Source organism: Haliotis rubra, unplaced genomic scaffold (assembly GCF_003918875.1).
Source record: "Haliotis rubra isolate DU_JTF1 unplaced genomic scaffold, ASM391887v1 Scf133, whole genome shotgun sequence".
In the NCBI taxonomy this organism is placed as follows: Eukaryota; Metazoa; Mollusca; class Gastropoda; order Lepetellida; family Haliotidae; genus Haliotis; species Haliotis rubra.
In genome coordinates this window covers 1507743-1796100 of record NW_025765259.1, presented here as the reverse complement: position 1 = coordinate 1796100, position 288358 = coordinate 1507743, and the positions used below count along the sequence as shown (strand labels likewise).

General features: G+C 42.1%; 10 protein-coding genes and 1 long non-coding RNA gene across 23 annotated transcripts in view; 5 read left to right on the top strand and 6 right to left on the bottom strand.

The window, feature by feature from the left end:
* The first annotated feature begins 13428 nt into the window (after positions 1–13428).
* LOC124267695 (neuronal acetylcholine receptor subunit alpha-2-like) lies at positions 13429–18643 on the top strand. Its single transcript, XM_046702678.1, has 4 exons — positions 13429–13557; positions 16472–16605; positions 17088–17242; positions 17883–18643. The coding sequence occupies exons 1-4, from the start codon at positions 13509–13511 to the stop codon at positions 18238–18240; spliced, it is 696 nt and encodes a 231-aa protein (XP_046558634.1). The 5' UTR covers positions 13429–13508; the 3' UTR covers positions 18241–18643.
* A 2395-nt stretch (positions 18644–21038) lies between these two features.
* On the bottom strand, positions 21039–54557 carry LOC124267684. 12 transcript variants are annotated; one of them, XM_046702655.1, is made up of 7 exons: positions 54107–54557; positions 53735–53913; positions 53484–53555; positions 40202–40325; positions 32321–32527; positions 24555–25114; positions 21039–23132 (listed from the first exon to the last, which is right to left on the bottom strand). In XM_046702655.1, exons 1-7 carry the CDS (start codon positions 54501–54503, stop codon positions 21822–21824), a joined length of 2850 nt encoding a protein of 949 aa, XP_046558611.1. In that variant the 5' UTR covers positions 54504–54557; the 3' UTR covers positions 21039–21821. The 12 variants fall into 12 exon arrangements, with proteins under 12 accessions (XP_046558611.1, XP_046558613.1, XP_046558612.1 ...); XM_046702656.1 differs by lacking the exons at positions 53484–53555; positions 53735–53913; positions 54107–54557 and adding an exon at positions 40586–41269 and having other exon boundaries at positions 21041–23132; XM_046702665.1 differs by lacking the exons at positions 53484–53555; positions 53735–53913; positions 54107–54557 and adding an exon at positions 51932–52179 and having other exon boundaries at positions 21042–23132.
* Positions 54558–62976: 8419 nt separating this feature from the next.
* LOC124267683 (tRNA wybutosine-synthesizing protein 2 homolog) lies at positions 62977–69096 on the bottom strand. The gene is made up of 7 exons (XM_046702654.1): positions 68993–69096; positions 67843–67984; positions 67205–67415; positions 66745–66895; positions 66291–66400; positions 65801–65958; positions 62977–63772 (listed from the first exon to the last, which is right to left on the bottom strand). The coding sequence occupies exons 1-7, from the start codon at positions 69070–69072 to the stop codon at positions 63536–63538; spliced, it is 1089 nt and encodes a 362-aa protein (XP_046558610.1). The 5' UTR covers positions 69073–69096; the 3' UTR covers positions 62977–63535.
* A 3066-nt stretch (positions 69097–72162) lies between these two features.
* On the top strand, positions 72163–106253 carry LOC124267681 (ADP-ribosylation factor 6). Its single transcript, XM_046702652.1, has 5 exons — positions 72163–72389; positions 94482–94604; positions 101899–102002; positions 102774–102972; positions 105039–106253. Exons 2-5 carry the CDS (start codon positions 94523–94525, stop codon positions 105179–105181), a joined length of 528 nt encoding a protein of 175 aa, XP_046558608.1. The 5' UTR covers positions 72163–72389; positions 94482–94522; the 3' UTR covers positions 105182–106253.
* Positions 106254–106671: 418 nt separating this feature from the next.
* On the top strand, positions 106672–109590 carry LOC124267682. Of its 2 annotated transcripts, none has more exons than XR_006896101.1 (2): positions 106672–106712; positions 107901–109590. It is a non-coding gene; the product is annotated as an uncharacterized LOC124267682 (long non-coding RNA). The 2 variants fall into 2 exon arrangements; XR_006896102.1 differs by lacking the exon at positions 106672–106712 and adding an exon at positions 107526–107679.
* Positions 109591–118363: 8773 nt separating this feature from the next.
* On the bottom strand, positions 118364–138723 carry LOC124267680. The gene is made up of 9 exons (XM_046702651.1): positions 138554–138723; positions 136915–137091; positions 136376–136533; positions 128234–128407; positions 121808–121966; positions 121203–121392; positions 120138–120229; positions 119724–119834; positions 118364–118907 (listed from the first exon to the last, which is right to left on the bottom strand). The coding sequence occupies exons 2-9, from the start codon at positions 137057–137059 to the stop codon at positions 118701–118703; spliced, it is 1236 nt and encodes a 411-aa protein (XP_046558607.1). The 5' UTR covers positions 137060–137091; positions 138554–138723; the 3' UTR covers positions 118364–118700.
* Positions 138724–140968: 2245 nt separating this feature from the next.
* Positions 140969–154001, top strand: LOC124267678 (V-type proton ATPase subunit C-like). Its single transcript, XM_046702649.1, has 13 exons — positions 140969–141080; positions 141780–141936; positions 143567–143634; positions 143893–143978; positions 145758–145852; positions 146144–146235; positions 149302–149400; positions 149627–149695; positions 150126–150218; positions 150680–150773; positions 151707–151804; positions 152570–152699; positions 153119–154001. The coding sequence occupies exons 2-13, from the start codon at positions 141805–141807 to the stop codon at positions 153209–153211; spliced, it is 1149 nt and encodes a 382-aa protein (XP_046558605.1). The 5' UTR covers positions 140969–141080; positions 141780–141804; the 3' UTR covers positions 153212–154001.
* Positions 154002–155069: 1068 nt separating this feature from the next.
* On the bottom strand, positions 155070–169174 carry LOC124267679 (dynein axonemal assembly factor 1-like). Its single transcript, XM_046702650.1, has 15 exons — positions 169035–169174; positions 168397–168557; positions 167653–167743; positions 166471–166565; positions 165575–165778; positions 162809–162975; positions 162399–162473; positions 161957–162021; positions 160220–160305; positions 159782–159954; positions 158526–158616; positions 157975–158022; positions 157608–157639; positions 156848–156907; positions 155070–156331 (listed from the first exon to the last, which is right to left on the bottom strand). Exons 2-15 carry the CDS (start codon positions 168530–168532, stop codon positions 155957–155959), a joined length of 1698 nt encoding a protein of 565 aa, XP_046558606.1. The 5' UTR covers positions 168533–168557; positions 169035–169174; the 3' UTR covers positions 155070–155956.
* Positions 169175–175405: 6231 nt separating this feature from the next.
* On the bottom strand, positions 175406–194577 carry LOC124267713 (serine/threonine-protein kinase greatwall-like). Its single transcript, XM_046702695.1, has 15 exons — positions 194392–194577; positions 192164–192219; positions 191130–191230; positions 190828–190919; positions 190403–190542; positions 188582–188585; positions 187417–187432; positions 183917–184014; positions 181526–183460; positions 181115–181270; positions 180174–180372; positions 179460–179573; positions 177753–177854; positions 177345–177455; positions 175406–175952 (listed from the first exon to the last, which is right to left on the bottom strand). The coding sequence occupies exons 1-15, from the start codon at positions 194476–194478 to the stop codon at positions 175906–175908; spliced, it is 3258 nt and encodes a 1085-aa protein (XP_046558651.1). The 5' UTR covers positions 194479–194577; the 3' UTR covers positions 175406–175905.
* A 17890-nt stretch (positions 194578–212467) lies between these two features.
* LOC124267712 (nuclear pore membrane glycoprotein 210-like) lies at positions 212468–260718 on the bottom strand. The gene is given in 43 exon segments (XM_046702694.1): positions 212468–212598; positions 212895–213114; positions 213409–213662; positions 214191–214337; positions 214987–215334; positions 215564–215787; positions 216644–216816; positions 217247–217418; positions 217697–217788; positions 217986–218141; positions 218644–218775; positions 219098–219178; positions 219960–220139; positions 221364–221426; positions 222118–222253; positions 224543–224670; positions 225258–225386; positions 225807–225908; positions 226147–226182; positions 226184–226252; positions 226495–226601; positions 231701–231893; positions 232097–232196; positions 233701–233774; positions 234131–234177; positions 235849–235872; positions 236560–236619; positions 237441–237552; positions 238041–238186; positions 238339–238422; positions 238757–238862; positions 239405–239557; positions 239798–239938; positions 240304–240444; positions 250928–251034; positions 251271–251339; positions 252462–252590; positions 252916–253045; positions 253677–253827; positions 254403–254502; positions 254769–254900; positions 258547–258683; positions 260485–260718. Coding segments are annotated over 43 exon segments (5610 nt in total). The 5' UTR covers positions 260679–260718.
* A 5738-nt stretch (positions 260719–266456) lies between these two features.
* The window catches only part of LOC124267677 (adapter molecule Crk-like), a 29762-nt gene continuing 7860 nt past the window's right edge, over positions 266457–288358 (top strand). The window contains exons 1-4 of the mRNA XM_046702648.1: positions 266457–266629; positions 281982–282104; positions 286629–286782; positions 287845–287889. Of these exons, the coding sequence (XP_046558604.1) occupies positions 266595–266629; positions 281982–282104; positions 286629–286782; positions 287845–287889 (357 nt within the window). The 5' untranslated portion in view covers positions 266457–266594. The remainder of the gene's footprint in view (positions 266630–281981; positions 282105–286628; positions 286783–287844; positions 287890–288358) is intronic.

Genomic DNA, 288358 nt, shown 5'->3' with positions numbered 1-288358 from the left:
AGTCTGGTAGTTAGGGCGTGGTAGACTGGTGGTTAGGGCGTGGTAGTAGTGGTGGTAGTTAGAGCGTGATAGTTGGTGGTTAGGGCGTGGTTAGGGCGTGGTAGACTGGTGGTTAAGGCATGGTAGTCTGGTGGTTAGGGCGTGGTAGACTGATGGTTAAGGCATGGTAGTCTGGTGGTTAGGGCGTGGTAGTCTGGTAGTTAGGGCGTGGTAGACTGGTAGTTCGAGCGTGATAGTTGGTGGTTAGGGCGTGGTAGACTGATGGTTAAGGCATGGTAGTCTGGTGGTTAGGGCGTGGTAGTCTGGTAGTTAGGGCGTGGTAGACTGGTGGTTAGTGTGTGGTAGACTGGTTGTAAGGGCGTGGTAGTCTGATGGTAAGGGTGTGATAGACTGGTAGTTAGGGCGTGGTAGTCTGGTTAGGGCGTCTTAGAATGGTGGTTAGGGCGTGGTAGACTGGTTAGGGCATAGTACTCTGGTGTTTAGGGCGTGGTAGTCTGGTGGTTAGGGCGTATTAGACTGGTGGTTAGGGCGTCGTAGACTAGTTGTTAGGGCGTGGTAGTCTGATGGTTAGGGCGTGATAGACTGGTGGTTAGGGCGTGGCAGACTGGTGGTTAGGGCGTGGCAGACTAGTTGTTAGGGCGTGGTAGACTAGGTTGTTAGGGGTAGCGTGGTGATAGGTAGGACTGGTGGTTGGGCCGTGGGGCGTGGTAGACTGGTTAGGTTAGACTGGTTGTGGTAGACTGGTTGTTAGGGCGTGGTAAGGNCTGATATTTAAAGTGTCCCACATACAAATTCATTCTGATTACATTTTGTCACTTGTGTCGTGTAACTCGTCACGAACTGTTCCTCATCTTTGCGACACAGTGATGGAAGCGCTAGTAAAATATGTATGGACGTGCCCTGACACTTCAATATCCCTGTGTACAATTACCGTTTGTCAAACAACTTCAGGAGTATCAAGGATGTCGACTGAGTTTCGAGAAGTAGAGTATACAACATATGTGTAACCAGTTGTTAAAAGACACGCGTGACACAACCTCCGTCTCAATTAGTGTTGGGAATTGGTTGAAATCACACAATGACAATTGATTCATTACCAGCCAGCAATCATCGAAAAGATTTGATTAGCGTCATTTTTCAGATTTTCCTATTCAGGTTGTTATTGCAGATAAGTTTAACGTGGTTCTCTGTAGTTTTATGTTTTATGTAGAAACTGCATTTTCAAATTTCCCATCTAATGTAAAATGATGCAACTTGCTACTTTAAAGTGATGACTAATATATCATGAACATAAACTTCATAAGTTTTCAAGAAATATTCAGTCATGACTTTTCAGAAAGTGAAGTGAGTTTGTTAAAGAATTATACACGTTTTCAGGCCCTGATAACTTATAAAATATGTTCCATCGTCAAGTGTTTCAAACACTAAAACAGTAGTTCCAAAATCGTTTGTGTTTGATTATGAGATAATTTGTTCGATTGCATGGTTGTTTGGTCAATACGACCAATCTTCGATTATTTCAGTTAATCGGAACACCATTAGTCACAATACAAACAAATTAGCGTCATTGAAATATGTGTTTTGCTTTGCTTTTGAAACAGACTATTAGTAAGAGGCTTTGACCAAAAACACTGCGCGTAAGGTTAAGGCTTTGACACAAATCTGTGTGATGTTCAATGTTTGACATACAGTCCGGTTGATTTCATTTGAGACCGATGATTTGCTCACTAACACAAAATATAAGAATTGCAACAAAAACAAATTTTGCAGAGTCAGAGTAGGTCTCTCGATTTGTGACTCTGCAAAATTTGGTTCAAACGGATTGTAATTAGTGTGCTGTTGCGGGTTTGACGTTATGTATGTGACGTTTAAACTGTGACAGAATCTGTGTGTGATGTTGAGGAAATGACTCAAATCGGTTTGTGATGTTGAGAATTTGACGTAAGGTGTGTGGCGTTTAAACTTTGACAAAATCTATGTGTAATGCTGAGGAAATGTGATCTTCGGGTCTCTGATTTTGAGACTTTGACTGTAATCTCTGTATTGTGAGACAACCCGACGGACCTAGCACCCTGTAGTCCGACCGCTTTAGCCCAAACGTGTTGTCTTTCGCTCTTGCTCTGTGAATTGTTGGTGGTCATATATCGTCGTATCTTCACTCTTGAGTGTTATATCAGGTTTAAATATCACCAACGTAGGTTTACATTACTGTCAGCAGAAAATACTGGCTTCTATGTTGTCATAGTTGCTATTGTTTGGTATGTGTGTTGTAGCGAGGTGTCGTGGGTGTTAATTTGGGAGAGGTGGTCGTCGGGTGTAAACCCCACCATAATGGACAGCGATAATGATGGGGATGAGGGTAAGGCAACCTCATCTGACTTTCAAGAAACATCTTCTGATACTGAATTTGCAGAAAATTATAACTTAATGGTATGAAAAAAACCGCAAACACAAAAACTACAAGTAAAACCAACTCCATTTCTGATGCTCCAATAAAGTTTGTGGTGGTTGTTTCGCCAATTGGCAAACAAACCTAAGTCCAATTTCGTTGGCTCGTGATATTCGGAAAATATTGATGAAGTTGATTTTATGAAAAAACTTTGGTGGTACATTGCAAATAATTGATGAATTGAAGGTCCGTGTCAGCGGTTGTGTTCCAAAGAGCTTCAGTCCAAGAAAAGGCGTTATTTATAACGTTGATTATCATGCTGATGTTACTGAAAGTGTTGATCAACTGAAAGCGCAGAAAGTCATTCACGCTAAGCGCTTATTAAGAGGAAAAGAACAAGAAATAAGTACACCTGTGTTGTTGACATTTGCTGCTCCTCGTCTTCCTAAGCGGATAAAGGTGTCTTTTCAATCATTCCGTGTCCGCCTTTACATACACTAACAATTAGGTGTTCAGATGTCAACAATTTGGCCATGTGTCTTCGCGGCACTTATAAGAGCAAAACTCTCGTATGCACCAGATGTAGTGGGGACCATAATGTTGAATATTGTAATGCTGATGGTGTGTCCAAGTGTCGACGTTGTGGACGGAATCAGTGCTGCATACCGAAGCTGCTAAAACTATAAGGAAGCTGTGTCTGTCCAGTGAGTTCGGGTTGAACAAAGAGTCTCGTATACAGAAGCCACTCGCATTGTACACTCCAACAACCTCTTACGCGTCTGCCTTAGCGAGTAGTGGTGTTGTTTCTCCTTCACCCAATAAGGCTCCAGTTGAGATTCGTGCTACACGTGCCACCAAACCTCCCAATGCTCCACCTGCTGGTTCACCTGCTGGTTCACTTTCTGGCTCTGGCTGTTCCTGTACTTTGTACATTTAACATGGCGGTAAGATAAATACGTTGTATGCTTCTCACTCGGGTAATACGGTCTGATGTACGCTTTTTTGTAGCAGTGTCATCCCTCGCATACCGGCTCGGGTAAACACTGCTACAAAGAGGCGTACATCAGACCGTATTACCCTCGAGAGAAGCATACAACTTATAGTGTCACATATTGAGCACCCACAGTCTTCTACCCTGGTGCAAAAGGCCACTGCTCCCCTGGCTCAGATCCGTACACTAGGTACTACCCCTCAGATATTTATGACATTCTTGTTCGAGGTCATAGTTGGCTCCTCAATGCTACCCGATGAAACAGATCGCATTGTCTCAGCTGATAAAACCCATCTACTGCTTGATGTCTCAAAAGATATTTTGAACAGTTTGCATGTTGAAAAGGAATACTGGACAAAAATATCTCTGGTCTTCCTAACTATTGTGCACTGGAATGCTCAGTCTTGTATATAGCTTATGCTGATAATCTTAAACATTTCACATCAAATAATTCTAACCTCCAAATGTTATATATATGTGCAGGAGACATTCCTATGGCCAGAGAGCAACTTTACAACTTATGGCCATGTCAGTTTCCGCCAGGATAGAATGACGAGCAATCCAAATGTCACGAAGACTGGTAGGGGAGTCTGTGCAATATTTGTAAAATCGATTTGACTTCCAGGGGCATACGTTGCGTAAATCTGTTTTCGAATCCAATGCAGTTAAAATTTTCTTTCACAAAAATAAATCTATCACAGTGATTAATGTTTATAACACTAGAAAACCTAATGAAAACGAATATATGAAATTAGTAGAGGATCGGTTTGGCCCCTATATTATCTATGGCGATTTTGATAGTCACAATGTGTTGTGGGGAAGGTATATAATAGACTTACATGTAGAATGGAACAGTTGATGAGAGCTTCTAGGGGAATCAGACCTGGTGATTTTATATGATGGTAAAATGACCCGAATGGATTTGGGGAGATGGTTGTTTTCTGCATTGGACCTTATATGTATGTCCCCCTCACTAGCTCTAAGTGTAACTGGGGTGTATTCCAAGACGATGCTCTAGGTAGTGATCACTTCCCAGTAGTTACTGAAGTTCAACTTAGTCCGCTTTGATCATCGAGTGTACACGTTCCCCGCTGGAAATACAAACATGAAGATTGGCCCAATTTTTTTAGAAACATATTACATCCGAATAAAAGAAGACGCTGATGTTTCAAATATTAACTATTGGAACATCCTCTAGAAAGCGATCTACTTTCATCCCCAAAGTTTGGCGGAATGATGAATGCGTACAGGCTAGTAAGCCACATTCACCAACACTATTCTGTTGTGAAAACCACATTCGGCCACATTTTGTGAACTATTCAAAACTGACAAACACCAGAATATTATTACTAAGCTATTAGATTTGAGATTAATATCTGTCAGCACTCCAACCTGACCCCTGCTTTCTTCCTGCCCTTAATGAGTGGTGAATTAGATTACATGGTGAGGAGGAGGATTGGGGAGATTGGACGCGCGTTTTCCTACATAGTGCGTAATTTCACAACCAAGCTCTTGTGGGTTATTTATAGTCGTTAACAAGCCTGACGCCAGTGTAAGAAGATCTCCTTGACAACCACTCATCGCTCTTGTGGGTTATTTAACGTTTGATTGGAACTTTTACATATCTATGCCCGAGTTCACCTGCAGCAATGTTGTTTGAACAGCAATCCAATTGTTTGATGGGCAGTCTAGAAGTTGGTGAGTCAGTCATAAAGCATACAACATGATAACAATCTTAACGTCCCTAAGATCACCGGTTTACTGCTTGAATGCATCATTTCAAACTGGGTTGGATATCCATAGAATAGTAAACCGAATGGGAACAATTTACTTACTTAAAGATTATAATAATTAAAAGTTACAAATAAACATTGAAAAACAATTAAAACACATTTTCACTGACATATTTCCGCAAGGGTGTCACTCTTTAATCGTTTATCAACCTTTACTCAGAATGTGAACTCAACTTCTTGATGAACCCGTTCGTGCGTTCGTTTGTTAAAAGCCGCACTCAGCAATATCCGAGCTATATCGTGGTCCAGTCTGAACCAGATAAATCCCTGATTAACATCGTGGCATTGAATTCTCCAAATCTGAAGACATATTGTCTATTTGCACAAACCCGAGTCGCCACTCTGTACTTCATGTGTATAAATCACATGGGCATCATTAGGAACTATAGCCTGTATTATTGTCCCAGTGTTTCCATTTGGTATTTTCAGAGATCTTGTTTCTCGGAAGCCTTGGCTGGGCTTAGCATCCAAACCTTTAAGTTAAAATCATTACATGTATTGTTTATGTCATGTTTTATGAATGAATGAATTAGAGTTCTATTTTTCATTTTCACTGGAAAGCGATTGTTTCCACCAGTGAAGATATTCACGCAAGACCCAAACGATGGTGACTGATAAATTAAAATTCGGCCGCAAGAAAGCGAGAGACGAATACGCGAGACGAGAAAGCGATAGCACGAAACGAGAAAGCGAAAAAGCGAGACGAGAAAGCGATACCATTGCGAGAAAGCGATATTACCCACAATTCAGTCCTGTCTGCGCATGATCGAACGGAAGCTCAGTCGCATTCTCAGTTTCTGAATAGTATTACATGTTTTTCAATAATGTTCTTGCCCATGACGTTATATGACTTGAAGTTTGGAGAATATCTAACACAGGAGTAGACTATCCTTCAAATGGGATGCCATTTACACGTACGAAATAGTCTATCGTGAAATAACAGACACGTTGATTTTGTGAAGTGACTAAGGGAATTACATATTTTATGAAATGACTGGATTCGAATTGTCTTGACCAACTTACTACCACTGATACTGATATTGTGTAACCAATGTATCGGAAGTGCCAGATACACGGGAGGGGATTGTGTAACCAATGTATCGGAAGTGCCAGATACACGGGAGGGGATTGTGTAACCAATGTATCGGAAGTGCCAGATACACGGGAGGGGATTGTGTAACCAATGTACCGGAAGTGCCAGATACACGGGAGGGTATTGTGTAACCAATGTATCGGAAGTCCCAGATACACGGGAGGGTATTGTGTAACCAATGTACCGGAAGTGCCAGATACACGAGAGGATTGAGTAACCAATGTACCGGAAGTGCCAGATACACGGAGGGCATTGTGTGTAACCAATCGTATCGATACACGGAAGTCCCAATACACGGGAGTGGGATTGGGGTAACCAATGTATCGGAAGTGCCAGATACACGGGAGGGTATTGTGATACCAATGTACCGGAAGTGCCAGATACACGGGAGGGTATTGTGTAACCAATGTATCGGAAGTGCCAGATACACGGGAGGGTATTGAGTAACCAATGTACCGGAAGTGCCAGATACACGGGAGGGTATTGTGATACCAATGTACCGAAAGTGCCGGATACACGGGAGGGGATTGTGTAACTAATGTATCGGAAGTGCCAGATACACGGGAGGGTATTGAGTAACCAATGTACCGGAAGTGCCAGATACACGGGAGGGGATTGTGATACCAATGTACCGAAAGTGCCGGATACACGGGAGGGGATTGTGTAACTAATGTATCGGAAGTGCCAGATACACGGGAGGGTATTGAGTAACCAATGTATCGGAAGTGCCAGATACACGGAGGGTATTGTGATACCAATGTATTAACACGGAAAACTAGACAAAGTTTTACCAATATTTTATAACGATATGCGTTATTGAAAACTGGAAATATTACAGACTAACCGACTACGTTCCTCAATCTTAAACCTGCCAAGGGTCACATTGATAACGAGCATCATCAGACTTAATCCGGGACCAGTATCTCTAAAGTTAACAGAACCAAGGTGCAGTACGCCACCTTGAGTTTACTCTAAACCACGATACCGGCGGAAATAGGTATCTTCGGAGTCCCTGGCTCACAATATACGATTCGCAGAAATATCGTCGAGCCAAATTCACTTGAATGAATTTTCATTATATGTCAGTATAGACTTTTGAAGTTGGTTAGGTTCATTTTCTTCATGCCCTTACTTCTGTTTAGAGCAGATCACAACCTCTAAGCTAGCCTTGCCGGGTCTTGGCTCACAATATAAGACTCCGGAAATTCAAGGATCTTGCTGTTGTCGTGAGAATGCTACCTTCAGATGCAAACGAACAATTGTATACTCTCAGCTCACTGACGTGGTTTGTGAACAACAGTCACCCAAGCAGCAAGTGACCAGTACTACCCAGTTGAAAAAGCTATTGCGTCAACGCATGCAACAGGGTAAACGTCACTATTTAGTCAAGTGGGTTGGTTACTCAGAACCCCTCATGGGAACCCTCTGAACATGTTACTGAAGAATCCAAGCGAATCTTTCATGAACGCTTCACCATGAAAGACAAGAGACGGAAACGCCCCTACAAATATCTCCAGATAAAGTAAATACCAGGGATTAAAGATGTGTCTTTCATACCTAAATTCAATTATGTCAACACCATCTAGATCATGCATAGTTCTCAGAATTGCTAGAAATTGTCTGCAGCAATTTCACCAAAACCCTAAATGCTGTTCCCATTTGGTGTACACATTAAGTAACTCAAAATGTCTTGTGTTTTGTTTTAGGAAAGAGGCACATCTCTAACATCCTCTGTATCCTGATAGTCGTCATTTTCCAATATTGCTTTATCACTAGCGTTTAAGACTCCTTACTAGCACTTAGTTGTTTAATTTACATCTTTTCACCTATTGTTGCCCTTTGTATCCACCCTTTACGGACTAAGGTCAATATGTACACACGTTCTCGTCAGCCACCATGGGTACGCGACACCAGTTGTTTCTGTACCACAATTTACCCATTACTCGAAATGTAGATATGAATGATGTTATTATGTTTATACAAATTTCGGGACGAAATATTAAAAGAACAGGGGATACTATTAACACGGAAAAACTAGACAAAGTTTTACCAATATTTTATAACGATATGCGTATTGAAAAACTGGAAATATTACAGACTAACCGACTACGTTCCTCAATCTTAAACCTGCCAAGGGTCACATTGATAACGAGCATCAGACTTAATCCGGGACCAGTATCTCTAAAGCTAACAGAACCAAGGTGCAGTACGTTTATCTGTCTTTGTGGCTGTTTAGTATTCCACGTTGGCCAAATCACGTGCGTGCCACATATACCTTCGTGGCATACTCGCGACTGGCCATCGATGCTTCGGTCCAACTAAATGACATAATCTCACGTTCACAATAACAACGTTATCGTAAGTTTTATCTGTAAACGCGATTATTTGCGATAGCTAGAATAGATATATATTACGGATGACACTCACAAATCAGGGGTGGCTGTCTAGTAAATTCACTCGGGTCTCGGGTGTTGTGTGGGTTGGTTGTGCCACTGGTACCTCTGCTGAGCGAGTTGACACTTCAGCTCGCTCTTAATAAGTGGGGAAACGAAAGTGGCAATGGCGACACACCAACCCACAAACATGGCAACACCTGACGCAGGACCGAGACGACCCATCCACAGACAACCCAAGACTCCATCGCAGAACCGGGCGGAACAGACGAGCAACTGAGTGTCCCACAAACCAATGCCCCAGGTACCAACACATACAGGTACTCCTCCAGTCACTATATATGGTCCCACTTCCTACACGGTCCTTATCGAAGTAAAGCACCGGTAGCTGACATGATGGACGACAAAGGCAGCGTCATAGCGGTCGTCATCATGGATCAAGCAGAAGAAGATGACTGGAGGCAGAAGCCCAGACAACCCGGTCATCATCAAGATGTCAGCCGATAATCAGGACATCATCGGTACTCCCAACATTCATGTGAGTGAACCAACTTTCAAGTTCAAGTCAACCTAGGCATACATCACGAATCATCTGCACGTTTCTTCCGATGTGTGGCGACAATATCAGTGAACTCTTTGGTTCTGACTCTCACCGTGAACTGTGTACGTGAACTTCCTCAAGGACGTTCTTGTTTATGTGAGGTATGTTGTATGTTCTCCGGTCATTGTTTCGTTGTGTTCTTAGTTGTCATGTTTTCATATAGAGTATGTATTGCTTAATCAGCGGATGATGTTATCAGACATACATCTTTATCAGATTAACTTGTTGAAGTCGGCTGGGTTCTTACTCTACGGTACATCCTTTGGTCACACCCTACGCCCTACACATGTACGCATTTAGTGCAGATCAACGTTATCTGCGGGATCCGAGGTCTTCCCATACAAACCAGACTCCCGGTTTCAAGGATTTTTCTCATACTTGGTAGGTCTATAACCGTCACTATAGATAATAGCTTTCCATAACTCTATTCAAATACAATATGATTTCCCGCTTACATTATTCATGCCATCCTTTTGAAACATGTGAGCATCTGCTATGTACAAGTATTCATTGTGAAAGATATGATATAGTCGTTCCCTCGTCGAAACAGCTATTGTAAGAGTATACCCATGTTATGGAGACCCAGCCGCTAGTCATATTCACTGCGCCATTTAGTGGAAAAACTGTATGTCCAGTATGTATCGTATACTACTTCGTTTCGCCACCTTGAGTTTACTCTAAACCACGATAGCTACTGGCGGAAATAGGTATCTTCGGAGTCCCCTGGCTCAATATACGATTCGCAGAAATATCGTCGAGCCAAATTCACTTGGAATGAATTTTCATTATATGTCAGTATAGACTTTGAAGTTGGTTAGGTTCATTTCTTCATGCCCTTACTTCGTTTAGAGCAGATCACAACCTCTGCTAGCCTTGCCGGGTCTTGGCTCACAATATAAGACCTGAAATTCAAGGATCTTGCTGTTGTCGAGAATGCTACCTAGATGCAAACGGTACCACCAGGGATACTCTCAGCTCACTGACGTGGATTGTGAACAACAGTCACCTGGCTGTAAGTGACCAGTACTACCCAGTTGAAAAGCCATTGCGTCAACGCATACATCAGGGTAAACGTCACCATTTAGTCAAGGGATGGCTTACTCAGAACCCTCATGGGAACCTCCTCGAACATGTTACTGAAGAATTCAAGCGAATCTTTCATGAACGGGGCTTCACCATGAAAGACAAGAGATTGAAACGCCCCTACAAATATCTCCAGATAAAGTAAATACCAGGGATTAAAGATGTCTTTCATACCTAAATTCACTATGTCAACACCATCTAGATCATGCATAGTTCTCGCGCTGTAGAAATTGTCTGCAATTTCACCAAAACCCTAAATGCTGTTCCCATTTGGTGTACACATTGGCAACTGTCGTCTTGTGTTTTGTTTCAGGAAAGAGGCACATCTCTAACATCCTCTTCTGTATCCTGATAGTCGTCATTTTCCAATATTATGACACTAGCGTTTAGCGACTCCTTACTAGCACTTAGTTGCTTAATTTACATCTTTCACCTATTGTTGCCCTTGTATCCACCCTTTACGGACTAAGGTCAATATGTACACACGTTCTCGTCAGCCACCATGGGTACGCTGAGACACCAGTTGTTTCTGTACCACAATTCTACCCATTACTCGAAATGTGATATGAATGATGTTATTATGTTTATACAAATTTCCGGGACGAAATATTAAAAGAACAGGGGATACTATTAACACGGAAAAAAATTCTAGACAAGAGTTTACCAATATTTTATAACGATATACGTTATTGAAAAGCTGGAAATATTACAGACTAAACTGACTACGTTCCTCAATCTTAAAACCTGCCAAGAGCTGCATTGATAACTATAATTCATCAGACTTAATCCGGGACCAGTATCTCTAAAAGCTAACAGAACCAAGGTGCAGTACGTTTATCTGTCTTTACGGCTGTTTGTATTCCACGTTGGTCAAATCACGTGCGTGCCACATATACCTTCCTGGCATACTCGCGACTGGCCATCGATGCTTCGGTCCAACTAAATGACATAATCTCACGTTCACAATAACAACGTTATCGTAAGTTTTTATCTGTAAACGCGATTATTATGCGATAGCTAGAATAGGTATATAATACGGATGACAGTTACAAATCAGGGGGTGGCTGTCTAGTAAATTCACTCCAGGTGTTGTAACTTTGCTTTCTTCAAAGTTCGAGAATGTACCGAAAGTGCCAGATACACGGGACGGATTGAGTAACCAATGTACCGGAAGTGCCAGATACACGGGAGGGGATTGTGTAACCAATGTACCGGAACTGCCAGATACACGGGAGGGTATTGTGTAACCAATGTACCGGAAGTGCCAGATACACGGGAGGGTATTGTGATGCCAATGTACCGGAAGTGCTAGATACACGGGAGGGTATTGAGTAACCAATGTACCGGAGGTGCCAGATACACGGGAGGGTATTGAGTAACCAATGTACCGGAAGTGCCAGATACACGGGAGGGTATTGTGTAACCAATGTACCGAAAGTGCCAGATACACGGGAGGGGATTGAGTAACCAATGTACCGGAAGTGCCAGATACACGGGAGGGTATTGTGATACCAATGTACCGAAAGTGCCAGATACACGGGAGGGGATTGAGTAACCAATGTACCGGAGGTGCCAGATACACGGAAGGGGATTGAGTAACCAATGTACCGGAAGTGCCAGATACACGGGAGGGGATTATGTAACCAATGTACCGGAAGTGCCAGATACACGGAAGGGTATTGTGTAACCAATGTACCGGAAGTGCCAGATACACGGGAGGGGATTGTGTAACCAATGTACCGGAAGTGCCAGATACACGGGAGGGTATTGTGTAACCAATGTACCGGAAGTGCCAGATACACGGGAGGGTATTGTGTAACCAATGTACCGGAAGTGCCAGATACACGGGAGGGTATTGTGATGCCAATGTACCGGAAGTGCCAGATACACGGAAGGGTATTGTGTAACCATCATGAGTGGCTAGCACTGAGACAATATACACTCATGGAAACGTAGAAGGGAACACATGAAAGTACAAGTGTTCCTTTATTTATTTATATAATATAGTTAAAAAACCGTACAATCAACCACAGCTGTATTTCAGGGTGATCTAGACTACAGCTGTATTTCAGGGTGATCTAGACTACAGCTGTATTTCAGGGTGATCTAAACTACAGCTGTATTTCAGGGTGATCTAGATTACAGCTGTATTTCAGGGTGATCTAAACTACAGCTGTATTTCAGGGTGATCTAGATTACAGTGGTATTTCAGGGTGATCTAAACTACAGCTGTATTTCAGGGTGATCTAAACTACAGCTGTATTTCAGGGTGATCTAAACTACAGCTGTATTTCAGGGTGATCTAAACTACAGCTGTATTTCAGGGTGATCTAGACTACAGCTGTATTTCAGGGTGATCTAAACTACAGCTGTATTTCAGGGTTGTCTAAACTACAGCTGTATTTCAGGGTGATCTAAACTACAGCTGTATTTTAGGGTGATCTAGACTACAGCTGTATTTCAGGGTGATCTAAACTACAGCTGTATTTCAGGGTGATCTAAACTACAGCTGTATTTCAGGGTGATCTAGACTACAGCTGTATTTCAGGGTGATCTAGACTACAGCTGTATTTCAGGTTGATCTAGACTACAGCTGTATTTCAGGGTGATCTAGACTACAGCTGTATTTCAGGGTGATCTAGACTACAGCTGTATTTCAGGGTGATCTAAACTACAGCTGTATTTCAGGGTGCTCTAAACTACAGCTGTATTTCAGGGTGATCTAAACTACAGCTGTATTTGTTTTAAATTGATAAGATGATGAAATGTATTAATCCAGGCATGAATGACGACATAACAATGACAATAAACAAATGGAAGCCGAGAATTAATCCAAGTCTAATTAGTGATGTAATATGTCGCTTTCTCGTCTCTTGCTATCGCTTTCTCGTCTCGTTATCGCTTTCTCGCTGCCAAGTTTGAAGGCGAGAAAGCGATGGCCCTTATCAGCCACCATACCAAACTATGGTATAAACCGGTCATCTGATACCTACTCCTACAAGACAATGGTAGCAATTCGAAGTAGCCTTCTTGACCCACTTAAAGCCAGATTGGTCACTTCCTCACCCCCGGGTATGTACGGAGCCCCACAGACCGCGGCGCTATATAGATCCCAGATCCCGCGGTGAGCCACAAGTCCTCCACACAGGATCTACAACCTACAACATGAAGGTGGCGTGTCTTCTCCTCTGTCTGGCGGTCTGCGTGTTGGTGGGTGAGTCCCTGTGTCATAACGTTACCTGACAACCGTTCTTTTCTCTTTATTACGCTGGCTGTCTTCGTGTTTTTCAAAATTCTTAGGGCCGGTTGGGTAGCCATGTTGCAAAAGTTTTAGCTAATCACGCCGAATGTCTGTTTTCCATTCCCAACGATTGAAGCCGTTTCTGAAGTCCCTCGTCTAGATGCTCTGCTGACAAATTGCTACAAAACTGTATCCACTCACTCACTCTTGTAACTGTCAGGGGGCTGGTGGGCGGCTTTGCAGACTCATTGATAACACGTTCGTTCTTCAAACATAAGACCTGGGTCCAATACTATACGTGCTTCAGGCTATGATGTGTGATGTGTTCTTAACCCTCATGAAAAGTTGCACGTCCTGTCTTCTACTGATGACTTGTGATGATTACTTGGCTACACGGCGAGAACCGGTGATTACTTGTATATATAATGAGTGGAAGTGATTACTTGCCTAAATGTTTATAGCTAGTGATTGCTTGCTTACATTGTGGGAGGCGCGGTAGGGTAGTCTAGTGGTTAAAGCGTTCGCTCGTCACGCCGAAGACCCGGGTTCGATTCCCCACACGGGCACATTGTGTGAAGCCCATTTCTGGTGTCCCCCGTCGTGATATTGCTGGAATATTGCTAAAAGCGGCGTAAAACTAAACTCACTGACATTCTGGGACGCAGTGATTACTTGCCTAAATGTTTATAGGTAGTGACTACTTGCCTAAATGTTTATAGGTAGTGATAACTTGCCTAAATGTTTATAGGTAGTGACTACTTGCCTAAATGTTTATAGGTAGTGACAACTTGCCTAAATGTTTATAGGTAGTGACTACTTGCCTAAATGTTTATAGGTAGTGATAACTGCCTAAATGTATATAGGTAGTGACCTAAATGTTTATAGGTAGCCTAAATGTTTATAGTGACTACTTGCCTAAATGTTTATAGGTAGTGACTACTTGCCTAAATGTTTATAGGTAGTGACTACTTGCCTAAATGTTTATAGGTAGTGACTACTTGCCTAAATGTTTATAGGTAGTGACTACTTGCCTAAATGTTTATAGGTAGTGATTACTTGCCTAAAGGTGTTACTTGCCTAAATGTTCATAGGTAGTGATTACTTGCCTGCATGTTCATAGGTAGTGACTACTTGCCTAAATGTTCATAGGTAGTGATTACTTGCCTGCATGTTCATAGGTAGTGATTACTTGCCTAAATGTTCATAGGTAGTGATTACTTGCCTAAATGTTTATAGGTAGTGATTACTTGCCTGCATGTTCATAGGTAGTGATTACTTGCCTAAATGTTTATAGGTAGTGATTACTTGCCTAAATGTTCATAGGTAGTGATTACTTGCCTAAATGTTCATAGGTAGTGATTACTTGCCTAAATGTTCATAGGTAGTGATTACTTTCCTAAATGTTCATAGGTAGTGATTACTTGCCTAAATGTTCATAGGTAGTGACTACTTTGCCTAAATGTTCATAGGTAGTGATTACTTGCCTAAATGTTCATAGGTAGTGACTACTGCCTGCATGTTCATAGGTAGTGACTTCATAGGTAGTGATTACTTGCCTAAATGTTCATAGGTAGTGATTACTTGCCTAAATGTTCATGTTCATAGGTAGTGATTATTTGCCTAAATGTTCATAGGTAGTGATTACTTTGCCTAAATGTTCATAGGTAGTGATTATTTGCCTACATGTTCATAGGTAGTGATTACTTGCCTGCATGTTCATAGGTAGTGATTACTTGCCTGCATGTTCATAGGTAGTGATTACTTGCCTACATGTTCATAGGTAGTGATTACTTGCCTGCATGTTCATAGGTAGTGATTACTTGCCTGCATGTTCATAGGTAGCATGTTCATAGGTAGTGACTACTTGCCTACATGTTCATAGGTAGTGATTACTTGCCTAAATGTTCATAGGTAGTGATTACTTGCCTACATGTTCATAGGTAGTGACTACTTGCCTACATGTTCATAGGTAGTGATTACTTGCCTACATGTTCATAGGTAGTGATACTTGTGATTTCATAGGTAGTGACTTTTTGCCTGCATGTTCATTGCCTTGCCTGCATGTTCATGTTCATGTTCATAGGTAGTGATTACTTGCCTACATGTTCATAGGTAGTGACTCATAGGTAGTGATTACTTGCCTACATGTTCATAGGTAGTGACTTACTTGACTGCCTGCATGTTCATAGGTAGTGACTACTTGCCTACATGTTCATAGGTAGTGATTACTTGCCTGCATGTTCATAGGTAGTGACTTTTTGCCTGCATGTTCATAGGTAGTGATTACTTGCCTACATGTTCATAGGTAGTGATTACTTGCCTAAATGTTCATAGGTAGTGATTACTTGCCTACATGTTCATAGGTAGTGATTACTTGCCTAAATGTTTATAGGTAGTGACTACTTGCCTCCATACGTCAGAAGCAACACTGGCATTGTTATAATAGTTACTGTAGGTTGGGTAAACGGAATTGCTGAGGTTTCTTTAAGCCAGGATTCGACAAACCATTATATACGTCTCTCGGAAACCCATGTCCATATTCTATTCGAAAGTTTTGTCTTGCCAAGATGTTATATCCCGCGTGATGTTACAGGGGCGTTCAACAACGCTCACTCACGGGAAGCCCAGGGCCTAGATTTTCGAAGCTCTCTTAACCCTAAGATAGTCGTAGGTTAATGTTAATGTATGGCACTTACGCCTATCTTAGCGCTAAGAGAGCTTCGAAAATCTAGGCCCTGGGCTTTGTGAAAGTACATGAGTCTTAACATGAAGGAGAGTTCACATGCTACAGCTGCTTCTATAAAGTAGTTGTACCAACTTGCTGCCCGTTTAAACGTCACTTATCGTGCAACCAACCCGTCAACGTGTCCTCTGTTGTCCACTTCAGCGTCTGCCCAGCTGTACGACGGCCTGTTCCGGAGGTTGATGAGGGGATACGCCAGGGACGTCATGCCAGCCACGTCCCTCAACTCCACCGTCAACGTCAAGTTCGGCTTGAACCTCATACAAGTCCACGACCTGGTGAGTGTGGCTATATGTGTAACGTTAAAGCGCAGCCGTACCGGTTAAGGATCAATAAGCTGAATCTGTATCTAAGGTTACCTAAAGGGACTTCACGGAAATCATCGACCGATACCTAAAGCTGGCAGAGATACAGCAACACGTGACCTAAACATGTCACAATGAACTTCGATTTCCTCACAGGGCAAGTTGTTATAACGACCACTTAGAATATACCATCTGTGCCATGCACAGCAAGCTTCATGTTTTGGTATTTAGCAGCGAACGAACTCTCTAAGATTACCCTTAAATTTAATTTCATCTTTAGCTATATTAATGGTGGTTGAAACTGCCAATATCAACACATGTAGAAGAACTATGGTGTTCCCACCGGTGCAGTATCAAGAAACCCACCATGACCCTTTCAGTCTGCACCGTCTGTAGGTTATAATGATTTGCAGTACATGTTGCAATGCACTAAACACAATTTGTGTTGTTTCCAGAGCGTATCCTTACAGCTGCTGAAGTCGGAGGTGTGGTTAACGTTGTCGTGGCAAGACACGCGGCTGTCCTGGGATCCCGCGTCGCACGACAACGTTCAGAAAATAGCCGTCCCTTCAGGCAAGGTGTGGATTCCTGACATCATGCTGTTTAACGGGTACGTCTAGTAGTAGCGTTATAGTGAAGCTACGTTTACAACACGAAGCTCGGTCGCCATCTTGACTCCTTTATTCACCCATGTGTTCACCATACGTTCTCAGAGGGTCGGGTCAGAATGACTTCAATTATGGTCCATGTGTGCCCTCATCTACAGTAGAAAGATTTCATCAACACTCGACAGCTTTTAGAAATACCTCTTTTGACCGACTTACGTACTTATGGCCGACAGCTGTTTCATCCCCAGTAACTATGGGCATCATCATTATCAAAATATACGGCCTACACATTCTGATCAGGACACACAACTTCTTATGGTTCTGGGTCCTTAGGACCTGCAGCTTTTCAGGGTTAAGGGCAAACACTGCTTACGATGTAAGATGGATAGACTTGCGACCAACGCGTCCATCCTCACTCACTAACGGGCGGAACTGATAACTTAAGTGTGCAGCTTTGTGGAGCAACAGAAATACGACAAAACATCACACACGTGCACGCGCGCTTTATCTCTTAAGTGAGTGAGTATGGTTTCACCACGATTTCAGCAAAAATTCCAGCACAAACGTTGTTAAACTCAAACTGGGTCCTCACGTAGTACTTGTGTACTAACCTATCACTAAACTGGATTTATCTTTCCACAGGGCGTCTGGTATCCGTGCTGCCACAGTCCAGGCGTTAGTCTACAGTGACGGAACTGTGTTTCTTATCCGGCCAGCCACTATCAGATCGCAGTGTGCCGTCCTCCCCGGAAGTGAGCCGACCACATGCACCCTTAAGTTCGGGTCATGGGTTCACAACGGAAATGAACTCGATCTGGATTTCCAAGGGGAGCATACGGCTGACCTCACTGAATATGTCCCAAACTACGACTTCGACATCGCAAACGTCACAGCTAAGCGCAACGTCATTGTCTACGATTGCTGCCCGGAACGGTACATTGACCTCTCCTACAAGCTGACCTTCAGGCCTGCTGCTGGGAGGACCAGAAGGAGGCGATAGACGCCGCCTGCAGCAGCTACATTGCTGGATTCAGATGGAACTGAACAGATTCATTGCCATAGTTCTATATAATCTGTTACGTTCCGTAGAGAGGAAGGTTTGGATGACAGGTTATTCCGTAAACCAATACAGGGGGGCACGTGGTCCTCCCTGTTCAACAGGACGTTATAGTATACATTTAGCCTTTGCAAGTATAGAGAGAATCTGGAACTTAACACAGCTGGAGAAAGGACATAGATCTGATGTTTGTTGGGCGTGTATGGATCTTGCTTGTTTTACTAGTCACCATACAGCAGGGAAACAAGACTGAGAGGTCCATTCCATGATGCAGGTATTTTCGGAACGGATATCTCTCTGTTGAGCATGTGTCCATATATACGGATAAATAAACAAATCAATTATTTTTGGTTTTGTATGTTTTTAATAGCGTGTGTGGAAGGTTCGCAATACACTAACGGGGAAAGTACCTATGGTTGACACCAAGTAGTGTAGATGTCATGTTGCTGGAAATGGTATCTTCATATCATAATCGTAATCGTAATCGCCGCTCCATCTCATCTCAGACATGTACTTTGAGGGAGAGGTCTGGAGAAAGTCGGCTTTAACAATACAACTGACTGACTGACTGAGTTTAGTTTTACGCCGCTTTTAGCAATATTCCAGCAATATCACGGCGGGGGACACCAGAAATGGGCTTAACACATTGTGCCCATGTGGGGAATCGAACCCGGGTCTTCGGCGTGACGAGCCAACGCTTTAACCACTAGGCTACCCCCCCGCCCCCAGTACAACTGCGTCAAAGGGGTTGATAAGACCTTATATTTCATAACTGCCATTGATAATGACGAGTTGTTTTCTCTCATGAGTTGTGATGCCACAACTTTGTCTTTACTTCTTGAGTGCGACGTTTCATTACGGATTCTTGTACCGTTGTCAAGCATTCCTATGTAAAGTTTGTCTTATAGTGGAGCAGTGTCTGTAGGAGTACACTGGGTTACAAGGTTAAGACGGCGATACAGCCTGGGCCTGTGGGGACTCTTGTATGAAGCAGTCGCCAGTAACCTCGTCGTGTGTGTGTTGTAGCGCCGTTCTTAGGAACACTCCAGCTATACGACGACAGTCTGAAAATAATCCAGTCTGGGCCCACAATCAAATCTATTGATAGACATATTCATAACGAGCATCGTCGAGTCGACGAAACATATCATATTGTCAGCCTGGGTTGATTGCGTCATATCAAGCACCGGATTGTCTGGTCCAGAGTCGGTTATTCCCTGGCAGTCGTGATACAGATGGAACATTGCTGAGCGTGGCGTTATACAGCAACCTAACACAATCTGAACCCCAGACAGCGGCGACTGAAGTGAACAAAGCGCACGTAAAATAATCAATTGTGCGTCGTCCTTGACAAACAGATCGTCGTACAAATATTCGAGGCCGCAGCCAACATTGGACGACAAGAATACCATCCCGACCCATAAAGTCACGTGCTTGTCATTTATCGGACATGTAATATTTAGAATCAGATAGGTGCTACATTCAGACCACCCATCATTAGATGCTTGTTGCAACAGGTACACATATAGTGCTTTAAGCAATATCACGGGGAAGGGGGGCACCATAACTAGGCTTCATACATTGTACCCATGTGGGGAATGGAACCCGTGTCTTCAGCGTGACCAGCGGACACTTCAGCCACTTGGCTACCCGGTACTTGGCTACCCGGTACACATATAGGATCAGACATTGTTTTCAGTAATTAGTTGTTTGTAAAACCAGGACAAACCAAATCTTCATCTGGAATGTACACAGCAACAAAAACAGAAAAAAATCACTTTATTTTAAATGTTTATTGCGAAAATAAATAACATGGTAACACTGTCAGACAATCCGATGATGATGTTAATGATGATAGTGAGGATAGTCTCTGGCTATCCCCGATAGTTTCAAGGTGCAGATAATGCCAGGTACATTCGGGGGGGGCTTGTTACCACAGTTCTAACACTCCTGTCATATTTGGCATTAGATTGTTTGGAAAAGAGAAAATAATAACACAAGAATCCTGTGCCTCTGTAACCCAAACAGTGGAGGAATTGGATTTGGTATAGAGATACACAGAACAAGTGAGACTGCCCCCTCAACTGGGCGAGTGACACGGATCCAGTACCAAGCCTAACTACCAATGCGGTCACTCATACACAGGAATGTATTACAACTGAGGTCAATAACATAATGAAACACACCATTTCCAGTCCTAAAACTGTAACCTGACTGATGTACATTGTCTTGTTGATATAATTTCACATGTACTATAGATCCATGTTGTATCGAACCAAAAACTGCTTTAAAATGCTTCACAAGTTAGTCTGCAAACTCATAGTTGTCCCTTGCAATCAACATGAAAACACCAAGAAAGGTCTCTGAAGACAAGAAAGATATCATTAAAAAGAATATTCACTTTAATTTTTCACTCTTATTGACAGATACTACATTCTGACATGCTGTTACTACATCAATGTGTCCCACAGGTCCATCGTGTCTGTTAAGACCCATCGTGTCTGTCATGGCCCATCGTGTCTGTGAAGACCTATCGTGTCTGTCATAGCCCATCGTCAAGGCCCATAGTGTCTGTCATGGCCCATCGTCAAGGCCCATAGTGTCTGTCATGGCCCATCGTCAAGGCCCATAGTGTCTGTCATGGCCCATCGTCAAGGCCCATAGTGTCTGTCATGGCCCATCGTCAAGGCCCATAGTGTCTGTCATGGCCCATCATCAAGGCCCATAGTGTCATCAAGGCCCATAGTGTCTGTCATGGCCCATCATCAAGGCCCATAATGTCATGGCCCATCATCAAGGCCCATAGTGTCTGTCATGGCCCATCGTCAAGGCCCATAGTGTCTATCAGCTGGTTTACAGAGCAGACACCTGTTGGTGTGGACATCGTTATAATAATGTCATTAAAGTGACCAGTAGTCACCGGCATATTTGGCTGTCTCACTAAATGTATCAGATCACATTAATATCTAAGTGGTGCTTAGTTATAAAGTGTTTGTTTTCAGTATTGACACTTTTGAATACATTTGTTGTTGCCCGCCTACTTTGAATATGGGACCAAATACTTTGTTACACAACTAACAACAGATCTAATGTCAAATACCTTGTATTTCAAAATGCCTGCCTTGTATACATGTATCACCCTCTACTATCTGTACCACACTAGGTACCACTCTGTACATCTGTATCACATACCACACTACCACTCTGTACCACACTAGGTACCACTCTGTACCACACCAGGTACCACTCTGTACCACACCAGGTACCACTCTGTACATCTGTACCACACTAGGTACCACTCTGTACCACACTAGGTACCACTCTGTACCACACTCCACTCTGTACCACACCAGGTACCACTCTGTACCACACTAGGTACCACTCTGTACCATCTGTACAACACTAGGTACCACTCTGTACCATCTCATACAGACGAAACAGTTAGGGACTGGTATATCTGACACCAGCCGACACCATACTGTACCAGCTGTTTCCTTCCAGCAATGTTAATGTCACACTTCACGCTACACTGGGTCATCAGGTTCACTTTTGGGGACATTTGACATCTGGACATCGAAGTCGGAACTGAGGAATTCCTCTGTGCCAAACTGAGGTGTTGCATGGTCAACTGACTCCACCAGGGGTAAAGACTGGCCAGGTGACGATTGAGGGAAAGCTGATGTTTGATTTTCAGTGTCAGCATGCGAATTATCACTAGTCCTGTCTGGGAACGATTCACTGTATCCCTCTGTAACACTACTTTCACTGGCATATGTATACGAAGGAGTCACATTTGTTTCAGTTTGGGAAACTGAAGATTGTTCTAATGAATTAATTTGATTTGTGGATGTGCTGGATTTGGACTGGTCAAACGTGGATGTGCTGACTTGTGATTGGTCAAATGCAGATGAGGTGACTTGTGATTGGTCAAATGTAGATGTACCTGGTGATTGATGGACACTGCCATTGGATGATTGCTGGAGGTTGTTGTCCGGAGTGTCAGGAGATGACACATCAAGGTCGATGCCAGGGACAACCTGCATGGCCTCCATCCCAGCCTGGGCTGCAGGACTGTCCCTGTCAGCAATGGGGTCAGTCTGGCTGCTCATCTGCTGCTCGGAGTCTGATCTCGGGTCACTCTGACTGGATGCTGGACTCATGTGTTCAAGGTCAGGAGGGGGACTGGCATGGTGTGTGGGATTAATGCTTAGTTCATATTCAGGATCAATACATTCATTCTTTACAATAATCATGGGCATAGCATCCCCATCCTCTTGTGTATGTACTACCTGGCCTCCTCCCCCTCTGTCTCCATAGTTACCATACAAGTCCACATCAGACTGCACACTGTGATCAAACTGGTTGCTATGGTAACTAGAAGTTGTCTGGTCTTCTTCACCAAACACTCGGTCAAACTCCACCTTGGGAGGAGACTGGATGGTAGTTGTTTCAGAGTCACACATGGTCTGAGTGCACATATCTGTCTTGCCCTCACCTGTTTCCTGGGCCTTCTGGTCAACTAGCACCAACAATGGAGACTTGACGTCCTTGACCGACATCTGTGGAATTATGCCAGTACTGACAGCGTGAGCCATGTACTCCTGACAACACATGGTGAGGTGTTCCATGCGAAGCATGAGAGAGATCTTGAGAAGGGAGGATGCATTGTTCGGATTTAAGCGGAGGACGCCGTCATAGATGTAGGTGAGGAACTGGTAGACGACGTCCAGCTTGATGTCTGGCGGCATCTTGAGACGCAGCTCAGTGGCAGGGTTAAGGTGGTCGAAGGATGCCCGCAGATAGGGGCTAGCAGCAAACAGCACCATCCTGTGAGCCTGCAACACCAAGTAGGTGGACATGAATACTGTGTGGCACGGAGAATGTAATGAGTGGATCTTTCATCTGGGCTGACTTAGCTCGGCGTCTGATCAAATGTTCAATAACATGTGCATATACAAAAACACAAGAAACATATTCATACACAGTGAAAGGCCAGCCTCCAATCCAATTCCATTGAATGTTTCTATTTCTAAAATCCAATTACAGCACATACTCCCATTCACGTATAGCATCCTACAGCCATAGTTACTTACAATGTATTTATAGCAACACAATACAGTACTTTACAGTTACACCTACTCCATCCACAGTTGAATCACTGCTGACATTACAGAAGACACACACACCCCACCACACACCCCTCTCACTCACTCACTCACACACACACTTGAGTAATACACTGCCAGGATGAGCGAGTGAATATCATTTAACACTGTGCAGTCAGGAAAGGTCTAGCCCTATGACTGTTCTATGGATCACCCAGTCAGGGCCAGGGAAACCAGTGGTGGAAGGAATGAACATAATTTATTGTATCAGGGCAGTCAAAACATCTCAGTTGAGACAGCCAAGCTGGGACACCTCAGCCACAACACACCAGTTATGACAGTCACGACACCCTAGTCTTTAAGGAGATGTCAGGTAGAACACCCTCCTCATGACACCTATGCAGCGTTCGAAATAGCTACTGGCCCACTAGCCAACTGCTAGCTGATTGTGCATCGGTCCGGTAATATATTCTTAAAGCTATCCCGACTGGATGGCTGAAATCTTAGATAATTTGTTCTTTATTTAATGCACATGAATATGATGATGTCAATTATTAAGGTGTTAAAAGTCTGCCTGCAAATGTTTCATGATATTTCTATCTCTTGTCACACGAAGATTTGCGCAAAAGAGGTTACGAACCATACAAATGTAACGTTTAACATCTTCAATACCGAACATCACACCAATTCTGACCGATGTGCGTTTTGATATTGATATTTTGCAGGGCCAGTGAAGTGTGATGTGGGCTAGCAAGATTTATAACTAGCCCTCCTGGTCAGTGACCTTTCAAAATTAATTCATACCCTGCACCAAACTAGCCCTCTTGGTCAGTGATTTTTCAAATTAATTCATACACTGCACCAAAGTCACAATACCTCAGTAATGGTACATCCATCAGGACACCTCAGTCAGAACACATGGTTCCAGACACCTGAGTTGGGACACAGAGTGGTAACCACGAGTATCACTCCTCACTCCACAGTCTGGTCAACTACAACCTGTCTACATATGTACAGTACTAGTTTCCCAGCTGGGGCACTACATCAACAAACAGCCACTTCACCTAATTCCAACTGGCCATCGCCATGCTTCTGCGTCAGTGCAGACAACCAGCTTGGAAACATGACAAACACCAAAGCTACACAACATACCTGCAGCTTCATCCCTCCAACCATGATGGCAGCGTCCACAAACTTCCCCGACTTCCACAGGGCAGACAACTCCGTCATGATATGAGAGCTGTGGTCAGGGTTGAGGAAGGCTCTCTCAGAGATGTCAGATTTCACCTCTGAATTCCTACTTGAACTAATCTGGGGTTTGGGCCTTGATATTTGTCGCTGAGGTGACCTTGATACTTGTCGATGTTGCATGGACCGCTGTTGCTGGGTCGACATCTGCTGGATGCCAACTGGTCTCTGCGGAGGTCGTACAACAGACCGAGGTGCCGGCATTCGATGTGATTGGTCAAACGTTGACATATTCTGTCTCTGAACAGGGGCTTGACCCATTTGTCTATTCATCTGCGGCACTGCTCGCTGAGCCTCCAGTCTGGGTCGCTTGAGAGGCGGGGCAGCCGATGTAACCGTGGCAGAGGGCATCCTGGCGCGGGGTTGCATCCCTTGTGGAGGACGATTCTGCATCCCCTGCAGTGGTCGACTCTGCATCCCTGGTCTGGAGGCCACTTGGGCGTTGCCATGGTGAATCTGCTGAGCTGAAACCCAGTATACACTACATGAAACACAGATCACAAAAATATGAAAATAATAGATACATGCTTCCTTTCATTTCTGTGTCCTAAAATATTACTGTAAAACCTTGGTGGGTTCAGCAGTCAACAACAAACAAACCTAGACGTCACAAAGGTTACCTTCATGGGACCATGGTTTAATAATAATAATGATGGTCCTTCTGGCAAAATTAGTGACATCCAGTCATGAATATATTGCAGTTGCCCTAATTATAACTTGTCAGACCTCTATATATAAGATAATAGAAAGACAGAAAATGGCGTTATGCCACCACAAAGTTTAGTTCAGTAATCCTAACGGGGACACAAGATGAGGGCCTGACACCAAACACCTCCAGATCATGGACTACACGATTGTGTGTTCCAATCAATACCATGTTTGATGTCCCCCAGCGTGATATTCCTGGAATATTGCTAACAGCTGAGTAAACCTCACTCATTCACTCCCATCAATACACAGCACAGTACCTCATGGGTCTGTATATCTATCCTCAAGTATTCTACTAACTCCCTGGAAGATAAACCCAAGCAGAAATGGTCATTTCCTGGAGTGAGGTGCAAGCTGCACATGATGCACAGCGGTTGTAGATTATCAAGTCAGGTCAACGAGAGGCTGACAGTATCAGCAATGCTTCAGTGAGGCACTCACTGTCGAGACAAGATCTCCATGGGTCAGCTCTGAAGACCAGGACCTAGACTACCTTAGCTCTAAGGCAGCTTTGAAAATCTAGGCCCTGGAGTGGACCTAAGGACTTATTCTGTCCCCCAGATCCCAAAGAATCACTAGTATGGTGCACAAGTTACCTATTCTCATCCACAATCACCCCATAGTATAAAGTGTACTACTGACCTATTCTCCCTAGAATCCCCACAGAGTATAAGTGTACTACTGACCTATTCTCCCCTAGAATCTACACAGAGTATAAAGTGTACTACTGGACCTATTCTCCCCTAGAATCTACACAGAGTATAAAGTGTACTACTGACCTATTCTCCCCTAGAATCTACACAGAGTATAAAGTGTACTACTGACCTCCACAGAGTATAAAGTGTACTACTGACCTATTCTCCCCTAGAATCTACACAGAGTATAAAGTGTACTACTGACCTATTCTCCCCTAGAATCTACACAGAGTATAAAGTGTACTACTGACCTATTCTCCCCTAGAATCCCCACAGAGTATAAAGTGTACTACTGACCTATTCTCCCTAGAATCTACACAGAGTATAAAGTGTACTACGGACCTATTCTCCCCTAGAATCCCCACAGAGTATAAAGTGTACTACTGACCTATTCTCCCCTAGAATCCCACAGAGTATAAAGTGTACTACTGACCTATTCTCCCTAGAATCTACACAGAGTATAAAGTGTACTACTGACCTATTCTCCCTAGAATCCCCCACAGAGTATAAACTGTACTACTGACCTATTCTCCCTAGAATCTACACAGAGTATAAAGTGTACTACTGACCTATTCTCCCTAGAATCTCCACAGAGTATAAAGTGTACTACTGACCTATTCTCCCTAGAATCTACACAGAGTAAAGTGTGTACTGTACTGCTGACCTATTCTCCCTAGAATCTACACAGGTATAAAGTGTACTGACCTATTCTCCCTATCTACACAGAGTATAAAGTGTACTAGAATCCCTAGAATCACAGAGTATAAAGTGTACTACTGACCTATTCTCCCCTAGAATCTACACAGAGTATAAAGTGTACTACTGACCTATTCTCCCCTAGAATCTACACAGAGTATAAAGTGTACTACTGACCTATTCTCCCCTAGAATCTACACAGAGTATAAAGTGTACTACTGACCTATTCTCCCCTAGAATCTACACAGAGTATAAAGTGTACTACTGACCTATTCTCCCCTAGAATCTACACAGAGTATAAAGTGTACTACTGACCTATTCTCCCCTAGAATCTACACAGAGTATAAAGTGTACTACTGACCTATTCTCCCCTAGAATCTACACAGAGTATAAAGTGTACTACTGACCTATTCTCCCTAGAATCTACACAGAGTATAAAGTGTACTACTGACCTATTCTCCCCTAGAATCTACACAGAGTATAAAGTGTACTACTGACCTATTCTCCCTAGAATCTACACAGGTATAAAGTGTACTACTGGACCTATTCTAGAATCTACACACAGAGTATAAAGTGTACTACTGACCTATTCTCCCTAGAATCTACACAGAGTATAAAGTGTACTACTGACCTATTCTCCCCTAGAATCTACACAGAGTATAAAGTGTACTACTGACCTATTCTCCCCTAGAATCCCCACAGAGTATAAAGTGTACTACTGACCTATTCTCCCCTAGAATCTACACAGAGTATAAAGTGTACTACTGACCTATTCTCCCCTAGAATCTACACAGAGTATAAAGTGTACTACTGACCTATTCTCCCCTAGAATCTACACAGAGTATAAAGTGTACTACTGACCTATTCTCCCCTAGAATCTACACAGAGTATAAAGTGTACTACTGACCTATTCTCCCCTAGAATCTACACAGAGTATAAAGTGTACTACTGGGACTATTCTCCCTAGAATTCTCCCCTAGAATCCCCACAGAGTATAAAGTGTACTACTGACCTATTCTCCCTAGAATCTACACAGAGTATAAAGTGTACTACTGACCTATTCTCCTAGAATCCCACAGAGAGACCTATTCTCCCCTAGAATATAAAGTGTACTACTGACCTATTCTCCCCTAGAATCTACACAGAGTATAAAGTGTACTACGGACCTATTCTCCCCTAGAATCTACACAGAGTATAAAGTGTACTACTGACCTATTCTCCCCTAGAATCTACACAGAGTATAAAGTGTACTACTGACCTATTCTCCCCTAGAATCTACACAGAGTATAAAGTGTACTACTGACCTATTCTCCCCTAGAATCTACACAGAGTATAAAGTGTACTACTGACCTATTCTCCCCTAGAATCTACACAGAGTATAAAGTGTACTACTGACCTATTCTCCCCTAGAATCCCCACAGAGTATAAAGTGTACTACTGACCTATTCTCCCCTAGAATCTACACAGAGGACAAAAACAATGCAGTGGAGACCTATTCTGCCCAAGAATCAGACAGACAAACCAGAGACCTCGCATGGAGGAGTAAGAACATATAATCAACCAACATGTTTTCCCAGACTTGGATGTCAATAGTGGGTATAACTCCTTGTAGAATCGACACCCGGTGACCGGGCCTGCATCAGGGTCAAGGTCGCCACAAACTCTCTGGACGCGATAGAACTCCTTCTTCAACTTCTTGATCTTCTCCTTGCACTGGACCCATGTCCGCTTGATGCCAGCAGTGTTGAGGAGACGGGCTATATGTTCATACACCGTCTTGTTGCGGTACAGGTGCTTCAACTCCTTCTGCACCAACGGGTCACTCCACAGTTCAAACAATGTCAGCACCTCCGATTCCGACCAGTTGTATGCACGCTTCTGAGTCGAATCCTCCATTTTTAAAGGATATACTAAAACAGGTTTTCGATGTAGCGCAGGAATTAGACCTGGGAAGTGTTTGTCCTTTGTAAGTCCAACTAGTATCGAGAATAATGTTAATATAACTTCTTACAACCTTCATCCACCATTGTTTAAGTGACACATTATAATAGGTCACTGCCGTCTTTATCCCACATGTGTTGTATCAGTGCAATAACGCCAGTGCCTAGAAATCAGGCTATATATGTGTATATAGCACATCCAAAATGGCTCAAATCAGAAAACTACATCCAAACACTTTCTGTAGCACCTGCGAAATAACTCTCTTAATCCACATGCTGGCAACATATTCTTCATAGTGAGACAATAATCCAGCCACAGTGTTGAACTATGTGCACACTGTGTAGTCACCCTGTTGATGCTGTCTATCTCCAGCCTACATCAGCCCAGCTGTATGTCTGGAGGCAACAGTCAATCTGAGCCAGCAAGCCCAGGACAAGCTCCTCCTCCCTGCCCGGCTAACCTGCTAATGTGTGCTACATTCTGGCCTGGGTTGAACATCTGGCTAAATATAGCTTGTATTGATCCACAAATAGCGGGCTACAGGAGTCAGCTAGCTGGGCCAAGAAGGGTTGTCATGTGTGGCCTGCAACACCGCCTCCCAACTCCCTTCACAGAAGAGGTGATAGAGTCGACAGTGAGACAGCTACCAGGGCCCAGGTGACCTGCCACATTCCTGACCCCGACAGGATCTGGGCCTTTAGTTGTTGCTTACATCACAGTCAAAAACATTCCAGCTACAAGACAGTGGTCAGTAAATAATGAAGTTTGCATCAGACAATTTGGTGACTAGCATAATGAGCATCAATCCATGCTTCTGGGACACCACGACAAGTGGAAGCAAGTCCGCGAGCCTCAACACCTGATCCCTTTAGTCACTTCTTACGACAAGGATAGTTGCTGAAGATTAATTCTTACCCAGATCGTCACAGGTCAACTACACATAGAGGTCAATCAGACAGTGATCGGCTAGCAGGACCTGGACAGGTCATGTGTGACCCCCAACACCCAACTCAACCATCAATGCTGAAATATACCTGGTAACTGGCACCACCAGATTAACCTGGGACCAACTCCATCATCTCTGTATCACAGATGTAGTTTCAGACTTCTTAGGTTAAAACAATTTGACATCTAGTCATTTTGAAAAGATACATACCACCTTCTTATGTAATACATGCGTGTTCCTGCCAAATGTGCTGCAACACAGCAGCTGTGTATTGCTTTACTCACATCAGTCCACCGATCACCAGTACACGGCTACAATTCAGGTCTTAACAACTCTGTCTTAACGCTGGGTGCATATCATCCTCCACAAGCTCCAGAGAGCAATTAAAAATATCTCATGGAAATATTTCATACTCCTTCATAAACTATTCAACCTAAAGTCCACTAAATATTTCGATATTACCAGTAAGTATCAAAGTATGGATCTGTGTGGATCTGCAACATCCCTATAAGGGGTGGGGGGTAGCCTAAAGGTTGAGACCGCCTCCGTGGTGTAGTGGTTAGAGCGTCGCGGGTTCGATCCCTGACCGCATTATACCAAAAGACGCTAAAATATGGTATTTGTTGGTCCCTGCCTGGCGCTCGGCATTAATGGGTACAACAAGGACTGGTCGGCTTGGAGTATCTCAGTGGGCTGGCACTATAAAACCAGCTTCAGTTTGGGCTAGTACAAGCAGCCGCACATACACATACACACGCATGCACGTCGTCATATGAGCGAAATATTCTCCAGCACGACGTTAAACCCAATTTCACCTCACCTCACCTCAAGGTTGATGTGTTCACTCGTCCTGCCAAACCCTTTCACTTTGTCCCCACAATATAATGCTGGAAAGGAGGGAAAGGGTGCTGGGAGCACGCACAATAGACTGCTGGTAAGGGGGGGAAAGGGTGGTTGGGGGCACAATATAATGCTGGAACGGAGGGAAAGGGCGGTGGGAGCACAATAGACTGCTGGAAAGGGGGAATGGGTGGTGGGGGCACAATATAATGCTGGAAAGGAGGGAAAGGGTGGTAGGGGCACAATATAATGCTGGAAAGGGGAAAGGGTGGTGGGGCACAATATAATGCTGGAAAGGGGACAATATAATGCTGGGGAAAGGTGGGGGCACAATATAATGCTGGAAAGGGTGGTAGTGGCACAATATAATGCTGGAAAGGGGAAAGGGATGGGGCACAATATAATGCTGGAAAGGGTGGGGGGGCACAATAGACTGCTGAAAGGGGAAAAGGTCATGGGGGCACAATGTAATACTGGAAAGGAGGGAAAGGGTGGTGGGGCGGGGAAAGGACTGCTGGAATGTAATGCTGGAAAGGGGGGAAGGGCTGCACAATATAATGCTGGAAAGGAGGGAAAGGGTGGTGGGGGCAAAATATAATGCTGGAAAGGGTGGGGGGGCACAATATAATGCTGGAAAGGAGGGAAAGGGTGGTGGGGGCACAATATAATGCTGGGAAAGAAGGTTGGGGAAGGGAACACAATAGACTGCATACATTTTACATGTTTAGACAGTATGTTTCTACACCTCAAGTTTCAAACATGTCAATACCTTTCTTCCTGTAGTCAGGGAAGGCAGCATTTCTGCCTGTAAAGAGAGTTGCCCGAGTTTGATCCGGCACTGCAGCCTGACCTACTGTCCCATCCTCAGCTATGCACACAACATCAGTCACACCCAGGATGGGGGACCTCATGACAGAATGGGCATGGTTTTCGCCTCCTGAACTACAAGTCACTGATCGCTTATCCAAACTACTTAGGGAGAGTCCCCTGGAATTATTTCCACTTTTCTCCACCAGACTGAGACGAGAGGCAACATCTCTCCTGAATCTGGATGCGCCATCCTTGCTGATCTGCATTGACTGTTCAACTGTTAACTTCCTACCAACAAATCTGTCCATACAAGAAGGCTGACGGGGAGTCCCTTTTCTCCTCAGAACAAGAAACGGAAGGACAATTAGAATTGAATGTGTCTTCAATCTTAACAGATGGATCCATCTCCTTCTTGATGTGAAACAATGACTTGACAGACTCCTCCTCAAGAACTCTCTGAACAGTTGCCATGTCCTCCTGGCAGGTCGAAGACATTGTCAGTTCCATCAGATGGTTGTGGTCATCACCAACCTTTGTCAGCACACCGTCCGCTGTCACCAACGTGGCTGAACAAGTACGAGTGCAGCACCGCCAGTAGATCTTATGTCCGAGTGCTCGTACATTGTAATAACGATACCCGCGAAACTGAACAGCAGTCTTGCCTCTGCGGGTCGTGATGAACTGGATGCCTTCGCACTGGTCCATTTCTGGGCAGGTCAAGGTCAGCCTGGTAAATAAGGACCTCAATGAAAATTCGCTGGCATGCCAAACATGAGTTGGCAGAAGGCCAACTGAACAACAGTACATCCAATGCATGCTGGTGAGGGAGGACGACCTCTAACCCTTTGTCACATGACCAAATTCTCACGCAATAGAATATTCTCAAGGGAAAAGGATAAAGATGGAATAAATATGCATTATGTGCTGAACAACATAATAAACACATCAACAAATATAAGTTAGTTACATAAACAGGAGCAGAAATACAAGTCCCAAGCGACAGAGTTAGTACGAGTTGAAGCAAACCAACTTACCTCTTGCGATTCTTTGCTGTGCAAAACTTGGTCTAAAGGTGTAGCCTGGATTCCTATTGGCAGGCGGAGGAGCTGGTCTTGGGTGAGATTTGGGTGGACCTACTAGGTCAAGGTCAAGGTCAAGGTCAGGTCTGTGTATTATCTGGGGCTTCACTTCCTGTATGGACACTGAGGGATCCACCACACTAGACGTCCCACTGGGCTCCCCTGTAATGGGAGAGGGAAACAAGTCTTACTAATGCACCTCCAAATTGCCTGTGAGGCATTGATATTCTGTGTTGGAAGATTTCTAAATCAATTGTTCCAGATATTGCAAAAAATACAATTTATCCTAAAGTAAATATTTTGCTTGATGACCTAAAGACAATATGTTACAAAAAAAGATGTCTTGTAAAAGTTATTGTAAAACTATTCTGTTTCAAACTTTCCTTTGCTGGCTACCAACCATCCCCTGCACACAGAATAAACAGGCAAAGCAAACGGTGGAAACTCCACTGCAAAAACTGGCAATGTCAGTGGGTGGGTGATGTCAGTGTGTGGGTGATGTCAGTGGGTGGGTGATGTCAGTGTGTGGGTGATGTCAGTGTGTGGGTGATGTCAGTGTGTGGGTGATGTCAGTGATGTCAGTGTGTGGGTGATGTCAGTGTGTGGGTGATGTCAGTGTGTGGGTGATGTCAGTGTGTGTGGTGATGTCAGTGTGTGGGTGATGTCAGTGTGTGGGTGATGTCAGTGTGTGGGTGATGTCAGTGGGTGGGTGATGTCAGTGGGTGGGTGATGTCAGTGTGTGGGTGATGTCAGTGTGTGGGTGATGTCAGTGGTGGGTGATGCCAGTGGGTGGGTGATGTCAGTGTGTGTGTGTGGGTGGGTGATGTCAGTGGGTGGGTGATGTCAGTGGGTGGGTGATGTCAGTGTGTGGGTGATGTCAGTGTGTGGGTGATGTCAGTGGGTGGGTGATGTCAGTGTGTGGGTGATGTCAGTGTGTGGGTGATGTCAGTGGGTGGGTGATGTCAGTGTGTCATTTGTGGGGAGGACAACCCAGGTGCTCCTTGAATCAGTCACAAACTGACAATCTGGCATGAAGTTTCCCATACAGATTAATCGACTTGTTGTGTTCAGAGGTAATACTCAGGAAGACATTAAAGCATCAACACTTCTATACTACCGTCAACTCTCTGCTGTGTTTTGTATGTTTATTGGCTAAAATATTTTGGTTACAATAACTGACTGCTGACAGAGAGAGATCGATATCCACTCATAACACTTAATACACAGAAATCCTTTATTATCTTGAAAACCATAAAACAGACAATTTTATCATTCATTCAATCCATCAACCTTTTCGTTCAATGAAATATAACGTTAAAATTACAGAAATGTTTCAATTAAATTTCCCTCACAACTATAAGCTGTCATGAAAATACTATGTTAAAAAAACTTATTTTCTGTGTCGCAGTATTTCATGGGTTCTTGCTTACAAGAAAATAAAAAACAACACAATGTGATAACACATAAACTTTAATGCGTTTTACACAAGGTAGTTTATCGTATTCCCCTATGATAACACATTTTCTCCAGCAAGAAGGTATAATCTAAATTCTAAAAACAAATAGGTTGAAGACTATAAAAAGAAAGTACCATATTTTATGGATGACAACTTCTTTATTACAATATGCTGCAACATATTGGTACAGATTTGATATAGACTGTGACACTCCTTTTGACAATGGTATAAGAATCTAAATCACAGTTGTCATCCTTTCATATCACTCACCAAATTCTAGAATGCCAATGAAACAGATCATACTATATACAGTACACAATAAACTAGGTTTCCACCCGATGAAGATGCAACCATGTTTATTGATGCAGTACTGCAGGATACAACTGACAACTGACACTGTTCATAACAATGTTCCCACCACACATTCACAAGTAAGACTTTGGGGCTGTTTTATACACTGTCCATAGCAAATAAATAATGATAAACATGTCATATAACCATGAAAGTCATATGAACCATTAAACAAGGAATCTGTGGGATTGTCTCAGAAGAACCCTGTGTTGTCACTATGTTGACAATGACACCACTTTCTATAAGAAAAAGGCCACAACAAGTGTTAGCGCTCATCATTGACGTGATTGAAACATGATATTTAACATATCTTAATAAAATAAACAGCACCTGATTGAAACATGGCACTTTATACTGATTTAATAAAACAGACACCTGATTGCAAGTGAGTATTGTAATCACAGCGACTGATTATAAAGTATCAGCTGCTTTGTATTAATAGAGAAATAAACGTCAATTCATATTAATCTCTAAGGTACCCTAAACATAAAATTATCGTGTTAATCCTTGTAGTCTGCACATCCGCTGCGGTTAACTCCCGTGATTCACTTGTGATTATTTATGGCAACAAAGCGCTTGTCATCCCATGTGCGCAAACTACTTAAAAACTGTGCAAGTCGTCCATCAGCAGTCACGTACTTACCTTCATGTGTGATCTATCAAAGGTTTAATTCTAGGCACGGATATCCAGCGCATTGCTCTGTAGTATCGTACGTTAATACTGACAACAGAACTGTCAATTTTCCATTTCATCGCCAAAATGTCGGTAACTCACAACCGGAAATGCACGAATCCAGTCGATGATACCTCGGTCCCGGGAACCAAGAGGGTGTATACAGGCCCACCCAACAAGCGCGTTTTAATTTAATTGAAAAAATCCTCCACTGTGCTTCCCAACAACTGTTATTATGACGTTGTTATATCCTCGTTGTTAAAGAAAACACAAATGAACCTTGTCGTTTCCATAATAGATACAAATCAGTTTCTGGTTCCACAGAAGAAACTATTTTTCTTAAATAACGGGACCAGGCACTGCACGCCACGAGCCAGTGGATAATAACCTACCTTGGTACACCAGCGCACCGAACAGGACCGGCACGGCCCCTGGGAGTTTTAATCCTCCGATAAAATGCTTTGAGCAAACTCGACTGTCTCGGGTCACCTTATCATGGGGGGTACCGGACTGAATCAGGCTCTCCACCCACTTGGACGCAAGTATTTGATGTTGCCACGGTATACGATGCATCTTAACATAGTCTGTGTTCCCAAACCGGCTGTAGCACCCATTTGCAACGCAGTGTTTGGGCATGGTTGAATTGAATACGTTCACAAAGCCAGTACAAATCAGGAGCCAGACAGCTGCCCGGACCAGACACAAGAAACCAGTGAGGCTCTCGATGAGTGGTCCTCCTCAACGGAACCAGGGACCAGATAATGTTCGCAATAGCATTGAGCAATGGTTTGTGTAGATTAATCATTGCGCTCAATACATAAATAGGAGTTGATTTGGAATCAATCACTGACTTGTCTGGTGCAGATTCGGTTATTTACAGAAGCCCGAATATTACACAGTGGGGTGTTAAACACATTTTTTATACATACGGTTTCAAACAGTCACGTTTGGGAACGATAAACCAATGTTTAATATCATAAACACACTGTACACGTCTCATGGTCTGTCCACCCGGCCCGTCTTGGAGCCGGTACTCAAGGATCTCAACAAAGTCACCAATAAAGGAGTGTTGTGTGTCGTGAACGTAAATTAACAGGCATGTAGGTTGCCGCGTTCTTCTGGTGTCACCGACCGAGTTTCCAAAACTGTAAATATGACGACTGCCATCCACGCATGCACACACATAACCTCTACTCCCGAATGCGCGATACTGCCGTGAAAGTATGGTTTCGTAACAAAGGTATTGTCGTTCTGGACACATTAATGTTGCATATTCGTTAAACCGGTTGAAACGTTTATTTTAAATCCGGTACTAAAAATGGGGACGCCATTTCTTCGGTTGAGGAGCAAATGTACTGAACACTCGAGACTGATTTGTTCGAGGCTCGTTGTATCAAGATTCTCCCATTTGACTCGAACGTACGTAATATAGTATTCCTTTCAAATTATTTTTACATGCACGGCATGATTCGATTACTTCATAAACTTGAACATGTATATGTAAAAAATATTTTACCGCAGACACCACTGCCTGTTCAAGAGCCTCAGGGCCCCACAATTAGAATGTGTAGCTCGCTCAACCAGTCATTCGCTACACGCCAAAACAAATCGATAATGCTACACCGCCATAGTGCAACGGTCCAATTTGCAAACATGTGTAGGATAGACCCAGGAATGGCTTCCATCGTTCTCATTCTGCCGCTAATAACGAACTAAACTCACCAAAGACTGCCGGGAATGTGGGCTGGTGGTCATGACTCCCGGTCACGCAGGTCACGGTGTCGAACACAGTGATGGCTTTCCCCATGCATCCGACTCGCTTACAACGCCAGTACTCGCGGGTGCCCCTTTCTCTGTACCGCCTATACTCGTAACCCCCCAACACAAGCCCACGGCAATTCTTGGAAGTCCGGATGAAGTGAGAACGAACTTTCGTCTCCATCTTGGAATGAGCTACATTCATTGTAGCGCGCCTACGCGAGCTAAATAGGTCACGTGATATGTACAAGAATGTATGGAAGCCTTGAATCGCTATTATCCGGTAATAAAAGCAGTTGTACTTACATTTTAGTAGCGAGCGTTTAAATGCAGTATACACGAACTTTAAAAAATATTACTAACCAGAATCCACCGGGAACCTCCATGCTGTTCCCTATATATGCCTTAGGTGCATTTGTATATTAACAAAGACATTGGAGCTTTCGTAGTTTAGATCATCTGTCTTCAAATACCATGGGCATATTCAAACCCCAACAAATTTGAACCAATTTAGAAAGTATCTTAATATGAAAGAGTCAAAACTGGTATTTCTTCACTTCAGATAACTGGTTTGGGAGGTGCTAGTGCGAGTTTAGTTTTACACCGCTTTTAGCAATATTCCAGCAATATCACGGCGGGGGACACCAAGAATGGGGCTTCACACATAGTGCCCATGTGGGGAATCGAACCCGGGTCTTTGGCGTGACGAGCGAACGCGTTAACCTCTATGCTACCCCACTGCCCGGTTTGGGAAGGAAGAGATATAACATTATATACGACATTCTTCCCTGTCAACTTCGTCAATGTGAAATGAGCATGGGTGTCTATACCAGTGATGGACATGTGACTGGGGTCGTACCCCGATTTTAGCAATGTTCTAGAAATATCAAGACAGGTCGCACCGGAAATAAGCTTCATACATTGTACCCATGTGGGAATTGAACCCGGGTTCCGGCGTGACGAGCGACCTACTGGGCCACCCACCACCCGTGATGTATAGTGAAGCATGATTATTAGAGTGAGTGAGAGAGTTTAATTTTACGCCGCACTCTGCAAAATTCAAGCTATATGGCGGCGGTCTGTAAATAATCGAGTCTGGACCAGACAATCCAGTGATCAACATCATGAGCATCGATCTGCGCAATTGGGAACCGATGACATGTGCCAACCAAGCCAGCGAGCCTGACCACCTGATTATTAGAGACACTGATAGGAACGCTGGAGCAGAAGATGCTGAATGATAGACATCACAAGTAGAGTTGTCTTTGCTTTACAGTAACAAACCTTCAGAAGTCCCTGCGTCCTGCTCGTGTGGTTCCGCCGCTTCCCTAGCGCCACCTATAGGCATTTGAACAGACCCTTCACTCGCAGACGGCCACTGAACAATTCCATATCTCATCTTGAACCGAAGCAGCCAACCCTTGGAATAAGCAAAGTCGGATATTCCCAGTTCACGTCCCAAAGTTTGAGCTTTTTCACGTAAAATGGCGTCGGACATTGGTGCACCTGCTGTGACGGCCTCCCTGTATCGTTGAAACAGGGCTGCCTCCATGTCACCATGCCGAGCATTCCTTATCTTCTTCACGCCAGGCGGCACGAATGCATCCTCCCACTTCTCGCGCTGACTGAGGATGCCCCCGACAGTTCTCCGTACAATCGGAGTCCCCCACATGTTGGAGAAGGCAGTGGCAATCTGCGACTGGGAGGCCTTTGGGTTTTTTGTTGCAAACTCTACAATTTCCCTCTTCTGACTGACGTCTAAAATGCATCGTTTGTTGGGAGTAGAGAGTGTGTTCGAGCGCGGTTTCTGCATTTTAATTAGCGCCGTACTCTAAATCGTGGCCTGAGTGAAGATGACAAATTGTAAAATTCCTAAATCAAACGGGCTTTTTTAAGGATTGCTTGGAATCCAGAGGCTGAGATCGTAGATGAAGATGAATCAGTTCGTGAAACGTCATGTAGGTGTACAGATATCATGCTGTGGTCCGTGAATCGGCCTTCACTTCCTGTAGTCACATCCAAGATGGCGGTTACCACTCACGAGACTCGATGAACAGCCAGCGCCAGGAAGAAGCCGTTTGACAATCACGTCCATGACAACACAAAACCCATCACCAAACGCCAACAGTGTAACTCCGAATACAGTCTGTACACACAAAGCAGCTGAAAAGCAGGCCGCAGTCAATTTCCATGGAGTCTTCGTTATAACACCCAAACCCAAGCTTGGCGCTTTCGCGTCTCGCTATTGCCAAGTAGGTCACTCAAGGGCTAATTTATGGTTAACGGTTGAGGACATATTTCCTGAGTGTGGCGGCGTCAAATTAACTTCGGTTGTGAATGGAATAAATGTTGCATTAACTGTTTGATTTGCACAATATTTCTTTTCTCATAATGTATGGATGTTCAACAAAAGTAGGATTTTTGCTTTTTTACACTAAGTCATAGGCAAGGAGGGACACCGATGGCCCATTCGACTATAGCGCCACATTTTACTGTGTAGAGTTGCGTCCCTTTCAGCGTACCAGAATTCGACGAGTTGAGGATTCGGCGCCTTGGTTTATCAGCACCAGATCTACTCATGGGTTACACCTCTAGGATGACTTATGACTTATGATGTTTCTCCGAAATTAAGTGTGTGTGTGTTCATCAGAAATAACATTCAGGTGATCCGCACTGATATAAGGACTTGCATTATTACTAAACATTCATTCATTCACACATTCATACATATAGCGCCGATATCCAGCTCAGCTCAGCTGCTCAAAGGCGCTTACTTTTTCCCTCGTTCACTGGATGTCAATCTCAACGGCACATCGTATTGTCAATCTCAACTCCCTGGGGAGCATACAACTCTTGCTGCCACTAAGCGCACCGAGTTATTGTGGCATTCCCATCCTTACGAGGTACCCATTCACAGCAGGGTGGACTGGCACACATAGTCACAGTACTTTGTCCAAGTTTTACTGCACGTTGCTGTACCCGCAACTAGGTGTTTGCACGTATTCATGTGGCCACCATCTGGTCATATTCCAACGGATTCGCGGGTTCTTTTACTGACTGACTGAGTTTGGTTTTACGCCGCTTTTAGCAATATTCCAGCAACATCACGGCAGGGGACACCAGAAATGGGCTTCACACATTGTGCCCATGTGGGGATTCGAACCCGGGTCTTCGGCGTGACGAGCCAATGCTTTAACCATTAGGCTACCCCACCGACCCTTCGTGGGTTCTTTTAAGTGCACAGGGTTGTGTACTGTACACTAGGGGTTGTGACAACACTGAAAGAGTCTGCACACTAAGTTGACTCCAAGGTTTTTTACACCCGGTCACAGGTGGGCTCGATCCCGTCACCTCAAGCTCGCTGGATCACTAGCCTGGCGCTTTAGCCAGTTCGCCCACAGTACTAACTGTAGCAGTGAGAGACCTTTACAGGTATGTACAATGTATCTGTCATGTGGCATAATAATATTGGCAAATACAACTTATGTATGCATTTCCACGTTGTTCCTTAAAACCTTGAGGAAATACTGTCAGGCCAATTATATATGGTTGACATCAGTATCTGCAATCAAGTGAAAAGAGTTTATACGTATCTTACCAGAAAGTCCAAAGCCTGCTATGTTGGACTGGAATCGACTGGATTCGGGTCTTGCTGCATTGAGAGGGTTGAAGGGCACGGGGTCGGGGTGTTCAGGGGTGGGGCCACGGCCACCGACGAAGTGCTGAAATAGAGGGCAGTACGTTAATGGAAGATCCACTGCAACAGACAAACCGATAGGCTTTTGTTTTGAATAGGCAACGACTCGAAACGTCTAAAATCTTTACAAAATATAACTGAAAACCTTTGATGCTCATGCCTTTCTGACAATTACTACGTCAGGTGACCAATCCAAACGTTTGGCCTGAAGGCAGTATACACCCCCCATCCACACGTGCGTTCTTCCTCAATCAATGTATTGTATCTCTTCCTTGTCTGCATTACCCGCTGATGTATCGCGGAGAATGGTCCCGCTTGAGTTCTCACTTGACCTTCCCCTTGATAATTCAAAACGTGACCTTGCAATGCTCGACCGCAACCTTGTTTTGCTGTTGTTTGACCTTCACCTTTTTCCCTCACGACATGACTTTGACAAGCTTGACCTTGAACTCGTTTCGCAGGTCCTGTACCATGTTTCATCCGTCGATGCAAATTCAGGTTGTCTTTCCGGGAGAACGCGCGCCCGCAGCAGTCGCAGAGAAACTGGCGGACCTTGTCGTGAACTCGGGTGTGGCGGGCGAGGTCATACTTCCTCTTGAAGCTCAAATGACAAATGCGACATGGGAAAATTTGCCGAGTCTCATGTATAGTCTGCATGTGGCGCATGAGAGAGGCCCTTGTTGTGAACTCCTTGCCACATGCGGAGCACTTGGAGCTGTCATCAGCACAGCTTCCGAGAAAATCCATTTCCATCATACTAGTGAGGGTGACCTTAGTTGGCACCTACACATCGATATTTAGCAATGGCGTCCTGAATTGGGAATCCGCACTGCCTGGCTAACAAATCTCTACTACATAAGTCGTACGCACGACGCCTAGCTCTTGATGCTTGCCTGGCGTTCAGCCCACAGCCTTCTAGGCGGCGCGCGTTCAGACGAAAGCCCAGCTGTTGCCACGGCGACGGGGGATAGACCGAGTTACTTCAGCGTCTAGCCAGGCGTTCAACACAAACAATACTTGCAGCAGTCTTGAGCGAGTCACAGTAACCCACAACTCCCCGCGTCCCCGATATACCGCCTCCAGCCCCTGTATACCAACAACAAAACTGACACATGAATTGTCAAATTAATAATTTGTGGCCCAATCAACGATCTATCAAAAAAGGCGAATGGGTTGTGTGTATACTATACTCTACCTTGGAGCATACAAAGTGATATTTCCGCACCGAGAATACATTGAGTTTCTCGATTGGTTTCCCACAAGCGGCCAACCACCTCAGACACGGGTCACGTCTAGTCTTTGGTTTGGGGAAAGGATGGAAGGTCACTCCTGCCATCGACTCCTTGAAGTGATACCGCGTGTCACTTTTACAGGCGCCCCACATGCATCGTTTAACCATCGTGTCCCTACTGGGTAACTCGAGTTGTGAACCACTGCTGAAGAAGGCGGCGTATAATGTCTGCTTGTCTGACCTCGCCTTGCATCCGGGCTCTTGACGTGTCAGTCAGCGGGCAGTGAGGCCCCACAGGGGTCCTCTAATGTCGAACTCTCATTGTTAAGCGTCCAGATGATTTTTTTATAACTTTTTTGGATTGTTGATCAATCAACATGGCGTTTGTTATATCGTTTTAAAAAATCCAATCAGTTTTATCATTATATATTATGTATTAAAATATTTGACTGAATTTGAAACAAATTTAATAACTGCAACGATGACCGGAACAGTCTCGATTGGTGAATATTGTCTATGTTCCTTCCCTTTATAACACAAAAAAACCAAAGCAGCAAACAGACATTTTAGCGTAAATCATCAACAGAACCCTCAAACATAGACATATCCAATATTGCCTTCCAAAGTTGAGTTCAGAACGTAATATAATTCTCTTTCCGGGGCTCCTTGCTGTTATGTTTCAAATGAAAACTGAACAAAAACGACATCTCTGAATATTATCATTTCAGACACCAAATAAAGAGTACATGTCCTTACCTTTGAACAAACATAATGATATCTTTTTATTTTGTCTAAATTGAGTTTGTTTTGCGGTCGTCCACAAGCTTTCACCTAGCGTCCGCAGTCCTCCATCCTGGTTTTGGTTTTTGGCAAAGGGTGAAAGGTCACTTCCGTTTCCTCCCTGAACATGTAACGCGTGTCACTATTACAACACACACACACACACACACACACACACACACACACACACACACACACACACACACACACACACACACACACACACAGTGCTTCGTCTTTCCCATGGTCTGTGTCCACTGACTGAATCTTCTAGACAGAACGATATGACGACTTTCAGCAACAGGTATTCTACGGTCAGGACAGTACCGATAAATAACATATAGAAATACTCCCTATGCGTGGTAAAAGTCGAGGAGTAATCGGTCACGTGACAACACTATCTACAGTGGGGCGCTGGATGGATGGCCGACTTACACATTACGTGTGATGTTTGATGTACACGTATATATGTACACATTCTGTTGATGGGCTTTTTGTTTTGTTTACATCAACACAACCTCTAGCAATGAAGTGTTACAAAAATCCTGGGAAACAAGGAATGTACTTCACATATTGCGCTTGTAAGGAATCGAACTCTATCCTTTGGTAAGACGAGCCAACGCTGCATCCACTGTGTTATCAATCACCTCCTAGGTAGGACAGAGGGTAGTATGGAAAACCCCGTGGTCACGTACTGTCCCAGGGAACGGTAGCACCGTGTGTTAACGTCTACAGAGTCAAATGCCCGAGATGCACGAGCGCCAGCTGGAACCACGTGGGGTGGGCATGGTGTTGACAAACCGAGAATCATCAGTAGGATTCAAACCAACGACCAGCTCACCCTTGGAAACATAAGTGACGAAACTCTACAGAGCCCTTTGACCGTTGCTTAACGCCGCACTAAGCAGTCTTCCCGTCATATGCCGGTGTTCTGTAAATAATCGATTCTGGGTGAGGTTGTTCCGTGCCAGTGGTTGACTTCAGGAGCATCGATATACCATAAACTGTGATACGATGTGTTTGTAGAAATTCTCCACGAGTATTTTCATACATTTTGAACACCACGTGATATAAGCTAATTTCTAACTCACCTCAGTTCGAATCCGTTTCGTACTTCTGCTGTTTATTTTGGAAACCTTATGGAAGTTGAACAGTGTGGGTACAGCATTCGGTTTGAGCAGCCGCCTCCGCTTCCCTCCCCCCATCCCAAGGTCGAGCCTCCTGTCCGGCAAGTAACAGTCCGGGCTAAAGTGATCCGAGCACACACGTGCATGTTGGGTCACGTGCGGGTTTTCCAGCCTCATTAACAACAACCACTGTTCTAACAACGCTGTTTGGCTTAAGGGGAGTCGGTGGAAACTGACTCCTCTCTCATAAGCATCGTTTTTATTGGAACACCCGAACGCCATGCAGAACACCATCGTCAAGGTCAAGAGGTCACCACGTTATCTCTAGCTTGTTTCTGATCACATTAAAGAACCACGACACCGAACGTCACACTAAGGGAGGTCAATGGAGGTCAATGGAGACGCTGCTGACCTGCTCGGTATCAGCTGCTGTCCAGATCAGGTTTCAACTCTATATTCCGAAGTCTGATTCTTCCATGGTCACCAGACTAACACAACCACACTTCCTGGCTTCCGACTGTCAGACGAACACCGTTATTTCGTCTTGTCTTGCATCTTGTTCCTTAGTTCGGTTATTACCATGGTGATCCACTACCCACGTGCCGCTTGCTCCCATAACGGTTGGGTGAACCTACCCTACCGGCGGTACACAACCAGCGTTACAGCGAGGTTTGTGGGGATACAACAGGCGATCGCCGAGTTGGCGGTGACGAGTCCGTCCACTCCTCACACTGTAATACTCGTCACTACAATAATACTGGTCTATCGATTAAAACAGATACACAAAACACTTGCATCGCATATCCCAAGTTCGTCTCTGGTTATCACTGCAAGGATATTTGCACTAACAACCACTGGGGCACTCGATAAGGGCTGCACGCTTTTACGTGGATAACTAGGTCAACGCCCGTGGTGGTGCGTCTGGTCGCCCGTGCTGCAGGTTACTTCAAAGCAGACGTCACAGTAACAATACTGTTCTTGTGTGGTTATGGGTATAATATCAATTGACATAATTTTATCAACTGGCTAACGTTTAGCAACAAAACTACACTAAGTGTTATATGTTTTCAATCTTACCTTGGAACACACAAAGTGGTACGGTTTTATTTTGTTCACGTTTAGTCTATCTGCAGGACGCCCACAAGCGGCAATCCACCGAAGACAATCCGGAAGTCTCGTCTTGGGTTTTGGAAAGGGATGGAAAGAGACTGGATGTTGTTCCCTGTGGAGATACCGAGAGTCACAGTGACAATCGCCCCACACACAAGCCTTGTTTTTCACCATGATGACAACAAATCCTGCCCTAAGTCGCCCTGGATAGCCAAACACGAGATAGCGATTTGATTTAGCATATGTGCAAAGGGTGGTCCATGGTTAATGATCCTCACAACATCCGGAAACAGCAGGTGCGAGCAGCACCTTGTCACGTGACCATCTCGCGCACGGTTATTGTGAGGCTCCCGTGACTGGGAAGGCGTAACATGATGTAGTTCACCGGCCTTATAACGAGGAAGAAATTGCAGGGGACTAATTCTCGTTCTCTTTGAAGATATGAGGCGGCCAGTTGCATTGTAGTTGAGGCGGCCAGGTGCATCGTAGTTGGTACGGGGAGACGTTGACACAATCCACAATGTAGGGGACGCGTTGACACAATCCACGTTGTAGGAGGGAGACGCCGACACACTCCACGTTGTAGGGAGGAGATGCTGACACACTCCACGTTGTAGGAGGGAGACGGTAACACAATCCACGTCAAAAAGGGGGGCGTTGACACAAACCACGTCATAGCAGGAGACGTTGACACAATCTACGTTGTAGCTATTGGCATTGACACAATCTACGTTGAAGGAACAGATATTAACACAATCCACGTCTTAGGGGAGACGTTGACACGATCCACGTCGTTTTGGGGAGACGTTGATATAATCATCGTCTTAGGGGAGACGTTGACACAATCTACGTCTTATGGGGGGAGACGTTGTTATAATCCTCGCTGCAGGAGCAGACATTGGCACATTCCACGTCTTAGGGGAGACGTTGACACGATCTACGTCTTATGGGGGGGAGACGTTGTTATAATCCTCGCTGCAGGAGCAGACATTGGCACATTCCACGTCTTAGGGGAGACGTTGTTATAATCCTCGCTGCAGGAGCAGACTTTGGCACATTCCACGTTGTGGGAGTAGGCATTGGCACAATGCACGTCGTGGGAGTAAGCATTGGCACAATGTACGTCGTGGAAATAGGCATTGGCACAATGCACGTCGTGGGAGTAGGCATTGGCACAATGCACGTCGTGGGAGTAAGCATTGGCACAATGCACGTCGTGGGAGTAGGCATTGACACAATGCACGTCGTAGGGGAGAAGTAACATTGACAAAACCTACCCACGGGACGTCCACCCCTGGATACCACACTCACCTTCGATCTATGTAGATCACCCGAGGTGCAGGTTGTAGCAGGCATGACCGGGTTCAGTTTAGCATATACTTTACGAGTAAGTGGAAGCCACTTGCGAAATTGGGGAAGGCAGCGTCTTGCATATGATTAATTTACTGTGACGGTTATTTTAAGCGTAATGCACGTTGAATCAACCACGATCCCACAACAATCAATATACGGGAATACAAGTGACACACCATTAAACTTGTAGTCTAGTTATGTCCCTTTTACGTACATCTGCTTGTTCCAGGTCACAATTACATTCCACTCTTTCGACACCATGATATACTGTAATTCGTAACTGATACAAACTCACTCACCACTCACTCACTCACTCACTCACGTAGATTCTATTGTTTTCAGAAACTGTTTATTTCCATAACTTCGACTTCCCATTTGACTTACCTTTGAGCAGACAAAATGATATTTTTTAATTTTGTCAATGTTGAGACGTTCAAACGACCTGCCGCACGCGACAATCCACCTCATGCTATCATGTGGCCTCCTCTTTGGTTTGGGAAAGGGGTGAAAGGTCACATCCGTCATGTGATCCTTGTGTCGATACCTTGTGTCGCTGTTACAGTCTCCCCACACGCACCGCTTCGTCTTGCCCATCTTGCACACAGTCAGGATCACAGTTCTTCTAAAAGCTTTCCTTGCCAGAAATATGTTCACCACTCCAATCCTGACTTGATTCGCGCAAAACAGAGATATAGGCAGTTCAATAACGTCATGTGCACTCCCCTTGAGACCGCCCGACTCTAAGGGAGTTCAAAAGCACCACGTGACTCACGAGTCTCTTCACGAGGCGCTTCCACATTCGCGATAACGATTTTCAAGTTAAACACGCTGGACGTAGTTCAGGTCGCTCTGTTGGGTCTCCTTAACTAACGTTCTGTTTATCTGTTACAGGTCATGATCCATTCTGAGATCAGCAGATATGACTCCAAGTTATATAGTCTCACACACTACGGGTATGCAATGCTATATCCCCTTATGCCGAATACCTGACCCCCATGGAAATGCAATGTTACATCCACTATAATACCCCGAAACTATCCTGACCCCCATGGATATGCAATGCTATATCTACCCCTTATACCGAAAACCTGACCCCCATGGATATGCAATGCTATATCTACCCCTTATACCGAAAACCTGACCCCCATGGATATGCAATGCTATATCTACCCCTTATACCGAAAACCTGACCCCCATGGATATGCAATGCTATATCTACCCCTTATACCGAAAACCTGACCCCCATGGATATGCAATGCTATATCTACCCCTTATACCGAAAACCTGACCCCATGGATATGCAATGCTATATCTACCCCTTATACCGAAAACCTGACCCCCATGGATATGCAATGCTATATCTACCCCTTATACCGAAAACCTGACCCCCATGGATATGCAATGCTATATCTACCCCTTATACCGAAAACCTGACCCCCATGGATATGCAATGCTATATCTACCCCTTATGGAAAACCTGACCCCCATGGATATGCAATGCTATATCTACCCCTTATACCGAAAACCTGATGGATATGCGAATATCTACCCCTTATACCGAAAACCTGACCCCCATGGATATGCAATGCTATATCCACCCCTTATACCGAAAACCTGACCCCCATGGATATGCAATGCTATATCTACTCCTTATACCGAAAACCTGACCCCCATGGATATGCAATGCTATATCTACTCCTTATACCGAAAACCTGACCCCCCATGGATATGCAATGCTATATCCACCCCTTATACCGAAAACATGCCCCCCATGGATATTCAACGATATATCTACCCCTACCCCTATATGAAGACTTGCCTTGCTAGACCGCCTCCGTCTCCCGCGGGAGGGTTGGTGGTTGTGGCCCTTGTTGTTGTCAGTCTCGAACACACACTCACTGTTGGTGATGACCATGGCGGAACAACCTCTGGTCGTGCATCTCCACGTAATGTTTCCCGCAATACTTTTGTAGTGATAACTGTACTTATAGCCGCTGTGGGTTATACAGTCCGCCCCTCGCGTCGTCACGCTTTTCTCAAACTGCATATTTTCCAAATACGGTATTTTAAAGCTAAGAAATAGTTTGCCTCAAACCCTACTTTTAACCAAGACACAAATATATGTCTGCTTAAATTTCTTGTGCTGATAACACAACTTAACAGGCAGCTCAATAGCGAGGCATCCTGTGCTGAATCGCCCTTGACATTGTGCCAGATCTGCATGGCCTGTGCCAGATCGCCCCTCGTTATAACGCTATTAGTGTATATGTCGTTTCAATTTTACGAGGAAAAGGCTTGAGTTTGAGTTACATGTAATGAATGACTGCAGTACAGGTGTGGAGGGTCAAGTTGATATTGACAGACTCCGCGCATGCCTAAAGATTGCCTTCTTAGTCTTCGTTCGGAGGGCAATGTCAGATCGTGACAGACTTCACTCGGGGAAGAGTGATCGTGCCGAGTCAGCGAGTTTTGAACCTTTGAACCGTACGTATAACAGTTCTACCACGACATTAATAATTTACGCGTAATCAAAATCTTACGAAATGAGACACTGGAGTTGGAGGTTCGGGGTGGAGTGTGAGTGAGCGAGTGGGTTTAGTATGACGCCGCTTTTAGCAATATTCCAGCAACATCACGGCGTGGGAAACCAGAAATGGACTTATAACATGGTATCCATTTGGGGAATCGAACCCGGGTCTTCGGCGTGACGAGCCAACGCTTTAACCACTAGGCTACCCCACCGGCCCTTCGGGATGGAATGAAGATTACATTTTTAGTAAAATAAAAGTGCAAGTGCAACGGCAAGTGAAGTATTCCAGTTTCCAAAAGAGCGGGAAATGTTTTACAGACATCTTCAAATACTTCGGGCTACATATATTCGTGACATGTTCCGGTTCGAACACGGCGAACATCCACAGCCTGACCAGGAACAAGTCGACAAAGGTCCTATACCACCCACTGTGGACGATACGGCCACAAACCGGCTGTTGTCAGTACGCCCCCATTACAAACATTCACATGTGGAAGTATTTGAAGATATAACATATGTTACTTTCTCAGTAAAGTACAGATTCTAGTACTTATAATTGGGGGACACAGGGGGGGGTGTGTTTGAGTCCCATCCGGGATTCGAACCCACACCCTCAGTTCCCCCCCCCCCCTTTTGCATTACGATAGAGAAAATCGTCGTTATTTGCGTTGTATTTAATTCATTTCAATATATCTTCAATTCGGTTAAAGTCATCGCTAATTTACTTCAATATAGCTTTAAATAAATTATACACAATGGATTATTGCTTTGTCGCATTATCGTTATCCCCCGCAACGCGTTTTGTGGGGGGTATTTAAATGGACTCCGTCCGTCCGTCCGTCCTTGCACATTTGTCTTTTCCGGAGCAGAATTCTAAAACCGTTCAATATTTCTTCACCAAACTTGGCACATAGATAGATCTGGTGGTGTACTTGTGCCTTTTGGTAGTTTTGGAATTCTGAATAAAATATTTTTAGTGTTTCCATGGCAACAAGTTCGACTTAGCCTGAAATTGGTGGTTGTGCTCTTTTCCGGAGCAGAACGCTAAAACCGTTCAATGTTTCTTCACCAAACTTGGCACATAGATTGGTCTGGTGGTGTACTTGTGCCTTTTGGTAGATTTGGAATTCTGAATAAAATATTTTTGGCGTTTCCATGGCAACAAGTTTGACTAAAACTGAAATTGGTGGTTGTGCTCTTTTCCAGAGCAGAACTCTAAAACCGTTCAATGTTTCTTCACCAAACTTGGCACATAGATTGGTCTGGTGGTGTACTGGTGCCGTTTGGTAGTTTTGGATTTCTGAATAAAATATTTTTGTCATTTCCATGGCAACAAGTTTGACTTAGACTGAAATTTGTGATAGTGCTCCTTTCTGGAGCAGAACTTTAAGAACCTTTCAATACTCTCCTTCCACTTTTCTATATACACACCTAAATATCTGACATAATCATAACTCGTAGACATAATCATGAAGAGTATTTTGCCATTGCGGGGGATATTGATGACTTTGTCTTCTTGTTATAGTTCATTGTACACCTTAGTCTCTTTCATTAAAGTTCGAACTGAATGTGTTTTTCGGAGTTTCGGTGATATTGTAGCGGGTACAAGTTTCCTCGTTGATTGGTTGTATGATAAGACTGGTAATTCCTGGTCATCCGGGTTATCGGTCTAGGCGTGTGTTTTGTCCGTTTGATGACTTGTTAAGTCAGCAAACACATAAAGGCCATGAAGAGTTATCGGTCATACATCGGATTTAAATATTTAATGCTAAAACTAGTATGTGTATTTTAACACATCGTGGTATGTTCACTGTAAACATTGTTCCAAATCATCATTAACTCACCTGATTTTGTTTTGGCATTGGCAAGGGTTGCGTCCCTTTACAGTCGACAAGTAACTCTTTCTGCAGTCCGTGCAGGCGCACTCTGTGACGTTGTAGGTTACTATGTTGGTGAAAGCCCGCCTTACAAATCTCACATCGGAACTGTGCCGGGCCATGCGTGCCACGGTGACGTCGTAGACGCGACGTCGTCTGGAAGACCTTCCCGCACACGTCGCATGTCGGCCCCGTCATGGTTGCGAGTCTAACTTGGGTTCCGTCAACAATTGTGTGGGGTTCAGGAAAGTGGTGGTAGCGGCAGCTGATGGAGCTTATTGTTGGAGGAGCATAAGCGATGACGTTTATAGTTATCTCCTGTGGTAATCCATAACGGGTGCAGATAATGTTGTCGTGGCCTCGGATTATCTCCCCCTTCCTTCGGGCTTACTACACATAGAACTGCCTCGAACCGAGTGAATCGGTTTGACTTTACGTAACCAGTTTCATGCTTCTTCAGTGTAGTTCTGATCACTGCTTAGGTCTTCTTAAAAGTAGACACAAGAAGAAGAGAATATTTGAGACTTTCATATCCTGGAAACAGTTCTCTACCGGCGTGCACGTGGACGATGTGTACAGGACGTTGATGTGTTGTATTTGAGGTTGTAACATTTGTGAACCACCATAGATACCCCAGGTAGATGTCCCGGTTGTACTTCTTGTTTCAGTGGACGGTCATCAACATCGACCTTCGCATGAAACAGTTCGCGGCGAGCGATATGCCTAACCTTCACAATAAAACCACCAGCAGGGATAATTTAGCGTCATGAGCTGGATCAAATGCTACTTTTCCTCAACATGACCCAGATTCCCTTCCCGTCTGGGCGCGAGACCTTCACTCGTGAAGGCTGGTCCGCAAAGCAACAGGTCGATATATCCGCGATATAATGAAGGAACCTTCAGCGCGGCATCACCTTTCTGCAGCCTTCAACGTTGTACAGCCTTCTATCAGTGTCGATGTAGGCAATATATTAATTTGCTGTCATGAATAAACAAGAGTGATTGTGTCTGAAGCCAATTCTACATCAGTCCTGTGTGAGTATTTATTCAAACACAAATAACAACAACCAAATACATACAAACAATTGAGCATATTGTGGTTAGTGATCTAGCGGCTCGACACACAATGAGTGAACAGTGTCGTGACCCACTCCCCGCTATAACGCCCATACCGTCCAGCGAGGCTCACTTTCCAGGGCCAGAGTGCGTACCCACCCCTATTTCCCTTGCCTTGCTCCCTACCCACCCGTTCATCAACACATTCTCACCTTAGTGCAGACGTACTTATCCCTGTTGACTCTATCAATGTTTAAACGCTCGCTGGGCCGGCCACAGAATATGATCCACCGCAGACATTTCTCGAGATTCGTCTTGGGCTTTGGGAAAGGCACAAAATCCACACCCACCATGTGACTCTTGTGGTAATATCGACTGTCATTATGACAATCACCCCACTGGCATCGCTTAATTCTCATTTTGAAATACAGGATTAAACTTCAGCGGCCCCGATCGTGTTACTAAATATAGATGTCTAGTTTGTCACACCACCAGATAACGTGTTGTTATGGTAACGAGGCTCCAGAAGATAGGGTCTAGCTCGAGTTATATATATTTACTCCTTACCTTTGAGCATACAAAATGCCATGTCCTGATGGAGGTTACGCAGAGCCTGTCGGGACGACCGCATGCAAACACCCATCTGGCGCATTTGTTCGGATTGCGGGTTGGTTTGGGAAATGGGGTGAACGTAATGCCGTGCATGTGTGGCCTGTTCTTGTACCGACTATCACTGTGGCAATCGCCCCAGCAACATCGTTTTGTCACCATTGTGTCCCGATCTGTGCGGTTGATGGAGAGTCGACATCAACCTCTAACACCAGGCAACATGCTCTCCAAGTCGACTCACGCAATCACTACATACGGGTCAGGCAATCGTCGGGCACATGACCCGTTATTTGTACCGCATGCAATCTACGGTGGCCTTTCCGTGCCATAATTCCAATGGGTCTTGTCCTTTGAAGTGGGTGTACAATGGTGCATTGTAATCTGCCCCGATGCTCATAGTGGAGACCGTGAACAGTTTATAAACATCAGTGCTCTTACAAGATGTACGACCGGAGGGGGTATAACTTGCATATTGTCCAAGTGAGATAAATCTAAATACAGCGTGCCTGACGTCACCACGATTTGATAGGTTATTATTAACGTCACGTGGTAGAAGAGCTGTTGAGAATTATTTTGTACCAAGATTCGAACACAAAGTCCACAAAAACAAGCACTGGTTACCTCACCCAATACGCAACCAGTTACCAACATTAAAACTATCGTCAAATGAGGACACCCTGTCAGACAGTGAGGTCACCTGCTGAAAATATGACAGAGTTACGTCAAATGCTAACGGTATGCCACACAGTTACGTCACATAAAGACACAATGTCACACACTTCCGTCATCTGCCGACAGCTTGTCACACAGTTCCGTCATCTGCCGACAGTATGTCACACGGTTCCGTCATCTGCCCACAGCATGTCACACAGTTACGTCATCTGCCGACAGCATGTCTCAGTTACGTCATCTGCCGACAGCATGTCACACATTTACGTCATCTGCCGACAGCATGTCACACAGTTACGTCATCTGCCGACAGCATGTCACACAGTTACGTCATCTGCCGACAGCGTGCCACACAGTTACCTCATCTGGCGACGGCATGCGACCTTGGCCCTACATTAAAGCTACCCAATAAATCAGTGTTAGCACATCAGATATGTCACATGTGAGAACACAACACTGAAATCTTCTCCGCAGCCAAGTAAACAGCCAGTCACGACTTTAGGTAAACTGTTATCATTAGACGACACATTAAACATCACCCCCAGACCAGTCAGACCTCATCTTAATTTGTCATATTGACTGGGTCCCTGTCTAGGCAATCCCAAAGGGGCCGTTATGCTGCGATTCTCGTAAGTACATGTATATGATAGAGGAGAGATCACCTTAATGTGCGATTTGGGGACGAGGCCCAACAAAACAGTCTGTGTACCGCAATTTTTTGCCAGTTCCCGTTGGCAACCAAGGTTGCTGTGCTAAACAACAGCGAAACCATATACCGATCAGTATATGGTCTCTGATGTCGTACTGTTGACAGGTGGTTATAGCGGGGTTCTGTACTCACCGGCTGGGCCGTGTTACGGGGGATCACCTGTGGCCTGAGGAAGGTGTCCATGGCCGACCTTGGAACGGAGAACTGAAGAATAAAGAAGAGAATAGTGAAAATTTGATGCAATTACAAATTAAATGAATACAAATGTAGATTAAATTGAAACAATTTCAAATTGAAAAGAATTAAAAACAGATGAATGGAGATTTTGGTTTCTGCTAATAACATTTGTAATTAAGATAAATTGTATATATAATTATACTAACCTCCTCACTGGGGTGGCTGTGCCCCCGAACAATGTGTTGGGTGAGGAAAGCCCATGTGGTCATTATTTCTTCGTCCCTCATACTCCTGTCTGCCGGCCCTGATCCACTTTTAGACTCCCTCTTGAGGATCTTCCCCACTCTGGTGCGCATGTTTTCGTAGTGCTTCTTGCACTGGGCACCTACAAGATAGAAAGAGGAACAAAATATTAAATACAATAACATAATAATTTTAGTCAAGTAAATCGTCTTTAATAATGCAGTGACATGATGAGAACATAAATCACACATTAAATGACATTAATTAATTCAGAATTTCAGAAACTCATTTAGAAAAAATATACCAGGGAAGAACATAATGAACAAAATGCAAACCAGTGGCAGGGGGGTCCTGTTCCTCCCCAGCTGTTGTCCATAATTGGGTCTTTGCAGTGAGATTCAGCCAATCCTTCTGCTTCTTGTCGAACAGCTGGGGGTGCTGCTTAACAAATTCGGCCAGACTCCAGGTTCCCTCATCCGTCCATTTGTAGTCCGGTATTTCTTTCTTGCTAACTCGGATCCTTTTCTTCTGTTGTGCTTGGGGATCTAATTGGGGCTCTTCTTGAGGGGCCGGAACATCCCCACTTGAGGAGGGTGAGGGTGGAGAAATATCCCTCTCCCTCTCTGCAGACGCTGTCTCTATCTCGGTTTCTTGCCTGTGCTCTTCTATAAGTCTTCCAGCCATTGCTTGTCTTGCTCTTCCTCTGGTTGTCTTTTTATCCTTGGCAGGCATCGTGTAGTAGTTGTAGATCGTTCGCTGTCGAGTAGAGAAATGTTGGGACTGGCTTCTTCTATTAAGCGTTTATATAGGTTACCTTCACCGTATGGCATGTCGCGAGATGTGGGCACGCTTTTTATACGCACTGCCGAGTGCGCCGTCGTCGCTGATTGGTGCGTCAACAATGCGTGAAGTAAGCGTGCCCAATGCGCGTCGAGTTCGTGCCGTGCGCAAACTATGTGGCAACTCGTCATGCTATGACCACGTGACCAAGTCGTGATAACACATACTTGTAACCATCAGAATACAATGGCTTACCGCCTCTGACGCTGTCAGTGAAAGTAACACGAACTTGTGCATTAGCCATGTTTAATTGTGAATATATGGAAAATAGTATTTATATACAACGTTTTGCGGCAGTTTGTTTAATCTGAGATACCGGTTAATTAATTTGATCTATAAAGTGAACACAGAGCAAGCAGTGTTAACAAGATTAGCATGTATCATTTTAACTCTGAAGAGATTCTATACTTCGGAATTTAGATAATACAATCTACAATAAAAGCAGAGAATGCAAGATTAAAGAGCAAAATAAACATCAAAAGATTAATGTTATCATATGTTAACTAAACACGTCAAAGAGAATAAAGAAGCCACCAGTCATATGTTAACTAAACAAACAAGGAACAATTCACTTTGTTCACACGTCAACTACATTAAGAAGCCGCCTATCAGTGTTACGAAACAAACAAAGGACAAGTCACTAAAACAATTTTCATCCATTGGGATCAATGGGTGAAGCTTATTTGAAAAGACGGTATAGTCAAGCAGCTTATGGGATTACGTGAAAGTTTTTGATGAAAGCAAATCATATATTCTTTTGTGTTTATATGTTAAAGGAGTTTAAAAAATTGTTTGTTTCCAATCTGAATATTAATGCGAAAGCTATTTTTAGCTCCAAATCCAAGATGGCCGCCACAATTTAACCGGGAACTGAAGAAGTTGCATAAACCCGTAACAAAACAATGGTTTTCACATCAAATACCATGCATATTTGGTTAAGGAATATATTTCTCATATGCTATAAGTCACTAGATCTTTTTAGTTTGCTTTTAGTCTCAAATTTACATAAAAGAGTTATTTTTAGATCTAAAAGTCATAATGAGTATAAAAACACCATTTCTGCACAAAGCATATATTTTATAAAGAACTAGTACAATATGAAAAAGGAATATACATCTTACCCTGTTTATCAACTATAGAAGAGGACTTTACATGAAACTGTGATCCAGAAATATACTCTTCAAGAAAAAAACGCATAAGCCATTTCTAGAAGAATTTCATGAGTTAGTTTAAGAGCAATTATTTCATGTAATCCCAATGGTAAAAAGGTGAAAATTCAAACGTCTATAGACAAAGCCTTTACTGTTGTGTTTCTGTTTACTTGAGTCCATAAGATGGCGTCAAAGTCAGTACTTTGCATGGCCACCATTGGCAGCAGTTACTGCCTGGCACAGACTGGATAAGTTGACGAAGTAGCTCTTATCATCGTAGGTGACTTCAATTTCCATTTTGACAACAAGGATAACCATGACACTAAAAATTACTGAATCTTCTTGAAGTCCACAACTTGAACAACTTGCGTCAGAGGCAAGCCACAGAGGTGGACACACTCTGGACTGGATAGTTACCCGTGCTTCAGACGCGTGTGTCAGTTGTGTATCTGTATAGGATCTACAGATATTTCCATATCTTTGAGAGCTGTGACCTCTCAATACCCAGTCCAAATGTGAAGATTACTCCCTGTAGGAACATGCGCTCCCTGGATAAGGGTACTTTTAAAGACAATTTACTAAACTCAGACCTTATACTTCAGCCACCATCTGATGCTGAGAGTCTCGTTCTGCTATACAATAGAGTTCTGTCTGAGCTGCTAGACAAACATGCACCAGTGAAGGACAGAGTCATACCAGTCACTATAACATCTGCTCCATTGGCTGCCCGCGAAACACAGAATCTCCTTCAAACTCCTCTGTCTTGCATACCAGTGCATGACTAACATGGCTCCAGTCTACCTCTCAAATCTTCTTCAAGCTTATGCACCATCTAGATCTCTGAGATCAGGGAATCAACACCTTCTTGTTATCCCCAAAGTCAAACAAGATAAATATGGACACCGTGCCTTCTCCTATGCTGCTGATAAAAAAGATTTCTCCCCACATTTATTTGTATATATTTTTTTTCAAAGATTATAACCATTTTAGAATGATCCGATCCGATGACTTGAAAATTATTTCAAGGGATTTAATTGAGAGAGTGTGAAGAAGAAAATAGTGTTTTCTCCCCATCATTTCATTATATTCTTATCTATTTTCAATGAACTCTGCTTTTAGAAGAAAAACTTTAAACGTATTAATAAGAAATTGATAAATCATTATCTGATATTGACCAACTACATTTTGAAATAAGGACTGCTACCTTACTGACAGTCTCACCAAACAGAATAAACATCTCTTTTTAGTTTCATACATAACTGTTCTTTCACTTTTATTAATAACTTCATTTACATTGATTTGAAGCAATCATATACTTACAAAATGCACAAAACCTACATATGCTTAAATTCGTCTGCTAGCTGCCATTTTGAGAGAGGGAGTGTTGATTATTTCTATTTGTTTTCATTTAAAAAAATATATTTTCGGATTTTCTTTTAATAAAATATTTCATGAAATAGAGAAACACACTTGGAAAAAGTTAATAACCTCAAACTTTAAATATTCAACTCTCCTATTATGACATTCTGACCTTTTAGCACCCTTTTCCACAACCATTTTGTACAGTGCTCAAAAGTACTATTTGCACCATACTAGTATTTAAACTTGGAACCAAAGTTTTATTTAACTAAAATGTCTGATGAATACAAAAAACACAATGTCTTGCTTTCATCACAAAACTTCCACGGGACATGAATCCTGTACCCATCCTACCTCACTAGTATTGATTGACTTTCGCGGCACCGAGGTTTGTACTTGAAATGTGGCTTTAACGGCAATTGGTATTTTTCATGTGGCTTAACTGGCGGATACCATACACAAGCCCCCGCCAGCCCTCTTCACGACAAGTTAGAAGGCGTGGACGTTACGCAATCTGTCGCGACCATGTCGTATTATAAACAGTTCGTGATCAAAGTGGGCTTGGGACTTCACACCTGAAGGTTGACAAGCGAAAAAAGACAAGAGGAAAGCAAAACGCAGATGGAAAACCTGGAGATTCATCGCCAAATGTATATTTCAGCCAGATATCACTCAACAACGGCCATCAGACAAATCAACATCTCAATTCTAAGATTGAAGCCAAGGAGTCAAGCCCAAAGTTGCTGTTTAAACTTTTGTTCAGCATCTTGGGTAAACACTGGGAATCGACACTTCCGACATCTGATGACAATGAAGCAACAGCACAAACATTTTCGGATTATTTCTACAAAAAGATCCAAGACATTCATGACAAGATTCCGTCTTCTGTGGCTGTGGATGAAGCTGATTTTCCTCCAAAAATGTTTGATGGCACACCTCTTACTCATATGGATAGTTTCACTTACACTAAAGTTACTAAACTACTGAAATCTACAAAAAGAACAACTTGTTCACTTGATCCGATTCATTGAACATGCAGTCTCCAGTCGTCTCATGGGCCACCTTTCCTGACATAACCTCTATGAGGTGTTCCAATCAGTCTACAGAGCACACCACAGCACAGAGACGGCTCTGTTGAAGATCCTGAATGACCTACGATGTGATATTGACACAGGACAAGTGGCCCTGCTCACATTACTTGACCTAAGCAGTGCCTTTGACACAATTGATCATCAGAGACTCCACAAGAGACTTGATATACAGAGCTTGGCATCAAGGATTCAGCTTTATTCTAGCTATAGGACAGGACTCAAACCGAAATGTGTCAACCGCATCTAGGCTTGAGTGCGGAGTCCCTCAAGTATCGGTGCTTGGTCCGATCCTCTTCACCCTCTACACTGTTCCACTTGGCTCTGTTGTAGCAGATCACAATCTTGACCACTTCTACGCAGATGACACGCAGCTGTGTAAGTTATTTCAACCAAACACAGAGTCAGCTAAAGCGTCTCTCCATCAGACATCAGACTGTATTCATGGATGTCATCAAATGTCCATTCTTCTGAGACAGGCTGGAAAGCGCAAGCAGTGTGTCATTACCAGTGGTCTGTCTGTGGAGCAACCATTCCACTTTCTTCCACTGTCAAGGGTCTGGATGTTGTCATCGATCAAGATCTAAGTATGACAGAACACGTCAAGTATGTTACTAAAACTTGCTACTTCCATCTCCACAATATCAGCAAGGCCAGACCGTTCTTACCAAAGATGCCTCCAAAACTCTCTGCCTCAGCCTAGTCACATCTCGTATTGACTACTGTAACAGCCTTTTGACCGGATCTCCATCTTGTGTCACTGACCAACTCCAACGCATACCAAATTTAGCTGCTCGCATTACCTCCCAGATCTCCAGAAAACAGCACATCACACCAACTCTAAAGGACCCTCCATTGGCAGCCCGTGAAACACAGAATCTCCTTCAAACTCCTCTGTCTTGCATACCAGTGCATGACTAACATGGCTCCAGTCTACCTCTCAAATCTTCTTCAAGCTTATGCACCATCTAGATCTCTGAGATCAGGGAATCAACACCTTCTGGTTATCCCCAAAGTCAAAAATATCTTTTGGGGTTTCTTTTAATAAAATATTTAATGAAATAGAGAAACACACTTTTTCTTTGCGCACTGCACGCAGTCCCACAGTTTACACACACTTCACAACAGTCCACGACGAATTTACGTCATCAACCTCCAATGTCACCTTGACACTTGCATGAATTTTGCCTCCGAACTGCCGTGCAATTTGTCGTGGCAATGCGTGTAATTTCGATATTACGCATGAAAGCGTGAAGAGTGGTTTGCGCACTGTTCGCGTGCTGTTTACGCATACGTTACACACTTATCACGCAATGCGTGATCGAAAATGGTGCGCATTGTCACGACTGATTTACGACTATGTCAAGTATTGTTGGCGCATTGTTTACGTCTAGTGTACGGCATGGCACGCACGACGCGCATAGTTCCAGCATGGGCATGTATTGACACAACTACTTCGCGCATGCGTGAAGCAGTCGTGGTATTATTAGGTCATGCTTTGTTGCCACGTTATATAAAAAGCAGGCATCATCATCTTCGAACAAAGGACCAATGTGAACCGATATTCTTCATGGTCCATTGTTTCTCATATCACAATCAGGTTGAGTAAGTGATCAAACATATCTCTGAACACTCTGCGTTCTAATCGCTGGTTTATATGCCACTCCACTGCATACACTTGAACACACACTTATTGTGATGATATATACCTGAAAGCACAATACACCCCGCGTGTATGCCCTATCATGTTATGTGCACACACTGACAACTTCAACCCTTTTGTGGGGCGGTGGAGTGGTCTACTGGTTAAAGCGTTCGCTCGTCACGCCGAAGACTAGGGTGCGATTCCCCACACGGGTACAATGTGCTACGCCCATTTCTGGTGTCCCCCAGCCGTGATATTGCTGGAATATTGCTAAAAGCAGCGTAAAACCAAACTCACTCACTCACTCAACCCTTTTGTCGACAACTGGGGTTAGTGGGTTAATTAGCCTTGAGGTAAAAGCCTTCGTTCGTCACGCCGAAGATTCGTGTTTGATTCCCCAAATTGGTGCAATGTGTGAAGCCCATTTCCCTTGCCCAGATATTGCAGGAATACTGCTGCAAACAACAACCAACTCACTCACTAGTTCACTCACCCATTTTCACTATCAGGGTGGGGACAGAACCCCCACCCTCCGACCCACGGATCCGCCAATGAATCACACTAACATATGCGCAGAATGTGTTTGTTCACGGTGTTGACCGTCGCCTGTGTGAGGAGGTCAGGGATAATGTTGGTGGTTTGATCCTCTGCTGTGTCCTACCAATAGACGTTAAAACATGGAACTTGACGCTGCCGTGCCTGACGCCACAATGGCAATCAAATGTTGTCGGAGTGAGTGTACTTTGTTTTTCATGTCAATCTGCGGCGTGGTAGCTCAGTCGGCTTGCTCTGGGAAAACGACTTATCGACACATGCACATGTATACGTTAGCACCCTCCTCAAGGGTGATATGGATTTCAACGCTCGAGCCGTCAGGCGAGAGCGTTGAATCCATATCACCCGCAGAAGGGGGGTGCTAACCTACTTATACCACGTGGGCGCCGCATGGACTCGTACATTGCTTGTTGCACGTGCGTTTCCTGCACCGTCAAGGTTGTTATCCACATATCAACCTCTGCACGTGCAGACAGAAGGTTGATACACAGAAAATCAACCTGCCAGGACAATGGACATAACACACCCTCTAGTGGTATAAACATAACAAGCACCCGCAGGAACAATGCTAACAGGTACGCTGCAGGTACGTTAAGAGGAGTCAGTCACCATAGGCTGCGAATGTGCGTGTGTGCGTGCGCGCGCGCACAGGGGTAAAAAATTATCAAATGACCATTGAAATTCTCATGAAAATGAAGTGTGCAACCCTCCTTTCTCTATAGTGGGCACCCCACCCACCCCCCTTTTCTCTAAAAGCTGTATCCGCCCCTGAGTCACTCTAAGGTGAATTCCTTCTCTTGTTCTGCTGACAGTAGCCTAACGTGTCGGTATCAGTAGTCCAACTGCAGATAAAACGGGCCATCATACAACGCCCCACAGGAACCGGGGAGAATAGAAGAAGACGCCTGAAAAAAGAACTGCAATTGTGGCAGTGTAATCAAAGGGAGACTACTTTTGAAAGACGATGGTTACATGCTGGTAGATGGAGATGGTCAGACTGTGGGTGTCATCCTCTCAGATAGGGGTAGTCAGACTGTGGGTGTCATCCTCTCAGATAGGGTTGGTCAGACTGTGGGTGTCATCCTCTCAGATAGGGGTAGTGGGTCAGACTGTGGGTGTCATCCTCTCAGATAGGGTTGGTCAGACTGTGGGTGTCATCCTCTCAGATAGGGTTGGTCAGACTGTGGGTGTCATCCTCTCAGATAGGGTTGTCAGGACTGTGTGGTCCTCTCAGACTGTGGGTGTCATCCTCTCAGATGGGGTTGGTCAGACTGTGGGTGTCATCCTCTCAGATGGGGTGGTCAGACTGTGGGTGTCATCCTCTCAGATAGGGTGGTCAGACTGTGGGTGTCATCCTCTCAGATGGGGGTGGTCAGACTGTGGGTGTCATCCTCTCAGATGGGGGTGGTCAGACTGTGGGTGTCATCCTCTCAGATAGGGTAGGTCAGACTGTGGGTGTCATCCTCTCAGATAGGGTTGGTCAGACTGTGGGTGTCATCCTCTCAGATGGGCTGGTCAGATGTGATCCTCTCAGATAGGTCAGACTGTGGGTGTCATCCTCTCAGATAGGGTTGGTCAGACTGTGGGTGTCATCCTCTCAGATGGAGATGGTCAGACTGTGGGTGTCATCCTCTCAGATGGAGGTGGTCAGACTGTGGGTGTCATCCTCTCAGATGGAGATAGTCAGACTGTGGTGGGTGTCATCTGTCTCCCTCTCAGATGGAGATGGTCAGACTGTGGGTGTCATCCTCTCAGATGGGGTAGTCAGACTGTATGATGGGGTAGTCAGACTGTGGGTGTCATCCTCTCAGATGGAGGTGGTCAGACTGTGGGTGTCATCCTCTCAGATAGAGGTAGTCAGACTGTGGGTGTCATCCTCTCAGATGGAGATGGTCAGACTGTGGGTGTCATCCTCTCAGATGGGATGTCAGACTGTGGGTGTCATCCTCTCAGATGGGGTAGTCAGACTGTGGGTGTCATCCTCTCAGATGGGGATGGTCAGACTGTGGGTGTCATCCTCTCAGATGGGGATGGTCAGACTGTGGGTGTCATCCTCTCAGATGGGGATGGTCAGACTGTGGGTGTCATCCTCTCAGATGGAGATGGTCAGACTGTGGGTGTCATCCTCTCAGATGGAGATGGTCAGACTGTGGGTGTCATCCTCTCAGATGGAGATGGTCAGACTGTGGGTGTCATCCTCTCAGATAGGGGTAGTCAGACTGTGGACGTCTGCATCAATTACAGAATATCACTGGAATATTGCTGACTGCTGGACAAGCAGCCTTCACCAGATGTAAACCAGTAATTCACTGTGTGCAGCTTCATGCTGCACGGCTCATTAGTTGGAATCTAAGGCAGAGCAAGGAGATCCTGGAACAGCTAAAGGGAAGAAATCTGCACAACATATTTGACAGGGTCAGTAATAGGTTACAAACCATAGTGCTGGAATCCCATGGTCACCCAGTATGTCTGCGATGCTATATGTTTTCTTTTAACTTCTGAAATCACCCATGAAACATTTGCTAAATAACCAATACATTTCAACAATGTATACAAAAAACAAGTACTGCATAGATAAATACCAATTTATGTTGAAACTAATAATAAACATAAAATAATTATTCTTTCATCAATGTCCACCTCTCCTCGTCACACTGTCCTCCTTAATGTCACTGGTGCTAAGATGGAAGAAAGAAACATTAATCCTTCATTAATAATCTGTCGTCCATCTCCCAGTATAGTGTTGTCATGTATGAGGTCGACAGTCAAGGTCGAGAACTAGATGATCTATGTGAGGGGCATAAGACTTGACATGTTCAGTATGTAGAATGGTGACAGTCCAAGTGTTATTGCCACGTTCAAGGAGGCTCTGTACCTTATCTCTCACTCCCTCGGACCAACTCTTCCACTCAGGTCTCAATTTCTTGTTGCAGGAAACGTTTCTGGCGTCTGGTTTTGTTACTACTCCCGAGTCTGAGTCAGTATGTTTAGGGTTTGATCTTGAATGTCCACAGTTACAGTCATCAGTCTCAGGTGGGATTATTACCCCACTTGATTCCTGAGCCTCTTTACAGGATCTTCCAACAGACTTCACATCACAAGAACACACTGTGTTGGGTTCAGTAATCAAAGCTGCTTTTGGTGAACAGAGAGAGTTGAATGACCTTCACAACCTTCAGCAACCACATGTTCAAGGTTATCTGTGTCAGTATTGCATGCTGGGTGCTTAGATGTCACATTTCCATGGATATGTAGAACCCCACCACCATCAGATTTAAGAGCTGCACAGGCCACGGGCCAGCCTGTCTCGGAGGATGGGATCAAACCCAGGTTGACTCTATCTGCCACATCCACAGGACACACCTGCAAAACCAACAACATCCATCAGACGGGACATCCACAGGATGTTATCTTCTACGTAGACACTACACCTGCACTCACCATCTGTTATCTTCTACGTAGACAGTACACCTGCACTCACCTATCTGTTATCTTCTACATATATAGTACACCTGCACTCACCCATCTGTTATCTTCTACATATATAGCACACCTGCACTCACCCATCTGTTATCTTCTACATGCATACCATCTGTCATCACCTGCACTCACCTGCACTGTTATCTCTCTCTTCACATATATAGTACACCTGCACTCATCCTGCATATGTTATCTTGCACTCACCATCTGTTATCTTCTAGTATAGCACACTGCACTCACCTATCTGTTATCTTCTACATATAGACAGTACACCTGCACTCACCTATCTGTTATCTTCTACATGTAGTCACCTGCACTACACCTGCACTCACCTGCCTGTTATCTCTGTTATCTTCCATATAGACACACCTGCACTCACCTATCTGTTATCCCCCATATATAGCACATCTGCACTGCACCCATGCACTCTACATATATAGTACCCTGCACTCACCATCTGTTATCTTCATGTATAGCAAAGCACCTGCCTGTTATCTTCTACATGCAGCACACCTGCACTCACCTGCCTGTTATCTCCCCATGTAGACAGTACCCCTGCACTCACTATACCTGCCCCATTGTTATCTTCTACCCCTCATGTAGACAGTACACCTGCACTCACTCACCTGCCTATTATCCCCATGTAGACAGTACACCTGCCTGCCTGTTATCCCCATGTAGACAGTTCACCTGCACTCACCTGCCTGTTATCCCATGTAGACAGTACTCCATGTCACCCAGACAGTACCTGCACTCACCTGCCTGTTATCCCCATGTAGACAGTGCACCAGTTCTCACCTGCCTGTTATCCCCATGTAGACAGTACCCTGCAGTTCTCACCTGCCTGTTATCCCCATGTAGACAGTGCACCTGCACTCACCTGCCTATTATCCCCCATGTAGACAGTACCCCAGTTCTCACCTGCCTATTATCCCCATGTAGACAGTGCACCTGCACTCACCTGCCTATTATCCCCCATGTACACAGTACCCCAGTTCTCACCTGCCTATTATCCCCATGTAGACAGTACCCTTGTTCTCACTGGCCTGTTATCCCCCATGTAGACAGTGCACCTGCACTCACCTGCCTGTTATCCCCCATGTAGACAGTGCACCTGCACTCACCTGCCTGTTATCCCCATGTAGACAGTGCACCTGCACTCACCTGCCTGTTATCCCCATGTAGACAGTGCACCTGCACTCACCTGCCTGTTATCCCCCATGTAGACAGTGCACCTGCACTCACCTGTGCATCCCCCATGTAGGCAGTGCACTCACTCACCTGCCTGTTATCCCCATGTAGACAGTGCACCTGCACTCACCTGCCTGTTATCCCCATGTAGACAGTGCACCTGCACTCACCTGCCTGTTATCCCCATGTACCTGCAGCCTGCCCCATGTTGCACCTGCACTCACCTGCCTGTTATCCCCATGTAGACAGTGCACCTGCACTCACCTGCCTGTTATCCCCCATGTAGACAGTGCACCTGCACTCACCTGCCTGTTATCCCCCATGTAGACAGTGCACCTGCACTCACCTGCCTGTTATCCCCATGTAGACGGTGCACCTGCACTCACCTGCCTGTTATCCCCCATGTAGACAGTGCACCTGCACTCACCTGCCTGTTATCCCCATGTAGACAGTGCACCTGCACTCACCTGCCTGTTATCCCCATGTAGACGGTGCACCTGCACTCACCTGCCTGATCCCCATGTAGCACCTGCACTCACCTGCCTGTTATCCCCCATGTAGACAGTGCACCTGCACTCACCTGCCTGTTATCCCACCTGCATGTAGATCCCCTTGTATAGACAGTGCACCTGCACTCACCTGCCTGTTATCCCCATGTAGACAGTGCACCTGCACTCACCTGCCTATTATCCCCCATGCAGACAGTGCACCTGTACTCACGTGCTTGTTATCCCCCATGTAGACAGTGCACCTGTCCTGTACACCGTTGAGCTGCAGGTTACGGCAGAGTGCCTCCACAGAAGCAGGGTTCCATTCACAGGCAATCACTCGGTCCGCCCCAGCATGCACCAGATATGGAAGGGTGAAGTAGCCTATTCCTGCAAATACACAACATCATTACAGCTCTTCTCCTCTCGGTCACAGAACTGGACAAGAAACACTAAACAACAGCTCGGAGTAAAGAAAGAAAACACAATGTGTGAAGGATCACATGACTATATGACATGCATTTAGGTAGTGTACTCATATATATGACTGGAAAGAGTCGTTAATCTGTGTAGGGCATTCCTGACAACTGTAGTGTCAAATTTGTGGCCAAGCACCATAATATGAATAGACCTGTATATAGCTTCATGTTATTGAATTCCATGTTGATAAAGCAAGTTTTAGTATGTTCTAAGGGTGATAGAAGGACCACAGCCAGCCTGACCTGCATACAGATCCACCACAGTCTCCCCCTTGCAATCCATCTGTGCAACACGAAGTTTCTCAGTGATGTTTCCAATACTAAACATACAGCGTGTCACGTCATAGCTGTACCTGTGGAAAAACTCCCCGACATCACCACTTGTTGTCATTAGTATTGACGAATCTATTCATATTTAATGCCATAAGACATAAGATACTAAACCCAAATCTAGTAAAAGGGAGCAGAGGGCATTTTTTTCATGAAATTGGTTTTTATTCCAAGATGGGTCATCAGTTTATAGAGAGAAGTGGCTGACATGAGGTAGTACGTAATATGGAATTGGATGGGATATTTTTTGGCTAATATGATGACAATTGTAATGTTATTCATAGGCCAAAGGTTGAGAGTTTACTGCACCAACCTAAAAGTATGATAGGAGTTTTACAGATATGAAGGTTTGAGTTGTCTCCCTTGCCTGATGCCATTGTCCTCATGCTCCACCCAGCTATCATCTCCATACAACAGAGCCACCTGGGGGCTACGGAAGCCATCTGCTGAGACGCTTGACTTCCTTGCCAGGCGCGACCCACCTAGACACTGACACACTACCCTCCACAGTGGAAAGCCTGGAAAAGTAGACATGGAAACAGTCCACAGTACCTGCTAAACATGAGGTAGAGTTTCTGGAGTCCCTGAACTTAGTCATCCATAATACAACCACAAATAGTGAGTGAGCTGGGACAAGATCAGTTACATCATGGCATATCAAACTCAAAGTGATGCCAGTCCAAACATCTGCCACTTTAGTCAATCCTAGCCAAATCATCAGTCTTACATAGTTTTATAGGTTGGACTCTAAAGTTCCTTCTGTTACTTTTCTTCTGCAGGAAGTGATGGTAGAAAGTGGACTTCATCCTACATCTTGACAAGCTCACCTAGTTGGGACCAAACATCACTGGTGAAGGCTGAGTTGGAAAACAAAATGAGATCCCCATGTTTTTCCCAGCGAGATGGCAAATCTTCCAGAAGTTCAGGGGAGACAACTCTGCCTGAGTCAGCCAGTAATTGTCCAACATGCCTCTTGAGTTTGACAGCTGGAGGTTCCAGGACTGATGTCTTTGATGGGGCAAGATCCACTTGTTTTATCTTTAGTAACATGGAGAAATAATTGTTCCCATTGAAAAACTGATTTGGGTACATAAGATATGAAACACAACACTTGAGAAAGAGGATCTCTCCTTGTTTAAATTGTCATGTAATTTACTGGTAATATGTTTGAAAGGGACAGTTATTAATGTATTAGTATACACATTTAACAACAGTGAAAAAAAACAGATGAGTAGCAGTCTGCCATTGTATCAAGCCTGATTCAAATTTAATTTCTTCTTGCCAAGATAGATACTTGTGCATAAACTAAGACTAATATATACTGAAACTTAGGCAAAGATACCTATTTAGTATTCAGCTGACCTCATAACGAGAAGATTGGATGCATACAATTATAAAATGCAGCCATGTATGTAACCTGTAAGTAAGTGACAACTGCCTGTAAATTATTTTGCTCTGACATCACCTGACATGGAAGGCACCTGTCCTGAAGCCCCAGGTTCGCCCAACTGAGAGCATCTACAGTGATGGGAATAGCAACATACTCTGCAGAAAGCATCTCCAATCTTCTTTTATTATCCCAGAAACCAAATTTCTGAAGAAGGTGCCTGCAACATTTAAGAACATAATAATCAGTTATGGTGGAAATTGTGGAGAATATCTTGGTTAGACCTTTATTACATACAACTGATACACTGTAGGATCCTAAACATACCATCATATATACTGTAGCAGTGCGACTCTCTCAAAGTGAATATAAATGCACACAAAACATCAAATAGACATGATTGTTGATATTTGTGATGTTATTTCTTATTTGGTGGTCGGGTGGTGGAAGGGGATGTGGAGGGGGAGCCTCTCTGTGGTCCTACAGCCATGACACAATTTATGGTCATGTCTTGACTGTAGTACCTATTCACAACTCTCAACCTGCGTTGGGGGACAGGGGGCTAAGTTTGTTGCTGATTGCACATACAAATTGGCAACAATGCAGGAAAGTGGGCACAGCCTTTACATGTAAATTGCCTGAGGCTGCCAGCTATAGCTCTCTTTTCACAGATCTGACAAACCTCTATCATCCTTAGATCATAGTTAGTTGTGAGGCAGTGTATAGGCTACATTTGTCTCTTTAATGAACTCATCCACTAATTGGGGGAACTCCATACATTTTGTATGATGTTTTGAGGGTTGTGGAGAAAATCCATGCACATACATTTGTACAGGTAAACAATCGGATGTTAATGACTTGATAAACAAGCACTAATTATTTGTGATCGCTTATGGGCCCTTGTTGGCTAACACTTTAACCCAGAATAGTTGACTAACATCAAGTCTCTGAAATCAAAATATTTGACAGGTAAAAAAGGTTCAAAAAACTATATCATATTCATAAAATATCAAAAAAGCAGCCCAAAGACTTTCTCTATTTTCAGAAAAGCTATGATAATCTAAGCTTGCCACATATTCTGTACAAAGACCTTACCTAAAGAGGGCATACAATAACGCACGAAAACTAAAGGTCTAAAGAAAACAGAAGGTTTGTGTTCCTAGCGGGATTTTTTACAGTTGTCATACCACTAGCATGAGTTTTAATGTATTCCAATAACGTTTCCTACCTAATGACCTGTGTCTCTTCTTTCTGTACTATAAGAGCACTTGTCATTTTCCCTCTGGAGTGATACGAATATAACCCCATCGACTACACGACGGCCATCTTGGTTGATACAAATTGCAAAATGGACAACTTATACGAACAATGTACACATTTCAAAAGAAATGGCCCCAAATTGTGTTAAAAATCGACACAATGTTTCTAGAAACAAATTACCGATTACATTGTGATTTAGGTGGGTTGTAGTCAAAAGGGCCAAAGGACAAAAGTGCCAAAATTGAAAAAGTCAAAAGGGCCAAAGAAAAGTTGAAAGGGCCAAAGGAAAGTCAAAAGGGCTTCAGTTGTTATTTTCACTTGAGTAAGTGAGTTCCATTTTATCGTGACGTCTCATCGGCTTTGTTGCAGAAAACACAACCTTTATTGATCATAGATCAAGTCTCTTTATATTTTACGATCTCGACACATTAGACACTGTGCGCACTAATTTCCGTATACGTGTAGTGTATGTTCAATGTCGAAGAGATTATATGCGGGAACAGGACAAAAGGGACAAAACTCGAAAAGTGAAAAGCGCCAAAGAAATGTCAGGAGGGCCAAGGGAAAGTTAAAAGGGTTTAGGATTAGAACTACTTCAACAACATGTAATGAATTGCTTCTAATCTTAATATTTCCTAAAAGTTTGGCCCTTTTGACTTGAATCTATTGCCCTTTTAACTTTCCCTTGGCCCTTTTGACTTTTCCAGTTTGGGTCCTTTGGTCCTTTTGACCTGTTTCCGATTTAACACGCGATCTCGCACGCTCGTAAACTAATGGTGTTTTTGATGTTTTGCTGTTGTTCTTTGTTGCATTTAGTAACGCCAAATGTTTCAGCTTCATATAGTCTGTGTATAATCAGGGATAATCCACAACATAATCCAGTCTGGACAAGAACAGAAAATCCAGTGATTATCATGAACATTAGCATGAACATCGATGTAGGGATATGAAATCTTGAACGCCTCAGGAGACCATGCACGACCGAGCACTCTTGTATAGGAAAGGACGTACGGGTGACCCAGTGTGCTGGGTGTAAGTGGAGTTGCTTCCCTTTGGTGTGTCCGAACCTTATGCTCGTAGATTCGAATCTAGAATGTTCCCTCATTACGCATCTTAGTTTGTCAGCATTAAATCAACGTCTAACGCCTGCCGGCACTGTCTCGGATTCCCCGAAGCGCCGTGATATAACTGGAATACTGTTCAATCTCACTTCTCTCTTGCCCATGTCATCAACTGTACAGAGAAAATATAGACATGTATCTCAATAAAACGAAGGTGTTTTTCACAGTCAAATGTGTTGTAAATTGTTAAGCTTTTAAACGCAACTCTAACTCAGGATTAATTCTAATCGTACGTTGACCTACAGGTTTTTTACCATATATATATGGTATATCCGGGGAATCCGAGACAGAGCCCGCAGGCGTTAGACGTTGATTTAATGCTGCCAAACTAATGTGCGAAATGAGCAACATGACAGAAAACGCAAGTAACATATCCAAATAATAATCACCATCATCATCATCATCATCACCATCGTCAATGTATAACTCCTATGCGTGTATTTTCTATTCTTAATCTGTGTCCGAACTTGGTTGTATGTAGTAATCTTGAACGCGACCTTCACCCCATATGCCCAACCTCCATGGACCTGGGGCGGGGAAGGGGTCCAGTTTGGTATGCAGGAAGATTCCTGATAACAGGTAGAAATATATCACCTGTAATCGAACAGAAACAAAACTCATCTATAACAGCCGCCTTCGTGTTGTGGCAGTGAGAGACAGGGGGACAGAAGCAAACCTCGATTAATGGACACAGTAAAGTAGGTGCAATAAATCTTTATTTTGAGTTCTGAGTGGAATTGGAGCTAACGAGAGAGAGACATAGAAGTTGGAGTACTAAGTAAGGATAAGATAGATGGATGAACAACGTCTTTATTTAAAATGAGGAGTGACGTTTCAGTGTTCAGATTCTAACATCGTTATCAAACAAGTCCATGTACAGGATAGTGGTGGGTGTGTGGGGATGTTACGAAGTAGTTTTCTTTTTACAATGCATACACTGCGGATGATCTCAGGTAAACCTGGTCCTTATGTAAATACACATAGGATTGTAAATATATTATAATTAATTGTTTAGAAGTTTTTCATCTATATATCTTATCCTTACGTATCTACCGTCTTGGCATACTGGCACAAGACATGCGATACATAATGCAAATTATATGCCTCCATAATTCCTTGAATGAGTTCGGATTATATCTGTGAATTTGTCTAATCATAATATGTAGTACTGGCATGAACGTGTACATATCTTAAAGCTTTTGGTTAAAGTAAGACCTACCTCAGAAAATACACGAAATATTCGTTTGAAGTAACATGTCATGTCATTAAATTATAACAGTAGAAATGTAAATATAAATCTAAATAGACACACACACGCGCACACACGCACGCACACACACACGACTCACTTCGTGGTATTGGAATATTGTTACAAGCGCCGTATAAGTCCCAACTTAATAAACGGTGACCATGTAATAGGCAGTATATACGTACATTTGTGCTGTTGTCTGGGTTATATTTAATAACACTGAATAAAATATGAATGCAGGACTCCACACAAGTGTATTAATTTTGAGTACTGAACCTCGTGTCTGTGTGTCAAAAAGTGAGTTTTCAAACCACTTGACGAGAACCACCGCCCACTGCTAGTCGAAAGGGCCGGCGTCAGAACGAATGCATATCCACCGGATACTGATTTCGCATGGACGAAAGCCATACCTGAATAGTCAATAATATAAATTTACAAAATTAAATATATATCTAAACCCATCGGTAAACTTGTCAAGAAGAAATGACACGCTCACATTTTTTATTTCTAAAGCGATTTCTCAACCCGGTGAGCGGGACCGGCAAAGTTACGTTCTCTTTTCATAGATGGCAGCACCACAAATCTTCCGAGTATCCTTGCGCGGATAACCCACTTATTCCATGAAGAAAATATTGTCATCTTATTTTATGTTTGAACATTCATTACAATAACGAAACCAGTATAAACCTACATTAGAAGCTGCATTCTTGGTTTTGGGCATGAAGATTCCCTAAACATAGAACTATTTATCCTGTCGTGAGCGGAAGCGCAAATCTGTAACCGCCGTCAGGTTCTTGTAATGGAGGCAGGTTTCGATATGACACAGATTTCAACTATGTACTTCCAAACAACTGGATTTTATGAATAGATCTGTATGTTTTTATTGTTTTCGGGATACGAGACATACAGGCCGTCATTGAAATTATTATTAATCACCTGATTGTGTCGTTTGACGACAGGTCGTGTGTATAACCGATCCCGGTTTAGGAAACAAGGTAGGTGTGTTCCCACTTTGGGTAGTGTTTTATGCATAGTATTTCCTCTATGTTTTATCAATGAATCTGTCAAACACTAGGTATCAACGTATTTCTCTCAAATTCAACATTGTTGATAATCTCAGATTGTTTTAGAGTCCAATCGCTTCCATGCGACTTGCGTATGTCGCGTGGTGGTTGGGGCAGTGTTTTCAATGTCATGGTCATATGAACAGGTTTCTCTTGCCAAAAATGAAATACAAGCCACAGACGTCGGAATGTCCTTGATTGTAATAAACCGTTTTCTCTGATCACTCCATATCTGACAGTTCTTTACTCACTTTTTCTCAGTGAATTTATAACAAATAAGAGACTGAACAAATCGATCAGTAGTTTGAAATTGAAGCAGTATTCTGTGTATCAGACTAAAGGGAATCATTAAAATTCACAGTTTTTTGTTTATTTAAGAGTCCACTATACTTAATTTAATCATTGTTAAACTGTCCATAACAAACACTACATTTAGTATATTGGTATATAGCTGTAATAACACGAAGTATACATCCCCCAAAGCTTACATAAACCATAGGAATTAACCACACCCCATATTCTACTGAGCCAACTGAATATGTAATCTGTGGTGACTTGTGGGGAAGTTATGTTCATATACTATTTATCGCCATGACTGTAACTAAATTCTCTTCACAAACACTGGCAACAATCTACTCTCGCTGTTACTGTAACTTGTCAAGTTTGAGTAAATTATCCTTTGGTTTTGCTTGACAACAGTTATATCAAAAGTATTAGGTCAGGTAGATATACAGTAAAATATACATCCTGTATTTGCCATTTACTTAATGATTAATCATGTTAATGACATATTACTCAAATGTTAAATCCATATAGCAGAGGTCTAACTATATGGAGAGCCCATGTTGCATATCATGCTGATATTGGTGTGTTTCGCATTCTTATATATATATAATACAGTACTTATTTTCAAATTGCAGATAGCATAGATGGGATATTGCTAAGGAGATATTGCTTGGGGGGCCCTGTACATATTCATCTATTTATAGTCATCCAGGAAATACTAAAGAATCTGCAGAACTGGTTCTTGAAGAGTGTCTGTTATTATTCCTATGTTTTCACATCAATTTAGCCGGTAATGGTTATGAGTCATATGTATTGTGATACTGGAGTTATGAATTGATGTATTGTATGATGAGTCTCATAGCTTGAAACAATACTATGTTACCTATCATTGCATCATTTCCATGTAGTACACATCATACAGGAACCTTTGAGCAAGGTTAATCATTATGTGTTTCCACCATATTCTTGGAAACATTTCTGCAAGTCTTTTAAGTTACAACTTCTTAAAACCACTTGGCTTTATTAAACTCAGTTACCACATATTTCATTCACACTGCCCTCAGAATGTTGCTAATTGTACACAAACAGTCCCCAGACAACTACACACAACACCATATCATGCGACAAGATGAGCCAATGAAACTACGTGTCACTTTCTCACTGTATTTTCTGTCAACTTTTAACACAGGTTTTTCTTCCCTCTCAAATTAAAATACTTGAGTATTGACAATCTGATTCACCTGCTTTGGGAAGTTGAGTGAGGACCACTCTCATATCATATACACACCAGCCTTGTCAACACACAAGGCTTGTTAGGACAGCAATCAGCAGCAGAGGTTGTATCAACTCAGCCTCACCATTCAGGCAAATGTGTTAAGTTTGTTTATTAACAGCAGAGAATGATTGCATACTTATCCCACAATGCATGTCTGTATTTATTTGATATCATTTGTGTATATATCATTTGGCAGTTTGGGTATAGAGAGAGTACGTTCAAACTATGTATTGATAACAAAACTCAATAACTGCTCTTCACTTTAAGATGTAGAAGCCATGATACTGTGTTACCATGATTTCTGGGGTCATGTTTCCAAAATGATGTCTTTTGAGGCCCTTTTCTTGTAATCTTGACCAAACTGAAGTTGTAATTTGTACACTGCTGCATTCTGTTTCTGTTGAGTGTGACATTATCTCCATGCATGTATATATAATGGTACAGGGATGGTGTATATGGATGAATGTTCAGTTTACACACCCTTGAGAATTAGCAGTAATGAAGTTCAGCATGGAAGCATGTATTGACTGTTACTATGATCTCTGGAATCATGTTATCAAGACTGCGACTTGTTACTATCTCTCACATATCAACATCACTTCAGACTGAATGCTTGTCTGCTTGTCTGCATATCCTAGTACTTAGTCACTGGTATATTTGAAAGCTAACATGTCAAACAATGTTGGCAGTAATTAGTGCTGGACATGTTGGTTTCAGCTGGCACAGAAATGTGCTGCTAGTGCGCACAAACATGCAGAATGGATGCAGAAAACATCTATATGTATACTGCATACTGAGGAATGCACAAGAATGTTCATTGTAACCTATTGTTGATAAGAAATACACGTTCATGAAATTGAAATAATTACTAAATCTTACAGTTCAGTACGCTACATAATTTCATAACTTGACAGGATGTTTATATTTACTTGGATGACCCTTGGAATCAGTAATTAGGGGTCCCATGACATAGTTTTGTAGTAGTGTTAATTTGTTGCATTTTACTGTTAGTGTTACCCTTCTTATCCTTGTTAATATGTTTGGCATAAAATACTTTGAAAGGTAGAGAAATATAAATACTTTGAAAGGTAGAGAAATATATTTGTATATATGTTGTCTGAGATAGAAGTGTGCCCAGTTCATATTCAGGATGTAATAGCGATGTTGTACACATTCAGGAACTGATGATGCTGTCATACACATTCGGTCTTTGATGTTTTTATTAATACCTGTAAATGCATTTAGTGTCAAAGCTAAATTCGAAATATGTTCACACCCTCATTCATTGGTGCAAACCAACAGTGTTATGAATGCCATATTTGGAAGTTTGTTTTCCCAACATTTACTATCACTCTTTTGGATATGTTGAAAAATAATAGCTTTTTTTGGCTTTAACATGTTTGAAGCAAGATATTCTACATCTTGTGGGATTGAAGTTAACCTATACATGATTATGTTGAGTGTTGCGTCACACCTTGTGTAACAGCCATTGTGACTCCCACATGGCCTGCTACAGGAGTGGACTAGGTGATTTCATGGTACACTGACACACATGTATGTTTGTGCAAGGACATATTTCATGTGTTCAAATACAAATCAAATGCTCGGCAACATATGACACCAATAGCTGCCGCCTACTTTTAAATGTGCTGACTCGTGGCATGCATGGTTTGAAGTGTCCCCAGTGGATGATCACTCAACCATGTCATCCCAGCCCCAGTTGTATCTTGCTCACTTCACTGTGGTAGCATGAGATGTCACATGTGGCCAACATTCCAAACCAGCAACCTGTGGCATAACTGTGTGTCTCATTTAGACTGTTAACATGATTAAAGTAAGTATTGACTGGCATGTTACAGCGGAAGTTTCCATCTGCTCACCGACAAGCATGCAAGATGGGTAGTTGTGCAGCTTAACACAGCCTATCTCCGCTCTGTGTCCAACTCCCCATTCACTGAGTGGAGTATTGTCCTACCGTCCTGTGCTCAAACCTTCTTTTACCTGAGTGTGTGCTGGTTAGTGCTGATACACGGTGTGTCACTGTCAGGCGTCACGATGAGAATATCTCGTAAAGCTGTTGGACATGCTAGACTTGCACTGGGATGTGTTACAGTGTCCAGAGTTCTACATATGGGTTCTGGAGGGCATTCTTAGGAGAGCATCATGGGTTGGTTTTATCTGTAAATCAAATGATCTACCAGAGTGAGGATTTACTCCAATATACATTGCTCGTTTTGAAATTTTATGTTAGTTATGAAGAGGTAAAGGTTTAGTATCTGTGCTTTAATGTCAAAATGAAATATTCAGATACTTGACCTAGTTAAGACGAGGTAGTATTGACAGTGTCTATCGTGTTTATTTAGTGTCAGTGTTTGTGTGTGCCCTGCTCACCATTCCAGGTTTGCATGCTCAACATCATAATGTGTTATACATCAAACATGGTCCTATGTTATACATCAAACATGGTCCTATGTTATACATCAAACATGGTCCTATGTTATACATCAAACATGGTCCTATGTTATACATCAAACATGGTCCTATGTTATACATCAAACATGGTCCTATGTTATACGTCAAACATGGTCCTATGTTAATACGTCAGACATGGTCCTTGTGATCATGGTGATAATGTGTTTTGATTTGTTTCATATACTATTTGTATTTGATTGTATTTCACATCAAACATCGACAGTCAGATCCAGTATGAATCACAGTCCTGTTAGTGGAAGGCAACATTCCAAATCTGGTACCTATTGGTGACATATTGGGTGTATAGGGTGATGATAGAACTTAACAGGTTTAATACACAAACAAGACAAAGTACTTAAACATTAACTTTAAGATCTGAGATTATGGATTTTGCAACTATTTGTAATTTTGATCATCTTGATTTGATGTGAGATGCTGGCAGGTGAATTCTGTTAATCATGCTGCTAGTATTTTTATATACTAGTAATGTTTGCATCAAGCGCGTGTGGTAATAGCTGACAACAATAACCACTGACCAGATCACGTCTCTCCATCTCCTGGATGTGCTGCATCTGGCATACAGTAACAGATATGTCTGCACTCTCCTACCCAGAGTTCCATGCGGCAAGCCAGCATAGTACCTCTGCCACAGGCCAGAAAAATGTGACGATTCGTCACATCTTGCAATGTCCATTCAATATAATGTACAGATTTCTTTTACTCTTTTATTTTTGACGAGTTTACACATCTAACTAAACATCTTTAATAGAATGGTTTAGTTTCACTGAGAAAATATCCAAAAACATGTAACACTATTTCGATTTGCGTAGCGATCCTTTGTTTACGTAGGTTGTACGGCTCCACGTGCAGTCATCGAAGCCGATGGAGAGCAAACGATGCAGCCAGTTTGATATCTAAATATGTACTGTCATAGACCTAACTGTCGCAGTTGTTGAAGAATATATATGTAACAATGTAAAACATTATGAAGAGAGCGCCAAAAAGCTTTCGTGAGTCCAGTCTCTTCTTATTATGAATATGCGCGTTTGATTACAAACAAGAGAAAAGTCCGGTCACGTGATATGCAAATTAGCCTATGGCGCTGATGTCATTCTAGGTCATCACTGCACCGGAGTGTGATATGTCTGGTGAGCAGCAGTGGTAAACATCTGACACCTACATCAATGTTGTCATCCCTCCCACAGGAAGCTCACTTGCCATGATGTATTTGAAATACTATTGGAAACCCACTCAATTACTTGATCCATGAGTGGAGAGACTACTGAGACCAGGACCCAGTACCTCAAAGTGACCAGTGCATGACAACCATCCTGGGATATGTTGGAAGGTGGGGGCTATTCATAGCCCAAGGAAGATGAATACTTGAAACTGACCAGGAAGGATGGATGCAGTCTCGCAGACATCACAACATGTAGTTAGTACAGCCCTATTCCTCTCAAATCATCAGTCTATGATCATCCCATTTTCGGCTTTAGGACAGGACAAAACTTGCGGGTTCATTACTCAAAGGTTCCCTCAAGTTTCAAGGAACTTGATTCAGGGGTGTGTGGGGATTAAATATCAAGTTGCATGTTGTATATCGAAAACTTTAGCCCTGTCTCTGGTAGGAATATATCTGCTAAACCATATACCATATAACTATATAACTGGGAGGGTGGAGCTGTGTGGGAGAAGATAAAGCTTATACATAACTGGGAGGTGGAGCTGTGTGGCACAAGGTATAGTCTATACATAACTGGGAGGTGGAGCTGTGTGGCACACGGTATAGCCTATACATGACTTGGAGGTGGAGCTGTGTGGCACAAGGTATAGCCTATACATGACTTGGAGGTGGAGCTGTGTGGCACAAGGTATAGCCTATACATAACTGGGAGGTGGAGCTGTGTGGCACAAGGTATAGCCTATACATGACTTGGAGGTGGAGCTGTGTGGCACAAGGTATAGCCTATACATGACTTGGAGGTGGAGCTGTGTTGCACAAGGTATAGTCTATACATAACTGGGAGGTGGAGCTGTGTGGCACAAGGTATAGCCTATAGTCTATACATGACTGTGGAGGTGGAGCTGTGTGGCACAAGGTATAGCCTATACAGATGACTTGAAGGTGGGAGGAGCACAGTGTTGGCAGCTGTGTGTGCACAAGGTATAGCCTATACATATAGTCTGGGAGGTGGAGCTGTGTGGCACAAGGTATAGCCTATACATGACTGGGAGGTGGAGCTGTGTGGCACAAGGTATAGCCTATACATGACTTGGAGGTGGAGCTGTGTTGCACAAGGTATAGTCTATACATAACTGGGAGGTGGAGCTGTGTGGCACACGGTATAGCCTATACATGACTTGGAGGTGGAGCTGTGTGGCACAAGGTATAGCCTATACATGACTTGGAGGTGGAGCTGTGTGGCACAAGGTATAGCCTATACATAACTGGGAGGTGGAGCTGTGTGGCACAAGGTATAGCCTATACATGACTTGGAGGTGGAGCTGTGTGGCACAAGGTATAGCCTATACATGACTTGGAGGTGGAGCTGTGTGGCACAAGGTATAGCCTATACATGACTTGGAGGTGGAGCTGTGTGGCACAAGGTATAGCCTATACATGACTTGGAGGTGGAGCTGTGTTGCACAAGGTATAGTCTATACATAACTGGGAGGTGGAGCTGTGTGGCACACGGTATAGCCTATACATGACTTGGAGGTGGAGCTGTGTGGCACAAGGTATAGCCTATACATGACTTGGAGGTGGAGCTGTGTGGCACAAGGTATAGCCTATACATAACTGGGAGGTGGAGCTGTGTGGCACAAGGTATAGTCTATACATAACTGGGAGGTGGAGCTGTGTGGTACATGGTATAACCTATACATGACTTGGGGGGTGGCAGAAGGTAGATCGTATCATCACAGTTCTCTGTCAGGGGCAAACATAAAGACACGACACTGTGGAAGTGGATAGTAATGTCAATAAATAAACGCCCCAGTGAGATGGGGAATCAGAACCTGAGGAAAACCTAGACTTGCTCCATTTTTCATTACAGACAGGTTAGATGGAAGTGGAAATAATGAGTTTAGTTCGCTTCTATCAATATTCCATCAATATCACAGCGGGGGACACCAGAATTGGGCTTCACACATTGTACCCATGTGGGGAATCGAACTCTAGTCTTGGGCGTGATAAGCAAACACTTCAGCCACTAGGCTACCGGTGCCCCCACCGCCCCAAGTTGAAATAATGTGTTTCAGTGACTGAGTCAAACTAGAAATAGAACATAGACCTTTATGGTAAAAGTTGAAGTTGTTACAAAAATTTGTAAACAAGATAACTGGATGTAACACATGTTACATTTTGGATTATACTTTCTCAGTAAAGTACAGATTCTAGTACTGTTGTTTGGTTTAGTCCCATCAGAGATTCGAACCCACATCCTCAGTCAGCCACCTAACCTGCTCAGCCCACGCAATGGCATTGTGTATTGATAACCGGATGGTTATCAGTTAAATATGAACATGGATATCGTTTGAAGGGTAATCTGAGCCAAACAGTTTTATGTCTAACCATAAGCCTTGCACATTGCCTTGCTGCTAAAAATAACTATTTTCCAGAGTGGAAAGTGATAATAGTTTCATGCAGCTTGTCGTAATTCTGAACCAAAACACAGTTTATCTTTGTGGAGGGCTTCAGGGTTGCATCATAAGACAGAGCACTATACATCCATCATCTGAGAGCTGCAGTCAAATGTTTTAAATGTGTGTGGTTACACCGGTATGTTATACACATTGATGCAGGAAGTGATATGACAGGAGCGTGCACCAGGATGGAAGGTTCATCCAGCTGCTATCACGGCAGCACAGTAGTCTCCTGCTACTGATACTGGAGAACACTTTCATTCAGTTTTGAAGTACAGAATAGCTGTAGTAACGGAAGTGTGTGTTTAGCTTGGTAGGATTCCCATCATGCTTACAATGTGTAGGATTGCACAATATTCTGCAATAGGCTTTTCAAACAATATATATCGCATTTATATTTGCAATATCATTTATGAACACCAATACATTGGGTAAAACTAAAAGAAATGCGTAAAGATTTGTGATTATCTCTATGGTTTTAATTCAGATCTACACATACTTTCATTCATAGCTGATTTTTGTTGTTATTGACAAAATTACATACTGTACATAGTTTATATTGTTAATAGAACCATGACATTTATTTTTAAGGGCCTTAGTCTGTAGAGGATAGGATCTGTATGTACAATCAGTGTCTGTCACTATCCAACACTACAGCTCAGATTAGCTCCCAATATATTGCAATACCTATTGCAACCATTGCAATACAGGTACCTGAATTGTATATTGCAATACAGTATATTTGCCAGTACACAGCTCTCTGTATGATGCCCATTTCACTGATGTGAGTACTGGAACAAACATGACCAGGTTTGGTTTCCTGCCCAATGTTTGGCCCTGATGTCTCAGGACTTGTGAAGATCCGGGTTAGAATTGGTTTTCAGCAACCCATTCTTGTCATAAGAGGTGACTAACGAGTAGGGCTGCAACAAATACACTATGTGGTGAATATGATACGCATCATGAATATTGGGTAACGAATACGAATAATTATGCACAAATACAATATTGTAGTTAAGTGATTGATGTACAATATGGAACGCCCATGTTGACAGTTTTGATTTGTCACAGCAATAACCAGTCATCTCATGACACTCAAATTTGGTATGTAATAGTTATAATTGACAGTACCATGTGTGGCCTTGACAAACTAACCTAGTACATATTCCATTACTGCATTTCACTTTCAAAAAGTACACAAGGGTTCAAGTAAAACATGCTCCCTTAAAAAAACATAAATATTTGTTAATTTTCTGTTCTGGTGACCACAAATAACGAATTGAATTCATGAAGGGCTATGGTTCGATTCACCGAATATGCGAGTGAATCGTTACAGCCTTACTAACGAGAAAGGTGGTCGGGCTCGCTGACTTGGTTGACACATGTCATCACATCCCCTTTGTGTAGATCAATGCTCATGCTGTTGATCACTGGATTGTCTGGTCCAGACTCGATTATTTACATCATACAGCTGAAATATGTCCGAATGCAGCATTAAACTACAGTCCATCAATCAACTGATGTCTGGGACCCCGTGTCACCAGTGAGCTGTCAGAAGTAGTGTGGAAGAATGTATTCTCAGCATTGCAACCACATTATTCCTGTGTAGTTTCAGTCATGACAGAATCTGAGTTCAAAGACTTCTCATGACAGACCTAAAAAGTAAACTTGTCCGGCTTGTGTGAACCATGTGCTGTGGTAATCAAGGTGTCCTGATGTCTGTGTAATCAAGGTGTCCTGATGTCTGTGTAATCAAGGTGTCCTGATGTCTATGTTATTTAACATGAGTGATGACATGGCTCTCATGACTGCCATCGTGACCAGTCATCAGCAGCTAGATGTTTGTGTGATGACCACTGCAAGGAGTACACCCTTATGTCAACTATCAACAGGAATACAAATATTAATCTGTGTGATCATTATTTGGGATATCACAGAAGTAACAAGTAATAAGATATAGCAGAGCTACAGATAACTTTTTGGGTCATTGAGTTATGTACTCGCTTGTGTTCATCTCAATTGGGTATCCTAGTTTTCCTTTGAGTAACCAAATAAATTGTACTCACCTCACTCAAACTCAATTGGGTATTTTGCCATTTTCCATTAATTTTAAAAATATAATAAAGTTTAAATGTTAGTGTTTGTTATTTATGTTTCATCTGTAATATGAAAAATGATAAGAAAGACTGCAAGTTGTCACGTTCATGTCCTGAAATAGAACCTCTCAATATACCTCAGTTATTTTATCTATCCACCGGTACCCAAGCTAAGATTTGACATTTTTGTGTGTACGCATGTAAGATCACATTTATTGAGTATTTACAAAAAATCAAGCGTACTTGTACGCAATAGACTTAATAGGAATTGAGTTTTCCCCAAAACAATTGCGTAATTTACGCAGATACGCAGCTTATCTGTACCTCTGATACAGCATGCTAAACTGTCCTAGTGAGGGTTTTGGATAATGTTTCTGTTAAGGAATACACCTGTAAATCACAGGTAGATTGACCTGGTATGTGATTGAGATCAGCTGCTCGGCTGTCAGTTAATCACAGCATTATCTTTGATCATAGATGGCTGCAGCATGTTCCACTGATAACACACTACATGTGTCTACAGGGATGCAGCTCACAAAACACCAGTCAACAAAAGTTGTCCAGACTGTGATTCTTGGGTCTTTGTAAGTCAGGTATCAGAGATACGTTCATGAAGTGTTGTAAGTCAGGTATCAGAGGTGCCGGTTCATGGATGGTCCGTGAAGAGTTGTAATTTACAGGGCTCCAGATAATTTTTCAACATCTGGAGTACGGACTCCTTATTTTTACACTATAGGAGTACTGGAAAAACTTAAGAGTACATTTAGAGTACTGAATGGACTTTAATGGCGTATCAGTAATCTATTGTTTCGTTTCATTTATGCACCACAACATTGCTAGTCTTGTGTAAACAATACAAAAAATACTTTTTTCAGATAAATACATCTGTAAATGATTCTAAGACCGTACACTATTGCTGTGGTGTGTATCTGCTACATTTCCTAAATTATTTCCTATCGTATCGTGCATATCTTTTAGCCGTACATACGCCGATACGGCCTTTATCTGGAGCCCTGAATTTAGATATGAAAGATATTGGTTCAAGGAGGGGTGTAAGTCGGGTATCAGAGATATTGGTTCAAGGAGGGGTGTAAGTCGGGTATCAGAGATATTGGTTCAAGGAGGGGTGTAAGTCGGGTATCAGAGATATTGGTTCAAGGAGGGGTGTAAGTCGGGTATCAGAGATATTGGTTCAAGGAGGGGTGTAAGTCGGGTATCAGAGATATTGGTTCAAGGAGGGGTGTAAGTCGGGTATCAGAGATATTGGTTCAAGGAGGGGTGTAAGTCGGTATCGGAGATATTGGTTCAAGGAGATGTAAGTCGGGTATCAGAGATATTGGTTCAAGGAGGGTGTAAGTCGGTATCGGAGATATTGGTTCAAGGAGGGGGTGTAAGTCGGGTATCAGAGATATTGGTTCAAGGAGGGGTGTAAGTCGGGTATCAGAGATATTGGTTCAAGGAGGGGTGTAAGTCGGGTATCAGAGAGATTGGTTCAAGGAGAGGTGTAAGTCGAGTATCGGAGATATTGGTTCAAGGAGGGGTGTAAGTCGGGTATCAGAGATATTGGTTCAAGGAGGGGTGTAAGTCGGGTATCAGAGATATTGGTTCAAGGAGGGGTGTAAGTCGGGTATCAGAGATATTGGTTCAAGGAGGGGTGTAAGTCGGGTATCAGAGATATTGGTTCAAGGAGTGAGTGAGTGAGTATAGTTTTACGCCGCTTTTTAGCAATATTCCAGCAATATCACGGCGGGGGACACCAGAAAAGGGCTTCACACATTGTACCCATGTGGGGAATCGAACCCGGGTCTTCGGCGTGACGAGCGAACGCTTTAACCACTACGCTACCCCACCGCCCCTGGTTCAAGGAGGGGTGTAAGTCGGGTATCAGAGATATTGGTTCAAGGAGGGGTGTAAGTCGGGTATCAGAGATATTGGTTCAAGGAGGGGTGTAAGTCGGGTATCAGAGATATTGGTTCAAGGAGAGGTGTAAGTCAGGTATCAGAAATATTGGTTCAAGGAGAGGTGTAAGTTGGTTATCAGAGATATTGGTTCAAGGAGGATTGTAAGTTGGTTATCAGAGATATATTTTATAAGGGAACCTACATTATCAGTAATGTAGGATAGAGTTTTAACACCAATACCAACTGCATGACATTATGATTTAGCAGTGAGTGACCATGATGGCATTCTTTGTTGAACCACAGAATATTCATTTCAGTGTTATATCTTGATGGATAATTCTATTGGTTGACTTATGTATTTATTAACTATGGCAAAGTGATTCATTGTGTTTGATTACTGGATAATGTGCAGTGTTTCACGTGATTTACTCAGTTCACTAGTGTAATTAGACTACGAGAGTTGTTTTACCTGTTGATCAACAACCTGTAGTCCAGGTATGGGATAAGCATGGTTATAACTTATATGTCCTCATACTAATCCTGAAACTCTTTACTGACCCAAGGCTGTCCTTTGACACCAATTACAGAGCCATTCAGTTGATTAACCCCAGGCTAATGGCTTAATGTGTGTGGTTTGGGTAGGACTCTACAAGGATAAAACCTGCTTTAATCTCTCTCTACGGTATATTACGGAGTTGAGTTCCCTGACTGGTGAGGAACGTTTAGCTTGAATCCTATTATGGGTGATAGATTGTGATTCATGTAAAATGGATGATATTATAAACAGTGTCTTGACCAGCATTTGAAATTAGCGTCGGTCCGAAGCCGACTGAAAACCACTCGGACCCAGAGCTTTTGTTTCTGCAGGTCCTTATGGCCGACAGCTTTTTCAAGAGTATCATTTGTCAGAAAATATCATTCAGTACTTTCTAGTAGTTTTTATCTCATTGAGCAGCTGTTGTCTGTAAGTGAAACGACTATCATTTTTCAAGGAAGCAATGAAGCAAATGTTATCACATTTTCTGTTTGCTGGGAATTACTTATATTGCAGCCAAAATATACGGCCTACACATTCTGATCAGGAGCCACAACTTTTTATGGTTCTGGGTCCTTAGGGCCTGCAGCTTTCAAGGGTTAAGGGCAAACACTGGATTTGACGTGAGGTTTCTTTCAGTATTTGGCCATATTGTTGGGTTGGGATTGGGTATTGTTGGTTTCGAAAAAAGACTTTGTTGATATTAATGACTATTCTAAAATTCTTTTCATTAGTTCGTTATTATTTAGTCAGTTTGTTACAACAATTAGAATGTCTTGAGAGATTCAATCAAGTCTCTGCAAATAGTGATGGACAGTATCTGTGTGATGAAGTCTACTTCACAATGCCACATAATTCTGTTAGTCAAACAACATAATCACTATCCAATGATGTAATGGTGATACTGTATAGGTTGATAGTGACTAGAATTCCTCAACAAGCCAATCTGCGGGCATTCGTCTGTAATGTCAATACGTGGAACCCAGTAAGAGGGGCTGAGAGTGTTGACTCTGTTACACCGAGCGTCATCTCAGCCTGCCCTCCTCTGCTCAAGATCCAGGTGTGATGTTTGAGTTTTGCTGCATCTGTAGCAGACTGGACTCATCAGGAGTGGGTCCAGCGCTGGCTACATCTGTCAGTGAAGCCGTCCTGCCATGACTTGGGGATACCTTTCTTGCTCAACCACAGTGAGATTCAGTTTGTTGCCACTTCATAATTTCAGCAAGAGGCAATGGCTGTTTCATCATATTAATGTTTGTATAGTTGAAATTTATGTTGTCTTTCTATTTTGTGGCTTTTGAGTTTGACATTTTGATGGTCACCCAGGGTATCTGTAATGGCCAGGTTGCCAGGAACCCATGCTTGTGTAGGTAGCATCTGGAGGGAGCTGGTGGACAGGCCTGTTGATTTGCTTCATTGTATGCCACAGCATCTGAATGGGGCTGTGTTTGAAATATTAATGATTAGTTTGTCTGATTCAAACAAATGAACTATTCTGTCATTTGTTGACTAGGTTGACTAAGTCCATTGTCTTGTTGGTTAGGCTTTTTTACTATGTTTACTTCACTAACTGCTCATCATTATCATGCACTGGTTTGTATATTTCCAACTTGATTACTTACGAGCTGTTGTGATAAAACTTTAACCAGCTGATTTCAGCGTGAAACAATATTCTCACCCACACACACTTTCCTCTGAAGTGCCTTAATCCATATGATCTGTGGACTCTACTTTATTTCAAATCTAGTCAAGTGTCTATCACTTGGATTCAGTATTTGAAGTTTTCAGGCAGTAATTTGGTTAGCATCAGGTTTTGTTTACACACAGAGATTATTTCAGTAGAATCCAGGATTCTACTACCGTGTGAAAATGGAGCATGTTAATTGGCTTACTGCAGTAGGATATTTGTAGGAGTGGCTTGTAAATACAAGGAAGTACACAATCACCTTTACGTATTCAGCTTACATTTGGACGAGGAAATAATATCAATAATGTTCCCTAGATTGTGGGAATGACTGTTTTGCTTCAACATTACGTTAACATGTTTGGGCCCTATATTCAGTATTACAAACAAAAACCTGCAAGACTTCTGGAACCGCCCTTGATTAGGCTGTCAGCTGGCTCAGGGTATACTGCATACTTTCAATATTGTCAGTATTCTGTGGAGACCTTGAGCTGGCCATGTTTGTCAAAACTTATGCCAACTTTCTTTTATGGTTTTTTTTGTGTGTTTTATTTTCTCATAAACAGTATATTCAGGATCAAATGATGTTATCCAAACTTGAGCTTCAGACCAGTGGCTAGAAACAGACTGGCCACATCTAAAGTGACTGTAAGTGTTGAAGGCATATGGACACATGTAGTGTTTTCCTTGGATCAAGATAAGAGTAAGAATTGACGTTCTTAACTGTGGAAGATAAAGAGTTTGTATATGTACAGAACAGTGAACTTCTCCTGTGTCGTATGTCTTGCCCCAGGTGTGAATCTTCATGTGTGACTGGCAGAAATGTAATCATCACAGGTAAATGCAGCACTACTGACAGATGGAATTGGGATAATTACCCTTTTGTTACCATGGTTACACTAATAGATATGTTTAGTGTTTTTCTGACAATAGATTCTTCATTAGCAGAGTCATGACTTCACAGTGAACATATTAATCTCGGTCTTTGTGGCGTTGCCGTTTCCTGTAGCAGCAATTACTACATCCAGGGAGTGGGTGTTGTGATTCACTGATGCATCGTGAGTTTACAGCAGGCGATATGATACTATCTATTGTTGTCGACTTATTAATTCTGTATCACTCTTTGGGATTCAAAACATATTCACAGAGTTTTGCCATAACCCAGCCAGATATTGACTACTAGCATTACTTATCACTAAACATGGAGTCGGTGCATTTAACAGGTAGTTAAGTCTAGGTTAGCTGGTCATGAAAGTGCAAAGAAACTAGGGGACCATGGTAACTTCGGACTCTTGATGGTGCTGTCCTAATGTTGAACAGTTCATAGAAGTATATGACGAGGATCCTCCCATGCCTAATTGTAACACTGCCTTTTTATTCAGTCTGAACATTTTCACCCATGGCGTACTTGAAGGATCAAAACCGACTCTGAGGTTTTGTTTGAAAAAGTAAGTCCGCAGCAGAGGAAATTGGGGAGGGTCTAGAGGTTTTGATCCAACTTATGAACCGACCCTAAGATATACTTTAGATAATATTTTAATATTTGGTATTTACTGTTGAAATCAACTGGCAGCTGACACCTTGCACAATGCACATGCTCGGCACACTACCCATGTCCTGCACATGCACTGCCCACACTACCCGTGTCCTGCACATGCACTGCCCGCACTACCCGTCTTGTGAGGAACACATGGTTTATACTGACAATCTCTTTCTTCACAGTGATCCTTCGTAGCCTAGTGGATAAAACCGCCAAGCTAGTAAGCGAAGGGTTGCAGGTTCGAAACCAGGCATCGGCACAATATATTGGAAGTTTTCAATAATGTGATATTGTATGATTGTATTCAGTAATAACAAGACAAAGTTATATCAATCTTCAAAACAAGTAAAGTAATTCAAAGTCAATTGCAGTTCCTCAGAAAATCCCCAGGATGCGGGCAATTCTGTAAAGAAACCCCTGGGATTTCTTGGAGAATACCCGCAAAACTGCCTGTAGAGGTTTACTCGGTAAAAAGAGAACCTGGCGAGACAATAGACTATAGAGTGATATCACTGGAGGTTTATAAATGGTATAGAACTGAGAAACATGGAAAAATGTCAGCATGTGTAAAAGTTCTTGGTAGGAATCTCTTCAGGTTTTAATGTGGTAACTACTTCCTTCTGTACAGAATTAAAAGGCTTGCTTATCAGTAAGTGTGTAATCATAAGCAGTCATATTTGTGCCCTGAGGGAACATCCGTGAATATGCCTGCTCATGCAGTTGTGTTGTGGGACGGCAAGTGTATCCTTGTCTGGGAATGGATTTGGTTGTGTGGATCACACGTTGAATGTGACATGTCAGGTGTGAATAATTAGCCCATCGGTAAACACCATAAGTCGCCAAGCATTGCCAGTCAACTTGTATATTGATATTTATGGCAGTATACACTCAATTGAAATTCACACACGTAGCCCATGTGTGACAGACATTGAACAATGAACATGAGCAGGTTGTGGTCCCTCTCAACATGGGGCTGAGCTTAACAGGACCGGGCAGTTTGTTACTCCTAGTGAAAATGTTGCTGTTGAAAAAAATATACAAAACTTTGTCTCCATTTGATGTAGCATGTGTTGTCATTTTTTCAATTAATTTCAATGTTTCTGTCTCAGGAGCAATTTTGTGTGTTTTAGGTTTCAGTATTATCAGATCCAGACGTTGAATCATTTTCTTGATGACACTAAAAAAAATTAGCATTCTTCCCCTGACTTGCAGCTGTGTGTATTCCGAACTTGAACTATGATATGTTTTCCATGCAGTGTCAGGGATAATGCTTTGTTTTTGTCCTACAGCCATGTGCACATCTTGGTGATATTCTCCTGTCTCCAGCCAGCATCTGGCCGCCCCCCTCCTGTCATCCCCTCCCAGCCACGGTGCAGCTGGGATATGTATCTGGGGTCAGGATCGTATTTCCAGTGTGGTTTGAAGGGTGTGAATGTCTTCCTCCCCAACAGGTGTCAGTGCCAGTTAAATACAGATAGGTGATTTCACCAAGTGGTAATTGTAGGGGAGTAGACAGGAAACTCCCAGCTTCCATATGGTCACACTCTCCACACAGGGTTAGTAGGAGAAAGTAACGACATCTTGTCAATGGCTTATGCTCATGATTGAGGATTACAGTGTGCTAGCCTGGTGGTTAAAGCTTGTCATGCTGAAGGACCAAGCTCAGTTGCTACATGAGAACATTGGGTATACTTCCATGTCTTTCATAAAGGCACTGTGACCACAGACACTCAACCAACTAACTTAAGCCGGGTAGGGAAAACCAGTTCTTTCAGTCTAGTTGAATGGTTAATAGTTCATAGTTTTAGATTCCCCAAAAATACAACAAAATTCAAGCAATGGTATTTTATTGGTAAACTCACAAATAGTAAGGCCAAAATCAAAGATATGTCCATTTCCTATTACATGCTTTTTAGAAATAGGTTAGGTGGGTCGGTTTTATCTTCTTCTTTTTTTCTTTTTTTTTATTTCTTAGTGGCACCAGGTGGGCACCTGAGGTCTTCAAGAGTACCATATTATGTAGTGATAATGCCTTATGATGAAACATTGAAAGATTTCTATATCAAATCATTATTTATGTTATTTATTTGCAGATTTGGTCAGTGAGGACCCATTATGCCAATTCAATGCAACCCATTTTAGCCCTACGTACACTGAAAAACATGAAAATATCATACTCGATTTGGATGAAAATGATGAGTTGAAATGCACTCCAGTCATGATATTGACTTGATTAAAAAAAGATTTAGCGTTGGGGGGTTAAGATAGGGTCGGTCGGGTTACCGGAAACGGACATTATTTTTTTTGGCCTAAGGATAACCATGGACCATGTATGAGGGATTATCTCAACATGTCTTCTTTATGAAATATGCAAGTCTAGCTGGCTTTTTATGAACATGATGAAATCAGTATTAGAAACAACAGGTTTTCTTTAAGAGGGGAATTGGGTTGGGAAACATTTCAGACTAAGTATCTTGAAAAGAATTGACTCACACTTTGCATGATTATGAAATATAGGAGTGGACAAAGAGATGACCTTAATAAGGGCAGAGACATCCCCCTTGTGTGTAGTCATGGCTGGACATTACCCAGCGGGCCTACAATATATGCACAGTCTATAAGACAAGTGTTACAGCCTGCATGTATGATGTCTGTATGTCTGCTACAGGATACCAACACAATGGAGAAGCATGTGTAACCTGGTATGAGTAAGGCTGACCTAGGTGGAGCTGATGACGAGGCGGAGACTGTTTGACAGCGTTGTCAGGATATCCGCAGTCGCAGCTCACGGCCACATTCCTCGGTGGACACTTGAAACATTGCTGCTGCACACAATATCATAACATAATGTGGGATCATGCAGCTCCCTACAGGAATAGGAATTTCCTTCCATTTATCTGAATCAGTGAATGCCAGAGTTGAATAAACAGTACTGCAGAAAGAACAGTGCTGGGACAGTTTCTGAAACGTATATTACTTTGAACGCATGAACGTGATAAACTTCCGATTTTTTTCAAAACAACGTTTTTAGAAAATAACTTTCCGCCCTTATCGGACATTGTGTTGAGGTGGCCCGGTTTCATGAACAGCTATGTGGAGTGGACTAGTCATCCTGTACATTGTTAGTTTGCTGGAGCCAGGTGAAGGTACATGCAGCCTGCTGGCCAGCTTTTTGTGTCATTCAGTCACTTAATATTCTGGGTGTCTTTCAGACTCAGGGTTCGAAGGTCAACATACATTACCAGTTGAAGGTAATGAGGTCCAGTGATTTTTTAATCAAGGTTGTTGATAGGTTGGTGGAAAGTATGAAATGTCTAGCTTGAACAGAATGACGGTTGAAAGGGTGGGAATTTGGGAGTATGTTTAGGACATCAACATGATGAAGGCCTGAAAATTTCGTGAAATTGTTCAACAATAATGTTTTTGGTGTCTTATAATGTTTCTGTTTGTGGAACTGATGCATTTGGCTGCCTAAACTACTTCCTGGAAACATGACATGTATGTATCCCCATGTGCTATCACTGGGTTACTAAGCCTGCAGCATCACACCAGGTTGATATAGCTAGAGACGTTCACCTGAACAACACATCCAGGAGTGAAATGTCTATGCAACATGCATGTCTATCTCTGGCTCCATGAATGACTATGGTTATATGCAGCCTTTTACTGTTTTAGCAATACTCCATCAATACTCACATTGTGCCCATGTGGGGAATCAAACCCTAGTATTTTGGTGTGACAAGCAATGCTCTAACCACCAAGCTATCCCATGGTCCCCCATCTTGATGAATGGAAGTATATGATCGAGGCCTGTGTATGTATGTGTTCCTTCCCTCAGAATCGGTGATCCTGTAGGTGAACACACACAGTGTTCTGTAATAACCTGACTGGTGTCACCACTAGGCTAGCCCATGGTCCCCATCTTGATGAATGGAAGCCTGTGTATATGATCTGTAGGTGAACTGTGTTCTGTATAACCTGACTGGTGTCACCACTAGGCTACCCATGGTCCCCATCTTGTAGGTGAACACACACACACAGTGTTCTGTAATAACCTGACTGGTGTCACCACTAGGCTAGCCCATGGTCTCCCATCTTGATGAATGGAAGGATATGATCTGAGGCCTGTGTTTGTATGTGTTCTTTCCCTCAGTGATCCTGTAGGTGAACACACACAGTGTTCTGTAATAACCTGACTGGTGTCACCACTAGGCTATCCCATGGTCCCCCATCTTGATGAATGGAAGTATATGATCTGAGGCCTGTGTATGTATGTGTTCTTTCCCTCGGTGATCCTGTAGGTGAACACACACAGTGTTCTGTAATAACCTGACTGGTGTCACCACTAGGCTAGCCCATGGTCTCCCATCTTGATGAATGGAAGGATATGATCTGAGGCCTGTGTATGTATGTGTTCCTTCCCTCGGTGATCCTGTAGGTGAACACACACAGTGTTCTGTAATAACCTGACTGGTGTCACATGGAAATCAGTACAGATATCCAGGGATTACGTTATTGCTTAACACCACACTCAGCAAAGTTCCAGCTGAATGATCAGCAGCCTGTCAGTAATAGAGTCTGGACCAAACAAACCTGTGATTGTCTTAATATCTCCACGATCCATGCTGTTGGGGTGCGGTTACATTTAACCAACTCATCGATCATCATCATCATCCATTTTGTCACCTGCTTTCTGTCAGCATAGGACTATTTCTCTAATCAACCCGTCTGTCTGTCTGTCTGTCTGTCTGTCAGGGGACTGCTGTTACTGTATTGTGTTGCAGTGTGTGGGCAGATGAAATATTCTTGTATTTATATTTTAGATAATTATGATGTTTAAATACACTATGGCCCACATACCATGTTTCCAGCATTGTCCATTGAATGTTTAGAAGTAACTGCCAACTCAAGACAAGAATGTGTTGCTTTAATACCGTAATATGCCATGTTTTACCAATATGTTTACATGGTGTAGGCCTATATATTAATAGTAAGTATTTCAGTTGTTATCTTGTGATGATAGTAAAGAGATAACTGTATCGGGACATTCTGACAATAACCTCATAATCTTGCAATCACATACATCTCATCACTGATCAGAACAGAGCAATAACATGCTTGTAACTGAGTGGGACTGTCATAGTAGAAGGTTGTTTGTCTAAAAGTAAATGATTTCAACAGAAAGACACATTGGCAGAAGTGCAGGACATTTGTATTTGCTGTTGCCTGCTTTGTACAACTTGCTTCTCTCAGTATACACGTTATCCTCCCAGATTAGCCCTGGTTACAGGTTGTGGACTGTCAGCAGCCTGCCTCTGCTAGTGGGTTGCTACAGGCTTCTCTCCCATGTAAACTTGACACATGAAGTGATCACATGGAATACACTGGACAGCAGTGTTAAGCCAAACTCACTCAAACACTCATGAATTTGATTCACTTTCTCATTTTCCTTATTGTTTTCAATCATGACCTTACGAACAAATTATCTTGTTTGGACCATCTAGTATGCATGACATTGTTAATTCAGTTTGTGGTAGAAACCCTGACCTGAGTAAAGTACCGGGTAAACCTTAGTCCAAGTGTCCCTACAGTACGTGTCAGAGTTCAGTCCCATTCAGTGACCTGTTGCAGCAGTGTACAGTCCGGCAGATTTGATACCCAAATATGGCCATGTGTTGAAGATTTCATTCTAGTCTATATTCAGTGCTGAAGTAACTCAACATCTGTCATACAGAATATAGTGGCATTATGTATATAGTTCAACTGCCACAAACACGGACGTTTGACCTGGCAGTTTGTTCACAAGGCAGTGTTACATTCCTGGTTGTTGGTTTGTGATCAGACCCTGTGTACAAAGAGGATTATGCTGTATCCTAACTGTTGGGAAAGGTTAACCTTGACCTTGGTTTGTAGGTATTGCAAGTGGGTATAGGTTGCCCTTAATCTTGTTTTGTTTGCATTGCTGTTGGTTAACTGTTGGTTCCATACTGACTATGTTTTGTTGGTATAGTATGCATGATACACTGATCTTTACCTTGTTTTGTTGGTGTTTGTAGTGAGGATTGTTTTGTTGGAATATTGTTGGTGTTTGTAGTGAGGATTGTTTTGTTGGAATATTGTGTTGACCTTGTTTTGTTGGTGTTTGTAGTGAGGATTGTTTTGTTGGAATATTGTGTTGACCTTGTTTTGTTTGTTGGTGTTTGTAGTGAGGATTGTTTTGTTGGAATATTGTGTTGACCTTGTTTTGTTGGTGTTTGTAGTGAGGATTGTTTTGTTGGAATATTGTGTTGACCTTGTTTTGTTGTTGGTGTTTGTAGTGAGGATTGTTTTGTTGGAATATTGTGTTGACCTTGTTTTGTTGGTGTTTGTAGTGAGGATTGTTTTGTTGGAATATTGTGTTGACCTTGTTTTGTTGGTGTTTGTAGTGAGGATTGTTTTGTTGGAATATTGTGTTGACCTTGTTTTTGGTGTTTTTTGTTGGTGTTTGTATGAGGATTGTGAGTTTTGTTGGTGTTTGTAGTGAGGATTGTTGACTTTGTTTTTGGTGTTTGTTGGAATATTGTGTTGACCTTGTTTTTTGGTGTTTCAGGTTGGAGGTGAAAGCAGGGATCGACCAACTGACCAGCCGGGATGGGGAAGATCTTGTCAAAGGTGTTCGGCAACAAGGAGATGAGAATACTCATGTTGGGGCTCGATGCAGCAGGAAAAACTAGTATCCTTCACTCAAAACAAATATGCACATGCACGTGTTGTGAGGAAGAATGGTGGTGGGTGGTGGGTGTTTGTGAAGCCACCATTGATGCAATATACACCACTGCTACAGGATTCCTCTGTGTGAAAGGCAGCTGACACTCCCTAAAACAAACTATGCGTGGGAGATACCTTTGTCAGAAAGTAAATGACATTTGATGTCAGTGTGCACAAAGAGTCCTTATGCAAGTTGCCCTTCAACCAGATAGGTAGTCATGTAGATAAAACATCATGTATCATCATATATACTACCTCCCAATCTACTATCAGGCTCCCTGTGGAAACCTTCAAATTGATGTTGTAAACATTTCAGGAACAAGGTGTAATTGCTTCCAATAGAGGCATTTTTGTATACCTATCTGTAGTGAGACGTTTCTTTAACTTTGTTGCTGAGTGTTGTATAAACAGTAAGGCCTGTGTCTATGCACAGTGAACATTTGTCGCACAGCTCCAGTGTTCAGGCAGCTCATCCCACATGGCCCAGGGTAGATCTCTCATTGTGTTGTGAGAACATGCAAACATGTCTGATGTACCCTAGAACATCAAATTATTACAAACTCTATTGGTCTCACATCTTTGATAACTACAAATTGGGGATTTGGAAGACATTTTTTATTTATTTATTCCTGTAGTGAAGTTTTTGAAAGGCATTTAGAAGTTTGACGAACAAGAATACATGACACGTTTTATGGATATCAACTTCTTTTTTATTCTTTATACAACGTTTCAGTGCTAATTCTTGCTCCCTGAATGCTGAGTCGAATTCATATTCCTGTAGTGTTTTTATCTTTCATGTAATTTCACAACGATGTGACGACCAAGTTCAGTTCAACTGGTGCGTAACAAATCTTGGTCCTCGTCTTCTCTGTTGGTGGTTATTATGCTCTGGCACATTCCGCAGTGACTTTCAGTTATTTTCATCGTGGGTTTTGTGATCTGGTTATCTTTTGAACAGTTATACCATTTAGAACATTTGGATGCTGTGTTGAATTGTCAGACATTTCATACAGATAAAGCGGCTCGAGGTTAATCCAGTGTATTGGTCCATTTTCATTCATTGTGTAAATTACTGATGAAAGAACATGCAATATATTCATCTCTACTTGTACATGTATTACAGAACAACGTTCAGCATAGCATAGCATACTGTAGTTGAACATTGGCCATAAACACTATGGTAGTTGGGCAGGCAAGAGTAACTTCTTCCAGTGACCTTTACCTTGGCCATGGTGGTAGTCTTCAGTCAGGTGGGAATGGTACATGGTTGTAGGTCTGTGTTCTACAACATTCTTGAATCATATGGTATATGAATACATGACACATTTTATGGATATACAACTTTATTCTTTATACAATTCTCAGCATTCACCTGATGAAAGAGCAAGATTTAGCTCTGAAATGTCCTATAAAAAATATTATAAAGTTGTTATCCATAAAACCAGTCATGTATTCATATTCGTCCAACTTCTAAATGTCTTTCAAGGTATAGTTTATATATATCTGTGCTAGTCTACTAGTAGTTCATCATACTCAACTCCGTGGCTACAGGCAACGTATAGGCCTAGATTAGATCTCTCACTGATGACATTGACGGCAGCCAGTTGACATGCATGCACGAGGAATGCAAGAGGTCACCTCATGCACAACCTGATGATTTCTGCCTGTGGGCAGACTGACACCCAACCTGTCAGTGCAAGAAGTGTCACAGATGTTTCCACAGTAAAAGTTTTCAAGGTTTATATGACATATTTCAGAAAGAGGTTTGCGGGATTTGTCTGTGTGTACAATGCATTGCTAGTTTTTAGATCAGAATCCTTCAGAAAAAAATGAAAAGATGTGTTGATATGCCTCAAGGTCAGAGAGGCTTTGTTCTACAGTTATTTGCCTAAGCTGTAATCTTGCTTCAACATCAGTATGTGTAGACCATCACTTTAAAAAACTACTTCTGGTGACTTAAATATATTTGTTTAGTTGAGAAAGAAAAAATAACTTGGTTGACATTAACTGAACCCTTGTTTTTGCTTGGTTTTCTGATTGCAACATATATATTATGACTTACATGATTTCAACTCAATAAACACAAGTAGAACATTGAGAATGCCCCAAGAAGGTGACAATTGAAGTTAATTCAAAATTGATTGCTGTAAAAAGAAAACTATGCAAAATATGACAGCATGAGTATATACATTATTTTTTCTTATCCTCACTCATGATCTTTTGCTTATCTCCCTTTTCCTATCGAATGATAGTGGAACACTTGAATCCCTTGAAGTTCCCGAAGCGCACGTAAAAATACACTCACCGACGAGTTACCTCTCTTTTCCCCGCGTAAACAGTCATGTGACCAGCCTTACTTGTCACTCTCTCCCTTTTCGCCCAAGTGGAAAAATTATTTGTATTTGTGTCATAATTTCATCGTTATGTAACTTTGTTTACATTTCATGACATCTTGCAGTGTTTGCAGGCACAGGTTATCCATGGCTGATCCTCACCCCCCAATGCCTTTTGTGCATAAAACCATGTTCTTCCAGCTTGCGTTGTACTTATTATGTTGATTTATCAAATCTACAATTTAATCAATATTTGTCTTATATCTATAGACGTGCCATGGATCGGGTGAGGAAGTCATCTCAAGTCCTGGCTGATAAAACTGGAGATCAGCCTGCAAACCAAGTTGCATCAAGGAAGTGGTCCAAACAGAGCAGCATTTTCATATCAATCTGCTGGAGATGAAAGCTGTGATCAACGCCTTACAACTATGGTCGAGCTCGCTGATCAACAGAATGCTGATGGTCCACACGGACAACTCTACAGTGGCATTATCTATAAATCGGCAAGGATCTACAAGATCATCAAGCCTACTACAGCTCACATTCCAGTTGTTTGACATCATGGAGGAGGCAAACATCTGGATAAAGGCGTGTCATACCCGGAACCAAGAACGTGCTTGCAGACGCTCTCTCCCGACCACTGCACCCGTCACCTACAGAATGGATACTCAATCCAGAAGCATTTCGCTCATCATAAGGGAAATAGGATCCCCATGCACAGACCTGTTTGCCACGAGGTTCAACAAACAACTACAGACGTTTGTCTCACCAGTTCCAGATCCTCAAGCTTGGGCAACAGATGTACTGAACACATCATACCACTGATATTACTACCAAAATGTACTGTTGAAGATCAAACAGACACAGGCGCTACAACTGACCTTGGTCGTGCCATACTGGCCAGCGAGAGTATGGTTCCTAGACCTAATAGAAGATCTCGGAAGTCCAACAATCAAGTTACCAGATTGGCCGAACCTACTCATACATCCGCACACCAAGCAAGTCCACAGGAACCCAACACTGTTCCAGCTACACATGTGGACCGTATCAAAACATGTTTGAAGAAAAGAGGATACTCCGCCAGGGCAGCCAAGGCAGTAACGCTAGCGTTACGCAGATCTACTCGTAACATGTATGATGACAAGTGGCTGAGACTTAGGCAAGGCGGAAAGACTTCATTACGATGAAAGCTACTCATGCTAAAGTGGCGGAATACCTGTGTCATCTTAGACAGACCAGACATCTGAAAGGTTCGACATTATCTACATACCTCGCCGCCATCAGTACAGTGATTACCATGAAAATATGCATCAAGTGGACGAGAGTACCAGAATTACTTGCTCTGCTGAGATCTTTTAAACTGGAGGACCAGCAAAAGAAGTTCAGAGCTCTGGCCTGGGATCTGAATGTAATTCTACGTCATCTTACCAGTGATGCCTACGAACCTCTAGGCCTGACTACCTTCGAGCTGCTGACACAGAAGACTCTGTTCCTGCTTGCGCTAACCACGGCAGCTCGAAAATCAGAGATACATGCACTGGACTTTGGTCGAACCAGATTCGACACGGGGCAACATGCTGCAGTTCATCTAGGACTTAGATGGGACTTTATTGCCAAGAACCAGCTACCTGGTCAGCCAGATAGACAGTTCTACGTACCAGCGCTACCTACCAGCGCTACCTACAATCCTCGGACCAGAGGATATAGAGGACCTTTTACTTGTGTCCGGTCAGAGCCCTGAAGATATATCTTCAAAGACTAAGACAAGGAGACGAAAATTCAAGTGCCTATTCATCCCATTATCCACAGAGACATCAGCAGAAGTCTCAAGAATGACGATATCGTTCTGGATGAGAGCCGTCATATTGAGAGCCTATAAAGCAGCAGGACTAGAACCTCCAAGAGCTTCCAACCCACACGAAGTCAGAGCATTGGCGTCAACACTAGCCCTGCATGGAAATTGAAGTCGGACACAGTGTTTGCCAACCACTACCTCCGAGACATAGCCACTGAAGACGTCTCAGGCATTCACCAATTTGGGCCTCTCGTTGTAGCACAGCTACTTACGGCTCACAAAGGCGCTGAGTTGAAAATTCTCACCCTTTATCACGTTGACTTGTTGATAACTTTTACTAAAGAAAAGTATTAGTTTAAGAGTCCATGCGCACAGTCTAGGTCAGGCTAGCATGATTAATAAAAGATCCTGTACGGGTAAAGATCTTGGGTTGTATCTAAGGACAGCTGATGGATCCAGGAAGTGGCCTGATCGATCACCAATCCGTTGGATTCTATAAGCAAAAGATCATGAGTCAGGATAAGACAAAATATGTAATTTTTCAAGTAAAATTGATATTTTTATACTTATCCTGACTCATGAGGTCAAGCCCTCCCGACCTCCCCGCTGGAAACACTTCAGATTGCACAGCTGATCCAAGTGCTTGGGCAGAAAAATCAGGAGAAAGTGACAAGTAAGGTTGGTCACATGACTGTTTACGCCGGAAAAGGGAGGTAACTCGTGAACAAATTACATATTCCAAGAGTAATGCTGTGCAATATTATAAAGGGACTGATGGCTGATAGGTTATCTCCCTTTGGTTGAGCAGCTGCTAAAACATTTCTTCCTCTCACACCTGGACACCATGCTACTTCCTTCCTTCTTTCCTACCTACACCTGGCAGTCCACAGACACCGAGGGGGAGGAGATATTTCTACCAGTTCCATTGTTCATATGCAGCAGTATTTGGAGACTCCATACGTCCCCTATTCTCCATGTATGCTTCAGGGCTCCTGCCATCTGCTTTCTTATCTGTGTCACATAGTATTATGTCAGTGATCGTCACTGTATGGGTGGGGCAAGTGTGTGAATCAACTTCCTCGTTTTGTATGGTTCAGGAAGTAACGTTCGTGTGAAAATGACTAAACGGTTGTTCACCCAGTGTAGCGTTGATGATTCATGAATATGTTTACATTCATGCATGGAAATGACGTAAATGATTTCATCCTACGGCAAAGTTCAGGTTTAATCAGCACAGGTGAAAGAGGTTGATCTGGTTTGATCTCATATCCAGAAGGTTCATCCAGTTATCTGATGATGTTATCAAGCTTTGGCCGATCTGGTTCTCATGCAAGGACAAAACCACTACCCGACATGACAAGCAGGGATTGCCTGGATGCAAACATTGTTGACAGAATATCTCACATGAGTTGTGATTGAGATTTGGGCAAAAAAAGCATTTTGGAGACATCAACCTCCAATACAAACAGCTCATTACATTAGTTTCTCTGTTTATTAAACATTGCAGGCAATGTTAAGAGTTGTGGCAACTCCCTACAGAGAGGCCTGTTATCACTAATAAGGAACCACAGTGCTTGAAGTCTCATACTGGAAGTTATTCAAATTTACAACAAGGCATACTTTAACATGGACTTACAATAGCTGGAGCACTAGGACAATCATAGCTCCCATACTTTAACATGGACTTACAATAGCTGGAGCACTAGGACAATCATAGCTCCCATACTTTAACATGGACTTACAATAGTTGGAGCACTAGGACAATCATAGCTCCCATACTTTAACATGGACTTACAATAGCTGGAGCACTAGGACAAATCATCATAACTCCCATACTTTAACATGGACTTACAATAGCTGGAGCACTAGGACAATCATAACTCCCATACTTTAACATGGACTTACAATAGCTGGAGCACTAGGACAATCATAACTCCCATACTTTAACATGGACTTACAACAGCTGGAGCACTAGGACAATCATAACTCCCATACTTTAACATGGACTTACAATAGCTGGAGCACTAGGACAATCATAACTCCCATACTTTAACATGGACTTACAATAGCTGGAGCACTAGGACAATCATGAGCACTAGGACAATCATAGCTCCCATACTTTAACATGGACTTACAATAGCTGGAGCACTAGGACAATCATAGCTCCCATACTTTAACATGGACTTACAATAGCTGGAGCACTAGGACAATCATAGCTCCCATACTTTAACATGGACTTACAATAGCTGGAGCACTAGGACAATCATAACTCCCATACTTTAACATGGACTTACAATAGCTGGAGCACTAGGACAATCATGAGCACTAGGACAATCATAGCTCCCATACTTTAAAATGGACTTACAATAGCTGGAGCACTAGGACAATCATAGCTCCCATACTTTAACATGGACTTACAATGGCTGGAGCACTAGGACAATCATAGCTCCCATACTTTAACATGGACTTACAATAGCTGGAGCACTAGGACAATCATAACTCCCATACTTTAACATGGACTTACAATAGCTGGAGCACTAGGACAATCATAACTCCCATACTTTAACATGGACTTACAATAGTTGTAGCACTAGGACAATCATAGCTCCCATACTTTAACATGGACTTACAATAGTTGGAGCACTAGGACAATCATACTTTAACATGGACTTACTCCCATACTTTAACATGGACTTACAATAGTTGGAGCACTAGGACAATCATAGCTCCCATACTTTAACATGGACTTACAATAGCTGGAGCACTAGGACAATCATAGCTCCCATACTTTAACATGGACTTACAATAGTTGGAGCACTAGGACAATCATAGCTCCCATACTTTAACATGGACTTACAATAGCTGGAGCACTAGGACAATCATAACTCCCATACTTTAACATGGACTTACAATAGCTGGAGCACTATTAACATGGACTTAGTGTTGTTGTGGATGACAATGTTGAAAAGAATCTGTTGCAAGTTACTGTTCTCTGAGATTGAGACAGTGGCATCACTTCCTCAACATGGATGATGACGGTATTCAGGGAGGGACATGTCACTGAAGCATTTCTTGTACCTATATGTTGTCGTCTCCTCAAGTTGTCACAAAGTCCTTAACCATGTTCTCAGCTGTGCTATACAAGTTGAAGTTAGGCCAGTCAGTTACAACCATCCCAACAGTGGGCTTCAACGTGGAGCAAGTCAACTACAAGAATGTCAAGTTCAGTGTCTGGGTAGGTACACAAGGATGATGATAGGAGTGTATCATGTATCCCTATATTGAAGTGATGATGAAAGGAGTGTATCATGTGTCCCTATATTGAAGTGATGATGATAGGAGTGTATCATGTGTCCCTATATTAAAGTGATGATGAAAGGAGTGTATCATGTGTCACTATATTGAAGTGATGATGATAGGAGTGTATCATGTATCCCTATATTGAAGTGATGATGATAGGAGTGTATCATGTGTCCCTATATTGAAGTGATGATGAAAGGAGTATATCATGTGTCCCTATATTGAATTGATGATGATAGGAGTGTATCATGTGTCCCTATATTGAAGTGATGATGAAAGGAGTATATCATGTATCCCTATATTGAAGTGATGATGATAGGAGTGTATCATGTATCCCTATATTGAAGTGATGATGATAGGAGTGTATCATGTATCCCTATATTGAAGTGATGATGAAAGGAGTGTATCATGTATCCCTATATTGAAGTGATGATGATAGGAGTATATCATGTATCCCTATATTGAAGTGATGATGAAAGGAGTATATCATGTATCCCTATATTGAAGTGATGATGAAAGGAGTGTATCATGTATCCCTATATTGAAGTGATGATGCAGTGGATATCCTGCTACAGAAAGAATGACATGCTTATCGTATTGCAGTTATGGCACCATTGAATCATGTGTTCAGCTGGGGTAGCCTTACTGTTTGTCAGGCACAGTACATTCTGCTGGCGCTGTGTCTGAGTGTCTGTTTGTGTTGCAGGACGTTGGGGGGCAGGACAAGATTCGACCTTTATGGCGGCACTACTTCACAGGAACACAAGGTCTCATTTTCGTAGTGGACTGTGCTGACCGGGACCGTATTGTCGAGGCAAGACAGGAGCTGCATCGCATCATCAATGATCGCGAGATGAGAGATGTGATTATTCTGATATTTGCTAACAAACAGGATCTCCCAGATGGTAAGATATAAGGCAGTGGTGCATAAGGAGATTCCTTTTGAGATAATGGTATTTGGAGAGATCCTTTTGACACACATATTGGGAAAGTGGTGTATAGGGAGATACTTTGGGCCTTGTTGAGGTTAAGATATTTTGGTTAAGGGTATTGGGAGAGAGGTGTGTATGGAGATCCTTTTGGCAAGAGATTTGTATGTATTAAGAGATACCTTTGGTCAGAGAGAGATATTAAGGAGATCGTGTAGGCAGATTGGTAAGTACAGGAAGAGCAGAGGACCAAATTATACCAGATTGTGGAGCTGAGGAATGTAATGCCTGTCAAGTAAGTTGCAATCTTGATAAATATACAAACATACAAAGTAGGACAATACTTGATGTCCAACGCTAGCAGTCAAAGCCAATACTAAGCTTATTTCTGAAAAGTAATATTCAAAAACGTTATTGTATGTTCGATATCATCGCATCTTGGTTCAATATTTTCACACTACACAAGTCCCATGTCATATTTAATTACACATTCGAAAAACCCACCTTCACCAAACCTCTGCGTAAACTATTGCTATTATAATATCAACAAAGTTTACATCACTTTCATCACTTGGCAAAGAGAGAGAATTTTATTTAAAAACTGTCATACCTGGAGAACTCTTTCATTAGCAACTGTAGGTGTTTAATATTACCACATATATATGGGGGGATCCAAATTAAATTTGAATAAACTAGTCCAAACCAGGACACAATAACTCATTTGTCCTAATTTATTGCACTGCTCGATTTAAGGAAATGAAACCTATTTGCACCTGTTGCAACCTTACTTAATAACCTTGTCGTACCACACAAAAACAGATTCTCCTGCTGTTCAGTATTAAATTAATATAGTATTGGGTTTAGTACTGATGATATAGAACATCATTATAACAAAATCATTCTGGGTCTGATAAGATTATTTCATGTTACTACATAAACTTTCATGACCTGAACAGTTACAGTCATTAACTGTCCATTTAATCTTCAGAATCACTTCACCAAACCAGTTCCCCACTCAGTTTCTCAACTGAAGTCTGTGTTCTTAGAACAACACAATATTACATGCTCTTGGAGCAAGTTGGTAGAAAGATGAAATTGCATGTTGCAGTTTTCAAGTTTCTATTTGTTTCACTCAATACTGTGGTCTATTAGCAGTAAACAGGGGAGGCCATTAAAAAACACATCACATAATTAATTTTGCATTTGCAGGATTTTGAATCTTGTCAGGAAATTTATCACTGATATATTGGCCAACTCTTCCATGTCTTGATTAGAAATATTGTAATTATGTTTCATGATCGGCATTATTTAGCCATTGCATCAATTTTTGGGATGTATGTAAGTTCAGATTCTGCTTATGAGTGCATATTTTCAAGTATTAATCTTGTTTATTTAACTTAAAAAAACGCATGTTAGGCCACACACTCACATGTCCTCCATGGCTATCAGCAATGTCAAGTCTGAAGGTTTTTCAAACGAAATCATTTACAAATTCAATAAATATGCAAATGCTTTTAAATTTATGTAATCACTCCTAGCAAGTTAGATGTATCAAATTGTTGAGTTCTTTATTTGTTGCCATTACCTTGATCGTTCTGGTTTATCCAATTGGTGGTGTAAAAATTAAGATAGTCTTTTTTTAAGAACTAATTAAACTGAAAGTTGCTAATTTTTAGAAAATCAAAAATTCAATGTTGACTTTCTCCCAAGAACAAAAACCTTCCCCTTTTATGAATTTAAAGTTCAGCGAGCCAAATCTCCTGTGAAAGAGCAGGCACCATCTCAGACCAATAGCATCCTTACAAAGAGAATTGGTTGGCTTTATCTAAGTTTCAAACCTTTTGAAAGGGCAAAAATGAACCAACAAGTTACACTCTTCCCTACCCACTTATTTTGGGAGGAGATTGACTCTGCTAACTGCTGTAGCTTACCTACTTTCTGTAATCTGGAATGAACTCTGCTTCTCTAGGTAAATGTCAATAGATGAAGTCACCTTTTCCTTGGTGTATTTAGTCCAGTAATAAGACTGTTTGTTGTTGCAGCTATGAAGCCACATGAAATTCAAGAGAAGCTAGGATTAACGAGAATACGTGACCGCAACTGGTATGTTCAGCCGGCTTGTGCAACAACGGGTGACGGACTCTATGAGGGCCTAACGTGGCTCACTTCCAACCACAAGTCTTGATTGAGGCTGGGCTACATAGCACCAGTCTGTTTTATATCACAAACTCTGCAAAACATACTGACTAAACAGAGTGGACAGAGACACAGTAGTGGGCCAGCTCTGGACACTCATGCAAGTGACCTGTGTATAGACACTGACAGTGACAACCTTCAAGCTTGACTCGGCTTGTGCAGGCTTGTCACAAGGGATTTATTTCTGGTTTTTTTACGGTGCTTCATTTGATCCTGTAAAAAGTGTTGAAAGGGGCCAGAGTGTATATTTTGCAAGTAGACTTTTTGTATACTTCCGACTTATTTGCCTCTCTGTACAGTTAGAATGCATGTGGCCATGTGGGCACGTACCCAGCGCTGTAGTCAGACTGCATGGTTTCTCTAATTCTCCCAGATAGTGACATAGTTGGCCCACGATGTCCATATCACTCATGTTACTCTCATATATTTATTCGTTGCGTCGTCCTGTTGGGAAAGACGATCCTGCCATGGAATGTGAAGACGATGATGCAGCATGGCCTGGTGTGTATCACCTCTGACATATCGCTACACAAACTTCTTCACTTTTTTATTGGTCAGGAAAGAGTTTTGTATTATGTTTTTTGTGTGAAATTATCAGATTCATTGAGATCTCATCCGCTGAAAAACTATACAAGGCTTGGAGGGGAATCAGCACAATTCTACCCGCAGCAGATGTCTCATATATACTCATGTCACCGTTACAAGAAGACTGTGTGTGAATCACTGGTTTATTGTTTGTAATTCAGAACCAACTCAGCTATCTGTCAGTTCTGGACACACAAGAACTTTACTGTATATAAGAAATTTTAGAGATTATTTTGTGTTTTTCACTTGTAAAGAATACTGTTTAGGTTCACCTACAAGTAATTAGTACTGGCTGTCTGATTCTGTCTGTGAAGAATAAAGACAGTCATCAAGAGTATCCAGATTTCAGCAGAAGCTTGTGATGCAAGGTTAGCCCAGGACCTTCTTGATGTCAAGGTATATGCTGAAAATACATTTCAAATATCTAATGTGTCTTACAATTGTTAAGAATGGAGTAAACGTGAAGGTAAATAATATAACAGTATTGTTTTTCCCTGTTTGGAGTCGATGGAAACAACTTGTATTCTCCTCAGCACAACATTTTCTATTTTTCATCAGCCTTCACCGCACACACTTCCACATCCTCACCACACAGCTCAACTCAATAGTTGTTATTATACTGGACATATTAGTTAAAAACACGGACCTCATCATCGTCTTGAGCTGTGAATGGAAAACATGTAAAAAGCTTATAATGATCACATGCATTATGGATGGACGTTGCGCTTGGTCATCCAAGGAACCGTCATCATGGAAAATAACCTGTCGCTGTGTCTGGTGTCGAGACACTGGTATGTAGCTGTCTGGTGCAATGTCTGATGTCTATCTAGACATTGGTCTGTGTCTGGTGTCCATCTAGATATTGGTCTGAAGCAGTGTCTGGTGTCTATCTAGACATTGGCCTGTAGCAGTGTCTGGTGTCCATCTAGACATTGGTCTGTAGCAGTGTCTGGTGTCTATCTAGACATTGGCCTGTAGCAGTGTCTGGTGTCCATCTAGACATTGGCCTGTAGCAGTGTCTGGTGTCCATCTAGACATTGGCCTGTAGTAGCAGTGTCTGGTGTCCATCTAGACATTGGTCTGTAGCAGTGTCTGGTGTCTATCTAGACATTGGCCTGTAGCAGTGTCTGGTGTCCATCTAGACATTGGTCTGTAGCAGTGTCTGGTGTCTATCTAGACATTGGCCTGTATCTGTGTCTGGTGTCCATCTAGACATTGGTCTGTAGCAGTGCATCTAGACATTGGCCTGTCTGGTGTGTCCATCTAGACATTGGTCTGTAGCATCTGTGTCTGGGCCTCCATCTAGACATTGGCCTGACATTGGCAGTGTCTGGTGTCCATCTAGACATTGGTCTGTAGCAGTGTCAACACTGGTGTCCATCTAGGCCTGTAGCAGTGTCTGGCCATCTAGACATTGGTCTGTAGCAGTGTCGGCACTGGTGTCCATCTAGACATTGGTCTGTAGCAGTGTCAACACTGGTGTCCATCTAGACATTGGCCTGTAGCAGTGTCTGGTGTCCATCTAGACATTGGCCTGTAGCAGTGTCGACACGGGTGTCCATCTAGACATTGGCCTGTAGCAGTGTCTGGTGTCCATCTAGACATTGGTCTGTAGCAGTGTCTGTTATCCATCTAGACATTGGTCTGTAGCAGTGTCTGGTGTCCATCTAGACATTGGCCTGTAGCAGTGTCTGGTGTCCATCTAGACATTGGCCTGTAGCAGTGTCGACACTGGTATCCATCTAGACATTGGTCTGCAGCAGTGTCGACACTGGTGTCCATCTAGACATTGGCCTGTAGCAGTGTCTGGTGTCTATCTAGACATTGGTCTGTAGCAGTGTCGACACTGGTGTCCATCTAGACATTGGCCTGTAGCAGTGTCTGGTGTCCATCTAGACATTGGTCTGCAGCAGTGTGGACACTGGTGTCCATCTAGACATTGGCCTGTAGCAGTGTCTGGTGTCCATCTAGACATTGGCCTGTAGCAGTGTCGACACTGGTGTCCATCTAGACATTGGTCTGTAGTAGTCTGGTGTCCATCTAGTCGACACTGGTGTCCATCTCGACACTGGTCTGCATCTAGACATTGGTCTGTAGTAGTGTCGACACTGGTGTCCATCTAGACATTGGTCTGTAGTTTTGGAAGGTACAGGGTTGCTAGGTATCATTCCCAAATCATCTGTGCCTGTACAAGTGTTGGGTGAATTTGAGACACTTGTCTGGTACAGCATGTCCTTTTCTTCTCACAGTGACCTGGCTGCTGCTGATATTCTTGACACTTGTAATAGACACAGACACTGTCTAATAGTGTCATGGTTTTTGGTGTATGACAAGGTGATCCGGATGTTACAGACATTGATAATGACTGTTTGGTACATGTTGCTTGGTGAATGTTCAGACACTTCTGTCAAAGACACTGTTGTAAAAGTTGATCCTTGATGACCTTCCAGAGACTTGTATCCTGACACTGTAGGTGTCTGTTGTCCCCATCGTCACCTGGTGGCTTGCCCATGTCTTCCTCCACCGCTGCAGTATGATGCAAGCCAGTGTGTCTGTGTGCATGAGGGACCTACACTAAATCACTGGTAGATCCTGGTGTGTACGACTGGTACCTTGCACACACCAAGATCAGTGTTTGTAAAGAATGGTATCCTGAAAGCAGAACTTGAATGTGAAATGTGATGTATGAATAGGATAGATCATGCTTTCTGTACATCTAGACCGTAATATATTACCCATGTTCAACAGGCTAGACGAGGACTCAGGGCATCCCTTTCTGTAAACCGGCTCATAGTGCTCTTCTTCATTCCATGCGAAACTTTCCTTGTAGTGATGGACATAGCTTCTTATCAGATTTATGTGCCCATTTGCTCCAGCTTCTAGAGGCATGTAGCTTGACAGTGTCGACTGTCTCGTCACTTGTTTGGCCGAGTCAAGATTAGATCTGTTGCTGCCTCTGTCCAGACATTCTTCTTAGGTTTTCAGATAACCAAGTCAATTCAGACACATTTACTAACTTAACATATGCATATTTTGTGCCTCTCCAGACTGGAGCAACATTCAGATGACTGTTTTTTTTGTACCATGTATATAACTGGCTTCCTACTCAAGAAGCTTGTGTTGTCTTTGTAACCAAACTCAGTTTTAAGTTCATGATTTGTTTTAATAACCAATTTGTTTCAGAGTAAGGTATGAAACATAATGCTTGCTTATGATGGTATTTTTGTGAAACAGCAGTGTTTAATATTTTGAAAACTGATCGATGTCATCCCAGTATTTCAGGATTTTGTGTGATGGCTGAGTGTCAAAGTTCAGTGTCCAGCTGCAAGAAATGTTTTGATTTGAAGCTGGCCACCATGGGTATTACTAATCTGTACATTTTAATGAAAGTGATTTGTAAATGTGTGATTCTGTGAGTGGTAAGTGTGTCGATTGGTTGGTCTTTAGATATTGTTATCTGTTACTCTTTTAGCATATATATGTGTATGGTGTTAGCAGCCGACTGCATGCGTCTGTTAGGGGTTTAGATATAGTGATACCACATCGTACTGCAATACTTGGCTGATGGTACAATTCCTTGTCTTGTCATGTGATACCAGATGATACCAGTAAAATTATTTGGAAATGAGATAAAAGTGTCTTGATATCAAATGTTGCACCATGAATGGATTAAAGTAATCAATGTGGCAAGGATTGCTACAGCAGTTTTTAGAGAATGGTGTGATGACTAAAGACGCAAGGGTTCTATTTATTGACCAACATGAGCAACTTTCATGAGAATTTCTAAGTACACTATGCATCTGCAACTAAAAATAAAGAAGTTACAATTCAATATTTCTATAAGTAAGGAAACAGTATTTGCTGATTAATATAAGGGTAATGCTATTTTTGAGGGCATTATCATTTGCAGAAGCCCGAGGTCTTCCATTAACTGCCTGACGAAGGAGGGCAGTTGAAAAAGACCGAGGGCTTCTGCAAATGATAATGCCCTCAAAAATAGCATTACCGTTATTATTACTAAAATACATGGAATTTGTGTTTAAAAGAAAAAGGAAACAATGAAGGAATTTGACTGTAAGTTTAACCAAATCAACTTCTGATGGGGTTGACTGCCCGAATGTAATTACGTCATCGAACAATTCAAGTGACGTCACAACAGAAAGTGACGATATCCGACCTTGGCCTTTGACAAGACCATAGCCTGCAACATGTCAAACTATGTCAGTGTTCGGTTTTGGTCCATCAACAGTCTTAATAGTGCAATTGTTAATATTATCGCTATTTAAAGCGGGAATTCGGGTTGCTTTGACTTGTTTGACCCAGAATATCTGCCAGTCGAAAGCCAATTAATGTCGAATGAACCGTAAGCCAACGCACCCACTATGACGTCACTTGACAACAGAACTGATAGTTGCCCGTCGTTAAGGTTGAGCGGTCCAATATCATTTGCAGCGGACCGCAAATTTCTGATAATGGGAGGGCCGTTTCATGATAATTCCATGTATTTTAGCTATAAAAAGGGTTATATTTGTGTGTGTGGTATGTTGCTGCTGGTATGGCAATACGTGTTGTATCACACCCCTAGTGTCTGTGGGAGGACAGACAGCACGAATCTAGACTAGCATAGTTGTCAGCATCCTCGATAATCTCCAGGGTATACGTTACGATCACTCTCCACTATACCCTGGATGCATCCACGGCTTGGGGCGATGATTTTATTACCTCCCTAACGTATACCCTGGAGATTATCGAGGATGAGTTGTCAGGTATCCAGGGCATATTTATACAATTATTAATGAATGTTTATTATAACGTTGCATACCTGTTGTTATTACCAGAGTAAAAGCTAGATTGCGATGGAGACAGTAGTCATACCTGTTGAAAGACAGGTGTGGAGAATGAATGACATCACACAAGTATCCTTAGCCCCCACCACTGTAGCCTTCTGTGTGCTAGTCACAGAACAGAGAGTCAATCTTCAGCTCTGCCTTGAAACCATAGCCAAGACCGTGTCCTCATGATAAGCATACTTCCAGGAATTATTACCAAACTGTGTTGTTGATAGGACTAAACTTTGTATACACTTTTGGTTGGGGAATCTTTTGATAATTTGGTGCAAAAGAGATTTGTATATTTAAATGAAAGTGTTCACAGACATTTATGATGGCGGAACATGTTCATAGCAGCTGGACAGAGAAGTCACTGTTCTTAATTTGATATAAGACGGCATCAGATGATTTTACAGTTACATATGGGGTGTAGCAAATATACTACTGAACTTTGATAGCAATCAATATCTTGTATTTCCAGATGGGGAACTGAATATAACTTGTTGCAAGTTGTCATATGAATAGCATTCAGTATTGCAATCCAGCTGATAGCTTCTAAGCTTCATATGAGTTGGTATTCATATGAAATATTCCTCAAGTTCTCTCAGTTCTTAAACAGTAGCAGATATCTATATGTATACATGTTCAGTGGCATAGATCCACTTCCTTCAAGAACCAATCTTTAAATACCTTGATTGATGTTGGAAAATAATAATGGTTCCTGAGCGTGTGACAAGATCTGGCACTGAATGCTGTAAGCAATGCTAACCCAACTATCATTCTTTAGTCACATGCAGTGCTTTCAGTCCAACAGTTAAACTTCAGATTACTGTTTGAAGTTAGCTAACTATAGCACTTCATCATAACATGTTGAGGTGAACTTCAGAGCCTGCAATGAACAGATCTAAAACGTGCTTCTTATCTCATGCTTTGTGGGGCTTCTACCATTAGGCACAAACTAGGGGAGGAAGGATGTTAGTGGTAACCTCATGTCAACATCGCATTTCATCTGCATTTAAGTCCAAGATTAACATCTGCAGCTTTAGATTAATCTTCAGAATTAACTGTTCAAAAATTATGCTTTGTTTTGATAATTAAAAGACGGTTTGGAAGAATTTCTTGTTTGGATAGTTGTGTGAGTTCAGTCAGTGTCTAACAAAGCCCTGCTACTAATGACTACAAAAAAGAATACACTTCATGTGATTGGCTTTGGATCTTAGTCCACTCTTCTTCTTCCTGTGGTAGGTTCCTGTAGATGGGGTATACCTGGTACATTGTACACTCCCTTGAGGTGTATTGTATAAACGTTGGTGAGCCACCCCTCAGACTCTGTAAATACTGGCCTATTCATTTCACCAACATTTTATACTCCTAAATAAACACAGATTCAATCAGTATAAATGTGTTTGTTGTCAAAATATGTAATGCACAATTGCATTATTGCATGTCTTATGTTTTTAGATGGTACTGTTGCCTGCGCTGCATCATATTGTGTGCATCGTATCACTGGCGCTAGCACTATTATTCCAGCAGCCACTCGTACGTGCATGCACAAAACTAGCAAAGATAACACTTAAATGTTACTTACACCACACTTCATCACTAGCCTTATTCCTTGTTACATGACATTTGCAGGAAGTACAATTAAAAAGGTCATCATTTTTATCTCAGTTATAAATTACTGACAACCAAGACTAATTCGATATACTTGGTCAAGATCTGACATACGAGGTTCACCATGAATGGAGTTCGATCAACGGATGAATGGGTTCTTGAATCAATCAACTTTCTAAAAAGAACTGACATCATTTCTCCTCCCTCCCTTTACAGCACCCTCTTTGTAGATGCCATGTTCTGTGAAAGGGTGGGTTAGAACAACACAACACAAAGAGATTCATCTTCTTGGTATTTTTCATTCAAAACTGTATTCATATGTTCCTTTTCAAGATACAGAAATCTGGCATATTCTAGAGCATGTACCAAGAATTTAGGAGATCCCCATGCTGCTTAGAAAGTTTGAACCTGACATGACGAGTTTGTCAGACAGTCATAAAATCAGCACTAAGATGTAAAAGTCCACACAGCCTGAGATATTTGTGGAAGTGTTAGTCATGTTGTAGCGATGAGGTTTACATCACCTATGACATCATGTCACAGGCACTCTTATCAGTGCCACATGGGACAAGGAAACTCAGTCATGATCTAAATTGTGTCTCAAAAAGAATAGGATTAGAAAACATAAAAAACAATAATCTTCACCCTGTGAAATCATGTGGAAAGTCTCTTGTCCAGGCTAAAGGAGTTACAAAATGGATTCACTCTGGCTAGCCAGTCTGTAAATTGTACATTTCTTACATAGTATTTTAAAATGTTGCTGTGAATGATTGATGACAATCGTCAAAGATATACGTGTAGCTATGTTGCTGGAGGCATGTATTACAAGTGATATCTGTGCAAGTGGCTATAATAAACAAGAACTCAAGTCAACAAACTTTATTAACAATGAAAGAAGATAATATCTAACTGTTTGATATAATCTCAAAAACAGGACTTCCCTGACTTCCACCACAGACTAATCTGTACAAGATGAACACTGAGCTGTGGGTACTAGGTAATACAAACAACAGATTTGTCATCACTTACAACTGTATGTAAGAGTAGGAAGAAACAAGATGTAAATATACACACAAAATTACATCTGTAAAACATTCTCATTTTGATTTTGCTCATCTCAAGCACAACTGAGGCTCTAAATATTTTCATTTAGAAAAAAAAAAACTTCTAAGATTTCGATAAACTTGTACCGCAAAAGAAACTTTCAATATCGTCACTTAAAAAAACATTTCGGAGCAGACAGTTGGCTCTGGCTGTGAGTGAGTGAGAAAGTGATCCTTTAGCAATATTCCAGCAATATCACGGAGGGGGAGACCGGAAATGGGCTTCACATATTGTACCCATGTGGGGAATCGAACCCAGGTCTTTAACCACTAGGTTACCCCACCACCCCCGGCTCTAGCTGTGACATACCTTTGTCAAGTTTGTTAAAAAACAACCAGTTGTATGTTATCTCTCTGTGGTCATGTTCATGTGGTTCACTTGCTGGCCTGAAGCTTCCCACTCAGCTGTTGATGGGGATGTGCCTGTTACTCGATGATACTCATACAAGTACTGACATGTAGTTTGGAAGTAATGAGAAAGATTCTCAATATCCACATCAAAAGTGGGGACTACAAGTGTTAGTAAGACTAGACATTAAAAATCATCTTTGCAAAAAGAATATGTTATGAAAGTATGGAAAAAGTAGAGACCAACTTAATTAATTGTTACATAGATGTGCCTGTCCCCTTTGTAGATATTGTTCAAAATACAGGATCCCAAACAGGAATCATCTGGTTACCTTAACCTCAAAATGAACAGTCACATTTCAATAGTTTCTCACAATCACGCTATCTTCACTAATTTGGGGATAGAAATCCATAAACAATTAATTTATTTGGACTGTCTCAAAATACAACAACAATACTTCAAGTCCAACATAACGTCATAAATGAAGACATTGTAGTTAAGAAATATTCTATTGATAAGATATTGGAATGGATGCGAGTGCCACCGCAGCGATGATCATCAAACCAACTGTACATAAGGAAATATCTATAGCAAATTTTAAACAAGCTACACTGAATCAAACTCTGAAAGTATTTGAAAAGTATGAGAAATGGTTCCTTGCCTTAACCCTCATGTTAAAGTTGACCCTCAACTCCAATACCATATGAAGAAATATGGAGGCTTCCAGGAACCTCTTACTTTTGAATGCTGCCTGGTTGTCAGACATTGTGACAAATGAAGCATCCCTGACCACAGGTAGAGGAGCTCACCTTTAACAGATCACTTAACATTCAAAATATACTGTCAAATTTTGTAATATAGTTTTAAAATTTAATGCCATGATAAGTTTACTTCAGTATACATTATTTTTCAAGCCCTCTAATGCCATTCTTTAGTCAAATATGTTAAATTAGTTCTTTAACCACATTCATGACATACTTAATACCCTTAAAATCTATAACTGTAAACAGACAAAAATATTATGGCTGAACAACAAAGGGCACTAGCTCAACCTTACACTGTCACAATGTCACAAAAAACCTGCTGCAAATGACATGTTCACATCTAAAAAACAAAACAAATAAGAGGCTTAAGAGCTAGTTCATCTTTCAACTGTTCAGGACTTCTGACACTGGAATATCAGCCCGCTACATATCTGGACCAGAAAACAAGAATACAAATTAAAGAGCTCCTTCCCATGCCACATTATAACTATCAGGTCACCAAGATGATACAAGTCATCAGCAACCTCAGACAGATGACTGATGAACACATGATCTGTTGTAAGCATAAAAGTCATAAACTAGTATAAATCACCCACAGATCAAAACATTTCACGGTTAATAAAACTGAAAATGGAATTGTTATCTTATGATACTTACATTTTCATACAATCAATGTGTAGATTAAAATATTGTTATTAAAAACATTATGGAGCATCTTCCAAACAAGACGCCTTATCCATATTTGAATATTGAGATAGGCTTGTATAGCTGTTCCAGGTAATCATTCATTTCACTCAATATAACTTAATGTTTCAAATAAATGAATTCAGACTTTCCAAATAAAATTCTCTTGACCAATCTCATACTTTAATAACACAACTGACAAATGATTATACATAAATAAGTTAAACAAATTGATGAAACAATATATAAGAAATAACATGCAATAATATTCATAAAACAAATTGAGGTATTTGGGGGATGCTAAAATCTGACCTTCATGCTCAGTATTGATAAAACTTTGTTGACAAATAATGAAGCAATCAACAAGAAGTCAAAATTAACCAACTAGAAAGCAGCTTTTAACAATAATAGCACTAGTAAAACACTAGCGACTTCCATTCCAAACAACACACATATGTATATACTTTGACAAAGTTCTCCATTCAAAGTTTCAAAACTGAGTACAAGAATTCTGGAATGTCCTACAGATGGCTGATATTGTAAGCAAGTACTTTCCACAGACTAGGGATAGTCACTTCACTAGGGATGCCACAATACATCGATACATCGATGCATCAATACTTTTTCTAAGACAATAAAATTATCGATACATTCAAAACTGTATTGATATTTAGTTTTGAAAGTATTGGTTTAAATATGTTTATGTATCGTTTACTTTTTTTGCAATTGTATCATGTTTTTTGATGTTATGAGAGTTTTAAATGATTATTTCTCATGCACAAAGATGGGAAATTAGAACTTTTTAATCTCTGAGAATAAAAAATGTTGATCTTTTCATACAATATGTAATATTAATGTTCAAAATGTAACTAAATTTACGCAATAATACCGCAAAAATAGGTATCGTGATACATATCGAATTGTGACATGGGTGTTGTGATGCGAATCAATTCATGAAACTTATGTATCGTGACATCCCTACACTTCACTTTCAATTGTTTATCCCATCAAAGCAAGCAACTGATGATGTTGACTGAATCAGCCCTACAACGCATAACTATTATTCAGAACACCCCATGCTAAACTTTTTGACTATGCATTCTGACTGGCATTTTCTTGATCTATTAAGCACGGTTCTGATCGGCCTAATGAAACTTTGTTCAGGCATAACAGTAGCAACACTAAGATCAGATCTTAGTGAGTCTGAACATCACGTAACTTCTCAAGAGCACAAATGAACAGATTTTCTACAATTGACAAAGGACCCCAAGCATTCAGACCACAACATTTCAAAGGTTCTTGACTTCAAATTTTTTTTAAAATATTAGACTTAATGATAATTTCAAGGTTTCATTAACATTTGAATCATCAGAAAGATGTTAATAACAAGAAAGACTTCCATACGGACTTTTCAGTATGTTTTATCCATTGATAAAATACCTTAGCCAAAGTCATCATCAAAGCTTTGTTTTGGAAGTGACCTCTCTATCTCTCAATTATCTATAACCAATCACAGAATTTGTCTCATTCCCCATATTTGTACCGTTGCAAAACTTTTACTGTCATGTTGTTTGGCCTGAAATAAATGCATTGCCCCATGTATGTATCATGCTAGGATGGAAATACACTGGATAAACAAGGATGCCACAAGACCTAGCCCTGTGCACAGTGCAACCAAGAAATGTCATCACTGTTATGAAGAATGCTTTCAAAGGTTTGCTGAGGAATCAGCCCTCATAATGTGTTGAGTATACTCTATTCAATTCCACAAATATGTTCAAGTTACAAAATCACTCAATCACATTAGTTTCCACAAAATGTAATATTCTTTGAGCAGATTGTGATTAACCAGAATCTAAGCAGAACGTGAAGGTGAAGCGTATATCAGCCAGGCTGAAGCTGAGACAAACGACTACTCAGCACAGACAGCCACCTACTCAACCAATAAGACAAGAGATGTTACAGACAATATAAATAAGATGCTCTACCCCAATGAGGAATGTGAACACAACACCCATTCAGAAATATCACAACTTGAGCAAAAGCATGAGCTGACTGTAAAAATGATTAATCTTGAAAACATGTCTGAACAAGTGTTCGAAGCCAAACATTTGATTCTGATTTTGATCAACACGATGGAATGAGTTGACTAGCATTCATGTAGTGAGTCACCTTTGTAGCCCAGAAGGCCGAAACACTCCAGTGTCTAGCGTAGGATCGACGAGTGTGGGGAACACAGGCCATTTATTGTGGGTCATGCACATGAGAATGATTACAAAAGTAGCATGAATCTGTGTTATGAATGAAGACATTCTTAAATAAGATCACACTGTCTAGCAAAACCATTAAACAGATCTTCTTTCAAGGCCTTTAAAATAGACTTGGAGTGTAAAGTCAGAACTAACCAATATTTCTTTGGCCTTCTGTGAATACTTAATACATATCTTTGGTAACAGGATCATACAACATCAGGAGAAAATAAAATCTATTGACAGGAACAATTTGTTTCAGGGAAACCTATAAGCCCTTGATGAGTATGAGAGTACAGCAATCACTGACTGTCAATGCTACAGTTGAGTGTAAAAATATCCCTGGAAAAGGGTTTCCCTGGATGAGAGTACAGCAATGCTACAGTTGAGTGTAAAAATATCCCTGGAAAAGGGTTTCCCTGGATGAGAGTGAGATCAGTGGACTACACATATGGCAGTAGATACACATGAGTAGATAACTAACTCAAATAGAAAACAATTACATGATGAGCATCACACACATCAACAGACAACAACTCGACTACGCTCATTGGATTTCTTAAATGAACAAAGTTAAAATAATGTCTTAAAATATCAGATGCCATGAGGACTGTCAGATAACTAATTCCAGACATCAGCAAATTGTGACATCTTTTGCAACATATTTTGATTAATTTTCTGTACTGAAATACATGAGTATTCACAACAGTATAACCCCTTGCCAGTTGGACTTGTACTCAAGGGCCTGCTCCATAAAGTGATGGTAGTACTAATACCATATCCATTCTGTAACATGACACTGACAACTGTAAGAAAGAATATAGAACAGTGCACTGGTAACTTGAGGGTATGCTGATGTCCATAACTCCTGGAATGGGAACTGAGCACTTTTACCTAACATTCAACTGAGCTACTGACAGAGCAAGCCACATCTGTCTCAGGATGAAAACATATTCTGTTTACATCTGGAAGAACAATTTGTTATGAACTTTTGGCAGTTTCACAAAATGATTATCTGGACAAGTATGATCCAAATAAATCAAAGATGAGTTCAGTGTAAAAGTAGTGGTAGTATGTCCAATAATATCAGGACTTCTTACTGTCAAAATACACATATGACCACATATTATTAAATATTTAAAGATAGGGAAAAGGGCGATAATATTTTAAGGCGTTTCCAGACAGAACTGTTAATCACAACATAAAAGAAAATCCAACTGGCAAAGGTTAACAATGTATACAGACTTTGTGAGTATTTAAGGAATGACATCAGGATGAGGCTGCAGCGGTGGTACTTCCAACAGCTCACCTCACGTTATCGTTCCGGCAGTTCAGGAATTGAGTCTGCACTTGGCCAAGAAGAGAGAGATGTTCTTGCAGAGCTCCAGGTCAGTGTCTTGTGGGAAGAGGCAAATTTGGTTTTCCAATGAACACATGGCTTTGAAGTTCTTCGCGCATGGTTTGCCTTTCATCTGCATCTTGATGTGCGAGTCCAGCTTCATGTTGTTCTCATCAACAAACATGATACGGCGCTTGCCCTGGTGGAAAGAATCAGGGCATGTCAGACTGCATGGGTCTGTCAGGTTTAGAAACAGTAGTCATGTCACAGGTTGGAAAAATTACAGTGCTACATCTCCAGACTGTGTCCCAATGCCAGCATTGACATGTGTTGTCCTCGTGATAACATATATAGCAAATCCTTTAAGAAATATCCAATATGTCCTCATGATAGGACAGTACAATAAGGCCTAAAAAATCTTGTGCCAATTTTTTTTCACTGTTTTGAAACAATTTCATACATGCAGCATTCAAACTGAAAGTGACTGGTGGGGTAGCCTAGTGGTTAAAGAAGTTGCTTGTCACCCTAACACCTGTGTCTACGAGCCCAAATGGATACGATGTGTAATGCATATTTCTGGTGTTCTTTGTTGCAATGTTCCTGAAATATTGCCACCACCCAAACATCGTGCCCCACAGACACACCATTTGCCATATACACACATCATGCCCATGTGGAAAACACAGGTTGAGCCATCACTTGCTACTCAACCAGTATTTGTATGACAACAATTAAGTGTTTAACAAAATTGACAGAAAGGTTATTGGATATTTACAGGTGAATGAAAAGCTGCTCTTTATCAATGTCAGGATTTGATGAATAAGATGATTTCTGTGTTATTTTGGAGGATGTGTATCATAACACCTTGTAGAGACATGTGTTAACTTCCATGCATAGTCTATCCACATCGCTTTGACATATCGAAGGGACCCAACTCTATACTGCAGACTGCCATATCTTAGATAAAGCTGACAGGTCTGCCAAAATAACTGGCACAACTGGCCTCATTTCATACCTCTACAGTCATCTTCTTGTCCAGTGATGTCCCTTCAAGGTTGACAGCAAAAGCTTTCACAGTTGGGTCATATTGTTCAATCACATGACTTATAGACGTGAGTATCTTCTCCTAAATAACATAGGTGTATTAGTTTAAACCAACGGCTGCCACGCCTGTCAGGTACATGTCAGTCATGATGAGAATTTAAAGGATATTTTTATATTTACCAGTATCAGTGTTAAGAGTCCCAAAACAGGGTATTGTGGTGAACTGTGAACAATATGCATAGAATTTATGTTGGCAATTTGGAAATCTTGTAAATGTAATCTCAGTGTAAACTACAGGCAGTTTTTATTTACAAAGAGAAAATGATACTTGAAGTTGAAAACTCAGCAAGTGCAGTCAGTCATGAAAGTGAAAGGTTTTACTTACAGCAGGCTCCTGCGGATCCTGAATATGTTCTCTCAGATTCAGTCTGTGAATGCAGTACTGGCCCAGCTCTATATCTTCTATGGTGCTCTCATCTGAACATACAATATGTACACTACAGAATGATTCAGTCATTAAATACAGAACTGGCTCAGCTCTATCTCTTGTACGGTGCTCTCTTCTGAACATACAATATATACACTACAGAATGATTCAGTCTGTGAATACAGTACAGGTCCAGCTCTATCTTTTGTACGGTGCTCTCGTCTGAACATACAACATATACACTACAGAATGATTCAGTCTGTGAATGCAGTACAGGCCCAGCTCTATCACTTCTATGGTGCTCTCGTCTGAACATACAATATATACACTACAGACAAAAATGTACCATACAGCAAAAACGGAAATTAATCAAAAACATCTACCGGTACTAGCCTGAATAGTGATAACACACAATTATATTCCCCAAACTTTAAATTCTGCTAGCCCTCAGGAAACCAGTACCTTTCAGACTGACAAAACGGGACTGCACTTGGAGGCAAATGCTATTTTCCATAACTATTCAAACTGAGAATGAATCCCAAATATGCTATCTTCCTTTTCAACTTGCAACTTGTAAATCAGCGGGGCGGTGGGGTAGCCTAATGGTTAAAGCGTTGGCTCGTCACGCCGAAGACCCGGGTTCGAATCCCCACATGGACACAATGTGTGAAGCCCATTTCTGGTGTCCCCGCCGTGATGTTGCTGGAATATTGCTAAAAGCGGCGTAAAACCAAACTCAGTCAGCGTAAATCAGCGATCTATCTGCTCAGTGGGAAGTGCTCATACTTCAAGAAATATATGACCGCAGCATACAAACATCTCTTGAGATTTCATATTATGAATAAGTTCTGCTGGATATCTTGGTGAGTGAGGGGGTGAATTTTGTTTAATGCTGCTTTGAACACTATTCCTGTTAAACACAGCATGTTGGTGAGATGTGGGAACAGCCCCATGTGATGCAGTATGGTGCTGACCAACCAAGAAACCTAATCAGTGGGAAGGGTCGGAACTCTGCACACTCACCAAAAGCAAAGATGATGACAGTGTCAGCATTAGCACAGTTTGTGATTTGTAAGTCAAAGAAGACCTCACACATCCGTGACCAGATCAGATCCAGCATCCCACATGACACATCAATGTTGACAAGGCGGCCAGACTTCTGGAAGTAGTCCACGAATGGCCGCACGCTACTGTCAAACAGGGTGGCTCTTCTCTGGGGAAACAACATAAATCACATTTACAAATATCAAGAAATAATATGTCATTCCTTAAATCACAACTTCAAGTCAGAAACCCAAGTTGTTTGTCTGTCTCTTGATTAAAGTAGCACCATCACAGCTATAAGACAGCTTCCTGAAAATAATTTAGTTTGGACCAGATAATCCATTGATTAAAATCACGAGCTATCGCTGCCATTGTTGTACATAAAATAGTTATCAACTTAGTCACCGAGTCTGACCATCTGACCCATGCTGACAAATCTAATTATATGCTTCTGGGTACTGGGTTCATCAAGGAATATGAGAAACAGTATTTCAGTCAACAAACATAAACTAATTCAAGGCAATATTTTCAGATTTCCCAAGATTCATAAACACATCTGTTTACCAGTGTACTTCTGAGCTAACCTTGGTTCTGCCTGAGTCGGCTTCATCACTTTTCCCTGCCTGGTTGCCTCCTTCCTTCTTGTTCTCCGCCTCAGGCGCCTTCACACACTCAGGTTCGTTCTTCTTCTTCACCATCTTGTCCAGGGGGATGGAGAAGTTGATGGCAAACGATATGGGAAACTGGGGACAATCAACAGCTCAACACAATCAACATGTAAATCAGGGATTGATTCAGCTATGTATAACATGAACCAGTGAAACCTATTAATGAAAATGCAACCTAATATCTATTTCCAAAATTTATACCAAATACATGTCAAAATGTGTGTGTCTAACCATTACAAGTCCTTACAACTAGCCCTTTTTATGTGTAATTTATCTTGCTATTTAGGTCTGGTACAGGGTGTAACTTGTCTGGTTAAATGTAGGTGAAATCCTTATAGTCAAGTAGCTTATGGAATTCCGTGTAAGTTTTTTGATGAAAGCAAATCATATATTCTTTTGTGTTTATATGTTAAAGGAGTTTTAAAGAATGTTTGGTTCCAATCTGAATATTAATGCGAGAGCTATTTTTAGCTCAAAATCCAAGATGGCCACCAAAATTTAACTGGGAACTGAAAGAGTTGCAAAAACCGGAACAAAACAATGGTTTTAATATCAAATTCCATACATATTTGGTTAAGGAATATATTTCTCATATGATTTAAGTCACCAGATCTTTTTAGTTTGCTTTTAGTCTTAAATTTACATAAAAGAGTTATTTTTAGATCTAAAAGTCATAATGATGAATAAAACCCCCATTTCTGCACAAAGCATATATTTTTTTATAGAACTAGTACAATATGAAAAAGGAATATACATCTTACCCTGTTTATCAACTAAAGAAGGTCTTTACATGAAACTGCGATCCAGAAATATACTCTTCAAAAAAGAAATGCATAGCCATTTTTTAGAAGAATTCTTGCGTTAGTTTAAGAGCAATTATTTCATGTAATCCCAATGGTAAAAAGGTAAAAATTCAAACGTCTATAGACCTTTACTGTTGTGTTTCTGTTTACTTGAGTCCACTTTGCATGGCCACCATTGGCAGCAATCACTGCTCGGCACCGTCTCGGCACAGACTGGATAAGTTGACGAAGTAGCTCTTATCATCGTAGGTGACTTCAATTTCCATTTTGACAACAAGGATAATCATGACACTAAACCAATACTTAATCTTCTTGAAGTCCACAACTGTGTACAATTCGTGTCAGTGGCAAGCCACAGAGGTGGACACACTCTGGACTGGATTGTTACCCGTGCTTCAGACGCATGTGTCAGTTGTGTATCTGTATAGGACCCACAGCTCTCCGACCATTTCCATATCTTTGTGAGCTTGGACCTCTCAATACCCAGTCCAAATGTGAAGATTACTCACTGTAGGAACATGCGCTCCCTGGATATGGATACTTTTAAAGACAATTTGCTAAACTCAGACCTTTTACTTGAGCCACCACCTGCTGCTGAGAGTCTTGTTCTGCTATACCACAGAGTTCTATCTGAGCTGCTAGACAAACATGCACCAGTGAAGGAAGAGTCGACTTACTCTTACCAACATTAGTGCTGATTATTAACTCTTCTACTTCATCTCGTTATGTCCCAAGTGTACTCAAGTCAGCTCTAGTTAGGCCACATCTGAAGAAGTCAAGCCTTGATTGTGAGGATCCAAAAACTACAGGCCTGTTTCAAACTTAGCGTTTATATCCAAGCTCATTGAACATGCAGTCTCCAGTCATCTCATGGGCCACCTTTCCTGACATAACCTCTATGAGGTGTTCCAATCAGTCTACAGAGCACACCACAGCACAGAGACGGCTCTGTTGAAGATCCTGAATGACCTACGATTTGATATTGACACAGGACAAGTGGCCCTGCTCACATTACTTGACCTAAGCAGTGCCTTTGACACAATTGATCATCAGAGACTCCTCAAGAGACTTGATACAAAACTTGAATTCAGCATTATCCTGGCTGGCAGGACTCAAACTGTTGTTTTGGGGGAGTCTGTGTCAACTGCATCTAGGCTTGAGTGCGGAGTCCCTCAAGGATCCGTGCTTGGTCCGATCCTCTTCAATCTCTACACTGTTCCACTTGGCTCTGTTGTAGCAGACCACAATCTTGACCACTGCTACGCAGATGACACGCAGCTGTGTAAGTTATTTCAACCAAACACAGAGTCAGCTAGAGCGTCTCTCCATCAGACATCAGACTGTTGCCAGAAGATATTCATGGATGTCATCAAATGTCTTGAAATTAAATTAAGAGAAAACAGAGTCCATTCTTCTGGGACAGGCTGGAAAGCGCAAGCAGTGTGACATTACTAGTGTATCTGTCTGTGGAGCAACCATTCCTCTTTCTTCCACTGTCAAGGATCTGGGTGTTGTCATCGATCAAGATCTCAGTATGACAGAACACGTCAAGTATATTACTAAAACTTGCTACTTCCATCTCCACAATATCAGCAAGGCCAGACTGTTCTTACCAAAGATGCCTCCCAAACTCTCTGCCTCAGCCTAGTCACATCTCGTATGGACTACTGTAACAGCCTTTTGGTCGGATCTCCATCTTGTGTCACTGACCAACTGCAAAGCTTACAGAATTTAGCTGCTCGCATTACTTCCCAAATCTCCAGAAAACAGCACATCACACCAACTCTAAAGGACCTCCATTGGCTGCCCGTGAAACACAGAATCTCCTTCAAACTCCTGTCTCGCATACCAGTGCATGACTAACATGGCTCCAGTCTACCTCTCAGATCTTCTTCCAGCTTACGCACCATCTAGATCTCTGAGATCAGGGAATCAACACCTTTTTGTTATCCCCAAAGTCAAACAAGCTAAATATGGACACCGTGCCTTCTCCTATGCTGCTGATAAAAAAATTTCTCCCCACATTTAGTTGAATAAAACAAAATTCAAAGATTATAACCATTTTAGAATGATCCGATCCGATGACTTGAAAATTATTTCAAGGGATTTAATTGAGAGAGTGGGAAGCAGAAAATAGTGTTTTCGCCCCATCATTTCATTATATTCTTATCTATTTTCAAAGAACTCTGCTTTTAGAAGAAAAACTTTACATAAACATATTAATAAGAAATTGATAGTCATAATTTGATATTGACCAACTATATTTTTAAATAAGGACTGCTCCCTTACCGACAGTCTCACCAAACAGAAATAAACATCTCTTTTTAGTTTCAAATATAACTGTTCTTTCACTTTTATTAATAAACTTGATTTACATTGATTTGATAAAATGAAGCAATCATATACTTACAAAATGCACAAAACATACATCTGCTTAAATTCGTCTGCTAGCTGCCATTTTGAGAGAGGGAGTAGGGCTGGGACGGGTAGGAAAAAATGGAATCGAGTACCCGCATGTATTTACCCTAATCGAATCGAAAATACCGAAATGTAAGGAATACAGCGCTCTGTCAACTTTCTGAATATCCAATCACGATTTGACAGAAATTATTATACAAAATTTGAAAGGATGGCAATAAGACATTGAAACTGATCTTAGACTATTTAATTTACGCCTGTTTAACTAATATAGAGAGTAACACCATTACGCATATTCCACAGCACTTTTCGTTCGCACTGTTACTGTGACATGACAACTCATTGCTCATGTGCAACTAAATAACAATCGTTAATAATAACATCCATTAACCGGACAATACCAAAGATGTAAATGTGTGTTACGTCAATGAGAAAGACACGTTATTTTGTCAACTAGTACACAACTACCTTCAGGTGTGATATTATAACTGAACCTATAATGTTTTACATGTAGATTTATTGTAAACTTACCTAGAATAAAATTTGATTGATGTATTTACTGACTGGAGAAGTCTATCTGAGAGATATACAGACGACAAACTGTAATGCAACTGAGTTAGCAACATAGCAAAATGCTTCGCCGCATGAGGGAAGACTGGTCATTTTGCTCTGTTGCACAAACTCAGTTGCATTACAGTTAGTCTATTATACAATACAAACTAATACAGTGATTAAATTTTTATCCTTCCAGAAGATTATTAAAAGTTGCATTGAAATACTTTTGTGTGAATGTAGGGATAAAGAGAATATATCTAAATGCTATATTTTCACGTTTAAATAAATAAAACACACAAAAACTATTGTTATTTAAATATTCTAAATTTGTATATATTAAGTGAACATATGCGTATCTTCATTGGAATAACTGTATGCTGATATTATTTGTTAAACTATAAAATGTATATTAACTAAATGGTATTATATGTGATCTAAGTGAATTGTGCTTCTATATATTTCTGATCACTTTCTTCTTATTGTCATGATAATCAGTCGAACATTGTATTTGCAAATCAGAATGTGCTCTTTCAATAAACGTTAGCTTTTAATATGTTAATTCATTAGTTTTAATTGATATTCCCAACACATAGAATCATTTAATTACAATCTCTATATAGTGTGTGAAGCCCATTTCTGGTGTCCCCGCAGCGATGTTGTTGCTGGAATATTGCTAAAAGCGGTAAAACCAAACTCAGCCAGTCAGTCAGTCTCTATATAGTGAATGTATTCAGCCTTGACACAGAAGTAAAAGATGTGTTCATGAAATTGAAATAACAAAATTCAACGTAATCTTAACAGCATTTAATGAACTAACTTAATAAGCAATTAGAGTTACACAATGCAATGAACACCTTTATGTTTTACGTTGTGTGTTAAAGCAAGATGTTTGTTCATTGAACTTGCACTGCTTCCACAATAAATAACATGGTACCACAGAGTTGGCATTTCGTTCTCTTGCCATTTGCATCAAGCTCAAAATGAGCCCAAACACACTTAGCATGTGTGAGTGTTCATTATTTTTATTTCTTTTAATTTTAAAAAATATATTTGGGGGTTCTTTCAATAAAATATTTCATGAGATGTTTTATTGAAAGAACCCCCCAAATACACTTGGATAAAGTTGATAACCTCAAACATTAAATATTCAACCATTATGACCTTCTGACCTTTTAGCAACCTTATCCATAACCATTTTGTACACTGCTCAAAAGTACTATTTGCACCATATTTCAACCTGGAACCAAAGTTGTATTTAACAAGCATGTCTGATGAATACAAAAAACACAATGTCTTGCTTTCATCACAAACTTTCACGGGACTTGAATGTTGTACCCATCCTACCAGACTATAACATCTAGCCATGCAAATGACAGCACAGTTGAGACAAATAAGAGTGCAATTTGTTGAAAGTCTCCACAGAATCAACATGTAAGTGACACCACCACTGAGGTAGTCACAAGAAACCCTTTCATAGCTCAGCACTGTAAACTATATTTCACACTGCTGACCACCTTAACTTCTACCCATACTGACACTGTACTTTACTGAGAAAGTGTAATCCCAAATATATAATGTATATTGCATATGACCTCTTTCTAAAAGCCATTGTGTATTCATGCCTTCTGGCAAAGGGAGACGTGCGAATTTACACATGGCAGCGGGGTAAACGAAGTATGTGATATAGACTACCGACTAAGAGGATTACCGGGTAGATCCCACATGGGACTCAACCTCACAAAACTATAAGAACCGGTATTTTTCTGAGAAAGTGTTACATATGACCACTTTCTAATTGACACTGTGTATACATAATTGATGTTAGTTATGGTTTTGAAAATGTTCTAATATCATAATTCAGATTCTAGTCTTTAGCCAGTTTTGCCACCGAATACCTGATGTCTTTTTTAAAGTGGTCAAATGTAACCTAAACACCTCACTAATTTGGGTATTGGCATAATAACCGGCTGCTACCGACCACAAATCAGGGTATTAGTGAATGTGACTTACTTCACAACTTCATAATTAGAAAAGCAAGATTTATGGATGTCAATTTCTTTTTTGTGAATAATACCGAAACGTTGTGTTATTCACAATAAAGAAGTTAACATCCACAAATCTTGTTTTTCATATGCATTCCACTTCTAAATGCCCTTCAAAGATTTGAACTTCAAAACTCATCTTTAAATGTATATCAGTGTTTCAAAAAGTTAGTGTCAATTTTGTAATCAATTTTGTAATCTTGATTTTGTCAGCATTGATATAATTTGGATGATTTTGTAGCCAACCTGTGTTAAACTTCACAGAGGAATTCTTATGGTATAATCAATGAGATGTCAAGGTTTAGACATCATAATAAGTGATGTGTTTGAAACTGAGACATTGAATGCATTGTATGTATAAATATTAGTTACCATATTGTCATACTTCTACTACACAAATGTGAAGGCAAACAAAATAATTGTTGAAGGACAAATGACCCTAAAACACTGAAGCACAGTTCCTCTTACTTTAGCCAATGAAACAACCTTACACAATGAAACAACCTTACACAATGAACACTTACAGATGTCTCAAAGTTCTTCAGTTCGAAGGTGGGGTCTTTGACAAGTCCAGCACTGCGTACAAGCCCCCTGAGATTGGGCATCAGATCGATCACATAGCTTCCCTGACGGTCAGCCTCCACTTCCTTCTTGATTTCATTCAGAGCCCATCTCAGTGTGATTTTCTCTGGACTCTCCTGTACAGTAATACAAGCAAAATGACTGATAGAACCGCTGTTGTATCATGATTAGAAATTGCTACAATGTAAGATGTTCATTTCTATCAACACTAGTTTGCTCACCTACAGAGTTATCATCTACAGTAAAACCTGCAGACTTGGACCAGCAAACACATGTTTATTGCAAACCTGCTGTCTGATGGCAACACTCAATGGCTTCAGGGGTTTATCTTCAGACTAATAGTCATTGGCAACAAGCTGGGAAAAGTAATGTCCCCTTGCTCAAAGCCTCACACAGAAAGATTTACCCCAAAGATAGCTTCATACTTCAATATAGGCTAATCTCATCCCGCATTGCAACACTTTTGTCAGCATGTCCAAGAGATTTCATTCTATTTTAATAACAGTACTTCTACTTGCTATCTAAACAGTTCTCCACAGCTGCTGTGATGTCATCATTCGGGTTGGAGCTTTCTTAATGTTTGAGAACAGAGGGAACACTGACATTGAAAGATCAGACGATGTAAGACGGCACACAGGTGGAAGAGCACACCTTTCTCAGCTTCCTGTCTCTCAATCTTATACCTTATCCCATAGCTGCCTCAAAAGTGTCAGTGTAATCTGCTTCACCATGATAAAACTGTTAGCATCACAGACTGAGTGAGTGAGTGAGTATGGTTTTATGCCGCTATTAGCAATATTCCAGCAATATCACGACGGGTTACACCAGAAATGGGCTTCACCAGCATCACAGAACACAGAGGTCAGAACCTTTCTAGCTGATTGGACAGCCTTTGCCTCCTTTGATGGTCGCTGGCTGTGATGTCAAATGCTTCCAATGTTTCATTGTTTATTGCACTAGAAAGAAGTGTTACAGGTCTCATCTCACACACGTCTGTCTGTCTGTCTGTCTGTGGGTGTGTCTATGCGGGGACATACAGGAAGACAATTGCTTTTTACTTAGGAGTAATTAAAGCAAGCACAGAAATTTCAACATGTAATATGTTTTTACTTTAATTTCAGAAAATTCTGTATGTTGGCTTCACAAGGGAACACTGACTGAAGCTTGAACATAATATATCACAGACAAAAAGACGCAAAGATGGATCACTTCGAATAAGATTTTCATGTGGGATCGTGTCATGCCATTTATTGCTGAAGGAACTAAATCTACTTTTCTTTACAACGAAATAGAATTATGGTTTTGTGCCACGAAAGCCCAACCTATGTATGAATGGAAGTATTTACATATTATAAGTACACCAATGGAAACAGTAATTTGTGAGCAAGAGCAAACACAAAATCAATAATTATCTTAGCATGCCAATGTATAGGTTAAAGCGCCATTATGTTGACCACTGTGATAAAAGCCCTCAAACTAACTACGATCTGCACATGTTTTTCAGTGAGAAAGGCTTCTGACAATATTGAAGGTGTGGGCTTATCACATGACCAGACTTTTCTCTTGTTTGTATACAAAGTGATCATATCAGTAACTACGTTGGCTTTGGTGACTACAGGGCTTTGGTGGCAGCAAGTAGAAGACAAATATGCCAATAAAAATAGTTGTTCACAGTTAAGGATATTTTCTCAGTTACATTCAAACATTTAATGACATGTTCATCTACATGTCATCAAAAATGAAGAAAACAATGAGCAATATATTGAATGGACTGTGTAAGATATGATAGGTACTAGGCTGGCTGGAAGTAACTCTGTTTAATAGAGTGACTGGCTTCATACAACTGAGGAATATATATTGTAATCTAGGCTTTGATAAAACACTGGCTTCCAATCCAATCAAGCAATTATTATTCTGAAACTCATTCATAAGAAAAACACACAAGCATTCTCTTCAAATAGCCTGTAATACAAGCATGACTGAAGCTAGTTTTTGTGTGCCTCTACAGTCCATTTGAGACAAAATGATACCGATGAATTGCAATCTAACACAAAAACAAATCAACATAAAACCAATGCGAACTGCAATAAAAACAACAGACCAACTCCAGAAAAAAATCCATAATTTTTGTCACAAAAATAAAAAAAGTTGTTTAAGAAACTGTCATCATTTATTTGTGCGTTTTCCCAGTTTGTTACAAGGGCAGTGGCAACTAAAGGAACAGCGCGAAAAGAGATGCACGTGCATTAACTGGTTCTCAACAAACTTTTGAGCTGGCGAGATGACACTACCCCAGCTGCACAGGCAGTGCACTGTATGTACTTAGTAATTGCATACTTGGGTCACCCCCAGTCATTTTCATCCTTGAAAAAATCATAGACTTTGTAAATTATAGACTTTCATTTTCTCTCACTTTGTCACTCAGCAGGTAATTACATGTCTCTGACGTCACTAATGCACATGCATCTCGCTTTTCGAGCTGTTCCTTTAGTTGCCACTGCGCCCTTGTAACAAACTTGGAAAACGCACAAATAAATGATGACAGTTTCTTAAACAACTTTTTTATTTTTGTGACAAAAATTATGCAATTTTTTTTTCTAGAGTTGGTCTGTTGTTTGTATTGCAGTCCGTGTTGGTTTGATTCTTTTATGCCTATTTGTTTTGTGTTAGGTATCATCGGTATCATTTTGTCTCAAACGGACTGTAAGTGCCATTGCAACAACCTTTTACCATAATTGGTGTAGTGGTAGTGTCATGACAGAAGTACACGTAACAAATTTGGACACCGTGAATGGACACAGCACTGTGTTAACAGAATTTTTCACCCTGTCTGAGCTTGGACACAAAGCCTGTACGGTCTTTGCCTGCGCGATGTGGTCTGACAGTGACTGAATGTAAACCACACACCCATCACCTGCAAACATTCCCAGCTTCAGGTAGCACTTCAGAAGAATGGTGGGCAATACTAAGGGCAATTATATACAAGTTTATCATCATAATGACAATAATGAGTCGGTCCATGCATCACCCTACATGGGGGGGACACACCAGATATTGATCTGCAAGTCAGAAATGAACTTTACAGACATTTATTCAATGTCATTACACCTTCACTATCATTTCAATGTTTCTAACATGTTTGTAGGTAGTTTACTTCATGCCTGATTTACAAACATTCAGAACCATGAACGTACTGGTCCTTCAAACAATATTGCATGAAAATGTCTTGGGATTTGGGCATGTATCAGCAATGAGAATACTTCTTAATTTCCAGTGTCTCCATGGTGTACAACCTCTGATAACAATGTAGGTTACTGACAAAGCCTAACTGAACAAAGACAAATACTGTCTGGCATCAATAGCATCTAATGGGATGCTGCAATGATCAGATCAATACTTGAACATGTACATGACAACGGCAGCCTGTAACCATTGATTATCAATATCTTTCCTCTAATAGATGAAAACCACTCACTTCACCAAGTAAAAGATAATTGGAACTATGATAGCAAAACATCACTGTCATTTGTCCTGTGGGTAGATGTTCTCTATTGACACGGTACATGTACACAGTTCAAGCTTAGCTAGATGCTGTGCTACCGTTTAAAGTCAAAGAGATCTTTCAGACACATGACACATGTTAGTATGTGATTGATCTGAGGGTGGTATGTTGACAAATATATACTCAGCCATTGATTCAACATTGGCTGTTCCACATTGAAAATATGCAGAAATCTGACATTGTTTCCAAAATGATTGAACATTGGCCTTTCTATATTTGAAAATATGCTGATATCTGATGTTATTTTCAACACTGAAAAGTATGACACTTCATACTAGGGCTGTTACGATTAACTCGCATATTCAGAGAATCAAACCTTATCCCTTCAAGAATTCAATTCATAATTTTCGATCACTAGAATTGAATATTCATGATTTATTTTTGGGGTTATGATTTGAATTTTGGGACCATTTATCAACAGGCGATATGCAAAACTGGATATACCCATGCCTGGCAGGATAATAGTTATCACTGTGATATATCTGATTTGGCAGACAAGACATGAGGTACTTGGCATCAGGTGACTAACTTGAGCCAAATCATGAACGGGGATGCTCCTCACAGATGTATTTTCCTAATAATTTCATTTAAGACAATTAAAACAATCCTATCCAGTAGAATATCAAATTCAAATCCTCATCCCACTTGTTTTTCGATGACGTCCGAACTGAAGAAACTTCATGTCATAAACAATTAGGTATAACTCTTCAAAATGATGGTTCATGGGATATTCATATAAACGATATCGTTAAAAGGTTTAGTCCCATGATAAACTGCTGAAGAAGCTTAAAATATCGACTAACAAGAAACACCCTAAATCATATGTATACATTGTTTATTCCTCCGATCTTTGACTACTTTAACCATATTTATGACAACTGCACCAAAACTGAAGCAACAATCTTTGAGGTGAGGTGAAATTGGGTTTTACGTCGTGGCTTGAGAATATTTCGCTCATATGACGACGTGCATGCGTGTGTATGTTAGGGGTGTCGCGATACGCGAATGTATCGATGCATCGATACATTTTTACTGACGATACGACACGCGATACATGCTTGCGTGTATCGATTCCTATTTTAAAACTTTATCGATTCAAATTTTTATGCTATATCCATCTCCTTCAAAGTCTTGATAGTAAAATTATACAAGACCGCTCCGATAAATAGATGTAGCTAGCTTTACTTAAAAAATAGGTTGGAAACTAACAGCTTTTGTGATTGGCTAGACTATTTTGATGGACCAATCAGCGAGCGCGTACGTTGCCGGTAAGGTAATGCTATGAAAAGGCCTGAAAATTATGTATCGCGATACGTATCGTATCGTGACCTTAAAATCATGATAAGTATCGTATCGTGAGATTGGTGTATCGTGACACCCCTAGTGTATGTGTATGTGTGGCAGCTTGTACTAGCCCAGACTTAAGCTGGTTTTATAGTGCTAGCCCACTGAGATACCATGCCGCAGTGAAGCATGAATACCCCACTCAGACACATTATACTGACTCCGAGCCGACCAGTCCTTGTTTTACCCATTAATGCCGAGCGCCAGGCAGGGACCAACAAGTACCCTATTTTAACGTCTTTTGGTATGAAGCAGTCGGGGATCGAACCTGCGACCTTCTGCTCTCCGGGCGGACGCTCTAACCACTACACCACGGAGGTGGTCTCAACAATCTTCGAAAACATGCCCTTAGGCGTTATGTACAATATGCGGAGCTGTTCACAGCACCAGTCACAATAAAATCTACGATGAAACATCCTACAAAGAATAGCAAAGACAGTCACATTGTTAAAAATATGTCATAACACATTACCCGACTATCTAAATGAACTTGTTCCTCCCATCGTCTCTCAAGTCAGTAACTATCCGTTACGCAACACATCACATTTGCAAACTATTCCATGCCATACTGTTATATATAGCAGTTCATTAATACCACACTCAGTAAGCTTATGGAATGCTTTACCACAAAATAATAAATCACTTACAGACCTCAATGACTTCAAATCTGCCTTAAATTCAAGAGCTAAAAATATTTATTTTGACCCAAATATTCAAGAGGTTGTCAAATCCTTCACTGTCACTTAAGGTTAGGATGTAGCGACCTCAACGCTGACAATTTCAACAGATATATATCAGATATATATTGTTTGTTTGGCCACGCCACTGAAAATGCATGTCACTACTTCTTCGTATGTTCCAAATTTGATTCTATAACTATAAGAGCAAGTAAATTTTATTATACCAATGGCTTTTCATCAGAAACCCACCGTGGTATTGCTGGAATATTGCTAAAAGCAGTGTAAAACCATACTCACTTATTAGAAACAATCTTAAAATGGAACTTCTTCCATGAACCCTCTAACTCAATCTGATATCTTAAAATCAGTTCATCAATTTATGACTGAAACTAGACGTTTTGACTAAGCAACTCACATACTATAACTTATATTATAACTCTCAAAACTATACTACTAGTGATCCCGACTGCAAATGTCATAAATGTATCTAACCATCAAGTTCTCAACTTTTGACTACATGTCATAACATCTATTATCATTTGATATTAATTGTTGTTTCCTTGTCATGATAATGTTTCATACATCTTATACTGGAGTGGTCTTTATATAAGTCCTTTTGAGCTTGACCAATCCAGTTCATGTACTTTTCAATAAATGAAATAAATGTTTAAACCAATTTCATTTAAGCAGTATCAAAAACTTGCTATTTGGTCAGGCAATCACTTGTCTTGTGTCTGTTTCTTGGGTGCCCAGTAACAGAACTGACATGATAAATATAGCAACACACAACAGTAGTGTGTTCACACAACGAGTGAATTGCAATAATTTGCTGGGTGAAAGATAAAGTCATCAGAAACATATTCCCAAATTTTCAATTAAAAATTATGTATAATCACGAAAACAGTTTCTGTAAATCTCAGCTTCGGCCATTATGCATATTTCGCTGGAACCCACGTGACCTTTCCGCTCGTGACGTCAAAAATGCCTGGAGTCCGCCATATTGCCAAAGACCAAACGCTACAGTAGTACAAATCGTGTTGTTTCTGTCGTTCTTTAAAATGGTACGATGGCGTATTGCGTTGCCTGGAGATGCACGGCATCATCGAACATGAGAAAGAACCACCATTTCTTCCGTTTTCCAAGTGAAATGACAGATTTCGGCAGGAGAAATGCGCCGATCAGAAATATTACTTCCTAATAACTTTTATATGAAGAACATAATATCATAATAAGTTGACAAAAACTATGCATTTACGGCATATATTCAATCATTATAAATAAATTTGAACAAATTAGAATGAATGACCAAAGTGAAAGTTGTTCTGTATTCTTATTGGCTGACAAGATGTCATTCTAAGGCTATGACCGAGTACCATAACTATTTCCATAACCAAACAATGGGGAAACATATGTTGTCCTGACTAGTATTTTATAATTCACCAGTTTTCGGGGAATAACTTATCTGCGTCGCAAATATTATCACTGCTCGACCAGGCTGGGATCTTGTATCGAGACTTGATACGTTATTAATGAGAACTAGGATCCTAATTTTTTTCAACAAAATAATTCCAGTGTAATTTTTGAAGCAGATAATTTTTATTTTCCCTCGTCTGAAGCATAATTATTTTGTTTTAAATCCCAGACACCCTACAGTCACCCATTTGACACAAAATGAACTGTAATCACATTTTTTTTAAATAATTCTTAGTGACTGGTCATATATTTATAGGGGTGAGTTTGCTGGCTGGAATTGTATGACATTTTGCTGACAAATAGTAATCTTGTTAAATGATATGGTCTATTTTTAAATTTATTTTGACCTCAAGCGGTGCCACCGTTTCGCTTGATTCTTCTTCTTCATCTTCAGTGGAAGATTGTTTCGCAAGATGTAAAATCGGATCGTATTGATGCGGTCTAACATCCATTTCAGAAATGACACCGGGTAGCTTTTACTGCTTCAGAATCCACGCACACTGTTATGTTGTGAGGTAAAATCAAAGAGAAAGCCATCAGCAACAGGCACTTATGACGTCATGTCACGTGATACCACGTCAGCTCATTAACTGTCGGGGGTTTCCATAATAGGCGGAAATACGAGTACGTTTTTGTGTTTTTATTGCTATTTTACAAACTTTTTGTTCAATTTTAATCATGGAATGTGACTTTTAGAATATCCTTTACAATATATCAAAAAGTTTTGTTTTCGTTTGTATTCTCCTTTAAGCCTACTATCGTGGCAACTGATGGTGTTAGCCTATACTTTTTGTTCCAGGTCTTGTCAGTACAATGTATTTTCCTTACACATACGTTGTCACATCAAAACGACACTCATGTGAGTCACGTGCAAGACAGTGTCTGTAATTCAATTCATATGGTCATTGTTATAAGCCTGAAGTTAAAAGTGAAACTTTAGGGGGGTCATCAGATTGAATTACTTTTGCAGCAGATTTCAAGGACATGCAATTATGTCAGCCCCTCAAGATGGCATAGTAGCTCACCTTCACATAGTCAATGATTTCACTTGTTGCAGCTCCTCCAACTTCATCAGGATCTTTGGCTAGCTCCTTCAGGATGAGTTTTTCTAAATTTATCAAACGGAATCCAAAGGTCTGGATGAGGTCTTCCACAAGCTTGCCCTTCTTTGTTCCAGGACCACCTAGAGGAAAAAATCAAACATAGGCAGTTTTTCACTTCAGTTGTTGGGTTTTTTTTCCACAGAGTATCAGAGAGACCAATATATATTCAAGTATATGCTATTCCAACACATACAGGCTGTAATTAGATACAGAAAGAAAACTACTCAATCTTGTAAGGAATACATGCAAACTTCAAAGTCATTTCTGTGGGTTTACATAAGTAAATCATTTATAAACTAAATAACCTTGGAGGGCAAAAAGCAACATCTTTAAAAAAATTGAATTTTTGAAAGTACACACCATGTTCCTCCATCACCATTCTGAAATTCATCAAATTCATCACAAATGTACTACCACAAATCAAGATAAATAGATACACACATATTACACATAACACTCACCAAAGACAAATATTATTTCCGGAGCATTTTCATGCAATTTAACTTCATTTCCTATACGAATGCTGACTTTCTGTCGATTGAACAGGAATCCAGTACTACTCTTTCTTCTTGGTCCCTTCTCAGGTACACTCTTTCCACATCCCATTGTCAAGTCTACAGATGGCTGACTTGGTAGTCCTGCAGCAATATTGATGCAGACATGGGAGTAAAATGTACCTAATTACAAAAGCACAGAGGAACTCCATGAAGCAGTGATCATCAATGATTATCTACCTCAAACAGTATGTTAACAAGTACTTCCAGTAAACTGTGTTTCCACTGAACACTGTATTGAGGTTTGCTGCTGAAGCATTTGAATCAGAGATGATCAAAATCTTTAACCATAACATTAGGGTTAAAAAATTTAAATGTACCACTCCAAAAATATCCTACGAAACATTTGCCCATAATTCAAGTTTCCATCGGAGATTAGGAGATGTTTATGACTTAATAATCTTCCAATCACACATTATTACATATCAAGAACAAACTTAAAAAATACTATCAGACAATTGTGGATTTTGTACATAAATTGGGGTTGTTGTTTTTTGTCATTTCACATTGTACATGCTTTTCCATAAAAATCATCACCAACTCCCCCTAGCCATAAATTATGAACGGTCCCTAAATGTCCCAACTCACTACATACCCAGGAGTAAATCATGTGTGAACTGAGCTACTACAGGATGTTGTCTACATGTACAGGTAACATATGTTATATTTGGGATTACACTTTCTTAGTAAAGTACAAATTCTAGTACTTTTTGAGTTGGGTCCCATTCGGGATTCGAACTCACACCCTCAGAGTCAGGCACCTAATCGCCAGCACACAAAGTCAGCCGCCTAACCCGCTCAGCTACCTCGACTTCCACGTCCAATGGAAGTCGGACAACTGGTAGTCTAGACTGCGGGCTTTGTGTACCCCTCTGATAAGTGTACATGTACAGAGAAAGAAATTATTCATATAAATATAATTAAGTTGAGGCAACGCTGTAGCAAATAGCTTTGCTGACCGATGTGAAACTAAATTGATGTCTACCACTGTATATGTATGTGGGTAGGATACAGATTGTTTTGCTGTCATGTATCGACATAAACTTTCAATTCTTGGGATAGTGGTGACAATCACTGTATCAAACTTGTACTGCCACATTCTCCAGTTTGTTGAATAGAAATTGATCAACAGTTATCAACATTAGTGTCTTAGTTTGAAGTATTTAGAGATTGATTAAACATGTAATTTCAATTGTGACATACCAATTTGACATAAAACAAATTCCATTACCCTACTTTGTCCATTCGCTGAGAAAAGCGTGTTCTGGGTTATAAACCATCTGAGATCGTTACCAGCTGATTACAGAACAAAACATGTTGGCTTTACATCCACGCAAAGAGGCTGACAATAGAGAGTCCGACAGTCTTGCCTTGACCGTTAGGAACACACTTATCGCTCTTCCATAGCACACACATATATATATATCTTGATCATGGCTTCATCAAAATAATTGAAATATTTCATTTCACACAAACTATTTTTCTGTATTTCCTGCTGTCATTGTGGGTGTTCACCTTTCCATCATATCATGAATTTTCAACTTACAGCTTCGCTAAATGATACAGCACTCCAAGAACACGGACAGGTTCACATTTTCACCAACAAAGATAATGAAATCTCGAGTTCAATAACACATTTGATGAAGTTTATCTTCTCTAAGTGTTGTCATGGCTGCGATTAATATTCGTCTGCTAAAAAGATGGAGATGGCGGTAAAATTCGTGACGTAGAGCACACAAATGGTATGTACTACTTTCTTCACCACAATGATGACACAGTGTTGAAAGAACAATTTCTTCTGATGACCGACTAAATAATATGTTAGAAACATTGCAAATAATACTTTTGATGCCTTCTACTTCCACATGGGGAAGTAAGGGTGCATTGCCGAACATATTAGTATTTGCTTTGGGGTTTTCTAGAGCGTTGTGTATGGGACCAGGGATACTCTACCCCCTTATATAGTCTCCCTGATGGGACATAGTCCGACATACACTCAATCGGCACTGCGTCCAAATCGCATTTCCCTTTTTCGAATCTGAAAATTGAATTCGTTAATGATATTCACGCCTCATTTTTTATATATATAATAACAGTGGCGTTTAAAATATACTTTTACTTTATACTTACTTTTTCTGGCTTTTTCTGTACAATGCTGGTATGGAACCTTGTCCCTTGAAAACAGAAACCGTCTCACCAGAATAGTTTTATTAGCCAGTAAAATTGCAGGTGTATCTTATGCTAACCTAAATGAAATATATGAAGAAAGAGTTCTCAAGTCAGCCCGTAAGATTATATCTGATCCAGATCACCCCATCCACTATGAGTATAAATTACTGCCTTCTGGGCGCTGTTATAGTTTAGCCCGTTTTGAATCCAATCGTGCCATGAAATCCTTTGTTCCTGCCAGTATTCATCTTTTAAATGATTCCTAGTGTTTGTCTTCCCTTGTTCGGAGACCATATGATAGTCTCTGCCTTGTTAGCGTGTTATATGTGTGTTATTTATTGTATGACAATAATTTAATCATTTTATCAGTGTTGAGCTCTGCACTTTACACAAGAATTCACTCACGGGTAATAAAGTATTGTCATTGTCATATAAGTGGGGTTTGTTTAGAACAGACGTGTCATGGATGTGAGGATACATGTACCCAGGGATACTCTACAACTCTTATATAGTCTCCCTGATGTACCGAATCAATACCTCGTGCTTCAGAGTTTTTTGTGTTTACCTGCATCTTCCCTTCCACCACCCTGATCAAATCAGTAGAGGCGTTAGGGTTAGATTCGAGCTCGCTGGCTTGGTTGATACACGTCATTGTATTCCAACTGCGTAGATCGATGTTCATGCTGTCAATCACTGGATCGTCTGTTCTTGATTTACAGCCTGATATTGCTGAATGCAAATAAACTAAAGACATACTCACGGACGTCCTGCCCATACAGTGGAATCTAGGATGTCGTCTGTCACCTAAGATACTGATAACGCACCATGCACCGGCCGTGCAACTCATCCACAAAGCACTATCAGGTATCTGTGAGATTATGGTGGGTTGTATACATTTACTTGTTTGAAAAAGAGGGCAGTTATAGTATATAATGCACTGTTAACTATTTCAGACACAACTGTTTTCACTGTTAAGTGGCTGGTCCATTGTGCGGGCTTCCGTTTCGTTTCCTAATCTAGGATGCTCATTGTGGCTTGTCTAAACTGCAGTGTCATTACTTGAACACGCCACTGTTGTTTATCGACAAATGCAGCAACCCACCAATAACTGTACTATCTAGACTCACAGAAGCCTTTGAAGGCACATAGAAGTTGGAGTAACATACCTGACTCACATATATAGTTGTAACAACTTCACGCCATACAGACACGTTAGGCAATGATACATTCATTACATAATGTGTTGGTTGTTTTGTTTAAATAAACTGCTACAATCATTTGATTAAACAAACATTATCGGCGTCCGTCCATATAAACACGAAGTAATGTACAGATGTACAGAACGTGATAATCTCAGCTTCCAGAACAGAATATTATTGCGCTCCAAAGCCAAGGAAATCTGACCTCTGGATAACTAGATATTCCTGCCCCTTGGATATATACATGTACGTATCGTGTTATATTACAGAAGTGTTCTGAACATGTACACAATCGATTTGTTACAGGGTTTGAGTGACAAAAAGTCACATGATCATATTGATTTGATTACTGTGCAAATCGGACATGATTGTTTATGAAGATATCGAGACGATGGTGAAGCAGCAAAAAAAAAATATACAAACGGTTGAGGTGTTTTATTGACACATTTACTCTCTGTCTTATTTCCATTTCAAAAATACAACCACATGGCTTCACAACTTCTTATGTTAACTGCAACAGAGGTTTACGAGGTTACTTTTAATATATATTGGTAGTTGTACTCAAAGTAGTTTACTCATCATAACAAATTGTCACGTGAACAAAATATGGCCGACAGCAGTAATCGGTGAACGAGTTGTTACCGTGCGTTTAAGTTACATCCGACTACTACTGTCTGTGACCATAATTCCCAACATTTTCTACAGGTAAAACATTCTCAATAGCTAGACGCTCTATACGTAGATATATATTTTTGGGATAGCTGAAAGGCGCATGAATAACAATTGCCGGATGTCAACGTGAAGATCACCGTGTCGTTTGGAGGACACAGATGTCACGAGTGCTGAAATAAACACTCATGTCAGAGCTTTTTAGTTGTATTCGACATTAGTTTGACATTAAGCTTCAAAAGGTTATTTATTTACGTTCAACACGTCATTAGCACGTGTTTTTTCAAATGCCACCTTCATGAATTTCAAGGTTTTTCTCTCAGGATGAAACCCTGAAGCTTGACCGTGTTCATGCGACATAAGTTGAAATGTTAGGTTTGGTGGTCGAGCATATGTCGATAACATACAAAGAAACGGAGACACGTTCACATTTTGGCCCCCACATTTTTAATGTCCATAACAAATTGTCTACAGAACCGAACGACTCTGCAAGTTTCACTGCACCAGTATGCTTAGTTGGAGTTCCAAAATTTAATTTCCCTATCAATGGGTGTTTTTCTGAAGAGACTAACGTTCTTTCTGAGAATATGGAAGGTTTTTGGGCAAGACTTTTGTGTCACAGCATGGATGTGCACAGTGTTATTGTTTGCTTTTATTTTATAACTGTTTCATGCCAAATGCTTATTAACATAATTATTCTATATGATTGTCTAACTAGCCTCCTTTCTCATTCAGATAGCTACATTCTCACCAAAACAAAATGTCAACCGACTTCTGGCTTATCTCAGCACCAGGAGAGAAAACTGTGCAACAGACATGGGAGCGGCTAAATAACAATACAGCTCCAGAGAAACTCTCCAACAACTACAAGTTCCAGATTCCAGACCTTAAGGTAGATATTCATCATGTTGTTTTTGTGACTGAAGGTTCCTATGCTACTAGCATTACAGCTGTGAACAACTACTGCCACTGCTATGAAGGGTTTCTCTTCACATAAGCATGATGAGAGACATTTCTGTCAACAAACGTGGCAGATGAAACTAGGGCTGGCTATCCATATAGATCATTGAGATCGATAATTGTAACTAAATATCAATTGATTATCAATATATGTCGTAGAAGTAACTTTGAGCAAAATATGCCCCCCAAAAGCCTGAATGCATCCCATGAATAAAAACCTAATTTTTGTGTATTGTCATTCTCTTCCCACAGAGGTTACTCCTGTCATATCTTCCTACATAACTTCTGTTCTAATACGGCCCTTTCATGGTGTGAGCGTTCAAGACTCGTGATTGGAGGCAATCAGATTTAGTTGTGCAATCAGCGACGTTGTTTCAAAAGGGATCATTCGCAAGGCCTCGGTAATTTCCATATACTTCGAGAAAACTAAACCTCTTCCCCTGCGCGATGCGCAAACGTTTCTTCTAGACAGAACTCAGTCATGTTATGGCGGATCAGTGGCGTCTCCATCGCCCTCGTTGACAACGGACAAGCTTACCATTAAATGTCTTGTGTGTAACATCAACACAAGTCCCCGGCAGATGGGGGATATTTGTGGCCTCACGTTTGCTTGTGTTAGTCAAGTTGAATCTAAGTCGATGTAACACGTGTTCTGATTGGATAGAAAGAAGGGAGATCATTCGTCTTGCGATCTTTTGCCGCTAGGGGATTTTACGAGAACCGGGAAATATGGCCGTATTAGAACAGAGGTTACGTAGGAAGATATGACAGGAGTAACTTCTGTGGGAAGAGAATGGTGTATTGTGTGAGTAAATCAAAACTTTATGCAAGGTATTGATGACACTATTTCATGTCAAATTTTTTCTTCTGACTATATTTCTGATTATGTAGCCAGCCCTAGATTAAACAACTTTAAAGCAGACTATCCTTTTGTCACATTTGACATCCATCCCCATGTTAGGGATTCTCCATGTTACATACCTGGCCAGTATAAACAAAAATCTTTATGTGGCTGGGTAAACATAGAGATAATGGTGTTGGTATCTAAAACAAAACATTGCATATATTGTTATTAATGTTAGTAGAAGTTGTATGTCCATAGAACTATCCACCTTGTTTAAAGGTATAGTTGGTGGATAATTTACTGAGGTCACTATATTTTCACATTATGCCAAATGTTTCATCAGTGTCTCCCAATCTTGTGGTTCTTTCACTGATATGTTGCAGACAAACTGTTTTATCTGTTGGACCATGATGTTCCATTAGTTTAATGATATTGGAAATAGACATACATATGAGTATTAGTATAGATATTTATCAGGAGAGGTTGCCATGAACGTTATGTTCCCATGTTAATGAAATTGTTTTATTCGCAATCTTAGGATATACACAACTTAACAGGCAGACATTTTGTTTCAGCTGAACATGATTTTCTCATTTTACCCCATATACTGTTGGTTGCATTGACATATGGTAGACGAGCCTGTTGTATGGATGATGATTCTCTTGTCAAACTAACGTCTTGTGGAAATAAAAGAGATTCGATTTTCTTCTTCATATAGGTTGGAACTCTGGATATTCTTGTTGGTCTGTCAGATGAGCTCGGCAAACTGGATGTCTTCTGTGAGAGGTGAGAGAGTCAGGGAGCTCACCAGGAAATTGTAGTCTTTCAATTAAGCCACAAGCACTGAGAAAGCACAAACCACAAGGGGACATAACCCTAACTTGTGAGCAGTTTCATTCATGCAAATACTATAGCAGGGACCATGAAACCCACATAGTCCAAAGATCTATACGAGACGTCAAAATCAGATCTTCCAATCTGACATACCTCACTGTGCGAAGATCAGGCAACGTCATTAATGTTTGTTTTTGTTTTGTTTTCCAGTGTTACCCGAAAAGTTGCACAGTACTTGGGAGATGTGTTGGAAGATAAGAGAGACAAACTGCGTGAAAATCTCAAAGTCAATGATGGTATTGGTTTTTATCCCCCTTGGTACCTAAACACCAGTTAGAGACATTTACTTATACTTATAGTTTGGTTAATGATGCACAGCTATGTTACAGTCATCCCTCGCAATAACGCTCTTCGCGATACCGCAGGATTCGGTTAAACCGCGGGGTAATCCGTGGCTCCCATAAAAGTTGCCCAGTGATCACACATATTCACGTGATCGAAAATAGCACATCAACAAATCCGCTGTTGAGCTCTGGTTAATCACGTAGTAAACTAGTGAAATTCAGTGCGGATTGCAATTAACAGTGTTTATCGTATATAACCATGTTTTTTCAGATGCTTAAAACATGCAGGGTCTTTTTCAATAATAATTGATGAACAGCGAAACATCGTAATAACTTTATCATAAAGACATGTCGATTATCAGCCGAGTACTTACAACGTTTGCTATGATGCAACACACCGCGTAATTGCGCGGGTATACACCGCCATCCGAGAATGTATGATGTCAGAAAACACATTTTATTTGATTAAATTCAATCCCATTTTCATTCATTAAAACTGTTTACAATAACAACAGAGAAACTGTGAGTGAAATGGCATTACCTCATTCCATACAACACCCACTTACCACATTCGTGAGGGTCCGTTTTCAGCGCCTACCGCGATAGCACCAATTTGTTATTTTTCTCAGCAATCACGAACAGATTACTCCCTGTCATCCATTGACCCCAAGACCCGCGTTAATGACTCGTTGAAGTCATATTTGACAATTAATTGCCAACATTTTGTTTTAACAATCAAAGTGGCATGTACCGCGGGAAGTCAGCGGTGACTTGTCAATTTGTTTCCTACGTAAAATGTATCCAGCCAGGTAACCCAAAGTGCGTAGCAATGCTCATTATTATGTTAAATATGTTCGTAGAAAACATGCATTATACTTATACGATAGCAATATATAAGATCTCTGTTAGAATAACTGCTTGACATATCAATTATTCTGATAATGGAATAGAAATTTGTGGATGTTATATTTACGGATCGTTTTTAAATGAATCACCGGTACATTGGACCAAAACATCGGACCAAAACATCGATGTGTGCCCAGCTGATTGCTATTTCCGGCTTATTTGAATAACAGGTAGCATGACAGGAACAACAATTGAATTATCATGTCTTGTGGTGTTTGATTGCAAGTTTCATGTACATACATCTATTTTTTTATTTACAAAGTTGTTGTTTTTTCCACCTCCAACAATACGATATAGTTTTGACTGGGCACAATACACGAAATAGCAGTTTTGTTATGTCCATTGAAAATACGATTTTACTTGGCCTTTGTTCCGCGTTATGTAATCGTTACTTATAACGCGGGTGTCTAATAACGCGGGGGGTCATCCATGGACCCCAAGACCCGCGTTATGGCGAGGGATGCCTGTACTAGCAAGCTCTGGAATATGCAGAACATGGGTATGGAGGAAGAATAGGTCTTCTGTGTCCTGGAGATGTTTTGAGATCTCAATTACATTGGAAGGTGTAATGGCCGTCAGTAACTGCCAGGAAATCATGTAATTTCCAGAGGATGGGTTACTTGGGATTTTTACATACAGTTGTGACAACGTGGGGTGAGACAATGTTCTCGGTGTCTTACAGCTCAGACAAGTTCTCAAGTTACACATATAGCAAGGATTAGTATGAACATTTTGTGTAAATGCCTCATCGGGTTCATGAAGTCACAGATGTCTTAAGATGCATGCAGCTTGATGACCGAACACCTGTGTGTTGTGATGTTTCAGCTCCTCCAGGGAACTACCTGCAGCGCTTCCAGTGGGACCTGGCCAAGTACCCCATCAAACAGTCACTCAAGAATATCGCAGACATTGTCGGCAAGGTACGCAGCGAAGCAGGTTGCAACCAACACCCCACCCACTCATTTGATTTTGTAAAACTGTCTGTCATATATATTTGCATCAATGATGAAAATATCCTCTTGCAAGGAAAGCATGATGTTGATTTTAGAATTTTGTCAGTATGAAAAGGTGTCACATGGTGTACATTGTACTGCATAGCAATTAACATTGAAAATTAACAAGCATGCTAACCTGGTCTGCAGTAAAATCTCTTGCTGAAAGACTTATGAAGATTTTGTCCCCTGTACCAATTGCTTATCTCTAAATTACAGCAAGTAAATCAGATTGAGTCGGACCTGAAAACCAAGTCGAATGCCTACAACAACCTGAAGGGTAACCTACAGAGTCTGGAAAGGAAGGCCACGTGAGTTACCTCCCCCTTGTGGCAATACACACTATAACATATCTGAAAGAGTGTCAGGTTTGCTTTGACCATTTTTGAGGCTGTCATACTCTTGCTGGGATATATGTGACCAGCTCTTCAACCACAAACACGCTGGTAGGGGTTAGACTTGTTGTCATACTCTTGCTGGGATATATGTGACCAGCTCTTCAACCACAAACATGCTGGTAGGGTTAGACTTGTTGTCATACTCTTGCTGGGATATATGTGACCAGCTCTTCAACCACAAACATGCTGGTAGGGTTAGACTTGTTGTCATACTCTTAGGGGTTAGCTGGGATATATGTGACCAGCTCTTCAACCACAAACATGCTGGTAGGGGTTAGACTTGTTGTCATACTCTTGCTGGGATATATGTGACCAGCTCTTCAACCACAAACATGCTGGTAGGGTTAGACTTGTTGTCATACTCTTGCTGGGATATATGTGACCAGCTCTTCAACCACAAACATGCTGGTAGGGTTAGACTTGTTGTCATACTCTTGCTGGGATATATGTGACCAGCTCTTCAACCACAAACATGCTGGTAGGGGTTAGACTTGTTGTCATACTCTTGCTGGGATATATGTGACCAGCTCTTCAACCACAAACATGCTGGTAGGGTTAGACTTGTTGTCATACTCTTGCTGGGATATATGTGTGACCAGCTCTTCAACCACAAACATGCTGGTAGGGTTAGACTTGTTGTCATACTCTTGCTGGGATATATGTGAGCTGCTGGTAGGGTTAGACTTGTTGTCATACTCTTGCTGGGATATATGTGACCAGCTCTTCAATACTAAACATGCTGGTAGGGGTTATATACTCTTGCTGGGATATATGTGACCAGCTCTTCAACCACAAACCATGCTGGTAGGGCTCTTCAACCACAAACATTAGACTTGTTGTCATACTCTTGCTGGGATATATGTGACCAGCTCTTCAACCACAAACATGCTGGTAGGGTTAGACTTGTTGTCATACTCTTGCTGGGATATATGTGACCAGCTCTTCAACCAAACAAACATGCTGGTAGGGCTTAGACTTGTTGTCATACTCTTGCTGGGATATATGTGACCAGCTCTTCAACCACAAACATGCTGGTAGGGTTAGACTTGTTGTCATACTCTTGCTGGGATATATGTGACCAGCTCTTCAACCTAAACATGCTGGTAGGGTTGGAGACTTGTTGTCAAACATGCTGGTAGGGCTTAGACTTGTTGTCATACTCTTGCTGGGATATATGTGACCAGCTCTTCAACCACAAACATGCTGGTAGGGTTAGACTTGTTGTCATACTCTTGCTGGGATATATGTGACCAGCTCTTCAACCCACAAGGGGTTAGACTTGTTGTCATACTCTTGCTGGGATATATGTGACCAGCTCTTCAACCACAAACCTGCTGGTAGGGGTTAGACTTGTTGTCATACTCTTGCTGGGATATATGTGACCAGCTCTTCAACCACAAACATGCTGGTAGGGTTAGACTTGTTGTCATACTCTTGCTGGGATATATGTGACCAGCTCTTCAACCACAAACATGCTGGTAGGGTTAGACTTGTTGTCTTGTTCAGTGCTTGTCAGTGTATCTCAGTTGCAATCACCTTTCCTGGTGTCAGACAATGAATTTGTCAGCAGACCCAAGTACACACCATGGTCATTTGACTGGAATATTGCTGATGGTGGCATTAAACAACCTACATGGAACCCTACACATTTCACTCCTAGTTCACTCTTCTCATTTGTGAAGTAAGCTGTCAACAAGTCACCTGTTGAAAATGTCCATGTTTTCATTGTGACTTGGCTGTGTACTGATTGATTCTCCAACTAAAGTAATGTCGGAAATAGAAAAAAAACCCTGTTTTAGCCTGTTACTCTGTATCCCTTGACAAATTTACAAAAGGCATATATCGAAATAACCCACATCGGCCTAACTGGCGTTCAGTGGGATGCGTAATAGGATATCCAGAAAAGCATGTGTGCTCGTAAAATCGGGCAAAACTTAGAAAAAATAAGAATAGCTTCTCAAAACAATAGATCGGACTAAAGATGACAACTAGGTCACTCAGCCAGGTATGACGACGGACTGTCGACTCACCTGGCATGAAATGCACGTCCTGTCTACAAGCACAAGGGGTCATCTCAAAGATAGTTTATGCTTTTTCATGTGTGTTGAATATGTCTCGTGTATTGATTAATATCTAACGTGTCTTTCTTTCATAACGTTTATGTTGAGATATGTAAAAGGGTATGATACCCATGGAAAAGCTTAAATCAGCCATCCAAAGATCGACAGGACTAGATATTATTTGTAAATTGTTATGACATGCCATTTCCTTCCCAGTTTAATTCCCCTAAAGGAATATCTTATCTCAGCTTATATCTCTATCTCCCATCCCGACCCCAACCACTGTCGGCGACACCTGTCCTGGATTTGCTTTTGAGACGACCCCTCCTACCTGTTTCTATATATAGTGATAGTGAGACTCCATAGTAGCTACATCCTTCATTGTTTCAGGTTTATAGTTATTATTTTTTACGTCAGCTATCGTTTATAATGAAGCTAAGTTTAATTTCAAAATGGTTATATAAAATTTGTCCTTTGTAATATAATATCATCGCACACTAATTTGCATAAAGCCATGGTCTGTTCCAAATAAGTCCCTTTCAACTTAGAAAAAAACCGCATTGCTCATTTCTGCACTAATCTCTCCTCAGTAAAGTCATTTTTCTACGTTTCCTATCTCCCTACCACTGAGACTGTAGTTAGGCCGAACTTAGTTCAAAAGATATTTCACACTTACACATATCAACTGCATAAATTGTAGATATCAATGCGAAAAAAAAGGTTTTTTCTATTTCCGACAGTACTTAATTCTGTTATGCCTTGTATTGCATCTTCTATTCCAAATCAAAGATATCACAAGGACAGCTGTTTTCATGACTTGTACATACTCTTAATTAGTGCAGACACTGGCTTACGTCTACTTATGTTCGGCTGCATGTTTGCTGAGAGCTATACGACTTGTGTCCACTTGTATCCACAGTGGCAGTTTACTGACTCGGAACATGGGAGATCTGGTGAAGAAGGAGGACTTTGTGCTTGACTCGGAATATCTCGTCACCTTACTGGTCGTCATCCCAAAGTAAGAACATACTTTAATAACCACTCATCACAGTGTACATTAGAGCTAATATAAAGGCGAAATCACTTGTGTGAAAGCAAGTCAAGATGGTATGTTTACATGAAACATGAATCACCAAAGAACATCATGCAAAGGTTATTGAAGGTAGTTGTACTGCCACTAGTATTTCACACAAACACCTTGGACATTCAGGAAGTAGTATCTTATACTTATTGTTATTTTTCAGGAACAACGTTAATGAGTGGATGGGAAAATATGAGAAGCTGACAGACATGGTAGTCCCAAGATCATCAAAGTGAGTTGAAAAATAATGTCATCTCAGCATTTAGTCGAAAATATGTACAAACCAAATCTCAAATGGTGACTTGTTGAATGGTTCCATACATAAAAAGCTGTTGCTGTACCAATGTTCTCCACCATTGTACACTGAGGAAATAATTCTGCGATGGCATGGTACTTGTGCCATAAACCACTGGATGCTGGTTGAATTTTAACATTTTTGTAGATGTTGTACAGCTGTCATGTGGCTGGAGTCTGTGCGAGACAACTGACTTCCCACACTGGGACTGTGGTGCCCAGTGTCTGTGTAATTAGGGTAATGGTTAGGTTGACTTACAGCTTGGAGTTGTTACAGTAAGTCAGTGATTTTGTGCGCCTGTATGTCCATTGTCCCTTTTACATGTAATCTGGTTTTAATTCATGTAATGTTGGGTTGATGTGTTTAGGGTCCTGTTTGATGATGGTGAGAACGCACTGTGCTCTGTGACACTCTTCCGACGGGTTGCCGATGAGTTCAAGCATCACTGTCGGGAAAACAAGTGAGTATATTGTGTTGGTATATTGAGTTAGTCTTTTAGCTGGCTTGTGATGCTGTTTGCTGTTGTTAAGCTGAAGTGTCATGTTGTTAAGGTGTCGTGTCATGTTGTTAAGGTGTTGTGTCATGTTGTTAAGCTGAAGTGGCATGTTGTTAAGGTGTCTTGTCATGTTAAGATGTCGTGTCATGTTGTTAAGGTGTTGTGTCATGTTATGGTGAAGTGTCATGTTGTTAAGGTGTTGTGTCATGTTGTTAAGCTGAAGTGTCATGTTGTTAAGGTGATGTGTCATGTTGTTAAGGTGTCGTGTCATGTTGTTAAGATGACGTGTCATGTTGTTAAGGTGACATGTCATGTTGTGAACCTGGCATATCATGTTGTTAAGCCGACATGTCGTTCATAAGCTGAAGAGGGATGTTGTTAGCTGATAGGTGATGTTGTTAAGCTGACCTGTCATGTTGGTGCAGGTTCATCGTGCGTGACTTCCAGTACAGTGAGGAGGAGATTGTTGCAGGACAGACGGAGATCACCAAGTTGGAGGCGGACAAGAAGAAGCAGTTTGTGAGTCCACTTGTCTCATTCTAGCAATCTCATTCCTCTCACCCACTAGTCTCATTCTATCAATCTCATTCCTCTCACCCACTAGTCTCATTCTATCAATCTCATTCCTCTCACCCACTTGTCTCATTCTATCAATCTCATTCCTCTCACCCACTAGTCTCATTCTATCAATCTCATTCCTCTCACCCACTTGTCTCATTCTATCAATCTCATTCCTCTCACCCACTAGTCTCATTCTATTAATCTCATTCCTCTCACCCACTTGTCTCATTCTATCAATCTCATTCCTCTCACCCACTTGTCTCATTCTATCAATCTCATTCCTCTCACCCCCTCGTCTCATTCTATCAATCTCATTCCTCTCACCCACTAGTCTCTGATCAACAGCCGTGTAAATCGGCTGCTTTGAGGTGTTGTTGCACTTTGACTGCCACTGGTGATGAAATTACAGAAAGATTATTCAGTGTAGGGATTCTGCTCAGTGTCTTTGTAGCACAAGTCATGCAAACATCACATGGTGTTCTTGCACATGGTCTATTGCTAGTTATTGAGACAAGATTACTTCTGCAGGCTTGAAACTGTGTTGTATCAACTGTTCATTTACTGTCAGTTACTGTTGAATGTAACTTGTCCTTAGAAAGATGTTTGTGTAAGTGTCAAGAACAGGTTCTCCCAAATTGTTGTTCAGGGATCTGACCAAAGGAACATGCTGAAATGACTTGACGACCTTACTCTGAAAACCATGAATACGCAATGCCATTCTGAAAGTGGTGAAATGTAACATGTTATTTTTAGGATTACACTTGAAAACCATGGACTGACAGTAATTGCACTGTAAAGTTATTTTGTAATCAGGTGTACATACACTTCTTTATTTTCAGAAAATATAGCACATTATCATAAAATTTCATGCTTTCTTTTTGCAAATTCCAGGGCCCCCTTGTCAAATGGCTGAAGGTGAACTTTGGCGAATGTTTTGCTGCCTGGATCCATGTGAAGGCCCTGCGAGTGTTTGTTGAGTCAGTGTTGAGGTGAGAGGAGTGAAATGTTTCTGATTTTGATTATGCATATTCAAGGTATACAGTATACATGGTGTGATAGTTTATAGTACAGACTTGCATACCTTAGGTGTGTCAGAAACTGGAGCCAGATTAGTTTGTTTGTCACCATCAGTCCTGCTTCATAAAGGGCTTTCCTCAGACTATGACTGAAAAAATATTAAACCCATTGAATCTAGAAACTCGCAGACTGGCACTTTTCTATGGAACTGTTTCCCAGTAAAGTATTGAGGCTGTGCCTGATGCCACTACATGTGTGTGCCATCTGTACAGTAAAGTATTGAGGCTGTGCCTGATGCCACTACATGTGTGTGCCATCTGTACAGTAAAGTATTGAGGCTGTGCCTGATGCCACTACATGTGTGTGCCATCTGTACAGTAAAAGTATTGAGCCATCCACTACTTGTACCATCTGTAAAGTAAAGTATTGAGGCTGTGCCTGATGCCACTACATGTGTGTGCCATCTGTACAGTAAAGTATTGAGGCTGTGCCTGATGCCACTACATGTGTGTGCCATCTGTACAGTAAAGTATTGAGGCTGTGCCTGATGCCACTACTTGTGTGTGCCATCTGTACAGTAAAGTATTGAGGCTGTGCCTGATGCCACTACATGTGTGTGCCATCTGTACAGTAAAGTATTGAGGCTGTGCCTGATGCCACTACATGTGTGTGCCATCTGTACAGTAAAGTATTGAGGCTGTGCCTGATTCCACTACATGTGTGTGCCATCTGTACAGGTACGGTCTTCCAGTCAACTTCCAGGCCATGATCCTACAGCCTCATAAGCGCTCCGTGAAACGGCTACGGGAAGTCCTGGGTCAGCTGTATGGACATCTCGACAACACGACACTGGCGGGGGCAGCGGACGTAAGTATTGTGTGGTAGTAGTTCTAAATGACACATGTCCAGTGTTATGTGACACATGGTGGGGTGGGGAGTGTTTGCATGGATATATACACATGCTATGTCTACACATGACGTACTGGAATCCACCTTGCCCCTACAAGCCTACAAGAATGCACTTAGTCTAAGCGAATCCTCATATGAGAATCTGCTGTTCCCATGATGATACATGTTGTCCCCAAAATGGTTAATGATCTGCATCACTTCATCATCAAAGCCAACTTGCCCACCCACCGCCAAGAAAACTCCAATGGTAATTTTCTCTTCTGTGATAATGACTCTCTCTATGAGAATCCACTCTGCTCCCACAAGAGACCTCACTTCCCAACAGTAATAGCTGCTGCCCTAAACATACAACTAATCCACTTCATTTCTATCCACAGGGTGTTGATATACCTGGCCTGAACATGGGCAGTTCCGACTACTACCCCTACGTCTACTACCGCATCAACCTTGACCTCATCGACACCCACTGATCACATATACCTAGTGTAGTCACCCATAGAACACTGTTGAGAGAGGTTGACCATGGCGGCTTAAGTAACCAGGAGTAACATATCGAATATTGAGATACCCACCCAAACCAGACTTCCACATTCGCAGATTTTCTCATGTACGGACTCTAGGATGTTCATCTTGGATGCATCTGCCAGAACCCGGAGTGACCAAACTCTGTCATGGTTGTCCACAGAAAGGGAGGTCACTCTGCAGATGATGTGCAGTAGGGTTGTGAAAGTCTGGTTTGTGGGAGGTATCTGGCAGTTGACACATTGTGATATGTAGCTTCTGTTATAATTCAGACAAATGTGATATTGAATTCACTCAATGCTGACACAGTAGCTTTGTCTTTTAGGATTCAGTTTGTTCGTACTTGTTATCTTAGATTTTAGAAAAGAACAAAGAAGCCTTGTGGTATCTTGGATATTTAGTGTTGGAAATGCAAGATTTTATCAGTTTTAGATGATGAATTGTTGATTTGATTATCACTTGTCGTTATTTTAAATATGTTGACCACAAATTTAGAAAAATATATAAATACAACATGCTTTGGTAAAGGGGTATTCTGGTATATCTGTTCATTCTAAGATTTGAAAATTACAGCAATTATGAAAATCAAAATCAGCCACCTACATGCCTATTTAATCATATGATTCCATGTATATTGTGAAAGTCCCTATAACTGTTATCATCATGCTTCTAGTCAAACTGATCATTGTAATAGATATCAATAGTAGGTTTCATACAATACAAAATGCTGGTCCAAAATTACCATACATAATCAGTAATTGTTAGACATTAAGAACATGTTGGACGTAACAGTATCTGTGACACTGCTCATGATCAAAGATGTTTCCTTGTAATATGCCTCCACACATGTTTCTGTTTTAACCATGTCTGTACGTTCTGTCCTTTTATCTTGTATATATGGTTTTAATCACTCCATGTTATCTTTGGTTTTCTGTCCAGACTGTTAGTATGCAAGATTGGTGTCAAATAACATCCATAGAACTTCAGTCACTTAGATGTCCTTCCATACATTGTGCACTGAGAGGTACTGATAAAAACAATAGATTATCACTTGGTGGGGAATATTGCCACACTGATTATCAGTGAATATAGGTCAAGTTGTGAGATTATAAGAGTGGCCAAATCGTTATCTCCCCATGGATAGGAGTAAGTTCCAGGTATTCTGCTGCTTGATGTTGTGATGAGTGCACAGACTGTCCCAGTTCATGTTGTGATCAGTAGTTTGTGTATATATAGGAGAAGTAAGGCAAGGTTTCTGCTGGTCAGTATCCAGTATTTTGCTACATTAGTCTCAGTCCAAAAGGACGAAGAATTACATCAGTGCCCATTCATGCAATAGAACATTCTCTCTGTGCATTGTGTTTAACATTCCAAGATGGTTTGACTGTATTCTGTATGGGAAGATGAGTAACTATGGTAACTGTATATGTATGACTTGTATTCTATGTTGATCAAATGAGGCTGTGACATTTCTACTTTCAGTAGGACGCTCATGTAACCAAACTATAAGTAAATAAAATGTTATTAAATAACTAGTTTGTTGATTGATATGTTCTAACATATTCTGAATATATGTAGTGTATGTACAGCTGAGCAGGCAGTGTCTCTGAGCTGTTTCTGAAACACAGTGAACTCCGCCCTTGATGGTCTGTGACCTTCAGGTTGTCCACCCACATCAAGTCATGGTACAACTGAAAACTGTTCAAACAGGCATCAAACCAAACTCAATCAAGCACCCTAGTAATAAAGAATAGCAGGAAACACAAAATTCAGATCCAAAACAGTAACAACGTAACCCATTTCACAAACATTTTAATCATTCATTATATATACATAAATACAGAAATTCTTTTGGATTTGAAATGATTTATAAAGGCTTGAGAATTTAATGAAGAAATTCTCACGAGATAGTTAATACTGTAAAAGTATATAGTAATGCACCAAAAATAACACTGTAATGTGAGGTTTTCAAAGGGAACAGTTCAAAGTTTTACATTGGACCAAAGTTCCTGCTGCAGAGAGTGAACAACGTCTCCATGAAGGGATTACCAGCTTCAAATCTTGATGTCCTGATTCACATGACAAAAGTAATACATTAAATATTCTGGGATCCTACAGTGAACCTTTGAACTGCTCCCAAAGAGACAACACTGTATTGGCCAGAAACAACTCCCCAGTACAATCATTGGTCGTTGAGAAGACCACACTTGGTCCACAATATCTTTTAACAGTTGGGCAATACTGACTTCAGCATCTAACATTGTCAGCGGTACTATCATCCAAGACCCTGTACAAAGTAGGCACAGGCAGTACGACACACACTCAGCAGATATGCATTGTTGGCACCAGGGCTCCCAGGTGTCAGAACGCCACAGTTGGCAGTACCCTTGTGGTGCCCTGTTACAAGGAGGCTGGCTGATACATGAAACATGCTTTCTGTGGGTGATAACAAGTAGGAGTGTCACATGCAACAATCTTTATCAATGGATGATGAAGAGGATGTGGCAGAGCCATGATTTAGTCATTAGAGGGTGATAGGTTTAGAGACATGCTTGGACACAACCTTTGGCAATGAACTACCCCTATGGGTGTCTGTGAATGAATGAGATGGATATGCTTGTCCAGCGTGAGTGGCAATGGTGGACGTTAATGGGAGGGCTGTTTGTTGAGCAAGGTCACTATCACAGTTCTCTTCAGTCTAGTTCTTCAAATATGCTCCCTGTTGCAATGTGAGGATCATTGATATCCGTTTCCTCCTCAGTGTTGTCATCTCCAGGGGAGCTGAGCATCTTGCCCACACCTGCCAGTAAGTCGGACGTCAGTTGTGTTTCCAGGTGCTCGGACAAACCAAAGTCTGGGATCACCTGGTCGAGGGAGACAGCATTAGAATCAACTGGAAGGTCACTTTCAGGCTGACCTATCTGTGTGTCTGGAATCTCCTCTATCAACACTTTCTTTGGATTTGACTTTGGAAGTTCTGTTACAAGGGGAGGTAACCCTGCTCTCACATGTTCCAACCCTGCACATTCATCATCGTCATTGAGAATCTCAATCATCGGCTTGTATGACTGAAACAGACAAAACCAGGTAAACATCCTACAATTACAATATTTGGTCAGTTCAAATCCATCACAGGATTGTGTGACATTGGTTACTGCAAATGCATTTGAATGAGAGTATATTCATGGTATGTTTTACTGGCAAAGTGGGTTTGCAACCGACCAGATCATGATTTAAAGAAGTTTTAAATATATGTGACCATCTACATGTATATAGGGATCCTAATCCAAATGTTTGATAAATGTATGTGAGACGCTACAGGGTCACATGTCATGAGACCAGCAAGTGAGGTCACATTTCCTGTGTGAAGGCCAGACACTGGTTCAGTGTTTCAGAGACTGGGCTGTGATGTCATCACACATTCCATGACGTTGGTCATTGATTTTGAAACATTTACAAGTGGGAACAAAAACACATGACAGGTTGATGTGTATCCCTGCTCCCAATTCTCCATCCTTTTTCCCCCTGAAGTCCACTCAGTACTGTAGTAAACCCAAGACAATTCTGTTAAAAATATGTGTCACCTTTTCTACATCTTCAGGTACAAGTTCAGTCACATCCACATCTTCAAGTTCAGGGAGATCCTACACAAAAAACACATCATATATATTCAGGAAATATTACTGTCGAAGGTTCAATGGTAATACGACACTAGAACACAGATGGAGAATGAGACTGTACTCTTTGAAACATGTTCATTTTGTGCTGCTTTTCAGAATGTTTGACCATAAAACCATTTCTGCAACACAAACATACATATACCCAGACATGGTTGACCTCAGTTTGTTGTGTGGCACTGAACCAAAATATCCTGGGAGTCTGACAGCAGCTTGTAGATAATCAAGTCTGGACCAGACAAACCATCCGCTGACAGTCATCAGCAACGTTCAGGGTGTGAAGACATGCCTCAATCAAATAACTACACTTGATCAATGTACAAGCAATAGAGCTAGAGACAGTTAGCTCGGGACACCAGGTGTCAAGCCTGACAACATGCCATGTATTACAAACGACAGCTAGAGACAGTTAGCTCGGGACACCAGGTGTCAAGCCTGACAACATGCCACACAACATGCCATGTATTACAAACGACAGAGCTAGAGACAGTTAGCTCGGGACACCAGGTGTCAAGCCTGACAACATGCCATGTATTACAAACGACAGCTAGAGACAGTTGTAACACCAGGTGTCAAGCCTGACACAACATGCCATGTATTACAAACAATAGAGCTAGAGACAGTTGTAACACCAGGTGTTACACTCGAACCAAGTAGTGTCACTTACATCAGCTGCTTCAGATGGTTTATCAGCATCATCTGGAAGTAAGATTAAGTCTGTGTTACAACAGTGTCATGTACAGGAGAGAAATATAGTGACTGGAGATATAGAGATTCCAGTGTATATTGGAGTCATTTAATGTTTCATGTGACACTTAATACTTTATCAATGTAGGACCTGATGTAATTGCAACAGTGTATTACAGGTGTGTAGGTGTGAAATCTCTAACAACCTGATTGTTCCTTGTATTTGAGGTTGTTTGTCAACAAGGCTTAACTGACCATACTGTGGTTACTGCCCAAATTACAAGTGTCATGTTGGGTCTTACATAATTGGAGCTACTTATGGTTGAGACTGGTGAGGTTTTAATTACCCATTTCTGTTATGAAAAGTCGAGTGCTTCCAGCATCCTGTTGAACTTCTGCAAAGTAAGACATTAAAGTTATCGAAGTTCAAGCACACAGTGATATAAAACATCTCTGAAGTAGAGTTAGAATATGTTTATTGTGTGTGTTTTAGTCTGAGTCATTGACAAAACAGGCCAGAGACTTTCATGTATCTGTATCCTAACACAAGAGCCACCAAGTGATGTAGGTAGTAGATACTGACACTCTGTACAAGCCTACACTGTGGGTATCCTAACCCATGATCACATGATCCTGACACACCTAAGGGAAGTAACTCTTCACAAGAAACAGCAGCACTATAGACAACTCCATCATCCCATGACCCAGAGAACAAAAATCTTATGTACTGACAACTTAATATCCAAAAATCTTTGATTCAAATTCATCACTTCTTAAAGAAGTCGTATTGAGCAAGGTTTGTATCTAATACCTGCACTTGGAGACAAGGACGGAACATATAACAGCCCTGTTGGCCTAAGACCCAATATGATACTGACGACATCTGTGGTGTACTTACTGTCTGTGGAGAAGATGCCCTGGTCTACCTGCTGCTTCCGTGCTCCAACTACCGGCATGTCCTCTGAGGTCAGGTCCTCAATCAACTCATCCTGCAAGATTGTAACAATCACAGATTCAGTGTTAACCTTGTCATGTATTCTGTGCACCCAATACAAGACTTGACCTGTGCTCTTCGTGTGGAGACACTCTCAGTAAACGATGAATCTATTCTCATGTTCTGTATCATTCAGACTGTGAGATTGCCCTTTGTACCTAAAGGTATTTAGTGTCCTTTTCTCTTACATGTCTCCCGTACACCCCTTCTCCCTAATGAGAGATTTGAACATATTATGAGCACATCAGAATGGCAGATTTTCCACACCTACTTCCACTGTGTGTCATCTCTTCCACTAACCCCTTGTTCCCTTGACTTAGGATTCATTTCAGTGTATCCCCTCCTGGGGTATCCTATCCCTACAGTGGTGCCTCCCCCTTCAGCTTGTGGGTCCCATACAGCCAGTCTACAGTGGTGCCCCACTCCTCACCTTGTGTTCCCCCTCCTCGGGTGCCTCCCCTCACCTTGTGTTCTCCTCTGGTGCCTCCCCTTCAGCTTGGGTCCCATACAGCCAGTCCCCACAGTGGTGCCCCACCCCTCACCTTGTGTTCCCCCTCCCCCTCACCTTGTGTTCCCTCCCTCCTCTGCTTGTGGGTCTCCCTTCAGTCTACAGTGGTGCCCCCTCACCTTGTGTTCCCCTCCTCTGGTGCCCCTTCAGCTGGTGGGTCCCATACACCAGTCTACAGTGGTGCTTGGTGCCCCACCCCTCACCTTGTAGCCCCTCCCTCGGGTGCCTCCCTCTGGTGTTCCCACCTCTGGTGCTCTCCCCTTCAGCTGTGGGTCCTCTACAGTGGTGCCTCCCCCCTCACCTGGTGGTGTCCCAGCCAGTCTACAGTGGTGCCCCCACCCCTCACCTTGTGTTTCCCCAGTCTCCCCCTTCAGCTGGTGCCCCCAGTCTACAGTGGTGCCCCTCACCTTGTGTTCCCAAGCTGGGTCCCCTACCCCCCTCCTCTACAGTGGTGCCCCCACCCCTCACCTGTGCCTCCCCTTCAGCTGGTGGGTCCCATACAGCCAGTCTACAGTGGTGCCCCACCCCTCACCTTGTGTTTCCCCTCCTCTGGTGCCTCCCCCTTCAGCTGGTGGGTCCCGTACAGCCAGTCTACAGTGGTGCCCCACCCCTCACCTTGTGTTCCCCCTCCTCGGGTGCCCCTCCCCCTCACCTTGTGTTCCCCCTCCTCTGGTGCCTCCCCCTTCAGCTTGTGGGTCCCATACAGCCAGTCTACAGTGCTTGGATCTACCTCCACCTTCTCCGTGATTCCTTCTGCAGCATTCTTCTCATTCAGCTCAGCCTCAATCCGCTGAGCCTCATGGTGTTGTCTGATCTGGAGGAGAGCTGAAACAATGGGGGAGAACTGACAGGTGCTTGGACACAGCAACACATGTCCAGGGATTGTTGACAGATTGTACACTTTAACACAGACACTGACAGGTGTCCGACTTTGTGAACCAGAACTATATCTGCACACATTTCAGTACTAGGTTTAAACATAGTAATACTATGAGCCCCAGTTCAACACCAGCATGTCTGTAACACATGGTCAGCATAGTCAGGTCTCAGCTCCCTGGGAAGTATCCGACCAGATGCAGTATGTTCTTACCATCAACACTGTCCTGAATCTTCCTGCGCTCCTTGTCAGCCCAGCGCTGTCTCTCCTCTCTCTCTGCCTCTACACCGCCCACAGCCCTGGGGACAAAGAAGCACAACTTGACCGACTCTCACGTTCACCTCTATTCCCGCTCATCACCTTCACAGGGGTGACACTTATTGTCATTTATCCTTAAGATAGGTGTGACTGACATGTTTTTTAGTTGCTTCACAAAAAGTGTTAGTGAGCATGACACGTTTGTTGGTTGCGTGTTTTGGTTTTTGTTGGTTGCTTCTGGTATAGTGTTCACAGGTATGACATGTTGGTTGGTTGCTTCTGGTATAGTGTTCACAGGTATGACATGTTTGTTGGTTGCTTCTGGTATAGTGTTCACAGGTATGACATGTTTGTTGGTTGCTTCTGGTATAGTGTTCTGGTACAGGTATGACATGTTTGTTGGTTGCTTCTGGTATAGTGTTCACAGGTATGACATGTTTGTTGGTTGCTTCTGGTATAGTGTTCACAGGTATGACATGTTTGTTGGTTGCTTCTGGTATAGTGTTCACAGGTATGACATGTTTGTTGGTTGCTTCTGGTATAGTGTTCACAGGTATGACATGTTTGTTGATTGCTTCTGGTATAGTGTTCACAGGTATGACATGTTGGTTGATTGCATTTAGTATAGTGTAAGCAGGTATGACATGTTGGTTGGTTGTCTCTAGTATAGTGTTAGTGGGTATACCATTTTTGTTGGCTGCTTCTAAGATAGCGGTAGTGAATATGACATGCTTGTTGGTTGTGTCTAGTATAGTGCTGTTGATGGTTGCCTCTAGGACAGTGTTAGCAGGTATGACATGTTTGTTGGTTGCCTCTAGGACAGTGTTAGCAGGTATGACATGTTTGTTGGTTGCCTCTAGGACAGTGTTAACAGGTATGACATGTTTGTTGGTTGCCTCTAGGACAGTGTTAGCTGGTATGGCATGTTTGTTGGTTGCCTCTAGGACAGTGTTAACCGGTATGGCATGTTTGTCTGTTGCCTCTAGGACAGTGTTAGCCGGTATGGCATGTGTGTTGGTTGTCTCTAGGACAGTGCTAGCCGGTATGGCATGTGTGTTGGTTGCGTCTAGGACAGTGTTAGCAGGTATGACATGTTTGTTGGTTGCCTCTAGGACAGTGTTAGCCTGTATGGCATGTTTGTTGGTTGCCTCTAAGATAGTGTTAGCCGATATGGCATGTTTGTTGGTTGCCTCTAGGACAGTGTTAGCCGGTATGGCATGTTTGGTGGTTGCCTCTAGGACAGTGTTAGCCGGTATGGCATGTTTGTTGGTTGCCTCTAGGACAGTGTTAGCCTGTATGGCATGTTTGTTGGTTGCCTCTAGGACAGTGTTAGCATATGGCATGTTTGTTGGTTGCCTCTAGGACAGTGTTAGCCGGTATGGCATGTTTGTTGGTTGCCTCTAGGACAGTGTTAGCCGGTATGACATGTTTTGTTGGTTGTCTCTAGAACAGTGCTAGCCGGTATGACATGTTTGTTTGTTGCCTCTAGGTCAGTGTTAGCCGGTATGACATGTTTGTTATTTGTCTCTAGAACAGTGCTAGCCGGTATGACATGTTTGTTTGTTGCCTCTAGGTCAGTGCTAGCCGGTATGACATGTTTGTTTGTTGCCTCTAGGTCAGTGTTAGCAAGTATGACATGTTTGTTGATTACCTGAGGCTTTGTGCAGGTACAACAGACAGACTGATACATACCAGGCCTCAGCACAGGCTCTTTCTTTCGGGAAAACAGGACGGTCATCCAGATGCCTTAGGTCCTTCTGTAAATAGATGAACACATAAATACATGATCTGATGGACATCAGAATGAAATTTTAAATTTATGGAAGTCAAACTATTAATATGCAAACTTGTGCATCTATTATAATTATCTTTTCAACTCATTTGTTGGGTTTTCCCCACTGAATGTGACTATGATATGCTTGGACAGTTACTGAGACTAGGATCAACATCACAAAGACTACATTCAACATCACAGATACTACAATCAACATCACAGAGACTACAATCAACATCAGAGGAGGACAGAGTCAACACTGGCAAGTACTTATCACCAACAGATGCTAGTTCAGTACATATGAAAATAAAGGTTGTGCTTAATTTTTTCCCAATTGTCTATATTGGAAACTAAACTTACCACCCGGACAATGATTGTCTTTCTGTAGTTCTTGATGTCCTTGATGACAGGGTTCCCAGACAGGGTCAACACACGCTGCAACACATACACCACACATGATACAAGGGAGAGCACTCTCTCATCATAGCAGCTGCTTTGTCACTGTCAAGATTCAGCAACCACAAGAGTTAGTTCAATCATGAACAGAATTAGTCACAGAGTAAGCCTAATGTAGGATGAAATTAGTCAATACAGGCTGACCACTATAGGAAACCCATGAGATCAGGTAAGGTGTCGACAAAGTTCAGGACAAGTCAGTATATGCAGATCCTCAGTGGTCTGATGAAAAGTGTGGAACACTGAGGATCTATTCTTCTTCCATCAATCCCATGATACAATGTTACCAACTTGCACCATGGGTACAAACTCACCAGTTCCTCCATCTGCTCAAAGACATCCACAATGGTTGGGTCCTCCAGCTTGTTGTGAGAAAGGTCAAGGACACCCAGGTTCTTGCAGTGAACAAGTTCCCGTATATCATCGGCTGTCTTCAGTCGGTTGTGGCTGATGTTGAGTGTATGCAGGACTGGCAGACAGGCTGTTGAACAGGGAAAACCACCAGTGAATATCATGTCCAAGTCATTCTTTTTTTTTTTTTTTCTTTTTTTAATCCAGCATAATGGGTACAATCACATGGGTATGGAAAGTCATCAGCATGTTGTACTGGCTTCACAACAAAGTTTAAGGAGATGGACATTGAAAGTGTAATGAAGTAATTCTATGGCTGTACAGGTATACAATATTATATAAAACTACTCTCAGGCTGGTACAAACTGGTTCAAGAATGGCACAATGTTTGTCGAAGAGAGTAAACTTCAAGGTTGTATGCCAGTGATACATAAAATCAGATATAGTTAATCTGATTGTTTGAGATGCAAAGTTCAAGAAAGGCACATATGGCTATAGGCTAATAGCATACCAAAAGGCCAATTGTATACACGATCAGATGTAATTTGTCAGCTTAGAGATGTACAAGCATGTTTGAAAATACAATAATTGAACAGTGGCAGAAAGTCTGCAAGGAGAGTCACTCCATGACTATAAGCAAATAGGCTACCATATCAGGTGTGTTTTATCTGACTATAGATGTGTAAACATATTTGACCTGCAAAGGTTCAAGAAGGCATAGTGTTTGCAAATGGAGGAAAGTATATGGCTATAAGCCAAAAGTAAACAACGTCAGATGTAATTTATCTGGTTAAAATTCTACAGACTATGGGTCCTAAGACTCAGAAGTGGTACAAAGTTCTCAAAGAGAAGACAGTCAGTAGCTGCAGTCAACATAATACGCAACAATCATACATATTTTATCTGATTAAAATTGTACAGGTGTGTTTTAACTACAAAGTTCAGTGATTGTACATTGTTTACATTTAGCAGTAACTGTGGCTGAAAGCCAATACTAAATAACATCTATATGTAATTCGTCTACTTAAAGTTTAAAACTATTTGTGAGTGGAGACCATTTTTTTTCAAAGGCATTATATTTGTTGTTCCTACAAGCAATGAACCTTTCAATGGCATAAACTTGTCTGATGTTATTTATAACCTTATCCACTGATAGGGTGTTGCCCTTTAGACTGCATAGAAAAATTTGCCTTTTGCTCAGTAGGATTAGGTGATTCAACAAGTTATATTGGTCTGGATAGCAAAAATGAATTGCATTGGTATCCAGAGTTATACCCATATTAATGTGGGTATTCAAAAATAGTTCCAGACTCACCCAAAAATGTTTTACATATTGACATTGAAGGAAAACATGAGCTAAGTCTTCTCGGTCAGTTTTACAAAAAGTGCAGATATCATCGTTTACTAGGTTCATAACCTTTAGTTCCCTCTGAGTGTAGACTATGCGGTGAAGAAATTTAAATTTAAATTCTAAAAGTTTTACATCTTTTGTACAACACCTGTACCAGAGAAATATATTTTTCCAGTTTAGAGAGGCAAGATTAAAATTTTCCTCCTATTTTTTACACACTGTGGGGCACGTATCACAGGTGATGATATTATCATAAAAATATCTGGAGCCCTTTCCAGGCTTAAGCAAGTCAAGTAAACTGTTTCCAATAGTCAGGTTAGATTTCATAATACACGTTTGCTGGTGGATGCACTGTTTCCACTTAGGGGGGATGCTACATAGCAGTCTGTGATAATCTAAGAAAGTTCCCCGGATATCATATACGTTTTTCAGTTCATTGAAAGTCACTAGGCCTCTTGTGTTACAAACATCCCTAACACAATGCAGCCCTTTGTGGTACCAGTTTTGTAAAAAGAAGGATTTATCTTTAAACTGATGATTCAACCAAAGGTGTTGAGATAAGATGTAGTTGATATTATCAGGATATTCTTTCTCGATTCTTAGATAGTTTGACCATGCATCCAGAACACTTCTCCAATAAGGATTTTTTACAGTTATATCGGATATTAATATTTGCTCCCAATGAGAAAATTTCAGATAAGGGAAACTGGCTTGGGTTCTTAAAATTGGGATTTGGGCAGCATTTTCTTAAATGAGAAAGTTTCAAGGCTTGAATAAAAGAATTGACATCAATCATTCTTAGACCACCTTCATCATATTTCCTGATCATATTAGTCCCTTTTATTTTGTCCCTTTTCCCATTTCATAAAAAATAAAAAAATATTTGATTTAATTCTTTAACAAAAGCTTCAGGGGGAGTAGGCAGGGCTAAAAATATATGAACTAACGTAGATAAGGCTAAGGATTTAATAACTGTAATTTTGCCAATCAAGGTCAGTGATCTATGTTTCCATGATGCAAGGATTGTTTTTATGGTTTCGATTCTCCTTCTTGTATTTAGGACCCAGAGGTCTTGTAAATTGGCATTAAGGATGATGCCAAGAACTTCAAAGTTGTCTGTGTGCCAATCCAAATCTAAGTTTTCACAAAACTTAATATTTTTACCAGCCATACAGCCTATCAAAATAACTTTTGTTTTTTCCATGTTCATTCTGAGGCCAGACATTTCATAAAAGGAATGTAACGTTTCAATAGCAGTGTTTAGGCTTGATTCAGATCCGTCAAGAAAAAGTTGGGTATCATCTGCGTACTGTCTTGTCCAAGTCATTCTTAATGAAAGCTGATCATCAGATTCAGATACTGACAGGTAGTCACTCACCTATGTTCTCGATGCGCCTGATGCTGTTGTTACTGACGTTGAGGGAGTCCAGCTGCTGGAGCGGCTCCAGGTTCTCAATGTGAGTCAGTAGGTTCTGCTGCAGGTACAGGCATCGCAGCTGGGTCTGATGCTCCAGGTTTTCAATCTTCTGGATGCCATTACACTCCAGCCACAGACACTTCAGCCCTGTGTGCGCTTCTAGCCCTGTATGTAACACAATATTCCAAAACATCTTAGGTTCTCACAGCCTCAAGTATACCTAACACAATATTCACAGATAAAAACATCTTAGACAAGTCACAGACACAGATACATCACAGACAAGTCACAGATACATCACAGACAAGTCACAGATACATCACTGACAAGTCACAGATACATCACTGACAAGTCACAGATACATTACAGACAAGTCACAGATACATCACACACAGACACAGTCACAGATACATCACAAGACAACAGTCACAGATACATCACTGACAAGTCACAGATACATCACAGACAAGTCACAGATACATTACATGACAAGTCACAGATGCATCACTGGCAAGTCACAGATGCATCACTGACAAGTCACAGATACATCACAGACAAGTCACAGATACACCACACACAAGTCACAGATACATCACTGACAAGTCACAGATACATCACAGACAAGTCACAGATACATCACTGACAAGTCACAGATACATCACTGACAAGTCACAGATGCATCACTGACAAGTCACAGATACATCACTGACAAGTCACAGATACATCACTGACAAGTCACAGATACATCACAGGTCAACACAAAGGAATTTGATATTGCCAGGGGCGTAACCAGAGCCTATGTCAGTGACAGGTGGGAGGGACTGTGTGAGTTAGACTGTGTGAAGTCTGACACCCACCTTTATAGTGCAGGTACAAGACATCGTTGAGTTCAGGGGTCAAGTACAGCTTGTTGTCCTTGCAGTGCTGCCGTAGGAATGCCTTTGTCAGAATACTGAAACATTGGTACAACACAGGCTAACTCGATAATGTCATACATGGCCTCCCAGAATCTACAGAATAATTGAAACGAAAGACTAAATTGATGCAGCTCTAGAAATCAAGCTTTTGTAGGCTAGATTTGGATTTTAAATTCTATTTTGTACACATGAAATTTCAAATCAGATTACTTACACTGATGTCTTGAATTTTACATACACGTACATAACTGAAATCATAGTAGTGGTGTTCCGATTAATTGAAATAATCAAAGATTGGTCACAGTGACCAAACGACCAAGCAATCGATCACATTTTCTCATAATCGAACACAAACGATTTTAGAACTGCTGTTTTCATCTTTGAAACACTTGACGATGGAACATATCTTCGAAGTTGTCAGGGCCTGCAAACTTGTTTAATTCTTAGAAAACTCACTTCACTAACTGAAAAGTCATGACTGAATATTTCTTGAAGACTCCGGAAAGTTTATGTTCATAATATACAAGTCATCACTTTAAAGTAGCAAGTTGCATCATGTTATACTTATCTGCAATAACAACCTGGACAAGAAAATCTGAAAAATGACGCTAACCAATTTTTTTCGATGATTGTTCGTTGGTAATGAAGCAATCATCAATTGTGAGATTTCAACCAATTCCCAACACTAAATCATAGCCAATGAAAATCTTTCACACCAACATTTATTATCTAGTGTAATCTATACCCAATCTATTGTGACAAATACCTTGGACAGTCACTATGATAACTATATTGTGTTTGACAACAGATGTTAAATAGAGCTGTACAGTTACATTACTGGGTACAATCAATTATGTAACAGTTGCTGGACAGAGAGATGGTGATGACATTTCCCAAACAGGCCTACACCCGAGATGGTGATGTCATTTCTAAACTGAGCTACAACATCGACAGTAATATCATTTAACAAAGCGGGCTACAACAGGTACGGGATGTCATTTCCATAACAAAGATACAAGAGGGACAGTGATGTAATTTCCTGAACAGGGCTGCAACAGGGGCCCATGGTAATCACCATTATAAGCTATGATACACTGGATAGACAAGGAAATGTTCACTAACTTTGGTATTTTCTTCTCTTCCACCTCTGTGTTGTTCTGAGAAGAGTTCTCCTTGTCCTCTGTGTCTCCAGCGCCAGTCACCTCTGTCACACCTGTTACCATGGTTACCATGAATTACATTCCTCACTCATGTACTGTAGAATACTGACACAGTATTTACCACTTATGTTCTGAGGTGAAATATTGATTACATTTATCCTGTAACAATATGAGAATACAGATACTTAATGTTTACCCAAGCTTTCAAACCTGATCAACAACCAATTATTGTATATTGAACAGACTGGTTATCTGATCAGATCCAGCTTGTAATGGAGGAAAGAACAGTCACCAGAATGTTTATTTACCATTTTAAATGTGTTTTGTGTATGTTGTAATTATGGAGACCAGAGAAATAATACTGCTAGTTTCTATTGCTGTAGATTACCTGTAGATTTAACACAAAAAGACTGAACTGATAACCAAGTATGACTCAGCATATCCTGAATTTCAATGTTTCCAGTTTACAGAACAAGTGAAGATAAACACAATGAAGGAATTAACAAATTAATCTGAATACATCCTCCTGCAGTATACTAAGGCAAGTGTTTAACTTGCTTAGTTTTAAGACCTACAGACCCTTCTTCCACAAGAGATACAGCTATAAGCTTCAGTCAAAAAAATCCATAAAACTTAGTGACTAAAATACACCTCAATAACTTTAACTTTCAGGCTGAGTAAACTAACATCATGATATCTAACTCACTTTTCACTTTCTTTACATCAACAATTTCATCCACCATCTTTATATCCATCTTGTTGCTGGTCTCCCCAACTTCAGTCAAACGGACTGATGGGTCATTTCTGAGGGGAAGGGACTGGATCTCCTCTATTGATGGCATGGCTGTCACTTGTTATATCACGATCCTGAATCATACAAACATGCATTTATTTCATATTAAAAGAAATATTTCTAATTCGAACATTTATCATACGCCTGTTACTTTGGTTTTAACACCATTCTTTGAAAACATCACGGAGATAAAACATAGAAATTCGATTGGTCATATTCGTAAATAATTGCTAACTGGAATAGTCCTATTCTACAACGGTCGAATGGGACAATTCAAACTCTACGCAAAACGTTCCAAATCAGTTGAAATAGCAATAAAGCAATAATATTTCGGCTCAGATTCGTGCATCCTATTAATATTCAAAGTGAACTACAAAAATCAACTTGAAGAGTAGATCTAACAAACACAAAATCAAAGGTGCTAGAATGTGCATTTATGACAGGCTGGTCGTTTGGAATAATTTCATTTCAGATCGCTTGTCCTTCGTGTTTTTAAACTACTGCAACAAATATCAACGAAAACAAACAAACACAACAAACGGCCAACAAACCCTTTGAGTACGTCTTGCTGTCTGAAAATTCAGTTGGAAATGTTCCCAAACCGCTGTCGATTACGCAAATCAGGACTGAACATGTGCTTCGTCACAAACGTAAACATCAAAGATGGCCCCTTAACAATTGTTGCTAGGGACAAAAACATAGATCAAGGGGAGGTAATACAAGGCAGGTGCACGGAACAGAAAAACGTTAATTGTTGATTGTGTATAAAATATTTCTGTTCATTAATCTCATGTCTATATAAAGTCGCCATTGTTCAATAAATATAAACTGAATCAAATTTAACAGATTTAATTTAATTTGGAAAGATTCTAAACAAACCATAGCTTTCTTCTTTGTATTGATATATTGTATTTCCCAACTATTTGCGAAATCAGTTATTTTTAATGAAAGATCAGCTAAGTGCTGGACTGATGTACCAAACAAAATGTTAACTAAGCTGTCCAGGAATTTTAGAGTTGTAAGAAAATATGCTAGGGCTGTCAGCAGATGGAAGTGTTAGTTAACTTTGAAACCATGATTTATAATTTGTAGTTTTTGTGAACAGAGTTGTAAGTTGTCATTTGGTAGAAAAATAATAAATTCCAAATTTATCTATTTCCACTTTTCAACTAAATACAGAATTATTCCTATCATCTGCTTTTCAACATCACAGATGGTCCCATCTGTAAACATAAACAGCCACACAGACAAATATAAACTTCGCTGAAAGAGATATTACCTGTAACCATATTCATGTTGTTCATGGTCATGCTGTAGAACCACAGGTATGATGAATGGTGTTCACGTCACATTCAGAATTACTTAATTTCTACAGCTATGTGCATGTAAGTGTGTGTGTGTGTGTGTGTGTGTGTGTGTGTGTGTGTGTGTGTGCATGTGTGTGTGTGTGTTGTGTGTGTGTGTTTGTTTCTATGGTCAGCCCACTGATATGCCACTCCACAGTTTAAGATGGACACCTCACTCAGACAGTGTAATGACTAAAAAGCAGAGTAGCCCATATTTTATCACCTAAACACCATGCACAGGGTGACAAGAAGAATCATAGTTCATCTTTTGATGATGCGTCTGAGACTGAATGCTCTAACAGCAGATGCTTGCTTTGTCCACTAGAACAAAACAGTGGTCGTATCACCCAGAGACTGTGACTAACTATCAAATGGTATTAATTACATGTCTCAACCTAGGCATACACTTCCTGGTTAGACTAGGTTCCCAGCCCCCTGTGCATGCGTCAGAACAACTACCCGTGAAGGTCTGGGTTAGAATATTGATCTTCAGTAACCCATGCTTGTCGTAAGAGGCGACTAAAGGGATCGGGTGGTCAGGCTCGCTGACTTGGTTGACACATGTCATCAGTTCCCAATTACGCATATTGATGCTCATGCTGTTGATCACTGGATTGTCGGGTTCAGACTCAATTATTTACAGTCCGCCACCATATAGTTGGAATATTGCTGAATGCAGCGTAAAACTAAACTCACTCACTCACTCAGAACAAACTACATGGCTGAGGATCTCAGGTATGGGGTCTCATTTCATTTTGTGTCATTTTACCCTGACAATGTGGGTAGCTGGTCATAATATCCATCACTGGATTGTCTGGCCCAGAGTAGATTATTAATTTCCAGTCACCATCATGTCTGGTAAAAAGCTGTGTGTTGCATTAAACAACAAATAATCTCAGGTGGAATTTGTTGGCTCACATGCAAGACCAGTGTTGTTTTGGAGATTATCTGTCTTAACATGTCCAGAATCAGCCACAGCGTGTAGGTATTGTGCAGCTGATGTAGGTTCTGAACAGTTGATGTAGGTCTTGTACATTTGATGTATGCCCTGAACATTTGATGCAGATCTTATATATTTGCGATAGGGCCTGAACATTTTATGTTGATCTTGTATATTTGATGCTGATCGTGTACATTTGATGAAGGTCTTGAATACTTACCACTGGGAAAACCCATAAACATAAACAAAAGTTATAAAAATCAAGGCAAATCTGTGATTCGACCCCATGAACAAAGGTTTCTGTAAGGGACTGTACATAGTATCTCTCTTCCCCGAGTTGACCAGTGTGTCCTTCCTAATCTATAATCTGGAGAATGTATCTTGATCAGAATCACGTCACAAACAACAAAAGACATAAGATGCAAAGATGTATCATTTATTTTCATATATTGATGGTAGTAAAATATTTCAGCAAAATAATTGTCGTTCACAGCAAAAGCTGTTTATGTTATGTATGATCAGGATTACCTCCCTTGCCGGAACCGTACATATTGCAAAAATGCTACATACCATAATGTTGATGTACAAGCACTATCTGTCACATGGCCACACTTTGGTTTAGCTTACATTTACCGTAATGCTCAGAAGTAATAAGGATGGGCAGGTGCTTCATTAAGTGGAGAATACGCTATGTTCATGATGATCCTTATTTTCACATTTTCCATTGTAATAAGCCCTATTTAAAATCTTTTAATAGATCATAAAGTGTGGCCAGTAGAACAGTTGATCACATGCTGATGACTGTGGATGCCTCGAGACTAGAACATACATAGCTACAGCAAACCTGTAGTATCAACTCCACGGATGATCAAGTCAGAATGGCAATATCATGCTAAAATTCTAGAAAATCACAGGATTAGCTTTTGCCAGAACAAGATGTACAATCTTCCTAGTAGGAATTAATGGGGAAACAAAAGACATCAAGTGAATTGAATCTGCACCATGTTTTGTGATAAACATTATGAGGATCAAAGGAAAGCATATGACTCTTTAACTTGCACATTCCTGCTGGTTAGAGAACCTGCAGAGTACGAGGAAATGTAAATTGTTTAAACTTCAGAGAATTGTGTATGAATCAGTAAACTAAGACTTTATTGAGAAATAAACAAATAAAAAAGACCGTATTTAATGGCTGAAACTGCATGCAACTCACAGGTAATGTTCCTAGACACCACAGAGACACCACAGAGACTACATGATGAAAACACATTGTTCCCATGCACATTAATTCAACGACCATTTCTCAGAAAGAACCTCATCTTTTTATGACAGTTTCTTACATAAAACCAGCTTCTGTTACAAACAAGTTTAGCAAACTTTGATCAAAGTAAGATTGTGACAAACAAGAGTTATATTTACACAGTCCTGCTCCTGGTGATATGTTTCACTAACGAACACATGATGTAAAACTACACATAAAACTTGCTCCTTTATCACAGATCTCATCAGCTCTGTATCACCCAACATCACCTGGCAGCAGTCAGAGACAGGTCAGACAGGTCGGGGCTCACCAGCAAGTAATATCCAGACAGGTGATCGCTGCCCAGAATAGTGGAGCATCACATGTACTAAGCAAAGAGTGTTTGTGTTGAATCATTTACAGATTTCTTGTATCCAACGTGCTCGGATAAGTCAAAATGAAGCTGAACAGTCTGCAAAGTTTTCCAATGGTCAAGCCTGAGTCAAGTAAACTTTCTGGTAATATTAGATAAGAAGACAATTGAATACTGAAGATACTCCAAAATGCACGTTCAGACGCACACTCAAACATGACTAGGCCGAGGAGGGAATGATATGTTTTTTGGTGTGTGAGTTTGGTCAGAAAAAGACAAATGATTTTACTTCTTAAAAGCTTTGTTCTCATTTTGACATGTTTCATTGGCCAAAGAACACATACAGAAGGTTTGAATCATTATTTTCAAGATATTAGAGGGACTATATGTTTTGTCAAATGTTTGAGGTCAGCTTCTCTAAAGATGTGATGGATGAAAGGTAGACAAATCAACTACTGTCTACATGACCTGTACCGAGTTATCTACATGACATGTACTGGGTGGGTTGACCTGTCCCACAAAAACCTGACTGCTGACAGACCATGAGGGTATTGCTAGTAAACATGTTAGCCTTAACACAACTAAGCTATCTAGAATCCACTAGCTACAGAACACTCTTCATGACTAGGTTTTAGGATCCTTCCATCTGGACCCGCAACGACAGTTGTTTACAACACACCAAATAGTCCCACAGATCCATATGGAATCACTTTTCCTCATTTACTAATGGGACACATGTAAAACTTTGTTAAAATCATATGTTGGAATGTAGAACTATTCAGTCACGATGTGAAACAAGGCTGGCTTCCTATACACTTAAAGCTGAAGCAATAAATACTAGGATATACACATCAGTAACATCTGATACTTGCAGTACTTGATGTCTAACAGCAGCGGGACAGTATTAATAATGTTGTATACAGACTGCTACCATGGGTCATTGATCAAGTTGTGGTACTTGATGTCTCACAGCAGCGGGACAGTATTAATAATGTTGTATACAGACTGCTACCATGGGTCATTGATCAAGTTGTGGTACTTGATGTCACCAGCAGCGGACAGTATTAATAATGTTGTATACAGACTGCTACCATGGGTCATTGATCATTCATCATATGTCCAATAGAACCTAATAAGGTCACTATCCCATCGACAACAAAGCCAAGTCAAGGCTATATGTCCAATACAACCCATCAAGGCTATATGTCCAATACAACCCATCAAGGCTATATGTCCAATACAACCCATCAAGGCTATATGTCCAATACAACCCATCAAGGCTATATGTCCAATACAACCCATCAAGGCTATATGTCCAATACAACCCATCAAGGCTATATGTCCAATACAACCCATCAAGGCTATATGTCCAATACAACCCATCAAGGCTATATGTCCAATACAACCCATCAAGGCTATATGTCCAATACAACCCATCAAGGCCATATATCTAATACAACCCATCAAGGCCATATATCTAATACAACCCATCAAGGCTATATGTCCAATACAACCCATCAAGGCCATATGATCAATACAACCCATCAAGGCTATATGATCAATACAACCCATCAAGGCTATATGTCCAATACAACCCATATATCTAATACAACCCATCAAGGCTATATGATCCAATACATACAACAACCCATCAAGGCTATATGTCCAATACAACCCATATATCTATGTATAAACTAAACATCAAGGCTATATGTCCAATACAACCCATCAAGGCTATATATATCTAATACAAACCCATCAAGGCTATATGTCCAATACAACCCATATATATGATCAATACAACCCATCAAGGCTATATGATCAATACAACCCATCAAGGCTATATGATCAATACAACCCATCAAGGCTATATGTCCAATACAACCCATCAAGGCTATATGTCTAATACAACCCATCAAGGCTATATGATCAATACAACCCATCAAGGCCATATATCTAATACAACCCATCAAGGCTATATGATCAATACAACCCATCAAGGCCATACATATCTATTACAGCCCATCAAGGCCATATATCTAAAGTACTGTCGGAAATAGAAAAAAAAATGTTTTTAGGCTGTTATTCTGTATCCCTAAAATTTACACAGTTGCAAATAGCATATGTCGAAATGACCCACTTCGGCCTAACTGGGCGTTCAGTGGGATGCGTAATACGATATCCAGAAAAGCATGTTTACTCGTAAAATCGGGCAAAACTTATATAAAATACGAATAGCTGCTGAAAACAATAGATCAGACTATAGATGGCACTTAGGTTGCTCAGCCAGGTATGACGACGGACCGTCGACTCACCTGGCATGAAATGCACGTGCTGCCTGCAGGTACAAGGGGTCAACTCAAAGATATTTTGTGCTTTTTCATGTGTGTTGACTATGTCTCATCTAGTGATTAACATCTTTCGTGTCTTTCTTTCATAAAGTTTATGTTGAGATATGTAAAAGAATATGATATCTGAAAACCATAGAAACGCATCGTAGTATATAGGTGGCATGACCACCCGAAGATCGACAGGACTGGATATTATTTGTAAATTGTAATGACGTGCCGTGTACCTCCCCAGTATAATTGCCCTAAAGGATTATCTTATCTTAGCTGATATCTCTATCCCCCAGCCCGATCCCAGGTTTTGCTTTTGTGATGACCCCTCCTATCTGTTTCTTTTTATAGTGACAGTGAGACTCCATGGTAGCTACATCCTTAATAGTTTCAGCATAAAAGTTATTATTTTTCACGTCAACTATAGTTTATAATGAATCTACGTCTAATTTCAAATTGGGCATTTAAATAGTGTCCTTTGTAATACAATATCGTTGCACACTAATTTGCATAAAGCCATGGTCTGTTCCAAATAAGTCCTTTTCAACTTAGAAAAAACCGCATTGCTCATTTCTGCACTAATCTCTCTTCAGTAAAGTCATTTTTCTCCATTTCCTATCTCTCTACCACTGAGACTGTGGTTAGGCCGAATTTAGTTTAACAGATATTTCACACTTTCACATATCAACTACATAAATTGTAGAGATAAATGAGTAAATACAGTTTTTGTCTATTTCCGACAGTACTATAATACAACCCATCAAGGCTATATGTCCAATACAACCCATCAAGGCTATATGATCAATACAACCCATCAAGGCCATATATCTATTACAACCCATCAAGGCCATACATATCTATTACAGCCCATCAAGGCCATATATCTAATACAACCCATCAATGTTGTGTAAAGCCCTTAAAGGCTTCATGTATACAATGCAACATGTCTCATACAGCCAAGCTAGGTAGTGTATCATGTTTGACCAAGCTCAACATACATTTGAATGAACTGATCAATACCATCCACACAGTCTGGTATATAGAGGTATGTTTACAGCTATTATGTATTTCCAAATATGTGTAAGAGTAAGACAGAACCATACATCTACAGATCACATAGAGATCCATAGGACTCTCACGCTACAGGTGCTCAAAGATCCACTGCACACCTATATTCAGTGTGCTCAAAGATCCACGGCACTCACAATCAGGTTCTGCAAAGTGTTCCGTGCTGAAATACAAAAACAACTGATGACAACCTCCCACTAAACTTTATATCAATAGTTATAATGAATTCTCAGAACACGTTGTAGCACAGAAAGTCCAACTGACAACGTCCAGATCACCAATGAGCTGTTTATTCTACCTTCAAAGTAAGTTGTGTTATGTTTTACCTTACCTTCAAAGTAAGTTGTGTCATGTTTTACCTTACCTTCAAAGTAAGTTGTGTCATGTTTTACCTTACCTTCAAAGTAAGTTGTGTCATGTTTTACCTTACCTTCAAAGTAAGTTGTGTCATGTTTTACCTTACCTTCAAAGTAAGTTGTGTCATGTTTTACCTTACCTTCAAAGTAAGCTGTGTCATGTTTTTTACCTTCACCAAAGTAAGTTTGTCTGTACAAAGTAAGTTGTGTCATGTTTTACCTTACCTTCAAAGTAAGCTGTGTCATGTTTTACCTTACCTTCAAAGTAAGTTGTGTCATGTTTACCTTACCTTCAAAGTAAGTTGTGTCATGTTTTACCTTACCTTCAAAGTAAGTTTGTCATGTTACCTTCCTTCAAAGTAAGTTGTGTCATGTTTTACCTTACCTTCAAAGTAAGCTTGTCATGTTTACCTTGCAACCTCACCTTCAAAGTAAGTTGTGTCATGTTTACCTTACCTTCAAAGTAAGTTGTGTCATGTTTATGTTTTACCTTACCTTCAAAGTAAGTTGTGTCATGTTTACCTTACCTTCAAAGTAAGTTGTGTCATGTTTACCTTACCTTCAAAGTAGCTGTTGTTTAATCTCATGTTTGTCCTGTTTACCTTCAAAGTAGGTTGTGTCATGTTTACCTTACCTTCAAAGTAAAGTCATGTTTGCTTTACCTTCAAAGTAAGCTGTCAAAGTAAAGTAAGTGTGTCATGTTTTACCTTACCTTCAAAGTAAGTTGTGTCATGTTTACCTTACCTTCAAAGTAAGTTGTGTCATTTTACCTTCAAAGTAAGTTGTGTCATGTTTTACCTTACCTTCAAAGTAAGTTGTGTCATGTTTTACCTTACCTTCAAAGTAAGCTGTGTCATGTTTACCTTACCTTCAAAGTAAGTTGTGTCATGTTTACCTTACCTTCAAAGTAAGTTGTGTCATGTTTTACCTTACCTTCAAAGTAAGCTGTGTCATGTTTACCTTACCTTCAAAGTAAATTGTGTCATGTTTACCTTACCTTCAAAGTAAGTTGTGTCATGTTTTACCTTACCTTCAAAGTAAGTTGTGTCATGTTTACCTTACCTTCAAAGTAAGTTGTGTCATGTTTTTACCTTACCTTACCTTCAAAGTAAGCTGTGTCATGTTTACCTTACCTTCAAAGTAAATTGTGTCATGTTTTACCTTACCTTCAAAGTATGATGTGTCATGTTTTACCTTACCTTCAAAGTAAGTTGTGTCTGTCTCGTTATCTGGTTGAGGAACAAAGGCTGGCTCCATCTCCAGGACATGGTCCCAGTCGACAGCGGAGAACAAGGGCAGCTGACGCACCTCTACATGGACCATCACAGACACCAGCTTTAGTACCATCACAATATCTCACCCACAGTGTGATATATAATCACCACAATAATATATACATATATCCACACAAATCAGGTTACAGTATATATTACAACAATATAAAATAACCACCCCATTATCTGACAACAATGATATATATACCACTTCAATATCTAACCCTCAATGTGACATATATCTCCACAATATCTGAAGATCCAGACGTCATTATAACCGAGAACTCCGTGCCCCTGTGTATAAATGGCTGCCCTCAGTAACACCTGACATACCCTTGGCTCCAGGTCGGTCGTCAGGGTCCATGGTGAGGAGATGGTCAATGGCATCCTGGGCACGCTCACTCAGCGCTTCCTCCTCATCTGGCCATGGGATATCTGCAGCACGAGCATTGTAGTGGACGGAAAGTGAGACTAATTTTACCTCAGTCAGCAATATCACAATGACCTCCTGTGACATACACCACATCCTGTGACATTACTACATCACAAGACAAATCAGGTTATAGCACTACATCGTGTCACACCACTACATCGTGTCACACCACTACATCATGTCACACCACTACATCATGTCACACCACTACATCGTGTGACAAATCAGGTTACACCACTACATCATGTCACACCACTACATCATGTCACACCACTACATCGTGTGACAAATCAGGTTACACCACTACATCGGGTCACACCATCACACACCACTACATCGTGTCACACCACTACATCACATCGTGTCACCACTACATCGTGTGTGACAAATCACCACTACATCATGTCACACCACTACATCCACTCATGTCACACCACTGTGGTGTGACAAATCACACATCATGTCACTACACCACTCATGCGTGTGACAAATCAGGTTACACCACTACATCATGTCACACCACTACATCATGTGACACCACTACATCATGTCACACCACTACATCGTGTTACAAATGCACCACATGTCACGTACACTATGTCACACATCCTAACCTCCACTACATCATGTCCCACCTACTACTACATCATGTGACACACCACTACATCGTGTGACAAATCAGGTTATACCACTACATCATGTGACACCACTACATCATGTGACACCACTACATCATGTGACACCACTACATAGTGTGACAAATCACTCATCTCAAGACACACCCTAACCTCATGTGACCCACTATTACATCATGTGACCCACCACTACATCATGTGACCCACCCTTACATTACATAAGACACCACTACACCATGTACTCGTCATTTGTTCTCCTCCGAGAATCACAAGGATGAGGGTCATAGGAGTCTGTTCTTCCCAAAAGAATCGCCATGCATATTCTCAGTGGACATCAGTTACACGCATTCATGATGAACAAGTCCTCTCATAACATAGATACATTTATTAACTACATTTGTGTTTTATAACCTTTGACTTATGTATAAGCATCCGCCCAAAACAGACCAACCAGTGACAGTCACAGTGAGTGAGGGAGTGCAAAACTGTGTGCATGTGTGAGTGAGTTGGGTTTAAAGCCACTTTATATTCCAGTTATATCAATATAGTCAATGTAATATTGGAGCAAAATCTGAAGTGTCAGACATTTACCACCTTGGTGAAACCAATGAGTTTGATGCTGATCAACCTTGAAACATTATCACTTCAAACCAGCATTGAACACATGAGCACAGGGTTCTGGAGGACCTAAGGAACACAACTCTGCAATCCAGAGAACCAGGAGATGACTGGTCCAACCATGCCCCCTGTGCAGGTGAGTCTGTTGAAATCCTTAACACAACTGGCAAGAGGGAGAGATAGTGTGTGTCTAAGCAATATTACTGCAACATGTAAACAATCAAGTCTATTGATCCATCAAGGTACACCTGACACCACAGTGTATGACCTCTTACAACCAGCGTAGGTTCCAGTTCTCCCCCACACTGACACACAGGGAGAATGTTTGAAGTGAAAACAGCACCAGGTACTCACCTCTGTTGAGGATGTTTTGAAACACCGACTCTGGATTTTGATCATTGAAAGGCGGGACACCAGTGAGGAACTCGAACAGACAGACCCCGAGAGCCCACCAGTCGACAGCCACTCCTGCAATACCACAAACAGTACAACAGTGATGAGTCGGGGGTACTAAATTGCATGAGATATTAGTTTCTAGTGATAGCTGTATGATAATAATGAACAAATTAGGAAAACATTAAAACAGGTAAGTATGACAGCAGATAAGGAAGAATACACTACCATGTTCCTACAGACAAAATACACTACCACGTGGCTACAGACACAATACACTGCCATGTGGCTACAGACACAATACACTACCATGTGGCTACAGACATAATACACTACCATGTAGCTACAGACAATACACTACCACATAGCAACAGACACAATACACTACCATGTGGCTACAGACAATACACTACCACGTGGCTACAGACACAATACACTACCATGTTGCTACAGACACAATACACTACCATGTGGCTACAGACACAATACACTACCATGTGGCTACAGACAATACACTACCATGTGGCTACAGACAATACACTACCATGTGGCTACAGACACAATACACTACCATGTTGCTACAGACACAATACACTACCATGTGGCTACAGACAATACACTACCATGTGGCTACAGACACAATACACTACCATGTTGCTACAGACAATACACTACCATGTGGTTTCTGAAGTAGAATCTCAGGAGCCAGATAGTCCGGAGTTCCCAGAATCCTCTGCTCCTCCTCTGGTTGTGGGCCACCTCTACGGACACTCTTGGGTGTTCTGAATGGTGTCTTCTGGGCTGCTGCCCGGAAGGGTGTCAGGAAGGGTGTCTTGTGAGGGTTGGCTGGTGTGTAGGCCGCAGGGAGCAGAGACTGGAGACACAGGGGTACATATATCATACTTATGTGAGGGTTGGCTGGTGTGTAGGGAGGAGAGGCTGGAGACACAGGGGTACATATATCATACTTTATGTGAGGGTTGGCTGGTGTGTAGGGAGGAGAGACTGGAGACACAGGGGCACATATATCATACTTTATGTGAGTGTTGGCTGGTGTGTAGGGAGGAGAGACTGGAGGCACAGGGGCACATATATCATACTTTATGTGAGTGTTGGCTGGTGTGTAGGGAGGAGAGACTGGAGACACAGGGGCACATATATCATACTTTATGTGAGTGTTGGCTGGTGTGTAGGGAGGAGAGACTGGAGACACAGGGGTACATATATCATACTTTATGTGAGGGTTGGCTGGTGTGTAGGGAGGAGAGGCTGGAGACACAGGGGCACATATATCATACTTTATGTGAGGGTTGCAGGTGTTTAGGGAGGAAAGGCTGGACACACAGGGGTACATATATCATACTTTATGTGAGGGTTGGCTGGTGTGTAGGGAGGAGAGGCTGGAGACACACAGTCACTCCGAGTGAGATGAGTTAACATCACTTTAGTACTATCTCTCACGACACATCGTTTATGGAGCCATGTCTATGGCACATTCATGTCGGTCAGTCTCGTGAAAACAGCATGATTTTCCCCCTAAACAGTAACAATAAATAACTGAAATCATTTAAATTAGTGAGATTTTGTATGGAAACTCTGTAACCATGGTAACTGACCACTCTTCTGCGTGCAGCTCTCTCTGGCGTGATCATAAGGCTGTCTTTGAGGGAGGACTTGCTGTTGAGATGCACTGCTGGGATGGGACATCCACATGAGCTCTGTGGCATCGGGGACTTGAATACAGTGTCGTCACCATCGAAGAAACGTTTCTTCTGTTTCATAAAATATGCATGACATTTGGAGAATGAGACATAAGCAGGTATCCTCTATATAGGTTGAACAGTGTAAACTCTTACGACAGACAAAATCAGTGTAACAATAATGTAGCAATGTAATGGAGGTGATGTGGCACTGTTGTTTATCATGTTTTGGGAGAAAAAGTATGTACGACAACAATTCAAACTGATTGCACTGAAATTTTTGAAATTTATATCCCTCACTAATTTGTAAGTGGTAATGTTACTCACACGTCCCGAGCCGTACACTGGGCTGATGGGCAGCTCCTTCTTCCTGTGTATACAAGGCAGCGGGGCGCTGGGGAAGGGGGGCAGACTCACAGGGGAAGGATCAGGGGAGGTGTGCATCACAACCACTGTGAATGGAGGACTCTTTATGGCTCCTGACTCTGAAGCAACGACATTAGGGGACACAAGGGGAGACGATTCTGATGAAGAACCATCACTCGTATTACTGCAGTCATGGCAACGGAAGTTTCCTTCATTGAGGTCAAGGTCAACACAATCTTTACTTGTAACTGACTCGACATTGCTTCTTTTACGTAAATGTTCATCTCCATACAGCAGTTGTGGAACCTCAGTGCCTTCAGTGGAGGAGTTCCTACAGTTCTCTATATCACCATAGCTTCTTTTCCTAGACTTGGACATTTCAATGACATCATTCACACGACGTGTATCTGACAAGCTTGAAGTGCTGTCAGCCCTCTTGAAGCGTATGACTGTCTTCCTGGACGGCTTCATCACATGATCTGCCAGATCCAGCCCCGAGAAGTCCTGGGTCAACCCAGAGCTCCGTGGCACAGACATCAAGTCTTTCTTCAGCTTATTGGTTGCAGCGGATATCATGGCACCCTTTTTCTTGTCATTAAAATCCTCTAGATTATCTTTCTTGTTGACTTCACATTTCTTCCTGGCTGAACATAATGCAAGTGTTTTGATCTCCTGTGTAAGTCCTGTGTTGGGGACTCTGGGAGAGCTAACAGCACTGATGCCTGGCATAAAGGATTCGGAAACAGCTCCTTGAGAGGGAGCCTGCACATCTTCCCTGGGCCGGAATGTTAGCGAACTGATTTCCTGGGTTAGACCCGTGTTGGACACACGAGATGGAACGTGACTGTCTTCACTGGAACTGCTGATGAACGTCAGCTGACACCGCTCATCCTTCTGCCCAATACTCACATCACAGTCACTGAGGTCACAGTCGTCCATGTTTCTCCAGTCCTGGTTGTCTCTACTGCCCTGCCAGTCTGATACACTCCCACCCCGAGAAGACAGCTTCTCTTCACGGATCACCCCCATCACATGCACGCCCATGCTGCTGCGTCGAGACAGAGCACTGTCGTCTGAATATTCGAAGCTTCTCCTCCGCTGAGCACGAAGTCGCAAACTTTGTTGACTGGCCTCTGACTCGTCATCAGAGGGATAGCTGTAGCCACTGCTGCCTCTGTTGGACATGCTGGTGAAGCGGCCAGACTCCACTGAAGAGTCCAGGTAGGAGACACTGAGGTCAGCATCAGAGAATGAGTGACCTCTGGGTTCAGCCTCACTCTCTTCACTGTAGGATCCCTCTCTCATACTCCGCAGGTTACGAGCAGCATATGAGTTCCACACAGCCTCATCGGTCCGATGAAGTTGTGGAGTTTCCTCTGAAAAGCTTTCCTGTCTGGAAGAAGTCTTCTCATGACTCTGACAACCATCATCCTGAGACTGGTCACAAGATGACATTTCTTTGTCCACCTGATCTGTTTCTGTGGATGAGAACACACTGTCACTTGACTGACCGAACAGATTAGCTTTTGGTTCTGAAGACTCCAGATTACTATCAGTGTTGACTGTATTCCTGGATCTGATCCCAGTGCTCTCTGATTCTGACTTGCTCCAATTCAGGGAATCCTGTAAAGTTGGTGTGAGACTCTGGATGGGTGCAGGTGGGCGGTCGTCGTCTGCGGCAGTGGAGAGGTTCCGTGTTCTCTCCGTGTAGCCCCTCCTGGAGGGAGTTAAGGAGATGCGTAGCAAGGGCGAAGTTGTGCTGTAATTCCGAAGGGGACTGCAGAATGGGGACTTTTCCATGAGAGGACGGGGACTACAATAGGTTGACTTTTGACCTGAAGGCATTGGACTAACAAACAGAGCAGGTTTCTTTGCTTTTCTAGCTGATGGCAGGTTCTGAAACAATCAATGAGTATATCTTGCAGCCATCACATCTATATCATCACAGTTCAGTTCTGCACAGCCAGGTTTCCGACACCCTGGTCAAAGGCACTTTGTTACAGCAGCCCTCTGAGTTTGCCAGTTTAAGAAAGTCCCTTGTATCACTGTACCTGCTATATCTGGTGTTACATAGAGAATCTCACCCAAGTGTCTTCTGATATCAATTATATCAACACGAGTTGATGGAGATATCGTTTGATCTCACACAAGCGATATCTCCTGTGGAACACAGTTTTGGATGATAAATGCTAATAGGCTAATGTGAATTGGTCAAAACTTCAAAAGTAAGTTTTCATATAAGTAGGCATCATGTGCACCCAGCTATGAAAACCATAGCCTATAAACCAGACCAGAAGACTGAAATTATTTACATATAATACACATACACATCAGATTAAAGTGGTTACTTACAAACGCCAGGGAGGATCTGAGAGACAATATCTGTCCGGGAGTGCGGTAGATGTTGTACTTGCTGCTGGGGTCATACGAAGGTTTCATGAAGTCGTCCACTGAAATATCAGAGAAAAGGCATCACAATGAGAGACAGAGTTGTTTACACCACAGTCAGCCTTTTGCCAACTGTATGCCTGCTGAACGTAAATTAATGACTATTGACGGGGACACGGGCAGGGATCAGGCAGGATCACACATGGCCAGGGATTAGACAGCAGAGCTCAAGAAAGGTTTAGCTCATGTGGGTACTGTACCCACTGTATTTTTTTGGAGTGAGTATTATGAATGTTGAGTTGGTATTTCATTTTCCGTTACCCACTGCTTTCAAATATGTGCATATTTCAGTCATTTTACTCACCTTAGTATTATGTCATTGAGTAAGTTTACTAAGCAGGTATGTTCTGCCTTATGTCATACCTAATCAAAACCAACTTAAACATAATGTAAATGATTTCATAAGAAATCACTGATCCTATACTGAGAGTACAACACTAGGCCTATACTAACAGTACAACTTGATAGCAATTGATGTCTTTTTCATTACGCAAGTGATTTTTATAAATATATTCCGTAGGCATTTGTTTTAAACTTTTTGCGTATCTAACATTTTAAATGCGTAATTGGTACGCAACAATTATTTTTCAATGCGTAATTGGAAATTTTCTATGCGTATTTTACCCAGATACGCAGCTTATCTGGGCCTCTGAGACAGGATGACACATGGCCAGGGATCAGACAGGATGACACATGGCCAGGGATCAGACAGGATGACACATGGCCAGGGATCTGGCAGGATGACACATGGACAGGGTTCAGACAGGATGACACATGGCCAGTGTCCAGGCAGGATGACACATGGCCAGTGTTCAGGCAGGATGACACATGGCCAGTGTTCAGGCAGGATGACACATGACCAGTGTTCAGGCAGGATGACACATGGGCAGGGATCAGGCAGGATGACACATGACCAGTGTTCAGGCAGGATCATACATGGACAGGGTTCAGACAGGATCACACATGGGCAGTGTTCAGGCAGGATGACACATGGCCAGGGATCTGGCAGGATGACACATGGACAGGGTTCAGACAGGATGACACATGGCCAGTGTCCAGGCAGGATGACACATGGCCAGTGTTCAGGCAGGATGACACATGGCCAGTGTTCAGGCAGGATCACACATGGCCAGTGTTCAGGCAGGATGACACATGGCCAGTGTTCAGGCAGGATGACACATGGACAGGGATCAGGCAGGATGGACAGGGTTCAGGCAGGATGACACATGGACAGGGTTCAGGCAGGATGACACATGGCCAGGGTTCAGGCAGGATGACACATGGCCAGTGTTCAGGCAGGATGACACATGGCCAGTGTTCAGGCAGGATGACACATGGCCAGTGTTCAGGCAGGATGACACATGGACCAGTGTTCAGGCAGGATGACACATGGCCAGTGTTCAGGCAGGATGACACATGGCCAGTGTTCAGGCAGGATGACACATGGCCAGTGTTCAGGCAGGATGACACATGGCCAGGGTTCAGGCAGGATCACACATGGCCAGTGTTCAGGCAGGATGACACATGGCCAGGGTTCAGGCAGGATGACACATGGCCAGGGTTCAGGCAGGATCAGGGTTCAGGCAGGATGACACATGGCCAGTGTTCATGGATCAGGACAGGGTTCAGGCAGGATCACACATGGACAGGGTTCAGGCAGGATCACACATGGACAGGGTTCAGACAGGATCACACATGGACAGGGTTCAGGCAGGATCACACATGGCCAGTGTTCAGGCAGGATCACACATGGACAGGGTTCAGGCAGGATCACACATGGACAGGGTTCAGGCAGGATCACACATGGCCAGTGTTCAGGCAGGATGACACATGGCCAGTGTTCAGGCAGGATTCATGGCAGGATCACACATGGACAGGGTTCAGGCAGGATCACACATGGCCAGTGTTCAGGCAGGATCACACATGGCCAGGGTTCAGGCAGGATCACACATGGACAGGGATTCAGGCAGGATCACACATGGACAGGGTTCAGACAGGATCACACATGGACAGGGTTCAGGCAGGATCACACACATGGCCAGTGTTCAGGCAGGATCACACATGGACAGGGTTCAGGCAGGATCACACATGGACAGTGTTCAGGCAGGATCACACATGGCCAGGGTTCAGGCAGGATCACATGGACAGGGTGGACAGGGATCACACATTCAGGCAGGATCACACATGGACAGGGTTCAGGCAGGATGACACATGGCCAGTGTTCACATGGCCAGGTTCATCACACATGGACAGGGGTTCAGTTCAGGGATCACACATGGCCAGTGTTCAGGCAGGATCACACATGGACAGGGTTCAGGCAGGATCACACATGGCCAGGGTTCAGGCAGGATCACACATGGACAGGGTTCAGACAGGATCACACATGGACAGGGGTTCAGGCAGGATCACACATGGCCAGTGTTTCAGACAGGATGACACATGGCCAGGTTCAGACAGGATGACACATGGCCAGTGTTCAGGCAGGATCACACATGGACAGGGTTCACACATGGACAGGGTTCAGACAGGATCACACATGGACAGGGTTCAGGCAGGATCACACATGGCCAGTGTTCAGGCAGGATCACACATGGCCAGGGTTCAGGCAGGATCACACATGGACAGGGTTCAGGCAGGATCACACATGGGCAGGATCACAGGGTTCAGGCAGGATCACACATGGACAGGGTTCAGGCAGGGATCACACATGGACAGTGTTCAGGCAGGATCACACATGGCCAGGGTTCAGGCAGGATCACACATGGACAGGGTTCATCACATGGACACACATGGCCAGGGTTCAGGCAGGATCACACATGGACAGGGTTCAGGCAGGATCACACATGGCCAGTGGGCAGGATTCAGGCAGGAGGGGATCAGGGCAGGATCACACATGGCCAGTGTTCAGGCAGGATGACACATGGCCAGTGTTCAGGCAGGATCACACATGGACAGGGTTCAGACAGGATGGCACATGGACAGGGTTCAGGCAGGATGACACATGGCCAGTGTTCAGGCAGGATGACACATGGCCAGTGTTCAGGCAGGATCACACATGGACAGGGTTCAGACAGGATCACACATGGACAGGGTTCAGGCAGGATGACACATGGCCAGTGTTCAGGCAGGATGACACATGGACAGGGTTCAGACAGGATGACACATAGACATTGAGCCATTCTACAAAAACAACCTTGGTACAAAGACAATCACAAGGCTATGTTAAGGTTTGGGAGTATGATCAAGAACAAGAACATCTGGGTCAGATATACTTTAAAATAGCATAATCACTGCTCACTATCACAGAAATTTGTTTCCTGATGAATGACAAAAATCACTGCTCTCATACAAAATCAGTACACCCCTCGATATATATATTTATCTGTGTATTTGCTCTTACTAACCTGTATCTAGAGGTCCCTACCAAAGTAGACAAACAACATTATATACAGTCATAACATCACTACCAACATAGACAAACAACATTATATACAGTCCTAACATCACTACCAACATAGACAAACAACATTATATACAGTCATAACATCACTACCAACATAGACAAACAACATTATATACAGTCCTCACATCACTACCAACATAGACAAACAACATTATATACAGTCCTCACATCACTACCAACATAGACAAACAACATTATATACAGTCCTAACATCACTACCAACATAGACAAACAACATTATATACAGTCCTCACATCACTACCAACATAGACAAACAACATTATATACAGTCACAGTTCACTACCAACATAGACAAACAACAATATACAGTCCTCAAACAACATTATATACAGTCAACATATATACAGTCATCACTACCAACATAGACAAACAACATTATATACAGTCATAACATCACTACCAACATAGACAAACAACATTATATACAGTCCTCACTTCACTACCAACATAGACAAACAACATTATATACATAGTCAATAAACAAAACAACATTATATACAGTCCTCAAACAACATTCACTACCAACATAGACAAACAACATTATATACAGTCCTCACATCACATCACTACCAACATAGACAAACAACATTATATACAGTCATTCACTACCAATATAGACAAACAACATTATATACAGTCCTCACTTCACTACCAACATAGACAAACAACATTATATACAGTCCTCACTTCACTACCAACATAGACAAACAACATTATATACAGTCCTCACTTCACTACCAACATAGACAAACAACATTATATATACAGTCATCACATCACTACTACCAAACAACATATATACAAACAACATTATATACAGTCCTCACTTCACTACCAACATAGACAAACAACATTATATACAGTCCTAACATCACTACCAACATAGACAAACAACATTATATACAGTCATAACATCACTACCAACATACACAAACAACATTATATACAGTCCTCACTTCACTACCAACATAGACAAACAACATTATATACAGTCCTAACATCACTACCAACATAGACAAACAACATTATATACAGTCATAACATCACTACCAACATAGACAAACAACATTATATACAGTCCTCACTTCACTACCAACATAGACAAACAACATTATATACAGTCATAACATCACTACCAACATAGACAAACAACATTATATAGTCATAACATCACTACCAACATACACAAACAACATTATATACAGGCCACACATCACTACCAACATACACAAACAACATTATATACAGTCATAACATCAGTGTGGGTGTACTGACCTTTATTACCCTTAAGATAAATTTGTCGAATTCTGATTGGTCAATAGCCAAAGCATACCAAACCATGTAGGCAGATTTGCCTGGGTGTATGAACCGTACACCCCGTCAAGTCTGTCATGTGACACACTTCACGGATTGAACAAATGACCTTGACCTTAGATGGAAAGGTTGCCAAACGGCTGATTGGAAGTTTTACAGTGGGCGTATACAATTATGAGCATAAAAAGAGACCTGTGAATCATGCCCTGAATGTGAAAGTACTGACCTGTGTATTATGGCCTGACTGTGGGTGTACTAACCTGTGTATTATGGCCTAACTGTGGGTGTACTAACCTGTGTATTATGGCCTAACTGTGGGTGTACTAACCTGTGTATTATGGCCTGTGGTTGTACTGACCTGTGTATGATGCCCTGACTGTGGATGTGCTAACCTGTGTATGAAGCCAAGACTGTGGGTGTACTGACCTGTGTATGATGCCCTGACTGTGGGTGTACTAACCTGTGTATGATGCCCTGACTGTGGATGTACTGACCTGTGTATGATGCCCTGACTGTGGATGTACTGACCTGTGTATGATGCCCTGACTGTGGATGTGCTGATCCTGAGTATGATGTGATGTCCTGACTGTGGATGTACTGACCTGTGTATGATGGCCTGACTGTGAATGTGGATGTACTGACCTGTGTATGATGCCCTGACTGTGGGTGTACTAACCTGTGTATGATGCCCTGACTGTGGATGTACTGACCTGTGTATGATGCCCTGACTGTGGATGTACTGACCTGTGTATGATGCCCTGACTGTGGATGTACTGACCTGTGTATGATGCCCTGACTGTGGATGTACTAACCTGTGTATGATGCCCTGAATGTGGATGTACTAACCTGTGTATGATGCCCTGACTGTGGATGTACTGACCTGTGTATGATGCCCTGACTGTGGATGTACTAACCTGTGTATGATGCCCTGACTGTGGATGTGTACTAACCTGTGTATGATGCCCTGACTGTGGATGTACTCACCTGTGTATGATGCCCTGACTGTGGGTGTACTAACCTGTGTATGATGCCCTGAATGTGGATGTACTGACCTGTGTATGATGGCCTGTGGTTGTACTGACCTGTGTATGATGTCCTGACTGTGGGTGTACTAACCTGTGTATGATGTCCTGACTGTGGATGTACTGACCTGTGTATGATGTCCTGACTGTGGGTGTACTAACCTGTGTATGATGCCCTGAATGTGGATGTACTGACCTGTGTATGAAGCCCTGAATGTGGATGTACTAACCTGTGTATGATGCCCTGAATGTGGATGTACTGACCTGTGTATGATGCCCTGAATGTGGATGTACTGACCTGTGTATGATGCCCTGAATGTAGATGTACTGACCTGTGTATGATGCCCTGAATGTGGATGTACTGACCTGTGTATGAAGCCCTGAATGTGGATGTACTAACCTGTGTATGATGCCCTGGCTGTGAATGTACTGACCTGTGTATGATGCCCTGAATGTGAATGTACTGACCTGTGTATGATGGCCTGACTGTGGGTGTACTAACCTGCATATGATGCCCTGAATGTAGATGTACTGACCTGTGTGTGATGGCACGACTGTGGGTGTACTTACCTGTGTATGATGCCGTGACTATGGAGGTACTCCAGTGCCAGAGCCACCTCAGAAGCATACATAACAGCCATCTCCTCATCAAAGTATCCATAGATGGCAAGTAGACTCTTGACATCTCCTCCAATCAGGTACTCCATGATCTACAGCAAGCACAAGCAATATACAAAACCTTGTCTTCCTGTAATCTTTCACTTTTCACTGTACGGCTGGATTTGAGGGGGAAGATTGGACCTACAAAAAAATGTTCTGTTGAGACTGGAGGGAGGGATGTTCTGTTGAGGAAATGTATCAGGAAGATGTTCTGTTGAGAGGGACTGAAGGAGGGAAGATGTTCTGGAGGCTGGAAGATGTTCTGCTGAGGCTGGAGGGAGGGGGAAATGTATCAGGAAGATGTTCTGTTGAGACTGAAGGGAGGGGGAACGTACCAGGAAGATGTTCTGCTGAGACTGGAGGGAGTAGTACAGTTGAACCACAAAAGGACTCCTTGAAGCAGCCAGAGCATCTCTTTCAGCCATCACTAGAGAAACACACAGAATCATCAGAATATATTCTATGTTTTTCTTAGGATAATATACACTGACTTGTAAGAGTCTTTGCCTTAAAATGTCAACTATTTGCAAATTAATCCAGATTTCATTAACATTTCCCAGATTCAGTGGAATGTCTATAGTCTATCCTCCAATTTTTAACCCCCTTAGTTGTAAGACACCTGTGCCTAATTACCTACCCTGCTTCATGAGGTTCTTGTTCACAAGATCAGCTTTCTTCATGACTTTGATGGCATACAGTTTATCTGGGGCCAATTTCTTTTGGCCAAGAAATACCTTACTGCAAGATGAATAACAACTGGTTTCAGAAACATCTGCAGGTAAAGTAGGACATATTTCCAGTACACAGGTTTTGGACAATAAAAATGTTGAATATGACACATTTATGGAGAAAATAATCTAGTAAACACAACCACAATCATCTTCATAATGGATCAGTGTGCAGCCAAATGTATTCTCATCTCCTTGGGGAGTAGCCAACGCATGTGTTTTATTAGATGTTGGAATGTTTGCAGTCACATACTATCTCATCCTATCAGGTACCCATTCACTGCTGTGTGAACTCAGGCACTTGTTTCAGTGTGGGGCAGGTCCGATGACCTAGAAACTCTCAGGAGTCAAGCTTACCAAACAGGGTCACATCCACAGGGTCCTCTCCACAAGGAACACTGCTGAACATCACCTGAATTGTCTCCCATACACAGGACTTCATCTTTTTCATCTAAATACACTTGTATACGTACACCAATTTACCTCAAATCTTTCTTCTTTGATGGGCATTTTTAGAAGTTGAGTTGATGAAGAGTGATGACAATTTTTATGGATATAGAACTTCTTTTATTCTGTGAAGGGCGACGTTTCAACATACATTCTAATGTCGTTGTCAAGCAAGTGATATCAAGTGATATCACTTGCTTGACAATGAACATTATATACTGTGGACACAAACCTGATGTCAGGTGATATCACTTGCTTGACAATGAACATTATATACTGTGTACACAAACCTGATGTCAGGTGATATCACTTGCTTGACAATGAACATTATATACTGTGTACACAAACCTGATGTCAGGTGATATCACTTGCTTGACAATGAACATTATATACTGTGGACACAAACCTGATGTCAGGTGATATCACTTGCTTGACAATGAACATTATATACTGTGCACACAAACCTGATGTCAGGACAGGTAACACATCAACTTACCCAAATGCTCCTTTGCTGATTGGTTTGATGAAACTGAAGTCTGTGATTGAAGGTAGCTGCAACAAAGTGGCACTTCAATAACAATAGCAGCTTGCAACACAGTGTACATTAGTGACTGGTGTTGCATACGTTTTGCCCTCAGCAATATTCCAGCAGTATCACGAGGAATACCAGCAATGAGCTTCATACATTGTGCCTTTGGGGAGAATCACTGGGCTACCTCCTAATGTACATGAAACGAACGTGGCTGATAACTTCTATAATTCATCATTGAGGTGAGGTAAGGTGATTTGAAATCAAGGAAACTGGTGCAGGAATATTACATTTTTGTAGCAAAGTATATCCATGTTTGTGTATATGTGTGGCAGCATGTACTGGTCAAGACTATTTACACTAAAATTACAGGTTTATAGTGCTAGACCACTGAGATACTAGGCTGCAGTTTAACCATGTCAACATGGATACGCTGCTATATGCACTGGACCACGAAGACAGTAACTAGTAACTTCCACACTGAACTTAAGATAAGGCAGTTTCTGCCAGTAGAGACATCATGCATGCTACAAGCGTCACTGACATTTGTTGATGCAGTGGCTTTCAGTATCAATAGTTAGAGGGATATTATCACGGTAAGCTGATAATAATCGATAATATAGTTATCTTGTTTGGCATATCACCTTCAATGTTTCATAACACTCAATGTCAGTGACTGGCAAACAAACGGGTTATAGCTAAAACGGCACCACAGCAGAACAGCACCAAATTTGTTTTGCGAAAACGGCACCATATTGGTGAAAACGGCTACTGATTTCTGAGTTAAAACGGCACCATATATTAAACAACGTATGACGTTGACTTTTATGTTTTATTTCATTTCATTATAACATTAGAAAGATTATATCAACATAAATAAAACATTGGGGTTTAATTTATAGTTCATTTCATTAACATTTCTGGTGTCCCCCGTCGTGATATAGCTGGAACATTGCTAAAAGCGGCGTAAAACCATAACTCACTCACTCACCCATTGCATTAAAATAACAAGATTAGCAAGATGATAACAACAGCACCGTCAACATAACACAATACACATGTTTTTATACAACTGTGAATCTACCTGTCTCACGGGCCATATTTGGGCGGATGCTTATAAATCCCTGTAAGAATGAATTTTCATGAATTGCAGCTTGTGACACTCTAATTGATTCACTGAACGATTGGTCCATGGATAATTGCAGTTCGAATACCTCCTACTGCAATGTTTTCACGCTAAATTGGAATGCCTTTCCAATCACTGTCGGCACAGTAGATGTATTTACCATCTAAACATTCTGCAAGCTGATTATCGGCTATGGGATGCACTTTCCAATCACTGTTGGCAGAGTAGACATATTTATTATCTAAACATACTGCAATCCGATTATCAGCTAATGACAAACTTTCCAATCACTGTCGGCAGAGTAGACGCATTCCAAAATTCTGTATTCCGATTATCTAATGACAAATAAGATTTTCCCTATAATTAAGATTTTATTTGGTGCCATTTTTCGCCATAAGATTTGTAGCCGTTTTCGCCAAGTCGAGGTTTCTTTACGTCCAAATGGTGCCGTTTTCGCCAGGTGCCATTTTGCTGTGGTGACGTTTTACCCTGAACCCCAAACAGAGACATGTAAAGGCATGAAAACTCTTTTAATCCTCCCCGTGCTGCCAAATACATATCACTTTTAATGAAACATTAGGTAAGAGTTCCGCCCGTAACCCCTGCTTGAAATGTATTCTATTTATTAGGATTATTTCGAGGGTTTAGGGTCAGGTTTGGGGTTAGATTTTAGGATTAGGTTTAGGGTTAGGGTTTAGGTATAGCCTGTTTAAAAAAACAAAACATAGGCGTATATTCTTAGGCATATAATGATTTAAAAAATACGGGGGTTACGGGCGGAAATCTTTCCAAACATGATTCAAGCTGAAGCTTACTGTATTCAAAGTTGTTGTTTTTATGTTAATGTTATGAACACTGGTTTAGAAAAACAAAAAACATGGCCTTCATTTTACAACTGAGATACATGTAGTATTTCTTCAATTTATTGACGTCTTGTCTTCATATGTGTTGTCACTGAAAATACGAAATTAACACAACACCATAATCATGGTAGAGTGCCAGGTAAATGTCCACAAATCCAAACAAGCAACGATGACCCTAGCTCAGTGTACGCAGCTTTTAGTTTTACCTTTGATGCGCCTCCATTTTGAGGATTATCATCTACCTCCAACAATCCGTCGACGTGGTTCTCTTTATCGTTCCCGTTATGCTTCATATTCAGTGAATATGTTATGCACAAGACTCTATTATGGTGGCATTATGTACACCACAAGAGCAGAAACAACCTTTCTCAGTTCGTATCAACCGCCTTTGAATTGGCCGGAAACCCAGGTTTTCTCGAAGGGAGGTAACTTTCATTGTGTTGTATGCGTTTCCCACAATAAATATTTTTCAGTTAAACGCGAATATAGGTACAGTCTGTTTTTATGACATTATTGAGGAATGATATTTTTTTGTTCAGATATTATCGTGAATTAGTGATATATTTTACTTTTTCTCATAGCAAATGAGCAAACTATGGCCCCCAGGGAGTTGAGATTGATATTACAATGTGCCGTTTGAGATTGGCATCCAATGATCGACGGAAAAACAAAGCGCCTTTGAGCAGCTGAGTTGAGCTGGATATTGGCGTTATACAAATATATGTAAATAAATTAAAAACAAACAAACTATAAACAACACCTTTCTTCCTAAACTGTTCAGAGTATTTTCTAAAAGCTACCTGTGCATGCGGAGGCCATAATGCAAGTGTAGCATGTTTTTATTTGTACTTACATTCCATATTACTCATAAAATACAACCAATTAAATATTCACATGTGTCTGAAAGATATAACAGTTTAACTGTGTCACTCTACACTAATTTTGCAGTTACTTTCCAAACCATCATTGTGGTATAAAGCGAAACAAAACCACTTTGAACATGTTCACAGATCTCAGAATGTGTGAGGCTTCCATTCTGGGTTTACTGACTACACGCAGATTGAAAGAAATATCCGACAACTATCTGCAACCTTGTTTTGCGATACACCAGAGACCATATATCTATTATATGGTCTCTGGATACACATTTATCCCTTCTAACTGCAACAAATGTATATTTATTCCAAATTGGTAAGGGCGAGAGTCCTTTGTGCAGTTCTTGTAATTGTGATCAAGAAAGTATTTTGCATCTTTTTGCATGAAGTGAAGGCTTTTGGGAATAAGTCAGAAGTTACTTCTTTGGATTACTAATATCTGTAATCATGAATTTAAGTGCAGAACTCATTTTATATGGGGGATAATGTAATAACTGATTGGGGGTTTGACGTGATTTTATTTCTTTCAATTTTTTTAAACTTATAAATGCAAATTAAATCAGATTAACCTATCTCTTAAGAATTTCCAATATGAATTGAAAAATAGATATACAAGAAAAACAACAAGAAATCTTTACTGATAAATGTGAACAAAATAAATGTTACTCCCAGTGGATGTCCTACCAGTCTTTGTTTCAAGACTCCAGTTAACTGATTTCAGATTACCGAATCTTCTTTTCTTGTCACTACACAAGTCCAGCCATGTTCATCTTTTAGTTTATAATGTATCATTATATAATGGTTGTTTTTTCCGCCATACTTCTTGGTTAAGTGTGAATGTATGAATGAAAGTTGTCACTTGTATGAATGAAAGTTCCATCTAAGCTTTACTTGATATGCAAGTACGTATTCACACCAACAGCTTATTATCACTAGTCATTGTTTTGGTATGCATGACATTGCGTGTGAGACAGTTGTCTTAATCCTTCATTATGTTGGGTTTATTTAGTCAACGAAGACAAGGAATTCCCCGGCTCCTTGTCCTCACCGGTAACTGGGATTCAGCAATAAAATATTGATTACAAAAACAAACAAAAACAGAAACTTTTCTCATACTCTGAATCCAGGCCGAAACGGCATCCATAACGTCGTATGGTTTATTATTGACTCACCAACTTCTAGAATGTCGATCAAACAAACATGGTTTATTATTGACTCACCAACTTCTAGAATGTTGATCAAACAATTACTCATACTCTGTGTTCCGTTTCTCAATCGAAATATTATGAATGAAACGATACGAAGACATTGATTGTGTTTTGTTGAATTGAGGACCCACAGAACCAGTAATAAATGCCATTATCAACATGGTGAACAAACTGATTATCTTATGTGTACAACAAGCATAGAAAAGAACTGGTATGACAGTCATGTGGATTTATAACTTCCGACAAAACGCCACCTGTGTAACCGATGTGACTTTAGTGAGCAGAGTTTATATGTGTCAAGCTTACGTCAGCATTAGTACTGCTCAGTATTGGTGCAACATAAAGCTGCACAGACCGTATGTGGTACAGGGGCGTAACGATATCTGGTACAGGGGCGTAACGATACAGCTGTTAATGTGGTACAGGGGCGTAACGATAAAGCTGTTAATGTGGTACAGGGGCTAAAGCTGTTAATGTGCTACAGGGGCGTAACGATAAAGCTGTTAATGTGCTACAGGGGCGTAACGATAAAGCTGTTAATGTGCTACAGGGGCGTAACGATAAAGCTGTTAATGTGGTACAGGGGCGTAACGATAAAGCTGTTAATGTGGTACAGGGGCGTAACGATAAAGCTGTTAATGTGCTACAGGGGCGTAACGATAAAGCTGTTAATGTGCTACAGGGGCGTAACGATAAAGCTGTTAATGTGGTACAGGGGCGTAATGTGGTAAGAAAAGCTGTTAATGTGTGCTACAGGGGCGTAACCAGAAGGCTGTTAATGTGGTACAGGGGCGTAACGATAAAGCTGTTAATGTGGTACAGGGGCGTAACGATAAAGCTGTTAATGTGGTACGGGGGCGTAACGATAAAGCTGTTAATGTGGTACAGGGGCGTAACGATAAAGCTGTTAATGTGCTACAGGGGCATAGCAAGAAAGCTGTTAATATACTGCTGGGGCGTAGCCAGAAGGCTGTTAATGTGGTACAGGGGCGTAATGAGAAAGTTGTTAATGTGGTACAGGGGCGTAGCAAGAAAGCTGTTAATGTGCTACAGTGCTGTAGCAAGAAAGCTGTCAATGTGATGCTGGGGCAGAACCAGAAGGCTGTTAATGTGGTACAGGGGCCTAACAAGAAAACTGTTAATGTGTTACAGGGGCGTAACAGGAAAGCTGTTAATGTGCTACAGGGGCGTAACAGGAAAGCTGTTAATGTGCTACAGGGGCGTATCAGGAAAGCTGTTAATGTGCTACAGGGGCGTAACAGGAAAGCTGTTAATGTGCTACAGGGGCGTAACAGGAAAGATGTTAATGTGCTACAGGGGCGTAACAGGAAAGCTGTTAATGTGCTACAGGGGCATAGCCAGAAAGCTGTTTAAGTGTCTGTCTTTGGGTTGTGTTGAGTCTAGATGTCCTGCTCTGGCAGAGTGGATGTCATCACGTAGCAATGGTACTGGACGATGCGTATGATGTAAACCACCGTTTTTTTCTGGCCCAGACCCTTGTTTACCCTCTGCAGTGATATATCTGTAAAACCTCTGTCTGCAGAGTAAGCCAACATTCATTCCTTGAGGAAGGCATGGTCTTCATGGAGCTGGAGCTGAATGAGTGAGCTGAAGTGAGTCCAAGAGTGAGGAAGTTTACTATGAGAACAATGCTCTATACCATGAGAACAATGCTCTATACTACGAGATGCTCTATACTATGAGAACAATGCTCTATACTATGAGAACAATGCTCTATACCATGAGATCAATGCGCTATAGTTTGCATTACTTTATTGACAGTCAGCATTTATGGCTGCTTTGAATAGTCCTTCAGTTATGTCACATTAATTTCTCTCTGAAGTGAAGATCTTAGCAATTGTCACTGTGGTACTTGAGGTTGTGTGCTACCAAATCTTGAAACATAAGCAGGTTGAATCTGTGAAGAGTGGTTTGTGGAATGCCTCGGGGAACCACACGTCTGACTCAAGTTGAGACAAAACATAGCTGTATCCTTAGATAGTCATTAAGTTCCCAGATTTCGGAATACCTTACCTCAGAAATGAAGACAAATAGCATTGACAAGGAAGAAATGTTTATTCACACCAAGAAATCAAACATGAAATGAGTTATTCATATGACCAGGAAATGTACAAACAGAAAGTGATGGAGATGACGAGGATGATCAATACAATCACTGAGTACTGACCTCCACTACTGGGGAGGAAACAGTTACCTCCCCTGGCAGTGCTGGGTACTTTGGTATACACATCATACATAAGTTACAAACAAAATGTACCAGAGGCTCAAAGCAAGTGTAGGTTTTGGTTTCTAGAGGATTTAGCATTTAAAGGATATATACAAATACACAAACACAAATGCAAGTGATTCCGTTGTTTGAATGGCTGACCAAGAAATTCTTTACGAGTGTGTTTCCATGATGGAAAAAACGTCACACCCACTAATGAACTATTGTGTTTTGATAGGCTGGGCAGGGTTTGTGTTGTGTCTGATGATGTCACCGATTCCATACTGTCTGCAGTGTTGGTGTTGATCAATAAATTATCAGCTGGAAAGTTACTGTTTACATTTATTAAAAACCTACACTGACGTAAACAGAAACTATATAGAAAATAATTCTTAAATAACACAAAATACAGAAAGGGAAATAACTGTCTATGGTAGTTACTTTTTAAAAGAAAAGGTACTGATTTCAGATCTAATACACAATATAAAAAAAAGTTGTTAATGCTTTTACCAAACAAAGGATGCGGAAACATACTTGACAGTTTCTGAACAACTGATAGGAGGAAGTATTTCATAAAAAAACACTATTTGGAATCAGATTTTTAATACTGTCATAGCTTTCACTTCGTGGAAGTGTTTCAAGTCTCTTTGAGAAGAATTTAGTTGATGAAGGGAACTGGATGGACGGACAGGCAATGTGCTGATTATACAACCCATTCTGTATTTATTGAGAAACAAATCAGCCCTTTGATGCACAAACATAATGCTTTCAGTATTTCTAAAAAGAGTATAATTCAAAGAAAGTTCTAAGTCAAACCAATCTTTGAATGACATTTAGAAGCGATACACATAAACCCAGCAATTTATGTATATGTATTCTCTATCATGAGGAACATGATGCTAGTACATGTATACCGAGGTTCATCAAGAAGACAGAAACCTTCCCTATCATAACATGTCTGTCATTCACCGGATGAAGGAATACTCCAAAACATCACACTCCTCACCATACAGAAGTTGACATCCATGAATTTCCATATTATTCCCCAAAGCGCTGAAGGAATCTGGCAAGAATCTCCCCTAATTTGGTAAAGAATATAAAACATATACTATCTTCCTGTCCACACCTTGCAGTCTGACTGGTGGGGACATAGACACCAGGGAAATCTTATACAAGGCTTCTGCCTGCAGACATATTGTTAAGGAGGCGACATTATATAAAACCACAGAAATATCAACCAACTTGGCTGACATTGTTGAATAATTTTTATCCCCGATTTTTTAAATATTTCAGCAACAGCTCCACATGTTGTATCTATGTAGGTCCTGAAACCAGGGTTTAACTTTATCAACAAGGCTACCCAGGGTTAGCCTAACCTTAACCCCAACCCTGCTATACACATTGCCTTCTCCAACCTTACTGACTGTACAACACTTCCTCACACCTGTATATATGTTCTCAATACATTGCCATCACTTTCTTGATGACGGCGCTAGAGCTTACACTGAAGTGTCAGTCATCCATATACTGTTATCCTTCCCTATTTTGTTGTTTGTTTTAGGATGAAGTTCTTGACCTGAGTGCTAGTGCTGAATAGTGTGACCACAAGTCATTGTTGGCAACGGCAGACAATAGTTCATGTATATACAGCAACACCAAGACGTGCTGCTCAAGCACATGCATACACGCACATGCATACACGCACATACATACAGCCAACCATCACTACATGCTCACACGCTTGTCCTGATTACATCTCAATGCTTTATTTCAGTCTGTACAAAATGTCAAAACACGTAAATAAATACAGCCGAGAAACACACCATTACAAACCCTCAGTACAAGAGGGAGATGCTACCTCAACACCCTGGCCACTCTTCATCCTCAGCGTGTCTCCCAGGAACAGCAGCAAGACTGGGACTCATTCCTCACTCTGGTCATTCTCATCTCCCACACACATCACACCTTCCAGTCCACGTATTTATACATCGGTACTCTCACACAATCCAATATATATGTCCTGACTGGAATTCTCTACACATCACCAAGTGCCTGCTAAATGTCTATGTATCTAATCCTTGTATACTTTCATATATATGTGACCTTGACAGTCTACCAGATGTCGTCTGCAGCCTGTCATGTCATCAGTGGGTCCCACATCTGCGTTACCTCCATTGTCAGTGTTTTCAAGGTCGGCACCCAGTGATAGTTCAGGGGTGGAAATAAGCCATTGCCCGACGCGAGTCCAGTGGTTTTTTTCTGATGGGGAAGCAAATTTGTATATCACACTGTACCGGTGTCCAGTTGACTTTCCAATATTAATAATGTTGTTTATTTAAAAAATCAACAAGAAAACAGCCGGTATAGTGGAAAAATTATCAGGGCAATTGATTTTACATGTGCCACTGTACCGGAGTACACTAGCAATTTTAAAGTTATTTCCACCCATGTAGTTTACCTTACAGTAGAAAGTACGCCTACTGCTATATGGCCACACTACAAACATGTAAGACTATAACTGTTCTGGACAATCATCTTGTTGTGTTGGCAGACACCACAGTAATCACTGAAACATGCTTGTGTATATAACCGAAACAAATCAAATGTACATTTATCCCTTCAGCATGACATCACATGCAAATCTTACAGAAAAATATTCATCTCCAAAATAGATTTGAAAATTCTCATCCCTTAAACCTATGATGCTCTGCCAATCACTGGTCCAGGAGACATATTTCTACACTGTTATTCTTGCACAATAAAGTCAGGCATGTAAATGTCAACCGATCTGAAAACCGTCGTCATAAGAAAGTATATAATTCTAATTCAACATGGAAGCATGTGTTCATTCCAGCACAACTTGACCTCAGACAGACACACAACATGAGAGACCACAACATACCCAGCTCTCTCTCTCACTCTCTCACACACACACACCTCACAGCAACACAATGTATAAAAACATGTATCTTTACAATGGAAGAACATCTTATCTTACATTAGTCTACAGTTTGTTTACATGTCCTTACCACCTATACATCAAATGCTTAGTTACCATCTCTCACCATATTTCCCTAACCAGAAGCAACGGTGTTCTGATTGCCTCATACAAAGTTTCATGATAATGTTTTTATGTTACCATGGTTACAGCAATACCTGCAATGTCAATCTGTGAATGTGTGTATCTGGGGTCCTCACATCCTCTTGTGTGAAAGTGAAGGAGTAAGTATGGACCACCCACTGCATCACAGAGGGTTGATATGTTGTTTGTCAAGATTCAGAAATAGAAAAATCTGGAACCATTTTGTGTCTCCCTTCAAAATGTAATGGTTTCAGCACCTAAGGCCTCCTATATCTTAGCCCGCTGCTTCTATGGTGATGTTTGATCATGAGTGTGGGGAAGATCGTCTGTAGGGCGAGGGGGCGGGAGACATGTCCCCCCTGTGATCCACGTTGTACGGGATGGACCAGAGACGAGTCGGAGAGCTGTTGTATGGACTGTTGTAGGGAGGGGATCCTGAAATACACGAGGAGTTTCATTGTCAGCAACCGTTTGAACGTAACTAAAGTTTCACACCATTGTTTGCATCAAAACCATTTGAACTTCTGTATTATGAGTAATGCAGCATGTCAGAGAATTGGAAATTTTAATATAAATTGTATAATTATATACTTATCCTATCTCACGACTTGCACCTCTCTCTCTTGCTTCGACTTTTAGTGGAACGACTGTAAACTTTTTTCATAGGCCTCCTTGTCCATTCGCCCGTGCACTCCATGCTGCTCTCCTTAATTAGCTTCCTAGTTCCTAATAAAGCTTGCAGCATGCTCCACTAATTGCCCACGTGACTACCTTGAATAATCATTCTCATCTTGGAGCCAACGTTGTAATCTGAGTAGTGGGGAGGCCGGGCGGGCATCCATCGCGTGACATAGGATAAGTATATGAATATACAATTTATATTAAAATTTCCAAATTTGTAAACTTATCCTATCTCACGATTTGCACTTATCCCACGGTTGGACGTCGGGCCGCAGATTACCCTTCAGTCTGGACAGTGCGAACAGCTGGTCTTGGAGCTGTGTGGACTGATGACAACCGTAGATAGCGATGTACAAGGGAGGCCTGTTACGCATGCACGCAACTCCTATGCTTGTAGTGGGTTCTCCGGAACCCCTTGGCTTACTAAGCACAACAACTCCCAGGGAGATGGGTGCTCCCGAGCGATGTGGAGTTCGGCCGCAACCTTGTACAAGACAATGGACACAATTCAGCAAGTAAGCCTCGCCTCGCCACGATTTACAAGGTACCCCTGTAATTAAAGTCTTGCGACTAGAATCGGGCCAGTCCCTGCTTCAAGAAGGCCCCCCAGACACCGACCGAGGTGGGTGAAAGAGAAACACAACTCGGCATCTCCAAGGTTTAACGTTCAGTTCCGGGCAGCATCAAATCGACCCTCACTCCTTTGCTTAAGCTTAGTCAAAGGATGTGCCCGGCAACTTTGGAGGCAGAACGCAACGAAATCCACTGGAATTCGGGAGTGTCACACTTCACTGACGTAATTGCTCCGTGGAGTAGAGGTCAGTAAGCGTGAATGTCGAACACCTCTGCATCGTCATACTGATTGTGCCTCAGGTCCATAGGGCCACGCTAGGTGGCCATATTCCGATGCCTTGGTATGGAGGCCAAGTGAAGTAGTTCTTAAACCCATATAATGAGAACAAAAGGTTGAGATCCAGTTCAGCTTTTATTCAGTATATACAAGGAAGTAGTAAGGCGAATGTGTTGTTGGGCCGATGTAAGCTGCTGAGCCAGTACAAGAGGTCCGAACTGGTGTAGTCCCTGAACATCCGTGACAGACAGGTCTCGCAGGTAATGTGAAGAGAAGACTGTATCAGAACGCCAGAAGCAACCTTCCATGATAGCGGTCAAGGAGCAGTTGCTATGGAGGGCCATCGTCGAGGCTAGTGCACGAGTCTCATGAGGATTGGAAGCGGTCGACAAGGGTATGAAGAGGGGCTTCCATAGCCGTCGACGATCCTTGGAGGCAGCAAGGTAAACAACGTGTAGAGCCCTAACAGGGCAGAGTGTCAAATCTTCATTAACATCAGGCCCAAGAATGGTGGACAACAGGGGAATGGTAAACATCCAGTCCGGTTGCCCTGGCAGTCGGGAATGTGTCTGGCTCTGGCTACGATGTTGAGTGAGTCGATGAGATGGAAGAACCTGATCGCCAATTGTAGCAGATTCGCCGAGCCTGTCGAGCCCAGATGATTTATATACGAAACCACTGTCGGACTGTCTGATTGGATCAACAGACTGGTTGATTGAAGCTCTGTTGCCTAATGTGAGATGGCTTGAATTACCGCCTTGAATTCCAGCTCGTTTATATGAAGTACCCGTTCGTCGGATGACCACAGCCCGGCCACTTGGTGGTCGAGGAAGTGAGCTCCCCAACCCATGAGGGATGCATCGACGAATAGGTGATGAGTCGGTGCAAAGGGCATCATAGAGACTCCGGCGCAAACATTCCGTTCATCAAGCCACTATTGAAGGACTGGACGAAGCGGTTCTGGAAGGCAAATTAGTTCCTTGGGGTTGTCGGCCTGAAGGTACGGGCATAGAAATCGCTGTATCGGCCGAAGTTGGAGCTGGCCTCTGTACGTTAAGGCTTGAGCTGACGTCAGAAGGCCCAGTAGCTCCTGCCACTGTCGTAAGGTTCTCGCCTGAGACAGTCCTGGAGGAATGCATCGCTGAATCTTTATCCACCTGTCGTGAGGGACGAACATCATCCCCTGACGAGTGTCGAACAGTGCTCCGATGAATTGGAGTTTCTGAGTTGGTATTAGTTCCGGATTTCGGAGGATCGCTTGTTCAACAGTCAGCCTTGGTGGTAACTGTCTGAAGCAGCTTTGAGTGGATGCAACTGTAGCTTCAAGGTGATCCCTTTGAAAGTGGAGGAAGCTTACAATCGGGTATCCTGTTGTGCTTAAAGCCTGGATGCAATTGTCTATGGGTGACCGTGTTTGGCAGCTTGACTCCTGAGAGTTTCTAGGACTTGAGTCCTGCCCCACAACGGTGACACATGTGGTCCCCTTAGAAAGTGAGTTTGTTCAAAATTGTCTCTGGTCACCCAGCAGGAAAATGGGTACCCGGTGGAAAAAGTCTTATGACTATAACTTCTAGCTTAACAGGCAGCTTGGGTTATCCGGGTAATAATGGCCTTGATTGTTAGCGTGAGCATACCTTTTAAATATAAATGGACTTTCCATTATTAGTGATTATTATTAAAAGCCTGTCGTGGACGGCTTTCCATTTGTAGTGATTCCCGCTTCACGTGTTCTGGATGTATCAGAACGTGAAGATAAGAATCCTGAAGATCTAGGGTGATGAGGAAGTCTCCCTTCTTCAGGATGGTGCGTAAAAGGTTGATCGACACCATCCTGAAGTGAGGCGGTGGAAGCAGGAATCGGGCATTGAACAACTTCGTATTGAAGATGAGCCGGAGTTTGTTGGAATTTTTCTTTGAAACCAAGAAGACGGGGGAGTAGAATCCTAAAGTGACGGGCGATGGACCTAGGAGCTCTATGGTGAGTTTGTCTTATAGCGTACCTATTGTGGATTGCAGAGTCTGACCCTGGTCCACAGGATATGAGCGATGAGCCTGATGCGACGTCAGAGGTGGACCGCCAATAAAGGGTAGCTGATAGCCGTGAAGTAGCAGGTTGGTGACGGACGGATCTTTGAGGATGGTCAAATTCGGGGCGAAGATCTGCAATCTCCCACCTACCGGAGTGTTGTAAATCAGAACGACTGGGGGCGGGATGTCCCAGTCGTGCGACTGTCTCAAGCCGCCAGATCTGTTTCCTCTGCCACGGCCTTGAGTGGGTGCGCCACGAAAAAGATTGCGTAAATCCGGATTGGTAGGGGTGAACTGTGCAGTTCGACGCTGTATTAATGAGTCCTGGAGTTGTGACTTCCGTATCTTTAACAGTTCAATCGAGACTTGAAAGTGGGTTTCTTTATCAACTTTAGTAGATACTTCTTGGATGCTACCATTGAAGAGGGAGTCAGTAAACCAAGGCTGGCGAAACAATTCTGATTTAAATCGCTCCTCCCAAGAGGAGATGTTAAGGGGTCCACATCGGTGAACAGCAAGAGTGTAGCCCCAAAAATGAGACAACTGATCCAGGATAAACTGGTCCAGAGCTAAAGTCATGCATCCTCGGATGTAAGTGTCTTGATCAGAGTAAGTATGCTCCGGAGCAGTGTTAACAGTGTCGACTGCTGCAATCACGGAACTAATAGATAGCAACGTCTTTCTCACGGCTGAATCCATGTGAGCCAACTCTCGGTCCTCAGTAAGGTAGGGTGAAGCAGCTCGTTTGCCACACAGGGTTCCAATATCCTCATCAACTGTTGGAGCCGTAGAGCTTTTTGTTAGGCCGTGGACATGAGAGGTAGAAGGATTATATATGGGAGCAGAGAATCCGTCCTTAATTCTCAGAGCCATCATTTAGTGTACTGGATAATTTCAGAATACATCATAAGAGATGGTAGGCCTATTAGTAAGAGACTGTATCAGAGCAATGATCACCCAAACGTCGGTCAGAGGAACTGTATCGAGATCTCGACGTGATAAGTACCGAAGTAGGTTGGTAAGCCGGTGATCTGGATTCCCTAGTATGGCTAGGTGATCCGGTATGATATGAAGAACTAGTCCGGGTCGCTGTAGTTCTAGTTGGTGATCTGGTTCTGATTGAGCTCTGGTTCGACCATCTGAATAGGATCGGCAATGAGATGTGGATCTGTACTGTGATCCCGATTAGTCAATGGCTCTGTAAGGTGATGATCTGGATTTGTTGGTAAGAGATCTGGATTTGTAAAGTGATCTGGATCGATTCGATGCACTAAATGGAAACTGTGATTTGTGATCTGGATCTATAAGGTGATCTGGGTCGAACAGGTGATCTGCTTTGATGTTTGCAGTGGATGCAAGGTGATCTACTTTGCTTGATTTGGTGATCTTTGATGGATCTGGATCGGTTAGGTGATCTACTTCGATGTTGTGATCTGGATCGGTTAGGTGACCTAGAATGGACCGATCTGATCTGATTCGAGGTTGTGATCTGGATCCATTCTGGTGATCTGGATCGGTCTGGTGATCTGATTCGAGGTTGTGATCTGGATCCATTCTGTGATCTGGATCTGTCCGGTGATCTGATTCGAAGTTGTGATCTGGACCTGTTTGGTGATCTGGATCGGTTAGGTGATCTTGATTGATCAGGTGATGTGGATCGTAGTTGTGCTCTGGATCGTGACTGTGATCTGGATCGATCCGGTGATCTTGATCGGCATGTTGATCTAGATCGGGTTTGTGATGGTGATCTCTAGAATGATGTGGCAATCTGGATGGGCTTGATTAGGTGATCTAAACCTGAAGTGTTGATTCATGATGAACGCCCCCGTGTTGTAGCCAGCTCCGTCTGGTTCAATGAACTGTGGGGAGACAGTTGGCTGGTTGAACGCTGTTGGCCAGGCTCCAAATCAACTGAGACAGTTGAGGGATATGTACCGATGATCTGGATGATGATAGTGTCGATCTAAGGTCCCCTGGTAGTGTAGATGGGACAGGCAACGATGAATTATCGATCACAACAACCCGCGAAAGTGGTCTGACGCTATGGAAGGAGGTGATTAAAGCGCATATAATAGGTGCCTAACGTCCTCAGATAAGTAAGAATCTGATGAAGGGTCCATAAAATCCCTCTTGAACCACAGACGCCGCTCTCTTGCGTGAAGGTATGATTTTCTGCCGCTGTAACTTGATACGCTTTGGCAGGAGTGGGTTCAGATTCTGTTAATTTCCTGTCCCTATCGGCGCTCTCCGAGCAAACACGAAGGTAGGCCTAAAAATCCTCATCTTTAGTAAATTACACTTGCCACATCGCTTTGTTCCAGTTACATTGTCCAATACAGTCACTGCAATACGAAAGTGAGGGTCGAGGGATCTAATAATTGCCTTGCATTGAGCACAAACTTTCCTTTTACTTGACTGATTATCAGTTTTCCCATGATGTTAGGGTGAAATAATGTCCCTAATATACAGCACGCCCACAAAGTCGCATGCGACAAGAAAGAGAATGATCATTCAAGGTAGTCACGTGGGCAATTAGTGGAGCATGCTGCAAGCTTTATTAGGAACTAGGCAGCTAATTAAGGAGAGCAGCATGGAGTGCATGGGCGAATGGACAAGGAGGCCTATGGAAAAAGTTTACAGTCGTTCCACTAAAAGTCGAAGCAAGAGAGAGACTTGCATGTCGTGAGATAGGATAAGTTTAAAAATTGTGCTTATCCCTTCTACTGGTGAATGAATGATAAAGAAGTAAGCATGAAGTCTGACAAATTGTGTCTCATATTACAGAGGTTGGCATCTATCAATTCTCTCTCACTGTGTCAACGGTCATTTAAAGAACCACTAAACTTTGTTTTTGTTACTCTTTTAACCATTACATATGAAAGATTTGTGGTTAGTCTTATGCGGAACACCAAATTTATTCTTTAAAAACTTGTGGTTAATTAATACCGAAATGCATTAAAAGTGGCCAAAAGTCGCTTCGCTTCTCTCTCTCACCAACGAAACCACAGACAGGTTACGTAACTCTGTCGCCAGAGCACTGCAGTGACGCCATATGAGGAACGATTTTCAGTTAGTTGTATAGAAAATGTGTAGCACGCCATCATTTTGATGATTTCGACATCAACGACGACATGCCGAATCGCTGCTTTGTCGCCAATTGCTCCTAGGGTCGGGCGATGGTGTCCCCATGCACAGATTTCCACAGGACCCCGCAGTTCGTGCTAAATGGGTTATGTTTGTGAGTGCGGTTTAGCGCTTGGGAAGCCTGAAACGATATCTTACTTGTGTTCAGATCGCTTCACGGAAGTTAAAGAATCAAAACTACTTACTAGTTGTAGTAAAATATGCATATGATTGATGACCATAAAGATTTTCTATGACACAACTTGTAACATAACGATTTCTTCCTCGAAGTGAGGTTGTGGTCGGTAACAATAATATTGTAAGTAGTATTATATTGACACCCACCTCGCTGCCACGAGAGAAATTGTTATGATATATGCGCTATGTCATGCAAAATCCTATTGGCCATCAATAAAATATATATTTTATTACCAGTAGAAAGTAGTTTTGATTTTAGACTCGGGTGAAAACAAACCTAAATACCATTTATCCTCAGACTGGCGGATGTTCCCGACAGGGCTTCATTTTTTTAAAAATAAAAAATCTGTTAGAATTAATGAGATTATAGTTTGTTTTCACTGCTAGAAAATCAAGACTACTTTCTACTCGCTGTTAAATATGTATTGGAATCATAACCAAACGGATTTTGCATGACACAACTTATAACATAACGATTTCTTCCACGGAAGCCAGGTGGGGGTCGAAGTCACAATACTGCGCGATAAATTTCTTTGCTACATTCCCATGGTTAATGTCCACTCACCAGTATGTAGATACTAGTCAATGTGCGTCTTTTATATTTGGTCTTATAATCCTAATTAGTTTATTATCACACTTGTATGCATTTTGAAACTAAATAAAAGCAGACGATCTGCTGATACTTATAGTGAATTTATAACAGAACTGTAATATCTAGACATTTTATAGTTTGCCAATGTGAATCATAATTCGCATACACAATTCTAGTGCATGTTGTCTGTCTCATTACACTTCACGCTTAAAACAATGATTCTGTTGAATGCTACGACAAATGAATAAAACAAAATGCAAATATTAAAATTAAAACAGATTAAAGTTATAGGAACAATATCAGGCCATTACCTTGTTCGAGGAATGTATCCATCAATATCCACAAAACTGTTCCAAATGATGTGTCTTTTAACAGTTTAATATACTAAAAGTGATAAATCTTTTCAGGTATTGGTGTATAGTCTCATTGGTCACCCAAGATAGCACACCTGGCAACTAATTGCATAATGTCCGCCTTTCTTTAAAAACAGTAATTTAGTTAGCCAATAATGGGCAATCAATCAATGTATTGCCGGGTTAATCCTTTGAAAGAAGGACGTTGTTTTTACGCAGACACCGACACGACACAGAGTGTATTCAGTATAGATTAGTAAATCTACATACATAAACACTACCTTTGACAATTCCGCTGTGTAAGATAAAAGTAATTAATCAATCAGCGTGTTATCGGGTTAATCCTTTGATCGATGTTTATAATGTTGAATATTTACTCCAGACACAAGAAATGCCAAATGGGAACCTTTGTCGGTAATCTAAGTGTGTTACCACTAATTATACCTGTTATAAATTCATTAACTGACCATCAAGTGAATGATGACAAATAACATGTGTAGGTTTATACCACCTAACACGGGTTACAACGAGGGAGTATTAATTGCTGTATTGCATGTGAAAACTTATGGGCCGACACTGTTTTGAGAATACAAACAGATTTTACATGACATGATTAAATATCGAGGTAAAACAACACAGAAATGGGATCAATTTGATCAGTCATTATACAAATAGGGCCTAACGACACCAATCGATTTTGACAGAATCGCCTATGAAAACAAGTTGTAACTCGAAACTAGGCAAAGCAGGAGACAAAATTAAATGACAGTAGATTGTGAGAACATATAGCTTTCATTTTCCACAACAATTGTCACGATTTCAGGTTTATACAAGCCTGTAAACACGATAATTTACCCCTAAAAATGTAGATGAATTCTGCATCGGCCCTCAAAGCTATTCCTCATATGACGCCACAGAGGCTACCGCCTGATTGGTTGAAATTTCGTCATGGGTGAGAATTGTGCACTGTTGTCAAAAAGGTCGATTTAAGTCAATTAAAGGTCGAAATGAGTAGTTTTAATGACGGGGTTTCATTTATAACGATGCCAGTTAGTGATTTATGTATTTGTACCCCTAGGGTTTATGTGACCTTTAATTGCTGTGGGATGACAAGTAATGAGAAAACATATTCAAATCTTACTGATCACTAATTGATAACTAACCCATATCACATATTACTCATTTCAAGAGCAGGAAAGCTATCAACAAGGCTTTCAATACTTCCCAACGAAAACAAAGCTATCAGGACTTCCCTTCAAGAACATGGGTTTCAATAATCATGAACAAGGTCAGGAGCCAGGCCATCACCATACACCTACAAGGTCAGGAGCCAGGCCATCACCATACACCTACAAGGTCAGGAGCCAGGCCATCACCATACACCTACAAGGTCAGGAGCCAGGCCATCACCATACACCTACAAGTTCAGGAGCCAGGCCATCACCATACACCTACAAGGTCAGGAGCCAGGCCATCACCATACACCCTACAAGGTCAGGAGCCAGGCCATCACCATACACCCATCACCATACACCTACACAAGGTCAGGAGCCAGGCCATCACCATACACCTACAAGGTCAGGAGCCAGGCCATCACCATACACCTACAAGGTCAGGAGCCAGGCCATCACCATACACCTACAAGGTCAGGAGCCAGGCCATCACCATACACCTACAAGGTCAGGAGCCAGGCCATCACCATACACCTACAAGGTCAGGAGCCAGGCCATCACCATACACCTACAAGGTCAGGAGCCAGGCCATCACCATACACCTACAAGGTCAGGAGTCAGGCCATCACCATACACCTACAAGGTCAGGAGTCAGGCCATCACCATACACCTACAAGGTCAGGAGTCAGGCCATCACCTTACACCTACAAGGTCAGGAGTCAGGCCATCACCATACACCTACAAGGTCAGGAGCCAGGCCATCACCTTACCCACCTACAAGGTCAGGAGCCAGGCCATCACCATACACCTACAAGGTCAGGAGTCAGGCCATCACCATACACCTACAAGGTCAGGAGCCAGGCCATCACCATACACCTACAAGGTCAGGAGCCAGGCCATCACCTTACACCTACAAGGTCAGGAGTCAGGCCATCACCTTACACCTACAAGGTCAGGAGACAGGCCATCACCATACACCTACAAGGTCAGGAGCCAGGCCATCACCATACACCTACAAGGTCAGGAGCCAGGCCATCACCATACACCTACAAGGTCAGGAGCCAGGCCATCACCTTACACCTACATAGGTCAGGAGCCAGGCCATCACCTTACACCTACAAGGTCAGGAGCCAGGCTATCACCTTACACCTACAAGGTCAGGAGCCAGGCTATCACCTTACACCTACAAGGTCAGGAGCCAGGCCATCACCATACACCTACAAGATCAGGAGCCAGGGCCATCACCATACACCTACAAGGTCAGGAGCCAGGCCATCACCATACACCTACAAGGTCAGGAGCCAGGCCATCACCATACACCTACAAGGTCAGGAGCCAGGCCATCACCATACACCTACAAGGTCAGGAGCCAGGCCATCACCTTACACCACCTACAAGGTCAGGAGCCAGGCCATCACCATCCCATCACCATACACCTACAAGTTCAGGCCAGTCAGGCCATCACCTTACACCTACAAGGTCAGGAGCCAGGCCATCACCATACACCTACAAGGTCAGGAGCCAGGCCATCACCATACACCTACAAGGTCAGGAGCCAGGCCATCACCATACACCCACAAGGTCAGGAGCCAGGCCATCACCATACACCTACAAGGTCAGGAACAAGGGTATTTGTCCTTACATCAACGACCACAGTCAAAGATGTTAATACTCACCAACATGACCAGGACCCTGGCTATCGACACTCACCTACAAGAACAGCGACGGCTGTTGTCAGGATGAGCTGGCACAGTGCTATCAATACTCACCAATAAGTACTAGAACCTGGCTATCGATACTCACCTACAAGAACAGCGACGGCTGTTGTCAGGATGAGCTGGCACAGTGCTATCAATACTCAGCCAATAAGTACTAGAACCTGGCTATCGATACTCACCTACAAGTACAGCGACGGCTGTTGCCAGGATGAGCAGGAACAGGGCGAACCAGGACTGGTATGTCATGAGGAAGTTGAAGATAAGCGTGCTCCAGCCGATGTCCCGTGGTGTAGACAGTCCTCAGGCCTGGTGAACAAACAGGGAAACATACAGGAAGAACATACAGTAGAATGAGTGAGTGAGTATGGTTTTATGCCGCTTTTGGCAATATTCCAGCAATATCAAGGCGGAGGACACCAGAAATGGGCTTCACACATTGTACCCATGTGGGGATTCGAAACCGAGTCTTCGGCATCACGAGCGGACGCTTTAACCACTAGGCTTCCCCACAGCCCCACATACAGTAGAACGTACAAGACACACATGAGACATGCGGCCTACAATTGTGATGAAGATAAATATTCCCCTCATATAAAACTTACGTGACACATCTGGCCTGTCTCCGATGAGTTTGATGTAGACTGGTATCTTAGCTCGTTGTCCTGTACGTCTGTTGACCAATTCCACGTGCAAGTCAAGTGTCTCCCTCTCCCAGACACTGAGAGAGTCGAGGAGACGGACAGGAAACAGTACCACACTGCCTGATTGGCTATCCTGGTCAGGTGACAAGGCTTCAATCAATGTCCCATCACTCACTGATGCCTGAAAAAAAAAATAATTAAAAAAATAAAATAAAAATAAATTGTCACCATGTTTTTAAGCATGAATGGTGTTCCAGAACCCCCAGCAGCCTATGCTAATCATAAGGGGTGACTTGAAGTCTGGCTCACTTAGTTCACGCCATGTCAACGTACTTTGTGTTATAATTTTGAAATTTTCATTTTGTTGTTTAGGAATTGGGTGGGTTAGGGTGCTTTACTTGAACTGCGGTTCTGTAAGTAACAATTGCCAGGAAGTTGATGCAATGTGACCAGCAACGAAAACGTTGTGTCTAACCTGCATGTCCTGGACGAGATGGGGCAGTGTCGAGATTCGGATGGAGGAGAGAGGAGCCAGGGTCGTCAGGTGGATCTCAGCGTTGTGAATGTAGAAGGCAGGAGCAAACTCAAGGTCACATGACGCAGGAAGCTCGGGTTGGCTGTCCTGCTGTGTTACTAATACAACCAGTCTTATCTTGGAGCTGATGGTGCTCAACAGTTGATAGTTGTGAAACTCCGACATTATGGGTGTAACCTGACAGGTAAGTTGCCCTGAAGGTGAAGGTCAAAGATATGAACTAAACAAACATTTGTCGAAACAGTCAGGAAAAATCAAATGAAAATAGAAAAGAGATGAAGTGGCACTTTCAAATCAAAACTCTCCCCTTTCACTTTGTAAAACAATATTGGGCATTGATAGTGATATCTGGCAAAGAGGATCAAGGACAAGTAACTGCCAACTGGCAACCAATGCCAGAGGTCTGTTTACGCCAAGAATTTTTGCTGTCTTACAGATATTGAATATAAGAAATAAACATTATTTTGTCAGATTCAGTAATTCCCTAAGATAATGCCAATGCTGTTCAAGGCCAACATCTTCTGGGCCAGATGTCCAACACATCTGCAAACATTTTTAGGAGTCAAATCATGGTTCAACTATTATCTTCAAAACCAGTACCACATTCCATATTCTCAATGCTACGACTACCTCTAGTAAGTTAAAGTATGGGAATGGCTGTTGCCGTAGCAGTACAATCAAATCTGTCAAAGAGGACCTACGCGTTCAGCAAATGTTCAAACCTTTTTCAGAGTCAAATCCTGGCACCACCCTGAAGAGGTCGTTTACATCAACATCAATGTCTTTTTTGGTGAATTCCAGGCGACATTGGAAGGGGAGGAATGGTGGCTGATAGCCATGGCTCTTCAACTCTGCGAGACAGTTCTCTCCTGGAACAGTGAGTGAGTGAGTGAGTGAGTGAGCGAGAAAGCAGGAGCTGAACTAAAGTTTCTTTTTATTAGTGAGTTTAGTTTTATGCCGCACTCTGCAATATTCAAACTATATGGCGGAAAGTTTCTTTTCTATGTGCACTATGAATGTAAGTGTGAGAGTGAGTGAGAGAGAGACATATGGCAAAACTATGTACAGATATCCTTACACATCAAAGGGAGGCAACTTTATTGCAACCGTGGAACAAATACATCGAGTAAGAAATGTTTCAGCGAATACTTTGTCAAGAAATACTGAATCAGAAGAACAAGAACACTTGCAATCCAAGGAATCATATTTCATTACTGATCAGATTTTGTACTGGTTAATCTTGAATGAGTTTGTGAGCTGGGCACTGTATAGCATGTGGGAGAACAGCCCCAAGTGTTGCAGGTTACAGACATTTACAACTCTGTACAAGGTTGACAGCCTTAAAGAGCTGGGTCCCTTTTCACAAAGCAATCTTAGCGCTAAGACTCTCTTTAGTCTATGTAAATCCTAGGAGCTACAACTGTCGTAGTGCTAATACAGCTTTGTAAACAGAAAGCGTGGGCCACATGAGAGGACAATATCAGGTAAGATAGTAACTAGCCAGAACTATCATCTTACCCAAAGGCTTGTCCTCCGAGCCCAGACTGACAGGAATATTCACAGGCCGGCGACCAGGAGCATTACTCAGGAAGCCGACACCATCCCCAACGGTTGCCTTGGATACTGGCAGAACTATGACTTCAGTATACGTGGTCAAGTCGGCACTAATGTTGTTGATGACGACGGATCTGCCGACACTGGTTGCCGTGGCGAGGCCAGTGTCAGGGTCGATGTCGACAGATGTACCCTTCGCTGCCCAGCTTCCGGGAATAGCCTGAAACAATGGAACAAACCCATTAAGATTAGACCCCCTAAACAAGCAACGACATCTGATATATTCACACTTCCTAATGACATTCAGTTGTTCTGCTCAGCATAAGGATCAATCATACATTTAAACTGAAAGGAAATCAGTGCAAACATCTGAGCAATATCTGTACCCAATCCATAAGTCGTGGAGATATATTGTCAACAGTAACTATGGGATGAATGGATCGACAGATGGATTGATGGATCAACGGACAGATTGACAGATGGTCAGAGCCATTACAAATAGTTTCTTGTTGGGTTTAAGAGATATTGAATGTTAACACACCTCTCTGTGACACGAGCGGTGTACTGAAGCAGATGACGGCCCCGAGGGAGACGACGGCCTGGGCGGGGGTGGGGGTGATGACATAGTTTACTGGAATGTTGATGTAGTCGGCCATCCATGGGTTGTTCAAGTCCCACACTTTCAGGATGGTCTGTCCGGCCTCTGCAGCGCGGACAATCAATGTGCTGTTATCGGTATCCTTAGAAATCTGCAGTAGGTCATACCTGGAAATGACAAACTGCCTATATCAGGGCTGAACCTTCAATGTACAGAAAGAGTCGTGGTGTTTCCACTGATAATGACAAACAACTAGATGACCATCACTAAAACAAGGATGTAAGAATATTATTTTATACTAACTCAGACTATTTGCCTCTCTCTCCCTTGACCCGAGATACAGAGACATTCTGTGTTGTGTTCGCCAAGAACAATAAAATCGTCTCTCCCAAATGCACGCCTCCCTGCACATTAGCACCGGCTCCGCACATGACCAGCCAGTGACTCGTCGATCTCTCTCATTGTTGTAATGTCCAAATAGTAAACATTTAGCGTCTAAGGATGGTTGGGAGTGTACATTAGAGTGTGAGTCAGGACAAATTAAGTTAGACCACCATGCCAAGTTGAGGTATTTGAGGTCTTTTCTTAGGAGGTGAGGTGAAATGGGGTTTAACATCATACTTAAGAATATTTCACTCATATGACGACGTGCATGCGTGTGTATGTGTGGCTGCTTGTACTAGCCCAGACTTAAGCTTGTTTCATAGTGCTACCATGCCACAGTAAAGCATGAACAAGCCACTCAGACACATAATACTGACTCTGAGCTGACCAGTCCTTGTTGTACCCAGGCTGAGAACAAGAACCATATTTTAACGTCTTTTGGTATGATGCGGCCAGGGATCGAACCTGCGACCTTCCGCTCTCCGGGAAGACGCTCTAACCACTACACCACGGAGGCAGTCTCTTTTCTTAGGAAGAACTTCTGGTTGACAAATAAGTTATATGCTCTTCCTTACCAATTTCAATAAGAAAATCCAAGAAACCTTGACTTATTTAGTAAAGGTATATTCCATTCCTTACCTGCTGCATCTCATCTGCAGCTGAACGCTGGTGGCAAAGAATGGCATCCCTGTGTCGTCATGGTAACTAACAGAAAACTTGAGCGTGGTGCCAACTGGTATGCTGGTCAGGTGACCAGTTGATGTGACGAGTGGAGTGTCTGCATTTATCATCACAAATGAGACGGGTTTCACCTGAAGACAGATAGACACAGAAAGATGCCTCTGTAGCAAGGAGATCAGATCCTGGCAAAACTAAGGGAAGTAATTCTGTACAGTAAAAAGGGGCAGGAAAGGTTTGGTTTGTATGTTGTTCGACGCAGCACTCAGCAATACTCCAGCTATATGGCAGAGATCTGTAAATAATTTAGTATGGACCCAACAATCCAGTGATCAACAACATGAGCATCGATCTACGCAGTTGGGATACAATGACACATATCAACCAAGTCAGCGAGCCTGACAACCCGATCCTGTTAGTCGCCTCTTACGACAGGCATGGGTTGCTGAAGACAAACTCTAACCCGGATCTTCACGGGTGGCGGTAAAGGAGAAGAGAGAAGAAAAATATGGAAGACTGTCTGGAGAAGACGAAGGCAGCCCCAGTTTATCAGATGAGTGTTACCTTGACGAGGATGACGAGGGTCTGGTTGACACCAAAGTCCTCCTGAGCGGTGACGTGGAGAGCTGCCGTGCCTGTCTGCAGCCCCGACACAAGGACGCCGTTCTGCTTCATGGTCACCACAGACTTATCGCTGTTGTGCAGGACGTGGTATGTCAGACGTGCCGCCAGATCTCTACAGAACATTTGCTATCATCAGCATATACCACATGACATTCTGAGCTGACGAACTGACAGGGCAACTTTAATGTACCAACCATTTCAGGTATATCAAGTATTCATAAAAAGTAGTAGGCAAATCTTTCATCATAATCATGTATTTGATTGAAATGCTCAGTTTTCAATTACAATTCAGTATTGTGTACTGATAATCAAACAAAGTATGAGAACTGCATTCAACTTTAAGCTTCACCATTTAACCTGAAATATGACAAGATATCAGCATCCACCCACCTGTTGGTCTTGATGATGGTCTCAGTGTTGGGGGTGATGAGGATGTGACCGTCACAGACGCTGGGGTTCACCAGGGATAGCTTTTCAAACACCTGCCATCACAACGTATACAAGGAATTAAATCATGTGGTTTTACAGTCAAACATATGGCAGGTGACAATATTTCAGTAAGATATCAGCATGATCTCTCAATAAGAGCTAAAATTATGCAACTTGATCAAGCTACAGATCAAGATGATGAACTACTAAGCACCGTTAAGAATCCCATTTCACAGACTCCGTAACTCACCTGTATTTGAATCTCATCTCGCAGCACTATGTTGCCGGTGACCTGGTTTGAACTCTGCTGTGAAGGCGTCACACGCAGACTGACAGTCACATGACCAGCTTCAACAGCAAACAGCCGCTGAGCGAAGTCGCTTTCCTCCGAGAACAGAATGTTGCTCTGAAACATCACATCCCACAATCTTAGTGTTCCAGAACACATGTTTCCAGAACACACGTTTCCAGAACACAGATTTCCAGAACACACGTTTCCAGAACAAACATTTCCAGAACACCCCCCAGAACACCCGTTTCCAGAACACCCGTTTCCAGGACACACATTTCCAGAACACCCCCCAGAACACCCGTTTCCAGAACACCCGTTTCCAGGACACACATTTCCAGAACACACGTTTCCAGAACACACATTTCCAGAACACCCCCCAGAACACCCGTTTCCAGAACACCCGTTTCCAGGACACACATTTCCAGAACACACGTTTCCAGAACACACGTTTCCAGAACACATCTTTCTATAACACATCTTTCTATGTGTCATTTTAGTCATTTTCCAAACCAATCTAATGGCTTGGCTCCATCTTTAACGTCTCAAAGAAAGTGCTTGCTGGTTTCCTCTGGCCCATATGCCTGGACAAAGAAAGACGTGACAATATGTGTCTCACCTTATGGTAGACTGATTTGAGGGAGACCAGTTTACGGCTGTTGACGGACCAATGGAAGGACAGAGGAGGCATAGAGCTGCCGAAGGTGAAGGGCGTTTCATGTTCTGTCAGTCCGACTGCATACACAGGCAGCTGAATCAAGTAGAGTGAGACTTAGACCCATGACCCCACACACAACACACACAGGCAGATGTTAACAGAGCATAGTATATTTATCCAGGTTCAAGGAAGTTTTTTAGTGCTTGCCATACAGGTGTTCCGACAAGCTAATTATACACAAGTTCACACCTGTGGAGAGAGAGTTCAGTGTTACGAGATTGACAACAATATTAGAGCAAGTTTTGTTGAACTAAGAATGTGGCACCACCCTGAGCCCCATGTGGTGTGGTCCGGGTTTCAGGCAATGCTATATGTCCTGTCATTAGTGTGTCAGTGTGATGGAGGTACATCTCACCTGTGTGCCAGTCTGGACCCGTGTCAGTGGGGAGTAGATCCGAACCCCAGCCAACATCACAACGTTCACGACAGCATCATCCTGGAGGAATAAACATCAAGAACATTGATGAACAAAAACTGAGTGTTGGAAAAACTGGTTTTGACTTGACAAATGAAAAGGTGTTATAATTTATGATCAGTGTGCCAGCTTTTAACACTGGACATTGTGGGTGGATGTGTTATCCAGCTGTATCAAAGCAGGATTGGGCAAATTAGTGCCACCATTTCATCTACAACTGATGCTTCTCTTAACAATTCATTGACATATATACAGTATACTTTACATGCTATTAACTGTACAAAAGTGAAAACAGAATCCCTAACTATCCAACCTTCTGAGACTGCTGTTATTAGAACCCTAACATTTAAGATTAGGGCCTTAGTATGTAAAAATAGCATCTGCAGGGTCACTCATTGTTACACACTTTAGCTCCCTAACTATGGCAATAAGTGAGTCAACTGAGACGACAATGACCTACCTGTGAGTTGACAATGACCTACCTGTGAGTCAGCAATGACCTACCTACCTGTGAGTCAACAATGACCTACCTACCATCTAACATCCACCCACAATGACCTACCTACCTGTGAGTCAACAATGACCTACCTACCTGTGAGTCCACAATGACCTACCTACCATCTAACATCCACCCACAATGATACCTACCTGTGAGTCAGCAATGACCTACCTACCTGTGAGTCAACAATGACCTACCTACCATCTAACATCCACCCACAATGACCTACCTACCTGTGAGTCAACAATGACCTACCTACCTGAGAGTCAACAATGACCTATTTGTGAGTCAACAATGACCTACCTGTGAGTAGACGACTGTTTCCCCGGTGATTGGGTCAGTACCGACAGCTTTCCCGACAACACGTGTGGTGCCGAGTTCGAGCCCCTCCAGAAGTCCACTGGACGACACGGAGGAGATGCTGCTGTCAATGATGGAGAACTCGATGGTGCTCTGGGGCTGCGGGCCACCAGTAGCTCGGACCTGGGGGTAGGGGGCAGTGTTACAGACACTTGTCCTCAAAGAAGGTCTCAATGGTAAAGGTACACAAAGAATACATTGAAATTAAAACAATTAGCTGCTTCTTATTAACCAATACTTAAGTGAGGTCACATGCAACCAAAAATCAAACATAATTAAAACACAATTATCACTTATTCATGACATATAATATACATTGCTGGTAATGAAAACCTATAAACAAAATTATAAAGCGCAATCGCAAATCAACAGTGCAAAATTGTGTACTTTCGGTTTACTTCCCAAGAAACTAAGCAGCCGGGATACCGAACCCAGTCAGAGCGGGTGGGTGTGCACTCAAGTGTAACGGCTGGTTCATTTGCAGATGCCTTCACGGCTCATTGTGTGTGTATATATAGAGATGTTGGGTTTTGTAAATACAGGCTCATTTTTTATGTATAACATTTTGCAATCAACAGACATCATAACATGTCATGTGTTCAAGTATCACACCTGCCTGTCTGTGTAATTACATAATGTGACAGAGACCGAACTTCGGGCCATAAATCAATGCATTTTGTTTATGGTGTATAGCCTGATTGGTGTTAAGTTCAAATTGCATGTGGTCAGTGATAGCAGCTGTGTATTGAATATTGTCAGACAGGCAGGCAGACACACAGGTGTCAATAAAACAAGACATTGAGTTTTGTCTGTGACAATGACATATCTATATCACAGTTAGAAATTCTGTACAACGCTAAATAATGACATTGCTTTTAAGCATCGAACTGAGAAAGTGACTCGGTAAGAAGAACGTGTGGTGAAATAGACAAATGAAATTATATAAACAGTTAATTTACTGTCATATCATATAAAAGCTCGCCCTGTGAGATATCAACAAAACATTAGAAAAATAGCTCACACCAAAGCCTTCACCCGGTATTCACCCGACAACCCGCTTCCAAGCTGCGCTGAAACCTATTTCACTGGCACATGCTATGAGCGCAGCCAGCTGTTGAAACCCGTTTTCCCCAGAAAAGTGGGGAAAATTACTGAAAGCGTTTGAACTCCGATTTCGCGTTTTTTTCATCGTTATTTTTAACTTTATAAGTTGAATTTGCATTTTGACGATTTTGTTTGGTAAGTCCATACCGAAAGGTATCAGAATCTGCAAAGTTGTGTTTTTCGTTGCATGTGACCTTTAAGTGAGAGCGTGACTGTTGCTTATGCTGTAGTAAGTCAACTTACCTGGAACTTGGCACCAATGATGATGGTGATGTTCTTGGGCTCAAGACGAAGGGGAGGAAACACCTAGAAAAACCATGATCATCATCATCATCATCATCATCATTGTTAGGAGCATTCTCACAAAGCACATATCTTCACATCTCAACATACACAAACCGTTTCAAGATTCATTCAAACCTAACAAGTGTTTGCCACTAATATGGCAATGCCCCCGCCGCTAAAGAATGGAATATTTATAACATATTTACTACTTTTCATTTTTTGGTCACATACAAAATGCCTGAAATGACTGGTGTCCGCATAATCACCGAATGTAGGATGTCGACATAATTGAAGACATTGGGTGCAATGCTTTATGAGATATCGCGTTTACAAGAGTTTGAAAAGTGGTCAAAGTGTCGTGGTGACTGACTGACTGAGTTTAGTTTTACGCCGCTTTTAGCAATATTCCAGCAATATCGACTGGTGTGGTAATCCCCAGTGTAAATCGACTGGTCACTGCAAATTTGAAGTGTACTGGTGTACAACAGTGCATGGATACCTCGTTAACAAGAATCGGGCACGTCCGGACGCCGCTGACTACAAACACATACAACAACTGGTTGAAGATATAGACGTGGATCATACCACTGAGTGTTGTAGTGGAAGAGTTAAATACCCTGTATCCAGTGTAAGAAATTACTGAATGTCATCTCACCATTAATCCACTCAGATAATTCTATCATACCTTATGCAGTAATTACTGGTTACTTACCTCAACTGGTTTTGGTGTGCTGTAGACGGTCTCGCCAGATGGGAGGTTGACGAATGCGGTGAGTGAGGTGTGCCCTACCACAGCTCCGTACACAGTGTACACTGCTGAGAGCTTGTCATCCTTGTCTGTAGAGGACCTGTCAACAGATAAACATGATTGTGAGAGAGGTTATTGTGGTGAAGTGTTTGAATCTGGACCAGACACACCATCAAACTTAGTCCTAGGTGTACTGAGGTGAGGTGAGGTGAGGTGAAATTGGGCTTAACGTCGAAAGTTAGCGAGAATATTTCACTCATATGACAAGCGTGCATACATATTTATGTGTATGCGGCTGCTTGTACTAGCCCAGACTGAAGCTGGTTTTATAGTGCTAGCCCACTGAGATACCATGCACTAGTGAAGCATGAATACCCCACTCAGACACATTATACTGACTCGAGCCCACCAGTCCTTGTTGTACCCATTAATGCTGAAGCCCAGGCAGGGACCAACAAGTACCATATTTTAACGTCTTTTGGTATGACAGGGGATTGAACCCGTGACCTTCCGCACTCGGTGGGCCAGCTCTAACCACTACACCACCACGGAGGCGGTCTCATTATGCAGAAATTATGCATCCAATGATTCCTGCAGCCTGTGAAACCCTTCCTAGCCCTGGTTTACATCACTTAAAAGCACCATTTTCAGCAAATATGTATGGGACACCATACACGATATCTATGAAGGGAATCAAACCGGACTTTTCGCATGATGACAAACACTTCCAACTGTTTGCAGATACCCTAATGAGAACCATATAGAGCATTGTCAAACCTGCAATGCGCAGACCAGCATAGCGTCACACTTCAAACCAAAGATTCGAACAAACCTGTTCCCAGGATCTGTAATTCTTTTTCATGAAAGATCCTCCTTAGGGTTTATATAAGCATTAAAATGTCCATTTTAATCCCTACGACAGTTGTAACTATGTTTTGTCTTGTTAGACCACCCCTACCCGAACCCAGAATGGACCCGTCCGCCAAGAACAGGTAACTCTAGGCACTAACCTCGTACCTCACTTTCCATGCTGAGCGGCAGTATCAGACAGAATGTGGGTGGCCATTCCCAAGGAGGACTCTCATAAAAAAATCAGCAACCTCTACAGGTTTGTTCGATTCTTTTTCATGAGTGATCCTCCTTAAAATTTACATATAGCATAAGACAAAGAGTCCTGGGAGTGGTATTCTGTCTGATAAACTACGCTCCCGAGAAGTGGAATTTCCCAACTATAAAAGAAAAGGGAACAGCTCACTTACCTGGCCACTTGACCTCTTCAGCCAATCAGGTGAGGGCGTGGTCCAGGGTCAGGGTTATCTATTTTGCTCATATGCAAATGTGGCAGTGAACCACGCATGTAGTAAACAATAGTGCCCCACCCCATCCCGAGTTTCATAAATACCCTGGGGAGGGAGAGACATTAAATCCCATGAAACCGCGGCAAAGCCTAGATTTCTAAGGAATAATGTGCAATATTGACATGCGGGGGAGAACAAACCATTACCATAAAAAAACCACCAAGTAAGGGTAAAGGGAAGGATAGTTGACTGCAAACCTGCCACCAGTAAAACCAGATAAAATCGTAATGCTATAGCTCAATGCGGCTGAGAGTTACGACTCTGCCCACTGGAGAACTGACTGACCCGAACCGAGCACGCTCACTGGAGTGTCTGTCAAGTTGATAATGCGGATGAGCGTGCTGGCCGGCTCCAGATAGCCCCACGGGCAGATCTCCTCAATAGGAAGAGCCACAGCATAAGCATAAGCCTTAGATGTGGCTACTGCTCTAACCAAATGAGATTTTAACCCAGAAGGTGGTGTTAACCCTTTCTGTGTATAGCTCTCGTACAAATGGCAGAGACAAGCCACCTAGATATGGTCTGCTTTGTTGCTTGGGAAGGCCAGCCTTACCTCCACTGTAACAGCAAAACAATTGGTTATCTCTCCGGATAGCCAATGTCCGCTTGATATAAGCCTTTAGGGTCTTACGCACATGTAAGATGTGAGCGCCCGAAGAGGTACCTGGTGGGAAGGCTGATTGAAGCTGGAAGCTCAATAGAAGCATTTAATGCGGCGCGATTCTGGACAGTGGGCATGCCACCCACTGACCAACAAGCATAAATACCACCCAGACACATTATACTGACTCCGAATGTTGTTGTACAGGACCAACCAACAAGTACCATATTTTAATGTCTTTTGGTATGACGCGGTCGGCCTTGGTGTACTGAGTTCTGGTAGTAACTCTTGAGCAGATCAAATGATTTACCTGAACGTGTTGATGTCAAACACAGGGACCAGTTTGATGCCCATTAAGTAGAAGCTGAAGCTTGAGGCACATAAGGCAGAAGAAACTTTAGAGAAGAAGGTTTCCATGACAACCACTTACCTGACAGTGATGATGTCAGATGCAGGCTCCAGCTTGAGGCCCATAAGGGAGAAGAAGCTTGAGAGAAGAGCGTTGCCATGGACGTCCAGGACCTGCACTCTGGCCTTCAGCTCCTTCCGGACCTCCACCTGGAACAGTCAGCAACGATTTGGGACAGCTAGTCAGCGAGTCTGCTGCCGTGTACAGTCCATGTTCAAGATAAACAGCAAGTCAACACCATTACCAAGCAACGATACAGAACTTGTCAGGACTTCTACATTTCACTGATTTCCACGATCAGATTAAAGTCTGTCAGACATATCCGGCCTTACAAAGTATTCCACCCATACTTTCGGCTATAAAGTTAGTTCAGGACAGTTAAATCAAGTGAGTGAGTGAGTTTAGTTTTACGCCGCACTCAGCAATATTCCAGCTATATGGCAACGGTCTGTAAATAATCGAGTTTGGACCAGACAATCCAGTGATCAACAGCATGAGCATCAATCTGTGCAATTGGGAACCGATGACATGTGTCAACCAAGTCAGCGAGCCTGACCACCCAATCACGTTAGTCGCCTCTTACAACAAGCATAGTCGCCTTTTGTGGCAAGCATGGGTTGCTGAAGACCTATTCTACCCCGGATCTTCACGTGTCGACAGTTAGTCGAAAGGTAAGCTGCCCCTATATTGAGAACACTGTTTGTTCATTTTCTTAGCTGCTGTCAGCCATTCCTACCTTGTCCAGCACCACAACCTGGATGCTACCGACGCCAGAGATGTGGACGGTGCCAGTCGGGTGTAGGACGTTGTCCAGGCACAGATCATACACTGTGAACGTCTGGGATCCATCCTTCAGTGGGTTCATCTGAAACACAAATCACATATCTTGACACAACACACATCTTGACACTCAATATCCTGGTACTATGCAGACACATTCAACATTACACACATCTTGACGCAATACTCATCTTGACACAACACGTCTTAACATTACACATGTCTTGACATTACACACAACTTGACACTACACATCTTGACACAACACACATCTTGACATTACACACATCTGAACATTACACACATCTTGCAATAACACATATCCTAACATAACACACATCTTGACACAATAGACGTCTTAACTGCACATCAATTTTGTTTCTGACTTTGACCACACCGATCATTTAACGAAGATGAAAGCCTCCAGCTGTATGAAGCCTGAATGAAAACTTGGCATTAGAAAAAGCAATTCAATATCGCTACAAGTCTGAATAAATATACGAACCAGTACGGACTTGGACTTGATGTCATACTTGAGCCCGACAACGTCTGAATTGTGCTCCTCAATAAAGAAATACCCAGAGCCTTTCTTGATGCTTATCATCACCTGAAAGATATAACGTTTGTGTCAGCTCTACCAGTGTTCTGATTCCGTTCGCAAGACAAGATAATGTTCTAGAAGAATAGAAAACAAATCACTGATCAAGCAGCATCAGAATTTACACAATTTAGAAATTCAAACCACAGATCTACAGATCCTGGCACAACAAAGGCACACAACTCTCTGTCTACAGAGCCCCCTTCAACCCAGGGCTATATTCCTATGGTTCACACTTTGTGCTGACCTTGTTGGAGGGATGGTTGAAGACGGACACTTGCTCCCGGCGAGATGAAGGCTGCCTCAACCAGCTGCAGCTCGATCGACTTGCTGATTCGGGGATGGATGGCTTCCTGACAAGACAAGAGAATTTAGACTGTTATGTCCTTAGGTATCACAGTACAAGGTCTGCTGTCACATGATAGGTTTATCTCCAGCAACAGTCGTACCAAGTACAGAGTACCAGGAAACCTGCCCACCACTCAGTGACAGTCCTATAGAACTGACAGACATATAAATACAACAGATCCTGATGGCAGTGTGCTTCTGGTCAAGATTTACTATTGAGAGGAAACCTCCAAGTGTAGCCACTCACAGAAATCTTACTGCCAGCGTTCCTCAGATGTCTGGTGTTGTAGCTGTTGGTGGTTGCCGAGACAACTACTGTGCCTGGTCTTCCAGCTGGCTGAAGAGTCTGGTAAGCTGGAGAGAAAACGGGTGTTTATAACAATGATGTCATGATGTTTATGTCTTATTCATGCATTCTTGTTTACTATGGGAGGAAAACAGAAACTTTCACCTACATGGGTTCCATGCAGACTGACAAACCTAAGATCATAACTGAGTCAATTCTGGGATTTGGTGGTGGTGGTGGTGGTGGTGGTGGCGGCGGTGGTGGTGCTGGAATTCGGTATAACGTCGTGCTTGAGAATATTTGGCTCATATGACGACGTGCATGCGTGTGTATGTGTATGTGCGGCTGCTTGTACTAGCCCAGACTGAAGCTGGTTTTATAGTGCTAGCCCACTGAGATACCATGCCGCAGTGAAGCATGAATACCCCACTCAGACACATTATACTGACTCCGAGCCGACCAGTCCTTGTTGTACCCATTAATGCCGAGCGCCAGGCAGGAACCAACAAGTACCATATTTTAACGTCTTTTGGTATGACGCGGTCGGGGATTGAACCCGTGACCTTCCGCACTCTGGGCGGACGCTCTAACCACTACACCACGGAGGCGGTCCTTCTGGGATTTGAACCCAACACCCAGGAGATCTGTGCCTCTAAGGGGCACAACTCTTCCTGGCAAATCATTATGCAGAAATTATGCATCCAATGATTCCTGCAGCCTGTGAAACCCTTCCTAACCCTGGTTTACATCACTTAAAGCACCATTTTCAGCAATATGTATGGGACATCATACATGATATCTATGAAGGGAATCAAACCCAGACTTTCGGCATGATGACAAACACTTAAAACTCTTGGCAGATACCCTAATGATAAACATATACAGCATTGTCAAACCTGTGTGCTTGAACCAGCATAACGTCACACTTCAAACCAAAGATTCGAACAAACCTGTTCCCAGGATCTGTAATTCTTTTTCATGAAAGATCCTCCTTGGGGTACATATAAGCATTAACATGTCCATTTTAATCCCTACGACAGTTGTAACTATGTTTTTGTCTTGTTAGACCATCCCTACCGAACCCAGAATGGACCCGTCCGCCAAGAACAGGTAACTCTAGGCGCTAACCTCGTACCTCACTTTCCATGCTGAACGTATCAGACAGAATGTGGGTGGCCGTACCCCAAGGAGGACTCTCATCAAAGAATCAGCAACCTCTACAGGTTTGTTCGATTCTTTTTCATGAGTGATCCTCCTTGGGGTACATATAGCATAAGACAAGAGTCCTGGGAGTGGTATTCTGTCTGATAAACTAAGCCCCCGAGAAGTGGAATTTCCCAGCTATAAAAAGAAAAAGGAACAGCTCACTTACCTGGCCACGTGACCTCTTCAGCCAATCAGGCGAGGGCGTGGTCCAGGGTCAGGGGTTATCTATTCTGCTCATATGCAAATGTAGCAGTGAACCACGCATGTAGTAAACAATAGTGCCCCACCCCCATCCCGAGTTTCATAACTACCTAGGGAGGGAGAGACATTAAATCCAATGAAACCACAGCCAAGCCTAGATTTCTAAGGAATAATGTGCAATATTGACATACGGGGAGAACAAACCATCACCATAAAAAAACCAACACCAAGTAAGGGTAAAAGGGAAGGAAAGTTGACTGCAAACCCGCCACCAGTAAAAACCAGATAAAAATCGTAATGCTATAGCTCAATCGGCTAGAGAGTTACGACTCTGCCCACTGGAGAGAACTGACTGACCGAACCGAGCACGCTCACTGGAGTGTCTGTCAAGTTGATAATGCCGGATGAACGTACTCGGCCGGCTCCAGATAGCCACGGAGCAGATCTCCTCAATAGGCAGAGCCACAGCATAAGCATAAGCCTTAGATGTGGCTACTGCTCTAACCGAATGAGCTTTTAACCCAGAAGGTGGTGTTAACCCTGAGCTTTTAACCCAGTAGGTGGTGTTAACCTTTTCTGTGTATAGCTCATACAAATGGCAGAGACAAGCCACCTAGATATGGTCTGCTTGTTCGCAGGAAGGCCAGCCTTACCTCCACCGTAACAGCAAAACAATTGGTTATCTCTCCGGATAGCCAATGTCCGCTTGATATAAGCCTTGAGGGTCTTACGCACATCTAAGACGTGAGCATGCCGAAGAGAGGTACCTGGTGGGGAAGGCTGAGTGAAAGCTGGAAGCTCAATAGGCGCCGTGACATGAAAGGCGCTGTCTCTCTTAGGACGGTAAGTATCTGGCAACCTAATGCTAACTCTGTCTTTATGGAAAACAGTTAGCTGGGGGTCGGCCGACATTGAATGAATGGCGCCTACTCGCCTGCCGGAGGTTACCACCACGAGAAAAGCTGCCTTCCACGTCAACAGCTGTAGGGACAGAGCCGACAGATCGTAAAAAGAGAGGACTGGACAGCCAATCAAGAACGATTGACAAGTCCCAAAGGGGACTGATTCACCGGACAGCCGGACGGATTCTGTCCACGCCTGCTAAAAGATGCTATACAAGAGGGTGCTGCCCCAAGAGTGCACCGTCGACAGGTATATGAAACGCCGTTGAGTAACCTCGAACAGTTGAAGTGGCTAGTCCCGCTTCCAACCGAGACTGGAGGAACTCAAGCACTGTGACTAGATATGCAGAAAAAGGGATAGAGAATCCCCCTGCCGACACACCAGCGCGTATAGCAGGTCCATCTATCCTCATATTGAACGTTTGTCAAATCCTTCCGCTAAGCCAGAATTGTGTTTGCAACTGATGCAGGAATTCCGCTCGCATGGAGGCGATTCTGGACAGTGGGCATGCCACCCACTGAATCCTGGGATTCGGGTGCGGGTGCAAGAAGTACTAACAGTCGAGTTGGTTGGGTGGCCAACTGTGATTGGATCTTGGATGTCAGTGGTATCGGTGGGAACGCCCTGTCCGTCCAATCGAGTTGGAAGGCATTGTTGGCTATCGCTCAAAACACTGGTATCTGGTTCGTCACCCCAGAGGCAAACAGATCCACCTGGAACGACCCCAAAACTGGGAGATAATCCCGGTCTTGCAGCCACTCGTGTGGAGCTAGCATACGACAGGAGAGCGCGTCCGCCTGAACGTTGTCTACCCTCGGGAGATAGACTGGCATCACCCGTATGTTGTACTTGTCGCACCATAGCAGAAACTGCCGCCTCTAGCAGGGACGCTGATACCGTGCCACCTTGCTTCAGGATATAGGTCATGGCCGTCTGGTTGTCCATCTCTAGACGAACCACTTGGCCACGAACCTGATCCACAAAGCTCTCGAACACCCGTCGGACTGCTCTCAATTCTAGCACATTGATATGCAGACTGATCTCGTTCTCCGGCCAAAGGCCTGAGACTGACCTGTCGCCCAGAACACACACATCCCCAACCTGAGAGAGAGAACACCCCTGGATAGGTTCCCGGCGTCCGTCCACCACCACAAGTGAGGGGTTAACCAGTCAGGCCTCACGAGGACCTTCTCGTAGCTCTCCGAGTGGGACCACAGCTGAGCCAGTGCCTGCTGTATTGGCCTCATCCTCAGACGTGCACGCCACATCATCCACAGTTGCTGCTGTTGCCTAGCAACTCGAGCCACGACCGAGCTGAAACCGTGGAGTCCCAAGAAACTGTAAAACAGTTCTCTGAACTTTGGCAATGCGGTCCTGAGACAGGGAAACAATCCCCGTCTCTGTATTGAATCTCGCACCCAAGAAAACCAGATCCTGTGTCGGAACGAGTTATGATTTCTTGAGATTGATGATCCATACCAGCCGTATGAGAATATCCATCACGTGATGTGTGGTATTCCTGCTCAACTGCTGGCCTAACGCCCGGAGTAGCCAGTCGTCGAGGTACGGGTGACAAAATCTGCCCTCTGACCTGGCTAACTGAGCTGGGATTAACACAAGTTTGGTGAACACCCTTGGCGCCGTGGAGATGCCGAAGGGGAACACACGAAACTGGAACCGAAGGTACATGTAGGTAAGCGTCTTTGAGATCACTGAGCGCAGTGTCTCCATCCTGAAAGACGGCACTTCTATCATTTTGTTCAGCCCTTTCAGATTGAGTATGGGTCTGCACCCTCCGTCCTTCTTGGTCACTATGAAATACGTGAAGTAAAATCCCTCGTTTTCGTGACCTTCCGGAACCAACTTGATGGCTGCTTGTCCAGTAGAGACTTGACCTTGGCACGGAGAATGTCTGCTTTTTCCCAGAAGATGGGCACAGGAGTATGCCGCACCCCGGTGAATGGTGGCGGACCTCGCTTCCACTGTGGCATATGGCCATCCCGGAGTGTGGACAGGACCCAGGGATTTGAAGTGGCTTTCACCCATTCCGGGAGGGAGAGTGTAAGCCGGCCGCCTACAGGGACGTGTGGCATGAGGCAGTGCACTCCCCCAGTCGGCAAGTCTCCGCTTGCGTGTGTGGGAGGCAACAAGGGTGGCCGAGGGATATTTAACGGGAAGCCGGGGCAAGAAAGCTACAGGCTAACCTGAACAGGCAAGTGCGTATCGCCTCCCGTCCGCCATCTTGACAAGCACATAGCAAGCCAACAGGGACTAAGACGCAAGATACAACAAATGATGAATGAAAACTTTCAGAAACATTTATCATTTATCGCCCATGCGAATACGAGATAACCATACAAACAGTAGCTGTTTTTGAAGTACTCATCTTGCAATCGTAAGGGAGAAATCAACTTGTAAGACAGGCTGATGGACACATACGTCCATACTGAAGAACGACAGCATGGAAAGTGAGGTACGAGGTTAGCACCTAGAGTTACCTGTTCTTGGCGGACGGGTCCATTCTGGGTTCCGTAGGGGTGGTCGAATAAGACTTAAACGTTGTTTTTGTTTTGTAAATATTTTATTCAAAATATAATTACAACTGTCGTAGGGATTAAAATGGACGTTTTAATGCTTATATGTACCCAAAGGAGGATCTCTCATGAAAAAGAATTACAGATCCTGGGAAAACAAAGGGACACCACTCTCTGCATTGTCAAATCAAACGTTTGAACCAACGCAACGTCACACTTCAAATATAGTTATGCACATTTTCACTTTGCAACAATTTGAAGCACAGTACCAACTCATCTGAAGCACATTTAAATCATAGAAATGACGTCGTTTCTCCACTTACTTCTGACAATCTTCTTGCTGTCCTGTGTGGAGGTGACATCGGTGGTCAGTACGTCAGGGTCGGGGATGGAGGCTAGGCTGGTGCTGGAGACGCTCCAGGTGATGGCAAGAGATGAGAAGTTGTCAAACTTCCGGCCGCTGCTGTCAGTCACGGTAACCAGGATGTCTCTCTCATATTCACAGTGAATAGGAATCTGAAGGACGATATGAAATAACACTGGACACACCCCTACTTTAATTCCAAACACTCAAAGAAGCTTCAAGTTGTAAACCTGGAATATTTACTGCTTGTTATTACACATGCTCAAAAGGCAATATATTTGACAGCTGTGTGGAAGGAGTGGGGAAACAGACAAAATGTTCCAACATCTCTGCATGTCTCCCAGTAGCTACTCACAGGTAGATGTGTCTCGTGGGTGACAGGGCATGGCGGGAGGCTGGGGTCCAGGTTCAGTACTGGCTGCAGATGGAGCTCCACTGGCTTGGCACACAGGAATCTGGCAACAGTGAGGAACTAGCTGGTTAACTGACTGAGGGTGTGACTGAGTTTGTTAGTTTTGGATGGGAGATTCAGTCTAATTGATTGATTGATTGATAGCTTGAATGGTTGTTTGGAACTTTCCACCACAATACAGTATGCAACTCTCCCTCACCTGAAGTGGGTCTACCTGAACAACCCTCCCTCACCTGATGGGGGTCTCCCTGAACAACCCTCCCTCACCTGATGGGGGTCTCCCTAACACAACTCTCCCTCACCTGATGGGGGTCTCCCCAACACAACCCTCCCTCACCTGATGGGGGTCTCCCTAACACAACTCTCCCTCACCTGATGGGGGTCTCCCTAACACAACTCTCCCTCACCTGATGGGGGTCTCCCTGACACAACCCTCCCTCACCTGATGGGGTCTCCCCTGACACAACCCTCCCCCTCACCTGATGGGGGTCTCCTAACACAGCCCTCCCTCACCTGATGGGGTCTCCTGACACAACCCTCCCTCACCTGATGGGGGTCTCCTGAACAACCCTCCCTCACCTGATGGGGGTCTCCCTGAACAACCCTCCCTCACCTGATGGGGGTCTCCCTAACACAACTCTCCCTCACCTGATGGGGGTCTCCCTGACACAACCCTCCCTCACCTGATGGGGGTCTCCCTGACACAACCCTCCCTCACCTGATGGGGGTCTCCCTGAACAACCCTCCCTCACCTGATGGGGGTCTCCCTAACACAACTCTCCCTCACCTGATGGGGGTCTCCCTGACACAACCCTCCCTCACCTGATGGGGTCCTGATCCCTCACCTGATGGGGTCTCCCTAACACAACCCTCCCTCACCTGATGGGGTCTCCCTGACACAACCCTCCCTCACCTGATGGGGGTCCCTGAACAACCCTCCCTCACCTGATGGGGGTCTCCTGACACAACCCTCCCTCACCTGATGGGGTCTCCCTGACACAACCCTCCCTCACCTGATGGGGGTCTCCCTGACACAACCCTCCCTCACCTGATGGGGTCTCCCTGACACAACCCTCCCTCACCTGATGGGGTCTCCCTGACACAACCCTCCCTCACCTGATGGGGTCTCCCTGACACAACCCTCCCTCACCTGATAGGGTCTCTGACACAACCCTCCCTCACCTGATGGGGGTCTCCTGACACAACCCTCCTCACCTGGGGCCTCCAGCCCTCCCTCACCTGATGGGGTCTCCTGACACAACCCTCCCTCAGCTGATGGGGTCTCCCTGACACAACCCTCCCTCACCTGATGGGGTCTCCTGACACAACCCTCCCTCACCTGATGGGGGTCTCCCTGAACAACCCTCCCTCACCTGATGGGGGTCTCCCTGAACAACCCTCCCTCACCTGATGGGGGTCTCCCCGACACAACCCTCCTTCACCTGATAGGGGGTCTCCCTGAACAACCCTCCCTCACCTGATGGGGGTCTCCCCAACACAACCCTCCCTCACCTGATGTGGGTCTCCCCAACACAACCCTCCCTCACCTGATGTGGGTCTCCTCGGATGCAGGGAAGTGGTTCTTGGCGGTCTTCTTGTTGCCAACCTTCAGTGTCAGCACCTGCAGTAGGACAAGACAATTTCCTCAGTATGGTGTGGAAACATGACAGCAGATACTACTGACATCAAATGTTTCAGAAAGTGGTCAGATGTGACATGTTACATTTGGCATTACACTTTCAAGTTCAAACATTTTAGAACCCATACGCTCACAGTCAGGCACCTAATCACCTGCACACGAAGTCAGGCACCTAATCACCTGCACACAAAGTCAGCGATCTAACACAAATCAGCCATCCAGACTGGAATTCCGACAACTGGTAGTCCGGATCACAAACTGTGTGTGCCCCTCGGGTATGTATATATTGGCACAGTTCCAATAGCCAAACGCTATAAGTTCAGGTGAATGAGACCTACCTGCTCCCCGAAGTCCAGACACAGAACACTGAAGGCGTGATATCCTCCTGTAAACAGATGTGAATGTCAAGGTCACGTTGTTTCTTCAGTTGCCAGTACTACCCATGTACGTATCACATTGGACAGATCAACAATGGGTTTCATGTCCGTATCACATCTATTTATCATCAGTTAACATTGGAGAGATCAACAATGTGTTTCATGGCCATCAGTTTCAAAACCCATTGTATTAAAGTACTACTTTTATTCTCACACAAATTAGATTCGAGCCACATATGAAATGTTTACTCATATAATAGTAACTGTGTTATTGTAAATAGTGCAATCTATGTTAACATTGTTGGAGTGAGTGAGTGAGTGTGTGATGTGAGCGAGTATGTTTAGTTTTACGCCACACTCAGCAATATTCCAGCTATATGGCGGCGGCCTGTAAATAATCGAGTCTGGACCAGACAATCCAGGGATCAATAGCATGAGCATCAATCTGCGCAATTGGGAACCGATGACATGTGTTAACCAAGTCAGGGAACTTGACAACCCAATCCCGTTAGTCGCCTCTTACGACAATGGGTAACTGAAGACTAATTCTAACCCGGATCTTCACAGGTTGCCAGTGAAGACAGTGTGAAGAAGAGTTTGTATGGGAAGACAAATATGTTTGATGATGAGAGGGAGGGTGTGTGTTCATGAGGAAGCTCGGGTATGAGAAGCTTTAGTCCAGTGCTATACATAGTCTACTCTAGCAAGCTGTGGTGGGCTGTGAACATGTACAGAAGGAGGTAGAGAGAGAGGAGGATTAAACCAAATGATCAACGCTCCATACCAACCCACAACCAGCGAAAGCATTCAGCTGCATTTCAATCCATTTACCAGTTTGTAATTACCCTGGGAAAGTTTACAGGGATGACACAGGGACGACACAGGGGGCACAGAGGCAACTCCGACTTACAAGTGGGCAAATATTGCTGTGACATCAACAAGGTGAACACAACACAGATGGGGGTGTAGAATGCTTAGTAAACACCAGCACACACCACTACACTTAAATGGACAGTTTGGTGACCCTCATGAATACGGACAGGGTGCCAATCTAGACAAAGAATGTTTTGACAGCTAGCACCTTTTGACTGAAACTTATCCCGTGGTATTTCAAGGTCCACACCCATATGTTATTGATACCTTCTTACTCAGTTTCCACAACAAGCAATGCGATGTTATCGTCAAGTAACACAGCACCCAAGTACCACAGATCATGAAGGAATAGACAGTTTACCAGGACAAGAAATAGCGTGACAAGAATGAATATTTTCATGATGCAAGACATATTACACACCCAATCATAAATCTGAAGTTCAACAAATTTAGCCAATGTCACAAGATATTTCAAACATTTCACTGTGTGATCGTATCCAATGGTTACCGGATACTTATCCAAACAAAATGGAGACGTTAATTACTGGGAAGTGAAGGAAGCACCAACACCATCCAAAACAGGACAAACTTTCAATACCAGTAACTCTGTGACACCGAAAAACAACTTTCAGAAAATGGTGCAATTCAAACTATGTAAATATCCTTAATATTTCCCAATACGGTGCGTCCGACGCCTGCATGTATGTTGTTCATACATGAGAGATCTTGCATCAAGTAAAGCGATACCTGCAGTGGAGTGCACTTGCTCCTATAACAATGGAAGCGCAACGAGTGAAAAGTCTCACCTGTTTTATCAGTTGGCAAAGATTCTGATTTAACAGTAACATGATTTACTTTGTGTGATAATTGTGCAACAACTAACAAATCATGCTCAAGATCAATGAATGCTGAAATGTTGTTAAATTTATTTCAGAGAAGAAAACACACAATGCTAACAATCATAGGACTTGCCAATAAAATCAGTCTTTAGAATATGGAAATATTGTGTTAATATTCTTGATATTTTCAGGTAATTTCTCAATAGGAATGCAGACAAAATCAGCTCGGGCACACATGCTCATGCAGCAACACTTGGATATTTAAACACACTGGGTGTTACACCACCAGGAACATTAACCCTGACATCGTCAACATGTTCCTCAGTACCCCATGAACACCACCAGTTGCAGTATAGTCTCTGTATACATCCAGTGAATCAGGCACTGTTTACATCAAAGTTAAGTCAGTCGACACACACATGATAACGTTACTCAGTTGTCTGCTCTACATATACCTTCAGTTTTCAGTCAATGTTACACTTTATACAAAGTTCAACCCAGCAGGGCTTAGGACCTTTATAACGGCCTAATCTGATTGGCTGACTAAAACTAGACACCACAACAAGACTGCAAGACATCTGTTTCCACAGGTGATGGAGGAACATTTTGACGGATCTAAGCATATGGTTTAAACCCTTCTGGTACGAGGGGTGACCTGTATTTCTCAGATATACTTACTGTTGACGCTGAACATGTTCATCTTCTGCATCTTGATAATGGCGGGTCTCTCGGGAATCACTGCAACAAGACATAAAATCTACACAGCTGGTCGACCACAGTGGTCGTTGGAAACCTACACAGCTGGTCGACCACAGTGGACGTCAGTAACCTACACAGCTGGTCGACCACAGTGGATGTCGGTAACCTACACAGCTGGTCAGCCTGGTGGTCACCACAGTGGATGTCGAAACCTACACAGCTGGTCGACCACGGTGGTCATTGGAAACCTACAAAGCTGAAACCTACAAAGCTGGTGGTCGAAACCTACAAAGCTGGTCGACCGGTCGATGACGATCTGAGCAATATTCCAACAAATATCACGGTGGGGAAACAGTGACGGAAGCAAAACACACTGGCAGGCTGCCAACAAGACAAAGACTTTAAAGACAGAGGGTCTGACTAAAATCTTCAGGCACTTTTAACCCATCATCAAATCCACTGTCTTGTTGACCCCATCTCTGTCTGGTGAAACGCAACAGCACGGGGTATCATGGCAAAGCAATCTTCGTGCTATTGTATGTCAACTGTGGCCCTGTTCATCAAAGCAACAATTGTAGCTCCCTGTCTGTTACACACTTATGACAGTTGTGGTGCTAGGACCTCAAGAGTGAGCGAGTGAGTGAGTGAGTGAGGTTTTATACCGCTTTTAGCAATATTCCAGCAATATCACGGCAGGGTACACCAGAAATGGGCTTCACACATTGTACCCATGTGGGGAATTGAACCTGGGTCTTCAGCGTGACAAGCGAACGTTTTAACCACTAGGCTGCCCCACCGCCCCCCTGATGCATATGAATTAAGTCCATGAAATATACAGTAAAGACAGAGTGAATACTGACGTGTCTGGAAGTATTGTGAAGAGTCGAGCACCCATGGCTGAGGCCCTCCCTGGAACACCACCTCCTTCAGTGTTGCCACGGCAATCACTGCCTCTTTCTCTGGATCTATTGGCTGCAAGTAAACGTTTTGTTTACACCACCTGATGTCTCAAAGGAAGTGAATACCTTATGTTAACAAATGGTACCCATTACACATGTTTAGAGGACATTAATTAGATGCTGTCACAACACGAGTCCTGTTTACTTGTAATTACTTTCAGTCTACATCAACAAAGATCGAACAATCAAAAGCAAGGCACATGTAACTTTTCTTGAAAGTCAAACCAAAAGTTTAACAATCGAATCATATGAATATGTTGAGGTGAGAGACAATTTGTTCTACTTGTGTACTCCAGTGAAACAGGCGAACATCGATCAGGTTCCTGTCCATTAAATATACACCATTCCATCATATCCAAGAGAACGCACACAAATAATTTAGACAACTATAATTTTCCTGAATAGATACTGGTTATTTCAAACTCTTGAGCTAAACATGCAGGTTGGAAAGAAACAGAACCGAATCAGACGTCATATTTCGCCTGTTGCTTGCTAGCTCACCTTGAGTGGGTTGTATGCAGCAATGGTGATGGAGTCTTGAAGGACGATGTTGCCAATCTGGTAGGATGCTGTCACCTCTGTATGACCTTGACGTTTGGCGATGAAGTTGAGCACCGTGCAGCCATCGCTAGTCAGTTTCACGTCACCTGTGGAAGAAACATGCACGGTACATGAGTAATAATTACTTCAATCTTCAGTCAGGGCAAGACAACAAATCATCTGTCTGCTAATGGCCATACTTTTTCCAATTTTCAAGCAATATCTGCTCCATACATAAAACATAGAACGGACCACCTACCTCCCTGCTGGTCAAACACCGTCCCATCGCTGTACGTCAGGTTCAGGGGCATTTCTCGACAATCCATGAAGTTGTGCACACTGCCTGAAATGTTCAAACAAATCTACCTTCAGACCAATCGTAGTATAGAGTAAAAGATCAACAAATTTGACCAAACAAACCTGTCGGTAGGTGGTGGGCAGTCACCCAATTTTGAATTAATGTACTGTTCATATAACCTCCTGGAAATTTCAATCAACTTGAATCTTGATGGAAAGGGATACCACTTTGTGAGTGTTCAGTCTACATTTATATCCTTCCGTGTTTATTCTACATATCCATGTATGTCATCATTAAACTGCAGCAGCAGTCGACTTCAATTCAGGTTTGATAGACTTCATCATCCACCTTCAGATACTTGTATGTAGCGTTCCCGTACCTCGATACCGTGCCGCAACCTGAAGTGGGATGCTGAGTGTGGTGCCGATAGCCGCCTCCACCTTCGTTGGGGGGAAGGAGAGGTCAGATGGGGGCAGCACATGAATCTGTAATCAATTATCGAAAACATAGATGAGAGAGGAGTGGCTGACTGTGTCTGTCAAATCACATGTCAGCTGAATGTCAATAGGATGTCTTCTGTAGTTCCTACACATTTACCAATTCGGTGGAACCCACCACCATGGGGGAGGCAGAATTCACAAGCAGGGAGAATCTTGGATTCAGACCCAGGAGTGAGTGAGTTCAGTTTTACGCCGCTTTTAGCAATATTGCAGCAATATCACAGCGTGGGACACCAGAAATGGGCTTCACACATTGTACCCATGTGGGGAATCGAACCCGGGTCTTCGGCGTGACGAGCCAACGCTCTAACCACTAGGCTACCACACCGCGACCCTTCAGACCCAGGATCATCTACATATGATGTCATTCAGGGGAGAATAAGTGAACGTTGTTTTACGCAGGAGCCAGTTGCTCGATGTCACTTGGTATTACTTTCTCAGGTAGTAACTCCATGTCACTATGGAAACAACAATATCTGACACAAACAGTTATTATGAAGTATGCAGCCGGAAGACATGAAACTCACCTGTACAGTTCCAGTGTGGGCAGAATTCTTTGCATCAGCGGCTGTTACGTTGGTGCTTCCAAGGCCCATGGTGACAATCTCACCCTTGATGTTGACGCTGGTGATGCTGGCGTTGAGGGTGCTCCACACGTATTCCCCGCTCCCTCCACTGGCCTTCAATGACATTAGAGTGAGTGAGTGAGTGAGTGAGTGAGTGAGTGAGTGTAATTTGAGGCTGCCTTATCACAACACCTCAATATCTAATGCAGCAATATCTGGATAAGTTTCTGCTATTACTACATGGAATGTTTCAAACAACACAATTGAAATATAATGTTTCCAAAGCCAAACAAGGAGCCTGAACTTCATTCCCCTGCCCTCCTGCAGGGTGAGCATGTGACCTTGATCTCTCACCTTGATCTTGTAGGTGTGTCTGCACTGTGAGATGGGGTCCCAAGGGAAGAAGAGTTCTGGGGGGTCAACAATGATGGGGTCGTAGATTTCCACTTCCTGGCTGCCCTTGACATTCGGTGTGATGGCGTACTCTGATCCATCCTGAGAATGAACATGAGAGTCGGTCAGAAGTTGGTCAAACAGCAAAAAGAACAGTATTTGACACACACCATAGCATGTCGGCCCAACAGGAAAGTCTGAAGTGATGTCAGTGGTAGACTCCTGGTGAAATTCATGTGCACTACCATGGTGCTCACAATCATAGGATCCTGCCATGACAAGGTAGGCAACTCTGTGCAGTAAAAATCCAGCTGTACAGCAAACTGTGCTAGCTCTCACCCCAATAAATATCTCACATATTTTAAACATCATTTGAGTTAAAAATACATGTTAATCCTTAGTAGATTGTGTTAATGCTAAACATGAAATAGTGGTAAATCTGTGATAATTCACAGCAGAGTACAAACCTCTCGTATAACAGCTGTGAGAGCTCCATCTATGTCGGTGAAGCCCTTGACCAGTGTCTGTACCCGGTGGTAGGTCCCGTTTACAGTGGACGACAACACCTTGAAGTACTTGGATGGAAACATGGCCTCGATCCTGACATTCTGGAAACAACAACGTACACATCAACAAAACACCCTCCCAAAACTCATGGTTATCAAAGTGAGGCTGAACAATCCATCAAATCATCAGGTCGTCAAGTCACAAGTTCTTACAGTGTAAAAATGGAGTGCAAGTATTTTTGAGCAGCAATATCACTGAATGAAGTATTGAGCAAAGTACTGAGCTCTTGAAATATTTACTGAGAGCAAGTATTGAGCCCATGTTTGGAGTGCCAGTATTACCGAGTGCCAGTATAGAGAGTAAATATTGAGAACAAGTATTGAGCCCATGTTTGGAGTGCCAGTATTACCGAAAGTGCCAGTATAGAGTAAGTATTATTGAGAGCAATGTGAGCAAGTATTGAGCCCATGTTTGGAGTGCCAGTATTACCGAGTGCCAGTATAGAGAGTAAATATTGGGAACAAGTATTCAATGTTATGTCACCAGTTTCACAATATAATGGCAGAGAACTGGTTAACAAGCCTGGTTGGTAAGGAGATGCTTATCGGTGTGACACAATATTATGGTGAAGCAGAGCTATACTTTAGTCCCCAAGTTACTTCAAGCAAGGAAATAGTTCCTTTAATGAGATGAGCATGTGCTGCTACACTGTTTTGGGCAATATTCTAGTAATATCACAGTGGTACCCATGTTACATTCTACCCATGTGGGGAATCAAACCCAGACCTCCAGGTTAAACCACTGGGCCATCCTAGCTCCCCTTCCCCAGGAAAGTTTAATGCAAACAGCATCAGCTTACAGCTACTAATCAGGATGCCATTGTACAAAGTGATGTGAGCGCTGAGGTTCACAAAAACTTGTACAAACCTGTAGAGGTTATGAATTCTTTGAAGAAAAGTCCTCCTTGGGGTACGGCCACCCACCTCCCCTCATTCTGTCTGACATCAGGGATAGTTAGCCCTTTGTGAGAGTAACTCATACAAATGGCAGAGACAAGCCACCTAGATATGGTCTGCTTGTTAGCCGGAAGACCAGCCTTACCACCGCCATAACAGCAGAACAGCTGCTTATCTTTCCTGATAGCAGCCGTTCGTTTGATATAAGCCATGAGAGTCGTACGGACATCTAAGACGTGAGCACTTCGAAGAGAGGTACCGGACGATGGAGGCTGAGTGAAAGCTGGCAGTTCAATAGGCGCCGTTATGTGAAAGGCGCATGTGATCTTAGGACGGTAAGAGTCTGGCAACCGAATACTAACTCTGTCTTTGTGAAAGACAGTCAGAGCAGGATCCGCTGACATCACATGGATATCGCCTACCCGCCGGCCAGACTTTACCGCCACAAGAAAGGAAGCCTTCCAACTTAACAGCTGGAGTGAAAGAAACGACAGATTGTGAAAGAGAGGACCTGACATCCAATCAAGAACAACGGGGGACTAATCCGCCGGACAGTCGGACGGATTCTGTCCACGGCTGCTAACAAACGCTGCACAAGAGGGTGCTGCCCCAAGAGAGCACCGTCGGCAGGTACATGGAAGGCAGAGATTGCCGTGGAGTATCCCCGGATAGTAGACGCGGCTAAGCCGGCCTCTAACCGAGACTGTAAGAACTCAAGTACTTCAACTACAGTTGAAGAAAATGGATCGAGAACCCCTCTGCCGACACACCAGCGCGTATAACAGGCCCATCTATCCTCATATTGAACGTTTGTCGAATCCCTCCGCGAAGCCAGAATTGTGTCTGGTGCAGGAATTCCGCTCGCTTGGAGGCGATTCCGGACAGTGGCCAGGCGACCAACTGAATCCTGGGATTCAGGTGCAGCACTTCGTTCTGGGATAGTAGGTCCAGTCGAAAGGGTAATAGTACAAGAGGCTGAGCCAGAAACCTGAGTAGTACCGGAAACCAGCTTTGAGCCGACCAAACAGGTGCAAGGAGCAAAAGAAGTCGAGCTGGTTGGGTGGCAAGCTGCGAGAGGACTTTGGGAATCAGGGGTAGTGGCGGGAACGACGCCCACAGAACCCTGCCTGTCCAATCGAGCTAGAAAGTGTCCGAGGCGATGGCTCTCGGATCCAGTATCCGAGAGTAAAACACCGGAATCTGGTTTGTCCCCCCCCACCCCCCGAAGCACCTGGAACTACCCGAACAACTGGGAGATAATCCCGAATATCTCCTGATTGAGCATCCACTCGTGCGGGGCCAGGATACGTCGAGTGAGCGCGACTGCTCGAACGTTGTCTGCCCCGGGGAGATAAACAGGCATCACCCGTATGTCGAACTGGTCGCACCAGAGCAGAAACTGCCACACCTCCTGCAGGAGAGACGGGGAAACCGTACCGCCCTGCTTCAGGATATAGGTCATCGCTGTCTGGTTGTGAATCTCTAGACGAACCACACGGCCTCGAACCTGCTCCCAAAGTCGTTCGAACACTAACCTGACTGCTCTCAATTCTAGCACATTGATGTGCAGTTGCGCCTCGCTCTGTGACTACAGGCCTGAGACTGACCGGTCGCCCAGCACGCCCCCCCACCCTGTGAGGATGGGGATCCCCCTGGATAAATTTCTTGCCATTGTCCACCACCATAAATGAGGAATTAGCCACCCCGGGAGCGTGGAGAATCAACTTGTAAACCCGAGTGTGAACCCACATTCGAGCCAAAGCTTGCTGTATGGGTCGCATTCTTAACCGCTCTCCGCCATGTTGCCTAGCAACTGGAGCCAAGTCCGAGCCGAGGTCCTGGGGGACTCGAGAAATTGTAACACAACTCTCTGGACTTTGGTGACGCAGTCCAGAGACAGGGAGACTACACCTTGTGCTGTCTTGAATTTCGCTCCCAAGAAAACCAGATCCTGGGTACGAACCAGTTCTGATTTCTTGAAACTGAGTCACGGTGGAGAGACGAGGAAGAGCCTGACAAGGGATTCCCCAACGGCAAGCATAACGGCGCCGACACCGAATGGCCCGGCAAAGCCGTCGCAAGCGGTTGGACCAAATGCGAGGGGGTAGCGGAAACTACAGGGACAGAACCCGTAACATCGGCACCAACTACCGACCCAGACCCAGAGCCGAGGCTCGGACTGGTGGTACCCACCGTAGCGGAGGGGTGGCCGGCAGCCGAGACGAGGCTCGGTGCAGACGCACTCCCGACAGAAATCCCCATACCAGAGTCTGAGCTAAGGTTGGGGACACTGCCCGCCACAGAAACGGAACACCACCTAGTAACTGGCCGGACGCCAATCTCCTGACGGAGACCGGACATCGCGTCAGATATCAGCGAGTGAACCGAAGCCATTTGCTGCTGTATAAGATCGGAGATTAGTTCAAATGTTAATGGATTTGAAACAGGGACATGTGGAGGTGAAGGTGCCTGTGATGTGGAAGGAATGGCTGGTGAAGGGACCAAAGATCCCGCACCCTTCTCCTGTTTAGGCGCTGTATCCCCTGATACAGACGAAGAAGAACCCTTCTTTTTCTTTTGCTACAGCAAAGCTCTTAAATACTTGCGTAAAAGCACAATAGCTGAAGCGTTATTGTGCACATAACTAACAAAGAGTAACATTTGTGAGCGATACGAAAAGAACACGCCACAAAATCACTCAAGCAAAACTTACCAAAAAAACATGCTGAAAAAGAGGAATTTAGGCAAGCATAATCTACATAATGAAATATCAAACCCTTACAACCCGACTACAAGGCTTTCGAAGCCAGCAGAAGGGATAACAAAAGGACCCTGCGGTCCGCCATCTTCCCTGCCACATGGCTGGAGACAGCGAACACGCCGGCAAAGTTACAACAAATCATGAATGAAAAAAGTCATACGAAGATTCCAGCTAGCGCCCGTGCAAAAAAGGAGGAACCATACATACAGGATTTGACTCTTTCTCACTCATTTTCTCTATCGTAGTATCAGGCTAAGACGTGTCTTCTCTGGACCATGCACAACCGTTCTAGTCAAAGACAGCATGAAAAAGTGAGGTACGAGGTAAGCAGCCAGAGTTACCTGCTCTTGGCTGTAGGGGGCCCTGTGAGGGGCCCTATAGGGGTAGTCTCACTAAACAAAACGAGTTTTTGTTTGGTAAATGTAATTTTTTAAGTAAAATTGATATTTTATACTTATCCTGACTCATGATCTTTTGCTTATCTCCCTTTCCCTTTCGAATGGTAGTGGAACACTTGAATCCCTTGAAGTTCCCGATGCGGACGTATAAATACACTCACCCACGAGTTACCTCCCTTGCCCTTTCCCGCGCAAACATATCATGTGACGTGCCCATACTTGTCACTTTCTCCTTATTTTCCGCCCATGCACTTGGATCTGCTGTGAAATCTCAAGTGTCTTCAACAGGGAGGTTGGGAGGGCTTGTTCGTCATGAGTCAGGATAAGTATAAAATATCAATTTTACTTTAAAAATTACATATTTTTCCTTATCCTGACTCTGATCTTTTGCTTATAGAATCCGTCGGATAGGTGGTGGGTCAAGCCACTGGATTCAACAGCTGTCCTTAGATACGTCCTGTATCCCCCCCATGGGAACTGCGAACGGCATATCCTTGGTCCTATTCTTCCAACTTCCGTTGTAACTCGGGGGGACCACTTCTTGTCTTACTTCAATCTCAGACAAGTTGAATCATGTTGATTCATGTGGCTACAGATAAACTAGTAATCTCCTATTACTAGATATCTTATAACAACCCATAGATTATGATAAAATCTTTATCATAAATGAGTTGCGATCCCTTCATGTACAGGTAAGATCTTTACCCGTACAGGATCTTTAATCACTCATGCTAGCCTGTCCTAGACTGTGCGCATGGACTTTCAAACTAATACTTTTCCTTAGTAAAAGTTATCAACAAGTCAGCGTGATAAAGGGTGAGATTTTCCAACTCAGTGCTTTTGAGGAACTGTTAGTTGCTGTGCTACAACGAGCAATTCCGTGCAGAGCTAGTGTTGACGCCAGTGCTCTGACTTTGTGTGGGTTGGAAGCTCTAGGAGGTTCTAGTCCTGCTGCTTTATAGGCTCTCAATATAACGGCTCTCATCCAGAACGATATGGTCGTTCTTGAAGAAGTCTCTGTTGATAATGGGATGAATAGGCTTGAATTTTCGTCTCCTCGTCTCAGTCTTATGAAGATATATCTTCAGGGCTCTGACTGGGCACAAGGATAAGTCCTCTATATCCTGTGGACCGACGACTGTAGACAGCGCTGGTACGTGGAACTGTCTATCTGGTTGACCAGGTAGCTGGTTCTTGGCAATAAAGTCCCATCTAAGTCCTAGATGAACTGCATTATGTTGCCCTCTGTCGAATGTGGTTCGACCATAGTCCAGCGCATGCATCTCCGATATGCGAGCTGCAGTGGCTAACACTAGCAGGAACAGTGTCTTCTGTGTCAGCAGCTCGATCGATATCTGATCTAGTGGTTCGTAGACATCACTGGTAAGATGACGCAGAATTACATTTAGATCCCAGGCTGGAGCTCTGAATTTCTTTTGCTGGTCCTCCAGTTTAAAAGATCTCAGCAGAGCAAGTAATTCTGGTACTTTCGTCAACTTGATGCCTGTTTTCATGGTAATCACTGTACTGATTGCAGCGAGGTATGTACATAGTGTCGAACCCTTCAGATGTCTGGTCTGTCTAAGATGACACAGATATTCCGCCACTTGAGGATGAGTGGCTATCATCGCTGTGAAGCCTTTCCGCCTTGCATAAGTCTCAAACTTCAGCCATTTGTCGTCGTATAGGTTACGAGTCGATCTGCGTAACGCTAGCGTTACTGCTTTGGCTGCCCTGGCGGAGTATCCTCTTTTCTTCAAGCACGTTTTGATACGGTCCACACGTGTAACTGGAACACTGTTGGGTTTCTGTGGACTTGCTTGGTGTGCGGATGCATTAGTAGGTTCGGCCAATCTGGTAATTTGATTACTGGGTTTCCGAGATCTTCTATTAGGTCTGGGAACCATGCTCTCGCTGGCCAGTAGGGCGCGACCAAAGTCAGTTGTAGTATCTGAGTCTGTTTGATCTTGAACAGTACTTTTGGCAGTAGTATCGGGGCTGGAAAAGCGTAGCCGTTTAATCCTTCCCACGACATGCTCAGTGCATCTGTTGCCCAGGCTTGAGGATCTGGAACTGGTGAGACAAATGTCTGTAGTTGTTTGTTGAACCTCGTGGCCAACAGGTCTATGCAAGGGGATCCTATCTCCCTTATGTTCCGAAACGCTTCTGGATGGAGCATCCATTCCGTAGGTGACGGGTGTAGTGGTCTTGAGAGAGCGTCTGCCAGTACGTTCTTGGCTCCGGGTATGTGACACGCCTTTATCAAGACGTTTGCTTCCTGCGTGATCTGGAACAACTGGAATGTGAGCTGCTATAGGCTTGGAGACCTTGTGGATCCTTGCCGGTTTATGGAGAACGCCACTGTGGAGCTGTCCGTGTGGATCATCAGCATCTTGTTGTTCAGCAAGCTCGACCATAGTTGTAAGGCGTTGATCACTGCTTTCATCTCTAGCAGATTGATGTGAAGCTGTTGTTCCGTTTTGGACCACTTTCCCGACGCCACTTTAGCGTTGAGATGCGCACCCCATCCTTGCATTGAGGCATCTGCGTAAAGGTGAGTGTCGAAGGCCGGCTCTTGTAAATAGGTCCCTTCGCAAACGTTCGACCTGTGTGTCCACCACAGTAGATACCCCTTGAGGTTTTCCGGCAGCAAGATAGGGTCGACGCTGTCTAGATGTTTTATCAGGAACCGTTGCAGCAATCTTAGTTGTAACCTTCCTGTGTGCGTCAAGTCCTGCGCCGAGGTTAGCATACCGAGTAGCACTTGCCACGTTCGTAGTGTTAACGGAGAGATGACTGCTTGTTGAATCATGGCTTATATCTTGACCCAATGATCTTCTGGGATCACAATTCAATCCTGTATTGTGATAATTCTTATTCCCAGCAACTGAAGATCTTGATTGATTCTAACTCCAATTTCCATCAGGTTCACTAGCCATCCTAGTTGCGTGAGCAACTTAATTGAGAAGTTCATCTGCTTTCTGAGTTGATTGGTACTTTAAAGAACCTGTATGCCGTCCTCCGGATAACCGGCACTGCGTAGATCTCGATGTTGTAAATAGGTTCCGATAGGCTTGGTTATTCGTATGAATAATCATAGAGCCTACGATATTCCAAACGATAGGACGTTCCATTGGTAGTGCTAACCTCTGATTGCAGTGATGATACATCATTCTTCCCCTTATATACGCAGGCGATCTGTGTTGACATCAAAGCGTTGTCTATTTATAGCAAGGCTGGCTTCCATGTAGCATCGTAGGGGACAGGTACTCATACCGACTTCTATCAGCGACAACTTCGATAATAAACATTGTTTATCCTGCTGTCAAGGCTAGACATTTATTAGATTTCCATGATGATAACAGGCCGTAGTTGTATACTGTTTCCAAGGCTGCCGATGAAGTATTCCCCCGTACCACAGGTTTGTTTACAATGAGAAAACATGCTGGAGCCTGCTCTGTCAGTGGGAGGCGTTGTCTGATGTGGACCAATCAGCTTCAAGCATGACGTCACCAGTGTTGTAGCAAGTTGGCCTCCATAAAATCTGTGAGTAAGAGCTCGTGTGATCCTACGCCGCTCATATAAGTCTCCTGACTAAGGGTTGCTCCAAGTGTAAATCTTGTTTAGTGATATGAATCACTTATTCCGAGCATGACGAAGGAGGCTGTCGAGAGGATATAATTCCTAATCCCCACTCTGAGTGACGAGTGTTGATACAATCATCTGTACGTCAGTTCAAGTATACTTGAAGGCGATGTTAACCTTAAGCCCTTTCCAAAGGTCGTCTTAAGGTTCTCCAGTACTTAAGATATCGGCTTCATAAGTGATATCATATTGGAGTAGAAGTCATCAGCGTATATGCAGTACGTCTCTGTTGGGTTGGAGTGAGTGAGTGAACGACAATATCCACATGCCATCTGCTACCCAGTATAAGACCTCATCCGTCTTCATCATTGCTTTGTTTATTCAACCGTATGGTAATAGAGTCGACGTCAACATCCTGCCTGTTGATGTAAGGGTTCGTTAACCCTAGGGTTCGCGAACCCTGTGGATGTCTATGTTGCTGTTATCTGCCTGTAGATCTGAGAGCTCTCGAACCTTGTAGACGTCTGTGGCTTTCTCAAAGCTGTGCGTAGGTTCGAAGGTACCTTGGATAAAGGTTCAATCGGAGGGATTGTGACGGAGTCGAAGTCATCGTTACGCATCATATAAATGTAGACTTCATCTTTATCCTTAGAAGGAGACTCCAAGTTCAATCCGTTAGCAATCCATCCATCCGTTACTATGTCCGAAGTCTCCTGATTATTAGAGCTATGTCTCAATGATTCATCCCTGTGCGAACCTCTATCCCTTCGCGATCCTTCATCCTGGGTTCGCGAACCTGTAACTGAGGATTCCTCCCTGTGCGAATGTCTATCTTGAGAGTGTTCTGTCTGCGAACCTCTCTCTGTGGATACATCTCTTCGCGAACCTCTGTGAGGCGAGCTATCCCTTTGCGAACGTCTGGCTTGAGGTGAGTAGCTTCGTGAACATCTGTGCGAGATAAAGGTCTCGACCTAGAGCGGCTAGGTATAGGAGCAGGATCCCTCGATGTTCGCGAACGCTGAGGGTTCGCGAACGTAGATTTAAAAGTATGTGCATCATCTCTTCTATCCTCCAAGATTACAGAGTCGTCCAACTGTGGAGACCTTCGCGAACGTAGCCTTGAGGTGTAGATCTAATAGGAGTAGATTCGCGCAGGCCTGGGGTTTGCGCACGGTGTCGGTAGATGAGAGGCTTTTCCTAGCCTTCGATTCCTCCTGGAATCTACATTCCATCATCTCTGCATAGGTTGACGCTGCCGCGGTGTACTAGAAGCGTTCACGGACGCTGATGGGTTATGTGCCTCAACTTCAATCCGAGAAGTAAGAGGTAGTATGTCAACAGCTTCCTGCTGTGACTGCAGTAGGGGACGATCTCGTAGTAGTAGAGGTCGACTGCGTCGCTGATCTCATAGATACTTCAGGTAGAAGTATTGGGGGTTCGTCAAAAACGTCTAGCTTAGCCCTCCGATCTGGTAACCGTAGACTTCTTCCACGTTGTAGAAGAGGACGACGTCTTTTTCTTAGTCTGAGACGGAGTCGACTGAGATGTAGACGATCTCTTCCTGGCCCCCTTACCAGCAGACTGCCCCTGTAACGTACTAAACATAACACCTGTATTATGAACATCGGGCTGAACATCGTTTGAAGGCTGATCTGCAGTTTTATCAATCGTGACTTGAGATGACTTTCTCACCCGATCCATGGCACGTCTATATTTATAAGACAATATTGATTAAATTGATAAATCAATATAATAAGTACAGCGCAAGCTGGAGGAACATGGATTTATGCATGAAGGACACTGGGGGTGAGGATCAGCCACTGATAACCTGTGCCTGCAAACACTGCCAGATTTCATAAAATGTAAACAAAGTTACATAACAATGAAAACACAACTCAAAAGTAATTAATTTTTCAAATACTACATAAGTAGTTATAATCAAATCCATATACATTGTAATTTTGAAGAATAGGACCTAAATATAAAAGGATATAATGCCATATACGTGGACTTTCTCACCCGATCCATGGCACGTCTATAAACATAAGACAAATATTGATTAAATTGTAGATTAGATAAATGAATACAATGAGTACAGCACAAGCCTGAGGAACGTGGATTTATACACGAAGGACACTGGGGTGAGGATCAGCCACTAATAACCTGTGCCTGCAAACACTGCAGGATTTCATGAAATGTAAACAATGTTACATGACGATGAAAATACGACTCAAAGTCAATAAATTTATACAATTTTTTACAAATACTACATAGTAGTTATAGCCAAATCCATATACAACGTAATTTTGAAGAATAGGCCTAAATAAAAAGGATATGATGCCATATACGGGACTCCAGTGCTCGCCCAACCATCCGCTCGGGCGAAAAGGGAGAGAGTGACAAGTAAGGCTGGTCACATGATATGTTTGTGCAGGAAAGGGCAAGGGAGGTAACTCGTGGGTGAGTGTATTTATACGTCTGCTTCGGGAACTTCAAGGGATTCAAGTGTTCCACTACCAATCGAAGGGGAAAGGGAGATAAGCAAAAGATCATGAATCAGGATTAGGAAAAATAATAATTTATTGAAATATTGTTACAACTGTCGTAGGTATTTTAAAATGGACATTTTAATGTTTACATGTACCCCAAGGAGGAGTTCTTCTGAAAAAGAATCCCACATCTTAACACAGACTTAAGAGAGTGCTAAGGCTACTTTATGTATCGGCACCGAGCTCCCCAAAACATGAGTGAGACAAAACACACCACACTGACACTGCTCTTCATTACGGTAAAGATCTCCATATATATTGTATAAGCAGGGAAGAACATGTCACAGGGGGCAGCCACCACAGATCAGACAAGAGAGGTAATTTGGCAGACTTACATCAGAGGGATATATCTTGTGACTGTCCTTGTCGTAAACCTCGATGAAGATGTCGTATTCCCGGCCGGTTTCAAGAACCCACTTCTTGGTTGGCAGGACAACAAACGCTGCGAAGGAAATCATGGAGATACTTCACACACCTCAGCATCACTAAACCCCACTAACAACTGAAACCTTTTTATCTCAATACAGTCATCAGGCGATGGGAGCACCATCCCAGACAAACACAGTTCTTTATTACTAATGCTTCAAGTGAATTACTATGCCTTTCTAGACCTAGTTTAAATAGATGTAAACGAATAGAAAGAATATATTATTGGTTGTCCATTAAATAAAATCTTACCGAGGTATCCTGGGTTAACAACATGGATCACAGCTGACGGTTGTCGGAAAAACTCGGTCACAAGAATATCTGAGGTATGTCAAGGTCATTTCCAACACTTCATGGAGAACTATTCCAAAGTCTGACAAGGAAGTGCACTTAATTCAGCTTGATATCATAAAAAACAAGAAGACAAAGTCATCAATATCCCCCGCAATGGCAAAATACTCTTCATGATTATGTCTACGAGTTATGATTATGTCAAATATTTAGGTGTGTATATAGAAAAGTGGAAGGAGAGTATTGAAAGGTTTTTAGAGTTCTGCTCCTGAAAAGAGCACTGCCACAATTTCAGGCTAAGTCAAACTTGTTGCCATGGAAATGCCAAAAATATTTTATTCAGAATTCCAAAACTACCAAAAGGCACAAGTACACCCCCAGATCTATCTATGTGCCAAGTTTGGTGAAGAAATAGTGAATGGTTTTAGAGTTCTGCTCCGGAAAAGAGCACTTCCACCAATTTCAGTCAAAGTCGAACTTGTTGCCATGGAAACGCCAAAAATATTTTATTCAGAATTCCAAAACTACCAAAAGGCACAAGTACACCACCAGATCCATGTATGTGCCAAGTTTGTTGAAGAAATATTGAACGGTTTTAGAGTTCTGCTCCGGAAAAGACAAATGTGCACGGACGGACGGATCGGAGTCCATTTTAATAACCCCCGGAAAACGCATTGCGGGGGATAAAAAATATCTGAAAGACACCATGGGCACTCCAGATACCATGTCACCCTAGGGTTTATGGGTCTTCAACAAACAATACATCAGCTTATCTAATACATTCTCAATGCATACCGACCAGTTGGACCAGCCTTCTAGTTCACACTAGTCTGCTGACTCCAGATCACTGAGTTGAGAACAAGTGAACAACTCCACCACCATAGCCGATAATGACTCACAGCATTCGGTGGCTGTAACCCGAACCAGTTCTCAATGTTTCACATAGACTAGAACTGAATAAAACTGACAGACACTGTAAACAATGCAGATATCTTCACCTTGCTCAAGTAAAACGAACTACAAACATATAGGCCCTGCTCTTGTCTTTCACAGGGACCTGCCCCACCTCAATACAAAACTGTATTGTCAACTACACAATGGTGTGTTTTATCAGATGGGCTGGCAGTCAGCCTGCAGATGTGTGAAGGATACTCCTGTCCTTGAGGACGATGTTTGTGGAACCCATCTCCAGTGCCGTGGCAACGGAGGTTGCTGTGTCCAAGCTGCAGATGTCATCATCCTTCATCTCCAGGTAGTACTGGGGTGAGGGCATCTTGATCTCTGCAACGCGTGGCAGCCATTAGTTGAATATGTAACATGGATTAGTTGAATATGAGGCCAGGGGATAAACTGATTGACTGAGTTTGGTTTTACGCCGCTTTTAGCAATATTCCAGCAATATCACGGCAGTGGACACCAGAAATGGGCTTCACTCATTGTACCCATGTGGGGAATCAAACCCGGCTCTTTGGCGTGACGACCGAACGCTTTAACTACTAGGCTACCCCACCGCCCCTGGTCAGGGGTAAAATGTGTAGCAGGGGTTAGTTGAATGTGTGTTGCAGGTGACAGTTGATCATGTGTTACAGGGGTTGGTAGAACCTACTTGTGAGGGTGTTGTGTTTCAGCAGTTCAACAATATACTTGATGGTGGCAAACTTCAGCACGTAGGCGTCTGGAGGACTGAGCATTAGGTTGGCGATCACCATGATCCGAACATCGATGGCCTCGATGTGCTGGAGAATGAGAGGATGGTTAACGTTAGGATTTATATGGGTGAAATCAGCTGAACAGCATGGACAAAACAAGAACAGAGAAAATAGCAGTGTCTGTATGCAACAATGGAAATAGATTTAACAGACATAATGCTGAATCCGGTGGGAGTAACAGGTAATATTATCTCTTCCCAGCCCCGGTGTATACAAGACATTATTACACAGTGTAATCATCACTGCCACTCAGGGAATGGCTGGATAGGCTATAAACATTTCCTTCAAGTTATTTCATGGGAACAAAACTGAAATAGCTGCTGGTTGCACAATCCTATGCATTATAGGAACTAGATCCACGATCAAAACTTCTCTTGAAACTACAAGTCTACATTGTAGCAGTAAAAGGGGGGTAACTCTCTGCCCAAACATTCCCAAGTAATCACTGTCTCCACCACAGATCCAGGATCAAAACCTGTCCTTCAAACCAATCTCAAGTACATTTGTGGTGTCCCCCGCCGTGATATTGCTGGAATATTACTACAAAAGCGGCGTAAAACCATGCTCGCTCACTCACTCACTCACTCACTCACTCACTCAAACCAATCAGTCTATCCTGCAGTCACAAAGGGAGGCAATTCTGTGCCCAGTGTCCTACCTTATAGACTGGGTCTTTGAGTTTCATACTAATCTTGGCACTTCCTGTGCGGATGCCCTCGGCCAGGATCCGATCTCCTTGCAGGCCGCGGTCTTCAAGAGGAGCAATGTGCTGGGGAGTTGTGTAGTGTGAGTCTGCATACATCTTGATTCTGATTATAACATCAGGTGATATTAAACCTTGTACATGGCATGGAACACAATGTAGATGACCTTTCTGTTACCTTACACTGAGGGTTTAATGAGAAGTGTTTCAGTTATATCAAATGAATTTCACACTGTAGGTGCTCAGATTTTTACCTATGTGGAAACCTTCAAGGGTGCACACAGACGATAACATGACGCCTTGTGTCACCCATCACTACTATCTTTGACACTTAATGTAACAATCTGCAATATAGACCAATCAAAAGTGCTACTCAATGAGACTTACTTGGGTCATCATAATGACTGACGTCACATAGTATTGTTATCATTAAGCTCTGAAGAAATACACATGGAAAAAAACACTTCTTGGATTACATCACAATGTCGAAATATTCCAGCTGTATGACGAAGGTTTGCAAATAATCGAGAAATTGAGTCTGGCCTTGACCTTGCAGTGATTTAAATTGTTAACAATTCTGTCGGGTGTGATGACCAGCATCAGGTGCTGTGGCCCTATTCAAAACAGGAAATCACTCAAGGTCTTTCTTATCTAGTTATATGAACCAAACCCCATGATTACCGGAGTATATTGTGGGCGTCGACGACATCATGTCCAGTCTCAGTGTCGGAAACCAGGCTCCACTCAAAAGACAGCCCCTCCAGGCTGGAGAAAATATTGCCTGGAAAAAGTAGGGAAAATGAAAAAATATTGCAATCTCATAATGTGACTTCATGACCATGATTTCACGTACAGGCTACCAGAAGGTAAGCACACTTCAAATAATAAATACACAAACATGGGGGTCCTGTTGGGAATAAAGGAAACACAATAGTGCTGAATCACTGACACAATTCAAGCTTGATACATCATCACATTGTTAACATCTGAAACTAGAATAGATAGACAGATAGATTGTTGGTGCAGATAACAAAGTGTCGGACTCACCTTCACTGTCATAACCACGGGCAACCAGCTCTTCTGGAGAGTCTTCTAGGTACAGCAGTCGGGTCGTCGTGTCAATCACAAGTTTCGTGATTTCACTCACAATAACATTGCATCGCAGGATTTCACCAGTCACTGAAACCATCAAGAGAAGCATTAGTATGGCAGTTCAACAGTGGATGTTCCTGCTATTACATGGCACCCTGTACAGTATGGACCAGACGATCTGGTGACTGACATTATCAGCAACAATCCTGGGGAATATGCCACACAAACCAACACAGGTATTGATAGAGCACAACCTGTATCCATAGACCAAGACTGGTGATCACAAACCAACACAGGTATTGATGGAGCACAACCAGTATCCATAGACCAAGACTGGTGATCACAAACCAACACAGGTATTGATGGAGCCAACTGGTGAGATATTCACAAACCAACACAGGTATTGATGGAGCACAACTGATATTCACAGACCAAGGCTGGTGATCACAAACCAACACAAGTATTGATGGAGCACAACCAGTATCCATAGACCAAGACTGGTGATCACAAACCAACACAGGTATTGATGGAGCACAACTGATATTCATAGACCAAGGCTGGTGATCACAAATCTGCCCCATACTAACCCATGACTCCAAGCCCCATCCAAACTCATTCCCCCCTACCCGATCCAAAGTCATGCCCTACCCAGCTCCACCCTGCCCCAAGCCCCATCCAAACTCATTCCCCCCCACCCGATCCAAAGTCATGCCCAAACCAGCTCCACCCTGCCCCATCCAAACCCATGCCCCAACCAGCTCCATCCAAACGCATGCCCCGCTCAGCTCCACCCTGCCCCATCCAAACGCATGCCCTACCCAGCTCCACCCTGCCCCATCCAAACTTATGCCCTACCCAGCTCCACCCTGCCCCATCCAAACTCATGCCCCAACCGGCTCCACCCTGCCCCATCCAAATCCCTGCCCCGCTCAGCTCTACCCTGCCCCATCCAAACTCATGCCCCAACCAGCTCCATCCTGCCCCATCCAAACTCATGCCCCATTCAGCTCCACCCTGCCCCATCCAAATCCCTGCCCCGCCAACTCCACCCTGCCCCATCCAAACTCATGCCCCAACCGCTCCACCCTGCCCCATCCAAATCCCTGCCCCCGCTCAGCTCTACCCTGCCCCATCCAAACTCATGCCCCAACCAGCTCCATCCTGCCCCATCCAAACTCATGCCCCATTCAGCTCCACCCTGCCCCATCCAAATCCCTGCCCGGCTCAGCTCCACCCTGCCCCCCCATCCAAACCTGCTCACCCTGCCCCATCCAAATCCCTGCCCGGCTCAGCTCCACCCTGCCCCATCCAAATCCCTCCCCGCCTCCACCCTGCCCGCTCAGCTCCACCCTGCCCCATCCAAACTTCCCCTAAAGCTCCACCCTGCCCCATCCAAATCCCTGCCCCCGCCAGCTCCACCCTGCCCCATCCAAACTTATGCCCTACCCAGCTCCACCCTGCCCCATCCAAATCCCTGCCCCGCCCAGCTCCACCCTGCCCCATCCAAACTTATGCCCTACCCAGCTCCACCCTGCCCCATCCAAATCCCTGCCCCGCCCAGCTCCACCCTGCCCCATCCAAACTTATGCCCTACCCAGCTCCACCCTGCCCCATCCAAACTCTTGCCCTACCCAGCTCCACCCTGCCCCATCCAAACTCATGCCCAAACTCATGCCCTACCCAGCTCCACCCTTCCCCATCCAAACCCACCCTGGAGTTTTTATACTTATTGATAATTTTGTTTAAAAAACAAATACAACCCTCTATAACTTGCAATGGACTTAATCACCCAAGCGTCACTAATGATTTGGTCAGGTTCCTTTTCCTGGACTTTTCAACGAAGAAGGGAACACAGGTATTACACACCTGACAACGACGCTTCATATTTCATTACAAACGGCCCACAGGACTCACAGACAGGGATCTCAGTGGTAGGGATGTTTTACTCACGAGTCACTACCATCTTGAAAACCTCATTACATATCTACACTTCAGGGGGAAATATATCACTCCCCTCACCCCTTGTCATTGTTACAAATTTAGGTAGGGGAGGGAGGGAACAGGGCACTGAAGCACGGACAGTATGACATTCATCAAACAGTGGAGAAAGAAAGCCAAGTTATAGCCATGAATAATCCATAAATGACAGGAAGTCTACTTTGGGGGGCATCTCCAAAGTGTAACGGTTGAATTGATAAAGAGCAACATCTGAAATTATATCAAGGGGCCCTCATCATAATCTGAACAGCTAAATGCTGAACACTAAGAAGATCACTGGTTTTTCAAAATGTTTGTAGAAAAAAACCCCAAAGACCATGTTCCTCTCCTGAACTGAGTTTGGTTCAAGGCCTTGCTCTGGGGAGCCAACAGAGTATATAATAGATCTTTTAAGAATGGAGAAAAATGTGTGTATTTGCCATATTTATGGCGGCTTATCTTATTTGTTTCAACACATTTCTGAAAAATCATTACATACTTTTGAAATATCCAATTCAAATATTTGTACTGTTTGCTCTACCCGAGAAGTAAACAGACAATGCTTGAAGTACTGGTTTGGTCAAACCACTGCAACAAAACAAAATATATTTAAAGTCTTCAACTGCAGCTTTGTTTTAAAGTGTCACTTCACCAAGTTTCTTTGTTGCATAATGCAACATGGCAGACAGGTGGATTCCAGCTGCCAGATACTAGTTGCCATGGTAACAGTAGCCATGGTAACAGTAGCCTACTAACAACTGATCACACAGCAACAGACAGCTAAACACAGAACCCCAGAACCAACAGAACTCTACAGAACACAGAATCAGGAACATTCAGGAAGCTTCCAGTGTGGTCTTCTCTCATTCAAACTGCAAAACTTCTTTTCTAATCATGCTAATGTACTATTTAACTTTTCATAGGGAAAAAACCCTTTTCATAATGATGTGTGCAGAAATGGTTGTCATGGTTACAGATGACATATTCATTATCATCTCAATGATCATGTTTAAAATCAGATCGGATTTCTGTGGCAACATTTAAGAAACACAATAGCTCGGATCATTAATACAAAGACTTAGCTTCGAACACCTTTGAAATACACAATGCCATTTTAGAAAGTGGTCAAATGTAACATATGTTATATTTGGGATTACACTTTCTCAGTAAAGTACAGATTCTAGTACTTTTTTTGGAGGTTGAGTCCCATCCGGGATTCAAACCCACACCCTCAGAGTCAGGTTCGAATCCCGGATGGGACCCAACCCCTGAAAAAGTACTAGAATCTGTACTTTACTGAGAAAGTGTAATCCCAAATATAAAACATGTTACTTCTAACATCTTATAGTTTCACACATGTTAAAATTGCAGTTTTGGCATAATTTTCTACATGTATTGAAATATACTCCAAAATTCCCTGACCATAGTCAAGGTGCACTGACATACCAGTGTTCAAAATGAAGCATGAAAGTTTAGCAGTTGTCATCATAATCCTCATTCTAAAAACAAAAGATTCAGCAGTCCACAGGTACAAACATATTCATGACATCAAACACTGGATCATCTCGTCCAGACTTGACTCTTTACCAACTACAGCTGGAATATTTCTGAATGTAACAACAAAAATCAGAACGCTGATGACCAAAATGACAATGTTTCCCTCAAATTCCTACCAGATAAATAGCTTTTGAAAACACCTTGTACAGTTCTTCACATAAGAGCGACTACATATTCAGAGTGAGCATGGTAAATGTACCTTTGTTTTCAGCGAGGACCACTGTTGTCATCTGGTGGGATGTTTTCGATGTGGCTGACACCAGGGCTTTGTTGGAACATTCTCCATCTGTGCTGTTGAGGAGCTGAATCTGGGCAACTTCTTGTCTTGTTGAACGCCTGAAAACAATACAAATGCTCATTACTTTTGACATTGTCACTTTCCTGTATTGCACATTAATCCCATTTATCTTCAGATATATATGCAAGTTGGAATCACAAACTCATGAAAATACAGGTTTACCATGAGAACTCTGGTTTATACACAAAAGTCATTTTGTGCTGATTGATGAAAGTATGATAGGACCATGTGTTCTATCCTACAATATGAAAACTTCAACACACTACATGTCCAAATGATCTCTGGACCAATTGGGCTCACCCTACATTTTGCTGGAGGTGTTGATGATCAGACAGCACCCTTATATCAAGTAATGAAAGACATATTCTGTATGTCTATAGCTATAAATGGCCTCTGATCAAATGCAATTAATCAATGTAATCTTAAAGATGAACCAGGCCTTCATGGAATATCCATTAAATATTCAGATTTGTACTTTTGTCTTCCAATTTCCAACATCAAAATGTTATTATAATAGGCATAAACTTTGTAGATACAACATCAATATTGAAAGGAAACTGATACATGAACAATGATCAATATGATGACATGTCTACACATTGCCAGTTGACATTATGTACCTGATAGTAACATAGCAACAACACAACACAGCAGGAAATAGTAACTGCAATGTTAGTATTCTTCACAAAATCATCTCAGTCAACAAGCCTGAAACTGTCATTGTCGCTTATGATAGTGTTAAAGGAATAAAAAAATAATTTTAAACATTTTTCAAGGTAAAGCTACATTATTCTTACTCTGGCTAGTTGATGTTCTTGATTAATTTCTTTCCATAATCATGTTAATACCACAAATATATGGCATATTGGACTAGAAGGAATCTCCTTAACATGTAAACTTAAAACAAGAACTGGTACCAGCTTACAATTAATCTGACACGTCATCATGTCCCAATTGCGCAGAATGATGCACATGCGGCTGATCACTGAATTATCTGGTCCAGCCTCCATTATTTACAGACAGGGGGTAAAACTGGAATATTGCTGTTGGTGGTGTTCATCAATAAACGTTGGTGGTGTTCATCAATAAACAAACAAAACATAAATTGTTCAAGCTGTTACAAATGAGATATCATATTTAGAAAATGGGAGACTTTGGTGGTGCGTTGAAGCATCCAAAGTAAGGCTGAAGGGGTCGTTGTCGTCACGGGTACTACAGATGTGTACCCCAGGTACGTTTCTGTATACAGAAATGTACCCTAGCCAAAATCAGAATAGAGAAACAGACATGACTTGTACGATTCCATTCTGCATTGTGGAGTTTTCTTGATCGGAACTGCATGTCATACTGTTGTATTAGATGCATTTGATTGCGTTATATAAGAGCATACACAGTAACGAATATTTCACGGTGCACAAGGTACACCACTCGCAATCATCTGAACGGGAACAACTACATGGGGTTTCGGTTTTGGGTTGCGGAATTTGGACTCGTACGTCGTTTAGGGTACCGGGTACGTTTCTGTAGTTTGTCTTTGTTTAGGGTACATGTCTGTATACAGAAACGTACCTGGGGTACATATCTGTAGTACCTGTGCCGACAACGAAACCTTCAGCCAAAGTAAGCTGCCAATATACAGTATTTGAGGTACAACTGATAGTATATCATTAAGTATGGACAAACACATGATTCCTAAATTATTATGACGCATAGATGATACTGATGTCGTCATATTCTCATCACGTCACATTGCAGCTGTGTACCATTAACATTTAAAACGCGAGTGAAACGGACGCAGTTTCATTTTCGTGTGATCGAAATCAGAACAATTAACCTTACCATCGGTAACAACTGGCTCCTTGTGCCTCTTCGGGGGAAAACTCTACTTCTAAAGTAAAATTGGCGATTACCGAACTATAATATGGCAGTAAAACTTTTGGTGCATTTAACTTGGCTGACTGAGAAGTGTCAATTAAAAGTACGATTAGCAAAGCCAGCATGACTAACACAAAAGGTTTAGAAGTTGCCGCCATTTTTCCTTTGGCAGCCATGTGCGGGACTCTGAAACCAAAGTGTTTTGCATCTGTGTAATGCTAGTTCCAGTAAATGACCATCGAAAGATAAATTTACAACTAATGCATATTCATTCACAACTTATTTAGCACGTAAGTTAATAGACACGATCTTAAACATCGCATCTAATGTTTTGACTCATGATAGATATGAGTCATAGGATATATTTTTCTACGGTAGACGGTTCTGCCAAATGATTTCGAGTTTTCGCAATGAACATTCTTTGCGTGTGCGTTTGATTATTTACTCACACTGACATGTGACATGAACCATCAAGATGTTATCACGGTACACATTGGTCGGCCCTTTCGAGTTAGTTTAGGGTATCAACAATCAAAATATCTTCAGAAAATCATACCACCGAATTTATTGCTGTTGTACAAAACTAAGGCACTGAAGATATATCACATATATACTACTCACACTTTGCTAAGGATCACAAACATTCACAACTTTACTTAGAAGTAGATTGTTAATTTGAAATTGTATCCATTTGAAACTGCATTCTGAACCCACATCCTAGTTTTCTGTTGAATCTACGATTTTATCCTTAGCAAAGTGTGAATAGTATATATCAAACACTCTGGACGTTATGTCGTGGGCGTAATTCCTGGAGGTCGCTTTCATTGTTTGGTTTATTGTATCAGGGAGAACAGATGACGTAGAGTATCCCTAATTGTATGTAAGGGATCCAACCTCTAAAAACGCTTTGATGATTATTTTTAACGTTCGTGTGAGGTATTTCTGTCTTTCTTTGGAGTCCAACTCATATGACCTCTTGCAGTATTACATGTATACTACTCACACTTAGCTAAGGGTCACAAAAAATCCCAACTTTATTTAAACATAGATTTATAATTTGAAATTGTATCCAATTTAAACTGGATAAATAATAATATGGTAACCCTTCTTTATTCAAGCAGCCACTTTTATCTAACCTCATGCACTTGATACATGAGTATCCATAAAAATGGTTTTCATGGCACCAATCAACCATTTTGCAACCACGGAACGAGTCATTGACAAGTACACTACACTAGCAGGTATGGGATCCACCGGATGTAGTGACGTATTGAAACCTAGGAACCATGCTTAAAACAAGCTTAGATATTTAAACCAAATTAGACCCCACATCATAGTTTTCTGTTGAATGAATGATTTGATCCTTAGCAAATTGTGAATAGTATAGAAAAAGGTAAAACGTATAAAATACGTCGTTGATGTTGATGCCAGCGGTTCGGCGTAATTTCACAATTATGACCTATTTCATACATGAGTGAGAGAGTGAAGTTACATACGCAGTTGGTATTATTACAGTTATACTGGTGATCACGGCAGCTGATGTCAGTCTGGACCAGTCAAACCAGTGCCAACATGAGTATCGACCCTCGTCATCTCGGACTCACAACACCGACACGCTACACACTGTAACTACCTAGAGTAGGTTGCTACAAAAAGTGTGGTACCACTGGAAACCCTGCTCCACGGATTTGCAGTTCAGAAGGAACTACAGTTCAAACAAGCCAGAGATCTACTGACGACGATCACTATACCTATATGGGGGGTGTTTACAACATACAAACTGGGTAAACCACGTCGACCAGTCTTAGGTGGAGCACCGCCATATAGCTGGAATGTTGCTAAGAGCGGTGTAAAACTAAACTCACTCACTCACTCAGGTGAAGGATTGCATTTTTGTTGCACTATGGAATATGTAGAGGATGACCTGGCGCTGCTGTACATATCCCGTCGTAAGCGATATTCCTGTCGTGTCAAACGGAGGCAGCCATTTCGAACATAAAGGTGGGGACGTGGGTGTCCCAGTGGCTTGGGACGCAATGGAGAGTTGCATCCCCTTTGTGAGTAAGGATCATATGATAATGGGCTCGACTCTGATGCGTTCAAACCCCAAACTATTCAACCCCGGGATACCAAATGGTGTGTTACGCATAAATCGTAGTAGAACCAGATAAATAAATTGTTTAAAATCTGTTGACAGAGAGGGGATTCTAACTGTGTCCCGATTACGTGTATTAACAGCTCGTATATCAAGACGTGCGTACCGATTACGTAATAGACATTCCAATACGCTTGACCGGTTGAGTCCGCGCCCCGTGCTGCCGTCAGTGTTGATGGAGCGAGCGGCTTGGAGTTGATTGACGGGGAGGACGGTCCCGTTCGACAGGTAATGACTGAATCAGCGGCCACTCACGCAGAAAGGTGTTCGGAGATGTTCCGAGTAGGTGTAAGTGGAAATATTCCGCAGGTAGCCCGGCTAGAACGACTTGTGTTATTGAAGATATGGTGTCACTTCTATAATTATTTTACTAAGGCGTCGTCAAATATTAGTGCTTATACCAAGACATACGAAACAGATATTATTTCTCAGTTTAAGAGTTTAACTATTTATTCTATTTATTTGTTTTCTGTATCAGTGCATGTGTATAACAGTTTATATCATAGCAGATGTTAAATATACCAAGTCACGTGGTAAATACAGGTGTATAACTGTTTATATCATAGCAGATGTTATATATACCAAATCACGTGGCTAAATACAGGTGTATAACTGTTTATATCATAGCAGATGGCACACGGGTGTTTATATACCAAGTCACGTGGTAAATACAGGTGTATAACTGTTTATATCATAGCAGATGGCACACAGGTGTTTATATACCAAGTCACGTGGTAAATACAGGTGTATAACTGTTTATATCATATTAAAGCAGATGTGGTAAATACAGGTGTATAACTGTTTATACACACATGGTGTTTATATACCAAGTCACGTGGTAAATACAGGTGTATAACTGTTTATATATATTATAGCAGATGGCACACAAGTCACGTGTTTATATACCAAGTCACGTGGTAAATACAGGTGTAGAACTGTATATATCATAGCAGATGGCACACAGGTGTTTATATACCAAGTCACGTGGTAAATACAGGTGTATAACTGTTTATATCATAGCAGATGGCACACAGGTGTTTATATACCAAGTCACGTGGTAAATACAGGTGTAGATAACTGTATATATCATAGCAGATGGCACACGGGTGTTTATATACCAAGTCACGTGGTAAATACAGGTGTAGAACTGTTTATATTCATAGCAGATGGCACACAGGTGTTTATATACCAAGTCACGTGGTAAATACAGGTGTAGAACTGTTTATATCATAGCAGATGGCACACAGGTGTTTATATACCAAGTCACGTGGTAAATACAGGTGTAGAACTGTTTATATTATAGCAGATGGCACACAGGTGTTTATATACCAAGTCACGTGGTAAATACAGGTGTATAACTGTATATATCATAGCAGATGGCATACGGTGTGGAACTGTATATGTGCATAATGGGGTGTTTAGATACCAAGTCACGTGGTAAATACAGGTGTAGTTTGTTTATACCAAAATACAGGTCACGTTATAGCAGATGGCACACAGGTGTTTATATACCAAGTCATGTGGTAAATACAGGTGTATAACTGTATATATCATAGCAGATGGCACACAGGTGTTAATATACCAAGTCACGTGGTAAATACAGGTGTATAACGGTATATATCATAGCAGATGGCACACAGGTGTTTATATACCAAGTCATGTGGTAAATACAGGTGTAGAACAGGTGTAGAACTGTTTATATTATAGCAGATGGCACACAGGTGTTTATATACCAAGTCATGTGGTAAATACAGGTGTATAACGGTATATAAGCGTGTTATATATACCAAGTCACGTGGTAAATACAGATGTATAAAGGTATATAAGGGTGTTATATATACCAAGTCACGTGGTATATACAGGTGTATAACGGTATATAAGGGTGTTATATATACCAAGTCACGTGGTATATACAGGTGTATAACGGTATATAAGGGTGTTATATATACCAAGTCACGTGGTAAATACAGGTGTATAACGGTATATAAGGTTTATATACCAAGTCACGTTATATATACCATAGTCACGTCACGTGGTATATACAGGTGTATAACGGTATATAAGGGTGTTATATATACCAAGTCACGTGGTATATACAGGTGTATATACGTCACGTGGTAAATACATATAACGGTATATAAGGGGTGTTATATATACCAAGTCACGTGGTATATACAGGTGTATAACGGTATATAAGGGTGTTATATATACCAAGTCACGTGGTAAATACAGGTGTATAACGGTATATAAGGGTGTTATATATACCAAGTCACGGTGTGTTATATACAAGTCACGTGTAAATACACGGTATATAAGGGTGTTATATATACCAAGTCACGTGGTATATACAGGTATAACGGTATATAAGGGTGTTATATACGGTCACGTATACAGGTGTGTTATATATATACCAAGTCACGTGGTAGATACAGGTGTATAACGGTATATAAGGGTGTTATATATACCAAGTCACGTGGTAGATACAGGTGTATAACGGTATATAAGGGTGTTATATATACCAAGTCACGTGGTAGATACAGGTGTATAACGGTATATAAGGGTGTTATATATACCAAGTCACGTGGTAAATACAGGTGTATAACGGTATATAAGGGTGTTATATATACCAAGTCAAGTCACGTGGTATATACAGGTGTATATAAGGTATATAAGGGTGTATATATACAAGTCACGTGGTATATACAGGTGTATAACGGTATATAAGGGTGTTATATATACCAAGTCACGTGGTAGATACAGGTGTATAACGGTATATAAGGGTGTTATATATACCAAGTCACGTGGTAGATACAGGTGTATAACGGTATATAAGGGTGTTATATATACCAAGTCACGTGGTAGATACAGGTGTATAACGGTATATAAGGGTGTTATATATACCAAGTCACGTGGTAATATACAGGTGTATAACGGTATATAAGGGTGTTATCATGTACTCCGAAATGTCGCATCTATGGCAATACAGAAGTCTTGTATCCATAACATCGTTCCTCTTCTCCAATACACATTGAAAGATACAGGCATACAAACACACGTGGTCAATAGATGTGTAAATATCCAGACTCATACTGGTGTTTATGTCCAGATACATACAATTGTATATCATAAGATAAATATGCAGGCGTTTATACAAACACCCACATGTGTTCATATAATGGCATATATATCAAACCACCCCAAAAAAACCCGGAGCTTTATGGGTGGATAAATTTGTATTTGTGAATGAATGTTTGCTTGTAATTCTAATGTGAACAAACTGTTCTCGTGACACGTATACTGTTGAGGATTAACTATGTCCATTGTGTCACGCCAGTAGAGGTGTGAGTGCAGATCATTGATGTTTTCTTCATGCAGGACAAGTTCAATTTCCCCAAGTAGTCAGCCCAAGGTGTAATTGACTGTCTTTTGTTTGCCATCCCACCTTTATGGCCGAGTGACTAAAAACTTAATTACGACGTGTTAGTCATTTGGAAATCCAAACACAATATTTTGATGCTTGAGGTGTACATTAGCACATTAAGAACCCTTTTAATCATTTAAGAATAAGACTTTAGCGAGATGTGAAACAAACACCTGTCAGGGGATTTCCACATTTAATTGAACCGGATTAGTGTTTACTTCTGTTGCTGTTAGGGTGATAGGGTAGGCCCCATAACTACTTCCTCACCGAACCTGTTTATATTATATCGCATCGCGTCTTCACCTCTCTGCGCCATCGAGCACCTGTCGCCAGGGGAAGTAACTCGTTTGTATGACCCAGCAGGGATTCCATAGGAAGCCGTAACTTGTCGCAGAAGTTGTCGTCCACTAGTCGCCATATTTATCGATCTAAACTTCCTGGAAAGAATTTACATCAATGTGAAGACTACTATTGACAGTTTTGTCTCTTGATGACGCAATGGCGGCAGATTTTGATCCGCACGACAAACTAAGGTTAGTATTTTGGGGTGGGGATGATCGCCTGTGAAAATCGGACAGAAATGGCGGAGCTGAGCTTGTAGTCTTGGGTTATTCGTAGAAGTTGAGATAACAAGTTCAAAATGAAGACGAATCGTGTCTGGTGTGCAATGACAGTATCAGTTTACACTGTCGTGAGTCACGAACGTCCAACTTGCTTACTGCAAGCGTCCGAACATCACTAAAAACAGGACAAACCTAGTCCCACGATAGCTTCCGATGTGTCACTGTGAACTCAAAAAAAAAGTTGGAGGCTGGGTATCAGACAAATGAGTAGCCTACGAACTTACCGTACAGTGTGCACTACATTTGTAACAACAACAAACGGAACATAGTTAAATTGCAAATTTTGCTTAGTTTTTACTTCAAAGTCAAAGAGAATGTTGTAAGAGTTCCGCCCGTAACGTAACCTCGCTTGAAATGTAATCTGTTTATTATGATGATGATTTAGCATTATGTTCTTACTATATATCTTTGGCAAAGAATAATTAAAAAAAAACGGGTGTTATGGGCGAAAATCTTTCCGTGGTTGTGTTTTAGAAGCTGTTTCGATTGTTTTACAGAGAACGGATGGTAAATGATATGCTAATATTCAAAAGTTCCCACGTAATCATGACAGTAGAGTCGTTCTAAACCTTTTTACGTAGTTATCAGTTGTAACTGCCAACAATGTATGGTGGGGATATATGTTATTTCATGTATATGTTTATGAGAAGGTAATGTCTTAATTAAATCAATAAGTTGTAAGATTGTGGCTCAAAGTTAAGATTGTGTAACTGATATCAGCCATGTTCAACAAACCTTCATATTATCAGTTTAGAAATACTTTTCTAGATATATAAAATCATCACAACATGGAGTAATTTGAGCAAAGTATTTTCATTATGGAAATACACGATCCCTGTGTAATTTGAACAGAATTGACTGAGATACTAGAAGCTGATATCGACTGTTACTTGATAAAAGCGCAGCTGAACATTACATTACCAGATAGGGGATACTCCTTCGAGTGTACAGATGTAGGTGTTAGCACACCCTCTTTTGTATTTATCACTTATTATATATTATATACTGTTGTTGAAAACAAAATCATAATAACAGGGGAAATGACAATTTATTTGCTTTACTTGTGTAAAGAGTTTAGTGACATATATCCGTCATGTTTATGCCCCAGCCTCCTCTGTACAGCACTCAGGACGTAAATCAGACAAAGTTAAGCAACATTGGTCATAGATAACAGACAAATGAGCGAGTGTGTGTGGCAGTTTGACCTCTGTGAGTGTGTCAGGCTCCTGTTGTGACCCACTCTAAAGTACACATGATTTCATCTTAGGGCCTTCATTCTAGATATGTCTGTGTTTAATTAGGAGAGAGTGAAAGGATACCTGGTAGGATCAGACGGTGAACTGACTGTTCACCTACATAAGAATCATATCCATACTGATCCACTTATGTTATCACCCTTTGAACATGTTGAATATGAAGTGAAGTGCTATATGAGAAGCAATATTATTATCACTTTCCATCAGGATATCCGTTGTATGTCGCCATGATCAGTTGTTAGTTGTGGGCATCATGTTTTTGTTCCTTATAAAGGGGTGACTAACAGTATTGGGTTGTCAGGCTCATTGACTTTGTTGACACATGTCATCGTATCCCAGTTGCATTAGTCGATGCTCATGCTGTTGATCACCGGATTGTCTGGTCCAAAGTCGATTATTCACAGACCGCCACCATATAGCTTGAACACTGCTGAGTGCATCATTAAACAACAACCAACCAACTGATCCTTATACCTCTGGTGATTTATGGTATCATGGACAAATGTGACTTGTACCAAGAAAACTTGTGACATCTCTGCAGTCAATAACAGTGTTTACTACAGGTGCCACGATACATCGATGCATCGATGATGCAATTATAGATACATTCAAAAATCGATATTTAGTTTTGAAAGTATCGGTTTAATAAATATGTTTGTGTAGTGTTTACATTTTGCAATTGTATCATATTTTTTTAGTTATGAGAGTTATAAATGATCAATTTCTCATGCACAAAGATGGGAAATTAGAACTTTTTAATCTCTGATAATCAAGAATGTTGATCTTTTCATGGACTATTATAAAATATGAAATATTAATGTTCAAAATGTAACTAAATTTACGCAATAATGCTGCGAAAATAGTCATCATGATACATATCGAATTGTGACATTGGTATCGTGATATGTAATGTATCAATTCATGAAACTTATGTATCGTGACATCCCTAGTGTTTACATTACTCACACAGCAGTGTCACACGGGGAATTCGTTGTCGTATGTACAATGTAGTGTCTTTTCTTAGTATGTGTGAAGCCTACATACTATGATTTATAACAGGCCTGATGTTTAGTGTTCTGCTGTAACAATGTTCAGTGGGGCCGACATGCCAGTTTAGGAGCAGTGTGAACAAATCACATCGTTGTATTACTGATGTAGTTTCAAATTTACTGTTATTTTAAGGAACATATTGAGATGTAAACCATTCATTTCTGTTGTAAACTCTGGTAAAACAGTATTATTTCTCACATTTATGTTACAATATTCATAACTGGAACTTATAGATGAACACCAGTTTCTGTGACAGTGTCACACGTTTCCTGCTTTATATTGTGTTATAACAGAACTGGAACTTATAGAGGAACACCAGTTTCTGTGACAGTGTCACACATGTTTCCTGCTTTATATTGTGTTATAACATAACTGGAACTTATAGAGGAACACCAGTTTCTGTGACAGTGTCACACGTTTCCTGCTTTATATTGTGTTATAACATAACTGGAACTTATAGAGGAACACCAGTTTCTGTGACAGTGTCACACATGTTTCCTGCTTTATATTGTGTTATAACAGAACTGGAACTTATAGAGGAACACCAGTTTCTGTGACAGTGTCACACGTTTCCTGCTTTGTATTGTGTTATAACATAACTGGAACTTATAGAGGAACACCAGTTTCTGTGACAGTGTCACACATGTTTCTGCTTTATATTGTGTTATAACATAACTGGAACTTATAGAGGAACACCAGTTTCTGTGACAGTGTCACACGTTTCCTGCTTTATATTGTGTTATAACAGAACTGGAACTTATAGAGGAACACCAGTTTCTGTGACAGTGTCACACGTTTCCTGCTTTATATTGTGTTATAACATAACTGGAACTTATAGAGAACACCAGTTTCTGTGACAGTGTCACACGTTTCCTGCTTTATATCATGTTATAACATAACTGAATCAATGTGCACAGGTAGTGGCAATCAGAAAACACTTCTCACTGACCAATCAGCCCGTGGAGTATGTTTAATTTACACACCAACAGAAATGTTCAACATCTGTTTCAGTCTGCTTATACAACACAGTATCTGCTACGTGGGTGGCTCGTTTTGTTGACATGATCAATACACTTGTTTTGACTATTGATTGATGAAAATCAGGTCACTGTGACCTTGTTTTTATGAGTAATGTATTTATCAAAGTGTAGAGTATAGCATTGTGATGTGTTGATACTGCGCCCAGATTCAGCTGTATAAGGATGTAAAGGCTGCAGTATAGTTGGTGTAACTGGAATCCCAGATTCAGCTGTATAAGGATGTAAAGGCTGCAGTATAGTTGGTGTAACTGGAATCCCAGATTCAGCTGTATAAGGATGTAAAGGCTGCAGTATAGTTGGTGTAACTGGAATCCCAGATTCAGCTGTATAAGGATGTAAAGGCTGCAGTATAGTTGGTGTAACTGGAATCCCAGATTCAGCTGTATAAGGATGTAAAGGCTGCAGTATAGTTGGTGTAACTGGAATCCCAGATTCAGCTGTATAAGGATGTAAAGGCTGCAGTATAGTTGGTGTAACTGGAATCCCAGATTCAGCTGTATAAGGATGTAAAGGCTGCAGTATAGTTGGTGTAACTGGAATCCCAGATTCAGCTGTATAAGGATGTAAAGGCTGCAGTATAGTTGGTGTAACTGGAATCCCAGATTCAGCTGTATAAGGATGTAAAGGCTGCAGTATAGTTGGTGTAACTGGAATCAGCTGTATAAGGATGTAAAGGCTGCTGCATAGTTGGTGTAACTGGAATCCCAGATTCAGCTGTATAAGGATGTAAAGGCTGCAGTATAGTTGGTGTAACTGGAATCCCAGATTCAGCTGTATAAGGATGTAAAGGCTGCAGTATAGTTGGTGTAACTGGAATCCCAGATTCAGCTGTATAAGGATGTAAAGGCTGCAGTATAGTTGGTGTAACTGGAATCCCAGATTCAGCTGTATAAGGATGTAAAGGCTGCAGTATAGTTGGTGTAACTGGAATCCCAGATTCAGCTGTATAAGGATGTAAAGGCAGCAGTATAGTTGGTGTAACTGGAATCCCAGATTCAGCTGTATAAGGATGTAAAGGCTGCAGTATAGTTGGTGTAACTGGAATCCCAGATTCAGCTGTATAAGGATGTAAAGGCTGCAGTATAGTTGGTGTAACTGGAATCCCAGATTCAGCTGTATAAGGATGTAAAGGCTGCAGTATAGTTGGTGTAACTGGAATCCCAGATTCAGCTGTATAAGGATGTAAAGGCTGCAGTATAGTTGGTGTAACTGGAATCCCAGATTCAGCTGTATAAGGATGTTAAGGCTGCAGTATAGTTGGTGTAACTGGAATCCCAGATTCAGCTGTATAAGGATGTAAAGGCTGCAGTATAGTTTGTGTAACTGGAATCCCAGATTCAGCTGTATAAGGATGTTAAGGCTGCAGTATAGTTGGTGTAACTGGAATCCCAGATTCAGCTGTATAAGGATGTAAAGGCTGCAGTATAGTTGGTGTAACTGGAATCCCAGATTCAGCTGTATAAGAATGTTAAGGCTGCAGTATAGTTGGTGTAACTGGAATCCCCAGCTGGTAGAATGTACAATTTTCACTTATTGATGTTTTAGCTGTAATATATCGTCATTATAGCGATGTCTGAATCGTTATATTTTGTGGCGATTATAACCCTTAACTGGCTTAAGCGTTTAAGATTTTTGTAATAACAAGATCTTTTTGTAGAGTTGAATAATTTAGTTATGAGGTAGCTGCAGACTTCAGTTTGAAACTGACTGACTGACTGAGTATGGTTTTACGCCGCTTTTAGCAATATTCCAGCAATATCATGGCGGGGGACACCAGAAGTAGGCTTCACACATTGCACCCATGTGGGGATGAGCGAACGCTTTAACCATAAGGCTACCCCACTGCCCCTCAGTTTGAAACAGTTAGTGTTACAGGCAGTTGAGGTAAAGGATCTCACTTCCATTAGCATCCGTCCTGGTTGTTTCTGCTGGACCTCTCACCCACCCGAAGCTCTCTGCTACGTGTTTTAGTAGTTCTGATTATGTATAATATTTGGTTACACAGATTTGTCTCTGGGTGGGGAAAATTGCATTAAATGTTTCAGATTTCAAACAACAGCGATTTTAACTGATTACATTGCAGTGTGGGTGTGGTTGTGTATTCTGGCAGTCATGCTGGTCAACATTATGGTCGTTCAATTTACATATCGTCATGATGTGTCATGGGTGGAACAATAGAAATAGTGCCGATCAGTTTTACTTCCAGTTTTCTTTTACTTGTAGTTTTCTTTTGTTGTTTTGGTCAGTGTGGTGAAGTGGACAGAGGTCTGCCTAGACCGCCTCTGGTCTAGTTGATAAGGTGTACAACCAAATGTCATCGTTTTGATCATCAGGTTGTGGCAAACCAAAAGATGGTACTTGTTTTTACCCTGCCTGTCATCTTGAATTAAGGGCATAGAACAATGACTGGTCAGTGGGCGAGCACTATAATACCTGCAATATATTGTATTTACACTAGTCCACAAATTGATTTACAGAGGTGTTATCTTCACAGTTGTTTGTTTAATGACAGTGTTTGTCCTTAAGTAATATCAGTAGTCCTTCCCGATTTGAACTTGTCTTCTTGGACTGGACTGACCGACTGACTGACTGACTGACTGAGTTTAGTTTTATGCCGCTTTTAGCAATATTCCAGCAATATCATGGCGGGGGACACCAGAAATGGGCTTCACACATTGTGCCATGTGGGGTCTTGGACTGGATGACATGTTTATTTTGAACCCTCATTAGTGAGGGCTAGTACAAAGCACACCTCTCAGAGCTTGAACATGGTGTAAAGCCTACTGCATATGAATGTAGTGATTGTGAGGTTGAGCTACACAGTGTAGTGGTGTTGTGTATGATGGCGTGTGTTGGGGCCTTGTCTACACTGGGCATGCTGGCAGGCTTGGGACTATTTTAAACATTTCAACTTGTTATCTGAATATGGACTCTACTCACATAAAGCTGGCCATTGTTTCTTGGCATTTGCTTTGATATTTCTTTATGCTAGTTGATAACTGTTAAGCTTGTTTAGTGTTAAGGAAAACAGTTTCTGTTAAGAGCATTATTGTAAGGTAGTCCACTTGATAACCACTTGCCAAGCTATATATGATGCAATACCACAGTAAAGAGAAAGAAACCCTTGCACCCAACTTTTCTCCCCCCTCCCCTTGGTGTTCTTCACATTACATGATAACAGGGACCTAACACAATATTAGTTGTAAGGTCAAGGTCAGGCTCGATCTCCCTAATGATCAGGGCTCTACAATGAATGGCTTCTTCTGAATCAATTAATGTGTTTGAGCCTCCAGATTTTCTTTAATAATGATGATTTGGTAACATGATTTGCAATTTTTTGTTTTCATCTTTTTGCTGTCATGTCCTAATTATTTGTAATGAAACAAACATTGGTAGATTGAACTATTATAGTACTGTTGGAAATAGAAAAAAACTGTATTTTCTCATTTATCTCTACAATTTATGTAGTTGCTATGTGAAAGTGTGAAATATCTGTTAAACTAAGTTTGGCCTAACTACAGTCTTGGTGGTAGAGAGATAGGAAACGGAGAAAAAGGACTTTACTGAAGGGAAATTAGTGCAGAAATGAGCAATGCGGCTTTTTTCTAAGTCCAAAAAGACTTATTTGGAACAGACCATGGCTTTATGCAAATTAGGGTGCGACGATATTGTATTACAAAGGACACTTTTTAAATGAAACTATTAAGGATGTAGCTACCATGCAGTCTCACTATCACTAGAAAAAGAAACAGAAACAGATAGGAGGGGCCGTCTCAAAAGCAAAACCTGGGGTCGGGCTTGGGGATAGAGATATCAGCTAAGATAAGATAATCCTTTAGGGCAATTATACTGGGGAGTCGATCTTCGGGTGGTCATGCCACCTATATACTATGATGCGTTTCTATGGTTTTTGGGTATCATACTCTTTTACATATCTCAACATAAACTATATGAAACTATATGAAAGAAAGACACGTAAGATGTTAATCAATAGATGAGACATAGTCAACACACATGAAAAAGCACAAAATATCTTTGAGATGACCCCTTGTGCCTGTAGGCAGCACATGCATTTCATGCCAGGTGAGTCGACGGTCCGTCGTCATACCTGGCTGAGCGACCTAATTGCCATCTATAGTCTGATCTATTGTTTTCAGCAGCTATTCGTATTTTTGCCCGTTTTTACGAGTAAACATGCTTTTCTGGATATCGTATTACGAATCCCACTGAACGCCCAGTTAGGCTGAAGTGTGCTATTTGCAATTGTGTAAAGTTTAGGGATACAGAGTAACAGCCTAAAAACAGTTTTTTTTCTATTTCCGACAGTACTTTAGTAGAATATGGCATGTCCAATAGCACTGCCATTATTATTATATGGCAGAGCTGTCGATCTCGTGAAGTCATGCATTAGACCAGCGTGAAATGATGACATTTGTTCTGTATAACTTGAAGCTCTATAGATGTGATGATGCAACAGTGCTTCTTTGTCTTTTGTTGGTATCTGAAGTCTGTGTCTGCGGAAGTCTCACCGCAGATACTGTACACCTCAAGACAATACTTTAGAACTTCATTGTGTACATGAAAAATATTCATGAGCAATTCACATTTGATAGTTTAAAAAAAAGAGTATGTTTGAATGTCATGGGATGAATGTTATATGCCTGTCATACTAACCTGTCCATGGAAGAACCCGACCAAACCACCCAGTGGTTGATACTGTTACACATTGAGACTCCCATAATTCAGTGTCTGTCAGCTCATACAGCCAACAGTCAACAAGCAGAGTCACACGGGGAGATAAGGCCGAATACAAAAAATGTTGTGGTTCCGATTACACCTCTTTAAAGTTTAGGGTAGGTAGGAATTATTTATTTTTTTACATTTTTTTTAGAAGTAAAGTATGAACTAATGACCTATTTATCAATGTATAATTGTTTATTCAATCAAGCTTGTGGTCATCATGTCGACTTTCTCTATCAGAATGACCGATGTCCATTGGTGCCGAGAAAAAACAATGGTATCTGAAAGCTTATTTTATTCACACCTCTTAAAAAAACTAGGGTTGGCACCAGAATTCAATGGTCGGTTGGGTAATCGGAACCACAGCATTGTTTTTAAGGCTTAACTTAATGTATGGAAAATTCTTCAGGTTTTGCTCAATTTCATCCAAAGATCTCTACATGTATATCATAAATCACTCATTCACTCACTCAGGTTTATCTTGAACACAGACATGCTTATAAAACATATAATGTCTTTGCTAAAAAAGTATCAGATTTATGTAAACAGACAAACACTGATAGAATGCTGTTCATTGTTTGTGACAAAGTTGATGTCAGTGAGGATGTGTTCCGTGCGGTGGATAGTTAGTGGAATAAAGTGTTGCTGACATGAAGGATGCATACCAGGATAGTTCAGCAGCATCGCGTGACTCATGGAGGTTGTGAAGCAACATGTCCTATTGTCAGTAATGTTGATGTCCAAGATATTTTTATGGATTAAACTTATATTTATTTCCCTCGCAACGTTTTGGGACCATTGCAGGTACCTTCATCAGGTGAATCCAAATGCCACTGAAAGACAGTAATGTTGTTGAACAGGGGGTTCGTTCAGTAACATTCCGAATGTTTATATTGTTGACAGTGTTGTCTTATGGACAGTTTGTACAGTACAAATCTGAAGATATAGTATTTTTGTCAATGCTTTGATTGTTTTGTACTGTATGAGTCAAAACATTTCCATGGTTTTACCCACTTTAACAGAGGTTATCCTCATTAGTTTTTCAAGTATAAAGTGTCAATGATGGAGGTTACATAACCTATCTGATACCTGGTCTAGCTTTTCCAGGGGACATGTGATTAGAAACAAATCCTCGCTCTGAAGAATTCACCCAAGGGTTGCTGGGTTAGAATTCTTTAGCAGTCCTGTGCTGGCTGTGTAAGTCGATTTAGTGGATTGGATGGGTATTTTTTCAGATTAGGTTTGCAGCATGTTATCAAACCCTGATGGGTCAGTAGGGTAGCCTAGTGATCTAAGCGTTTGCTCTTAACGCCGAAGATCTGGGTTTGATTCTCCACATGGGTACAATGTGAAGCCCATATCTTGTGTCCAACACCATGATATTGCCGATACACTGCTAAAAGCGGCATAACACCACACTCACTCACTCATACCCTGATGACTTGGGGTCTGGATCCCTGCTTATAATGTTCATCAGTGGACAGGCCATGTCAAATGGCTGAGTGCTAAGTTAAACCAGAAACAATGTCGTTTCACCCCCTAGTCACACCAGAATCCCTGGTTGTAAGTTTAAATTCTAGATTGACATGACCTGTTCTCTATGCCGTCTAGATCTAATCAGAAATGCTGTTAAAAAGGCAGTAAAACCCAACTCACTCAGTATTGTGCTGTTTTAGACGACATGCGATACACTCTGTTACTCATAAAACACTTTGTCTCCACTCAGTAATAATGGTGGCCACTTTACATCAGCGAGGACGAAGCCTTTCATACACTAGTTAGCCAGAACTACATGGAAACACCCAGTGGGTGTCTAGTAATTGTCGTATTCAGCCGCCCGCCCGTAGCCCCAGACTGACAAGTGCCTGTGGACAAATTACATTGGTCGCTTTGTCTCCCCTGCTACCATCATAATCAGCCTGCTAAATGCTATCTATAATTGCTCCAGCTTCGTGTATTATAACATTGGGCCCAAACATGAGTTAAAGGTCAAAGTTCTCTCCTGGCCTGCCAAATGGCAACATATAGGTCAGATGTAATGTATTATGAAATTATCTTTCATTGTTTCAAATTCTTTAAATTCTGACATTGGCAGTGTACTGTAAATTACAGATTATGTTTTGCATCTGAGTGCGTTTTAATATTACAGACTGGGGACATTCCTGGCTGTCAAAGCATATGCGTGGTTGTGAGGCTGTGTGTAGGCAGATTGTGCTGTGCTCATTCTGTGAATCTTTACCCTTGAATGTCGCAGTGACAGGGACTGTGTCTTACCCTATGCAGTGTTCCAAAGTAGCAATAACAGTCAGGCCATTACAATTAAGCATGGAAATCAGGGCAGTGCTTAACTTTAAGCATGGAAGTTAAAGAGCCCTTGTACTAATGTTCAAGTTTGAATAAGGATTCCTCTCTTTTTTTCTGACACTGATATTGGTTTCTGTTTAAGCATTGAAGCCATTGTTCATCATGAACATTTATTATTGTTGAGGATATTTTCAGCTCATTTTTCCACTTTCCAACGGTTGTGAACATCTGTGAGGACAAGTAGTTTGCAGGCTTATAGTTGATCATACATTGCAAGCGATTTCATGGCATGTGATTGTTTAGCTGAGCTATAACGTTTGCATTTATATATCTATAAACTGAGTATTAGCCATACCCACTGACAGACAACTGAATTTTTAGTATTGTGTGTAAGGTATTGTGTGTAGTCGGGTATATGGAGGGTAGATTGTTCAGGTATTATGTGTAGAGTCGGGTATATGGAGGGTAGATTGTCCAGGTATTGTGTGTAGAGTCGGGTATATGGAGGGTAGATTGTCCAGGTATTGTGTGTAAGGTATGTGTATAGAGTCGGGTACATGGAGGATAGATTGTCCAGGTATTATGTGTAGAGTCTGGTATATGGAGGGGAGATTGTCCAGGTATTATGTGTACAGGCCGGTATATGGAGGGTAGATTGTCCAGGTATTATGTGTAGAGTCGGGTATATGGAGGGTAGATTGTCCAGGTATTGTGTGTAGAGTCTGGTATATGGAGGGTAGATTGTCCAGGTATTGTGTGTAGAGTCTGGTATATGGAGGGTAGATTGTCCAGGTATTGTGTGTAAGGTATGTGTGGATATATGGAAGGTAGATTGTCCAGGTATTGTGTGTAGAGTCGGGTATATGGAGGGTAGGTTGTCCAGGTATTGTGTGTAGAGTCTGGTATATGGAGGGTAGATTGTCAGGTATTATGTGTAGAGTCGGGCGTATGGAGGGGAGATTGTCCAGGTATTATGTGTAGAGTCTGGTATATGGAAGGTAGATTGTCCAGGTATTATGTGTAGAGTCGGGTATATGGAGGGGAGATTGTCCAGGTATTGTGTGTAGAGTCTGATATATGGAGGGTACATTGTCCAGGTATTGTGTGTAGAGTCTGGTATATGGAGGGTAGATTGTCCAGGTATTATGTGTAGAGTCGGGTATATGGAAGGTAGATTGTCCAGGTATTGTGTGTAGAGTCGGGTATATGGAGGGTAGATTGTCCAGGTATTGTGTGTAGAGTCTGTTATATGGAGGGTAGATTGTCCAGGTATTGTGTGTAGAGTCTGGTATATGGAGGGTAGATTGTATAGGTATTATGTGTAGAGTCGGGTATATGGAGGGTAGATTGTCCAGGTATTGTGTGTAGAGTCTGGTATATGGAGGGTAGATTGTCCATTATGTGTAGAGTCTGGTATATGGAGGGTAGATTGTCCAGGTATTGTGTCATATGGTATTGTGTGTAAGGTATGTGTGGAGCCGTATATGGAGGGTAGATTGTCCAGGTATTGTGTGTAGAGTCTGGTATATGGAGGGTAGATTGTCCAGGTATTATGTGTAGAGTCTGGTATATGGAGAGTAGATTGTCCAGGTATTGTGTGTAGAGTCCAGGCATTGTGTGGTATAGAGTGAATTGTATATGGAGGGTAGAGGCACGAGGAGTCAGGTGGACATCCAGGTATATGGAGAGTCTGGTATATGGAGATTGTCCAGGTATTGTGTGTAGAGGAGGGTCTATTGTGTGTATGGTATGGAGGGAGATTGTCCAGGTATTATGTGTAGAGTCGTATATGGAGGGGAGATTGTCCAGGTATTGTGTGTAGAGTCTGGGTATATGGAGGGTATGTGTGTAGAGTCCAGGTATGTGTAGATTGTCAGTGGAGTGGAGGTATGGAGGGTAGGATTGTCCAGGTATTGTGTGTAGAGTCTGGCATATGGAGGTAGGCATTGTCCAGGTATTGTGGTCCAGGTAGATCCAGGTATGTGTAGAGTCGGGTACATGGAGGATAGATCGTCCAGGTATTATGTAGAGTCCAGGTATATGGAGGTAGAGTCTGGTATATGGAGGTATATGGAGGATTGTCCAGGTATTGTGTGTAGAGTCTGGTATATGGAGGGTAGATTGTCCAGGCATTGTGTGGAGGGTAGAGTCTGGTATATGGAGGGTAGATTGTCCAGGTATTGTGTGTAGAGTCTGGGTATATGGAGGGTAGATTGTCCAGGTATTGTGTGTAGAGTCTGGTATATGGAGGGTAGATTGTCCAGGTATTGTGTGTAGAGTCTGGATGGAGGGTAGATTGTCCAGGTATTGTGTGTATAGTCTGGTATATGGAGGGTAGGAAGGTGTCCAGGTGACCAGGTATATTTTATGTGTAGAGTCTGGTATATGGAGGGTAGATTGTCCAGGTATTGTGTGTAGAGTCTGTTATATGGAGGGTAGATTGTCCAGGTATTGTGTGTAGAGTCTGGTATATGGAGGGTAGATTGTCAGGTATTGTGTGTAAGGTATGTGTGGGTATATGGAGGGTAGATTGTCCAGGTATTGTGTGTAGAGTCGGGTATATGGAGGGTAGATTGTCCAGGTATTATGTGTAGAGTTGAGTATATGGAGGGTAGATTGTCCAGGTATTATGTGTAGAGTCGGGTATATGGAGGGGAGATTGTCCAGGTATTGTGTGTAGAGTCTGGTATATGGAGGGGAGATTGTCCAAGTATGTGTGTAGAGTCGGCATATGGAGGGTAGATTGTCCAGGTATTGTGTTAGGTATGTGTGTAGAGTTGGTGTACCCCGTCCGCGTATGGAGGGTAGATTGTCCAGGTATTGTGTTAGGTATGTGTGTAGAGTCGGGCGTATGGAGGGTAGATTGTCCAGGTATTGTGTTAGGTATGTGTGTAGAGTCGGGCATATGGAGGGTAGATTGTCCAGGTATTGTGTTAGGTATGTGTGTAGAGTCAGGTATATGGAGGGTATTGGTAGTTTGTAGTAGATATATAAGGACACTTATTAATGCTTGATCTCTGTTCCTGGTTTTAAGATTGTGCAACAGCCTTTATCATTAATAGTATTTAGTGAGGTATCAGAGGTACAGAGAAGCTGCGTATCTGCGTAAATTATGCAAATATTCATGTGAAAACTCAATTCTTATTAAGCCTTTTGTGTACAAGTACACTTGAATTTTTTGTAAATGCTCAATAAATTTTATCTTACATGCATACACACTAAAATAGATAAAATAACAGGTATATTGACAGGTTCTATTTCAGCACATGAACTTGGCAACTTGCAGTCTTTCTTATTGTTTCTTATATTACAGATCAAATATTAACAACAAACACGTAAACCAACATTTAAGCTTTATTATGTTTTTGCAATTAATGGAAAATGGCAAAATACCCAATTGAGCTTGAGTGAGGTAGAATTTATTTGGAAAGGAAAATTAGGATACCCAACTGAGATGAACAGAAGCGAGTACATACAGTACAACCAGAAATTATTGAGAATTTAAAGATTGTAAATTTTTTTTTTCACTCATTACTCATGTATTAAATGTGAATATTAGCAGAACATAACTCCAGATTCAAAGACAGGTGAACAGTTAGTATTTTGTCAAGTCACCATGGGCAGCAATGCAGGCTTCAATGCGGCGGGGCATACTACTGATCAAAGAAGTTAGAAAGTCGTGGTCCATACTGTCCCAATATCGGACCACCTCTTCTTTAATTTCAACAATATTTGTCAGATTTTTCTTATTGACACTTTCCTTCATAAGTCCCCAAACATTTTCTATTGGATTTAGGTCAGGGCTATAGCTTGGCCAATCTAATAATGTCATATTTTGTGTCAGAAACCAGGCCTGTGAATGCTTTGAACAATGTTTTAGGTCGTTGTCCTGCTGGAAAATCCAAAACATTTCCATAGAACATGTGAGCAGATGGAAGTAAATGTCTCTCGAGAATATCTGTGTACCGCTCACTGTTCATATTCCCTTCAAATACACAGAGGGGCGTTGCCCCTAACACAGATATGCCACCCCACACGTTAAATTTCGCAAGACTGTACTTTGGGCTGATACAAAGGTTTTCAGTTTGTTTGGTCCAGAATTTCAGTGTATTAGGAAACAGCCACACAGAACTTTCATCTGAGAAAATCACATTGTCCCAGTTAAAATTTCTATGCTGTAAGCACCAGTTCAACCTTCGCTCCTTTTGTTCAGGTTTCATGATCGGTGATGGAATTCCTCGACTTTTCTGCCAACCCATTGCATGCAGCTCAGTTCTAATTGTCTCCTTACAGACAGCCACAGTTCCTCTATCAATCATATCCAGCCTTAAGTTTTCTAAACTCCTTCGTTTGTTTGTAGAAACAAGAATACCAAGCCGCCTCCTGTCACCGACAGTCAATTTTCTGGGCCTACCTGTGCCTCCCTGGTGCTCAATGCCATATCCATTTGCAATATTTTTCAAAACACAATAAACAGTGGACAAAGGGATGCCTGTTCTACTTGAAATCACTTTAGCTGATCTGATGTCCTTGTTATAATACTCTAAAATCAACTTCCTCTTCTCTAAATCATCCATACTGAGGATCACTGTAAAATAAGTAAACAAAGGGGGATAACTCTTCACAAACTAATGAAAAAGGATTAACAGAGTTGTCTCTCTTGAATGAAACCAAGCACTTGATAGCTGGTCAAGGTTGTTTACACTAGAAATCCAATTAAACATATTCCTAAAATTCTCAATAATTTCTGGTCATACTATAACTATGAGCTCTGAGATATTGTGAAATGAGGTTGAAATTGTGGTCTAGGATGTATAAACTTATAACAGTCATGTTGTTGTTGAATGCTCATGTTTGTGTTGTTTGTTTCAGTTGGTACTTCGGTCCACTTGGTCGAGAGGAGACCAATGATATACTGATGAATGAATGTGATAGTGGCGTGTTCCTTGTACGAGAGAGCAGATCAATACGTGGAGACTTTGTGCTATGTGTCAGGTAAGTCCGCTCGGTATATGTTTAGGTGCATGACAATGTAGACTCACTACTCCGACTTGATGGTCCTGTTATTGGCTGTTTCTATCACCGATATAATCAACACACCTTATTTTCAAGGTCACCACGGCACTTTGACCACTTTTCAAACTCTCGTTAACGTGATATCTCATGAACTGTAGTACCCAATGTCTTCAAATTTGGTGACAGCCTACATTGGGGATTACGCAGACACCAGTTGCTTTGGGTGACCTTGACCTTATCTTCAAGGTCACCACGACACTTTGACCACTTTTCAAACTCTTGTTAACGCGATACATGTATCTCATAAACCATTTCACCCAATGTCTTCAATTATGTCAACAGCCTACATTGGGGGATTATGCAGACACCAGTTGCTTTGGGTGACCTTGACCTTATCTTCAAGGTCACCATGACCACTTTTCACCTCTTGTTAACTTTCTCAAACTCTTGTTAATGTCTTCATATCTCATTGGGGACTGTAGTACCCAATGTGACCTTGACCTTTATTTCAAGGTCACAGCACTTTGACCACTTTTCATTGGGGATTACGCAGACCCAATGTCTTCAATTGCTTTGGGGATTACGAGACACCAGTTGTTTTGGGTGACCTTGACCTTATCTTCAAGGTCACCATGACACTTTGACCACTTTTCAAACTCTTGTTAATGCGATACATGTATCTCATAAAACATTTCACCCAATGTCTTCAATTATGTCAACAGCCTACATTGGGTGATTATGCAGACAGCAGTCATTTCAGGCATCTTGTATGTGACAAAAAAATAAAAAGTAGTTAATGTGTTATAAATATTCCATTCTTTAGCGGCGGGGTCATTGCCATTTTAGTGACAAACACTTGTTTGATTGGACATTAACAGACATATGCATATAGCCAGTGTTTGACCTTAACACTGAACAGCTGCAGGCCCTTAGGACCCAGAACCCTAATAAGTTGTTGATCCTGATCAGAATGTATAGCCCCTATATTTTAATATGGAAATAATGCTCTTAGTTATTGGGGATGAAAAAGCTGTCGGCCATAAGGACCTGCAGAAAACAAAAGCTGTGGGTCTGAGTGGTTTTCAGTTGGCTTCGGGCCTAAGGACTGACATTGATTTTGAAAGCTGCCTATGACCCAAACATTTGGATAATGTCCCAACAAATGTCATTCAACTATTCTTGTAATGCAGGCTCTGAACACGATTTATTTGATGGGACATTAACACACATATAGATATGTCCCAAACATTCCCATGTTGTAATGCAGGCTCTGAACACGATTTATTTGATGGGACATTAACACACATATAGATATGTCCCAAACATTCCCATGTTGTAATGCAGGCTCTGAACATTAACACACATATGTCCCATTTGATGGGCTCTGAACATTAAACATTCCACATGTATGTTGTAATGCAGGCTCTGAACACGATGTATTTGATGGGACATTAACACACATATAGATATGTCCCAAACATTCCCATGTTGTAATGCAGGCTCTGAACACGATGTATTTGATGGGACATTAACACACATATAGATATGTCCCAAACATTCCCATGTTGTAATGCAGGCTCTGAACACGATGTATTTGATGGGACATTAACACACATATAGATATGTCCCAAACATTCCCATGTTGTAATGCAGGCTCTGAACACGATGTATTTGATGGGACATTAACACACATATAGATATGTCCCAAACATTCCCATGTTGTAATGCAGGCTCTGAACACGATGTATTTGATGGGACATTAACACACATATAGATATGTCCCAAACATTCCCATGTTGTAATGCAGGCTCTGAACATGATGTATTTGATGGGACATTAACACACATATAGATATGTCCCAAACATTCCCATGTTGTAATGCAGGCTCTGAACACGATGTATTTGATGGGACATTAACACACATATAGATATGTCCCAAACATTCCCATGTTGTAATGCAGGCTCTGAACATGTCCCAAACATTCCCATGTTGTAATGCAGGCTCTGAACATGATGTATTTGATGGGACATTAACACACATATAGATATGTCCCAAACATTCCCATGTTGTAATGCAGGCTCTGAACACGATGTATTTGATGGGACATTAACACACATATAGATATGTCCCAAACATTCCCATGTTGTAATGCAGGCTCTGAACATGATGTATTTGATGGGACATTAACACACATATAAATATGTCCCAAACATTCCCATGTTGTTGTAATGCAGGCTCTGAACACGATGTATTTGATGGGACATTATCACACATATAGATATGTCCCAAACATTCCCATGTTGTTGTAATGCAGGCTCTGTTGGCAACATGTACACAGTGAACACATTGTCCTTGATAAAGATACACTTCATCAAGTATATATACAGCTGTATTATGACCTAATCTCATCATGGTCTAACATAATGGCTTGGTGCCAAGGACACTTCAGTGAGCACATTCCCACACACTGTTTTATATACAAAACATTCACAAACTGCAATAGAGCATTTCCTCCCTCCTCCGTTCAGCCGCGGGAACATCACATTATCCTCCGACTACACATACCCCAGCCTGGTGTCCCCATGGTCATGCTGCTTAATGCAGACCAAAGTACATCAGATCAGAATCTCTCCCCTCCGAAACTAGTCTGAAACATACATGAAAACAGATGGAATCCTTGAAAGTGCAATACTTTGTATATGATACAGGGACATATTGAAGAGCGTTGAGTAATAAACCTGATGCCACCTGTTCAGATGCCACCTAAATACAGTCGTCACGTCTGATGTCACCCACCCTAATACACCTGTCTGATGCCACCTAAATACACCTGTCTGATGCCACCTAAATACACCTGTCTGATGCCACCTAAATACACCTGTCTGATGCCACCTAAATACACCTGTCTGATGCCACCTAAATACACCTGTCTGATGCCACCTAAATACACCTGTCTGATGCCACACCTGTCTGATGCCACCTAAATACACCTGTCTGATGCCACCTAAATACACCTGTCTGATGCCACCTAAATACACCTGTCTGATGCCACCTAAATACACCTGTCTGATGTCACCTAAATACACCTGTCTGATGTCACCTAAATACACCTGTCTGATGCCACCTAAATACAAATACACCTGTCTGATGTCACCTAAATACACCTGTCTGATGCCACCTAAATACACCTGTCTGATGCCACCTAAATACACCTGTCTGATGCCACCCTAAATACACCTGTCTGATGCCACCTAAATACACCTGTCTGATGCCACCTAAATACACCTGTCTGATGCCACCTAAATACACCTGTCTGATGCCACCTAAATACACCTGTCTGATGCCACCTAAATACACCTGTCTGATGCCACCTAAATACACCTGTCTGATGCCACCTAAATACATCTGCCTGTTTAATGCCACTTCAGTACAACATCTACCTGGTGTGTGTGTGTGTGCATGCATGCTTGTGTGTGTCTCTGTGTGTGTGTGTGTGTGTGTGTGTGTGTGTGTGTGTGTGTGTGTGTGTTTGTGTGTGTGTGTGGTTGTGTGAGTGGGTTGTCTATTTGCCTGTCTCTCTCTTGCTCACTTGCTCAATCACTTGCAGACACACACGTGTCTTGTAGTAGATTCTCCAGGCTTGGCTTCATTGTTTGCATAAAGAAATCAAATCAGCATAACTTGGATATATTAACATATCATTGCTGACCCATGTGAATTGTGTTGATTTGTGCTGTCAACTTTGTAAGAAGCCTAGAAGTGCACTATGTTGAACCAAATTCTAACCCACAATCAGTGTTATTTGTAACTGTTCATGCAAGACCATTCCCACACCTGTCTGTGAATGTGCTGATCAGTCCAATTGTGTAGCTTCACCATGAGGCATGGTGTTACCACTGTGTTGATAATTTACTTACTGGGGAATTCACTTGAGTATCTTCTGTGAGGAAAGTACAAGTGTGTCAACATAAGTATAGATTGTGTCAGCATTTGTAGAGTGTACATAACATTTTTTATATTTATGTAATACGTCAACAAAGACAACTTCCCAGATAAGTTATTTAATCTCCAACACAAACTCCTGAAGACAACAATACAAATGAGAGTCATTATTCTTGGTAGTGTTGTAACAAGCCCTGCCCATGGTCTGCATGAAGCAGTGATGGGTGTAGCCTGGGAGGACAGTGTTTGGAAACAAAAAATGATTAGCTTGGTTAACCAATCTGCCTCAGAGTCACACACATATAATTTGTATTAAACTAGACATTTCCTTCATAGGTTTTGTCGAGGTTAATAGTACATGCTAGAATGTCTGTTTAACTTGAGCCCCTGGTAAACAGAACAATGTTGGTGCTCATTCGCTCGTCACGCCTTAGTCCTGGGTTCAATGCCCCACATGGGTGTAATGTGTGAAGCCAATTTCTGGTGTTCCTGCCATGATATTGCTGGAATATTCCTAAAAGCGGTGTAAAACTGAACTCACTCACTCACTCTTGTTTCAGGGAGGATATGAAAGTCAGCCATTACATCATCAACCGCATACAAGTGGGGAACAAGACGCGGTTCCGCATCGGGGACCAGGAGTTCCCGGATATCCCTAACCTTCTTAACTTTTATAAAACACATTACCTAGATTCAACATCGTTAATAAAACCGGTAAGTTTACACACCTTGTGTCAGTAGGTCTGTTTGAATATTGTGTTGTCATGGTTACATGAATGTCAGAACTTGTTCAGAAATTGGTGTTATAAACAGCGTGACCCTCAGTAATTATGTATGTGACTTCAGTGATGTTGGGACCGTCAGTAAAATGTGTAACTGTAGTTATGTTTTAAACGAATGTGATAGTCAGTATATATGCATATTAGTGTTGGGAATTGGTTTAAATCTCATAATTGATGATTGGTTCATTGCAACCATTTTTCTGCAAATTGCACAAAATGGATTTGCAAATTTTACATCTTTAAAGGATGACTAGTGTGTAAGGAACATGAATTTCCTGGAGTCGTTAAGATAAATTCAATCATGACTTGGAACCAGCTTGTAGTGCTTATGAAATGTAACAGACAAAACCAACCTTGTGAAAAATATTGTTATTGCAAACAAGTGTTCCAAAATTGTTTGTGTTTGATTATGAGAAAACATGATCGATTGCTTGGACATTTTATCATTACGACCAATCTTTGATTATTTATATTGATCAGTCCACCACTAGTGCACATACGCAGCAACTTATGAAAATGTGTGCACACAGGGATTGTACTGTGAGTCAACAGTGAACTATGTTTATGACAAACAAACTGAGGACCCATGAATATTTGGGTCAGCAATTGTCTTCAGCAACTTATGCTTGTCGTAAGAGGCGACTAACAAGATCAGGTGGTCAGGCTCACTGACTTGGTTGACACATGTCTTCATGGCCCTATTGCGTAGATCGATGCTTATGCTATTGATCACTGGATTATCTGGTCCAGATCCAATTATTTACAGACCCCGCCATATAGCTGGAATATTGCTGAGTATGTGTTAACAATCTAACCTATCAATATAACAAACTAACAGATAGAACAAGACTTCTGCCCCCGGCCACCTGCTATTGTTTTAGATGAGATTAGCACCTATTTTTATATAACATAACTATGCTGTTTGCTGGTGTGTGTGGTTGTGTCAGGAAGTGTGCAGATGATGTTTTCTCATCCTGTTTGTGTTGGTTTTCAGGCACCAAGGATTAAGATTGTAGCCAAATATGACTTTCCTGGAAGGGTAAGTATGTCTTTATGTTCTTCATAGTGACTATTTGGTCCTGATTTTCAGATTAGTGATTTTCTTTGAATATTGTTTACTGTTTCTCTGTCCATCCATCCTCCCAGCAGACACCTGCCACTCAACAACTTTTGACACTTTCCCTATATGTAAAAACTACTGATGTATATTTTGGTATGTAGACCGGATTGTTCATTGTACAGATTAGGGAAGATGCTTTGTCCACCAAACATTACCAAGGAAACACTTCCTGGTCGACATGAATGACTGACTATTGTTAAACAAGTGCACCAGGATTTAGTTGGGCTTGCGTTGTCCCTAATTGTGTCACTGTGACAGGGAGACTTTGGCGGGGCATGTCTCAAAACATTTCAACACATTTATTACATTAGATATATGATGTATGCCATGAAAAGGAAACAGTCATTTTAATCAAAAATTTAGAAAATTTAGCTTACAAAGCAACTCT

Bases quoted from the DNA above. Each gene is read 5' to 3' on its own strand.
- LOC124267679 (XM_046702650.1), bottom strand. From the start codon at position 168,532: ATGCCATCAATAGAGGAGATCCAGTCCCTTCCCCTCAGAAATGACCCA. The intron at 158,617-159,781 runs GTGAGGGGGAGG...ACAATCTTGCAG, and splicing joins CAGAGGAGGGGGAACACAAG to GATGAGTTGATTGAGGACCT. The intron at 156,908-157,607 runs GTAAGTGACACT...TTTTTTGTGTAG, and splicing joins AACCATCTGAAGCAGCTGAT to GATCTCCCTGAACTTGAAGA.
- LOC124267713 (XM_046702695.1), bottom strand. From the start codon at position 194,478: ATGAAGCATAACGGGAACGATAAAGAGAACCACGTCGACGGATTGTTG. The intron at 177,855-179,459 runs GTGAGTACCTGG...CTCGTGCTGCAG, and splicing joins TCAAAACATCCTCAACAGAG to ATATCCCATGGCCAGATGAG. The intron at 177,456-177,752 runs GTATGTCAGGTG...TGGTCCATGTAG, and splicing joins CGACCGACCTGGAGCCAAGG to AGGTGCGTCAGCTGCCCTTG.
- LOC124267695 (XM_046702678.1), top strand. From the start codon at position 13,509: ATGAAGGTGGCGTGTCTTCTCCTCTGTCTGGCGGTCTGCGTGTTGGTG. The intron at 13,558-16,471 runs GTGAGTCCCTGT...TGTCCACTTCAG, and splicing joins GGCGGTCTGCGTGTTGGTGG to CGTCTGCCCAGCTGTACGAC. The intron at 16,606-17,087 runs GTGAGTGTGGCT...TGTTGTTTCCAG, and splicing joins TCATACAAGTCCACGACCTG to AGCGTATCCTTACAGCTGCT.
- LOC124267683 (XM_046702654.1), bottom strand. From the start codon at position 69,072: ATGGGGTTATATTCGTATCACTCCAGAGGGAAAATGACAAGTGCTCTT. The intron at 67,416-67,842 runs GTGATGTCAGAG...ATGTTACTAAAG, and splicing joins ACAGGTGCCTTCCATGTCAG to ATAAAACAAGTGGATCTTGC. The intron at 63,773-65,800 runs GTGAGTACAGGT...TTGGTTTTGCAG, and splicing joins ACATGGGGGATAACAAGCAC to GTGTGTCCTGTGGATGTGGC.
- LOC124267681 (XM_046702652.1), top strand. From the start codon at position 94,523: ATGGGGAAGATCTTGTCAAAGGTGTTCGGCAACAAGGAGATGAGAATA. The intron at 102,003-102,773 runs GTAGGTACACAA...TTTGTGTTGCAG, and splicing joins ATGTCAAGTTCAGTGTCTGG to GACGTTGGGGGGCAGGACAA. The intron at 102,973-105,038 runs GTAAGATATAAG...TTGTTGTTGCAG, and splicing joins CAAACAGGATCTCCCAGATG to CTATGAAGCCACATGAAATT.
- LOC124267684 (XM_046702655.1), bottom strand. From the start codon at position 54,503: ATGCCTGCCAAGGATAAAAAGACAACCAGAGGAAGAGCAAGACAAGCA. The intron at 32,528-40,201 runs GTAAGATACGTA...CTCCCATTACAG, and splicing joins AGCAGGCTTTGGACTTTCTG to GGGAGCCCAGTGGGACGTCT. The intron at 23,133-24,554 runs GTATGTTGTGTA...TTGGTGTTGCAG, and splicing joins TTGGAGGGATGAAGCTGCAG to GCTCACAGGATGGTGCTGTT.
- LOC124267678 (XM_046702649.1), top strand. From the start codon at position 141,805: ATGTCAACCGACTTCTGGCTTATCTCAGCACCAGGAGAGAAAACTGTG. The intron at 145,853-146,143 runs GTACGCAGCGAA...TCTAAATTACAG, and splicing joins TCGCAGACATTGTCGGCAAG to CAAGTAAATCAGATTGAGTC. The intron at 146,236-149,301 runs GTGAGTTACCTC...TTGTATCCACAG, and splicing joins AGTCTGGAAAGGAAGGCCAC to TGGCAGTTTACTGACTCGGA.
- LOC124267680 (XM_046702651.1), bottom strand. From the start codon at position 137,059: ATGGGATGTGGAAAGAGTGTACCTGAGAAGGGACCAAGAAGAAAGAGT. The intron at 128,408-136,375 runs GTGAGCTACTAT...ATTACTGTACAG, and splicing joins AAATCATTGACTATGTGAAG to GAGAGTCCAGAGAAAATCAC. The intron at 118,908-119,723 runs GTATGAAATGAG...TCTTTCCACCAG, and splicing joins ACAAGAAGATGACTGTAGAG to GGCAAGCGCCGTATCATGTT.